General features: G+C 41.2%; 11 protein-coding genes across 15 annotated transcripts; 7 read left to right on the top strand and 4 right to left on the bottom strand.

The window, feature by feature from the left end:
• Positions 1-5,233: 5,233 nt before the first annotated feature.
• Positions 5,234-27,573, bottom strand: hibadha (3-hydroxyisobutyrate dehydrogenase a). The gene is made up of 8 exons (XM_022194207.2): positions 27,422-27,573; positions 23,661-23,821; positions 23,342-23,451; positions 23,023-23,144; positions 12,965-13,098; positions 12,028-12,104; positions 7,362-7,518; positions 5,234-6,736 (listed from the first exon to the last, which is right to left on the bottom strand). Exons 1-8 carry the CDS (start codon positions 27,489-27,491, stop codon positions 6,578-6,580), a joined length of 990 nt encoding a protein of 329 aa, XP_022049899.1. The 5' UTR covers positions 27,492-27,573; the 3' UTR covers positions 5,234-6,577.
• Positions 27,574-27,974: 401 nt separating this feature from the next.
• Positions 27,975-55,858, top strand: tax1bp1a (Tax1 (human T-cell leukemia virus type I) binding protein 1a). The gene is made up of 18 exons (XM_022194219.2): positions 27,975-28,118; positions 29,261-29,375; positions 29,917-30,131; positions 33,380-33,482; positions 34,461-34,651; positions 35,015-35,170; positions 38,208-38,356; positions 38,879-38,969; positions 39,074-39,259; positions 39,381-39,632; positions 43,144-43,335; positions 43,432-43,504; positions 44,337-44,830; positions 48,752-48,838; positions 50,738-50,924; positions 51,702-51,910; positions 52,611-52,693; positions 54,344-55,858. The coding sequence occupies exons 3-18, from the start codon at positions 29,943-29,945 to the stop codon at positions 54,552-54,554; spliced, it is 2,853 nt and encodes a 950-aa protein (XP_022049911.1). The 5' UTR covers positions 27,975-28,118; positions 29,261-29,375; positions 29,917-29,942; the 3' UTR covers positions 54,555-55,858.
• Positions 55,859-55,913: 55 nt separating this feature from the next.
• Positions 55,914-71,087, bottom strand: LOC110951250 (juxtaposed with another zinc finger protein 1). Its single transcript, XM_022194228.2, has 5 exons — positions 70,623-71,087; positions 63,160-63,232; positions 61,765-61,961; positions 60,277-60,446; positions 55,914-58,613 (listed from the first exon to the last, which is right to left on the bottom strand). The coding sequence occupies exons 1-5, from the start codon at positions 70,735-70,737 to the stop codon at positions 58,437-58,439; spliced, it is 732 nt and encodes a 243-aa protein (XP_022049920.1). The 5' UTR covers positions 70,738-71,087; the 3' UTR covers positions 55,914-58,436.
• A 7,196-nt stretch (positions 71,088-78,283) lies between these two features.
• LOC110951264 (cyclic AMP-responsive element-binding protein 5-like) lies at positions 78,284-96,617 on the top strand. The gene is given in 12 exon segments (XM_051955157.1): positions 78,284-78,488; positions 80,704-80,770; positions 81,149-81,242; positions 83,157-83,266; positions 83,696-83,952; positions 88,370-88,496; positions 88,789-88,860; positions 93,984-94,340; positions 94,425-94,697; positions 94,786-94,894; positions 95,772-95,798; positions 95,801-96,617. Coding segments are annotated over 11 exon segments (1,587 nt in total). The 5' UTR covers positions 78,284-78,488; positions 80,704-80,716; the 3' UTR covers positions 95,908-96,617.
• A 1,022-nt stretch (positions 96,618-97,639) lies between these two features.
• On the bottom strand, positions 97,640-101,114 carry tril (TLR4 interactor with leucine-rich repeats). The gene has a single exon (XM_022194257.2). The coding sequence runs from the start codon at positions 100,726-100,728 to the stop codon at positions 98,215-98,217; it is 2,514 nt and encodes an 837-aa protein (XP_022049949.1). The 5' UTR covers positions 100,729-101,114; the 3' UTR covers positions 97,640-98,214.
• An 11,500-nt stretch (positions 101,115-112,614) lies between these two features.
• On the top strand, positions 112,615-134,483 carry LOC110951284 (oxysterol-binding protein-related protein 3-like). 2 transcript variants are annotated; one of them, XM_051955156.1, is made up of 22 exons: positions 112,615-112,714; positions 119,871-119,976; positions 121,218-121,334; positions 122,130-122,183; positions 122,276-122,389; positions 122,568-122,720; positions 122,838-122,928; positions 123,083-123,186; positions 123,361-123,450; positions 123,526-123,685; positions 123,875-123,999; positions 124,101-124,232; positions 125,889-125,982; positions 126,767-127,002; positions 127,642-127,779; positions 128,967-129,030; positions 129,466-129,544; positions 129,716-129,860; positions 130,684-130,828; positions 130,943-131,069; positions 131,882-132,004; positions 133,719-134,483. In XM_051955156.1, the coding sequence occupies exons 2-22, from the start codon at positions 119,914-119,916 to the stop codon at positions 133,813-133,815; spliced, it is 2,451 nt and encodes an 816-aa protein (XP_051811116.1). In that variant the 5' UTR covers positions 112,615-112,714; positions 119,871-119,913; the 3' UTR covers positions 133,816-134,483. The 2 variants fall into 2 exon arrangements, with proteins under 2 accessions (XP_051811116.1, XP_051811115.1); XM_051955155.1 differs by having other exon boundaries at positions 112,645-112,662; positions 119,787-119,976.
• A 7,459-nt stretch (positions 134,484-141,942) lies between these two features.
• On the top strand, positions 141,943-151,167 carry LOC110951296 (gasdermin-E-like). 2 transcript variants are annotated; one of them, XM_051955159.1, is made up of 10 exons: positions 141,943-142,278; positions 143,767-143,995; positions 144,159-144,351; positions 146,236-146,413; positions 147,264-147,384; positions 148,375-148,515; positions 148,846-148,967; positions 149,087-149,228; positions 149,337-149,407; positions 149,829-151,167. In XM_051955159.1, the coding sequence occupies exons 2-10, from the start codon at positions 143,785-143,787 to the stop codon at positions 150,057-150,059; spliced, it is 1,410 nt and encodes a 469-aa protein (XP_051811119.1). In that variant the 5' UTR covers positions 141,943-142,278; positions 143,767-143,784; the 3' UTR covers positions 150,060-151,167. The 2 variants fall into 2 exon arrangements, with proteins under 2 accessions (XP_051811119.1, XP_022049968.1); XM_022194276.2 differs by having other exon boundaries at positions 141,945-142,278; positions 148,375-148,470.
• Positions 151,168-153,200: 2,033 nt separating this feature from the next.
• On the top strand, positions 153,201-157,262 carry nup42 (nucleoporin 42). The gene is made up of 7 exons (XM_022194285.2): positions 153,201-153,448; positions 154,358-154,736; positions 154,844-154,932; positions 155,048-155,124; positions 155,356-155,442; positions 155,519-155,618; positions 155,957-157,262. Exons 1-7 carry the CDS (start codon positions 153,310-153,312, stop codon positions 156,463-156,465), a joined length of 1,380 nt encoding a protein of 459 aa, XP_022049977.2. The 5' UTR covers positions 153,201-153,309; the 3' UTR covers positions 156,466-157,262.
• Positions 157,263-160,476: 3,214 nt separating this feature from the next.
• rims3 (regulating synaptic membrane exocytosis 3) lies at positions 160,477-207,332 on the top strand. 2 transcript variants are annotated; one of them, XM_022194304.2, is made up of 7 exons: positions 160,477-160,702; positions 175,534-175,826; positions 199,559-199,700; positions 199,785-199,897; positions 200,501-200,602; positions 200,705-200,844; positions 201,321-207,332. In XM_022194304.2, exons 2-7 carry the CDS (start codon positions 175,562-175,564, stop codon positions 201,531-201,533), a joined length of 975 nt encoding a protein of 324 aa, XP_022049996.2. In that variant the 5' UTR covers positions 160,477-160,702; positions 175,534-175,561; the 3' UTR covers positions 201,534-207,332. The 2 variants fall into 2 exon arrangements, with proteins under 2 accessions (XP_022049996.2, XP_022049989.2); XM_022194297.2 differs by having other exon boundaries at positions 175,496-175,826.
• Positions 207,333-208,573: 1,241 nt separating this feature from the next.
• On the bottom strand, positions 208,574-237,137 carry smap2 (small ArfGAP2). 2 transcript variants are annotated; one of them, XM_022194318.2, is made up of 9 exons: positions 236,620-237,137; positions 220,576-220,709; positions 218,089-218,253; positions 217,792-217,851; positions 217,082-217,139; positions 216,633-216,790; positions 216,298-216,478; positions 215,061-215,509; positions 208,574-212,462 (listed from the first exon to the last, which is right to left on the bottom strand). In XM_022194318.2, exons 1-9 carry the CDS (start codon positions 236,720-236,722, stop codon positions 212,337-212,339), a joined length of 1,434 nt encoding a protein of 477 aa, XP_022050010.1. In that variant the 5' UTR covers positions 236,723-237,137; the 3' UTR covers positions 208,574-212,336. The 2 variants fall into 2 exon arrangements, with proteins under 2 accessions (XP_022050010.1, XP_051811118.1); XM_051955158.1 differs by lacking the exon at positions 236,620-237,137 and adding an exon at positions 221,081-221,168.
• Positions 237,138-238,449: 1,312 nt separating this feature from the next.
• trappc3 (trafficking protein particle complex subunit 3) lies at positions 238,450-244,263 on the top strand. Its single transcript, XM_022194332.2, has 5 exons — positions 238,450-238,634; positions 239,810-239,907; positions 241,454-241,553; positions 243,019-243,201; positions 243,477-244,263. The coding sequence occupies exons 1-5, from the start codon at positions 238,593-238,595 to the stop codon at positions 243,594-243,596; spliced, it is 543 nt and encodes a 180-aa protein (XP_022050024.1). The 5' UTR covers positions 238,450-238,592; the 3' UTR covers positions 243,597-244,263.
• The last annotated feature ends 30,007 nt before the right edge of the window (positions 244,264-274,270 follow it).

Genomic DNA, 274,270 nt, shown 5'->3' with positions numbered 1-274,270 from the left:
AGGCCCCCCTCATTTTCTCTCTTTCTCTCTTGCTCTGCTTCTCTCTCTCGCATTCCTTCTCTGTTCAATTAGCAAGAGATGAGAATGAGGTATCAGGCCAATTGAGCATGAAGAGAGCTTTAAACAGAGCAAGATGAGGCCATCACAAAGTTGCTACGCTCAGGAGAACTATTGCATGTCTGAAAGGCTGGATTTTGCTGTGTGTACAGTGAGTTCCAAACATTTTTGACGAGAATTTCAGATGTTGCAGGTAATAATTATGACTGTCTGAGTGCTGTGTGCAAATGTTTTGTTTTTTCTATTGTTTTAATTGATTTATTTCCATTCACACAGCCTGTTTACATACAGCCTATAGATTTTAATGATCTGCACTCACTGGTACTCTGTTTTTCATTTAGTTGAACCATTTTTAATAACAACTTATCCAGAATACCAGCAGCCTTGCTCTTTAAATAAGATGGACATGAGCCATATATTCAATAGGAATCTACAACACATCAGAGTTTGTCTAGCAGATCAAGTATGGGAGATTGTGTGAGTGATCCATTTCCTCTACCATCTTCTGGTCATGAATCCATCCATTCTCTGTACACCGCTTTATCCTCACTAGAGTCGAGGGGGGTGCTGGAGCTTATCCCAGCTGACTCGGGCGAAGGCAGGGGACACCCTGGACAGGCCGCCAGTCCGTCACAGGGCTACATATACAGACGAACAATCACACTTGCATTCACACCTACGGGCAATTTAGAGTGATCAATTAACCTCAGCATATTTTTGGACTGTAGGAGGAAGCCGGAGTACCCGGAGAAAGCCCACCCATGCAGGGAGAACATGCAAACTCCATGGAGAAAGATCCCAGGCCCAGTCCGGGATTTGAACCAGGGATCTTCTTGCTGCAAGGCAAAAGTGCTAACCAGTAAACCACTGTGCAGCCCAGTCATGAATCACACCGCTAATATGTAGGTATTTATGGTTTAATCGAGTTCAGTCCAACTATATTTATATAGTGCCAGTTAACAACCTAAGTCATCTCAGCACTTTACATAGTAAGGCAAACCCCTACAATATTATATTATTGATAAAAGCCCAACAAATCCAAAGATTCCCTTTGAGCAGCTCTTTGGTGAGAGTCTCTTTTGGAACAGGGAAAAACCACCGGCAAAACCAGACTCAGGAAGAGAATCTGCCCCGACCATGTGGGTAAAGGGCAAGGAGAAACGGCTACCATTTTCTTATACTTCAACTGCGCTGAAATTGTTTTTATCTGAGAAAAAACGCTATCAGCAAATTCTTCAGTTTGATGAACCCCACTGACCATGCTTGAGAACTCTGCCTTGGTCTCTCATGGTTCATGGTTGATTAGATCCGTGGAGGGATTTCAGATTTTCTGTTGAAACTACCAGTACCCCACACAGATAAATCCATAGATCCTCATACACCTTTCCAGGGGCTGCTGTAAAACCACATGTGTTATTCCCTTCTGACTTCTGAGCCTGGATCACACCACCTTTACTCTGCTCTCACCCACTCTCAGCCATTACAGGTCTGAAGCAGTACCAGCCACTTTTGGATCAGGTGTTACAGCTACCTTCTCCCCTCGTTGGTGGCGGAGATAAATGTGGCTCAGTGGGAGCTGTGCCCCCCCTGGGTATTTAGGGCCCACCATGGTGGGTCCGATGGGAACGGCAGGGCCAGAGCCCTGTTCCCGACACCAGTGATTATTTACCGGGCCTGGGCCTCTGTGGGAACCGGGGTGATGGATTCTGAAGATGCTGATGATCACTCTTCCAATGAGAGTAATTAATATAATGAAGAGCTACTGAGCATGTGCCGTAGTGTGTGATGAATAGTGCGTGCATGTTGTCGTTTTTCACAGGTGACAGAGGGTGTGTGGGGGTAATGTTAAGAAGAAAGTATACTGTAAAAGAGAAGAAAAAGGTGGGAGAAGAAGAAAACCAGAACAGGGTAGGAAAGTATAAGGAAGACAGGGATTTTTCAAAAATCAGAGGACACTAATTAAACTAATTACACCTCCTTGGAACACTGAATGTCCAGCAAGTTACAATGGCTGCAGCGAGAGTGAAAACAAACTGACATGACAAGCAGAGACTGACTCTATGGGGCCCACTTTCCCCTCCATGTTTACTCATATTGTTGAGATGCAACCTTTTAACCAGGTAGTGAGTGCATGTTTCACAACAACTCACTACACCCCCATAGATATTCTAATGAGGACTTCATAGTCATAATTAGCTGTTGTTATGCGCCTCGCTGTCGACATGACATGTTATGTGCTGACCTGCTGTCTGAGATGGAATTATCTTCACTAATGAACCTAAGCGGAGTCAGTGACTCAGGATGGGGGAATGATGTCTACAAAACAGGAAGAAGACGTGTGGGTGTTGTGCTGATGTTCAGACGCTGTGGGTGTGGATATGAGCCTCAGCTAAATGGCCCTGAATATTATTGGTGGGTTCATGTAAAAGATATCAAGGCCACATTACTACACAGCGAGACAGTGGCTCGTTACACACCACTGGTTGAGCTATAATACCTGCTAGATTCCAGCCACTAATTTAGTCACATGCCACTTAACGTGCGTTTGATATGAATCACGGGGTGCGCAGAGGAGCCTCAGCCCCCTCCCTGCCCCGTGACCCCACCGCTCTTACTTCCTTAAAGAGCAAGTCGTTAAACAGCCGAGAGGATCCACCAGCAGCTATAATGGGGAAATAATGAACGCTGTTGCCTCAGGTATTTATCACAGCAGCAACTCTCTGAGCTGTTTAAATCTCTAAACAGTGGGGAGGGGGGTTAACCAGGTGGGAAATTAACTACAAAGTTTGAGAAGCAGAAATTGGTGGTATGCAAAACGTGATCATCTGTGTAAAACACACATAAATTAAATTTCAAGTGCAGTTTATCTCAGGTATATTCGGGTTTGTTGGTGCAGGTAAATGTGATTATAAACAGGCTGCAAGGCATTCAACAATGAAACGAATGCAATGAATTGTGTCTCTCAGCTCAGTATGGTGAGATGTTGTTTGAGTCCCACAATACAATCACAAGTCACGCATCAAACATTGAACTCTTGCTGACACACGAGACTGGTGTCGTATCCTGGTGTCGACATAGTCAATGTGGTGTGTCTGGTGTCCCACCACTGGCTGCCTGGCGGAGAGGGTGAGGTCCTCCGGCTCAGACCGGCTGGCTCGGGACTTGGTCGGTCCCTCGGTCGCTCGCGTCCCCTTCAGACGTCAGCACAGGCCGGTCTCACCACGGTTCCTTTACAGCCTGCTTTCATGTGTCCTTTAATGAGGAAACCGCCGGCTCAGCAGCCTGCTATAAAACACAGGCAAATTAAAACACCCAAATATGAATCAGCTACGCTGCCTAATTCAGCAGGCCAAGTCAGAGGCGTAGCTCTGCTTTTGAGAGACCTCAGGAAGACCAGAACTATTGTCTGCAAAAGCCAAGACGCCAAATCCTGCTTGGACAAGTGTCATCAGCTGAAAAGTCAATATTAGTTGGGAAGAGATATGACATAGCAATGACTTCCTAATCTCAGCTTCAAAGAACTTCCTCTATATTGCAATCAGATGAAGATAACCTTCAAAGCACACAGCCGAAGCAAGTGCATAACTTCCCAAAGAACAATAACAGAGTGAGTCACAAGCCCACAACACAACTCCTGCCACCAACGGCTCGCCACAGTCTGCTACAACTGCGGCTGCCACTTAGACAACAGCAGCTCCATAAAAAGTCGAAACACCAGCCCTCAGAAAAAGAGAGCGAGAAATAAAACAAAACCACACTTGTTTTTTTCCTCTCATTTCATTGTAATGATGGAAATAAGGGCATCATTCTGAGATTAGTGCTGCTATTTCTCCCCGGCTGGCATTAAGCATTATACGAGTGCCTGCTGAAGAGTTTTGAAGAGACAGTGGAACAACAACCCACTGAGGAGAAGGATGGCAGGATCATAGGCTGATTTGCAAACTTTAAGCTGTATAAGACTCCTGTAATATCCTGTAAACGTTGAACCAGAAGACGAGTGTGCTCATATTGGGATAAGTACAACTGAAAGCAGAAAAGGTTTCACACAGGGCTATGAGCTACTGTCTGTAACATTACCTGTTAAATACTATTCATTTACAAATGTTAGAATTGCAATTTTGGCCCAGAGGTCTTCACGAAGCATTCACTTCTAGAACCTTGGCTTGAATGGGGAAAAACTTCACAAATAAACTTTAAAAACTGGGTGAAGCTTCACAAAGAGCAACCAGGAGAGATCCATCTTACAGGCTGTGAGAAACAGCAGCACACTCAGTAGATAATAAAAATATAGCAGAAGAAGGCTGGTATGATCTCTGCCCTAAGAAAATAAGAAATGTAGGAAACTCTACCACCATTATCCACAGCTATATTAAGGATTGCCATTAAATTTAGTGACATATGAGTTTTTCCCTAAGCAGGTCGAATTTTCACCTATCCAGTGAAATATCACCGTAGATGGATTGATACAAAATATCATTGGGTTTGGAGATCCTCTGACCTTTCCTCTAGCAAGGTTCATTCTTGTGGTTTTCAGTAAATTGTCTCAAATGTTGGACAGATTCTCATAAAATTTGGTTCAGACATACACGCCTCCCTCAGAATTAACTCATTCTATGGCCAAAAATCTGGACAAATAAAGACATTCCCATCATCCTCAGCTGTACCTCGTGTTTAGGGTCGATTATTAAAAGTTAGCACGATAACACACCCTGCAACAGTAAATATTCCGCTCAAAGTCACCATGCCAGTAATGCATGCTGGCAAAGCTGATGATAGCATTTAGCTCTAAACACCACTATGCCTAAATACACACACACACATCTGGGTTCATTTTAAAATAAATCTTGCTGCATTAGCCATATTTAGCTACCAATTTACATAACTAATTTAGACAAAGGCACTGACAATGTCTCATGTTAAGTATAGTAGTACAGTGAACACTTTGGTGTCTATTGTCTCATCAGCTATCCAGTAAAATGACCACTGATCCACCGTCTAAAAGGCTCTAATCACTGAAAAAAATGTTGGTATTAATATTTCAGATCTCTATTTTCATTGTGAGTAAACTATGTTAATCATTTCCAAAAAGAGAGATAAATACTTCAGCTATGAGTTATACTTTGAATAGCAAGCCCCACATCTTTAGCAAAATACAAAATCTTACACACACACCAAATACACAGAACATCTTTTATTTTAGGCTACAGTGCGACTGAGGGTCTGTTTCACAGAGCAAAGACAGACTGTAGACACTATTGATGAATTTTACTAAAAAAAAAAGTGACAGTCCATTTAGATTCCTCTTCAATACTACACAACAAAATTAAATATACATTATGTACATTTTCTCAGAGGAGAGAGGAATTAATCCTCACTAACACTTGACATAGATGTCATTGATGCAGAGAGAGAGGGACAGACAGAGAGGAGAAATATGTGAGGACATAAATGGACAAACGAAGGTACAAGACAGTGAGAATAACATTTTGTAGTGAATAGTATAAAATTTGAACAGCATTGGTCACAAAATAATACTCGAGTGGCTCAACAGACAGATGTAGAAGTAGAGAAAAAGAGGTAAGTTCAAATAGATTCTGTAACTGTATCAAAACGGCCCAGCACATCGCACTGCGATGCACATGGTGCAAAAATAACCAGATATTTATCTCACAGTATTGCGAGCAGAACTGAGCATTCCAGTGAGCAAAGACTTGAATGTAGTACCAAAGGAACCAAAGTGCTGTAACTATAGTGTATTCACAAGGTAAAAAAAAAAAAAAAAAGACTGAATGAAATACTCAATACTGAAACTCACAGATGAAAGTGCACTGGCAGGAACACATGTAAGTGACAGCTCCTTCCTGCCAAAAACTGATGAATAGAACAAGACAAGTAAACTTTGAGCCTAAAGTGTTTCCAGTTTGGGTAACATTACATGTAGTGCTGTGATTATGAGCATCAGCTAAAGTATAACACAACCTCTGGACTCTCTTGCACTCTCTTTGATGACATTTCTATCATTATGTAAAACCTTACTGTTTTTTTCTATCCTCTCATTTAACAGGGACAGGCTCATGTAACTTGGGTAACAGGCAAATAGCAAAAAAATCCAACAAAAACATACTCAAGCTTTAACATTCATGCAATTCTTCCTTTTCAATCATCCTGAAAAATCACATAGTACTTGCATTGTTACATGTAAACCTGCAGCACCTCATCCTACCTCTCAGCACAGACAAGTAAGAGAGCTGGTTTGCCTTTAGATAGATCTAAGGTCAGTTTTAGAATTTCCTACATGTCGAGTGAGAGCCATCGATTGAATATATGATTCAGCTAATGCAATGAGGAGACATGTGTCGACATACAGTATGTTAATTGGACCGCAGATCTGTGCCTGAGGGCAAGGCCTTAGTCTCTCCTGAGCATAGTGGGATAAGGGGCACTGGGGTGTGTGGTTCTGATCTGTGTGTGTGTTTGTGTGTGTATAGTAGCAGCAGAGTCAGCCGTGCTACCCCTCCATTCACTGTCCTTCCTCCTCGCGCAGGAACTGGAAGACGGATGAGAAGTCCTTGTTAGCGTAGCCGCGAGAGCACATGACTCGGTAGATCTGGTGGGCGAGGGAACCCAGAGGGATCGGTGTCTTAGTGTTGGTAGCAGTGTTTTGGGCCAAACCAAGATCCTTTGAAAGGACACGCAAAAAGAGAGACAGACAGAAAGAAAGACACGGTGAAGATTGGTTGTTTAACATGATAACCTCTTGTTCTAAAACCTGATATGAGGAACTGTGGGAAAATATGATGTGTACCCTTAAATTTGTGCATTCCAGTTTGTAGAATATGTACAAATGTTCGGCTTATTAGATGCGGAGTGGACAGTGGGAATGTGTTAAAGGAGAAAATAAGACAGTAAAATTAAGTGATGTAGGGACAATATAACACAGATGGTAAGGAGAAAACAACAGCAGGAAGATTCACACAAAAAAAACATTGAATAAAGAAAAAAAGGAGTAGTAGCTAAAATGATTTAAAAATATTCAATTTGTCAATCACTAGAATTTTAAATGAAAGTAGTTTTGATGAATGATTTGCTGATTTTTCCTATTTTATTAAAATATAAATTATTATCTTTGTGTTTTAAATGTTGGTTGGACAAAAGCAGCTATTTGACGATGAAATAGGCTGAATAAATAACCCAAAAAGGAACAAACACATGAACTGATAATGAAACTAATCATCTGATCCAGCCCTAACAAAGAATATACTGAAAACAAGACATGGCCCAACGAGAGAGGGCAGGTCTTGTACCTTGGCCATTAGTGTGGTTCCAAAGCCACCCTGGTAGTTGTTGGCAGAGGGGACTCCCTCCATCACTCCGGGGACAGGGTTGTACGTGTCGCTGGACCAGCAACGACCTGAGGACATATTGAGGATCTTCGCCAGCAGCTTGGGGTCCAAACCCAGTCTGGAACAAGGTGACAGAACACTGTAAATATAAACGTCTTCAAAACAGAATGATACTTATGTAGTACTAATTCTCTGTAAGAAGGGGAAGCGGAAAAGCAAGAAAATCACACAAAATATAGAATCATTTTAGTTCCATTCTTTAGCCATTTAGTATGAGGTGGTGAGGAAAAAGATGATAGAAGTATAAAAGGAAAGAGGAGCTATGTTAAAGAAAAAGGACAGAAGGATGGGATGAGCAGGAGCACCGATTATGGCATTCATTTTAAAAAGAGAAATGTGGCAAAAGACGAGTGTGGGGGCGCCTGGTGATTGTAGTGACCCCCATTGAACCTTATGCCTGGCTGTGACCATTCCTCAGTGTTAATGGCTGAAGGCTTTGTAATGCTGGCTAATGCAGTATTGATGTTTACCACCACGTCTATCCTTCATCATCCCTCTTTCAAGAAAGTGGTGGTGGAGGAGGAGGAGAAGTGGTTAAGCAGCACCGGGGAGCCATAAACCTCGCTGTCACAATATCGAGGCGCACTTCTAACTTCTGCTGCCCCATTTTGCAGCAACCCACTTTCATATGCAAGACGACAAATCTCCAGGCTATGATAACATGCAGCAAGAAGCAAACAAGACAAAGAAAGAGACAGAGCACAGACAGAAGCAAGGAGTGAAACCAAGAGGGTGTAACTGTAGCGTCTGTGTCGGCCATTCAACTCGCCTGTGTAGTGCAGCTTTTGTATATTAATGGTTTTAAGGCCAGTGTAAAGCTGACCACATCAAGTCCTGGCTGCCTTAGTTTACTGTTACTTACAGGCCTGTAACTCTATTCTGCTCTCAATATGACTATTAAACCATCATAGGTCCTTAAGGCCAGCAGCCTTCCTCCCTCCCTCTCTCCACCTGGCTCTCATTCTGCCATTACTGCCACAGTTTTATTAGCTGTCTACTAACTAATTAAGAATAGGAATTGCGTTTACACTCTCTCCATGTCTCTCCCTCCCCTTTTTCCCTTCCCTTCATCTCTTGTGTGCACGCTCCGACTGCCTAACTTTAAAAAAAAAGAACAGTTTTGGAAATATGGCATAAGTGACTCTGCATGTTTTTGGAAATGGCAGTCTCGCTCATGATGGCTTTTTCAGTTTATGTCTGAAAGCATCCCTCGCATCCTGCGTCTCCTCTGCTCTTCCTCCCCCTCGCCTTCCATGCTGACACCTCCCTGTCTGAGGACTCTTGGGGACATATGTTTGACATCGCACACAACCCCCCCCAAACACTCCTCACACACACACAAGCAGGCAGCCCCTCCCTGCGTTCTGGGTCAGCAGCTGAAAAGGTTACCGGCTGAGCTACAATAAAGCGCGTCCGAGCGCACGGATCGTTTGTTATAGCGACCAGAGACGCTGACGGGGAGCTGTTGTCCTCTGTTAACGATAAATCAATGAAGTTCCCCTCTTGCTCCCATCACGCATACACACACAGCGAAAAACCACTCACACACTCAACTGTGGTTATTAGCTGACGCAGTGGTGTTGTTCCTCGCCTGTGGTAATTTGCGTGGAGAAGAGGACATGTCACGCTTTAACAAGATTGACACGGATAAACAGACACGAACGGTGAAACGAGCGTGTTGGTGTGCGATGCCGTCGTAGATTAAAAAATGCGAGAGAGATGAGGCTGCAGATGGAAATAAGAGGGGAGGGTGTTTATGTGCTGGGAGCTCTAGCAGGTGGAGTTCATTTGCAGCACTGATATTAACTGTCTGTTTCATTATGATTAGCTTCTCGTCCTCATCTGATGCCACAAGAGAGGAAGCCCAACCCGTTCCCCATTTATTATTTCATTAAAGAGCTAACGAGCACATATACACACACAAGCGTTTACTATCCGGTTTATAGAGGCAACAAGCGCGTTTATCACCCATGTTTAATCTTCATCGGAACATATGCTCACAATTCATCTAAACGCGGAGAGATGCGTGTTTGTGCTCATGTGTGTTGTGGTAAACCTATTTCTGTCTCTAAGCACAAAAGGGCTCTGTCTCGTTATATGCTTTGATTTGCCTCTTGTTCGCCCCATAAAATGAACAAAGGAGCAAATATGTGCACTTGTGCATCAATGGCTGCATGTCTGCACGCGTGAATGGGCGCAGGTACATGGGCGCGCAAGGTGAACTGTAAGCCGTAAAAGTGTCATATCCCTTCCTGGGCCAGTCATCTCTCTCTCTCTCTCCTCTCCTTTCATCTTCATGTGGATCATTAAAATCACGGCTGCTCCTCTCCACCACTCTCTACGCTCCTCTCTGCAGCTTCTCAGCCCCCTCTTTCACTGACTGGTTGGCTGCGTGCAGAAATTACAGCAGGCACAAAAGAGACAAGAGAAGAGATGAAAGGATTATAAAAATGAGAAGGTAAAGCAAATATGGATGGAGATGCAAAGCTAAAAGAGAGAAAGGAGAGGAATGCAGAAAGACAGGGTGTGCATGTGGGTTTGGGAGTGCGTGTGTGTGTGCATGTTCTCATAATTGTCATGCGTGGCCATTCCTTGCACTAAGAGAACGTCACGCTCTGCTGGAGACGGCCCGAGCTTCCATCTGAGATCAACAAATTAGCTCCATGAGCAGAGCTGTGTGTGTGAGTGCGTGTTTGTGTGTCTGCCTGCATGTACAGGTAAGCAGACGTGCATGCACAAACATATATTTGTAGAAAGGGCAGCTCTATCAGGTCCAAGTCCACCATGATAAAATGTTATTGCCGTTTTCCTGTAAATTGGCCGTGAGTGCTCAGTCTCCTTTGTGTTGGACTGTGTCAGTGTGTGTGTGTGTGTCTGTACACATGCGCCTAAGAGAGCGTCCTCTCTGCATAAGAGGTTGGGCCGCAATGCAGCATGGGAGATTTACGGGTGTGGGCTCTCTAAACGATGACAGTCTTTGTCAAGCCCTCTAATAAAGCCCCAGAGATTGGCTAGTAAGAAGACGGGGAAACACGAACGGGAACACACACGCACTGTGCATAGACGCTCACACAATCAAGACTGAATATGGGTCAGTCTCGCAAAGATATAAAAATAATTCACATTCAAAAGGGACGGGATGCAGTAGTTAGTATTCTTTTTTTCATAGGAATAAATTATAATGATGTGCACTGTGAGAAGTTGTTGTACTGGTAGAAAACTGCTGTCTTCAGTGTATCTGGATGTAAATCTGTGTCTGCGCGTGTGTGTGCTTCCGAGACAGTGTGGCAATGTGTAATCTGTGTTGCTCCCTTAATGCCTCCATATTTCAGAGGCCTAGTGAGGGGATTTATGTGCGACTGCTCATGCCAATTTTCCTCCTCTGTCTCAGCACAGATAAATCAGTCGCACTAACACAGCTGCACTGTGCGAAGAGCAATTCGCGTACATGCAGGCACTCACATCTACACACACACACACACAACTGGATGAACATACCATTTTACGTTGCAAAACCCATAAAAACACATAATAGTAAAACACTGAACAGAGGAAACAGTCTATTATTGACAAGGGATATGCATAAACGAAGTAGAAATTAAATTCGCATATCATTCATCAGAGGAATAAGTGATTTATAGGCTTGCTGTATGCAAACTGCACTCAGAATGTACTTTGCTGGCCCCTACTTCCAAAAGCAGGAAGATTCTCGAGGGACACCATTAACGAGGCTTGGATGGACAAAGGCTTGTTCACACCTGACCTCTATTATTGGCTTAATTCAGAAGACTTCATATCCCATCATCCTCAGCATCCTGGCCAAAGAGGCTTTGTGCCAGGACGAGGCATGATGAATGATGGGATTTTTAGGTGGTTTTCAGTGGCAGGGGTGTGGCAGGAGACTGGTGAGAGCTCAATCAGCAGATGTAAATCAGACCATGTTGCTCCACCCCCTCATCCATCTCGCTCCAGCAGAGGCGGCTGGGACTTGGGGCAGAGCTGACCCCTTTGCACTTCCATAAACTACACACACAGGCACACACACACACACACATATTGCCAAACCTGTATTGAAGTAGTAAATTACAGCTGCAGCCACATCACTGGTGTAGTAATTGCTTTTATTGTGACGGCTATATCTAAGGGCGATTTCGTAGTTGAATTAATGTGGTAGCCTCTAAATGTGCCACCTTTAACTTCATGGTACTTGATAACCTAATGTCTTGAAACATAACATTTCTCCACATCCTTCTGCCAGAAAGAGGAACTGAAGGTTGTGCTGAATCCTTGGTTTTTACATATACACTTCTATTCCACAGAAGCTACAGTACATCTGCATGTGAGCAGCATATATTGATTACTAGCTTATATTCCAGGCTTCCGCTAGGATCATTTTGTATACATGCTTTATATCCCAAATAAGCAGTCAATGTCAGTGTCCCCACAAATAAGCCAGCGACTGTTATTTCTACATTTACCTCTCCTATGTAAATGACGCCGCTGATAGCACAGATTCACTCGTTTTTGCCAAGAGGAAACAGGTTGGCACAACATTTGCTTACAATACCTGATGCCAAGGTTCATGGTCTCTGCAGTCCCAATCATCCCAATGGCCAGCAGCATGTTGTTGCAGATCTTAGCTGCCTATAAAGGTGTGAGCAGAAAGTGGATAAAGCACTTCTTGTGTACAGGATGAGGTTTCCAAGACAATGTGTAATAAAGAGAGGACCTAAACGTGAGACGTTTCGACTCCAGAACAGATTACTGAAGATGCCACCGTTTCACATCTTTAAGTAAGACATTTTGCATGATGTCCTTGGATTAGTGCGATGAAGTCTTGTTTTTGTTTGATTTATGAACTTTACATTTTGTCAAGAGCAGTGTAATGTTCATTATGCTGAGCACAAATCTTTTGCTATGTATAAATAAAAGATAATCGGTTGATGTTTGGTACAAACATACATTTTCAACATAATTGTCAAATGAAAAAGCACTGTAGTGTGGAATCCTATGTAAAGCAGAATTTAGCAAAAATTTGGAGTTCGTTGTGTGCACAGTTACGTTGGCGTATATCATTTTTAGCAATAGAAACAGGCCGATTTAATGATTTTCCTGAAAAATAAATGCATATTTTAATGTAAGTAGACATCTGACAAGCTTGCCAGTAAAAGCATGCCTATATTTTTAAAGTATTCTTCCAGACGAATGATTATAAAAACAATTAATTGTGCTTTATGGGTGAAATATTTTTGTATCCGATTTTAAGTGCAGATGTTGGGACTGGAGACAATTTTGTTTTGGTTTGTAGGAGGTTATGCCCCTGTTTGACAAATGTCTTAGCAGTACAATATCATGTTTATTGTCTTTGAGGCTAACTGGGCTGGACACTTGTAAGTGTATTATACCATAAATGGCAGAACTACCAGGTAAACTACAGTATGTAATCCTCATGTCCATGCTACCTATGTACAAGTTTGTGTTAGTGTTTCTGAATCTGTATTTACCTGTCCAGTGCCAACCTGTCCACAGTAGACAACATTAGCTCCCATGCAGGTGAGCAGCTCCTGTGCAGCGTTGTATTCCTCCTCCACTCCACCCACCATAAAGGTCAGCTTGGCCATGCTGGCAGCCCCAACACCTACACACAAAACACACAGTATTGAGGTTAACTGCAGTGAACAAAAAATTGATAATACACATATTTGATAGATCAATTTCAAGCCTCTGAAGCAGTCCAATTCAAACATGTAGACCTGCAACACACACTAATTACATAATATGAAATGGAAAGTTAGATTTGCTAAAACTATAAATAAGTGCAGATTTAATAAACACAGAACTTAATCAAAAATATGTGGATTTGTCACGTCGAAGACAATCTATCAACCACTTGACTGTGTCAACACTAGGTAGTCAGTTGTGTATTATTCTGTGTGTACATGTGAGACTCATAGTGGGACAGACGTGTTAAGTAGTTTTGCACCAGAGGGACAGAGGCATCTTTAAAAGCCGATTGTTGCCATCATCCACTGCACAACCCTCATGGGAACCGTTGCCTTTTGTCTTGCCCCCCCGCCCCCGACTCTTTCACATACACACACGCACACACACAGAGACCAACAGCTGTGCCTGAGGCCAGCACCCCTCATGGGGGTATCAGTGACAGGCGTGAGGGGTAATTAACTTTACACTTTATCATGTTCAATTAGGTGTCCCTCCCCATGCCTGATGGCTTAAGGAGCGTGCCATGTTGTAGGAGGCAACCTCACCCCCCCCTCACACTCTCCACAGGGTCCTTAATGCAGAAATAACCCCTTTTTGAGTAGGTTGAACCCAGCCAGCTTGAGTCTCTTATGCAATGGCACTGTCCTTTAAATGCTTTAATGACTTGCACTAAACCGGTCATATACAATGAGTAGCAGGATACACATATATATGAACAGACACAAACACATTTAAGCAAAACTAAAATAATAATTGTAAAAAAAACAAAAAACGTAATTTGAGTAATTGAAGTTGTGGAAGTCGAGAAAAATGCAGCTCACATGAACACTCATTCACACTGACAAACTCTCTCTGTAAGAAGGAAAGGAACAAAAGGAGAGGGTGCAGAGAAGAGATGGAGTTCAAATCCTTCTTTAGAGTGTCGTACAGCTCTAATGAAAGGCCTCTTAATAGTGAAAGCCTAATAATGTCGGTGTTAATAATTAAAAGGGAATTACTGGGGACAAAACAGCTGAAATCACATTATTAGACTTCACTGCAGAGGGGAGGGGACGAGAGGAGAGACTGGATTTACTGTACATTTCTGTGGCCCATAAACATAAATATACATCCCCCACTTTAATTGGCTGTGCTGTTGTCAAGTATATGATGATGCCACTGCACTGTATGTGTGTGTCAGTGATGAGCTGTCAGCGGGTCATTAGGGCCACGTAATGAAGCCCAAAGCCCACGCTGCGGCACCATAAGGCTGCCATACACACCAATCATATACACATATGCTTCACAAGAATGATAGATTTATTTCCTTTCTTGCTACTTTTTGTCATGGTTTCTATTTGGTTCAAGCCTATTTAGTCTATGGTTTTAATTAAGTGTTTATTTAACATCAGAATGGCTCAGAACTTCTCTTTACAAAACCACCATTATGCTATTGAGGGAAAATAAATACAAAAATAATGAAGCTGTGAAAGTTTAACTCATTGTGGCAGTTCTTTACTTTTATTTTCCATTTCATTTTTTTTACGCTGCAGGTTGAGCCTCACAAAACACAAATACACACACACACACACAGAAAGAGCAGTGTGACAACTGTGCTGGTTCATTAGTGGAGATCACTGTTTGCAGACGACTAAAGAGGAGATTATTGATAACACAGTCGACATGCCGATCAATATATCTCACTGAGGAGAGTAAGAAGGAGAGTGAGAGAAAAGAGAGCAAGAGAGAGAGAGAAGTAGAGAGAGATGTAGAGATGACAGCAAAGCCAGAAAACGATCTTTCTCTTTCTACCTCCCAGCATCCCTCCCTCAAATTAACTAATCACCCATAATAAGCTCTTATGATCTGTAGTGGATTTCTATAAGCAGTGACACCAGGATGATGGAAGATCCTTGTTGGTGGAAGAATAACACATCATTAGCATAACAGTGTGTGTCTGTGTGTATGCATCTTGAGGGTATCACTGAGTCTGTTCGTTGTGTGCAAACTGAAGTGCATTTGTGTTTGTGCGTGTGTGATTCTAAAATAGTGTCTATGAGGTGTGTGTACTCTCACTGCGAATTAATGTGTGTGCATGTGTGCGTGTGTGTGTGTGTGTGTGTGTGTGTGTGTGTGTGTGTGTGGGGACGTCCCGTTCTCGGGCCAGTCCTGTCAGAGACGGATTAAAGAGGAATCCTAATGAGGCTTCCTGAGCGCCGGGTACGCCGGCTCATCCATCCCAGCGGGAGTGACAGTCTTGGATCGTTAGCACTGCACAACTACACAACGCCCCCTAGGGGGGGAGACAAGGTGTGAGTACGTGTGTGGGGTTGGGGGGCACCTATGATAGATACAGGGTAGGGACATGGTGAGGAAAGAAGACAGTAGGGATGAAGATGCTAAGTAAACATCCACAAGAGACAATAGTTTATTATATGCTACAATAAATACATAATAAGTAGTACGTTTAGCATAATCTAATTATACCAGAGTGCTATTAACAACACACACTGCCAGCTTGTTGAGATCTCTTAAAAAAAGGCTGAAAATAAGGGCGAGCATGCCACTCGAAAAACCAGCCGACGATCCTTCCATAGGAGAAAACTCCCTTGGGAAAGAACCACTTCTTGCCTCAGTCACTTTCTCTCATCCACATCCAGGGGACAAGTTTTGGTTGACTGAGCAGTGGGTGCTCACCTCCTCACCCCCAAATCACCCAACACAAATATTCTCAGACTACGTAGAAGTTTTCTGGACTATTAATAAGGCACCGTGTGACTTTTACTTTGCAAAGGTGAGGGGGGGTAAAATGAAAGTGGCTCTTACAGTGTTGTATAAAGTATGGAAAGGCACCAAATAGAAAGTGTGTCTGAGTATGTGCATGTGAAAATTGTGTGTGGCCCTTCCAAGTGAGCTTTCTTCAATTACACACAAAGACATCTCCTTCATCTGAACTGCTCTATTAACAAAATTCAAGTTAATAAGCGAGCAATCAAGCGCTATCAGGACAGATGCTTAACAGCAGGCTGCGACGACAGGCATTAACCGTGAACATAAGCGTTTGAAAGTCGCTGGTAGTGAAGGCAAAGGAAGATCACAGGAACAACTCTGGTTTGGCCTGTTTGTAGTGAACACTAAGTTCATTAGCACTTCTTTCATTACACTCGAAAGAATCAACCAAAGCAATTCATGACAGTCGTATAACCTTTTAACTCTTTTTGAAGTGGTGCATGTACGTACAAAGCAAGTGAGAATATGAGCGTACATGTGCATGCAGTATCTGTGTGTGTAAATGTGTGTTTCTGTGTGTACCAAAGACAGGTGCAGATCCCAGAGCTGGCCGCCAATAAGACGTCAGTTGGAGCTTCTGAGGCTGCGTCTCAGAGTTACGAGCCGCATGTAAACCAGTAGCCACTTTTTATTGGCGGTGGGTTTAAATTAAACTACATTTGTGAATATGAGGCAACACAAACAACATACACACAGTCGTAGGCACACATACACAAGAAGGGATGTTCCCAGTGTTTGGTAATGAATGACGCATTTGACAACGTTCCACAACCCTGCTTTTTTTCTCCCCCAGAGATTATACGGAAAAACACTTGGAGCAAAACAACACCTATAATATCATTAGAGCTCCACCAAACACCTCATTTCCTCAAATGACAATGTAACTGCTCTTACTGCAAGAATGCCAGGAGAGATTGAGGGATACGCCAGATTTCACATCACACCTTCACATCCAAATGTTGTTAGTGTAAACAAACTCTAACACTGGCAGCATTCTGCATTGTTTGCCACTAAGTTTTTTTTTAACTACATGCACATGCAAGATAGTTTTGGCTCAAATGTAGTCATCTATATTTCAGACTGAAAAAGAGCCTTCACACTTAATAGTGTAACAGCCTTGAGTCAATGGGAGTTGACTGTATAGAGTGTAAGCCAGTGGGGGTAGGATGTTTACAGGCCAACAACACAGCCTCATGTGGTCCACCATTATAATTACACCCAAGGGCAGATCTTTTTCTCAAACAAATTAAAACCCTAAACAGGCCCCGTAAAAAGCACAACGGATATCGAGTGAATAAGTGAAACGGCACGAGGGTGCACGTTAACCAAAATCGCTCACACACAGCAGCATCAAAAATCAGCACTTTCAACAGTTTTTCTGCCAACTTTACTAATGCTCCTCTGTTATGTTAAAAACAGACTCTTTATCGGCTCCACTTAACGAGCACAGAGCCATGAGAACGGACTCCTGCACACAAATACTCCATGAGAACCTCGAGCGAGTCGGCGACTGAAGAAAGTTTGGGTTTCAGAAAAAAAAAAAAAAAAAGCGAGGGAAGAAGGTTAATTTAGTTTAGTGCTCCGGCATAGTTTCTTGTATATAAATGTTGCTGCAGCCTTAAGAGTTTGCACTTGCAATGCCTGTCCATTGACCAGCAGGTCAGCCCTCATCATCATCATCATCATTATTTTCATCATCATCAGTAACTGTTCTATTCCATAGGGGAGTGGCTGGTCAATGGTAAGTGACAGAGAATAGCAAGAGCAGGAAAGAGCCACAATCAATCCTTTCCCCGGCCCAATGAGACTCATCTAGGATAGAGCAAGTTAATAATGATCCCCAATTAGGCTGTTAGCAGGCAGGGACAGACGTACACACTTTTATACAGACACAATGCTAATTCGCTTTAAGATAAGTGACATGCAGGGTGACGTTTGGGCTACATTTGATGGACAAAGACGTTTTTGTGTGACTCATACACCAGCTGACTATCTGTCTGCACACGCTCACATATACAGCAGCTGACATGGGGGCAGAGTTGTGAGAACCAGTCCCCCAGCTGCTTTGGGTCTTTCTCCATCTGGAGCATAGGCTAGATCCCCCCCGTCACCTCCCTTCCATCATCACCGCTGCTGGTCACTTCACCACCCTGCACCCTCCCTCCCTCCCTTCCTCAGTCCCCCTCTATGTCACCACAACCCGTCAGTGAGAGGCTTGTTATGCTAATCTAGACTTTGGACTGCTGACGCTCTCTAGTACTGGTTAGCCATGACAGACTGCACCAACCCGATTCCTTATCTCAGTGTGAGGGAGTTGTCACTAACCTTTGCTAAACAGCCTTCAAGCTCCGGAGCTCACCTTCTTGGATAAATTTACTCTCAGTCCGCAAATGGTTAGCCCAAATGCGGAAACAACAACATTTGGATTGGTTTAAAATGAGAGGCAAGTCTTAAGTTGTGCCTACAATCAATCACAATTTGCTGCCTAGTACACTACATTTCTTTTTAGCCATTTTGTCCAAATTGTGAGCGCTAAATCTATGCACTGTATACTTCCTTCAGAAATTTCTTCTCCTTCCTACAATGAAAAATCGAGCATCATTAATATGTTCACTTTTTGTTGAAAATCCAACACTGTAGTGCTTTGCCTCTGATTGATGTAGTTAGATGATAAACTAGTCGGTGATAATGATTCATGAATGTCCAAAATTTCAATTTGCTGCTTACTGTAAAGTAAACGACTGTGGGGTTGAGTCTAATGATGAATTTTGCTATTCATTATAATGCACTTTTTTCCCCAGATAGGGGAAAAAATCATAATGGTTCATTAAATGCAACAAAATAATGCATATCACAGTTTCTTAAATCCTTTCAAATGTTTTGTTTTGTCTCAACCCCATAGCTTGTATTTCTATCATGGTGATAGAAATAAAAGCAGAGAAAAGCAGAGAAATGAAGAATGCAGAAAATTGAAAATTAGCCCAAGCATCTGATTAGTTTTAAAAATAACTGTACTGAACTTTTGGTCATCAGACTAACTATTCATTATCTAATTTCAGTTCTCAAAGACTGTGTGTTTATCTTGTTGGGTAACATGAAAGATTCAATAAGGGAAAGATTTCAGACAGCACTGGTATGATTCATACTTTGTGATATAATAATTGTGTGGAAAAGAGAAAGTGAGTTTTTAGGCACCACAGTTAACACTTTGGAAGTATTTCATAATCTGCTGCTGTTACTGTAATCCAGTTTTCTTTTGTAAATGCCTGTGCAACTATTCAATTCTTCCAAAAATTCAGGGTATGAAAAGTTCATTCAGTAAACAGAAAACATTGATAAAGAATTATGCAGTTTGACAAATAACCTCATCTCAAGATTCGCTCACTAGCCTTATCCCTGAGCTTTCTACTGTGACACATAGTGTTCACCAAGGAGTTGAGTTTGTCATTGATATTTAAGCTTAGTAGCTGTTTTGTAACCACTTGTATATGCTGGCTTAGAAAGTATGCATGAAAGTTTGTTATACAACTTAAAAACAGTGCGACAAAGTACTCCATCTGCTGATTTGATATGACTGAAAAGTCCATGAAAAGTTCAAACAAGGAATGCTCTGTCAAAGAACTCTTTTCAAGAAAGCAGTTTTGGGCGAAATATAAGCTAATAACAATCTGAACTTATCTAGAGTGTTATTTTTTTCATAGTTCTACATAGTTTCATAGTCAAAGCTGATTCTGCATAAGAAGCCCCAGGTCCTATGGGCCTGGAGGGAGAAACAGTCTTTATCATTCAGCAGAGGAGTGGATTGACGGTGTTGACTGAGAAACCAAGTGGTGCCAGCCTTCGCTTGAACAAGCTCCTACAGGCTGGAGGATGACGTTCAGACTGTCGGCAAATGACACATTGCAAAACTTAGGTTGAGTTGATGTGGTATGGATATGATTAGAGTGGTGTTGAGACTCAGCCTAAATAGGTAGTTAGCTGAGGATTATAAGACCTCGCAAACAAGCAACATTAGCCCAAATGCCTATGGTTCCACAACAGCTCGGCTCCGTCTTGCTTTCATTTGCACCGATTGCTGACTTTCCCACCACTGGGAAAACACAATGAAAGGTTTTTTAGGGACTTTTTAAAGCCGTCGTCCGTTAGCAATGCGGCAGCCCACCATGGGCACACAGACACAAACACATGCATTCTGGGTAATTACTGCTAACGACCCCGCCGCTTGTTAGCCAGACCTCCTATTTTTGCCATCAGTGTGCCAACACCCTGGGCCTGTGACATCAGAGCCTGTTTTGTTGTGGGTCAACTTTGCATGCGGACGTTTTTAATGACACCAGACAGTGGTAGACGTGTGTGTGTGTGTGTGTGTGTGTGTGTGTGCGTGCGCAAGCAAATGCTAGCATGCCTGAAGAACCCATGTCTAAGTCAATATAAGTGTTACTATGCAAGAAAGTGTTTAGAGAGTGAGGCTGGGATGTTGTAAGATTACAGCTCTGCATAAATGTGTTTGTGTGTTTTTACCAGGACACAGCTGGCTCATGTAGAGCCAAAGCCAAGACACTGGTCAATGTGGATGAATGGAAGCCAGCAAGATGCCCATGAGAAGAAAGTGAAAGTTTTTTGAGTGCTCTTTTTAAAAAAAGGGTTCTGACTCTGCAATTCAGATCCCACGGTTGCAGGCCAAACCTCTAATGACGCACACAACATACAAGTGCACATTTCAGAATAAAATACGCCACCTCACACAACACACACAAAAGGATTCATTTTATATCAAAAGAATTTCTAGATTAAAAATAAGAAACAAATACTGAAACCACAGAGAGAACAGGCTGTGTCTGCAAAAGTTTAAAATTACAGCAGATCACAGCAATGTTATGTTCTTCCCAGAGAACTGAATCAGCTCTGATTAGACAGTGTGCCTTCCCTTAAGTCAACTTAACCGAACACAATCAAAAGATATAGTAAACAACATGTTGTGCATTAAACATAATATAAATATTATGTTGCATTATACTGTGTCTCTGGAATCTGACAGAATACCAGATATGTTTTTTGAAACAGAATGACATTTTCACTTTATCTTCTATTCCATATTGCATTTTATTTACTGAGTAGGTATACTATTGGTCAAAGAGCTGACCTGTTGTCATCTGTATCTAGTCTCTCTCACACACTCATGCACACAAACCTCAAGAGTATGACAATGCCCTGTTTGGGTAGGGTGCCATCTCCTGGTTGGAACAGAGCATGTAATTTCATAACTTACCCAGAGATGTGGAAAGCAGGCTGAGGGGGGTTAGGGATGGAGGGGATACCGATCTCTGAAATTTTCCATTGAGTTTTCACATACCAGAACACTTTCTCATATCCTGTCTTTGAAAGTTTGACTTGATTTATCAGGGTCTCACTATCGTCATCAAGTTTCATTCACAAGCTCAAAACAGAGCTGAAAGTCTTAGAACAAAGATTTCCCATTGACAATAATGTAAAAGGGAGAAGATCATTACATTTTAGAGGTTGGAGGTGGTGAATGTTTGATATTGTTGTTTCATAAATTGCTTTAATTGATTATTAGAAATATGACTGATTGTCACAGACTGCTTTTGATTTATTATTTACTTAGAACATTCTGCTATTGGAGTTCAAACTAGCAAGATGCACTTATGGATATGACTTATGTATGTCTGGAGGTGACAGTGGGTGGGCGGGTGCCTGCAGAATGTGTGCATGTTCATGACAAACAAGAGTATCTGCAGAGCCTGCTGCAGAGACCAGAGGTAGCAGGTAAATCATTGGTCATCTCAGACTAGTAAAAGGGGCTTAGTTAGGAGACAAGAGAGGAAGAACCTTCACAGAGGACTGCACACACAAGCCGTGCACCATCTATAATATGTAAACAGTGCATGTGTTAAGGCAGAGTAACAGGCCTAAGGCTCTGATCTCACTGACTGCAGTCGGTCTGTTCTGCAGACGCCAGCTGGTAAACATGCCAAAATGGGTCACATGAACTGTGTTTGTATGGGAGAGGGCAGGAGGCACAGTGTGCAACGTGAAATCAAGATTGTGCCATAAAAAGGAAATCAACCATGATCAGACTTAGTAGTCAAACACGCAGGAAAGACAGGATGTAGAAAATCTTAACTGCACAGCTGAATCAAAAAGACTGAGTGGGTGTGTGTGTGTGTGTGTGTGTGAGAAAGAGAGAAAGATAGAGAGGGCAAGAGAGATGGACAGTTTTACTGCGATGTATCTCCTTCATGTCTTATCTCTCTCCTCTTCTCTTCTCTTCTGCTCTCCATGTGAGGGCAGTTTCTCTCTTCTTTATGACTCTTTATCTGACATGAAAGGCACTAACATGGGATACCCGCCATTACGGCTCCATCAACATGAAAAGCCCTGACACGGGATTCTCCACTGCGGCTCAGCCCATTAAGGACGACTGGTGATCCTGTGCTCTGTCAAGAAGCCGTCACAAGTGGACAGCACCAACATAATGAGGACTTAAAACCTTAACCTTGCCTTTAAGACCCCCGGTCAAAAGCAGCAATAAAAACCTCCAGAGGGCACCCACTGGCTGGAGCGCTCAGTAATTACAACCCGTGTCTGAGCACTAACCCAAAAGGTCCAATAGTTTAGATATACAAAAGAGTATAAGACTGTACAGAACCAAGGCTGAAGGGTCATAGGCCTAACACTAGGGCTGGTACTCTCAAATGAACAAACTAGCTGTCTAATTCTGCTTTTGATACCGTCATTGACAACTTCTCTCATTTTCTTTACAGAATGCCTGACAATGCTGCTAAAGTGACTGCCATACCACTGACAAAAATTACATTTCTCTTCAGACACAACTTAGATGAGTAACATTATCTCCTACTCTTTTTGATATTTCGAATCAGGCAACCTCTGACTATGAAATGCAATATTCTGAGAAGTTGTCATCATTAAAAAAAATCCCACAGAGCCAATAAAAAAAAAATCACAATCAGATATAGACATTGCAGAAGTGAAGACCTTGAAGACAAAGACAGCAGCTTGTTTACTAATGCTTTAGGTGACACCAAACCTCCTGACACCGGAGCGTCCATGAACACAGCACCCATCTTCTCTGCAGCAACGGCCATTTCTCTAGAGACAGCAGGATCAATTGTAGAGGAGTCAATCAACAAAGTCCCCTTCTTCACCTTCCTGAGCAAGACAAGACAGAAAGCATTAGCACCATGTGCACGGTACATAAAATACATTTTATTTGGAAAAGCCTTTCTGTTTATAGAATAAACACCTTGCAAGTGTGTCGAATCTCTTTTGTAGATTTGTAAAAAATAGCATGGGCTTGCAGGAATGTCACAAAATTCACAGAGACTGTGATATTAAAGTTGGCTTACTTGAGGATGCCATTTGGGCCTGTGTAGACCTCTATAACATTGGGACTTGAGGGCAGCATTGTGATGATACGGTCTGCTTTCTCTGCCACTTCTGCTGGGGAATCCACTACCTAAATATCAGAGTCATCATTACACAGTGTTACCACAAAATAAACAGCCATGAACAAATTGTAGGAATTTGTAAAGAAAAACCCTGTTGGCTCACAGTTTGTTCACTATGTAACTGTAGTGCAACCTGCAGTGAGTTTCAAAGCATAAGTGGCATTGCCAAATGTGGGTTTAAATGTGGACATACAACGTGTAGCTAACAGTGTGTTACCTGGGCACCAGTGTCCTGTAGCTCCTTGCAAGACTCAGGGAAGACATCAGTAGCAATGACGGGATAACCATTTCTTAACAGGTTTTTGGCCATGGGAGTGCCCATGTTTCCCAGACCAATAAACCCCACTGGCGTCTTTGAGGCCATTGATCGTGTTGACGCTAACAGAGAAAAAAAAGACATTAGAATTGTGGGAGGAAATGCAACTGTAAGCAACTGTAAAAAAAAAAAAAAAATATATATATATATATATCCTGTTTTACAAAATACATTAGTGCACTAAAATGGAACGATCAGTAACAACAGAGTATTTTTTTTTAAAGATTGTAACTTACAACCTCTTTTTTTCTAAGTCTGACCAGACAATGAAACACTTCTGGCTCAGCCAAAGTCAAGCGAGGTTAAGAGATAGTAAACAGAGTGGAAACTCTGGCAATGAACCAACCAGACTACAACAACAGGATTAGGCTTTAACCGAGAACAACAAACACAAGCTTAATCCTAAATTCAGTGAACTCCTTAAAGCTGCTGTCCGGAGTTTGAATCGCAGCGTCTCCCAAAACACTGGTGGTCCCACCCTCCCTCCCTCTGATTTCGCCCCTTTATTTGTGCACGCGCGCAGTACATGAGAGAAGTGCCCGGAGTGCTGCAGCATCTCGCCTGTTTTGCTGTTTTCCCCTCTTCTACATTTAGTACATTTAGTAAATAATAAAGGAATTACGTTAGAATGCTGTATTGAGTCTAACTTGTCCTAATACCAAAATAACATGAATCTGCTAGGACGAATGAGTAAAGTTTCAATATGTGATTACACTCGTGTATCCCTCTCGATGACGTTGTTTATCAAACTTAGTGCATTTACGCGTGTATATGTGTTACATTGTTTATTTATTCCTATCTAGAGTTCAGAATTGCATGACTCCTCTGACGAAGAGTATGTCCCAGACGCCCCAACATCTTCCTCCAGAGGTCGGGCATCTAAACGAAGCCGTCAGGCGGGCTATGGAGGCCGTGGTCGGGGAGCGACGCGAGCACCCCGAGCCAAAAAACGTCCTGCAGTCTCTTGGCCTGACAAGCCGTGGGATTGGTAACTTTTCTGGAAGTTGCTGAGCCCTGATGCTCTCTCCTCCACAAGCAAAACAAATGTGCGCGCGGTTGCGTAGTGCGTAGCTCGCCCACCTCTGCATGGGCTTGCTTGCTGTGCGCGTAACCGTTGATTGACAGCATGACAAAGCTGAAGCTCGAACTTGATTGGTCGGCAGCAACCGGCGCTTTTTGGAATAACATGGGGGTCTATGAGAGGAAGGCGGAGCTCATGAATAAATTTTCATATCGCGTTATACTAACTTTATATTATAGTATCGAACTAGACTAACACATTTAAGCTTTGTTAAAAAATGATACATAAATAGAAAACAAACGGAAACTCCGGACAGCAGCTTTAACGTATTCAGTAAGTACGATAACTACATTATAACACAGTATTCTCTAATACCGGTCTGAAATTACCAAAATAAAAATACTTTGCAAAGAAGGAGTTTTGTATTAGTGAACACATAGATGCTTAGTAAACATGAGTATTTATTAAAATGTTGTAATTTATAAAACAAAAACAGTTCAACAGATGCTTCCTTCAAGTGGATATGTATTCTTAACACTATATCTTGTAGCAGTCTATTGTCTTGTATTTCGCCCATTTTCCCTACACAGCATTTAAAAAGTACCCCATGCTATCCTTGTAAAACACAAACATATCTTTATAAGAACTGCAACTCACCAGATTTAATACTTATTTTTGGAAACAAAGCCTTTCATTGTTTCACTATAAAATGTTTTGGAAAGCAACAGAGCAAAAAGACATTATGTTTAGCTAGCCTTGGACTATTGTTTCTGCAACTGAAGCTGAGCACGCCTCATTTTCTAGCAGGTTCTATATACGAACCAAATTTATCTTATTATCTATTGAATTTTGCAAGATTATTTTGAAATGTTTTGTCATTAGTAACGGTGTAATCATATTGGTTTGCTGCACTGAACTGCACATAGTGAACTGATCAAATTACCCACTGTTTCATTTTGCAGTCAAAAATATTTATGAACAATAAAAGCATTGAAATTGAATTTCTAAAATACATTCTTTGGCATTTCCTAATTTTAAATCAAACTATAACTATCTTAAATAATACATAATCTAATGCAGCACAACATATTTTTTGCTCCCAAAAGCAGTCCAAAACTACTCAAAATTGTGCAGTTTACAATAACATAAAACACAGAAGAAGAAAAGTCTTGTGCCTCTGTTGTGAGTGCATGAGAGAGAAGGAATTGCCAGTATTTGGTGCTAGCTTGCTAATTCACAAATTAAGACTTGAAGCCTGTGGATACAGGAACCTTTTTCAAAAAGAGAAAGAATTAAAGCAGTGAGGCACAGGCGAGGCAGGAAAAGGTGAGAAAGAGTTATATCCAGTTGGATAACTGTCATTAGCCCAAACATGGAGAGAGGTTTTATGGCTTCTATAGAAGCAGCACGAACAAAAGATTCATTCGGATTATTATTAGTTTATTTATTTGTCATACAGGACTTTATGTGTGAACTTTTCCTCCCCAGCAGCACTTGCATCACTTCTCCTGGACTATTTAAAGAACAGTCATCCAAATTACTATTAACTACACTTCTTACTGAAACATTAAATAAGTATGAATAATCTAATAAATAAACCAGTTTCACTACAATTGGTACCTAAAACTGTTGTCATCAAACATTTTTTTTTATCACAAGGGAAATCTTTACATGTGATTTTATCTCTGTGAAACATCAGAAACGACTCTTGTTGAACGGCACACAATTCAAGAACCCCTGGTCTAGCTGTCTTCACTCACTGTGACATTAATGTGGCTCATACTCTAATTATAGAAACAAAGCGGGATGAACTTACTTTGCAAAGAGCACAGTGTGTCACACTTCATGCTCATTTTACTCTACAATATCTTGAAAATAGCGCAACTATCAGAGGACTATCTAATGTTATCTGGGTTGGACTAAGCCCTTTGTGTTTCAAGAACCTTTTTATGCCTCTGAGCATACTTAACTAACAAATTTAACACGTTAAGTTTTCTGTTTATTACAAGATATTTGGCTACTGGAGGTGAAGAAAAAGTGTTTAAATTTTTCTAGACCAGCACCTTGTGTCAGCACAGACTCCAAAACAATGTTATCAATAATTATCTTATTCTGATTTCATTATAATACAAAGATCATTATAATCAATATTCACAGTTGTTGATTCATGAAAACATAAGTGTGTCTTGCACTGTTTGATGTGCAGTGAGGTGTGGACTGAGCAGGCGTTGACAGTGATGCAATCCAAGGATAATCAATGCATTCTTCTGGAGCACTGAAAACTACAGTATTGTGATTAGCAATTGAACCCTACTGACATAATGTACGACTCAGAACAGCTGTACCACACAGTCATACAAAGGTATATAATGGGAGCTAGCAGTTAAAATTAGCTGCATCTGAACGTTGCTGCATATGTCAGTATGCTCATGGTCATCACGCACACAAAGCTGCATGAACACCGTGTCCAGACCGCAACGCTTAACTAACGTGGACAGTAAGTGTGCATACTTTCTTCAAAGGGCTAACAGGTTAGCTAACAAGCTGTAGCACAAAATATTCCGCTTTTATTCACCTCTGAACACACTCGTAAAAGGGAAAAACGGCATAAGGAAACCGACAACATAAGCGAATACGTTACCGAAGGCAAAGTCGACATGCTTATTCCACCTTAACAACAAATTTCGGGACCCTCTAAACAACGCAGCCATGCTTCTCTCCCCTTGACCTCGGCGTACGGTGACAGCTGTCAAGCCAGGAAAGCTGCACCGAATTGTTATGATTGCTTGTGTATTTCACCAATCGTAGCAGCGGATGAGCTTTGGAAGCCAATAAGAATGAAGCAAAGGCGGGATTTCCTGTGCTTTCACTTGTAAATGCCCTTTAGCCTGCACTATCATTACAGTACTTTCTCTAAATTGACACAACGTTCAATGTTGCAATTCAAACAGTGATGTAAAATGTTTTTATTTATGTACTTATTTATCACATTGTGATGAATGGTGCATGGCTGCGGATTTGAAATGAGCTCAACAGTTCATCATCTGTTATTATTTGTCATTTTTAGGGTAAAAAAAATGAAGCAAGCGAAAGATTCTTAGTAAACTGATTTGAGTAACTTTCCTGATGGGTGAAGTTGTTTACAGTCGTGGAGACCTGTGGTTTGCATGCACAGCATCACCTGTTCTGCCCAGCATCCCGGAAGTTCAGCATCATTTTCTCTTTCAGGAAGAGACGCATCATCGTCAGAGCTTTGACAACAACGGGGACACTGGCAAAACATCGGCCTGCCCGGCACAAAGTCACTCTTTTTCGCAAGTAGAAATCCAATGAAAAGGGTACTCTTTACATTTTAAGCTAAAAATAATGCCTGTGTTTTTGCTGTCTTGTGTCAGTTAGCTAGCTAGCTGTTTGACTGTGATGATGTTTAGCTAGCTAGTGACTTGACACGACATGGCCTGTTCACAAGCTAATGTTAGCTCCTTAGCCTCCTTAAATAAGATTATCCTCGGGCTAACTGAGCTAGCTTTAAACGGCAGAGCTGTAGCTTAGCTGTTTTGTGCTATATTCACTGTGCGTTGGCTAAAATGACTCAGTGAACGGGTAGACGCTGTGTGTTAGCTGCTTAGCTGAATCGAGCATCACTTATCTGTTTTGCATTCATTTATCTTAGTCATGAGTCCAGGGTTGGGTCATAAGGAAATGCAGGGCTGAGGGATTTGTTGTCATAGCTTCACCCAGGAAGAAACGACTGAATGACAGCGATGCAAAGCAGCTGCATCATTTGCGAACATATTCACACCACCGTCTTTTCTGCTCTGCTTGACCACCAGCAAAGATTCAGCTTGAGCATTTTAAAGTCAGCTGCCTTGCTTTTAAAGTTCTTAGTCACAGTGGTGGGGTGGAGTCATGATAAATGGTGATACAGTGACTTCACCCCCTTCTCTAGATCTGCGATGTATTCAGCAAGCTGGCTCTTCAGCATTATACTATTACATTTTCCTGAAGTTGGATGGCCTGCAAGAGGCATTTTTTAATGTAAAGTTTGAAGCACGAGAGGACGCTTTGGGGAAAATATGTAATCGTGATGTTGCAATCTCATTTATTTAATGTCAAGCTTCAACTCGATATCCACTGTGTCGCAGATTAAACAACAAGGCAGTATTGTCACATGAGGTTCTATCAAGAGCATGACTGTCACACAAAGGAGATGACATGAATTTGTAAAAATATTGACACTACAGTTAACAACTTGGGTCAGATATCTTCCACGGTATATTTCCTAAATTGCATTCTTTGTGATTTTCTAATTGCATTGTTTCAAATTAGGATTTTATTTTGATCATTTATTTATTAAATGTTTAGCTCTAGTTAGAAGCAACAAAGACGGTCTGAGTCCTTCTCAAGTATATTGTGGTTACCAGAAAGACATTAAAGAATGCAGTAATAAAAAAATAAAATCATCATCATCTTTCCTTAGGCTGCCTCTGCCTGGTTAGAGAAGAAGTCTTTGTACCACCATGACATCACCATCTCTGACTTGACAGAGCTCCTCCAGGGCCTCAGAAGACATATTACACCACAGTTTTCACAGGGTGGGTATTGTCTTTTCTTCCGTGATTAATGAATTGACTTTGATAAATACGATAATTCATACCATGCTATGGAAATTACCTGTAATAAATCAGCATTTGGAATTGACCATTAGCCCATTTATACCCCCCCAGGACAACAGCAAGGCTATGCAGGCTTGGCTGGGTTTAGCATAGCATGTTTGTTGCCTGAAAATCTGCACTGTGTTAATGGCTAAAGTTATGGACCAGAAGTTTCCAGTTTGTAGTAAATGCAACAGATGACATGAAACATCTTGGCATGACTGAGTGTTGACAGACATTGATTTGTACCTCTGCTTATTTTTGGTACATATATGATGAAATACTTTGCTTCAAAAATGTATATATTCTATAAATACAAGCATACACAGCATAGAGCTGTTACTCTTTTTGGACAGTAATTTAAGAATTTTGCTTTTTGTTTTGTGTGAGCATTGATGTCTGTGATATGATTTCTATCTCTCCGTCTCTCAATTGTTTCTGTTCTTCAACTTATTTGTCATGTGCTGTTTTCTCCTGACAGACAAATGAAGTGACCAGCAGGATACAATGTCATCATTCCAGGTGGTAGATTCATCGCCGGGCAGCAGCGTCAGCATCATGGAAACATCCAACTTTGCCCATGTCATCTTCCAGAATGTGGGAAAGAGTTTCCTGCCCCAGGCACCCTTGGAGTGCCGTTACACCCTGACCCCTTACATTGCTCCTCACCCCAAAGACTGGGTGGGCATTTTCAAGGTACATCACACACACAAACACTGCAGCTGCTGTTACTCAGACCGTGCTTCAAAGACAAGTCAAGCCTAATCAATTAAGGGCCAGACTTTAATGAATCTGAATCACTGTTGTTACAAAGAGATATTTAGAGATTAGAATTATTCCCTGCCCCATTATGCAAGTGTTTGTGACATGGATTATGTGTTAGAGTTTTAATAATTGGCCATAGGTTTGCACTTGGCGCATTAACACGTATATCCGCCCCGACACTAATGGCTCAGCTCTTCACTACATGCCTAAAACCTGACCACAAGCTTTGGTGTGGTTGCTCTGCAAGCAGAAAGAGGAAGAGTGTACATGGTGGGCCTGTTTGCAGTAGGTCTCACTGGGGGGCAAACATTTGGTGCTCTTTATAAACCACTCTGATTCCTATTAGAACCTCTTTTCCCCCCACTTCACATGTTCGCTCCCCTCTTGTCTTTCCGTCAGTCTTTCCTCTGCTTCCTGCTAACCAAAGTCCCCCTCTCCGCTCTGTTCTTTTATCAGGGCCATCAAATCTCACACGTAATTAGCAGGAAATGTGAACGAGGAAACTTCATGTCTTGTAAAGTCAAAAGACAAACATTTTATCGTTGTTTAAGAACTGACTTCAAATCCACCAGCTCAATTAAAAAGGAATAAAGGCGCTGAGTTTATTTGGAAAAAAGTCGATTGGAAAATTTAATTATTTTAATCCATGCTAATGAAACCTGTTTGATGGTTCGCACTTCATGTCAGGAAACAAAGCAGAAAATGCGACTTTAATCCGTCTGACTTACAAGTCTGTGTTTTTGTACGTTCAAAGAGATCTTCTTTGACAGCGGCAAAATCTTGGCATTATATATATATATATACTACAAGAATAAACACTTTCAACTCATAAGGATTTACTCCTTCTGTCAGTAAATCAGCTTTGAGAGGTCAGTATTTAGCTACTCGTTCAAATAATAATCATCCGCTGTAGTCATAGTAGGAAATAATCTCCTGCTACAAATCAGTTGATACGTTTTATGCTTTGCCGTAGGTGTTTGGAAGCTCTAACCTAAAAATCAGCAGGGTGTGGATTTTTGAAATGATTCATTACTTTTTGACTCCTACTCAACACCGATGATCAGCGCTGATGAAAATGTTTGTCTTCTGTCCCGTGAGTCCTTATTTTCTCTCAGGGGCAAAAGATCTTTGCGCAGCGATGACTCGGGGAGAGAATATTTTCTTGCTCTTACCTTTCATATCTATAGGCGTGACCTGAAAGACAGAGACTAAGCACTATGGCTAACTGGCTGTGAGGATGACTCACATGGGATTGGCAGGCTCCTTTCACTTGAGTTGTGTACAGACACCCCCTAGTGGCTGAAAGTGTTCATAGCCCAACAATAAGGACCCCAGTCCAGCAAACCTGTTCCTAGGCAGTGGTGCACTCATGCAGTACTTGCATGCAGCCTATACACAGTAAACAACATCAGTGTACATTCTAATCAAGTTTGTCAAGTTCTCTGTTGTTTCCAGTGCGGTAGCTGTTTTCCCCATGCATCACTGGATAAATGAACATTTTTGCTTTCCACGGTTTGACTCACGCACATACACGGCTCCCTAAAAAAGCCCCGTGGAGGTTTTTTGGTTGTGGCATGTTTGTTGGGTCGGCAGGGAGAAACCCGTTGTGTGAGTGTATAATTAACGTGTCATCGTGCTGTTCCCTCACCCTTTGGCTGAATGATTGATAGCTGCTTCGCCTGTGATTATTTTATAACATCACTCCTGTGTTGGAATGCCACACCATACCTGACCAAACGTCAGTCAACTTTACTCTGCAATTAGCAAAATTATTGATGTCTCTTCTCTCTAAAGCAAATACACGTGACCTCACAAGTAAGCTTGGCAGGAGTCCATCGCAGTTTCTGACTTCTCGGAGATAATGTTGGAGGTGGAAGGAATGTTCCCAGCTCAGGTTTTTATGTTGACAATTACCATTTGTTTGGAACAGCATTATACTCGGTGTAATTGGTTGATGGGCCATCCACTGCAATCATGTGTCGTGCAACAACGTTATCACACCTGAAATTTTGACAAACGTTTTGAGTAGCTCAGTTGATTTATTGTTCTCAGTCGAAGCTTCCAAATGCTTTGTCAGGGTTTGGCCTATTCCTATTTTCTCCTGGATTAGTTTTCCCCTTGAATTTATTTCGCTATTGTTTATTTATTTGAGTGTTTAGCTCCAGAAATGATTTTATGTGAACATGATAACATTTACTGGCATGTGATGTTTTTATTTACTTTTTAAAAAAAATGTGAAACTTTGGCTCATTTAAAATTCATCGTAATTCAAGTAAGGTCTCCTGGTGTTTTGTGCATGCTATAATTTAACGTATAGGATAATCAATCAACCGCTTAGTCGTAATCTTATGTGATTGCTGTGTGGCAGCTTGCCAAAAGATATATTTTGTCTTGAGTCACTCATTCTCCACTTTTTGTCAGTGTAAAAATGTCCCAGAGTACCACAGGTGGTTGAGGTATCCACAGCTGAAGTGGAGTTATGTAATGTGACAAACACATATCGCACATCTGAGTTGAAGCGAGGTATGTGTGTGCGTGAGCGGCCCGAACAGGGAGCGTGCGCGTTAGCCCATGACAGATTTATGACACAGGACCTGAGTTATGATGTTCACAACGCCCTTCCATCATCTGTCACCTAACAACACATGAAATCCAGGGAATTATGCTTCCCTTGCCATTTTGTGTAAAATTTTCACCTTTTTCTCCCCCCCCTCCTTACTCTTGCTTCCCCTCCTCTTTCTCATTTCTATGAGGGTCTTTTTTTCTGCAGGCTCACGAGTCTGCGCATGTGCGCACGCAAAAGTACACCCCTGTCCTCCCGCCCTGTTCTCACACCTTCACTGCCCCGCTTTTTAGTGAGTCCAAAAGGGGCAGGAACTGAGGGGAAGGCAGAGGAGGAGGAGGAGGTGTGTGGTGGAATGAGGGGGCCGCGGTTTTAAATGTTTCCATTCTTGTCTCGAACGTTGTATGTGATCCTCCAATCCTCCTGTCAAGTATGCTTTCAGAAAAGCTTAAAAATGACAAAAATGGAATCTGCCTGTTATGTTGCCATATATGTTAATGCAAAATGTGGTTGAAATGTGATATTTTCTGGCATAATTATGCACATAATCCCCTTGGACACATTTTATTTTAGCGTGTTTCTATTTTGCGTTTTAGTCTTTGTAATGTTCCCTCAGGTGGGTTGGAGCACAGCCAGAGACTACTACACCTTCCTTTGGTCTCCTATGCCTGAAAACTATGAACCAGGAAGTACTGTGCACAGGACTGTGGTATTTCAAGGTTCGCACGCACACACACACACACACACACACACACACACACACACACACACACACACACACACACACACACACACACACACACACACGCTATGTAAACCACTATACAGACCCAGGGTATTCCAAAGTAACTCCTCCATTTTACGGTGCATATAAAAACCAGCACTTTTATTTAATAAGGGAACACAACCGCAAACGGAGGCCTGGGACCTGAGCACCTCTCAAACCACACACATACACACACACTCACACACGTTGAGGGCCTGCAAACTGGTTTTACTGGGTCTGGAATGGTCAGATATTACACAGTGAAAATATGAGAGCGTGCTGTGGTGTGTCAGGAGTCCGTAAAATTCGTTGGCTGCTGGATATTCTGTTCTCAATCCCTCTGTCCCAGAGAACCAGGCTTAACACTTAGAATAATGTGCTTCAGCTTGATCTCAGAGTGTAACTGTGGGCTGTTTAAAACTAGCATATTTGATATAAATGACCAATTATAAAGTAAATACTTATTTTTTGCGAATAAATGTTCTTGTTGCTATGCAGTGCTCACTACTTTAGTAATTTTTGTGTATTTTTAAGCAGAACAGTTAGGGAAATATTTCAAGAGGACATGTTAAATGTAGGCATTTTTGGAAAAGCTGTGACAAGCCCTACTTTAAATACTGTTTTATTAACTGAAATAGCACGAAATATGGTCGCCAGTCTATCACAGGGCTACACTTTGAGAGAAACAAGCACCCTCACATTCATACCTATGGACAATGTAGAATCACCAGTTAACCTCAGCATGTTTTTGGACTGTGGGAGGAAGACGGAGAACCTGGAGAAAACCCACACATGCACATTGAAAACATGCAAACTCCATGCAGAAAGATCCCAGGCCCAGGCCGGGACGCAAACTGGAAGTCTTCTGATTATTATATTCAATTAAAAACCAGATAATTAACACACTTCCTCTTATGTCGTTGTATTTCAGGCTATTATGTTCCCAAATCTGACGGCGAGTTTTACCAGTTCTGTTACGTCACTCATGCTGGTGACATCAGAGGAGCCAGCACACCCTTCCAGTTCAGGTCAGCCACGCCCACAGAAGAGCTGCTGACTGTTACAGAGGACGACAGCAACTCAGACATACTGGTCGTCACCACCAAGACTGGCCTGCTAGAGGTAGAACACGCCAGATTAAGTTTTTTGTTTCTTTTTGTCTATTTCTCATCCTTCTGGTTTTGATCCCCAGTACAGGGACCTATAATGTACCTGAATGTCACTGCTTGACCTCACAGAGAACAAGAAAAAGATTCCCGTTTTAAATATGATAATCTGTTCCATTATTGTGTGTCACACAATATATCATTCATCTGTTTTTAATTTAGTATACACATCAGGTTGCTTACAGTTTTCTAGTGTCTTGACACTGACCGGCTGAAGACAGAAGGATAAAAACGATCAAACTGGGTGATTTTTAACACAAAGATCTTTAAGGAACAGGTATCATTTTAATCGTTTTTTTCCCCTGCCATCCTCCCACAGCGTGTGGAGGAGGCACAGCAGGAGCGCAGGGAGCTGCTGAAGGCCATGCGTCTCCTGCAGGAGGAGAAACAACAGCTGCAGGAGGAGCAGAAGCGACTGGCCAGGGAAAGGGAGCAGGAGAGGGAGACATGCTGCCTGTTGCGGACACATAACCAGGTTAGAGAGGAGGTGGAGTGACAGGAAGAACGCATGCACAGAGGCTGAAATATGATTTTATCTGCGCACATTATTAGTGGTAACAAAAAGAAGACTTGAGTTAAGTGTCTGCACATGCATATATGATATATCCATACATTGTTAGTGTTTCTAATCAAAACGTATTTGCACAACACTGAGATTGAAAGCCAGACAGTTTTAGTGTTTGTGTGTACTTAAGCGTGTGGGTGCGTACATGTGTAGAGGTGAGCGTGCACACGGACAGACAGCCGCTATTTGCACGTGTGTGGAGCCGGTTCCTCACCAGTGATCATAGGTCTAAAAACTTCAAAGGCCTGAATTTCTGAATAATTTGTGTCCATGTTTGAACGACATACAAAGAGTTGGTGTGTGTGTGTGTGTGTGTGTGTGTGTGTGTGTGTGTGTGTGTGTGTGTGTGTGTGTGTGTGTGTGTGTGTGTGTGTGTGTGTGTGTGTGTGTGTGTGTGTGTGTGTGTGTGTGTGTGTGTCAGTCTTTCTCTCGCTTTTTAACGACCTGACTCAGTGGGCCAGAACGGAATCGGGACGCAGTTTTCTTGGGCATCTGGCGTCAGGGACGATGCCATCGCAACCACAGAGTGAACAAACATGACGTCAAACACACACACGCTCATACACATACACATGTACAAACTGCACCCCCACCCGCCTCCTTTCTTCACTGTCACCCTCGCATTCAGGTTCCACACCACAGGGCCTCTCTAATGTGCATTCACACATGCACAAGCGCGCGCACAAACACAAACACACTCATTATGCCACCCGCTTGCAAACCCTTTTAGTCTGTGTGTGGAATGAGAGGAGGGTAGTCCGCAAAACCGCCTTGCTGAAAAAAAAAAAGCCCTGCCCAGCCTCAGGGACAAACACCACTCAGTCACGCGATTCAGTGGCCACTGCTTTCTCACTGCCTATTTTCTCTCTGTTTGTTCTCTCGCTCTTTTTTTCTCCAGGGAGTTACTTTATTAGAATAGCAATGTAATAAATTGTTATTCCAGCATTGAATTATGTTTCGAGACTTCTATCTAATTTCAGTAAGAAAAATGAGTAAACCTCCCTTTTTCCCTCATACCTTCTCCATTCACTCACTCGCTAGGATGAGTCAGATGTGCTTTATGATTTGCTCATATGATAAGCACAAATGCCTAAAAGCAGCCAAGTCATGGGAGCTCAATGAATGTAGGGGAGGGGGAGTTGGCAGAGAGAGGTGCAACATTGAAGCTTGTTAGGAGTTTTGTGAGTTTCAAGCTAGTCTCTTATCGCCCCCTAGTGTAGCTCTCTGGTGTAGGTCCACAGTGAGAGCAGGCTGCTTTGAGTTAGTCCATTGCTCTTTTTTACGAAGGACAAAATTGCCATAAATTAAGTGGTAATACACACACACACACACACACACACACAGTTATTACCGTGCTGCTTTTCATTCAACAGGCATGTCCATCTGTAGATATACGACTTGTGTGAGTAGGTGTGTGTGTGTCTGTTGAAAAGCGTTTGCACTAGGTGCGCTAGCTCATGGCACTCTGATGAAAATATCCTTTGAGTTTAACATAAAAACATAAGTACATATTTTGTGGCTGCTAATTTTATGACTACGCTTTTTATAAGGTCTTTATGCACTGCTAAAGTGCTTCCCAAACGCCAGCCGTAAAAATCATACAGTAATCTAAGCACAGCTAAGCCCAGAGGGAGACAGGCCTTAGTACGGATTGGTGTGTGCATGTTCACTGTGTCTGTATTTGATTGAGGGCTGTACTCTCTGCTGTCTGTCACTGTTTGTCCTTGAATGTTTAACTGTGTGTCTCGCTTTCTTTTCCCGTGTGGGCGAGAGAGAAAGAGGGTATGTTTGTGCTCGTGCTGCAAATAGAAAGAAGGGTGTGTGCAGAGGTATGTTGCTCTGCCATGACCAATATTAGCAATGGATGATTTAACGTTTTTCGCTGCTGATTAGCAGCAAGTTTAAACAAGGCATTTCCTCAGCAGGCCCACATGGAGAACACAGACCTTATGTGATCTGTTGTCTGATAACAGCGGTTTGTTTTATGGAATTCACTGACAGGTTATTCCTGCATGCATTAGCCACACAGTGCTGCAGTTTGCTCAATGTAGGCTACTGAACATTTCATCAACTTAAATAACTGAAAGTGTGATTTACATCTGTCAAAAGCCATAATTTGTAGCTAGTGATTTGTCACTAATAAGATAAGACTTTACAGATACCCAGAGGGGAAATTCATATATTACAGCTGCACTAGAAATGAAGAAAAGTAATTGACTACAATTTTCAAAATGAATTCAAATTAAAATGTTAATTACAAGATCTTCGGTGTCATATATATACAGATTCAAAAATGATTAATCTAGTAAACCAGCATTGTCAACAAAAACTGAACCTTTAAGAAAACCGGTTTGGTGGGGTTATAAGACACTGCTCTAGTTTTATAAGAGTTTAGCATAAGAATCAGAATCCGAGTTAAAGAAAACCTTAAATAACCCCCAGAGGGAAATAATTGTGTAACATCTGCATTTCGAAAGTTGCAAAACAGCACAAGAAATACAATGCAATACAAGAAACATAAGGAAGCACTTGGGTACACAGTGTGGAGTCCCAGAGTGGAAGGCGTCACACACGGCTGGAGGGTTAGTGGACAGGAGTGGGCGGGGGGTGAATAGAAACGGCTAAGATGGCATGTGAAAACTCCCTGGGTATGCAGTGCGGATACAATTCAATATGTGGGCTGCAGCAATGTTCCTTCACATTCATGTGTGAATGTAATTTAAATTGAGCATGTAAAGCATGTATGTAGCAGAGCATGCCGTACATGCACATGACCGTTCAGCCTCATGTGGAATATTATCATCTGTTATTAATCATGAGAATTGCATAAGCTCCGAAATTACTCCAGCACTCATCCCCCGCTGCCAGGTTCAGCCTGCTGATTCAGCTGATGTGATTGGTCGCTGCGTCTGTCAGTGTGATCCGCAGCTGCCTCTTTGTCCCACAGGAGCTGCTGCGCTCGTCGCAGGGCCTGTCAGAAGAGAGGGAGGAGGTGAGGAGGAGGCTGACAGAGGCCACGGACCGGGTCCGCCAGCTGGAGGAGGACCTCCTGGGAGTCACTCAGAGAGGCCTGCAGAAGGAGACGGAGCTGGATTGGTGAGCAGAAAATGCTAACGTGTTACCATCAATCACCCATCTCATGAAGACATGACTGTTTAAATACATGTGTTTAAGGGAGATTTCTGACCTGCCCTCTGTTTCCTCTGCATCTTCATCATTTCACTCATCTCAAACTATTGATTAAGTGGAACACACTCCTTTGTGACACAGTAAAAGCTGAACACCAGTGTCACAAATATTTGTAGAATATGACTGCATGCTTAGGATACTGCATAGAAACATATCCACTTACCTTTGCGGCTTTAATAGATTTTCACTGCATCTGGTGCCTCCCAGTTCATAATTCCAGACTCTGTATAGACACATTAACAACAGTTTAATTTCTAAAAAGTAACCAAAGAGTCATTCTCCACTGTGCCTAGCTGACACACAATGAGTCCTGATCCATCTTCAATGCCCCCTGCCTGTTTTTTGCTTAGATTTGTTGAGAATTTGTAATATAATAATGCTAAACATGAAAGATAATTGAATGCTTACTTTCAATATTTAACGTTCCAGTCTGCGTGACCGTTTGAAGAAGCTGACGGCAGAGAGAGACGGTCTAGAGAGCCAGCTGAAGAATGAGAAGGATGAGCGAGATCTCTATAAGGTGAAAGAAAGCTTTATGCATTAGAAGACTGACTTTTTATTCCCTAGCCAACCTGTGTATTCCCATTCCAGTCTGACTTGACATGCTCTGTTCCTCTATTGTAGGCCCACCTGCGCAGCACAGAGCTGGAGAACACGAAGCTGAGTGCAGAGCTGCAGATGCTGAAGGCGGTAGAGCTGAACCGAGAGGTGACCATCGCTCAGTTCCAGGAGGAGCTGGATAGGCTCAGGGTCTGCGTTGCCCAGCGAGATAGTCTGGAGAAAGAGCTGCTGGCACACAAAGCAGACAAGGTAGTAGCGGTTGTTTGTCATAATGCTGAGCAAAAGTGATATAACTTCTGCCAATGTGGAATACATGTTCTCCTAGATGCATGTGTCTGTTCATTAAATAAGTTATGCCTCATGTATTTAGGCAGAGCTGGCCCGTGTACGTGAGCAGCTCCGTCAGGCTGAGGAGCAGCTTCAGGCGTCCCGGCAGCAGGCCTCCCTACTCGCTTCGGAGCTCCGCGACTCGGCCAGCGCCCGAGACCACACGATGACTGAGCTGTACCGCGCCCGCGTGGAGGCTGACAAGCTCCGCGCCAGTCTAGCTGATGCTCAGGCAGAGTGCCAACGCATGGAGAGCCAGCTTGACCGCATGAGGAGCACTGCACAGAAGGAAGTGGTCAGTGTCCAGCTTCCTTAACGTTAATCTGCCTCTTTAAACCGGGACTGTGGGAATTCAGTCGCTAAACATGGAAAGGAATTTTCCCGAGGAAGCTTTCACAGTTTGATTTAGCTTTTCATGTGAGAGTGAAAGATGCTGATGCCTCAAGCACTCTGACTTTTAAAAGTGAACTATGTTTGCCATTTGAATAGAGTGCACATTGTGGGAATGAGATTGTATTTTAAACTGATATTTCAGTAGAACAGTTTTTTTTTTTTTTTTTTAAATTCCTTTTTATTGAGCATCAACAGTATGATACATAATCACACAAACAGAAGAATCACAATGCCCGTGTTTATATTTTAACTTTTGTCCCACCCCCAAGAACATGTTGGACACCAATCCATAAAAAAACATATGATTAAATGAGATGAAACTGGATATGTAAAAAGGAAAAAAAAAAGAATATATATATATATATATATATATATATCCACAAAAAATAAATAAATAAAAATAAATAAATAAAAGACAACCTATGCCTAGACTCACCAAGATTGAAGCTGTGCACTAGCCCCGACATGGTTTACATGGATTCAGTCATAAATACAAATATTGATGCAAGATAGCCGCAGAGTGGTCATTAAGTGGGTACAATTTTAAGTTTATTTAGATGTTTCAACATTGGACCCCAGACAGTGAAGAATTTGTCCTTGGAACCCCTGAGGGTATATTTTATTTTCTCTAATTGTATGAACTGTGTCAGGTCGCTAAACCACAAAGATGCTTTCAGTGGATTTTTTGATTTCCAATGCAATAGTATTCTTCTACGTGCCAGCAGCGTCGTAAAAGCAATTATGTTTTTGTAACCTTCCCTTAGTGTTGCGTGTTTTCTATCTGAGGTACCAAATATGGTCATAGCTGCGTTGGGTTGAAGGTCTATATTCAATGCTTCTGACAATATTTTAAAGATGGCAGACCAATAGGTAGCCAGGGCTGGACACGACCAAAACATGTGTGTTAAATTAGCAGGAGAATTTTGACACCTGTCACAGCTTGCATCTGTGTTAGGGTAGATTCTAGCCAGTCTTGCTTTGGAGTAGTGAATGCGATGTAGAATCTTGAATTGTATAATACTTAATTTGGCGCAGGAAGTGCTGTCATTGACTCTTAGAAGAGCACTCTCCCAAGTGTCCTCTTCCAAGTCTTCCCCCAGCTCATTCACCCAGTCTGCTCTGATCCTTGCCAGTGTTGTGTTTTTTAGGGAGGTCATACATTCACTAATCCTTGAGATAAGTCTTTTTGAATTGAATGGGGATTTCAACAGATCATCTAAACCAGAAGGTAATGTTATGTATGGAAAATTGGGATCCTGATGTTGAAGGAAGTGACGGACTTGGAAATATCGAAACAGGCTGGATTGAGGAAGGCCGAATTTATGCGATAGCTCATCAAAACTTGCAAAAATGGAGTTTATATACATATCCTTAAAATTATGAATGCCTCGTCTCTGCCAAAGTCTAAATTCCGAGTCTAACCTAGCTGGCTGGAAAAGATGATTATTATGTATGGGACTTAGATAGAGAAGGTTTTTAAACCCAAAGTTCCGTCTAAGCTGAATCCATATTTTGAGAGTGTTTATGACTATAGGATTATTAGTGTACTGTAAGAAAGAGATGGGAAGATTGGAGGTGACCAGGGCTCTAAGAGAGGTGGAGATGCAAGATGCAGCTTCAAGCTGACACCAGTCTGCATCAGGTGTATTGAGCCAATACATAATTTTTTGGACATTTGAGGCCCAATAATAATGACAAAAATTTGGAAGGGCTAAACTACCTTGATTTCTGGGCCTCTGCAAGATTTCTAATCGTATTCTAGGTTTCTTCCCGTCCCATATGAATGAAATTAAGGCCTTATCAATAGATTTAAAAAAAGATTTAGGAAGATAAAGAGGAATACATTGGAACAGGTAAAGAAACTTGGGGAGCACATTCATTTTAATACAGTTCACTTTCCCCGCTAGGGATAGATGAAGTGGTTTCCATTTCTTCAGGTCTAATTTGACTTTATCAAATAGTAAACAAAAATTTTCTTGGAAGAGATTTTGCATGTCCCGTGTAATATTAATGCCCAGGTATTTAAAGCCATTTCTGGACATTTTGAATGGTAGAGTACCATCTTGTATTAGAAGAGCCAGATCATTAATAGGATAACATTCACTTTTACTAAAATTCAGTTTATACCCAGAAAAGATGCCAAATCTCCTTAGGGCATGGGTAATATGGGGAACACACAACACAGGGTCAGACACATACATTAACAAATCATCTGCGTAAAGCGATACTCTATGCTCTCTCCCCCCCTATGAATCCCAGTGATTGATGGGGATGCTTTAAGTGATAAAGATAAAGGCTCTATGGCTAGGGCAAATAACAATGGACTGAGTGGACAACCCTGGCGGGTGCCCCTTGACAACTGGAAATATTGTGAGCGCTTACCATTTGTGGTTACAGAGGCTTTAGGTGAGGTATACAAAAGTTTGATCCATGTTATAAAATTAGGGCCATATCCAAATTTCTTTAAACAAGCAAATAAATAACCCCATTCTACCCTATCAAATGCTTTCTCTGCATCCAGCGCGATGACCACTTCTGGTACCACGCTGGACACAGGAGAGTGGATAACATTTAGGAGCCGCCGAATGTTTGTAAATGAATGTCGGCCTGATATAAAACCAGTTTGGTCGACAGATATCACATCGTGTATTGTGGTTTCTAGGCGTAGGGCAAGGGCTTTGGCCAAGATCTTCACATCACAATTTAAGAGAGAGATGGGACGATACGAGCTACATTCTGTGCCATCTTTACCTGGCTTCAGCAAAAGAGTAATCGATGCTTCAGTCAATGTCTGTGGGAGTGACCCATGAAATAAAGAGTCATTAAACATATCAAGTAAAATTGTTAACAGTTTATCAGAGAACTTTTTATAGAATTCTATAGGATACCCATCGGGGCCTGGTGCCTTGCCGTTCTGCATTGCCTTCATAGCAGTTACGATTTCTGTATAGTCTAGTGGACGCTCAGTTTCAGTCCTATGAGCTGTTGTTATAGAAGGAGCCTGGATGCTGTTAAAGAAATGATCCATGTCAGAGCAATCATTCGTCATCTCTGATGTATACAGATTTGAGTAAAATGTGGTGAATATTTCTTTTATTTCTTCTGGATCAATAGTTAGTTCGCCGTCTTCTTTCCATATTTGTGGGATTTGTTGAGAGGCTGAGTGGCATTTAAGTTGGTGTGCTAATAAACGCCCGGTTTTATCGCCATGTTCATAGACATATCCCCGTGCTTTTAGTAGGAGACGTTCAGTAGAACAGTTTTAACGACAAATGTCTTGTGGTTCAGTATATCTTAAAAATAGTTTTTGGTTGTGTTATCAATCTGTGTTGCCTTAAGACAGATACTGATATGAAATTCACATTCTTCATCTTTCTTGCATATTTTCTCATCTTCATGTCCCTCTGATTCAGGGTGTTGGGACCAGTGGGGATCTGACGCCCAGCATGATGGTGGTCTCAGAGGCAGAGGCTGAGCTGCAGAGGGAAGTGGAGGAGCTGAAGCTGCGGCTCCACATGGCCGCCGAACACTACAAGGAGAAGTACCGGGAGTGTCAGCGCCTCCGCAGACAGGTTGCCAAACTGAACACAACGGAGTCACAGGGAGTGAGTACTGCGTAGTGAAAAGACACGGAGCTGAGAAGAACTATTATATGCAGGTTAAAACAGTAGGAATTACATTTTCTATTCATATCTTTGCAGGAGCCAAAGAGAAATGCATCCACTGAGACAACACTGGAGCCTCTGACCCCCAGTCCAGAGTCTCCTACATCAGGTACACACACATTTAAGTGCAAGAGTAAAAGTATATTTTTAAGTACACTACCAGTCAAAAGTTTGGACACACTTTCTCATTGAAATGAATGAGAAAATGTGTCAAACTTTGACTTGTCACTGTATATATAAATACATTTTTTCAAAAACAAAAGTCCAAAATTTCCTTGACTCCAAAGTATAATGATCCTGAAACAGTTTTGAAAACATTTATAAAAATCCTGTTCATTTATTCACATGGATAGCTACACGGTTGATATATCAACAGTACATACGGTTTTGCCTGTCTGACAAAGTGTTTGTAGACGTCTGAGAGAAGTGCATAATATAAAAGTGAGCGATACAAGATTGTCCACTGATGATCTCCTCAACTGATCACAGCGCAGCCCTAATAAATCACAGACTTTACAGTAAGTGGTGTGACTCACTGTTTCTAGACTGGAGAACATTTTTTCAATGTCTTTTTTTGCAGTTGCTATTCCATGTAGCACAGCAAGTTGTGGCACATTTTATGGAAATTTTCAAAAAAACAATTCTAGGAAATGCACAGAATTGGTAACAAAAGAAAGAAACAAGTCTGTTTTAATAACATGTCATTGCGCCCATTTGATAAAACCCCTAACCCCTGTAAAATGAATGATTGGTGACATTTCAGTGGAAAAACCTCTGAGATCCGACAAAGTAAAACTGTGACTCTCGCTTTTATAGTAGTGTTTTTATTCTCCGATTTTACTTATCTTTACAGAAAATAAAAACTTATCTGATTGAGTTACGCATAATAAATCCAGCAGAGCAGGGAGTGTTGAGCTGACTGACTTTGTGTGTTTTTACAGGAAATATAGCCGCTGCAGTCCTACAAGAAGCTGCGGAGATGACAGTCACTCCAGAACTCAACAAGAAACAACCCACATATGCTGACAGACACATCAGCACAGAGAAGGAGGAAAGACAGAGAGAGAACACACCGAAGGAGAAAACTGAGGCTGAAAGGGAAGTGAAACGAAAGGAAGCCAGTGAGAACAAGGAAAATGAAAAAGAGGAGAAGAAGGAGAGCCTGCCAGAGGAGAGCCTGAGGATGACGAGCTGGGTGGAGGTGGAGAACGAGAGGCTGAGTGCCGAGGAGAACGGCGAAGGGGAAAGGGCACCAAAGGCAGAGGAAGTGAGGGATGGTGTGGAGGTGGAGGGGAGGAGCGTGGAGGAGGCAGAGCAGGAGCAGACCCGCTCAGTGGAGGAGGAGCTGGCGATGATGGAGGAGAAATGGAGGGAGCAGTGTGCAATCAACGAGACGCTCAAACAGCGACTGGCCGACGAGGAGGAGCGATTCAGAGTAAGAGGCAGACATCCACACAAACAGCAACTCAAGATTTCTTAAAGCTGAGAAAGTTATGACTGTTAGGACACCGGATGATATAAGGGAGCACTGCTCTCCTAACAGTCAGTGGTTGTGTACATGCCCATGAGCAGGATATACCCCCAAAGCAAACTCAAACTGCTTTCTAAATATAGGTCAGAACACGCATTCTCCAGTGTGGCCAAAGTGAAATGAAACATACCGATTCTGTTCCTAAATACCCATTTTTAATGCTGCAGATTGTTCTGTAGCCTCTATTTTCAATTTATCTGTATATTTTCTGTCATTGGTTGTGCTCACATACGCAGAAAAAAATCCAGTCTGACCTGATTTGTGACCTTAGGGATTTAAGTTGATAACTATTTTCTTGACTAACAATTTTCTGTTTTGTCTCAGTTCATGTAATCCATAATGGGTCACAAAATAGTTTAAATGCTAATTTTAAATACCCAGAACCCAAGAACACATCTTGGAATAGGCATAAAGCAAAACTACTACATTTACAGTATTACAGAACAGGAGAAACCAGCAAATCCCCTCATTAACGGGGTTAGAACCAGCAAATATTCTTTAAGTTGGCTGGAGGACTGTCATTTCTAACAGTTTATTTTGGCTACGAGTCTTAAATCATCTTTTTGTTTTGTTTTTCAGACTCTGTACTTAAGCATGAGCGTTGTGTCTCAGTATAGGACTACTAGCTACACTGCACTCCAAAGCTTCACTATAACCACCCTCAGCTCTCCCTTGTTGTGGGGTCTTGGAAGTGAAATGCAGCCTCATCAGATTAGGTTCACATTACCGTGTTACACTCTGCACTGCAGCTATGCTCATGTGATTGATTTGGGCAGTAGAGGATATTTTACCCTAGTGGATTTTGGCAAACCCTCACCACAGCATCACCATGTTTGACCCATTATGTGGTACCCTGTGGGCAATGAGTTGTTTTTTTTCCTCAACAATTTTCATCATTGTGTTGAATGCAGATTTTTTGTTCATATCTTTCCCAGGACCTTTGGTCTGGAACTCTACCAATTAGTTTGTTTATGCGTTTCCAAACTGCAACAAGGGCTCACTGTTTCTAAGACTTACCAAAGGCTTGTGTGTTTTGGTGAGTCCTCTGGGTTGCAGTCATGAAGTCTTCTCTTAATTGTTGATAAAGAAACATGGAAATATCCAAGTCATGTGCTCCTCAGTCCACTTGGTAGTTTGACATTTTAGAGTTTTCCTGTATTTCTCCAATATTTCCCATTTACTAACACTGAATTTACGCAGCTGCCCAAGAAACCAAATGTCCTTGTACTTTTGCAATTTGGCCACTGTCTGTTCAAAGGATTATATCACACATGTTCACTATTTTTCCTGTATTGACGTGACTTGAGACTTGGCACTTTAATGTAGCGTCCATGATTTATTTCAAATAGAAAGCGCTGAAGAACAAGAAATGCGCGACTGTCCAAATACTTACTGTCTGGACCGTAGGCACTGCATCCTTGCCACAGATGAGCCGATGTGTGTGGTATGTGTGCGTGATTCAATAGCACACTTGCATTCGGTGTGCGGACGTCTGCCAAAGCACCTACTGGCATTTAATCTCCATGAGTGAGTGTGTGTTTATCGGCGCTGTAAATACAACTCTCCCTTGACTTTGATAGAGTCTCCTGTCTGAGGCGAGTGCCCTGGGCCCCGAGCTGCTCTTAATGGCCCCGGAGACTGACAAGAGAGGCAGCCGCAGAACGCCATGCTTTACGGCTGTTTACATCAGCCACCCAGAGGATGGAGAGAGGGAGAGGGAATGGATGCTGAGAGACAGAAGCGGGAGGGGAGGGAGGGCACAGAAATACGCTGCCGCTGACTCCCTTCACCTGAACTTAACCTTCTAATGCTGCGCCGTAAATTTATGAACGAAGGGGAGGACGAGAGAGGACAAAGGGAGATGAAAGAGAATGAGGGGGAAGCCGAGGAAGGGAAGTAAATTTAAGAGTGAAAACATTAGTATAGACAGGTAGACACGAAGCAGAAAGAGAAGCCACAGGAGAGGAGGGGATTTGGAACCTTTGAAATAAGGTGAAATGAGAGAGGAGCAGGCAGCCAGCCATGTAAACTATCCCACAGGGTCAGCTCTGTTAGAGAGGAAGAGATTTATTAGGATCCCCTGGTCTGCCTCAGCTTACCCTGTACGCAGACATTGTTTCTTTTGGTTTTGGTGATGTGTTTTACAGTAAGCACCATGCGTCTGACGCTACACCAGGTTAAATACAAAGTATATATTTTGCGTCTGTGCGTACCGGTATTCTTCTTCATCAGATGACGCCAATTAGAAGCAAGAAAAAGGAAAGAAGTTTTCTTTTTCAGCCATATAAGATGTCTCCTTTCTGTTGTCTCTGAGTGAATCTGTCACTTTGAATTTCAACAGTTAATTAATTAGGCAATTAGTTAATGATCTGAAAATGAATTGACACTCCCTCTGGTTATTGATCAATTTGCTAAAATGGCATTTTGGTTGAGTTTGTTCTCTGTGTTAGTGAACTGAATTTCCGGTCCCCATCAATCAGCGAGAAACTGTAAAAACAGGAAGAATCGTTGGATTTTTACTTAACTTTCCTTCAGTACTTGAACTAATAGTGTGTTGGTTCTTGCTCCATGTGGAATGTGAACCAAATCTAAGCTTAAAATCTTGATATTTCATCAAAATCACTGTATTCTACACATCTTGTTTACAGTTTAGTTTAAATTAAGCTCCCTGCTCTGACTTGATTCAGTAAGAAAATATAATAATTTTGAGAATCTATGATTTATTCAGCTGTGACCAAAAGTCACATGATCAGAACAAGAAACTGAGAACTCAGTCATTGTATGATTTCCGACAGATTAAATCTTTAGACAATTTGTGGCCCTCAGTGGTCGATTTGTAGTAGGCAGGCAGCTGACGTAGTGTTCACTTGTTATCATAGTTACAGTGATGTCATGCTGCATCTCGCAGTGATACGGAAATCCTTAACAAATCCGTGGATCCAAACTGTAAGCCGCATCACCGTCAAAATCTAATGAGTTGGTCCTTGTGTCATTTCTGACTTTCCCTGAAAATTTCATCCACATCCGATTGTCCGTTTTTGAGTCCTGTTGCTAACAGATGGACAAACCAACACCTATCGTCACATTACTCCGCCGCGTTCCTTTGCAGAGTAATTGAGGACTATTTGACTAGACTGGGCTGAACTACAGTCTGTGTTAACACAGACAAGATAGGACACCAGTATGGAAACAATTTATCAATGTAAGTAGTAAAATATTGATAATATGCAGAGCCACTATTATTTCCTAGCATTGATTACGGTAAATAGTTGTTTTCAAATTTTGTAAAATAAATAATCAGCTATATTCTACTCAATTTATTCTTTGTACAGAAACTGCTTGAGGTCCAAAAGGTTAATAATAGTGAAGATCAGTCTTAGTCCATCTCCAGCTGTTTTATTATCCAACCTCTTTTATCTTTGTACTATAGTGAAGCATTGAGCAGCTCCAGTACAACAAATTCCTGTCTCTCCATCTTTTATATGTAAGCGAAGCAGCATGACCTAATATCTTTAATCACAATCACCTTGAGACTGTCCTTCATTATCTGTTTGCAGTTTTACAATTTCAGATAGTTAAGTTCTACCTTTATTAGACAGCTGACATGAAAAGTATGACAATAAATTAGCATGGCTGACAGATGAGGGATGAAATTCAGCAAAGATCCTGGCTGGATGCAAACCAGGGACATTGACTTTTACTCTGTACCATTTCAAAAAAAAAATCTCAATGGCTATGGAAGTAGATACAGTCATTTTGTGGTCCAATATTCAGAACTCTACCTTGGTGTTTTTTTTCTTATCTTTGTGTGTGTCCTGTCTCTAGGTGCAGATGGCAGAGCGAGCCAGTGAGGTGACCGAACTGAAACGCAACCTTGCCCAGGCTCTTCGAGACAAAGAGCAGCTGCAGGAGGTAAAGCAGCACCACCAATAATAAGTGAGCCATGTCTGAGCTGACTGTCTACTGCTGCAGATTTCATTAATGAAACTGACTAAAGGTTATAGTTTTGAAACTGTAGAAATTTCCGTCTCAACATAGAGCTAACTGACAGTCAAAATCACATACGGAGATAATGTAGACTCTCAAGTGAAGCCCATAGCAGTGTCGTCACTTTCAATTATATGCGGTTTTTGTGCAGTGTATGAGCTCTCTCTGTAGCTTTTTCCTCTCTACTCAACACTCCTCACTACCCACTAATTAATACACCTATACTTGCTTCTTTCGCCCATTGGTACAGTGCCATTAGACAGTGCAAATGCCACACAACGTGTCTGTTTCACCTTCCCAACCCTGGTTTAAATGTTAAACCTGATAGCAGCGCACTAATGAAGTCATCAAGAGAGGAGGTCAGGGAGGAAAAGGGAGAGGAAGGAAGGAGGAACAAAATGGGAGAGGGTGAGTGCCTCCATCAGCAACGCTAAAGCAGAGGGAGCCAGAGTCTGACACCCATTACAGTAATGAGTAGGGTACTAATGCTCTTGCTTCAGATATAATCACAAAGGGCAGAAACAGTGTAGAGGGAAACTAAACTCAGAAGCCAAAGTACTTACTCACCTTGTGGTTGCAGCAGTGAAAATGTGCTTTGGAAATGTTGAGTGTTTTACTTATAAAACTGGTCTTATCCTTATAAGGTTTACACATTTAGGATGTTATGAAAAACACACAAAAATAAATGTCCATCATCTGGACACGACACTATTAATGACGAATATAGAATCTAAAAATCTGGATACAAAATTTGACCTGACAAGTATGTAAATATGTATGCAGGATCACAATATAAGATATGTGAAATGGTAAGTTTGACTGCTTTAACCCGTTGCGCTTCAGTTGCGCTTCAGTGTCCCGCCCGCGGTACACTTTGAGATCTGCATAAGCAATTTGCTAAATGTCTGAAACTGCAAACGCGATTACACAAACACTATACGCCGATGGAAAGCTTAGATTCTCATAAATCCGCCGGTATAAACCAGTTTCAGATGTGATTACCACAGTGGGTAATATAAACACATTTGTCAGACAAACAACGAATATCCATCCATCCGTTCTCTATACACGGCTTCAACACACACAGTGCGACTCACATTTCCGGGTTCATTATTACACACAGATGAAAATATTCCACAAAAAACGGCCATAATCCAACCTTGGACATCCAGACGAAACAAGCCAATAACATATTTTGTCCAAAACATGTCCTGAAGTCGGTATATAATCCACAAATAGGTCGTTTTCAAGGAAATGCACCTCGCGATGCGCGTCCAATATTCCCCGTATTTCTCGTCATATTTTTATTTACAAATAGAATATTAGCAATTTTTTGTACTGAAAATGGCTGGAATTGACTGCAGCTTAAAGGGTTAAAGGACAGAGTAAAATACTACATGCCATGTACAGGGTGGGCCATAAGTTTCCATATGTAGGAAAAATAAACATTTTATTGTATTGTATTTTATGTTGAACAACCGTTTTTATTTATATAATGTGCTCTATCCATCGTTTCAAAAACACATATTAACGTGTGTTTCCACTGTTGATGAACTTATATTAGCACAGTTGAAGTTATGCTTGTAATGGCGTTGGTGATGCGTTCCTTCAGATGACTTGTGTCTCGTATCTTCACCTGATACACCATGGCCTTCAAGTGCCCCCAAAGATAGAGTCAAATGCATCTTCTAGGGTGTCTGAGACATATAAAAAAAATTACATTATGCATTTTCCTATGTATGGAGACTGATGGCCCACCCTGTCTTAAAGCGTGGTTTAACTGTAACTGTCATGGATGGATGCTGCCTCCCGCCTTTTCTCCAGGAGCTGCAGCGTGTCGTGTCCAGACAGAGGGAACAGGAGGCTGGCGCTCAGGGTGCTGAGGTCAGGCAGCCCATGGTGCTGCGCTACCCACTGCCCTACCCACAGGACCCCTCCCCTCCACCGCTAGTACCACAGAGGCCCGCTGAGCTGCAGTACGGCAATCCCTACTCCACCGACACCACAAGAGGTGAGACAGGATAAAAGGGTTCTTTCTTGCTGTACCTCTGCGCCTCTCTGTGTTCCCTTACTTATACAGAGTGTCCATAAAGTCTGTTTATAACTTTAAGAATTTTTTACAAAGGCAGTTGATGTGATATCTTATGACGCCGTCTTGATGTGCTTCGTGCAGCTAATGGTGGTCATACAGAGCTGTATTAAATGAGGTAGAAAAAACTTTGACAACCACTGATTACAATAAAACAAATTGATTAGTGCACAGGTGTGTCTTAGACTGCCCACAATAAAAGGCCACTCTGAAAGGTGCAGTTTTGTTTTATGTGGGGGGGTCCACTCCTCTTCAATGGCTGTGCAAAGTTGCTGGATATTGGCGGGAACTGGTACACGCTGTCGTCTACGCCGATCCAGAGCATCCCAAACATGCTCAATGGGTGACATGTCCGGTGAGTATGCAGGCCATGCAAGAACTGGGACTGGTGTCTAATCAGCATCTTGATATGGCACACCTGTGAGGTGGGATGGATTATCTCAGCAAAGGAGAAGTGCTCACTATCACAGATTCAGACAGATTTGTGAACAATATTTGAGAGAAATGGTGATATTGTGTATGTGGAAAAAGTTTTAGATCTTTGAGTTCATCTCATAAAAAATGGGAGCAAAAACAAAAGTGTTGTGTTTATATTTTTGTTGAGTGTAAATTCTTAAAATTGTAAAGACACTTCATGGACACCCTGTATTTTCCGGCTGTTTAAACCACAAACCTTCCACGTGCTGCTGTTGTTAATAGACCGGGTGGATGTGGCGCTGTCTCCTGAGCACATGCCCCGTCCTCCACCTGAGGCTCCACCCTGCGCCCATCCCTGCGCGCCCCCAATCACACCTACCAGACCCAGTCCTGGAGCGCCGGGCTGCGATCGAGAGGTGGTCTGCATTCAACCCTCCCGCAGCACGAGTCCTCCTGAGAGCCTGGAGCATCCGCCAGAGGAGCCACAGAACGTAAGCATAAACCAAAGGGGAACACTGCCTCTTAACTAGAAAGCATGTTGGTATGATGTCCCTAATTGGAATTTTGCGAGGAGTATTTGTAGCATAAATAGCGCATATATGAATAAATGTATTATTTTTATGTCCGTAAGATACAAGACCATAATTGATCACAGCGAGCGGCGTGACTGTGTGACATACTAATTGTGATCCGAGTCTTTTGCTCTCCTGTCGCCTTTGTGTTTCGCAGCCAATGAGTCCCTGCCTTGATAATCCCTCATTTACTCGGCCTCTGTCCGTCTCGTTCTCTGGAGTGCTCCTCCATAGCTGAGGAAGGGAAACGCGGTTTGCCCTTAAAAGACGACGCTCGGAACTCATTTGCATAAAGCTCTAATTAATGTCACTCCTTCAGGGCTCAAGAGAGATGAAGATAACGAGAGCTGGGGGAGAGTAATTAGGGGAGACCTGAGATCAGTTCGTGACTGTCGGATTATATCTGTGGTTGTTTGGGTGCAAACTGAACAGAAACTGGTGGAAGTTTACTGTATGCTAATCACCTAATAGAAGCGTACTGTAGCTGCACAAACTGTACCTACATGCACTTCTCTGTTCTGTTATTTCAACCCATCTTTAACTGGCTCTGTGGACTGCATGTGTGTGCGCATACTGCTCTGTAATCAGCCCTAATTTTCCATCCGTCTGTGTGTTAAAGGTGGGTGATGGGGCTCAGCCAGCCTGTGACCATCAGTCCAAAAGACGCAGTGAAGCAAGGAGCAGCTTCTGCTTCGACTCCAGGTAGCACACTGATTCACAAGCAGAAAGAGTAATGTCAGAATAGCGATAAAGAGGGAAAGAAAAAAAAAACACAACGATGCTGATAAAAACCAACAGTGGGGGTGTGATTCCTTTTCCATGTGTCATTGAGGTTGTGAGCCAAACAGAGCTAATATGAAAAGAATGACAACATAGAGTGGGGAGGTGTCTGTGTTTTTTTTTTAATCATGTCTTCGGCTGCAACTAATTAATATTTACATAATAAATTCTCCAATTATTTTTAAGAGTTAACCCATTAATCATTTGTCAGTATTAATTATTAAAGCTGCAGTTGGAAGAAATCCGGAAAAGACAAGGCAGAGGAAGAAAAACTGAGTTTGAAATACAGCTCTCCCCTCTGTCTTAGTCTCCTCCCAGCAGCCTTTAAACACCCTACAACTAAAGCCTCAAACGTTCTAGTTTACTCTCTAATGACGTGTTGAAGGATTATGATGCAATTTTTGCCCAGTGACGCCCAAAATAAGTGTTCACCTAAGCTCTAATCGTAATTTTGTAGCACCCATCTTGATGTCATTAAATGTCTTTTGTCCATATTCCAAATTCAAAAATACTCAACACTAATTTTAAGAAACTGTATGTAACGTATTTTGAGGTGGATTTTGACTTACAGGTGATGGAAACACCTTTTTTTCTGACATTTGACTCACATGACTGATGAGCTGTCTCTGCTTCTTTCACTACCGTCGCCTTGAGCATGAAAAAAATGTCTAATACCAGAAGATATGAAAGAATAACTTGTCCGATTAAATGCAATTCTTTCTTCTTTCTTTTTTTTAATGATGAATGTGCCGCTGCATTCCGACAAAACTTTGCAGCCTATTTTATTCGCTCCAAAGCAGTTAATCAGTCAGATCAAAGCCTAATTTGCATTTTCTTTTCCGTCTTTTTTTGTTTTTTGCAGAATTTTAGTTTGCTTCAAATTCACTTGACAGTTTCATGAAAGCACGACTAATAAGTCAGCAAATTATGACATTTAACGGCTGAAACCATCACATTATTTTTGCTTGAAAAATAATTCAGATTATCAAAATAGCTGTCAATTATCTCTGTCAGAGAGAAGCAACCTCTACTGGATCACTTTCATTCCCATATATGCAGCATGCTACGTATAAAATGTTGTTGGAAATTACATACATTTAGGGACGTAGATCACTTGAAGGCAGCATGATTTGTCAGTTTTTTTACCCCCATGCACAAAACGCCAGCAATAGCAATAGGTAACGCAGTTGCTTAATGCTAGTGACTCAACAGCTGCTTTTCAAGAGGCAGAAATTTCTGGCTTTCATAAGTTGCTTTCTGGTCCGAGGCCTGGCCCGCTGGAAAGTCAAGGCACGTTTTCACTTCATAACCGAGGAGAACGATGTTGTCGAGCTGTTGATTTTGCAACACAAATTCCTCATGCTAAAGCCAAGAACTCTGCGTTTTTATACAGTGGGTGAAGCAACATTCATGTTGAAAGTCATAGCTTTCATTCTGCTGTTTGAGATGATGAAAAAGGACCAAATTGTGGGATATTATATGTCATTTTTCTGTCACTTTATGATTTCAACAACCTGGAAACTCCCACATTTCTATCTCTCGCTCATACCCACCACTTTTTCTCCTCTTCAGTACTGACGTTCACAAGCGCTGCCCGCTATGCGAGGTGATTTTCCCGCCACACTTTGAGCAGCGCAGCTTCGAGCAGCACGTGGAGAGCCACTGGAAGGTGTGTCCCGTCTGCTCCGAGCAGTTCCCCCTCAACTGTCAGCAGCAGCTCTTCGAGAGGCACGTCCTCACGCACTTTGACGGCCACGTGCTCAACTTCGAGCAGATCGAGTGAAGGGCGCCGAGGGCAAAAAGCTGGGAATTCTGTATGGGTAAATGTGTGCCGTCGGCTTTTAGTTCATTTTGATCGGGGTTCAGTTGAGTTGTCTCGTTAATATACAATCATTAGCACTTTCTTGCAATCGTAAAGGTCTGAAGGATCGTAGTCGGCTTCTGAGAAGGAAGCAGCACTGCGGCGGCTGCTCCGCTAAAGTTTATGTAGGGTAGCTTTCACATTAATACACAATGAACAACGGATCATTAACGTTTGGGAGTAGTGCCATGATCCTTTACTTTTTATCATTTTCTGCTCATCGTTTTGCTTCAAGGGACTAAAGCACCATTTGAAGTGCATGCATATATTCTCTGTTCAAAAACAATCATGGCCACATAATTTCTTCCTACTTTTTGAGATGAATTGTAGCAGAAGGTCTAACTTGGGCTTTGAGGCGGGAAAGAAAACATTTAAATCTGCAGCAAGTGATAAAGCAGCCAAGACAGTGCGTCATCTTTCCATTGTATGGTAAGACAGGTAAGAAAGTGATTTTTTCAAAGTGTAAATGCAGAGTGAGAGCTGAATATGTGACATGTTAAAGCGTCACCCGAGTGTGTATATAAAACTGAAGAACCATGTGCTGTACTGTTGTACGTATGACGGTGTTTTTGCGAAGGTGGTTTCAACAGAATCGGCACTACATTTTCATGTATCTGCACTAAATAAGGCTTTATTCTGAATGTATTGTACATAAAATGAAGATAAGTTGTGGAGAGACCTGTGAATTACTGTCGTGAACCCGCCTCCCTTCCTCATTGTTACGTCCCTCATGTTTTAGTGATGAAAGAAGGATGGACAAATGACGTTTTTTATTATTTTCTTTGTGTGCACTTTCTGCTCTTAGGTCAGTCGTAAGAAGCTGGGCCGAGAGAAAACAAACCATGTTTTAGGCAAATAGACCGCAGGACTCGGATTTACAGACACTTTTATTGTTATGTACTTTCATGTTTTAAAGTTAGGACTGTGAAGAAAAAGGTCACTGCTTTGTGCGCAAGTCTGTCAGCCCTCATGACTGAATGTCATTTCTATGTTTGTCTTCACAGGGCTTCACACCACCGCTTGTCTATTTTTGGGTCATTACAAAGTGTTCCCTGACAGTGTTGTATTCAGGCTTTAAAAACTGCACATGCCCAGTAATCACAAGGCAAATCTGTATGTGTATGTCACGTGTCCAATGCAGCACTTTTCATGTGAGAATGTCTGGACGGTGGTTTAAGTGTGTACTGCAAAGATCTTTATGAATAAAGTAAGCTTGTCTAAATGCATCTTCTTCTACTGTTGTCCTTCATTTGGGTTGAGAGAGGAAGAAAGATCTCCACCATCAGTCTGAGCTACAGAGCTCTTTACTTTATTTTGCTGTTTTTTTCAGTCGTTTATTGTTTACATTTAAGCAGCTTCTCTTTTATATAGAAAGACAGTTTGACATCGTTTACAAGTCACTCTGCTCAGAACCTGTTGTCCCCCCATACAAAAAGGAAACATTGGTCTCCACGTTACATACGAAAATATAATTTAAAAGCACTTGACAACAGACGCACGTTACAATACATTCACTGTACACGGTATACTGAAATCCTTCCCTCATCCCCCCCTCCTGCACACAGCCTCCGCTCCTCCTCTCCCATATGTGTAATACTGCAATTGGCCCCCATGAACAGGCTCAAAGTATTGCCATGGTGATGGCGGTGTCTGTGAAGCGAGGATGGTTTTACGAGTGTTTGACAGCTAAAATCTCAGTCCGTTCCTGCTGAGAAAGTCATTCCCTATGCTGGAGGCAGAAATGAAGCTTCCTCTCGGATCAGCTTGGGGTTACTTTTAGGGCAGCAGCTCCACAGATGTGCTCTAGCACCAAGATTGTTACAGATCTCACACATAGATCGCTTTGAAGCCAGGTTTGTGCTTTTTTTTTTTTGTTTAGCAGCACACTAACTGAAGTCATTGAATCAGAAGTACAGGTTTGTGGTGATTGCTATCAAAAACGCCATGCTAACCCCTTGGTTACCATGGCTACAGCAAACTGGAGGACAGGAGGATGTGTGCATGTCAGAGGTCACTATACCCATCAAGTGAACAAAACAGAAAAAGCTCATGCTCTGAGCCTGAATAAACTTTGCGCAAGATGAGGGAAATGATGTAATGAACAAATGTGTCTTGGCGAGTGGCGGCGCTGCACCGCTCAGCTCCTGCGATGAAGAAATCCCAGTCAGGGGCAACAAGCTGACGGCTGCGACACTACGTGATGCAACGGCGTCAGCCAGCCAACCATCCTGGCACAGAAACGCAACACATCCGAGCACTGAAACACACAGAATACAGTAATACTCTCTAGGCTGATGACTTGGATACTGCTGAAAACTCACACTCGCATCACTCGCACATGCACACAATGGACTGGAATGCTGTTGTCTACAACACACACAAACGACACGTTGTAGATGGTAATCTCTTTCAAATACACACCCGCCCTCCCCTGTCACACATTATTTTTCTCGTTACAGCACAGAAAGTATGCGTGAAAACATTCTGCTGATGTACATCCACTCATCCCAACATTGGAGGCGCCACGAAAAAAATCATCGCCACACGTTCGGCAACCTCCGGAGCGAAACGCTCTTCCCCACCGCCTCCACACCCCCCTCCCCTTCCCTCCCTCCCTCCCTCCCCCCTCATCAGGCACATGGTATGGTCAATGTTTGGCAGTGGAGAGCTGTTGGCAACGATCATGGGGGAAAAAAACAAAAACAAAACGGACACAAAGATGTTGGCAACTGGAATACAGTATGAAGCTTAACCTGCTTTCGCCGGCTAAGTCTGTGGAACGCAGCTCTGGCACTCTGAATGAGGAAACACTGCAGATATGGATGGCTTTCTGTGGGGATGAAGCGTTTTAAGATATGGACTATTGGTCTGGACTGTGTTCTCATACGTTTTCGTCCTGTTTAACAGTAAAATACGCGTGTCAAACCGAAAGGAGTGTTGGCTCCTAATCTCTAGGGTGTGTGAGAGAAAACTCCACCCTTTGAACCTAAAGTCAGCCAGCTGTTTGGCCTTGACCTCTGAGGTGACAAAACTGGCCGTCTCAGCAAATAAGGAATGAAAGGAACACTTACTGATACATAGAAGAACAGAAAAACACTGAAGTTTAAAACACTGACAAAAAATATATAAAATAAAGCTTGAAAATAAAGTGTAACTATTTATGTATATGCTCATGAATACTTTTATATATTTTTATGTACACATACATATCTGTCTATTGTTTATATAGCAATATATCTATTTAAAGTATAACTTAACTCTCGCCCTTAGACCCCCAGAAGTGACCGTGAAGGCACAGATCTAAGCTCAGCTGGACTCTGCAGCGATTGGAGATGGAGTGCAACGACGACTGAGCTTATATCGGCACTAAAAGTCAACTTCATCCCACTCGCATATGAGCAGGAAAAAAGGCAGGGTTTGGTTGCACTTCTTGTTCCACGTCTCCTCCTCTTACGTTTCGCCCCTCTTCTTTCGTTTGTTTTTTTGTCTTTTCTTTCTGTTGTTTTTTACAGTTAGCACCTTATGTAAGTCAAACAATAGAAAAAAGTAACGTGATAGCATGTACGAATGTGCAAATGTACATCGATAAAAATACTACAAAGATACCTTTTTTTTTTTTTTACCAAAAATACAAGTGATATAACATGGATAGAAAAAAAATTGAACACAAATAAAAAGATGGTCAAAAACAAAAATATGAAAACAACTTAAAGCATGCACTTGATCCTGTAGTGTGTGGGATGGGTAAGGTAAAAGTCAGGACAGGGCCATGTTTGGGGTAGTTGACCAGAGTGACCGCAGGCTCTAGCCTTGGATCTTGCGCAGGATCTCGGTGGAGACGGGCGGGTGGAAGTTGATGGTGTGGTGTCTCAGGCCCTGCGAGGTCTTGTAGCTCTTGCCGCAGCGACATTTGAAGGGTTTCCTCACACGAATCTGTGTGCGGTGGCCGTTCTTGGCGTGGTATTTGATACCATTCACATTCTGACGACGTACGGGATGTGGGAAGACGGGGACACGGGTGAAGGAAGACAAAAAGGAAGGGTTACAATTACTACTTGTGCCCACTCATGTCTGGTACTCAATATAAACATTGCAGCTTATTCCCAAACTTGCATGTAGAATTCGGATCCAGCTAATTTACAACCCTTGAAAGCAGGAGATTTACGCACAACTCAACACATTATAGTCCCCATTTATGAGTGATTGTGATAATGGGACATGTATAGGGTAATAACGTGTAATGTTATCATGTGCAATAGTGACAATGGGAAATGTGCAATACAATTCTATGTAACATACAAGGTGTCCTAAACAATTTGACATCATTTCGCAGTCCAACGATTTTGGCAATTCTTGTTGAAATCGCCTCAAATTTTCACAGAATGTATCGAAACAGATCAAGATTTTCTATTTGTTTTATTTCTGCTCTGTTTTCAGGTTGGTCCCTGCCGTTCACTCCCACAGTGAAGTCATTTTGCGTCTTCCACACACAGAAGGTAGAGAAATACCTTGTGTTATTGCATCACAATTAGGCCTATATAACTCTGAAAGTGGAATTTATATGCTGACAGCATAAAATTTCACCAATTCCCAACCCCACACTAAAGGTTGGGATATGTTTATTTGTATCTTTTCTTAACAGATCATAAATGCAATTAAGGTGGAGGCTGTGATTCTGGAGAAACTGTTGATATGTAGCTCGTTTGCATGTTTAGAATATTGCGTATTTGCTCCCACTGACCGCTTTCCCTCCATCTTCCCCTCCCCTTCTACTAGAATGTGCACATGACACGCTGGAATCCATCCAAGACACTTTGTTTGTGTCACATTTACAGAGCAAGGGCTGCACACGTACACTGAGGTTGTTATTTCAGTGTGCACACAGTAAAGGCAACTAGCAGACTATTAGGAGATACTCACTGAATCTGATAAAAACTGAATTAGTTTAGAATCACATGCTCAACCTTTAAAACTCATCAGTGCAGCATTCATACTAGAAAACTGATTATACTGGCTTTCAGTGTGATTTTTAAGCTCTCCAAAACTGACATTTGTGCCTGTCAGGATGAGTTTTAATAGCTGATCTACAGATAAACAGCATGATCAGATGTAAGGTTCAGTTTGACAAGTATTTTAATATCTGCACTGCAAATGATAGCAGAAGTTGTTGTTTAGCGCTAATCGGCAAATGTAATCAAGCTAAAACGCTAAATTCACTTTTACTAAATAAGTGCCGTTACTAAACACAGCTTCAGAGCTGCTATCATGATGGTGGATTCTCAGTCTTGTTATATCAACATTAAACAATGTGAGACTTGTGCCAAATCCTCATTAATTAACACCAAATGTGGCTTTTCCCACATTACTGTTTTGGTCTAAAAAGGCTACTGAACAGTAATGTTCCCACGCTGCCCATTAGCTAAGCTGGGACAATGAGCTGAATGAGGGTTTTGTTATCAGCTGTCATAAAAATCCAACCAAGGCAAATAAACCCCGGTATATTTATCACTGCATTCAACCACGACATTCTGGGTTTATAATGTGCTTTTTCAAACATTGTGTCCTGGCATGTGATAGCCGGACAAAAGCTTCAGTGTGGACTTAATCAGAAACACAACCTCATGTCCCGTGGCTCTGGTCTCACCTTGTATCTCTTCTTACAACCGGGGACGGGGCAGGCGAACGGCTTCTCCTCTCCCCCATTCATGCACATGGAGCTGAGGATGGACTCGGAGCTGATGGCGCTTTCTGTGGTCCACGACTCATCGCTGTCCGACTCCTCGTAGTCTACCTCCTCCTCGTCATACTCACTGCCTGGAGGCACAATGGAGCCGCGCAGAACAAAAAAAACCACTTGTCATGCCAGATGAAATATTAATGGGGACACAGCCGAGAGAACATCATGCTTTGGGAATTTACGAACAAAAAACGATATGTGACTTGTTTTATTAATACGTTTCTCTGTATTCTGCTTCTGTTTAGATGCATTAGCCGGCCACATGTCACTGGAAGCAGACGACGAGACGGAAGTGGCGCGCGTGTGTGTGTGTGTGCCTGTGAGTCAAAATGCAGGGATTGGCACCGAGAAAGAGATCATTAAGTGGGAGTGATCCCCATTGCTCAGCCTGGAAAATGTGCTTTGCTAAGTGCAGAACATTTTCCACTCACATGCACACGCGCACACAAACACATACCACATTACTGAAATGCTCAGGAACAACACACACGCACACACACACAACACACACATAAAGGCCCACTGACCCCCCTGCCATCTCACAGGAAATGCTGCACCTCAGCATGAGGAAATGGATGGCACCCTGGCACATGTTGAAAGAGGACGTGTGTGTGTGTGTGTGTGTGTGTGTGTGTGTGTGTGTGTGTGTGTGTGTGTGTGTGTGTGTGTGTGTGTGTGTGTGTGTGTGTGTGTAGCCATGTCGGTGTGTAAGCCCAGACCTAACACTACGTTTGCAACCATTTGGGCTGGAATTGGACATCTGCTTCTGAGCTGTGCAACACACGGCCCCATGCGAACACACAGCATGACAGCTGCTATGTAATTAGCAGAGTGTTGACTGCTCTGCTCACTGCAGGAGCCACCAAACCCAACACACAAACACACTATTACACACACACAGCAGTAGATAAAGGTTAAGTTCAGCCTTTACCAATTTGCACTCTGACGGCCAGTTTTCCCTATGATTCAAAAATTTCAGGAAATATTAGCATGAAAACATCCCAATATATACAAAACTATTTCCATGGCGAAACGTGAATAATTATTGGTTTCTATTTAGAGTTCTATGACTGAATAAAAGCTGAGCAGGCTCTTGAGCTGCTGGCAGGCATGACTGAGTTTTCACTTTGTGATGTCATTGAGCAGGTATGAAAAAAGCTGCATTCCACTTGCGTTACAAGTGTCTTCATTTGCTCTTCAGTGTGCTCTCTGAATTGATGAATACGCTCCTGATGGCGCAATCATAACTCTACGCTTTTTTTCCCTGTTTCTGCGAGCTGGGGTAATTTGCATGAGTCGGTTTCAACACCTCCGTTCCCTCCACATGCACACGCAATTCATCTTTCCTCCTCTGAAACACGCTTTTCACCACATGCGCACACACACCTGTCGTACCTGTAGGTGTGCTGCTGCGGAATGAGGAGGAGGGGGTGATGGGGGGCGTGACGGGAGGCGTCAGGTTACCGCTGGTGTGGCGGGGAGGTGTGGCCGTGCTGTTCCTGGACACTCCGCCCGTGATGGACAGGGACAGCTTGGGTGTGGCCTTCTTCTTCATGGTCTCTTGCTCCCGACGGGCCGCATCCGTCATAAACCTGATAGCACGCGAGAGGTGTCGTTAATCAACAATCAATCCAGTATTAGATTGTTTAGAGAGACAATGATGTTAAAACACAGCATAAACAAATGCCAAAAACATGTTCACACGGATCCCTTACACTTGTTTTGAGTCACTGCTCTGAATTTTTTGTTTTTTCTCACATGATGATTGCAGTTTAGAACAGTGGAAAAACCCACTTGTCATAGCTCTGCGGTGGACAAATTACCTAATGGTGCCCCTGCTTCCAAATGAACTATTTCAGTTTTTCTGGAATGCAATTTCTTCTAATTATTTGGCTGAGACATCTTGTCGCTGCATGCAGTATCATTTATCAACAAGCTTGCATGTGACAGTCCTGTTGATGCCAACAGGAGCGCTCTGTAAATAGAGGCAATGCTGGTCAAACATGACTGCACATTTTTACACTTCTGCATTGCTGACATTGTTCAAAAAACAGTATTATGATTACTACTATTAATAACTTTATCTATGCATCATTCATTCATTGGTTTTACTGGGATATTTTTGTAGTTTTGTCCATTCTTTCTCTATATACATATACAGGTTTGGATCAAACTTGAGTGTCCTGCTGCTGCAAGATTTGTGGCATTTGTTCCTCTAATAAAAGCCTTTAATTTTTCAACTCATCTAATTATGGCTCTTGTGTAGACTGTTGCTTTTAGAGGGATAGAAAGACGCTTGTGATGGGAAGACACATAACTGAGCAGCTGAATACAGTGCCCTTGCAACATGTACAGTGAGTATCGATGATATTTACAACCTTGTCACTTGAACGATTATCAAAGAAAACAAGCCTCAATCTTTCTTTCTCTCTCTGTTCCATTATCTTTTGCACTCTTGTGTCGTAGAGTGATTTAACAAGGCATTAAGTAGAACGTGACACGTCGGTTCACCACACGAAAACACACACATGCCGTAATCCCGAAACGCCGCCTTTGGCTTTGCTGTTCGCAGCGCTGGGAGTCAGGACCAATTGTCTTGTGTGGTTTTCTGAGCTGGTCTGTGGATGAGTCACTGCTGTGTCTATGGGAAGACTTCGGTAATTTGAGATGCCCTCCGCAAGCCACATGTACACACACTCACGCACAGATGGACGCACACTTCCACCAGTGGAACAATGCTGCCCTCTGTAGAGGAACGCTTTTCGGTTACGTTTGTGAATGTGTGTGTACCTGTTGATGTAGCTTAAGGCCAGATAAGTGGGCTGCTGTTGCTCCTGCTTCTCCAAAACCCGCGGATCTGTGTCTGAGAGAGAAAGAGACATTCAGATTAATCACCTCTCCCTGTGAAGGGAAAATGTTGAGTGAATACTTTCAGTATGTAGCTGACTCATACATGTATTCTTCCTGCCAGACAGGCTGATAGATTACTGGATGTTTCTCACACTGGGTTCTCTGTATTAGTCCATAATGTGTTGCACCCTGCAGATACATTTCAGATGCTTTCATAAGCGACACATTATTACGCCAGCACCAAACCCTCTCTAATTTACAACCGATGTCTTTCCCTAAGTGACCCAAGGCTGCTTAATTATTGCCCGAGTCTGAATGTGGCGAAGAGGAAATTTGTCCGAGAGTGAAGCAGCAACTCGGAGGCTGTGATGAATGTACGCAGTGTATTAGCCGAGACGCGCACACACACACACACACACACACACACACACGCTTTTTCCAGTTGACTTGCTAAGTCAGTAACACTACAGTAGGCAACTTCCACTGCCTGAGGGAAGCTGTGTCAACTTCAAAGTCCCACCTCATACCCCCTGGAAAACAGGAGCAAGTGTGCATGAAAACACTGCGGGTGGGTTGCATCTGTGAACTACCAGTGCCATCAAGTGTTCAAGAGGGGGACATTCAGAGAGAGCCAAAGTAAAACAAAAAAACTAATAGGTTTATGCCATGGCATCTTTGTCCGTGTGAGTTTGCGTGCACTTGTAGGCATAATTGCAGCTGCATATGTAATGGCTAGCAGATGTATCGCCATTCAGATCCAAGGACTCGACCATCTCCGTGCAACGATTCACAACACTGCAGGACGCTCCTTCCAACTAATCTCAAGTGTGTGCTGGCCCTCTTAGCCCTTTGGTTTTCAGGCTTTCACACCTCATAATTAAAAAAGAATGCAGACTTCCCACAGTGCACCGAGAACACCAAGAAGACCAGAAAACAAGAAAACAACCCAGAGAAGAAAAAAAAAAAATCCTCACTACTCCTGCTGCAGTACAAACCAGGGACCTATACAAGTGACTTTCAAAATATATAACTGAAAAGGCTAAGGAAAGAAAAAAATAGATATCAGGACATCTGTGATCACAAACACAGGCTCACACACAAACACATATATGTGAGGTGGTCCACAGAGGTGGTCTTTGACAGTCTTTTACAGCTGAGCCTTAATAATCCTACCTGCTGCTCTGATGTGGAGACCAGAGCTCGACCTACATCACTGACACAGCCGAGTCATGAGGCATGTGACAATGAGAGACAGTGAGACCTACCAGCATCTTTAAGTCTGACCTTTGGAAACCACCAGCTAGGCTGGACAACACAGGGTAGAGTGTACTACGGCAATATTTATAGCATCTACATAAATCACCATTCAGGGGAAGAAGGGGCGAGGATGGTTAGAGTTTGTCTGAAGATACGAAGAGGCCAAAAAAGCTGAGAGTAAATGCAGGAATGTGCAAAAATGGTACAAATTCATTTTTGAGTTGTGGACAAAAGACAAGACAATTGAGGACATCATCTTGGGCTTTGGGAAATACAGACATATATTTTTCACCCTTTTCTGACAGTTTATAGAACAAACAATCACTCAATTGAGAAAGTAATGGACAGATTCAAAAACAATGAAATGACCAATTAAATGCCAGCCAAATAGCAGCTGAAGGCCTGAATAGCAATAATACAGGAAGAAAAAAATCATGGGTTCATAAGTTGGGATGCACAAGGACCAGGGGATTGGGGATGAGGGAAGTGTATGTGCACGTGTGTGTGTGTGTGTGTGTGTGTGTGTGTGTGTGTGGCAAAGGGGGAGGGGTGTCGGTGGAAATGGAGTAAGCCAGGTGCAGAGAGCGAGAGCTGTAGTAAATGTTCACCGGCTTTTACGACTTCCGCTCACCTGGCAAGACAGGACGCTAATACGCTGCTGATCCTGCCGCTGGAGCAGGAGGAAGACCTGCACATGCTCACTCCAAATTAGCTGTTGATATTCACTGATCAAATTTTAAAGTTTAATTTCAAACTCAGAGTGCATAGTATTAGTGGGCTGCTGCAAATGTGTGTGTCTGTATTTTAGCGCATGTGCTACATGACTGATGCATTTCAAAGTCTCTGAGGTATGTAAATATATCCCTAATTAACATTCCTGAAAGCAGCACCCAATCAACAGCCACTTCACTTATTTCACAACAAGCGCATCCATCTTTCACCGATGGCACACTGCTGCCCCCTGCTGAATACACCCGGCCTGCATGCGTCCACATGTACGAAAAATCGTGCAGAGGTCTGTGTATGTGCGTCTCCACGTGTGCATGTGTTGAAACCAGGCCAAGAATGCATGGCTTGTTTTGCAGCCTGCTAATTAAGCCACAGAGAGCATTTTAACGTGTTTCTAGAGCAGCAGGCAACCGGATGGAGGGAGAGGAGAGGAGGAGCGGGAGCAAAGAGGGGGGATAAGGGTGGAGGAAGGCAAACTTCTCTGTAATTACACTTCCTAGTGCTTGGTGGGGCGCTCAGACCTTGTGACTTCCGAAAGGCGATGTGTGTGACTGTGTGTGTGTGTGTGTGTGTGTGAGAATCTGTGTGCTGAAAAGAGAGGGTCTGCAGTTTCCAGTTTGGGATGCCAGTCCAGTAATTGCTCCACTACACCCTGACAGGTCATTTAGGAAGTATGGGGAACACACTCTCTCATATACTGAGCAAACACACACACCCCTCCCTGTGTCACACCTCTAAAAGTGGGATGGGAAGCAGTCTGGCATCGAGGACTGGACTAAATGGCAACAATCCCGACTAAAGCAATAAACTTCATAAAAACTGATTCTTATCGCAATTTGCCAAGTACAGGGAAAATACCTTATAAGTAGAGCTATAGTGATTAGTCCACCAATTAATTAAGATTATCAGCAGTTTTATCTGACCAACTGTCCAACATTTCAGGACGTTCAGCTTAGGATCTTGTACAACAGATGAAAACAGAACATCTTAACATCTTAGAAAGCTTTTGTGCTCAAAAAAATATGTAACAGCTATTGCAATTATGATTTTTTGCCTAACTGTACTGGCAACATCAAAGAAACAAAGACAAGTTCTGGTACAGCATATAACAGAAGTGGGCACACCCAAGTAACATTTAAATTTTCAAGATTGTACTACCTCACAGTAATCACATGACTTCTAACTAGAACATTAGGGCTTGTAGCAGGGTGCTCTTCTGTTTTTTTAAGCACAATTTACATTTACTATATAAAAATGCAGGAACTCAATGTAACAAAAGAAATCAGTGACATTCAATACTTCATGTCCACGCTTCTTTTCTTCATGACAGACTCGATCCTCCTCAGAATGGAGGAGACACAAGTTATGCTACGTTCTACCATCCTGCAGACATTGTTGTATTCAGCTACTCTATGCTGGAATATCAACAGGCATTCATGGCATTATCTATAAAGGCCATCTCCAAAACACCTTCTGCACTCAAGCATCATGATCATCACCTCCCACCTCCGTGCTTCACTGTCAGGACTATGCATTCACTGTGTTCATACCAAACATGCTACACCTCACCTGAGCTGAACCGAAGTTGGTCTCATCCGACCCCAGAATGTGCTCCCAAGATCCCGCTGGCTTTTTCTATGCTTTGAAGCTTGGCTTTCCTCTTTCCTCAGCATGCATTCTTTTCTTGAAGGTTGGCATATTTAACATCCTTCGCACTGTCTAAGCTATCACAGAAACTCTTTATTTTCATTGATGACCACTGTGCAACTTTGAAGCATTTGCCCGTCTGTTTTTCAAAGCTAAATTGCACCATCAGTGGCATTATTTTAGTGGAACGATCACTGTGGTTCTGATTAGTGGTAATATGGCTCGTTCTAAACCTTCCTAATTACTGCTGCAACTGCGTTTCAAATGATTTTAGCCCATCTTTTTTTTTGCGTCCTTTTCCACCTTTGTGAAGTTACATCATGAGATTTTTCAATTCCTCCGGATTTTTTTTTCTATGTGAAGACATGATGCAGACATTGAGACAAAAAGAAAATTAGCAAGTTCTGGGATTTAAAGGTCATTTTATAACCATGTGCATGCAATTAGACTAATTGGTAATCACAGGTATATTCACTTTGGTTGCATTCAGTGTATACTTTTGGGCCTGTATTTTTTATGAAAGTCTTTCTACAGTGCTTGATCTTGATTTGATTGTTTATAAGAGATAATACTCTACTTTTCTACTTTCAACAATTTTGAATTACTTGACAACAAACAAAAGCAGAAGGGTTTTTCTACCCGTTAGCATTCTTTGGTTAATCACTACTTCTCCATACTGAGATGATTATATCCGTAAATGTTACTGCAGACTAATTATCAACATGCTTCGGCAAAAACTAGACAATTACAACACAGTGCCATTGTAATCACTCATGTCAAATCAGAGCTCAACCTTTGAAACCAGTTATAAAACCGAATCCAAACCAAAATATCCACGTAAACTCCGTCCAAACAAGGCTGACATGTATGGGATTTCCTCGTGCTTACACCCATATTTTTGCTTTCTTAACCCTCTCTGTCTAATCTCTTCCCCACTTTTAATCTCTATCCGCCTCCCCCTCCCTTCCTGCTCCGTTTTGCTGAGGTAAGAGGCAGGTACGTGCTTGTGCAGGTGAGAACACAGCACACTGCCGCCGTGCACACACGCACAGAGGCCTGACATCATTGCATTCCTCAGACCTTACCTCGACTCACCGCACAAAGCCTTCGACAACAACCAAACACCACACTAAAAACAGCTCACCTAATCCAGTTCCCCTGGCGTTCTGCTGTAATCTAAACAGTGCGGGCATGTCACTGGAAGGCTGTTGCTCTTTCTTCTAGAATGAGGTCAACACTCAGGACCCACACATTACCTAGTTTTCTCACGGATAGGATCATGCCAGGCTCATCTGGTCTGCTTGCTGCGAGCTATTGAGTGTGGTGTCAGAGAAGGCAGGAGGCCAACATCAGTCCAAGACCAGTGGCTGAAACTAAATTGGACTGTTTTGGTAATGTAGCACATAAGTTGCCCTAACACAAGAGGGCAGCACAGTCTGCAGCAATGACTCTCCTTCAAGCACACAGACCTGTCGGGTGATCTCTGCAACTTGGACTGAGTTCTGCTTTTACATCTCATAGTACAAGAGTTTTGTCGCTGCTAGACTAATAGCTTTATGGTTACAGTGGGCTTTTTTTTTTTTTAGCACACTCAAAGAATAATCACTATCACGACAATCTCTTAACCCTCCTGTTGTCCTCATTTATGTTCACCAAAAATATTGTTTCCTTGTCTGAAAAAAATTCAAAAATTCAGCAAAAAATTCCTCAAATACCTGAAAAATGTTTTTTCCCACATTTTCAAACTTTAAAACGGGTCAATCTGACCCGCAGGACGACACGAGGGTGAACAGCTTACCTGACGTCTCAGGTGAAAACGTCAGGAAGATCAAACTACCATATTCCTCAGTTGATTATTAATCACGCACCACTGCACAACCTCAAAACCAAAAAGCAGAGTCAAAGCCAAATGCAACTAGCCCCCCTCCTGTCCCGCACTCTCACTTCAATCCCCTCCATCTGTCACACAAATCCCTGTAGTAACTGATCTGCAGGCAGTATTGATTAGACTGTGTGTGATCTTGACACCGCTGATGACCAGGCGTGGTATGATGGGAGCAGAGGGGTAATTCATTAATCCAAGAGATCTGACTGGTAAACTGCCATTCTGCTCAGCTGATGGCTGGGGGGGTCAAAGGTCGAGCTGGGAGGCAGATGGGCATACATCAGTGTCTGTGGTGTTTTGGGGGCAAATAATATGTCTGCATTTCTGTCTGTTTATATCCTTAATTTGGTGGGATTACACCGAAAACATACCACCTATATAGTGTCATAAAAATCGAATTGTGTATATTTGCCCCCTCTTTGGTTAATTTGGAGGTCATCCATGGAGCATATGGGTTAAAATTAATAGCAGCCCCACCCTGCTCCACTTTCTGCTCACCCACTAACACAGTTACCCAAAACTTAACCCTCTTTTACACATCTGCACGGCAGCCCCGTCCCACATGCGAGGTGACATCATGTTGGATGTCCTCACCACAGCTGGCAGCTCGGCAGCGCTCTTTGTTAGTGAGACAGCAGGTGTGTAATAACTCAGCCAATATACTGCCCCCAACCCCGTTAGAGACTGCCAGTTGCCATGGAGACTGGCTCAATGAAGCATCCATTTTACCCCCCCGCTTCGCCCCCTTCAAACAGCCTCATGAGGATGGATACACGCCACAAATAATGATTAGCCCGTATCAGTGTTGCTACACATTAGCGAGGGTTTCGGCGCTTCGCGACTCCCTGAATGCTTCTATGGTATAATTTTTATGGTGGATTACAGTTTAATCTACCAGATTGGATTATGCAGTGTTTAAGCAGAAGCAAGAGTTTGATCTGTGCTGCAAACAATGTTAAATGTTTAACAAGTACTACACTGCAGGGTACTAATTAGACTGCATCTGACAGCTTTTTTGCTGCTATATCAGAGGAATAAGAAAGAAGCACTCCCTCAACAAAAATAGAGGATGCTGATGACTTCTTTAATAAATATGACATCTAAAAGAGGCATTTCTGCATTTATGTTATCTCACAATGCAATAAAAACATCGTTTTTGAGATTCCAAATACATTGCAAATATTAGGTTTTAATATGGAGCAAATACTACTCACAGTAACAAAACGTACTTTTATACTTAAATATAGTGTTTACTACTGTTTTTCTCTGCTGTGTTAAATGCTGGGTAAAGTGATTATCAGAGGGTTTACTGTCTCTCAAAATCTAATAAGCGGTGCAACAAGTTGGATCTTGGAAGATAACCTAATTATGTCCCTGTTTGTCTGCCGCAACTCGGTTCCATTGATATAGTGGTAATTAACTGACACCAACATAATGGGAGAGGTGATGCTTCTCTGCGGTGAGAAACCCGAGGTGACAACCCTGACAGAGTTTCGGGCAGCGGTGAGAGGAGCTGCACTGCATCAGGCCTGGAAATGTAAACACAGACTCTCCAGCAGTGTTAGCCGTGAAACCGCTGCCAGCCCGGGATGCTAGTTACACCTATGAGACCTTCGCGGCCCTCGCTGCCGAGTTACCGCTGTAAAGGTAACTGTCACAGCCAATGCAAAGTAAGAGCACTCCCGCGGCGTATTTCGCTAGAAAACACCGCTCTGTAGATAATAAAAGTTGCCGAATAAGTCGCACTCCGACGGGGCTCGACGGAGAGCGAGCGGCAGGAATAGCGGAATGCAAAGCCGAGCCTATCTGCGTTTAGCTAGCTAGCTGGGGCGCTAGCTAGCGCAGCTAGCCGTCTAGCTGCGTCTCCACCTCCGGCCCGACTCACCGATGTGATTGTCCTCGATGTGGACGATGAGCTCGGCGAGAGACTCGAACTGGAGTCCGCAGCCCCCGAACCTGCAGGAATTAGAGAAGAAAGAAGCGGCGGCGATGCCCGTCATGTCTACGGCGCTGGTGCATTCACCGGGTGGAGGGGGGGTCCGGGAGAAGGGGCGGTGAACGAGCAGGCAAGAGGCTTCGGGTCCGGGGTGGGAGCGGGGCAGAGCGCGGAGCAGCGGAGCAGACACCGGGCGGCCAGACAGGACAGCGGCGGACGCAGCTGGGAGGCAGGCGTGACGGTGGGGGTGGGGATGGGGGAGAGAGGAGGAGGGGAGGCTGGTTGGTGGCGGCCTACGTCACGACCTGCCTACCTGTTGGGATCAGAGCCACAGCTCACACTGAGAGATGGTGACAGCAAATCAAAGCTACATGTCGGCACATTTGCATGCGTTATATGCACATCAAAGAGACACCAGGGTACCACACATGGAGTGAGAAAAACAGAATCTGATTCATCTTTTTTTTCTCAGATGCTGTTATCTTGCAGAGCAAAGGTGCTTAGTAACTATTCATTGATGATAGACTTTTATTACATATTGCACTGTGGTTGGAAATTCACTGTAAATGCCCCAGTTATTGATATCAGTAAGAGATGATGAATATGCAAAAAGAAAAGTCATATTGCAATTATCTTTGGCAGATATTGCAATGTGAGTGACAATGTTAGTGGGAATGATCATTTTTGCATTTCCTTTCAATGGGAATTAATACAAAACTGAAGTGATTTTTGCTTGCACTTTGTCAAGCATATTCCCTAATGTTAAGAGCATATGATTTGTAAGCCAGTGCATCACAGTGCTTCATTCATAAAAGTATGTTGTAACATATTTCAACTTTACTTGCAGGTCCTGTGATCTGAATATTGATTTTGATTTCAATAATATTTCAGTGAATTACTCAACCATAAAATGTGTCATTTTACTTGAGTAAAGGGGTTTAGATAATGATTAACTACAGCAGGTATTATTATGCTGATTATTGTTATGAATATACTGGCACTTGCAATGCAATAACCTTTTAATAAAGCAACATAGCTTTTCAATTAGGAATGATTGAATAAGAAATACTGAAGCGGAGTGCTGTGCAATGAGAATCTAAGAAGTAATTTAGATATTGCATTGAAGGGTAAGCTTGCTACTAACAAACATGATAATTTAAATTAATTCTAAAATACTAAAAACTATTAAATATATGCAAGATTGAAAATGACCTAGATATTTAACAGGTAATAAACCTTCATTTTTTTCCCAGCTGATATAGAACTTCACTGGTGGAATATAACCAAGTACATGTACTCAAGTTTTGCATTTATGTACAAATTAAGACATACTTAAACTTTACTTGAGTCTTTTGCTTTTCTGAAACTTTTTGCCTCTCCCCGACATCTCAAAGAAAAAATAGTACACTTTTTTCTTCACTGCATCCATCTGACAGCTTCAGTTATTTTGTAATTTTGGATTTCTGCACACAAAACACACAAGGACTTTTATTATGATTTTTTGTTTGCTTGCTTTAAATTAAACTACCCAACAGTTTAAACAGGTACAGCAAAAACAAACAGTCAAATAATTCATTAGTTAATGGAAAATCAGTAACTATTTGGATAACTTTTTAAAGCACTTGATGATATTTGTGATTATTTTTCAGAACTGAAAACGATGATGGTACAAAATACTAAGCAGAATAATCCATTATGAAAATATTCAATTATGCAGTTGGATATAAAATAATTCTAAATGAGCTCCACAGCAACCACCTGCAACAGTAAAATCACACTTTTTCATGAATGTGTGAGTAAGAAGAATCTAATGATATAATAATCAATCGCATTCCATTCACAGGGGGAATTTAATTTGACCACTTTAGGTATATTTTTGTGATAATACTTACATACACTGCTCAAAAGAGTAAGGGAACACTTAATTCATCGATATACATTGTGTAATTTATTGAGAGCAAAATGACATAAAAATAGACAGTGGAAAGCACTATTATTAACCTAGTGACAGGGTGATTTACAATCACTTACGATTCCAAATGGACAGATCAATATCCCTGAAGTTCAGTTGAATTGGTGTTATACTGTGATGATGAAGTGTTCCCTTAATTTTTTTAGCAGTACCTTAAGTAACATTTACAATGTGGGACTATTACTTGTAATAGAGTATTTTTACTGTGAGGTATTAGAACTTAAGTAAAGAATGTCAATATTTCCTCCATCGCTATTTACTTCGAGCACCAGCCTGTAATAAAACAGTAAAACAGAGTAGTCTCATTGGGACTTTTAATAGATCTGAGCTGTCATGTGGCTATTATGTGGATGGATGTCTGGAGGAGGAACAGAGCTTTTGGTGAACATCTAGAAAGAGCATCACAGTCTTCGCATAACAGACCTGGATCAATTCTGACTGTCGAAATTCTTCTTTTGTGATGGTAAATAGTGGCTGGATTGCAGATTTTCAAAACAATAATTTTAGTAGATTGCCACGTAAATGCTTTATTTTTTAAAGTGCTTGATGCTTTACATTATTACTGTGATTTACATATGAGGTGTGCTATATAAATGCAGAGTGTCCTTAAAGTCTCTTTACAATTTTCAGAATTTATTCCAAAGGCGGTTAATAAGGTATCTTAACCAGATTTGTTTTATTGTAAGCAGTGTTTATTAAAGTTTGTAATCACATTGAAATTGTATGTTTCAGGTATCCTGTTGGTGAAAGAGGACCCCAGGAAGATTAGCTGACCTAAGGGTACAGCTTATGGGGATCCTAATAATAAACAAATAAACAAATAAACAAAAGAGGTACTGTAAAATGAAACCCTAAAAATGGCTACTTCTCAGATTGGTGGATTGAAAGGGATGGGCCAATTCCTTGACCATCACGTTCACCAGATATCACTCCTTGAACTTCTTTCTATGGGGTAATGTTAAAGATATTGTGTATCGAACAAAGATACGGAACATTACTGACTTGAAGCAAAAGATTTCTGATGCCCTTGCCACCATTGATGAGGCTATGCTACAGCGAACATGGCAAGAATTGAGTACCGTCTTGATTAGCTTCATACATCAATCAATGGTGCCCATATACCGGCTTTGCAAAAGTTCTGTTACACGGTTTCGTGATCTTTAGAGACGTTTACATGTCTGAGTGAAAAATTCCATTAAATAAACTGAAAGTTCTACCTTATAGGCAGGTGTCCTTAATACAATTTTTTTCTCCGGTGAAGTTGTATCAAGATGGAAGTCAAAAGAGTTGAGATATCTGCTCTCCTTCATGCTGGCTTCAACAAGTCTGACAGAGCCAAGCAGCTGAACATCAGCTGGATGACCGTCCACAGAGTCGCGGAGAGGCTCAAGAATGGTGAAGATCTTTCAGTGATCTTTCAAGAATGGTGAAGACCTGAAAGATCTTCACCATTCTTTAGCCTCTCCGCAACTCTGTGGACGGTCATCCGGCTGATGTTCAGTACAAAGGAGAGCAGATATCTCAACTTTTTTGACTTCCATCTTGATACAACTTCACCGGAGAAAAAAATTTGTAGTAAGGACACCTGCCTATAAGGTAGAACTTTCAGTTTATTTAATGGAATTTTTCACTCCGACATGTAAACGTCTCTAAAGATCACGAAACCGAGTGTAACAGAACTTTTGCAAAGCCCGGTAGAGGTGTATTAAACGAGGTAGAAAAAACTTTGACAACCACTGATTACAATAAAACAAATCTGGTTAAGATATCCTATCAACTGCCTTTGTAGTAAATTCTTAAAATTATAAAGAGACTTTATGGACACCCTGTAAATCCCTTGCCTTGTGATGTTTAGTTTTAATGGAAATGATTCAATTAATGGCATGTAATAGGGTGGAGTCAGCATTTACATGTTTCTAAAAGAAGTCAGTGCTTTAGAACAGAACAGTTCTAAATGTGAACTGTGTGTATCATTATATAAGTAAAAGAACTTGTATAACCCATTGACAACAGGATCTATTACATCCATAAAGTTAATTGATTAATGTTTCCCTGTAATGGCTCAGTGGTGAGGAGAGAACTCTGTAGCTCTGTAATGTGTGTGTCTGTGTGTGGCTCCCAGAGAGAGGAGAATGTCCTTAAATCACTGGGGTTGGCTAACCAGGGCCGGCTGGCCTGTGTTGGACCTGTTAATCGAGCGTTAAAATGGTCTGTCATAAACCACTGGCCAGTGACTTCAGCAAACAACCTTAAGACCTGGGAACACACTCTGTCTTTTTCTGACTGCTCTCTGCCTACCAAACCATATGAGACACAATAACGCACGTACGAAATATGAAATACACACAGATTCGCCACTCCAACAGCCATTACAAGCAGACACGCTCGCACAAAAAACCTGATACCACCGCTGTGTGCAGTCTTTCACACATGTACAGTAGAGAAACTGAGTGACTTCATCAGCTGAACACAGATGTTCTCTCTTACACACCAGCACGTAGACACACACTCAACGTAAACACACTCATTACACACACATGGTGCATCAGAACTGTGACAGTGACGCAGTTCCCAACACCATTACGTAAATGAGAAGTGCTAGCATGTGTAGTGATATGCAAGGGAGAAAGGGAGAGACACAGAGAGAGTTTATGGTGCATGACATCATCTTATCTGAGGTCCGTGGGCGTTACAGTTTGGGATTTCAAACTTGAATTTTTCCCTTTTGCTGAGGAAAAACAGTCCTGCAAGTGCGATAACCGACACACACAACCAGTTTGCACGTGTCGTGTAGTGTGAATCAAACAAGTTGCAACAAATACACACATATACTAGTGGTCTTCTCATAAGTTAATATGCACGTGAGGGCAGAGCTGGATGTAAATTTAAGTCAAACAATTGCACTACATCATCAGATCACTGCAACCTGTGTAATCGGATGCCTTTAAAAGTACCTGCTTTTTTTAACCCTTTGATGCACAACATGGGCCAAAAATGACCCATATTCAGTGTAAAATGGGTATCTCTTGACTCATGTCGGGCATCAAAGGGTTAAGTTTACCTGATAGACATACCTGGAAATCATCACATATCTTATGGAAACCAGTTTGGCAGCTGAGCCAGATGTGTGCTGTAGTCACAGTGAGGATAATGCTGCATGGGGATTGAGGTCAGTAAGTTTATTTGACCTTTCACCTGAAACGTCGTATTTTTACAGACGGGGTGACATCAGGTTCTGAGCAGCCAGCCTCTCTAAAGCTCCCAGACTGGCTGTTAAAAGCCATGCAGGGGTAAAGATGCCAGATGGTAATGGCTGGTATAGCCCCTGAGTTATGGAGGTAGCTGTAATCTTTGTGGCATTGTCTGCTCCTGGGCACCAGCCAGAGACTTCCTGGCTGCCGTCATGCACTTTTTACTGTGACGGCGCACTCTTCACAAACACATACATGTGCTGTAAAACATCCCTTATCTTCGCTGAAAACAAAACTGAGTGATTCACGTCCACACGGGAGAAGCAGCTCAAAACACAGACTGACATCATCATAACTTCCTGTTTCTTCTTGTTGCCGTGGCTCCCAGAATTTGCATACTTTAGGCGATTGGTGGGTGATGAGTCAGAGGGGCTTGGTCCCATTTCGCATTTCAACCACAACAAAACCGTATCCTTTTCTCTTCTGCTGCAGCCCAAGCAGAGTGCCGGAAAACTTGACCAAACATGGCAGAGATATTACACGTTGGTTTAGCTCATGCTGTTGATCGGATCTCTTCCTGTTGCTTTATGCTATCAGCGGGATGGTATAAGTTGCCAAATTTCATAACAGTGGGCATTTAGCATTTCTTCAAAACATTAAAAAGAATACTGAAGCCTGTAAACTTCAAATGTCAAAAAGGGCCAAATCACACATACAAGCTGAGTAACCTTAAGTTAGGGTAAAGCTCTTCCATCCATAAAATGTGTGTCAAGAGAAACTATGACTCTTTGCCCTGATTATCCCGGATGACATCATTTAACGACACAATGGCTGTCAGTGTGCAGTAACTGCATGTGGGTGATCTTAACACTAAACCCAGGCACAGTGTTTTGGAACTTATCGATTTCACACGTGTCATTGGCCTTTGATAAATGGACTCACTGACCTTTATAACAAATATGAATGATTGTTGATTAGATATGCTTGAAGTAATAGTATTATTACTCCTCTTTCATATCTTGTATTTGAAACAATGGAACGATTTTTTTGGTGTTGTTTTTTCACTAACCTTAGCAAAACAGTTTGCACATTTTGTTGTTGTGGGTAAAGCAAGATACCCCCCTTAAGAGCAATGTCTCTTTTCTTTTCAAATATGTATATTTTGATGATCAGTATGATGTATATACACAAGAATTCTGCCAAAGTGACCACATTTAGATGGTAATTAAATCATTATAGACTACAATTTTGCAATTATATTTCTTTTCTTATCCATGCCCATATACAAACTCACCATATCATATTTTTACTTATCCATATGTAAATTTCACTGTGTCGTAATGTACATATCCATATGTAGATTCATTATGCCTGGTATATTATTTCAGTGAGACCTTTTTTTATTATTATATCTTCATTTTTTAGCCCTCTGTACTTTTTATAATTCGTGTGCGCTGTTCTGTCTTATCTGTATCCAGCAGCTGTAACACGGGATTTTCCCCAGTGAGGGATCAATAAAGTTTATCTTTATCTTTAAAGCTAAATGTATAATCTAAAGGGGGAAGCTTGACCTACAAGTCACTGTGCTCTGCACAAACTTGTTATTTATTAATAAGATGAACTTAATTTCCAAATTTTGATGTTGGTCTTACGTTAACTGTAACCTTGAAAGTCCCACTCTGGCACTTTAACAATAAGCATGTTTGTTATTTTTTTGGTCAAATTAATGGCTAGCTCTCCTTCTGATAGATAGATAGATAGATAGATAGATAGATAGATAGATAGATAGATAGATAGATAGATAGATATTCATGACATTTCTGTACATTTGCAAATTTATTTTAAATGTCTTTCTATGCTAAAAATATTTTAAAAGATTAAATTTTCTTTAAAAGGGGGAGAGTGATTTCTTCGTTATTCAAAATAACAGTTATTTTACATAAAGTATGTAAATTTACTGTATGTTTTGTAGAAAATTCTGCCACATGGGAAAGAAAAACATCTGTATAAATGACAGATTTTTCAACAGTGTATATTCTTTAAAATTTGACGTTAATGTATTATTATTATTATTATTATTATTCAGCAGTCTCGTATGGGCACTTTGCTGTTATTCTACCACTCTTTTGGTCACAAGGTTTGAGAGTACGGCCTAGTTTCTCTCCACGCATGCGTATTTATACCACCTAATAATAATTTTATAAACTTAATACTGCTCAAACTATCCGACCAAAGCCTCGGGGGCTGTTGCTCATTTTGACGCACCAACTCGATTCAGACGCTGGGACGTCCCGTTTCAGACAGACACAAAAAAAGTAGGGAGAGTGAAAAAAAATGGGTCTCATCCGCCCACCCGGTCTGCCCCGTGTCCTGTCACGTTGCCGTTGGTGTGTCTGGTTTTGTTGGTCGGTCCGGGTCCGGTACCACGCTGCTGCCTCTGCCTCACCCCGTTCCCCTACCGGCCGGTGTCTTAACCCCGCCCCCCTCGGTCCGTCTCTCCGTGCGGGACCGCAATGATTTAGAAGTTCAGGAATCCCACGTGACGTCACTGGGAGGGTGATGTAATGCTTCTGTAAATAGATCGTATTGTAATCTCGCTCCAGTCCAACGTGGTTCCTCTCTGGAGCGCCGCTCGTCCCTCTCTAGTTGGAGGTAAGCCGTTTACTTTCATTCACAAAACTTTCAACCGCGCTGCAGCCGCTCGAGTCTCGATCACCACAGTCTGACCGAAACTGCTTTCTCGGCTTCAACTTCATTCTAGTTTTTAATTATTTTTATTTTTTTGCTGGAAGACTAAACGCGGAACTTTTTGGCTGGGTGTCCCGGTGAAGTCTCATCAAGCGGGGACTGAGCGTGTCTATTTGGGGGGTGTGACAGCACTCTCCGTACAGCTGCGCCGGCCTTGTTTATGACTTGGACAGGTTGCTTTACGCAGCGCTAGGAAACAAAACGCACCGGGTCATGTTCTTCAGACGCGGACGGGCTGTGGAAGGGTTTTCTTGCTCAGAACCGCTCCTTTATTTGGGCTGAATGAGCTCCGCGTCTGCGTCCTGATCGTTCCACCAAACATGGGAACTTCATAGTAAGTGAAGTTTTGGAGGTGATGGCTTAGTAAAAGTTGTGTTATTTCATTCATTGTGATGATCTCAAGAGGAAGAGGCGGGAAACACGCTTATAATTTAGTTTCCCTAAGCAGCCCAAACATTAATCCGTCTTAAATTGACAACATGTCTGTCTGTCTGTCTGTTGGATTTATGCATTAGGGATGATGTCATTGTGCATTGATGTAACCACTCTGACAGAAGGTTTTGCTGGAATTGTGCTGAGTCCGCTAATCTTGTGGGCTACTAGTCCTGCTGAATGATGGATAGAGATGTAAAAATGTTCAAAAATAATAAACACCGGTGGTTAGATTATCAGTTTATCCATACAATAACAGATTATGTAATAAGACAATAGGAGAAAGGCTAAATACACTTTAAGTTGTGGACTTTTTTGTGACTGTTCTGCATTGTATCAGTTTCCTTGTCCGTCTGTGTTTGTGGTGCTGTGGACACTTGCTTACTCATTTTATTTTGTAACACACACACACACCTATGAAGTCACCTCTACTTGCCAGGGGTTGGAAAATGGGGACTGAGGCAGGTTCAAACCTGTCAGGAGGAGTAGGCCTGAAGTTCATCCCTCCCTCCACTGCCTCCCACCCTCATTCCTTCTATCCTCCATTCATTGTGTCCTCCTCCTTTTCTCCTTCCCTCTCTCTCTCTCTCTCTCTGCCACTTGCCCTTTCCATTCCCCTCTCCATCACCCTAATGCCACTCTCCACCCTCCCCACCAGCCTCATGCATACACACACTCTTTCCATTTCTTATGGAAGCATGTACTTTTGCCCTCTCTTTCCTTACTCCTCTGTTTAGCTCTCACTCTTTCCCATAACATCACTCCACTGTCCTCTCCACACTTCACATTACCATCATCTCCACCCAGAGCCAGGAATATTACTTGATCATGTCCTTTACTTTGAATAGAAGGATTAAAAGTCGACAATCTGTGGGTCTTCTTTCGGTTACAGGGATGTCTGAGGTCAGGGAGTTTAAAGTTTTCTTCCTTTGCTCTCAGAGGAAAATGAAGGACCAGCAGCAGCAGGACTTCAAATAAATCTTAATTACCACCTATGAGTGAGCTAATATCTCCACCTTTGAGTCGACTGGGTCTCACTGGTTTATTATTGTGCTCTATTCTGCATTTGTGTTGATATTTTTATCCGATGATCGCTTGATGTAAGACATGGTGATCATTCATCCTTTCATCGCGCTCGTATTATTAGCTGATGCTCCGATGAAAGCCTAATTGCAGGCTGAAACAATCACACTACACTTAGCACTTCACTACCTAATCACCATGAAAACTAAAGATCACGATCCTGTAAGACTTTGATGCCCTTCTGGTGCTTACATGTTATTAGTAATGAGTAATGTGAGGCTGGGAAAAGAAAAAAACACAAACAGATTGTGTGTATTAAAGCTCTTGCCCTAATAAAAATGAATACCTAGAGCGATGCTCTTAGAATCCAAGACTGTTGCACTCCTGCTGGCACCAAAGGGATCATTTTCCTCCAGATAATGTTGTGTCTCAGGGTGAAACATCCATCATCTATGGCGACTATCTCATTACACACAGCTTCCACAATAAAGACATGATAATAGGCACATAGTGTGTGACTTATCTGACTGCATTGTGTCCGTGTAAATACAAACATAAAACCGAGAGCTACAGGCTGCCTGCTGAGTGAACTCATCCAAACTGTGAGCCAGAGGAAATAGTTTCCCCAGCTAATATGTTGTTCTCACTTCTTCTGTTTGTGTAGGCTTGTGTATGACATGAATGACAAACAGGACAGGCCTTATGTATGCGGCGCCCCGGGCTGCTCTCAGGTCAGTTGGATGCAGTATGTGTGTGTTAAACTTGTACTGTAAGAGCTGTACTTGTCAGACTTGATTATTAAACCTACTAAAGCACAAAAAAAAATAACCGTAGGAGAATTAAAGTAGTGCTCAAATGCCTTTTAAATGTGGAAACGTATTATATTAAGAGATAAGAGTGAAGATAATGAATGAGCAAGCTGATAAATATACTTTTTCAGCATTTGTCATGATTTATAAGATGATAAATATTAGAAAATAGCCAAAACACTCAGGGCGGTGTGGCTGATTAGTCAGCTAACAGGTATCAGCCGATTTAACGGAGCAATTCATCCCGTGTGTCATCATGCAGCTGCTTCATGTCTTTCTCACTTTGTCGGTGTGCTGCAGCGCTTCCAGTTAGAGGAGCACCTGATCATCCACAGACACAAGCATGAGATGACCCTCAAGTTTCCCTCCATAAAGACGGATACAGCGTTTACAGGTGAGACCATCACACACACACACACACACACACACACACACACACACACACACACACACACACACACACACACACACACACACACACACACACACAAAATCAGCAACAAAACCTGTCTTCTTTCCCACATCCACCACAAAGCTCTTATATGTCTGTGCGCATACTACCTACAGTCTTTTCTGGCATATTTTACTTTAAATTAGCAATTCCCCCCCCCCGTTATCTGCCCCTAACCACGTCGTCTTCTGTTTTTTTTATGCCACTCTGTTTGGCTCTGTTTGTGTGTCTGCACATGTGTGTGGTGACCCCTTTTCAGGATCAGCGCTTGATGAAAAAATGATGACGATATGTTATACAGTATGAAATCAGATAAGCTCGATACAGGCTTCCTTCCCTCCGATTGTCTGTACGGTGAAACAGAGCTGCTCACGTTGCAACATGTACAGTATACTCCGTCAGATTAGACCAAACATACAGATAACGGCATCAGCCAAGGCTCACTTTGATTTAAAAACTTGTAGAAGAGGTGCACAGGGCTCAGCGCAAACCATCTTGAATATTTTACTCTTTATTTGGACATTGGGCAAAAGAAAGAGACACAGGAGATAATCTAGATGTAACCATGTATTTCTGCAGAGAGGGACTTCTAAATTCCAGTTTGTTATTGTCTGCATCAGTGTTTGACATATGCTGATTAATTTGGCAAATATTTACCAAAATCACATGAGTCCTATAAGTAGATACCACACTATAATCATCCTTTTATGAGGGATTAATGTACATTCTGCAATACACAATAAAACACATTTTTATCGCAATTTCCCAAAGATATTATAAAATTGCATTTTCTCCTCAAATATTCCAAAATGTATCAAGTTTATTCTCAAATACGACAAACAAAGACAACAAATGCTCACATTTAGCTCAGCATTTTGTCTTGAATGCAGACCAAAGCAACAGAATTTTTGCGGATCGACTAACTGATTAATTGACACCCTATTTCATCTCAGTACCACAGTCAAGCTACTAAACGTTTCCAGTCTCCATCTGCTTCCTCTTCTTTCAAGGCTTAATTTTTGCTGAATAGGTAAGTGAGTCACCCTGCTAACCCAAAGAGAATTTAATTATCCTGTAATTAAATGAGGAGATTTCATGTCCTCATCAATGCTTTTTGCGATGGCAAAAATAAGAAAATGAGAAAACATGATCCTAAATAATTCAGAAACTGTACTCCAATTCTAGAGTGCTCTAAATAAAACAGCAGCTTATTTCATTGGGATGCTAAGCGTTCCAGATTTGCAGCTCTTTAAAAGCAAAACATAAGGTCCTCTGGGGAGTTGGTTTTGCCTTAATGCACAAATACAGCAGTGTGCTAGAAAATTAATTTGCAAATCTGAAAGCCCCTAAAATGTGAGCTGCATGAAGAGCAACTTCATAAGGCAAGCGTTTCTGCATCATACCACCGTGATGCATTAGCTACAGAGTCACACGGTCACATGACAATGTCTGTAACCATGGAAACAGCTGTCTGTCTGGATGTAAACATCAGCATGAGATCTAACCCCTTCAGACTCTCCCTGTGGATCTCTCTGCCTGCGTCTCTGTCCTGCAGCCTGTCACGCCTCCTGCAGGAAATCTCATGTCAAAACAAAGAGCCCAGCTGACCTCTGACCCCGGTATGTTTAGACGACTCAAAGAAACATACTGATGTTATCAGACAAAGAGACAGAGAGCACGGCCGAGAAGAGACTTTTCACATCACAACCTGGCCGACAGTTGATTTAGAAAGCAAATAAGCTGAAACAACAGACGCTGCTGTGGAAAAAGGGCAGAAACGCACACGAATGTCTACAAATATGTTAAACTTGCTTCTGTTCTCTTTTGTGTCCATTTTTTTTAATGTGATGTTTTCAGACCAGACTCCAACACCAACGCGATTTTTGCAGAACTGTGAAGAAGTCGGTCTGTTCAAGGAGATAGAAGAGGAGTTTCTGCAGGCACAAGAGGAGGAAAATAACAAACAGGTATTTTTTTTACAGAAAGTAACGAAAATGAAGCAATATTGTTCTTCTTTTTCTGGCTGCCTCTGCAGAAATAGTAAGAAAACAAGAGCCGGGCATGTGCTTTGGTGTTGCTAGGAGGTTACTTGTGAAGTCTGTCAAGTTTGTGTTTTGAGTGACACTTGTTTGTGAGGCAGAAAAAAGCAGTCAGACCCAATTAGACAACAGCAGATATCTGACCTGCTGCAGGAAAGACACACCAGGCGATCACATTCTACCCTGTAAATTAAACAGCTAACACACAAACACCTGAACAAACGCACACTCACACACCACACATTTCACTGTCACCATAATCTCAGATCATAAAACACACGCTGTGACTAGGTTCGCAGACAACCCTGCTCGTTGGAAATGGTCCCAGCTGTTTGTGGCTCCCGCTTCTCCCCACAGACGCTTTCTCATAATGGGCCATCCTGTATGAACCAGCACCAGCTCAAACCCCAGCTTCAGCTCCAGCACCCACCCCAGCCTCAGCACTCGCATCCCCAGCCACCGCTGCATCATCCCCAAACCCATGCCCTGCATCATCCCCAGACCCACGACCCCATGATGGCCCCTAGCTGCAGCCTGGCCGCCCAGCAAGCTCTGTCCTCCTCCCAGTCTGGATCAGTCATCACCCAGGCTCCTTCCACCCTCACACACTCAGGGTGAGTATGGCACACACATGCGTCCAGACACGTATACATGTCTTAACCCTCCTGTAGTCCTCATTTACGGACACCAAAAAATATTGTTTCCTCGTCTGAAAAAAATTCAAAAAATTCTGCCAAAAAATTCCCCAAATTTCTGAAAATTTGCAAAACCTTAAGGAAGAAAATTTCAAGAATTCGCTCAAAGTTTTATTTAAAAGCAATCCCCCAAATTTGGCAAGGAAATTCTTGTAAATATTTTCAAAAAATGTGTAAACATTTCCCAAAAAATCTTAAAAATATCTAATGTGATTGCATATATATATATATATCAGTAAAACTTCTATTTTCTTTAAGAACCTTCACAAAAAAAACAAAATCCTGCAAAATTCGTTGGATTTTGGATGATTTTTTTCTGAATGTTCTTGGGAAACATTTTTAACAGTTCTTTTATTTCCACCAAAAAATGTTCAAAGATTTCCCAAAAATGTTGAAAATGTGCACATCAAAAGTTTCCCTGTAAAAATATTTTTTCCACATTCTCAAACTAAAACGGGTTAATTTTGACCCTCAGGACAACACGAGGGTTAATTAATCATTTCATTTACGTAGCAGGACTTATTTTCTCCATCATTCACACACACGTGCCTTTTTAATTTCCTTTTTCTCACTCTTTCTTCTTCCACTTCACACTGCCTTTCCCATCCTGTTTTGCACGTATTGTAACTCATTCCGTCGGGCACAGACTGGCATTTCCCCCTGCATAATTCATCTCTACATTAATGAACTGAGAGACAGGAGGGGGAAAAATTCAAATGTCAGTTTACCAAGGGAACAAAGTAGCAGCAAAAAGAGATGGAGAACTGCTGCACCCACTCACTGTCAGGGACCTCCAGCTACCGCCTCAGCTAAAGTCTGTAAAGACTCAGAACCAGACTGGAGTCTCTCAGCGCCTCGGCAGCTCTCATGGCTCCCTGGTTATCACCCAGTTCAGCAGACAGATTAGAGGAGTTCCTGTCTTTCATCTGACCAGCTCCCAGCAGCTGCTCCCACTCTTCCTGACAGTCCAGCCAATGATTTGTGAAACTCAGTAGATACTCAGTCCTCCAAGTCTCTGATTACTGATATACACTTAATTAAACATTCAACAGATTTGTTTGCATCATGCTGACGATGAAGACACATTGTGTTTAGCTCCACATAAGACTGCAGCAGTAAATGTAATTGTAATGGAAAATATTTTAGCAACATTTACACATTAAACAAGTTTATTTGGGCAAATTTCACACATGTAACATTTATCAAGAACTTTTCTATAAGGCAAATATAATAAAAAAAATATTGCATTATCATAAATTTTTTCACTTATTGTAATTATATATTAAGTAGTTATGGTTAAAATGAAGAAACGTCAGAACAGAAACAGAATTAAAATGTTTACGTAGCATTATGTTTTTCTGAAATCTTTCTATATCTAAAGATCTACACTTAAATCAGCACTTTAGTTTCATTCAAAGCCAAAACTGAGACTGCAGCTTTTTTCAGCACTTCCATTTTCACTTCTTTTGCTAATCATATGTTTGCACAAATTCAATTCAAATATTTCCAATCACTGTTCTCCCAGACTGTCCAATGCTATTTTTCTAACTTACTCTGAGTGGATTGCTGCTATGCAAATAGTTTTGCATGCCGATGTTTTGACACATCCACCTCTGAAACTTTCAATCGAAAGCAGTTCACAGTGGGGGCTATGGATTATCCAGAATTTACGGAACATTATTTCTTGAAGGAGACTTTGCTGTTGATTTTTCCGATTGCTTTGCACCCTAAACTCCAAACCTCTTAAATGGGTTCATAAAAAAAAAAAACTGCTTAAGGCTTTAAAAATGGACATAAAATGACCGAATAATTATCAAAAAATAGAGAAAACTATAATATTGCCTGAATATTTTGTGGTAGTTTTTTCTTTTTTCTTGCTCTGAATAACCTCACAATGACTCAGACTAATCTTATGAGCATTTAGAGGGGACTCAATCCTTAAATTGACAACCTCAGGACTAAATTACTCATCTGTATATACCAATTCAGATATTCCTACAAATTTGCAGCTGCAAACCCTCTTACAAATGTAGCTTTCTCTCATTTGTATTTTTTTGTGTCTAGTAGTCACAGTTATCACAAGATAAATTAAAATTAGTGGTGCCATTATTTAACTGATGCTGCATTTTTTGTTGTTTAGACATTTATTTCTTTGTCTGAGAATAGATAGTAGACATTGGAAGAAAATGACAGGAGTGACAGATGTGGAATAACATGCGATGGTCTGTGGCTTGAGTCAAACTGGAGATTTTGCGAATACATTGTTAGTAAATGAAACCCCTTGGCCGCCACAGCGCCTCACTCCTTAAACCAAGAAGGAAGTTTCAACTCTTCATAGTTTGCTGAAGGCTTTTTAGTTTACAGTTCTGGATCCTCCTTTGTCTTATCCCAGTCCCTAAATCAGTGGTACAAAAATAAAAGCTTTTCTCACTCCCTATCAACTTGCCTGTAAATCACTTCTGCTTGTAACGCGTACTGCAGATAAACGAAGCCTCTGTCACATCCCTGCAGTTGATTAGATGAGTCAAGGTACCAGAAGTAAGTCAGTGACATAATAAGCTCCAAACATCTGTCCAGGCCCAGACAGGACATGACAGGACAGAGGGGAGAGAGCTTGACAGCCGATTATGGCACAATAAATCAGTGCCAGCTGAATCCAGACAGCATGTTAGTCAGTGAAACCCTCTAAGTGTTGCTAAATGAACCGTGGATCGGGTGTCTGACTGTTTCCCCCAGTGTTTACCACCGGTTTCCATAGCAACCTGGTCTCAGAGTGTCTGGCTGTAGGCCCGGGCCGAACTGTTGTGGTTACGTTGGGAAATGCTGTTTTGGTTTGTCTGTACTTTGTTGTACGCTAAACGGGTCGCATAGCCCAGATTCAGTGATGACATCATTGGCGATGACCTCACGCCCAGGCCCACGCTGTCCAATTGGCCGAGAGCCAGAGCGGTTAGGTCAGCACATGGCACCCCAGGTCTCTGTCCCCCGCTGTGAGCCCTCAGCGTCTCTCCTCCCTCTCAAGCTGTCACTTTTTTTTCCCACATCTCTGTTTTCCTTCGGTTTGCTCACCTCATCATTCTTTCCAGTGTCACTGCTTCACCTCAAACCTCTGTTTACGCCGTCTCACTCGCGAACAATAACATTTTGTTTCTTCCCGGATGTTATCCTTCAAGCACATTTTCTCGCTCATTTCTAGTGGTTAGCAGCTATGCAGATAGTTTCAGGTTCATATGCCAATGTTTTGACACATCCACCTCAGATTTTTCTCCTCCCATCCCAAAACAGTGAAGTTTAGTGGAAATTAGATTTTGGTGCTTGCAGCATTTAAAAAATCCAACAGCAGGATGTCTTTCCAGAGCTTCTAATATTTCAGATAATGAGCAGAACTTAATGTTAACTGTTTTTACTGGGACTAATTTCCAATAGAAAGTAGTTCCAGTGAAATCTAGGGGGTCTTTGTATTATCCAGAGTGACTAGAACAATGTTTCAAGAAAGACACGCTGCTGTTCATTTTTTTTAGAGAATATTTTTTATTTCTTTGAACTTGGACTGTTACAACAGGATTAGCCAAAAAACATTATTCACAATAAGGATTTTATTGCCATATCTATGGAAATTCGTCAAAAATAATCATGCTTTTAGTTAAATTCATTTTTAATTTTGTTAAATGTGTGTTTTCTTTTTGTAGAGAGGTAGAGGGACAGTCTGCAACCATAACTGTATTCTCTGTTGTTCCTATGTTAGAGCTTCACCCAGATAGTTACTGCTGCTGGATTATTTATAATATTATTATATGTGTATTATGTAACAATATTGCATTTCTGGAATATCATACTTAGCATCAAGACATTACAATGAGTACATTTTAATACATTTTAACCGACTACGAGTATCTAAGATAACCATTTGGTTTTATCATTTTTTTAAGATGTAAAAATGATTATAAAAGATAAAAACACTGAATTAGCTCATAAAAGTGCATCTCAAGAATGTCAGTAAGTTCTTAGTAATTGTGCAGTGTAGTATTTTAAAATTCTTGTACTGCTACTTTTACTGTATCTTCCATATCTTACAACCCACCCATATAAAACCAAAATTGCAGGGCTGGATACAAACATGGTTATCTGAGAAATACTTTTTAAGAAAAATTAATTTTGACTGAACCCTCCTTTTAAAATGAGAGATCAAGTCAGTCAGTGTTAGTCCCAGCTCGGTCTGCCATTAAGATCTGGCTATAAATGTTTCAACTTGCACTTCTCTCTGAACCTCATTAGTGAAACTTTAGCTGTGGATAGCTCCCTGCCATGACCCGTTTCTCTCTCTGACTGACCGCAGGCCGGTTCCCGGGCCGCTGTCCTGCCTCCTTCACATGCGGAACCGACATAGACAACCTCTGCCGGCCTCCTTACCCGGCACCCTGCCAGACCCCGCCATGCAAGGGGCATCAGCTCAGCACATGGCTGTGAGTATGGAACACAGTGTTTGTCGTGCTCAGGCTCACACGCGTGCATCATGACTTATACATACAGGTATAGTGGCCAAAGTGGTCAAGATCCCCGAGTTGGAAATATTCTTGGTTGACAGGAAAATTCACTTCTCGCTTGAGGATGAATAAATCACAAGTGTCAAACTCCAGATGGATGTGACCTTGTGAGGGAACGCTTTATACTCGAGATTTATGTACATACACGTTGATGCTTTCTTTTGTCACAACTGAAAGGTTATTTTTGTGTCAACTTTTTTATCTCCTTCAGATAGAAAAGCAGATGTCTTGTGTAATGGGTATACCAGCTCCTGTGCACAACCCCTCCTGTTCTTCACCACAGGTACTGCCTAGTCAGGTTGAGGCACTCATAGTTTTTTTGGGGGGGGTTTCTATTTCTATAGCCTTATTCCTTGTCTGTATGGGCACAACATATCTAACAACAGAGTACACAGTGCATACATTCACTACAGCCAGACAAGTAGAGGTTTTGAAAAAAAATCATACCAGTGTTTGAAGCTGATAGTCAGCTGTCAGTTTCAATATTAAAGGAACCATTTGATGTACATATAGCTACACTTATTGGTTTTAGCAGAGACCGAGGTGAAAAGATTCGTGTTAGTCTTAGCAGCAGCTTAGCTTTGCAAATAAACTGGAGACAGTAGGAAACAGCCAACCTGACTGTGTAAACATCCGTAAAGCTCACTAATTAACACGTTTCCGACTTTTTCCGGTGTTTGTGTTAAGCTAAGCTAACCAGCTGCTGGCTGCAGTTTCATATTTGCCTCATTTTGACATGAAAGTCCTATCAGTCTTCACACCTGATTCACGACTGATACAGAGAGCAAATGTACATATAGTATATTGGGATATAGCAGTAAACCTGTGAAGGATGCCCCCCTTAAGAAGCCTGTATAATTTATTTTGCAAAATACTGATTTTGAATATAAATATAATGTGAACACGGTACGGATGTTTCAGTAAACAAATATTGAGGGCACTTAGAATTCAAACTAAGTGTAGCTAGCTAGCGCTACAGCAAGTTAATATAGCTTAATGCTATTAGTTTAACTTAAGACCAGCTAGTTAGCCTTTTGGACAGATAATACTTTTTTTTTTTTTTTCTGTTGATTAGCTTTTGTGTCACTGTACCAGATGAAAGTGTTCAAAATTCATCAAACATTTAAGCTAGAATATTCCATATCCCTATAGTCCACAGAGGGAGTTCAACTCTTACATTTTACATATTACAACATAAGTCTTGCTTTGTTTGTTGTTCTTTTGTTCAAATAATGCATAAACCTCCGTATGATTCTCATATAAAGAGCAAAGAAAGTTTCTGTATATATATATTCATATTATAAGACACAGACGCTTTCTCTGTACTGTCCAAATGTCAGATCAAAACCACCTCTTTTGATTTCCTCCCACGAGTAAAATGATTTAAATGGTATTTCGAGCTTAAAGAAGCCACAGTCATCCAAGAAAAGACCTCAAATGAAAGTTGACTACATTCAGTGATCTGTGGCTAATTTAATTGGGATAGTGTCAATGCCTTTAGCATGCCTTTTACACGCTGAGTGCATACAGACAGTCAACCACATACTAGTGTACATGTGTGGACAAACTCAAGTGCCATTAGTAAAAACTTTAACACAACGCATTACAGTACAACAACATATTCTTATCACGTCTTAAACCGCATTGCAAGGACTAGAACATATTGCAGGAATTCAACCACATTTCTGAACAGAAAGTGACAAATTTCATGACTCTGAACAACTGAGACAACATATAGCACGACTGTCCATCCTAACAACCATCTTTGGGATCCTTCCAGGGCTCCTATGGCTCAGACTAACACCTTACAGTTTGACATGTTAATAGGAGAAGGCACCAGTGAGTTTTTAAAATGATTAAGTCAACACTTGGGTACACTGTACTGTCTGCCTAGGGGGAAGAAACTTTACCAAAATGTTAAACAATTCCTTTAACATCTTATTACGCTGTTGTTTTTTATACTTTGAAATTACAGCTGACATTATTAAAGGTCAAATTAAGGCTGTTACTAGTAGATCTGCATCCTAATATTACATAGTTTGCGCTGGCAAAAATTAAGGAACAATTTCAAGCAATGAGTGACATTTTATAAAAAATTATTCAGTTGTGCATCTTTGATCATAAAGGAGGTAGATGACAATAAATAGTGTACATAATAACGATATTATTTATTATTAGTTATCAATTACCCTTGAATTTTTCTCAGGATTAATAAAGTCTATCTATCTATCTATCCATCTATCCATCTATCCATCTATCCATCTATCCATCTATCTCATTATTTATGTAGCACCTTTTAAAAGCAGAGTCTACGAAGTCCAAAACAGATGATATTCAGGAAGACAATATTAGAACAGTGACCCAGCCAGGCCAAACAGAAACCAGACAAACAAAAAGTGGAGACATAGTATGAAACATAGTAAAAGATACAACATGCTGATACAAGCATAATAATACAAGCACCAAAAATGCCATAGCACAGAGTAAAAGCCAATGAAAGAGATGACATCACATAAAACGTGTATAAAAATGGATTTTAGGAAGCTATTTAAAAAGAGACACAGAAGATGTTTAATGTGTATGATATTTCAGCAAAGATTCTATTTGTGGTAACACATTAGTTGTATAACAGTGAAATATACCCTGCCTCAACTTCTGCCTTTGGATTATTCCTTTCTAATCAGGATAGACAGGAAACAAAGTGTAACTCAACACTCCTAACACACACGCGCACACACACACACACACGCACAGGTCTGGACCACAGGAAGTCACAATCTACATGCACTCCTTGACTTTCTTGGTTGTTTTATTTTCCTTGTGTCAATATGCTCTCCATTTCTTCCCTTGTAAATTTTACATTTCCTCTTTCTAGGTGCATGTAGTATGAATTGTTAAATATGTGCGTGCTATCAAAAGCAACTTCAAAGGGAAAACTGTGAAATCGCCCCCAGTCCTCTCATATACTCACTCTCTCTCATGCACACAGACAGGTTATGACTTCTTGTAGCAGAGCTTGTATATAGAGTGGCAGATGAAAAGTGGTTTCAGATAGCAGAGCCACTCAGGTCGTAGGTTCAAATCTGAACTTCTCTTCTTTTTACACTCTCTCAAACACTCACACACGCACACGCACACACGCGCACACACACACACACACACACACACACACACACACACACACACACACACGCATTTGTGCTTTTGTCTTTGTGAAGCCACTTACTGACATAATGCATCCTTTTGTCCCTTACCTGAATCAGCACAACTAAATGACCAACCTGAACCCTAAACTAACCTAAACCTAATTCTAACCTTAACCTGAAAACCAAATCTTCACAGAAGACTTCTTCATCAGTCTTGTGTCATTGTAATTTAGTATCATCAGCTGTAGTGTTTTGCATTTCCAAAGGGTGAAACAGGAGTCTGCTTCTTTAGAACCACAGAAGGTGTATTAGCATGCCTCTGCTGTACAGTAACGCCACACTCAACTCAAGTGGAAAAGTAAACATTTGACAAGTGGATCAGTGTTTCATGTACAGTTTCATGTCTTCATTCACTGATCCCTTCAGACAGAAATATCAACGTGGTGTGTCATCCAGGCCAAGGAGACCCATGATGTAATCACCGGCCTCAGTGTCAGGGTGTTTCTATGTAGTAAACAGAACTGAAATACTCGTGTCCCGTCCTGTTCAGTGTGTGTGGTTGTGCTTGTGAGTTTGACTGGCAGCCTGGCTGGCTGGTAAAGCTGGCACAGCTAGCTTAATGACCTCATCTTTGGCAGCCGCTAAATGTGCTCCCTCTTTTCGTAGCAGAATAGTGAAGAGAGTGTGAGAGAGAAAAAAATCTGCTTCTTCTCTTAAAGAAAATATTGTGTAACAGGGAACAGATAGCAATATTGCTGGGGGGGTGATCGGGGGTGGAGAGGGGTGATGTCATGCTCCAAACATGACCTCTCCCTCTCTCGCTTTCCTTTGCTGAGTGTCGGAGAAAGGTGAGATGAGGTTTAATTTAGCTCGTACAGTCTGTTTAGTCAGATGATACGCGGGAATGATAAAGTGTGAAGGTATCAAGCTGCAGACGGCAGCATTTATTGGAACACATTATCCCCGTCATCAACAGTTGTCTTCACGGTTGTGGATGGTTAGCAGGAACAGTAGTGATGGACCAAAGTGGGGGATATTGGCTGAAAACAAGTGTAATTTCTCAGACATTTTGCTTCATGGATGTAGGATACTGAAGGAAGCATCTACTTAGGTTTATTTAACCCAACGTGGCCCACTGGTTCCGAGCGTATATGCTGTCACAAATTCAGCTGGTGTTAAACACACAACACCTACTAACAGAGACATAAAAACAAGTAAACAGATCCTCATATAGTGATTAGCTGAATATATGTGAAAAGTATTTTTGAAAGATCCCAGTAATGCGAACAAGTAATATTCACTAAATTTGTGCTTCATATAAAGATACTTCTAGAATATACTTCAAATTGTATATGAATATTTTGAGGGGACTCTGCCATACGTACAGTCATTTTTTTCTCCAGCTTATTGTACAGGTCAAATGATTCAATACACTCAGACAGACGTGGAGTAGATACTTGAACTGCTCTGTAACTGTAAGGCTTTGAGGTGAGATTTGTAATGATAGAGGAATCTGGAGATCTACTATGTAAAGTTGCTGCCAAATCCAAAGTGGAGGCCTTTCTATAAGACTGAGTGACTTCTTGGTATTCAGTAACACCAGGGCCCTGTCAAGGGTGTTATCATGCTTAAAATACAATATGGGCACAATATGACCTTAAATAGAAAAGGAAAATCTTCCTGAGCATTTTTTTGTTTCTGTATTTACCTAGTCTGATGACCAGTACTTCAGCTATTATCTTTTCATCACTGTTTGAAAGCTTGGCAGGATCTGTGGTATGACTGTCCTCATTTAAAAACACGAATTACCCTTTTATTGGAAACTTGGAAGAATTTCTTTGTGCGTAATGTTGGGAATTTTCATCAATGGTTTAAATCAAGTTTAAAATTACTTGCACAGAACTGTCTTAAATTGCCTGTTTGCAATTAAATTTCACTTGCTTAATATAAAAATACAATATCTGGTAAAATAATGTCAAAAAACTGCTTCCAATAACACTTCTTGCTCACTGAGGACTTGGCACTACATCTCAGCATGCATGGGACATGTAACTAATAACAGGTTCACCAGACCTTGAGCTGTCTGAGAGCTGAATTTGGTTACATGTAATATTCCGCTTGGAAGTAATGTGCAGTCGAGATGAGACGATGTGAAAATATACAAGTTCTAATGAAATATCAGTTTCTGAAGCGCCAGTGTTTATCTTTCATTAAGAGATGACAAGTCCAGACCTTTTTTTAATGATCTGTTTCCACTCAGAGGTCTAAACAGATGATGGGCCACCACTACCAACAGCACCACCCAGGAATGATCGCCATCAACAACCCTGTGACATCAATGGGTCACATGATGGAGATGATGCCACAGCGTCATCAGGCACCTCCCCTACAGCACCACCACCCTCATCACCATCATCATCCTCATCATCCGCAGCTTCCAGCTCCACCTCTCGCCTACCAACAGCGATGCCATGCTCCTCCTCCTCCACAGCACCTGGGAAGCAGCCACAGCCACCAGCTTCACCAGTCAGGGAATGTACCGCACGCTCAGACTCACCAGTCACCACCTTCACACTTGCACCAGGGCTCACCACCTGCACCTTCTGCTCCTGCACAGGTACAACCCCTCATATTTAGTCATTATTTGGCATATATTCATGCGTTCATGCACAGTGAGATTACGTGTTTGTTTTGTTTGCAGTTGTCACCAGTTGCACAACAGATGCAGCCCTCCCTCTCTCAGCATGCAGTGCAGGTGGGCGGTAGTTGCAGCGGTGGTGGAGGAGGAGGAGGTGGAGGAGGAGGAGGCAACCGTCGCAGAAGGACAGCAGAGCAGGATCCTGACGAGCGAAGGCAGAAGTTTCTTGAACGCAACCGGGCTGCAGCAACGCGTTGCCGACAGAAGAGGAAAGTGTGGGTGTCTTCACTGGAGAAGAAAGCCGAAGAGCTGACGCACACAAACCTGCAGCTACAGGTGGGATGCACTCTGCGCACAAACAAGTGCACACACCAACACAAACTACACTTCAATGACGCTTAGCGTTTTCTCTGTGTGTTCGCAGAATGAGGTGACGTCATTGAGGTCAGAGGTGGGTCAACTGAAGCAGATTCTGCTCACCCACAAGGACTGTCCTGTCACTGCTCGGCAGAGAGAGGCACAGGGGTACCCCAGTGAGTAAAACCCCCCACCCTGCACCCCTGTCTAGAAAACTCACCAGCTTTTCCAGATGCCTGATAACCATCATCTCCATCTACCCAGTGAGGGTACAAGTCAGACACATTATACCTTATATGTGCACATAAGGGAATACCCAGTGGTTACACGTTTCTTGCTATGATGAAGCACTCTTCTACACTAAAAGGGACCTTAAAATCTTTCAGAGCTCAACTAAACAGCACTTACGAGTAAAAACTCTGCTTGTGACCCTACAGTCTTCAAATGTTAGCAATGCACTTTGATTCCTAAGGAGAGCCAATCAGGGGGAAGCACTGCACTCTTAGCTCTCCAGTTTAAAGAGGAGTATCTTATCCCATCTGTTGTCATGTGATTTTAATGAACCAGACCTTGATGGTATTTGAAACACCCTGGAATGCAATGCCACTAGCATTAGCTATGGTGCCTTGCATGAAGCAAGCAGGGAACAAAATGCAGACCATGCCCATCTTGCACTCCAGACAGGCTTAAGTTAATGTACAACAGTAACTAAAACTGACCTGTAATGAACAATATTTTTTGTAAAAAAAATAAATCTAAAAAAAAACCTGCACCCTGTGGCTTAAAGGAAAATAGATATTATGTTTCAAGAGCTTCAGAGAACAAAAACGGATGCAATATTGGCATGTGTCATTCATATATTTCTATTGTTGCCTTTTTACCTGTATGTACAGTATTCACTTGTTAAAATAAAAGAGATATTTTCATTTAATCTCAACTGTAATGGTTTTTTTTTTTAAATGCAAGTCGAAGCGTACACGCTCGCAAGCCCACCCACTGAGAGCGGACAGTCCACAAATTATCAGTGACTTTGACAGCTGTCTCTGTGTCCAGCTGCAGGGGTGAGCCCAAGAGGAAGTCCCCCCCTGTACGTCCTGGGGCTCATCTGCAAGCCATCCAACACAACAGCATCTCCACCTCCTCGACAGCTGGAGGCGACACAGGGCACGACCCCCAGCCTGGACACTAGGCCTCAATATACAGCTGAAATATATGAACTAGATACGTTTTCTGACTGAAAAGAAGAACGGAAACGTACTGAGAGACATTGTAGTTTCATCTATCGTACGAGGTGCAAATAACATGACCTTTTGTGACTGCCTTGTTGAAACTGTGATGGTTACATGGCAACTCGATCCTGTGTTTATTCAGAAATTGTCTGTTTCTGTTTACAGCAGTCTAACCATCGCCTGCTACCCACTGGCTATGCACATACATGTCTCATTTGCTCTTATATCTTGCACTAATTCTGAAAAACAAAGCCTATATATTAGTTTATATTTTTAACAGAGCAGCTGTTAGTGCACACCTAATGCCTTTTCTTTGAAGCAGAGGCAGCTTGGCATAAATAGTACAACAATGTATTCTTTTTTCTTTTTACAAATAATTCAATTTTAAACAAAATGTTTATTTTAAGATTTGAAATTTCCTAGCTCTTGTAAATAAAACTATCAACCCCACAGCAGTGTTGGAAAGCCATTTGAAACATGATTGTACAGTATTTCCTTCAAGGCACTTTTTTTTGTAATACAACTGTCCAGAGTCACTAAATAACTGCACTTGATGTCTCAGTCCCTGTCAGTTTAATTTAATTTTCACCTAAATTACACTTTTTTGTACTGTAAAGATGTTGACAATCGCTGTAAATCTAATGCAAAAATAAAAACACTTATTCTGGTATCTTCTTGTGATTCTGATATCATTTTATGACATAAAAACGGTCAGATATTTGTGTTTGCCTTAAACCAGCAGCTATGAGCAATGACATGATGGTTATCAGGTTGATTTTGTACATACAGTATGGTCTATTCTGCCATCTAGTGACTGCTTTTATTAATGGTAGCTGACAACAAGAGCTACCAGCAAATTGAATCATCGTTTTATATTTAGCGAACACACACGCAACAGAAGCATTTCTCAATGTGTAACACACAAAGATGCTCATAAAATGATCTTTTTGTTTTAAACATGATTTAATTAATGCCAGTAAAGTGTCTAAAATTTAAGGACTGTATTTTGGCACCAGCTGCCTGTTTTTCGGAATGTTTTTACAGCAACTTTAATGTCTCACCTCCTGAATGTCTGGTGATATGAAAAAAGTTTGCCTGCATGCAAGTGTGTGTTTGTGTGTTTTGTCTGTCTTTGTGTGTGATTTGGTCTAAATGTGGGAGGCACTCCACCCTAGTGACTCAAACAAGGGGACTGCTTAACTATTGCCAGACCTCATCTTGACACGCATGCAACCCACATGCTTCCATGATATACTATTGCTATTATCTTCCACAGCCTTCAGCACTGTTTAGGTCTCCCTGTAAAGCATTAGTTTAATTGCTCTGTATCTTAAATTGTAAGAAATCCATTGGGTAAAGCTAAAATTAGCAGTCAGTAACATGTTTCATACTCAAAATACTATATTTCTGAGTAGCCTGGCCTGCTGTCTTGAATGAAATTTGCCCTTTAACATTTTTTACTGACACTAAGGGAATAGAAATATAGTGAGTTAATTATAATGCAGAGTTGTAGAGGTTAATTCAAGCAATATTTGCATGAATATCTTATTTTCATATCTGCTTCATATCAATATACAGTATGGAGTATTTTGTAATAATCTTCCACTATCCAAGGAAACATATTCATCACTTGCGATCTATTGCAGAAGTAAATCATTCACAAACACTCAAATGATAAATCAGTCACATTGCTGGGGATTTTACTTCTTTCTGTAATGCAAAAATTATTTTAAAAAAAGTTCCATATAAAAGTATAAAACATGATACATGTGGTACAAAACACGTGTTTTTCCTGCCACCGAGCAGCCATCATTACATACTGTACAAATATGAGACAATATAATGTCTGTCAACTCAGTATTAGCACCGTAGTTGAAATCAGTGGTACAACATTCTTGCGTACACGCTCACGACAAATCACACATTTAGAAACACTCACAGGTGCAAGGAAATGAAAGAGGAAAGGCACAAAGCAGGATGAGGAAGTCAGAGGGATTGGATTTCCTCCGGTGTCTGAAAAAGGCTTAAAGAGTTAGTCTAGCTGTTCTACAGTCGCTTTAATCCTGAAAGAAGTTCTCTTGTGGGATTGTTGACTTGGTTTGTTTGCAGCCGCAAACACAGCCACACTTTAATTGTGATACTGCACCGTGTGCACCGACAGGAATTTGTATTGTAAAGGCTAAACCAAAGACAGAAACATGACAAATTCACATATTTTTCCATTGTTACAGTGTCAACATTTGAGTTAGTTTTGAGTTTTTGTGGTTCTAGTCAGAGAATCTCTGCATTTCACTGTCTCTGCGGACGCTGCTGCTGTCCATAAAGCGGTCGCAGGGGAACTCAATGAGGTCTCCTTCCTCTAGTGGTGCAAGTCGAGCTGGTCGACTGCTTTGGTAGCTGGTGAAGTCAGTGGACACAGAGGCCGTTGCCATGGCAGGACGAAATGGCCGCCTGGTGGAGTACATGTGGCGCACATGTACAGCCGACTTCCTCCTCTGCAACCTCTTCCTCAGGCTCCTTCCCAACCAGATCCCACCGATGACCAGCAGCAAGACAGCGTTCCCTGCGAGCGTCGCCACTGTCACCAGCTGGAGGTCGGAGGTCAGCGTGGCTCCACGGCTGGACCTCTCTGGGAGGGTGACCAGTCCTGCACAGTGGTCCCGGGGTGCCACCTGACACACAGATCCTCCAACCACTCCTTCCACGCAGACCATGTAGGTCACATCCGAGCTGAGTTCTCGAAGGGTTACAGAGCGAGCTGTGCCACGGGCATAAACATAGCGGGGGAAGCGATCCGGAGTGCCAAACCTGTCAAACAGAACTCGGTAGTGGACTTCGTTGAGGCCTTCTCCAGGTCCTGGTGTGTAGCGGTGATGATCTCTGGTAGTCCAGTAGACAGTAACAGTACTAGACGTCACTTCATCCACCGACACGTTGGTGATGAAATGGCGGTTGAACACACATGGATCTGTAATTACAGGCAGACCTTCCTTCTGATCTGACCTTAGGAGATCGAACTTCTCTCCTGACTGGACAGGAGAAGTAGTAGTCAGCCTGGTGTTTGTTTCACGCTCCATTGGTGTAGGAATAGCAGACGGATCAGTTTTGGAAATAGCATCTGACCTTCGTCTCCCTTTGAAACGTTTCTCAGCTGAATCTGCAGCAGGTCGTGATCTTTGACTGAGTGACTCCTTCTTTGTTTTTTTTCGTTCCAAGAAAGATGAAGGTTCTGTCATCTCTGGACCCCCTTGGTCTCTTTGGATTTCTACTTCTTCCTGCCCCTCTCTTTTCCTTTTTTCTCCCTCTTTCCTCCTCATCATCACTCCATCTTTGTTGCTCTCTGTCAAATCTCCCATTTCTGCCACTTGTGCTGTTTGTACTCCACTTTTTTCCAGCTGAGGCTCTTCACCTGTCCACTCTCCATCCTCAGGCTTTGTTGCATCTGCCTCTCCTCTCTCTATGCCCTCCACCTTTACTAGTACACCCCCTCCCCGGCTCTCCTCAGGCCCAGCTTGACTCCTGCACAAATGGGTCCAGTTCCCGAGGGGCTGCAGCTGGGAGCTGTTCACATAGTCCAGATACTTCCCCCTCAGCGTTGCTGGGTAATGGCATTGCACAAATACAGTCAACAGTTTGCCCTGAGAATGCGCAGCAGTCATCCATCTCTTCAGCTCCTCCAGGCGACAGTCGCACGTCCAGTTATTGCCATGGAGATCCAAGTCGTAAAGCACGTTGTTGAGGGCAAAAATGTCACCGGAAAGACTAGTGAGGAGGTTGTTCTTCAGCTTCAGAACCTTTAGGTGTTTTAGTCTCGAAAAAGCCAGCGAGTCCACGTTGGAGATCCGGTTGCGGCTAAAGTCCAGCTCCTCGATGTGCTCCAGAGGGTCCAGGAGACCGGCAGGGATTTCTGCCAGCTCGTTGCCGTCAATCAGGAGCTGTCTGAGGCTCGACAGTCCCTTCAGAGCGCCGGTGTCCATACGAGAGATTCTGTTGTTGCTGAGGGAAAGCTTGGATAGCTTTTTCAAATTTTGGAAGGCGTGGTTTCCGATGTATTGGATTTCATTTTCAGACAGCAGCAAAGTTGTCAAAGCTCTGAGCTGGGAAAAAGTGAGGACATTGCGCACGGCTGTCTGCTTGTTGTGCGCCAGGTTTAGAAAGCGCAGGTTGGTTAGTTTAGAGAAAGCATTCCTGTGAATGTGCCGCAGTTTGTTGGATTCCAGATGGAGATAATGTAGACCGGTCAAACTTTTAAAAACAGAGTCCTGCAAAGCTTCTAATGAGTTGCCATCCAGGCGTAGTTTAACAAGACTATCCAAGTTGGAAAAGAGTTCCGGTGTGATTTTCTTCATGTCATTGTTATTCCCACAGAGAATAGTTAATTTCTTCAGGGGCTGTAAAGTCCCGGCAGGTATATCTGATAAAAGATTATGTCCCAAATACAGCTCTTCTAGCTTGGAGAGTTTCTCAAACGCTTTTGGGTGAATACTTCCTATTTCGTTGTACTGTAAATTCAACCTTACAAGGTTACTGTACCGTGTGAAGTCGAAGGCAGAGATGTTAGTGATGAAGTTACCCCCAAGGCTGAAGATCAGCAGGTCCTCAGGCACCAGTGCTGCGGGTTTTGGCACAGTGCGCAATCCGCGGTTGGTGCACATGAGGTGCTGAGGGTGCTGACAGTCGCAGCGGTCGGGGCAGAAGTCCATCGCCGGTGAAGAAGATATGAACCCACTGAGCGATAGCAGGATAAAACATATCGCCACCAGGAAATTGCTGGTATCCATCGCCACAGCGCGGCTGGCACAGTCTGATGCGGCATTCGCGTTCAGGTGCAGTCGCCCCTCTCGTCTGTTAGGCTGGAGACCGGCTCTTCCATAACTCACCAGCTGCTTTGGAAAGTGTTGCACGTTTCAAGTCCATGACTCCATCACTGAGCAGCATCATCCACAGAGCAGATTAGTGCGCTCTGATGGAGCCTCACCTCCCCAGTGAAGCCTCCACAAGTGGTCATCTGCTGCGAATTACAGAGTTCAGGCGCTGACACACACACAAACACATACACTCAGAGAAGTAGTCCCTCCCCCGCAACTCTGCGACCCTGCCAAAACCAGATGTGCACCAGCCTTGACGCACGAGATCCAGAGTTTTTGCGCGTGCACGCAGGTAATGAAACCCACAGGCAGGGGACTGTACAGAGAGAGAGAGAGAGAGAGAGAGAGAGAGAGAGAGAGAGAGAGAGAGAGAGAGAGAGAGAGAGAGGAACCCTTTGACCGAGTTTACTGCGCGACCCCGCAGCCACCGGGGGTCTGAGATCTGGATCGGATCCCTGTTATGGACAAAGCAGACAGGAAGATTTCCTTCCCACGGAATCCCAAGAGAACCCCGAAATATTTAAATTCTCAGACACAGCAAACCAGAGTTACTCACGAAGCACGTTTAGCAAGCTACTTAAATCCGCAACAGCACTGTTTCTTTATAATTAGGCCTATGACAATTATAATTCACTAAACAGCAGGGCAGATTTCTATCCACACAGCTTCAATCAACACAATCACAGCCCTGCATGTATTCAGTAGACAGCCTCAGCATGCAGCCTAACTGTAGTCTAATTTACAGTTCTGTCATTAACGCTCCTTTTGTTGAAGGGGCCGCATAAGGAGCACAGATGTTTCACATTTGCAGATGAGGAATTCGGGTCGTGAAGCGTGTGTTAAGACTGGCGAGGAGAGGTGCCAAATCTGAGTTAAAGATCTCTGACTTGAAAAGTGGGGTATGAAATGCAGGACGAGTGCAGCATGTGAATGTTGACTGCATGGTTTTGCAGACAGAAGAGTGATTCTCTGCACTGAAGCCCTCATGAAGGCTTATGTTCCGGTTCCAGTCTGAAAGCATGCAGTGTTACTGTCAAGACATCTGCACATTTATGGCCAACACGAGGTAGAGTGCTTAATCCCTGACATGGTCTGCACAAATCCTACAGTAGTGTTTCCCAACGTTTTTTGTCTTCTGTCTACAGTCAGGAGATCTCAAGTCCCTTCACCTGCACCACCTGGCATGTTTCCCTTTATTTTTAAATGGATGACATTTAGCACTCTTAATCATGTAAAAATACATTGTAAAAATGTTTTACACAGATGAATGAAATGGCCATTGTAATCCATAGTTTCAGTAGCACTCTTTGTGTGGTGTCTATTTAATATCTATATATCTCATCTGTTTATCCTTTATTCAGCTAAAACTAAACTCTATTGTTTGCAGCTAATTAATTAAAATGTTTATGCATAGCTTTTAAAACTATTTAAATTCTTTATACTATACTTTTTCAATTTTCATCCTTCTGGCAACTATTTCAACTGTTTATCCATCTACTTCTAACAAACAAATTTTACTATTTCTATTATTTTTAGCTGTTACAGCTATTCCTAGCTAACCATTTAGCCAACTATTGATACATTAGGCTGCTTTTAACTGTTTGAGCTATTTATCCAGTACATTAAGCTAATTATCGTATTTCAACTACTTATCCATTACTTTTAACTAAAAGTTTCAGCTCTTTATCCATAAATTTTAACTGTTTCCACCATTTCTCCATTACTTTTAATTGTTTGAACTACTTATCCATTACTTTTAGCTAACAGTGTTAACTACTTAAATGTCTATTGGGGTACTATTAGCTAACTGTATGAACTAGTCTTTGCATTACTTTTAGCTAATTATCCTATGTTGACTATTTGTCCATTACTTTAAGCTGTTTCAATTATTAATCTATCGTTTTTCGCTAACAAATTCAAGTCTATCAGTTGTTTTTAGCTAGTTTCAACTATTTATCGATGACTATTAACCGTTTCATCAATTTAGCCTTTACCTTTAGCTATTTAATTCAGCTATTTATCTGTTACTTTTTTTGCAGTTACTTTTAGCTAACAGTTTCAACTTTATTGATGACTTTTAGCTGTTTCAACTATTTATCTACCACTTTTTCTTCTTACAATCTTACACACTTTCTAAACAATTTTAAAATGAAATCTGGTCATATATTTCAACCACTTTCAAATTAATGTTAGATTACTATTTTTACAGTGTATCCAGTACTTTTAGCTAACTGTGTTAACTTCCCAGCTCACACGGGTTTTGACATACTCTCACCTGCAACAGGTAATGTAATGTATGTGAGTAGAGACTTGTCAACCAGACAAGCAGAAAAGGTTATACACACAATCTGACATATCGTTTTCCAAGCACTTATGACATTCAAGTGATGCAGTGTTTTCCAGCGCTGAGCTAATGCATGACTGTTGCAGCTCTTTGCATTGCCAGCATTGACTACAAGCACTCCCTGACTGGCCTCTTTCTCATGCATATCTGTTGGTAGACATCATCAGGCATTATAGCTCTGTGTGTGAGTGAGTGTCTGTGAGAGAGAAATACAACCCATGGGGAAGTCCCTCTCTCTCTCTGGGAGGTCATTTCCTGTCTGGCCATTTCTCCACAGTCTTTCCGCATCTCTACTCACCCCATGTCCTTCTAGTCCCTCATTCTCTCCTCTGAGGAACACACACAGTGAGAAAACACTCACAGATCTGGTCCCAGACACACTGGGACCAATCCAGCTGTTTTATGGCAGTCGCCTGGACTGTCTCAAAGTGGTAAGGAATACACAAAGGGTTCAAAGGTACAGACTGGCTTTTACTATAGCATCAAATAACCTGAGCTAAGCTTCAAAATTGCTAAATTAAAGGGGAATTTCAGTCTCAAGAGGGTACAGTGTGTAAATGAGGTGAGCGGATATAATGAGAGATGGAAGAGGGAAGAAAACTATGAGGTAGTATGTGGAAAGTGAGAGCAGGGGATCAGAGGAGGAGGGAAGTGAGTGCAATGTTAGACTGATGTAGACAGATTGTTGTGAGAGGAAAAGTGTTTTAGAGCTGACCCAGATTCACAAAAACACAGGCAAAACAGGCACTATTGAGGACCCTGTGCAGAGCGCCCGCACACAACAAAGGCTGCAAGCTGGTTTCACCAGCTCAGCCTTTCATCACCTCTCTCCCTCCAGCAGGCCTCTCTCTGTCCAATCAGCCTGCCATGTGACATTTCAGCCTCTCAGTAGAGAAGAGAGGGAGAAACCCAACTCCACTGAAGGGAAACAGAGAGAGAGGAGCTTGTATATCTGTCTGCACTTGAGTTTGCCTGTTTCATGGGAGTGGCAAATTTGAGTGTCTGCCTGAAATAAAGAATAACCAGGCCACTGCTGGTAAGTTTGTGTGCAGTTGCATGCACAAATGTAGGTCGCGAGGAGCGTTACACTTCCCCTGCAGTCTTCAGGTGTTCAAACAGCTTCTGAATGAGGGAAGAAGATAAAGAGGCAGAGAAAAAGCGGTCCATTCTCTACCATGAGGTCTAATCAGTTCAATTCGATTAATTTTAAAGAAGCTTTACTGTCATTTAAGCTCTTAGAAAAAATATCGCAAAAGCATCAAGGTAGAGGCAAATTGATACATACTTGACTGTAATATATGCCCTGTCATCTTCTCCGAGGATTATTTAGAATTTTAAGAGGTCATGAAGTGACTTTAAATCTGAAATTACAGTGATGAGCTTGTACAAGTAAGCATTGCTTGTCTCACTGAATGTTTGTAGGCATACAGACATGATTCCAGTTCATAATCTCTTTTTTGAGCCATTCAACATTCAATTCTACTTTACTCAGTTTTAGTTTCATTTTTCCAAACAGGTTTCTTTATGTTACATTATAATTTGGGTCACTCTGATTTGAGAGTTTGCACTTGAGAGGAGGCAGTTAGAGTCTGTACTCATTGACATAAGGGACTACTTTTTTAGGCTCAGCTCCCAGGATTGCAGGGCTTTGGACTGGAGGTTGTTAAGGGGGCTGGATTTAGGGTGATTAAAAATGTGAGAGCTCTCTTTTGAATGTTAACTATCAGTGCCTTGTTCTGCTCTACATAGCATTTGTTGAGGTTTTTCTGTGTAAAATGTATCTCCGCAGTACTGTGGTAGTCATACTGTTGAATGCTTGCTTACCTCTATTCCATTAGCTAATCGGTTCATACCTGCTGTCCTTTTCCTTAGTTGTTCGTTAGATTGTGTTGTCATTCTTGATGCTGATGCTGTTCTCTTCTTGCATTCTGCTAAACTCCTACTATATCTCCCACCTGCATGTCTGTATGCCTGTACTTCAACATCGGGTAAATAAAAACACTGGACTGTTCTTGCCTTCCTGGTTTGTGTCAACAATTGTTTACTGCAGTCTGTTCTAACTGAGCAAACCATGACAGTGTTCTGAATAAATCTTTAAAGTCTTTCCATTCAAGGTCTTTTCACTTGTTGTGGAGCTCGGAATAGTTGAAAGTATATTAACTGTGTGATATAATCAAAGAGCTCCCGAACAAGCGAGTACAAGCAGACCTTGGGTGAAAATAAGTTTGTCAACAACAGAAAAGGGGCTAAATTGGATTTCAATTTGGCACAGAGAAGTCCACACTTACGCAATCATGCAACGTTAAAATGCTGCTTCTATTTATGTATTAACAACAAATAAACAATTGATTCATTTTTGAAATCTCTCGGGTGCACATATGAACATTAAATCAAATGTCCCCCTCTGTGTTCTCCTGGACAGTTTCCTTGCTGAGCTGCAGTGAAGGGACACAAAGGGGGAATTCTGGACTTAAAGACTGACACTTGATGTTTTTACCACAGATGACTAAAGCCTCATATTAGATTAAGATCAACTTTCGGAAGTATTTTTACAGACTGAAGATTTTGTTCCCATCATCTGCACTGACATGATTTGGGAATGGATCACATGGACTGTTGGGCAGCTGACTTTAAGACGGACTTGAAATGTAGTGAAACAATTCTTTAAAGACTCTGAACTGGGACATTTCATAGTAGATTTTTTTCTCAATGCATAACTTCGGTTTTTATTTTATTTTAGAAATGTTCTATTTAAACATACTTTCTTGTTTAGCAAACAGTTAGGGAAATCTATTTATTTTTGGGGTGCAACAGTTTTCACTGATTGCCTGTCTATCTTGTTTTTATGGATTAAACAGCTGTGATATAACACGTTGCTGAGTGAGTTGAGAAGGTGCTCGTGGGTGGATTTAGTTACCTCTGGATGGAGTCCGTATTTACTGTGCTGACATAAGGGTGATTCTTATCTTGACAAATGAACTCTCTGCAAGTGAACTTCCTAACATATCAAATGATTCCTTCAGTAGACTTAAGTGCTTTTCCACTTCTGGCGTTCAGTGAAATTTGGTTATTTCACAAGTTTAATGAGCTAAGTGCAACACAAAAAAATGTTCATTCCTGCATTTTATCATGCCACGACAGCTAATATAGACAGGGATTTGTCACAATCACGCACAAACATAGACATGGCTATACACAAGTGATCATATATTATGATATATTTCTACAAAAATGCACAGCAGAAGGACGAAGGACCCTCACACAAAGCCACAAACTTGCAAGAAGTTGTGCTGTAGTGGAAACATGTGCATCTTATTGTATCTCAAAGCAGAGATCTCAGGGTCTCACTTTTCCCTGCAGGCCTGATCAGAGCAACAATCCACGTGAGACATGTCCTGGTAACGTAACCCTGCATGAAACTAGCTCATATGTTTGCCTTATCTCATTAATCAGTGTGAAGGAAAGGCTGCACAGAAAGTAGATGAACGGCAGCTTTTCCCCTCGGATTAGAACTCCATCAGAGCTCCAATCAGTAGGAAACAGTTCAGACAAATAAAAGATTGTCTCTGTGTGTGGCAAGGTCACAAAGCATGACTAGGTCCATTTGTGCACAAGTACTTTTGCATTTTTATGAGCTGATGCGCAAGTACCACATGTCGCTTTGTGTGCGTTGTTACTCGGCGTGTTCTTTAAAGTGTCAGAATGAATGCAGGGAGACATGCAGAGAAGCGATGCAAACCGCAGGAAAACAGGCAATGAGGAGGTGGGCTGGTGTGTGGAAGGAGAGTTTACACGAGCAACAGCTGCTGTAATCATTAAATGCTTTAGCTAGAGCCAGGAATCATAGATCTAGTACATCCCCGCTCGCATTAATGGTGTGTGTATGTGTGCCTGCATGTCTGTGAGTGGATAAATGAGCGTGTTAATGCACTTAGTGGGAGATGGCAAAAGACATGATCCCCTCTGCGGAGCATGTGTCTGCAACATGTCGCTGTAATTAGAGATCGGAGACATTCCGTGTCCCATGCAGAAGATGAAGAGAAATTTTAGCTGGATCTAAATGTAAACACATTAGGGAAGAAGAGTGAGAGGAACACCTGGGCCCCATGCCTGCACTCTTTCACATTGCCAATGCTCCCCTGTTCAACTCATCCAGCTGCTTCCCATCGCAGGCCGGAGAAAAGGAATACAAGATGGAGGGAAGCAGTAAAGAGGACAAAGGGCCTAGCTGAAACAATTGGCAGACACTTTTATAATCATCACTCGGCTCGACAAATAATGACAATACAATCAAAGTCAAAGCATGAAACAAACAGCCATTGGTAAAAAAAACACCATGGGGGAAACGGCTGATTGCAACAACAATAGCACGTCGTGCAATGTGGGAATTGCATTTTCACAGCATGCCTTTCAGCTGTGGGAGAGCTGCAGTCTGTCCTGCCTGACCTGCTTAGGTCACGATTCGTCGTTGAGGTCAGTGTGTTGAACGCGCAGGGGAGGGGTAAGACAGGGAAGGAAGGAGGGGTGGCAGAACCTTTAGGATTCGACTCGACCATGCAAGCACTGAGAATGGAGGGAATAGAGCAGGGGAAGGGAGGAAGGGAGGTACTCCACATCTGAAACAAATTAGAGAGTATGCTATTGCCCTGTTGAAAGTCTGGAGAGAGTGGAGGGGGCAAATAGAGAAACAGGGAGGGTAGTGTAAAAGATAGTGTATGTGTGTGTGTATTGAGAAGGGAAAACTTTGATCTCCCGAGTTTGATACAAACTGTCTGCACGCCCATAATCATCCTCAATCACATAACAGCACTGAGAGAGCGTAATGCTTTAAGATGGTAAGATCACTGAGTTGCGCAGGAGATAACACTCATACTCAGGAACTCAAACACCCTGTAAACTTTGATAGAGATGCATAGGCACACAGAAACATGAAAGCAAGCGCTAAAAGCACCCATATGGACCTAATCTCTGGATTAGTATCACAAAATATAACACAATGCAAGTCACAAACAAGAGTACAAAAAATGTGGGCTTTCTGAGTCATTAAAACAAAGCCGTCAGTCAGTAATTTGGAGAGTTGGGACATCTGACGTGCAGCTGTCTGAGTCTCAACACTGCATTGGCTGTGTGCAACATCGCCCTCTGCAGACTTGGAACATTATAGCATATGTAGGGCACAGTAACAGAGTGTTGAGCTCTTCTGAGAAATGTTGTTTTTGCAAGCCAACTCCTTCAAAGGGTGGTCAGAGTAAGGCTGGATTACCAGCTGAGTGAAGTGGGCAACTGCTCCAAACTTCAGGGACCTTGACGATGCCAGTTTTAATAGCTCTGTTGATGGAAGCGCTGGTAAATTACTCAGTTACTGCAGCATTCTAGCCCATACTGAAAAATCTCAACTACTGGACAGTTTGCCATGAAATGTGGCACATAGCATTTCTGCAGAGAATGAATCTTAAAAATTTTGGTGACTCTACCGCCACCAGCATGTCAAGTTTTCTACTAATACAGTGAAACTTTTCAACATCATCTAGACGGATTAACAAAAAATGTGGGACACATATACATAGTTCCCAGACAATAAATCCTGATAGTTTTTGTTGATCCCCTGAGTTTTCTTTTGGCGCCATGGCTGTTGCCACATTTAATTCAAGGAAAAATATCTTGACAGCTATTACAATGATGGCAATGAAAGTTTGTACAGACACTAATATTCCATTTAGAATGAAGGCAGATATTAAAAAGGACCACTTGTCATGACTTTGGGACCCCTTACCATCCCAACATGACCTCACCCGCAATGACTACAATAATATGAAATTATTTTATGGAGGGTACTAACTTAAAATCTGGATTGAATGCATATGTTGTTTGTGCTTATTTTGTGAAAATCTGCACTTTTAATCATTTTATCTCATACAGACTCCTGTCTGGGCTGCACAGTGGGGTAATGGTTAGCACTTTCACCTTGCAGCAAGAAAATCCCGGTTCAAATCTCGGGGTGGGCCTGGGATCTTTCTGCACGGAGTTTGCATGTTCTCCCTGCCCATGCATGGGTTTTCTCCGGGTACTCCGGCTTCCTCCCACAGTCCAAAAATATGCTGAGGTTAACTGGTTACTCTAAATTGCTCGTAGGTGTGAATGTGAGTGTGATTGTTCGTCTGTATATGTAGCCCTGTGACAGACTGGTGACCTGTCAAGGGTGTCCCCTGCCTTTGCCCAAGTCAGTTGAGATAGGCTCCAGCACCCCCCACAACCCTAGTGAGGATAAAGCGGTGTATAGAGAATGGATGGATGGGTACTAACTTAAAATCTGGATTGAATGCGTGTGTTGTTTGTGCTTATTTTGTGAAAATCTGCACTTCTAATCATTTTACCTCATACAGACTCCTGTCTGGGCTGCACAGTGGAGTGGTGGTTAGCACTTTTGCCTTGCACCAAGAAAATCCCTGGTTCGAGTCCAGGCCTGAGCCCGGGATCTTTCTACATGGAGTTTGCATGTTCTCCCTGTGCATGCGTGGGTTTTCTCCGGGCACTCCGGCTTCCTCCCACAGACCAAAAATATGCTGAGGTTAATTGATAACTCTAAATTGCCCGTAGGTGTGAATGTGAGTGTGATTGTTTGTCTGTATATGTAGCCCTGAGACAGACTGGCGACCTGTCCAGGGTGTCCCCTGCCTTCGCCTGAGTCAGCTGGAATAGGCTCCAGCACCCCCCGCAACCCTAGTGAGGATAAAGCGGTGTATAGAGAATGGTTGGATGGATGGACTCCTGTCTACTAACTATAACACATGAATTGTTTGAGGAACATGGGCTGTGGAGGGGCTACAAATATTTTCCAGGGAACCTGTTAGGTTAATCCAGGCCAGCATCAAAGATAAGGTTCAGTTACAAAACAGAGAGCTCACAAAGTTGAAAGGTGTTGTCCACCTTCATTATCGTCCTTCTACTATGTTAGAAGTGAAATTGCACAGTGCAGTACTGTAGCTAAATAAAGGCCTTTTTGTACAGTGTAAACTAACATTAGGTCTCTCCCAGCATTCCAATTTCCTGCCTGACTACAAACTACTCAGTGTGCAGTACCCATAGATAACCCATAGATGACACTGTCATACACAGTCTCCTCACACAGCATGCCTGTGTCTCCCTAAGTGTACTGTAGGTGATAGGAATGTGATAAGGGATATAAATAACTATACTGGCAGTCACAGTCTTAATATCTCATGTCTCAGCTTTTATTACATTGTTGTATTTATGACTGCCTCACTGTTTCCGCCTCATCGTTACTCATTCAAAAGGAAATTTAACTGTGCTCTAAGTAAACCATGCTTGAAAGTCATAATCATTGTGCGTCTGGAGCATTTTCTTTGTTACCTCACCGTATTTGTGTGTGTAGACAGGCGTACTTCTCTGCTGTAAGCTTCTCTCAGGGTGTGTTCTCTTGTGGCTACTGTTGTGCACTTGTTAAGCAACAACACAGGAATCCAGCTAAGTTTGACAATCAAAATACCTGCGATACAAAGGCACACAACAATCTTTTCTTTCTGTTTGTTCTTCTTAAATGTTTCTTTCCCAAATATCAGTAATGTCTGTCTCACACTGTCAGTCTCCATCAGGCCCATAATACATTCCTTTCAACTCAAAACACTTCTATTAGTTTTGTCGGTTCTAAGTTTTGGACACACCCAGCTCCGACTCTCCTTTGCAAAGACTTGTCCCCCCTTTTATGTTTTCCCTTCCTTCTGTTGCCATAGAAATAAGCTCAGACAGGAAGTGACGGCCTCATGCTCATGCAAAGGAGGGAATTTGTTTTGTTGGGTAAACAAATCCACAGAATGAAGGTGATACAGAGGGCCACAAGGACAATAGAGGTGAACCGACCGAGCACTGCTTTCCAGAGAAAACATAAAGAGAGCATTATTCAGAGAAAGACAGGCATTAGGAAGAGACAAGTAAACACATGCTCATTTGTTCACCCACTCACTCGTTCCAGCCGGGTGCAATCACACAACTTCTCTCACTTACTCATCGTTTAAGCAAACAGTCAGCAGTTATGGGTAAAGCCATCTTTTGCAACGAAAATTTCTGAGGGAAAATCATCAAACAATCTGCCATTGGACTGTGTTATGAAGCAAGCAGACCAGACAGATTGCGAAGACACGAAGTATCTCCACGCCTAGTGGCCTTCATTTTATAACAAAATGGTGTGAATATTTAAAACATATGCTCTAGATTTAGTAGATCTGTGAGAAAGCGATGAGCAACTATTCTGAAATTTGATTGTTTTACTTGTTCAAAATAGCAAACACTCCCTGGTTCCAGCTAACAATCAGTGATGTTTAGTGATGATAAATTGTCATCAATGCTGATGCCGATACTGACTTTTACAGAGCCAGAAATTCCAATATCAATATCCACACCACCATCTGCTTATTAGTGATAGATACGCTGCTTAATGTGCTGCAGACAGTGCTGATAATAATGTAAACAATGGAGTTGCAAACAGTGTTGCTCTGCTGGCAAATGATGTGATGACATCATTTCTAAATCACTTTCTTCTGCATTATGTTTGGGAAAAAATAATAGGCCAGTACTTGCAGATAATTTAAGACAACTGATATATTGGCTGGGTTCTAGTGATAAAATAAGCTTTTGTCAGGGTTTGGAGCATAATTCAGGCAACACGAACAATTTTAAAAGGCATTTGTCTATTAATTTTTTGATAATTAATCAATTAAACAGCAACATTACTGAAAAAAATATAAATATCTTTGCATATCTTCATTTGTTGAAGATCAATTTCTGTAGTTGGGAGTCTTTACATTTATGTAGGTAGATTTCCAGGTCATGGTAATCCCAGAGACGTCAGTAAAAAAGCAACGGGACTTCTCTTTTGGGTTCTTGAAGCTGTTTCACCTCTCATGCAAGAGGGCTCTCATCCACAACTAAGGAAGCCTCTTGGGTTAAAGGTGAAATCCAGCTGTTTGTTTGTTTTTCTTTACCTCAGCTCTGAGAATACGTAGGCTTTGTCTGGAGTTCTGTTAGTGTTGTGATCAGAGATTTGATTAAAAGGTTGCAAAATCTGCTTTTACAATCCAGTAGCACATATTTACCTAACACCACAAGGCTGAATGAGCGTGAGGAATGCAAACATGGATATAATGGATTTTATGGATTAATGAATGTCATATTTTTAAAGACACAAGGGCGAGTGGGTTAATCCTACAGTGACACATTAGCGTGACTTTCACAGGTAGGACTTCCCTCACAGTAAACTGTCTGACGCTACAGTCTCACCTTGATTATTTTGTGTTTGGCATTTTTCATATACGTCACTCTATGGTTCGTTCAAAAACTCTTCCGCCCCTCCTTCTATCCCCGCCCCTCGACCCTATCCTCGGTTGTGATTTGTTGAGTGGGACGTCGGTCACGCCTCCCTTCCAAACAGGCTCCTCCCCTTCCACGACGCTCAGGCATTGAAGCGAGAAGCAGCACTTCTCAGCCAGGTACTGTCTCTGTACTCGCAGGAAAGGATGCTGTAGCTTTCGCCACGGAACCGTAAGCATTTCTTTTCATTGATATTCACAACTCGTGTGAAATTCTCTGTGTTTTTGCTGTTAACGTGTAGCCTACGTGTCAGTGAAACCGCAGACTTGGCAGCGCTCCTGTGTTGTCTTTCGCCGACCGTTTCAACGCTCAAGTGAAATATCGCTTTCGATAGAATTATTAATGGACTCCTGTTGACATTTGGTGATTAGTTGGAGTGTGAGAGTCGTTATGTACGTGTTAATTGTGGTGTCTGGTCTTTTTCTGAGGGGGTGTGAGCGCTGGCTTCATGAGCACATGGAATATATTGGACATTTTGTCTGCGCTGACAAGTTTGAATCGCCGTGTTGGCAGCAGGAACTGAACAAAGTGTGAATTTAAACGGGACACCTGTGGTTGGTCCCTGCAGAGTTTGTCCCCATTACTCAATATGAGATTTAACCAATCCTCATTGGCTGCTGGTGTGACATCATCATCAATCAAACTGTTATTTTCACGTTTATTCTGCTTGTTTACATTAAATATTAAAACTAGGCATGGACCCATATGGTTTTTCAGGGCAGATATTAATTATAAACAATCAAGAAGAACAATAATTGATGTTTCAAACCAATACAGTTTAGCAGAAATAATTAAAATCTTGCTTTTACAGTTTAGAAGGACACAAACTCCAACACAAAACTTAGTCGAGATGCCTTTTGTTTGGTTTACAGTGTTTTACATATGTTTATTAAAAGAAAACTTTTTAACATTTACTCTTTCTTGTTGATAGGCTGTTGCTGATGATGGAACCAATCCGATAGATGGATATTGTTTAACGTGATAGCGGTCTGTGTTCTTGAGCAATTTATTTTATTTTTTCAGAAATTGGTTGAAAGTATTACAATGCCAAATATCAGACAAGTGTGGAATAATGGATCAGATTATTGGTCTGACCAATTATCAAATCGGATATTGTGTACATATATACAATTCATCTACAAAAGTGTTGAAAAAACTAATCGGCACCAATTCTGATTTTTCATATAGTATATTCTAGCGGAAGAATGTAGGAATTCCAGCTTTTCAAATGTGAATATTTGCTCGTATTCTTGGGCATCCAGAATAGAAAAGTAAATGGCTTTGATCAAACAAAACTGTATGTTAGGAGTCGAGCAGTACGATTTTGTCATGACCTTTACTTAGTGCTGGTAATCAAGGAAACCAATATCCAATATTTGAAGCCAATATACATTTGCAGGAAAAGCTTGAATTTTTGAGTAACACGGACTCCAACAAAAACTTGCTTTAATGTTTAGATATCTGATTAGTTAGAAGATAACTTTCAAACATTTATTGTTTGTTTTTGATAGGCTGTTACTTGTTATGTGTAATCAATCAGATATACTGCGAGCAGGGCATCGCTTGTGACGACAGAGTGGTGACTACAGATAGAGAGAAGCAGCTGGATCAGAATCAGAGTAGTGTATTTCTGAAAGAGTGTATTTTATCAGAAAGTGTTTAAAACATAATCATACTGGTAACTGCAAAAATGCGGAATATTAGCTCCTATAATCGATTAGCCTCTGCTGGATATTTACAGATATTACCTTGTACTCGTTTGATGGACACTTTTCTCCGATTATTATTTATTAAGGAATACATAATCAATAATAAAAAATAATTTCTGGTTGTAGCCCTGTGCGCCATTAATTCATGAAATGACCGTAAACCTTTCAGCACTTTCACTCCAGTGGTGCTTGAGTGACTTTGCTTTTATGATACTGTAAATCAATACTTGGCCTTAGCACCTCCTAGTCCAGACAAGATCATTTTATGCATGAGTGGTGATGGCATCACTATCGCTGTGCCATTCTCAGATTGCCTGTGGGTGCACACTGCCAGCCCAGCACTCAACCTAATGTAAATAAAACTGCAGCCATGAAGTTTCTGTGTTAACATGTTTAATCATACGGTGGGGCCGGTTCATAAAGCTGCCATGAAATATGGGTTCGACTTTCGCGTTACATTCAGTAATGGCAGAGCAGCATAAAAAATGGGTTCAATTACAGGTCTTACACTTATCACAAAGTCTTAAAACTTCTACTGATGGTGAATGTCTGTCTGATCTGGCAAGTAGCATCATACTTAACACGTAATGTCATTTAGTGGACTAGTCAATTAATGGAAAAATGTATAGAATATTTTTAGAATCATAATAAGGATTTGCTGGTTTCTTTGTTTGGTATTTTAAGCTATATGCTTTCAGGTTTGGTTGGGCAAAATGCTACATTTTAAAATGTCAACTTGGTCTCTGGACACTCTAGATGTTTGTGACATTTGAGAAATTAAATAATGATTTATTTCATAATGGAGAAAACACCAGGTTGCTGTATGGAGATGATTATTAATTGCAGCCTTACTGGGCATCTGAAGCATTAGAAGAGAGAGAGAGAGAGTCCACCAGATGAGAAATCTGTGTTCAGATCCGTTTGCTGGCATGCATCTGTCTTGTTGAAGTACTCTTGAGCAACAGATTAATTTCCTACTCCAAGTGGCACTGCTCCAGTCTGCGCTCCCAGCACTCACAGGATGTCAGGCCAAAAGAGGATTGCGTCACATGTGCGAATTTTGTCTGTCCGCTGATCACTGTCCAGCTAAAATGTTTTTTCCCTGCTGCAACATTTTTGGGTGTAAACATCCAGCGTGGATGACGTGACTGACTGAGTTATCGCTGTGTCACTTTCTCCTCCTTTTCACGACACCCACTTAAAAGCTGGTAAATACAGAGCACTCCTGTTTGACTAATATACCAAGTGGCCACTCTGAGAATAGCCCGCCTGTGGTTGTATGAGGTTCTAGACTGTTGTCCTACTTCCATTCAAGCCAGCTGGTCAGTACCAAGACACTTGTGAAATCATGTTTCTCCTGGTAACGCTACAGGTTCTATTAATAGCCCCGTGTTTTATGCCCTCAGATTTTTCATAAAAAAACAAACAAACTGAATATATTCTTGCCTTTGCCTTGTTTTTTTTTTTTTTTTTTGTATCCATAGCAACTTGTGGTTGAGGATTTACACAAAGTGTCCCTTGTCTCAGCAGGAAGTAGACAGAAAGACATCTTTTGTGATGCAGCTTTTCAAAAATAAAGCGGTCAGGAGTCTGAGGGCATGCTGGTTCTCAGGCTTGTTCTCTTTCTGTTTCTCTTTGAGTGCACATGAGAATAACTGACTGTTGAATGGCATATTGGGGCTGCTCTGTATCTCTTTGATTACTTGCTGATACATTCACATTGGTTTTTTTCTCTGGCTGCACACAGGAAACATAGGCTCAGTCTTTCTTTCAGACATAAACCGGTTGTTAAACTAGCTTCAGACAAGTCAGTGCTGCCAGCCGTACACTCAGTCAGCTTGTCTGACCTCTGACATCAAGTCTACGTGCTACTGCCACCAACCAATTTAAAACCATATGCTGCCGTTCATCGACTCTATTTTTGTTGCAAAATTTGGGTGTTGATGTATAAAACAGTGAGATAAATACTGCCAGATGTGAATCTATTTAAAGCATCTTATGCTTCGGCTCTCTGATAATCAGCGGATCATGCACAGCTTTAACTCAGTAATTCTGTAAAGAAGCTTTAGCCGAAGACTGCTGCTTCATTGGAGGTAGAGTCACAGATTGGTCATCTATGAGGACCTTTTTGCAGCCCTAGTATGTGAGTAATAGGGAGGATGGACAAATATGTACACTGTCAGGTTGATGGCAGTCCTGTCGTTGAAAGAATGTGTGACGGAAAGCAGATGGATTGGCTGCTAAGTCAACGCCTGTGTGTTTGTCATGCCACAACTGGAAACTCCAGCCTGACAGATCCTCTGGCTTCGGTCTGAAACTGATGAACAACAAGACTGGGCTTTGTTTTTTTTAAAGCCATACAGCTTTCTGAAATTTCTGGTATGCGTTGGCTGTTGTCATGCACAACTCAGGCGAGGATGGACTGTGGACTTATTGACTTATTAGATTATTGATTTATTTTGAGTTTTTGTTGAATTAGGCCTATATAAACAGTACTTAAAAGTCTATTTATGTCTCCGATCAACAGGGTTTGTTGCAGAAAAGCTTTGAGTGAACACAAGTTGGTAGTCTTGAAAGCATTTAATAAGGCTTGGACCTTCCTGATTGCTGGGTATGGCAGGAGCAGGAGACAAATTTGCAGGTCTTGCATTTGCATCCCTGCCTTTGTCTCCTGAACTTGTGCATCTCGGTACTTCACAGAAAACTGGTTTACAGTCAAATCTAGAAAGGGAAAGTCTAGGGGAAAAACTGTTCTCATCATAGGGCCTTTTAGGTACTTTTCTCTTTAAGGTAAAAAAAAAACAAAACCCAATTTAGATTAATTTACTATGGATGGGTTTGTTGTTACACCAGGCAGCACTCATGTTGCTAACTGTTCCCCTCACATCTAACATGTATAGACAAAACTAGTTATCCCCTGTTTGCATCAGTTCTATCTCTTCCTTCTTCTCACAAGCTGATCACACAATTTCTGACACATGGTTAGAAAAAAGAAGCAGGAGACATGCAAATTAGTTACTTTCCCACCACCTTTAAGCCTTTTAGTCCCTCATTTGGGCCTTGTGACTCTGTTTCATCGGGCCTTGCTGCAAGAATAACCCTTTTCCATCTTAACAGATCATTTACAAGGTGTTGTGGCATTAATGATTGACTCACATTACGTAAGACTAAAGGCAAAACCCCAGCACTTCTAGTCTTACAGTGCAGGAGGCTCGGGGGTGTACAGTCCTACAGTAATCGCTCAGCTGAGGTAAGTAGGGCACACAGTGGGATGTTCAGGGACTCATCTCCCAGTTTCATTTACAGTTTATCTATGGCACATAGTGTTCTGTGGCGGTTAAACTCGTACGCAGCTTTCACACAGGGTTGTGAGGTGGGGAAGTGTCATGAAGTTGTCACACTTGAAGCAAAATCTGTGCACTGATGCAGTTACAATTTTTGAGGTTTTGTTCTGAGGAAGTCGGCTGTTGCACACTTTGCGGTTGGGTTGTATGAAAGGGAAAAAGCCGGAGGAATGGAGGACAGGCTGAGTGTGTTATGTAAAGTGGTATTTACTGCCACTTATATATATGTGTGTATAGCCATGATTCAAAGACTTTTGCTGCTAAATGCCCTGAGCTTCTACACTCCATGCCAGTGAAGAACGCTTATGGTTGGATGCACCTTTTGTTGTTTATAGTCTAGACTACATATGGGTGCATTTTCACAGCGGTAAAATAGAGAAGGTATGTGTAAGAAGAACCTGACTTAAGTCTGTAAAGCATCAGATGCAGTTGAAGAAGCCAGACGTGTCACAGCCTGAAAAGTACAAGCGGAGCAGCTTGATGAGCTAAATCAAGCTCCCGGCGTTTATCATTTGAAGCCTACTCAAATATGTTGTCTGTCTTTTTAGCCTGTGCTCCAGAGCTGTGAAGTAAGTGGGCTGTCCATGTGTTTCAGCCTGCTTTCAGCCGACTGTTGACTGTAACTAGCCTGGTGTTATGGTGTGTCAGGGGTATCGAAGCACGGAGCAAATTCTTTCCTGTTGATGACTCACGTCCTGAGCATGGTACTGACTAGAAGAGAGGCCTTGGGGATCTACAGAACACACACTCGCATAAACCACAAGGGTGTTTGCAGGGAATGTAGCTAGCGGCATACTTCAAATCGGAAAGTTTACACAAATTTGCATGCATGCAAGCCCACACAAAGCCCACAGGCATTCCCTCGCCATGTTAATCCATCAGACGGCATTGTGCCCCTCTCACACATGTATGGTACACCTCCATGGACACAGAGATCTTTGATAGCATCAGGGTACAAAGGGAGTGGTTTGAAAATACACACAGAAGCACAACATACACAGCCAGGCTGGAGCATGTCATTAGTGGCAAGGAGAGGAATGAAGTTAAGAGTGCGATGTTCACTCTGTACAGTCATAAACATGTACAGTACGTCCATGTAATTATGTAGCAGCATCCGACCAAACTCCACAAACAAATCACGGCAAAACAAATGCTTTTTTTAAGAAGTTGTTTTTTATTGCCGTTGGTTTGAAATCATTAATCTGGACCGCAGATTTTTCAAACAGTAACACTTTGCGAACATGAACATCAACAACCAATAATCCTTCACTTAGAACCATCATTTCAAGGTTTTAAACTATTAATTGTGATTATGAAACAATTCTAATTTATATGCATATACACTTTCCACCTCATTACACAGAACATCGATCAAAACATTATTTTTATGTTCGATTTTTAAACAGAACGGTAGCAAAACCTTTAGGTATAGTCTATCCGTCAGAGTTTGCTTTGTTCTGCTGCCTGTATTTCATTTGGAAACCTTTAACTGCCAGTGCTGCTGCTGCTGCTGATACATGATTTTGATCTCATAATAATAGAAATTCAAATCTAAAATACTGACACAGCAGCAGAGGGATGTAGAGGTGAAAGAAGTGAGTGGCACCAAAATCAGGTTTAGTAGTATGTAAGTGGAGTGAATGTACACTGCACAGTATGTGTATATATAGGCTTCTTTAGTGTTAAAAATAGGATTTGAACTTATATGTTATAAAGGTAAAGGCACAGTGCGAGCTTCTAAAAGGTTCCAGTGATGTCGAGCATCATCATTATGGCCTCTGTTTAATTTGAAGATTGGTAAAAAACTCTCATGTTGTATTCTTGTATCGTGCCACCATCGTATTAAATACTCACCTTGAAACATTTATTCACATGGCTATGAGTGTATACTTAGTTGAAATTGACCAAAATAGTCTGCATAAAGCCACACATCTAAATTTACATTCATTCATAGTGTGTCTGTGAGACAGAGCTCATGATAATGATTGTATTTGAGTATTTGTGTCTAACTTCCTTAAAACACAGCTACTTTGGACTTTGGGGATTTTACAGTCAGTCAGACATGCAGTGAGTAAGTCATTCCCCTCTGTTTTTATCTGTCGGTGCTGTTGGCAGCTGCACTTCTCTTCAAAATAAGCACAACCTTTGTGCTGTTGTGACATCAGTTTTGTTTTTAACCTTTCTCTGCAGTGCGGACTGTTGGCGTGGCCTTCAAAGGTCAGAGTGATGCTCCTGGCGGCTCTGCTGTGATTGTTGTTGCTGCGGTTTCCACAGAAACAAGAAAACGCTGGGTAGAAAGCAGTCGAGTCGCAACAAGATGACATCACCGTCACCCACTCACAGTGACAGCAGCGGCTCCTCTAAACATGACAGCAATCAGGTATGTATAGTGTGTAAACTACCATTCAGAAGTTTGGGGTCACTTAGAAATGTCCTTATTTTTGAAAGAAAGGGATTTTTTTTCAATGAAGATAACAATAACTGAATCAGAAATACAGTCTAGACATTGTTAATGTGGTAAATGACTGTTCTAGCTGGATTTTTAATGGAATTTCTACATAGGGGTGCAGAGGCACCTTTCCAGCAACCATCACTCCTGTGTTCTAATGCTACTTTGTGTTAGCTAATGCTGTTGAAAGGCTAATTGATGATTTGAAAACCCCTGTGTAATTATGTTAGCACGTGAATAAAAGTGTGAGTTTTCATGAAAAACATGAAATTGTCTGGGTGACCCAAAACTTTTGAACGGTAGTGTATGTTTACTGCAATACATGAGTTTGTGTTTGCATTCACTGCAAGCATTTCAGCAAAGTGTTATTCTTCTTAGTTAATATCATGAGCATGATGTGCCTTGCTATGAAGGAGGTCAGCCCTGCGTCTGTGTTAGAGCTGGTCAATATACTGTCTGACTTACAACTCCATACATCATAAAAGGAAAAAAACTCAAGTTGAGTTGCCTACAAGGAAGTCTACCTACCTAAGATATTTCACTACTTACTTGTTTAATTACTTTCCATCCTTATCTTCTGTCGGCTCTGTGTGAGCACAGCTTGCAGTTCAGCCCAGGTCAGCCAAAAACTCCTGGAATTATATTATGTCATGTGACTGGTGGTTGTGGATGAGTCAGTATGACTCCTCGGTTGTGTCCCAGAGCACAGTTTGTTTGTTTTTTTGTTGGACAGAATCTGTTTGCTATAAATGATTTATTATTTATTTGCAATTTTTATATGAGACATGTTGAAATGATTTTGGTGAAGTGTTTTGATTTTTAGCCTGGATTTGTTTGCTTTTTTTTAACTAAACTGAAAGTCATTGAGTATTAGTTGAAGAGTTAAAGGGAAAAGTTGGAGATCATGGTTTATGTCTCTGATAAAATGTAGTTTAGGCAATTTAAAAAAAAAAATACACATATAACATCATATCCTACCTGCCATGTGGTTTTGGGGTTTGCACTGAAAAATGCCACCAGTTTCCTGTTTTTACAATGACAATATTATTGCACTGAAATGTTACCTCTGCGGATGATGAGATGTGTACTGTTTATATGCACACCTCTGCCATTTCAAGGTGAAGAACTTCACTGCCAGCCTCATGCTGTATTGCTCTCATGTCTCCTTTCAGGATAGCTGGGAGATCGTGGAGGGGCTCAGGGGGGTTCCTGCCAACGTCCAAGAGCCTGAAAGACAGGAGGGCTTCCTGCTCAAGAGGAGGAAGTGGCCCATGAAGGGATGGCATAAGGTGAGCATCTCACGAACCAGCTTTAAACCCCAGACAGCAACAGCAGTGAGACACCACTTGTTACAGAACACAAACACCACCCTGCCGCTGTCTCTTATTGAACCAAACACTGAATGTTATGGGTTTTGATATAAGGGGTATCAGATAGTACACCATAAGCATTTGCACATATTTTCTATATTGTATTATCAAATGCTTCTCATAATACTGTACAAAGGCCTTAGCTGTGCTTTCTTTTCTGTTATCAGTTTTGAACCACCAATGCTTTCCGCCTTCCCTAAATGTCTAACTAGAGTTCTGACCTCTTATCTTTTAATACCTCGAGCTATTTCCACATTTCCTCCTCTTCACCGTTATAGCTCTCTGTTTCCTTCTTTCCATTTTTTTTGTTCCCGTTTGATTGTACTGTAACCCTGACTCATCTTCCTCCCCCTCTTCTCTCTGTGAGTGTGCTCATGTATACCTGGAAACGTCTGTGTTGCAACATGATGGAACTTTACTAGTCATCTGTAAACTGATAAACCGGCCTCGGATAGCGTCAGGGTTTCTCGTCGGCATGCTCTTTTTATTGTAGAACTAAAGGAATGCTTGTAGCTTGCAGTTGTGCCAATATACGATCATTATCCATAGTGCTACTGATTATGTATTCTACTGCTGCTGCTGTAAAATTTGAATGTCAAGGTCAAGGAAAGTAGTGTTATTGGTGCAATGTCTACATGTCATTTTTGTTGGCTTTATTTAACTAACATTGTTATGTTCATGGATATTGACTGAGTTTGATTTCTTTCCACTTAGAGATACTTTATGTTGGAGAAAGGCATCTTGAAGTATGCAAAGCATGGGACTGATGTAGGTCTCACCTCAAGAGCACCATCTGTCTGTCATTTTTACATACACACACATGAACTGTGAACTAAGTGCAAACTGCTGTTTTTGCACAGCTTAAGAAGGGAAAGCTTCATGGCTGCATAGATGTTGGCCTCTCCGTTATGTCGATCAAGAAGAAAGCCATGTGCATTGACCTAGACACAGAGGATAACATCTATCACCTTAAGGTAATTCTTGAAACTTAGGTTTATTTTTACTTCTACATGATTCTTTTCATTTTTTAAACTGAAACCTACACCAAAGCATCTGCAGACTCTCATTCTCTGAGCCTAAATCATGCACAGAAATTCTTAGGCGTTTTTTTTTTTTAAGTTGATGCTGCTAATTTGACTTTACGGCACCCAGGTGAAGTCTCCAGAGCTGTTTGAAGAGTGGGTGTCGAAGCTGCGTCATCACCGTGTGTTTCGGCAGAATGAAATTGCTATGTATCCCCATGAGAGGCACCTCTTCCACCCCCATGCTTCGTCCTCGCCTTCACTTAATGACTCCCTCAGAAAAGTAAGCTGTCCCTGTGCTCTTTTATAGCAAAAAATAAATACGTCTTTAATGTTGCTGCAGGGATGTGTTATGAGAGAGGATGTGTTTCATGCCCTCTCCATTGCTTGTCCAAACCAGAGGGCTACTCTCACCAAGCAGGCGTCAGTCCACCAGGCTAAGGTTAGCTCCTGGCTCCACTCCTCAGAGGAAATGGACAAGGCCTGCAAAGGTTGGTTTCCTATTGTCTCTTTGTCTCTGCTTTCTGCTTTCTCAAAGTGTTTCCAAGCTGCGTGTCTCACTCTTTCTTTGTCCCGTTTTATCTCTCATCACCGTGCCAGCGTGCTCCCAGACTTTGAACTAATAATAATCTCTGTTTCACTCAGACTTGGAGGAATGTGAATCTTATCTGCTGGAGCTGAATCTACTGCTGAAGAGCATGGAGGTCCTCCACCGCACATACTCCGCTCCAGCCATCACTGCACTACAAGTAAACACAGAACACAGATTTAGTGTAACATAATATTAAAGAGTTATTTAGCTTTATTAAAACCATTTTTAGTAATATTCAGCGAAGAAGTATTCCCCAACTTTTTTGACAGAACAGAAAAGTGCCTGCTGGAGAAAAAAACAGTGATCTTAATATATGCGTTTCTTACCACAGGCATCTACTTATGACATCCCCAAAAAGGAGAAAAGACCAAGGAGGTGGCGATCCAAAAACAATGGCAAAGAAACCAAATCCACATTACAGGTGCATGTCCACTTTCTTTCTCATAATCATTTAATACTGGAAATGAATGGAAAGTAATGATTCTTTGTCCACCAGGTTCCTAGCTGCATCTCCTCCAAATCTCCTCGCCTTCATGCCTCCAATCCGAACCTCTCCACCACAGAGTCAAATGCCCAGGAAGTCTGTCCTGAATCCCCAGACTCCCCTACAGACGTGTCACGTCTACAAGAAGACTTCTGCCGACTGGCCAACAACAGTATGTCCCTGTTTGGGTCCGCGAGTTTGCTCAGGAGATGGCATTTACTGTAGATAGAAAAATAGACTTTTTGTGTTTATTTCTTTAGGAAAAGATAGTTTCCATGACAACTCTGTACCTGCTCTCTCCCTGTTTTTTTTTTTTTATGCTTTTTTTTCACTTCTGCCTCTGGTATTTGCTTTTCTTCAGTCCACGTCACACTGAAATCAGCCTTTAGTTCCCTGGCAGCAGAGAGAGACAGAATGAGACACACCATTGACCTGCAGGGCCCCCAGCCTGCTCAAGTCATGGGCTTAAAGACTTCCTTTGTCTCAGTGAGACTCCAAACTTTTGGTTATGCTTGATTAAACCACAAATTCCCAGTACCTATCCACAGGTCTAATTTCTATCACTTGTTGTCTTGTTGTCTAATCAGGATTGCGCAGGTGCCTCTCACTCTTTGGTCCACCAGACCTCCAATGAGAGCAAAGCATCTATCCCAGAGTCGATATCGGAGTTCTTTGACGCTCAGGAGTACCTGCTCTCTTCTTCTTCATCTGAGAATGAGGTCAGAAATTATGCACTTAATCATCCTTTCTATCTTCAGAGAAAAAGAGGGGGTCGCCTGCCCACTTACTCCATACCACATAGATAATGATTGACAAAGTCTCAGTCCCATAAAAGTCATTTGTGGTTTGTAAAAAGCCTGTGGGTGACCAACCCCTTCCTTTGATGTGTTCCTTTGGTAACTTTCTACGTATGTGGTGTACGTACAACGACTTTTCCCTTCCTCATTTTCTTCTTCTGTTCAAAACCAAATGCAATGATTGTTTTTTTTTTTCATTGAACTGATTCCACCATCTACGCAGAAAATGTAGCATGAGCAGCACATTTAGCAGAGTAGCAGCAGCAGTGAGAGCTCCATCTGTCAATACAGGAGGCTTTCAGGTAGACTGGTGAATGTAGGTCAATCCGCTTTTTGGATGTAGTCAAAACACAATGCATAATGACTCTAGTTACACATGTAAAACTGAGAAAAATAGACTTGAGTCCAATAAATAAGATACAGTTATGAAAAAATACAGCACGTGGTGTGTGTCGGTGGTATAGACAGCTGCACTGACTAACATTTGTTCTGTCAGACATGCGTGAGATGTACAGTTCAAAAATGCTTTCTGCATAGACGTGAATTTTAGAGTGCTTAGAAATCTGTGATTAAATCACAGTTTACCAGAGTGTAAAGTAACATCTACAGATTGCTTGCTTTGGCAAAACTAATAAATGCTTGCATTAGACAACTATAGCCAGAAATTATTTCGCTCATTGTTACCTAAATGGTTAATTGATGGCTGAAGTCCTTCTTCTGGGATTGAATAAGCTCCTGAAAACACTTGTTTGCCCAACAAAGTCACATATTTAGAAATGCTTTTTCCATGAAAATGATCCCCTCATGCCCTAAAATGTCAGAGATAACTCAGATGTGTTTGCTAACCTTCCACTCTGTTCACATACTGTAAAACTACTCTGCTCTTCACAATAGCAAGTTGTAAAACTGAAGTAATTGAGCCATACCTGTTAGAACCACACAACAATTCTGCAGAAGATGATGAGTAAATTCCATGGGCTTGCCTGCAAGTCGGTGTATCTGAATGTTTCTGTATGTTATGTATTGCTCAATACAACATTGGTAATGGTCATAAATAACAAGCTCTCAGCTTAATTACATTATCAAACAGCTAATAAATGATTGCTAATGTTAGATAAAGGCTCAAAATGTCTTCTTTCGCAACTTTGCAAACAAAAACAGAGCTTCTGTCTTGTCCTCATTTCTGTTATGAAAACAGTTTGGTTTGCCATGTATGAAACCTCAGAATCTGTGTTTGAGGCTGCCATTAATGTGTTGCACTACTAAGGTGGGTATGTTCAATCATAGTGTCTTCTAGCATATAGAGCACACGATTAGCACATGATAATATGGTAAAAAAAAATAAAATATAAAGAACTCTTTAAGATAGCTGAGAATTAAGTTTCAAAGTGGCAAATTGACTAACTGTTCTAATTTAAGTGGAACTTGCCTGCTACATATAATCTTTCTCTGAATACATATGACAGGATTTTCCGTTCCTTCCTGATGATAGCAGCGCTATACGAGTGTGTATTCTTGTCCTTTGGTTCTATATGATCGTGACTCCCTGACCTTTCATCATTGATTTTCTGTCTCCAGGTGTCCGACGATGACTCGTATATCAGTGATGTCAGTGACAGCGTCTCCATGGACACCTACAGCAACGAGGGAGGCAGCGAGAGACACAACTCCAGTACGTGATACAGTAACAAGTTGTGCGCGTGTGTGTGAGTGCGAAGTCGTACGAACTCGCTGAATGGATGGAGAGACAGGATTCAGTGTAAAGAGACCTTATTCTGTCAAATCGCAGCAGGGACTGTCTGTCTCTGTGCATTTGTGTGTGACTGTGACTAAGCTTGTGTGTGTGTTTGTGCATTTTTCACCAAGTGTCAGCATCAAATAAATAACGAACGTCTGGAGTCAGTGAAATTACTCACCTGCTCAGAGAATGTGTTGAACATGACCACTGCCAACTTCCAGACATATTTACAAACGCAGCACAGTGTTTCCTCATGCAGTATGTGTCAAAGCATCTGTGAGCATGCATCATGAATTCACGGCTGCAGATGGTGTTGGTTTTATGTTTTCACTGCATAAATCTTTGCCTTCAGGTAGCGTAAAGCAGGAGAAATGGGTTTTAATGGCTCGCTTAGTTTCAAGTATAAATGCTGGTTTTATCTGGATTCATCTGGTTTAGATGGAATAATTACAGCCTGTGTGCAACTTCAATATATTGATTGTTTAGATCAAATTGTGTTAAATGTATTTTAGAATACATTGAATTCTGGACAGTTTGAATGTTCGTATTTGCTGTGTGTTAAAGCCTGTCAAAGAGCATGATGCAACAACAAAAAATTGTTCTGGACAATTTGCAGAGTCAACAAATTCCTCTCTCCTGTTTCAGCTCTCCCACATGCTCTTTCTCTCTCATCTCTGTTGTTTAAAATATCTTTTTCCTCTTCATGTCTCTCCTCCAGTTAGCAGCGTGGTGACCTTGGCTCGTCGGCGCTCAACGCTGCCCTCTCCCTGTCCGACTAGCAGCGTGAGCCTGTGGAACATCCTCAGAAACAACATCGGCAAAGACTTGTCTAAAGTGGCCATGCCAGTGCAGCTCAATGAGCCGCTCAACACCCTGCAACGACTGTGTGAGGAGCTGGAGTACAGCGATCTGCTGGACACCGCCAACCAAACCCAAGACCCTTACCAGCGCATGGTGAATAAAAAAAGAATTCACTCATGATAATATTGCACATACACACCTGGACAAACAAGACAGAGAATCCGTAACATGTATTCATTTTACTAAAACACTTCAGCTAAACCCATGCACACACTTACTTTAACATGTGCACAAAGACATTTCAGAGGTTCTAAAATAAAAATTTTCTGACAAAAATGCATTGACAAAATGACATCGAAGCCCAGAAAATCAAACTTGCAGAAATGTGTGTGGTTTAAGCTCAGCACTGCTCCTCAGGCAGCTCTGTAAATGCTTCTCTGATGTTTGCCTTTTGCTCTGTGTGCGCTTCTGTCGGGGGCTTCAATTAATATTTCATTTTTAGCACAAAAGTAACATTCAGTAGCCGTCTTCTCTCTTTGATGCTTATTTATAGACACACAGAAGTTAGCGGAGACCTTGTCTCATGTATGAATATAAAAACATGCAGCATTTTATCTCCATGCACTAATTCATTTAAGTGCAGTTAGTATCTGAAGCACATTCATTCACACATGCGTCCACACAACACAAAGTATTTACACATAAAGACAGACAGACCAATGCATTTCTAGTAGGACAATCCTCCAGTTCTTGTGAAATGTTGATTCACCCTCTTCCTCTGTTCCTGTGCAGGTGTATGTTGCCACATTTGCAATCACTGCCTATGCATCCAGCTACCATCGAGCAGGAAGCAAACCCTTTAACCCCGTCCTGGGAGAGACGTACGAGTGTGACAGACCTGATAAAGGAATCAGGTTTATAGCAGAACAGGTACAGTTCAGCGTTAACACACCTCACTGAATTAGAATACACTCTCTCCACAGTGTAGACACACACCTTTAGCATGAAAACATTTTGAATTTCATTTGTAGAAAGATTATTTTTGATTCGTTTAAGACATTTTCTTGTCAATTAACCTTCTGAACTTTGAAAGCTTCTAGTGGTTTTAAAGACCTGTCATCTTTTTAAAAACTGTGAAATTTACACCATTAATCAAAGCAAAATGTAAAATTAGAAGGATTCTTATTCTTGTACTTGTAAAAACTAATCAAATCTAAGCTTACAATTGTGATATTTCAGCAGGTTTACTTTATTTTATATGTCTGTTTTTTAAAAACGTCACCAAAAAACAAAGTTTGTGTTAACTGTATGCTGAAAAATAAAGTTCTTGGTGTCTCATTGCAACCATAAAGCAAAGACTGACTCAGTAGTGATCAGCTGTCACATGACAAAAATTCAGGGATGTTTTGGCTGAACGGCGAGCTTTGTTTCAACTGCACAGACAAGAATTTTAAAAAATTATTAGTGTAGTTTGTAAAGTATTTATAGTATATGGATCACTGGTCTATCGCAGGGCTAAACATAGTGACAGACAACCAAGCATACTCACATTCACACTTACAGACAATTTAGAATCACAGAGAACATGTAAACTCAACACGGAAAGCTCCCAAATCAAGGGCAGGAAGCAAACTGGGGATTTTTTGGCTGTGACGCAACAGTGCTAACCACCCTGACACTGTGCAGCCCTGAGTAAAAATGTAACGGGGCCAAAATAAAAACAACAAAAAGAAAGCACCCAGAAACTGTTTGGGATTCAGAGGGTTAAACATACAAGTTAAATGTGATAAAGTTGTATTTTTACACACTGATATGTAATTCTCAAATTAATTGTGACTTCTTTTGTAAGTTGTCTTATGGCAGAGGTATCAGTTAAAATCTTGTTTACTGGAAGAAGAGAACTGTCTTCTTGCTCCATTTACTTCACAAGTTTCTCACACAAACCAGTTTAGAGGCAAACAATGTAAATAAAGGGTCTCGTTTGTTTACAGTAATTATACTGATCCCTAATAAAAAAAGATGCATTTATCACTGTTCAAACCATTTAAGAGATTAATGAAAGGACAGAAAACCTTTGATCGATAGCCATAGTATTATCTTTTCTCCCTGCTTCTCAGGTGAGTCATCACCCACCTGTGTCAGCATGCCACTCTGATTCAAGAAACTTCAGCTTTTGGCAAGGTAAGCACAAAGTAGCATTTCCTCTCTGCTTGCCTGGGCTCATGAGTGGTGCCACACCTTTGCTCCTTCACATTTGCTACATGTTGCGTGTTACATTTAGGGAGAATACCGGCGTGATGGAGGACTTGAGTAACTTTCCATTATGTGATAATTAGGTGCTTGATATGTTACTGTTCAAGTGATACCAATGTGATGTCATTTGTTGTACTTTAAAATGAAGTCTGTTCTTACACATCTCAACATCCACTGGTAGTGAAAGAAACTGCAGACGGTTTGCATTCCCTTCTGCACACATGAATAAAGAAGCTGCATAAAAAGACTCTAACATTTGCTCAAAAGCTCAGATATCAAACTTCTCTAAGGTATAAGATGAAGATAATGTGGTTGTTTCCAGTGTTACAAGCACTCACTGTTCTGTCATTGTTTCCCTTGTAGATGTTCGATGGAAAAATAAATTCTGGGGAAAATCCATGGAAATAGTTCCCATGGGAACCACACATGTCACACTACCTGCGTAGGTCCTTTACTTATTTAATTATTCGATGTGGGTGTCTGTTTGTATGTGCATGAGTGTTTGTAAGTAATATGAGTGTGCACATCTTTGTGCACACTGTAGGCTATATGAATAAGGAATGAAACATGCATTTTTGCCACCGTAAATGTAGCATGTGTGTGATTTCTACAGCTTTGGGGACCACTACGAATGGAACAAAGTGACATCCTGCATCCATAACATCCTGAGTGGCCAACGCTGGATCGAACACTATGGAGAGATGGCCATTAAAAATGTCAACAGTGATGCCTGCCAGTGTAAAATAACATTTGTCAAGGTTGGGAAATGCAGATGTGTGCATCGCTGTTTTGTTGTGAATGTCTGTGCTCCAGCTGTGAATGAGATGCTGATCTTTATCCCACAATTCACTCAGAGAACAATTTTGAGAAAATTCTTGAGTGCTCCTTCTAAGAATTTCTTTTATGTTCCTTCGCTGTTAGTATATGTTGATTTAACACATTCACATGAATCTCAGTCTGTCGGGCTTTTGTAAAAAGCGTCGCGGGTTAGAATTTAGCAGCTGATGTTAGGTTCATCATCCTCTGAGCAGACACCTACAGTTTAGTCACAACTGGGGAAAATCCAGCTCTGAATAAACTGTTTCAAGATGACTGCAGTTTTATGACAAGATGACTGTAGTGTGGCCTATTGGTATGCTGTACCATGAATGCAGCACCATCTAGTGGACAAACGAAGAACTGAATTTTTAAAAATGAATAGAGACAGTCTGGTAATATGATGCAAAAGATTTGCTTCCTAGTATTATAACTAATCTTATCTTCCTCATATTTTTAATTATTTTAGTTGATATTTGAGTCTGAAAATTGAGAGATGAAAAAAAGTCTGTAAGTCGGAAATGCGTTATGTAATATTTTAGTCAAACCTGTTGAATTCAAGTTGAAAGACAACATTTCCATCACATCTTTATTGCATCATTTCAAAACCATTGTGGTTGTGTTTAGTCAAACAGAGATGAATCATACTGTATGTATTGCATAACCTATATAGTACAAACAATGTATGCTTTTATATTGTATAGTCCAATTCTTCTCTCCTTTAAAAACACAACTGATTTCCTTTTTTTTTTTTTTTTTTTTTAGGCTAAATCATGGAGCTCTACAGTGAACGAGATCGAGGGTGTGGTTACAGATTCAAATGGAAAAGTGGTGCACTCCATTTTTGGAAAATGGCACGAGTCAGTGTTTCAAGGTGACCCACCTTCTGCCACGTGTATCTGGAGAGCAAGTGAGTGATCATTCCCTGGAAACTACAATTAAAAAGTTTTCACACCAGGATACTTCAATCAGACAGCAAAGCCGACCTTGACGTGACATTACAGCTGTTCATGTGTATGTTTAGATCCCATGCCAGAGGACCAAGAGCAGTACTACGGCTTCACGCAGTTTGCAGTGGAGCTGAATGAGCTGGACTCCACCTTAAGACCTCTGCTGCCCCCCACAGACACACGCTTCAGGCCAGACCAGAGGTTGCCACTCTTTAGCTCTTTTGGTTCTGATCATTGGTTCTGTCCCTTTTTACAGAAGTCTTGATTAATATGTGCAGTCTGACCACAGATGATCTTATAGTTTAAATGGATTTAAAGCTGCCAAATCTGACCATTTGCATTCAAACATTTTTTTGATAAACATGATTTTCTGGGCCAAATCTGGTTTAGCCCATGTGGTGTGGAGCAATGCAAGCCTGAGATGTGAACATAACCATGGCAACAGCCTATTGCAGTTTAGATCCAGGAAGATGAAGTCACAAGAATATCGCTGTCCTCTCGTCTCCCAGTAATTGTGTAGTAAGATTTTGAACCCCTTGTTCATGCGGTGCATTTCCAAACAATTTACTCTCAGTGAATAACACTAGAATAAGAAGTTATATAACTGCAGCATGTCACTGTGAGTCAGTAAAAGTATGCAAATAAAAGAGAGGAAAAATCTGTAACCTTTCTTTATTTATGGTGCCACTAAAAAATGTGAATGCAACCTGCAGATGCTTTGCCAAGGTTATGTAACTGCTGTGCACTAATTGTATTAACTATGGTATGTTCCAGACAACACTGGCTAAGGCATGACATGTCTAAGTAAGTTAAGTGTGATAATTCATGAGCTACACTGGAACAGGGACATAAAGGCAGCTGCAACTAATGCTTCTGCTACGTCCTATAAGAAAAAGCCCAAGTTTTTTGATTTGTGTGAGTGGAATAGGTTGGATGAACGGTCGTGACACTCTAGTAGTAGCAAATTTCCACTATTCCCCTTCGTGACTCGGATCTCTTTATTCTCCGTCCAGGCTGCTGGAGGAGGGAAACACAGAAGGAGCTGAGGAGCAGAAACAGAGGATAGAGCAGCTCCAGAGGGAGAGGAGGAAAGTGCTGCAGGAGAACAACATGACGCACCAGCCACGCTTTTTCAAGTATGCTGCTCTTTGCTTGTTTGTAAGCGTATGAGTCTTTGTGTGCAATCAGACACAGTGCTCTCATGTGTTTATCCACAGAATTGGTGTGTTGCATGATGAGAGATTGCTGCTACAGTCACTCTGAGAGTTTTGTTTTTAAATAACTACCAGGGTCATCACAGCAAAAATGCAATTCATGTTTGTTATTTAATATGCTGAACAACTGAGAGATACACTATATTGCCAGAAGTATTCGCTCACCTGCCTCGACTCGCATATGAATGTAAGTGACATCCCATTGCTAATCCAAAGGGTTCAATATGACATCGGTCCACCCTTTGCAGCTATAACAGCTTCAACTCTTCTGGGAAGGCTGTCCACAAGGTTTAGGAGTGTGTTTATGGGAATTTTTGACCATTCTTCCAGAAGCACATTTGTGAGGTCACACACTGATGTTGGACCAGAAGGCCTGGCTCTCTGTCTCTGCTCTAATTCATCCAATTCAATTCAATTTTATTTATATCGCGTCAATTACAGTCAAATCGTCTCAAGACGCTTTACAGAACCCATATGCCTGACCCCCAGAGCAAGCCCAAAGGCGACAGTGGCAAGGAAAAACACCCTTTTAACAGGGAAGAAACCTCGAGCAGAACCCGGATCCCAAAGGTGTTCTATCGGATTGAGGTCAGGACTCTGTGCAGGCCAGTCAAGTTCATCCACACCAGACTCTGTCATCCATGTCTTTATGAATCTTGCTTTGTGCACTGGTGCACAGTCATGTTGGAAGAGGAAGGGGCCAACTCCAAACTGTTCCCACAAAGTTGGGAGCATGGAATTGTCCAAAATGTCTTGGTATGCTGAAGCATTCAGAGTTCCTTTCACTGGAACTAAGGGGCCAAGCCCAGCTCCTGAAAAACAACCCCACACCATAATCCCCCCTCCACCAAACTTTACACTTGGCACAATGCAGTCTTACAAGTATTGTTCTCCTGGCAACCGCCAAACCCAGACTGGTCCATCTGATTCTCAGATGGAGAATCACAATTGGTCACTCCAGAGAACGCGTCTCCACTGCTCTAGAGTCCAGTGGTGGCGTGCTTTACTCCACTGCATCCCACGCTTTACATTGCACTTGGTGATGAATGACTTGGATGCAGCTGCTCGGCCATGGAAATCCATTCCATGAAGCTCTCTGCTGAAGCATTGTTCTTGAGCTAATCTGAAGGCCACATGAAGTTTGAAGGTCTGTAGCGATTTATTCTTCAGAAAGTTGGTGACCTCTTGTCACTATGTGCCTCAGCATCTACTGACCCTGCTCCATCAGTTTACGTGGCCGACCACTTGGTGGCTGAGTTGCTGTCGTTCCCACACACTTCCAATTTCTTATAATATAGATGACAGTTGACTGTGGAATATTTAGGAGTGAGGAAATGTCACCACTGGATTTGTTGCACAGGTGGCATCCTATCACAGCTCCATGCTGGGATTCACTGAGCTCCTGAGAGCGACCCATTCTTTCACTAATGTTTGTAAAAGCAGTCTGTATGATGCCTAGGTGCTTGATTTTATACACCTGTGGCCATGGAAGTGATTGGAACACCTGATTCAGATTATTTGGATGGTGAGCGAATACTTTTGGCAGTATAGTGTATCACTTAATTTAAATATGACTGAGGTGTCATTCAATGTGTTTCAGTCAGAAAAAAAACTTTCTAATTTGTTGTTTTGATAGGAAATCTAAGGACGACACATGGGTGAGCAACAACTGTTACTGGGAGCTGCGGAGAGACCCTGGCTTCAGCAAAATGGACTTCCCTGTATTATGGTAACCTCAAATGTTTCCAGTGAAATTAACACAGAGAGGGAAGTATAAAACTGAACTGAGACAGGCCTTCTGACCTGGTCACCATGAATCGTTCCATGTCGCGGTAACCCAAACCCACATGGACTCTCTGCTTCTTCTTTGAGGACTGAGCAGAACCTGTTGAAGTTCTGTTGATTTTGTTTCTGTTGTTTGTTATAGTATGTTTTTCTCCTCTTTAAACTGTAATTTACACAGTGTCCCTGTAGACTAAAGATGCATATCAATATGTTTCGCTGCATCTCAGCATTTACCAAAGTGCCTTTTTATTTGCAGTGCTGCACAGAAATGAACTGCTGTAGCAGTTATACAGAAACAGTTTTATTCAGAGGCTAAAAATGTTTGGATGCTGTCAGTGTGATGCTTCACTGGAGAGATAAGGACCGGTGTTAGAGGTGAAAAAGGTCTGAACTTGCTCATGGACTCCCTTCTTTGAATGAAGATCATGATTCAAAGAATTTCCTTTTACTCAAGCACACTGTACTCAGAGGTTCTAGTTATAGAACAGATGTCACCTTTCTCAGTATGCTGCCTTGTTATTGTCGGTCATGACTGTCATAGGACTGTGGAGACAGAAAACAACAGTAATACTCCATGTTGAAAGAATATAATAAACTGCAAAAGTTGGGAAAGTAATGGTGTGTCATGCCTCGTGTTTTATATGTAGTTTGGATAAGTCAAATAAGTAAATCCCTTCCAACCCCTTCTCGGTCATCAACAGCAATAAGCCACACTTTCTGAAACACAAAAAAGATTTTTCCACAAATATTTCATGATATTTGAGAAAATTGTAAAGGGTGTCCAAAAACTTCTTTCCACCACTATTTTAGCTGTAGAACTAAATTTATCAGCTAGTCGATAACTCATAACTCACCTTATTTGGTGCTTCCTTGCTGCAAACACCTGACAGCTGCTACAGATAACAGTACTATGAGAGCTCTGAGAAAACAAGTTTTAGGGTGAGAGACAATGAGATGAAACTTCCTACCAGCCTCAATAAAATCGCCTTTCGCACTGTAATGTCTTTTGATACTTCATTTTAGAAACATGCTGCTACACCTGTGTTTATCAATTTATACATTTCTTTTTGTGGGGGTCACTGACCTGTTTAATACCACAGAATACATTGAAGCACCTGTTAACTGGCCTAAATATCAAAGTATGATGTAAAAACCACGCATCATGTGCTAGTTCTAGTTACTAGAAATTTACTGGACATTTTTGATATTTCCCAGCAGTTACCTTACAATAATAAAGTTAATTTTATAACTGCAACATGGGCATGGAGAAGTAGCATGAAAAGAGTGGATGTTTTAACATCTTTTTAAAATTCTGACGTGGTTTTAGTTAGCAAAAATTGGCATATTGTTTGTCCACTGCGCATTTATGAGCGTTGTAGTTAGTTCAGCAAGCAGAAGTCATGGTGCTGGCCCGACTGCACTGACAAAGGGACCTCCACTTGCAGTAATATAGCATCATAAAATAGTATGTAATCCTTTTTAATGTAATGTCATGTACTATTATTAATCATTAATAATTGTACAAACCTCAGAGATCTACACAGAGAAGCTGATTTCAGATATTGCAACAGTTTTCTCATGCTGTACAGAACTGAAAGTAAATTACTTTTGCTGACTCAATTCTAAAAATAATCAAGTTTTAGGGTGATAAATCACAAGATGAAACTTCCTACAAGCCTCAATAAAATCCCCTTTCGCTCTGTAATATTGCCTTTTGATACCTCATTTTAAAAACATGATACAACACCTGTGTTTTTCGCTTTATACATTTCTTTCTGCAGGGGTCATAGACCTGTTTAATACCACAGAATGTATTAAAGCACCTGTTAAATGGCCTAAATATAAAAGTATGATGTAAAAACCACGCAATATGTGCTAGTTTTAGCTACTAGATATTTGCTCGACATTTTTGGTATTTCCCAGCAAGCAGAAGTCATGGTGCTGGTCTGACTGCACTGACAAAGGGGCCTCCACTTGCAGTAATATAGCATAGTAAAACAGTATGTAGTTCTTTCTAATGTAATGTCTTTTACTACTATAAATCAATATTACTGGTACAAACTTCTGAGAGATAGATACAGAGAAGCTGATTTCGCTAAAATTTTCCTTGATAGTGCAACAATTTTCTCATGTTGTAAAGAATTGAAAGTAAGATACTTTGCTGCCTCACTTTAAAAAAATAAATTCTAGAGAACCACAGTGGATAAGCTCAAGTATTTCTACTGCCCCAAGGAACGCGGCGGAGTTATTTGACGATTGGCGTATGTTTATCTGTCTGTCTGTCTGTCTGTCTGTTACCAACGTTACTCAAAACGGACCAACGGATTTGGATGAAATTTTCAGAGAAAGTCAGAAATGACACAAGGACCAAGTGATTAGATTTGGGAAGTGATACGGCTTATAGTCTGGATTCACAGATTTGTTTAAGATTTCTGTATCATTGCAAGGTAACAGCACAGTGTCGCTGTAACTATGACTACAAGTGAACACTACGTCAGCTGCCTGCTGACGATCACATGATTGGGATCCTTCTCCAGATCCACTGCTGCAGACTTATCGGGACTTATCTGTCAGAAAAGATAGAAAGGACAATTGATTAAATTGTGGGGGTATTTCTGAGTCCGATCAATTCCCGCCACCCGCTACATGTTTAGCTCACGAGATTTGGTATCGGTACATAATGTACACAATCATCCGTCGGAAACGATTGACTGACTGAGCAGCCTTGGCGGACTACTGTGCTCTCCGAGTACTTTTCTTGTTTTTGTATGTTACCCTCCACTCAGTGGGCTTGAGTCTGTTTTTGGCACTTGTATATTTTGCTTTCACCCTGGACGTGCAAAGAACTGCAAGGCCTGCTTAGATTTAAAATGCAGAGACCCAAAGTGACACTGTTCTGGAGGGACTGGGATTCTCCATTCCAGCATGACAGGAACTGCCCTAAATGTTCTCTGAGAGGAGAAAGTATGCGGCCATTTTCAGAAGTACCTTTGAATGTGGAAAAAATAAAAGTCATAAGTCCAGACCAGTGGAGACCAGATATCTGGACAGTCAGATGTCAAGCTGAGGAGCCCATAGATAGCCTCTTTCATCTGCTCTGTGAACACACATATTCCTAATGACCTGAGTACCACTTCTCTTCATGCAGCATCTCTCCATGATGTCTGCAGCACTTGGTGGAGTAGTGTGTTCCTTTGAACACCTAGGTCTTTAAAGGAGCTGGAAGAAACTTGGTAAACTGCCATTATAACAAACTAACTGAGAGTTTTGTGTTGATGAGTACGTTGTTTTTCAAGTCCTTCTGAGAAATTTCTGTAAGATTAGAACATTTCCTGTTTTCTTCACTTCAGCCCCCAGCAGCCTACCAGCATGGACATCTTTGATTCAATCAGCAGCTGCCTCACCATAGAGAAGAGGCTTGACATTTGACACGAAGGCTGTCAGTGGAACAGGTCAAGATCAGCTTCAGTCTTTGGTCAACCCTGAGTCAGAAAGGTCACCTTGACTCTTAAGAAATCAAACTATGGATATGAAAGGAAAAAAACAGTCAAAACATGAATTAAACGCCATGTAAATACTAGTAAGTATAATGCAGCCCAACAACTCTGGCTTAAGAAGTTCTACCACCGTTCAGACTTCCCGTGGTACAAAATGAGTGATATCATGTCGACACTTTCCTCTTCAACTGTCTTTGTCATGATTTTCCTAAAATGACTGAGAGGTTTCCACTGGAGAAGATCTAACAGAAGACTGGCAGTAGAAGCAGAGGATATGAACAGCACCAATTTTAGATTTGCATGGTGCTTCGGTGGTTACAATCGCTATCTGGCAGGAAGAAGACTTGGGTCAGACTGTGGAGTTTCTGTGGTATTTGTGCTTTCACCCTGCACTGTGCCTCTTCTCTCATGCTTTCAAAGGTTACTGACTCGGTTTCCTGCAGCTGAATGTGCGAATGACCTAAACATTCATGGAAGCATTTTAAACACACAAAAAATGCAAGACCATAAGTGAAAGAAATTAATCAGACTGTTCACTTTCACACAAATTGCTCACATCAGCACTCCCAGCTAACAAATTGTTAATGATGAATATAACTGATACTTCTTGTAATATGTACTGTATGAGAATCACTTTTGTTTGTGTGGGCCTGGGATCTTTCTGCATGGAGTTTGCATGTTCTCCCTGTGCATGCCTGGGTTTTCTCCGCATACTCCGGCTTCCTCTCACAGTCCAAAAATATGCTGAGGTTAATTGGTTACTCTAAATTGCCCGTAGGTGTGAATGTGAGTGTGATTGTTTGTCTGTATATGTAGCCCTGCGACAGACTGGCGACCTGTCCAGGGTGTCCCCTGCCTTTGCCCGAGTCAGTTGGGATAGGCTCCAGCACCCCCGCGACCTTAGTGAGGATAAAGCGGTGTATAGAGAATGGATGGATGAATGGATGATTCAATATCCTGGAGTAGAATTTCATTTTTTTACATTTTATGCTTCTTTATTAGCCTAGCCACGCTAGACAACCCACAGCAACGAATTTAATTCTCTGCCAGGGTCGGTCTAGTTACCTTCGGTAAGCCTCGAGGTTGGATCAGGCGTGAACTAACCTTGACGTCACCCGTTGGTTTCAACGCCGAGAAAATGAAGCCCGAATTTTGCTACTTCCTGGTCGCCATTTTGGATTTTTTGGAGCCAGTGACATAAAAAACATCATCAAACAGGCTGGACCGGATAGCAACTCGGGGCAAGACCAGTCCATGGGACTGTCAATCAAGTATAGCCACGCCCCTGGCTCCGCCAACTTTAACGATTTATTTAAAATTCAGGATTGATTTATTTTAAGATAGGCCACCTGATCTCTCATTTTGACCATGAAAACTAACGGGAAAAAAATCCTGAGCTGTAGAAAATCAGTCTATCAAATTTTATTTTTTCCAAAAATGAATTTGGGTCTATGAAGCAAAAGCTTTTTGGAGTCAACCCTAGCGGACGGCGTGATATTGCAAGTTTTTGACACTTCCGGGTGGGCTTCAATTCTGGAGCCAGATGCTACGTCCATCTTTATATACAGTCTATGGGTTGGATGCTCCTAAAACTGGCCGACGAATCACCATGAAGTGTAGAGTCAGAAGGCAGGCGTAACTAGTAAGTGACGACAGAGGCGCGACGATTCTGACAGAAACAACCATATAAACAAGGATAGACAAGAAGATGGCTGCGCACAATAAACAGTTATCTTTCGACTCGGCTTTGGCCACAGCCCTTAAAGATTTGAAGCTAAAATTCAACTTGAAAGATAAACAAAGGATAAGATAAGAAAGGTAAATAAGGCTTCACTGAACTACCGCATCCTCTGATTTCCGGCGCTCTAGGAACTACGTCAGCCTATTCGTTGCGCTGATTGGTTGTATACCTACCCAATTGCTGCAGAGTGATTTGAAAGACAACCTTTTAGCCCACCTCCCTCCCTGTTGAGAGTTCCTAGACCCTTGCGTCTTCAGACCTGGGTCTAGCGCGGCTAGGCTACCTCTTTATACTTCTGCTTTCCAAATTATGATTGAACATACAAAGAGAGCTGACAATCACCTTGTGTAATATAATGTTTGGTTAAATGCATTTAATGATTCCATGGTACGTAAAGTTGCTAAACTGATTCTACATCAAGAAGCTGCAACATAAACATGTTATTAACGGAGATAAATGCTTTCTGTCTGAAAGGGGGCATTCTGCATCAAGGAGACTTTACTTATACACACGTGGACAAAATTGTTGGTACCCCTCAGTTAAAGAAGGAAAAACCCACAATTCTCACTGAAATCACTTGAAACTCACAAAAGTAACAATAAATAAAAATTTATTGAAAATTAAATAATCAAAAACAGCCATTACTTTTGAATTGTTGATTAACATACTTATTTAAAAAAACAAACTAATGAAACAGGCCTGGACAAAAATGATGGTACCTCTATAAAAGATTGAAAACTATTTGACCAGAGTGACATGATTAACTCAGGTGTGTCATTTAATTGACATCACAGGTGTTTCCAAACTCATAATCAGTCAGTCTGCCTATTTAAAGGGAGACAAGTAGTCACCCTGCTGTTTGGTGAAAAGGTGTGTACCACACTGAACATGGACAACAGAAAGCGAAGGAGAGAATTGTCCCAGGACATCTGAAAAAAATCATAGACAAACATCTTAAAGGTAAAGGCTATAAGACCATCTCTAAACAGCTTGAAGTTCCTGTGACAACAGTGGCTCATATTATTCAGAAGTTCAAGACCCACGGGACAGTAGCCAACCTCCCTGGACGTGGCCGCAAGAGGAAAATTGATGACAAATTGAAGAGACGGATCGTTGGAATTGTATCCAAAGAGCCCAGAGCAACCTCCAAAGAAATTAAAGGTGAACTCCAAGGCCAAGGTACATCAGTGTCAGATCGCACCATTCGTCGTTGTTTGAGCCAAAGTGGACTTCATGGGAGACGACCAAGGAGGACACCACTGCTGAAAAAAACTCATAAAAAAGCGAAACTGGAATTTGCAAAAATGCATGTTGACAAGCCACAAAGCTTCTGGGAGAATGTCCTTTGGACAGATGAGACCAAACTGGAGCTTTTTGGTAAGGCACATCAACTCTATGTTCATAGACTCAAAAACCAAGCATACGAAGAAAAGAACACTGTCCCTACGGTGAAACATGGAGGAGGCTCAGTAATGTTTTGGGGCTGCTTTGCTGCATCTGGCACAGGGTGTCTTGAAAGTGTGCAAGGTACGATGAAATGTGAAGACTATCAAGGCATTCTGGAGAGAAATGTGCTGCCTAGTGTCAGAAAGCTTGGTCTCAGTCGCAGGTCATGGGTCTTCCAACAGGACAACGATCCAAAACACACAGCCAAAAACACCCAAGAATGGCTGAGAGAAAAGCGTTGGACTATTCTAAAGTGGCCTTCTATGAGCCCAGATCTGAATCCCATTGAACATATGTGGAAGGAGCTGAAACATGCCATTTGGAGAAGACACCCATCAAACCTGAGACAACTGGAGCTGTTTGCTCATGAGGAGTGGGCCAAAATACCTGTTGACAGCTGCAGAACGCTCATTGACAAATACAGAAATCGTTTAATTGCAGTGATTGCCTCAAAAGGTTGTGCAACAAAATATTAAGTTATGGGTACCATCATTTTTGTCCAGCCCTATTTCATTAGTTTGTTTTTTAAATAATTATGTTAATCAACAATTCAAAAGTGATGGCTGATTTTGATTATTTAATTTTCAATAAATTTTTATTTATTGTTACTTTTGTGAGTTTCAAGTGATTTCAGTGAGAATTGTGGGTTTTTCCTTCTTTAACTGAGGGGTACCAACAATTTTGTCCACGTGTGTAGATGCTTTTACACTTTGATAATGCAGTTCCACAATGTACTTTGATATTATTTTGTACTTAAATTCAGTTTGTGAATACTTCAGTGGCCAGAGGGCCTTCTGTAGCCTGTAGCAGCAGCCTTGGAGGATCGTTTATGTCTGGGTGCTGCTTCCATCCCTCTAACGGGCCTATCTCTACATCTGGAAGGCAACTCCCAGTCAGGCTTTACATAGTTACTACTTATCACCTCTGGCAAGCGTGTCACAAACTAACGTGCTCCCACCCACTCTCAAATGCATACATTCTTCCTTTCCCTGTCTCTATCTTTACACTTCAAATCTGAATTATTTGTTTTAAGCACCAACTGCACAGCATAAGAGGACTTCTGCTATAGGCTCATTTTACACCTGTGGTTTTCAACACCAGGAGCACTGAAAACCATTTTCACCGTGTTGCACAGGTGGTGCTTTCCCACAGATCAGATATGTGGTGCAGCTTATGTCAAAGGAATATCCTCTGCTAGCTTCCTCTGAACAACCTACACGGAAAGTGTAGCAGCAAAAAATAGAAGGCATGAATCAATGGCGCTCATTTTGCACTCCTTTCACTTAAAATTTACCAAAAAAAAAAAAAAAAAGGTGGGGCAAGTGAGGCAAGTCTGCTCATGTCCTAAAACTCTTCCTCTCATGCAGAGAGAAACACCAGTGTGTGCATATGATTATAATTAAGTCCAGTGGAGGTGGGAGGAGGAGGCGGTGTTTATCCTCCTCTCTGAGGTGGATAACTGTGCAGTCACTCCTTTTACTCCCACCACTCAGCTACAGCTCTGACTGCTGCTATCAGTGATTTGCTTCACACTTGTCGCCTGCATTAGAAGTGTTTTCCAGTAAGTCTGTGCGCGAGCCATCACTGGATTATTTTTGGATATTTTTGGTTTACTTTTACGCATGGCACCATCGGTGACATTCCAGGAGTGACAGCTGGACGCGCCGGAGCTCTGACCGTACGAAGCAAAGGCAACTTGGAGACTCTTTTTTTAAAACTAATTTCAGGTCAGTTTTCGACTTTTCTCACTTCAATGAGTGTGACAGTAAGATAAAATATCTCTACTGCGCGTCAAGTGTAACCAACGTGGTCTGTGTGTTATGATTTTGTCCTCAGAACATCATTTTCTATGTTTCTTTCATTGTATTTCTCATAATCCGAGTCACGCGTCCCCGAAGCTCCTTCGCAGTTGATCGATCTCACTGCGCCAATACGCACAAAATGAACACCGTTTTGTGCTTTTTCGTGTTTATTCCTGCTGTTAATTAAATTCCCGCTGTTTTTTTTTTTTAAAGATTTGTCTGATAAGATAAGATTAGATAAATAAGGAAAATCGAAAAAAAAACAAAAAACAGGCAGCTGCAGGGTAATAGAAAAAGTGGGCTGCCGGGAAACACACACGCGCATTGGCACACGTGAGTGTATGTGCAGTGCGTGCATGGAAGGAATGTTGTGAGGGGGAGCACGAGCCACTAAACGTCCACTGATTTTTGAATTTATTTACTGGTAATCATGATCAGTAAGTCTTGATTTTATGACTTCACTGTTGGTTGTTCGATTTATGGTGACTCTCCTCAAGTCATCACATGCCTCTATGCATCAGATTACATACCTCAAGCCTTGTGAATTAGTTCTGCTGTATGTTTGGTCCAAAAACATGTTAAATAGTTCGTCTTCTCATCCCTCTGTCCTCCTTCTGTTTCCTTGGTTCTCATCACACTAAACAAAAGAAGCATCAAATATTTAGAAAGCATGTCTGAGCTTTCGGAATTCGAGTTTGAAGTTAGAGAAAGGTCCCTGGTGACATTACGACAACCTCTTAATAATTTAGCCTCTGTGACTCATTCACACTGAAACCATGTCAAGTTCAGGGGAGTTTGTCTTTGATGGAAAAGCTGTGGGCATTTGAGTCAGAGAAGATGTTTCAGAGGTCTGAGCTCTCGCCTGGTTTTACTTTTTCTCTCCTCCTGACAGGCCTCTTTCGCTGTCCTCCAGCCAATGTTCTGCTCATTTGTTTAACTCTAACATTCCTCAGACCTCCAGTGACACAACTTTCTGCTGTTTGTTCTCTCCCTTCCAGCCATCACGATTCAAATCCCCTTTTACGCCTGATCACTTTAAATATTTAAGCTTTGAAAGCTGAGCCTGTAGAATTAGAATTAGTGAGCCCATGTGTGTGTGTGTGTGTGTGTGTGTGTGTGTGTTTGCGGTCACACTAATATGTTAACATGCAGGGGACTTCCTTCGTGCCCCGTGAGTCACCAAATACTGTTTGCAGGGCACAGAAGATGTTGGGGTTACATCATGCGCATATTCACCCACACAATTCTCTTGATTCTATTGGTGCCTCTCAATCTTGCATAAACTTTATCGAAAGGGGAAAACCAACTGGAAATTACCCTTAGTGGCTTAGTGGCTAAGTAAGAGCCCAGCAGGGCTCTCATCTTAGCTCTCAGTGGACCAAATTGAAGCCTTAAGAAGTCTTTCTCTTCCAGCTGTCTGCAGGCCTCGCCATGTTTTCCAAAGCCACTGCCAACTTCGTCCATCAGATTGACCATGAAGGAAGCCTCATCCACGTGTCTCGACTGAATGACTCACCCAAGCTGATTCCAATGGCACTCGTCGTCAAGCGCAAACGCATCTGGTTCTGGCAGAAACCCAAATACCAACCCACAGATTTCACCCTCAGTGATTTGTTGCAGGGTGACGAGGAGCTCATACCTGGTATGTAGGTGTGCACTGGTAGACTATTGGCGTGAATAACCAGACTGAAAGAAAAAAGAGCATAGTATTTAATTTCCACGCTAGCGGAAATGTACACTTTTCTATTGCATGAAGCACTACTAATGCACATCCATGTAATGGGTAACACTATATGTTTTCTCAGGAGTGTCTGAGGCAGATTTCGTGAGCTATAAGGGGAGTTATGGAGACAAAATCTCCGGGAAGCTGGACGCTGAAGCTGGTTCTGTCAGTCTCTCAATGAAGGGGCAGGGCGCTTCCAAGCTCCAGTCGTGTTTTGGTAAACTGAAGAAAGAGGAACTGGATGTGAGAAAGCTGCTGCGTGACTCTGACAACAGGTGAGTAACAATTCATTTTAATAATGACGGGCGATGACATAATTGTTAAGATGAACACTCAGTAAGTGTCGTCCAACATCACCTCACGTGCAAAGACATCCGTGTCAGTAGTGTTGTGTTACACCCTACTGAATCATTCGAGATGTCTTGTATTTTGGTGTGTCTGTTGTTGGTCTGTGGTACTCCCAGTACAGGGATCACTGGCTCAGCTCTGCTTTTCTAAGGTCAGGTTCTACCAGTCATGAGGGTCTAACCCTGCAGGATAAGGAGGAACAGCTTAAGCTTGGGTTGAGGTAACGCCTATCCTGCTCACTCTGATCATTTATTTTAACTGAGTAGCCGTTGTAGTTAAATTAGTCTATCAGTCAGACCTGTTCACAGCAGCTTACCTCTGAATGGATCTGGCACTTTTTAAGTTGCTAGATTTTAAACTTAGAGGTTTAGAAAGAGCAACCCCAGGGATAAGTTCAAATAATCTATTTTAGCCTCATTGACAAGAACAACCTTTAAGAACCATTGGAATGCTGTGCACACAATATCCTAGCATTTTACCACCATGGGATCTCATCAAACATAATAGGAATTGATTGATTTTTCCAAACTGTTAACTTTAGTTGCAGGATAAATGTTGATTATAAAGTTTCAGCGTGGGCAAAACAATAGTTCATGATTACAATTGATAATAATTTGCAAAAAACATTATAAAATGATTTCAATTAATTGCTTTGATTGACAGAATAGAACTAAGCGATCTGCCTTATGATATGTATATTAAAAATTGCCAGAATAAGTAATTGGGAGGGTGAGAGCGGACAGCTTGGCCAAAGCTGCTGCTTCAGTCCTAACCTGACGCCCAGAGAAAACCTCCTGGGGAGGATTGGAAGATCCTGACTCCCCGACAGCAGCTGAGGCTCTCCTTCATTCAGGGGGAGCAGAGGAGGCTCAGTCCGAATCAGGTCTGCATATATCCGTTTTTCCGCACGGGCCAAACAGTTGTAATCCATACTTGTGGTTTCATAGTTGTGAGCGTTGGAATCTGTATTGTTCCTCTTGTCCATCTGAGAAAGCAGTCCTCTGTGTTCCTCATACAGGGCGAAGCGAACAATCCGTTACTCCTTTTGAACAGATTTGCAGACCATACCGAGCACCCCTCTGTTTGCGAAGTATTTTCCTCTCTTCCTCAGAGGTTGTCTGACGAGGTCCGACAGCAGATGCATTCTGCAGAGAACTCTCGCAGAAACTCCCAATGCAGCGTCTCTGTCATTCATTTTTGTACAAACGCAGGATTCTACATGGACCCATGTGCATTACAACATTTCTCCTCCCTCCCAGTGTCTCATCCCTCACCCGTTTCCCTGCTTTGATGAAAAACAGGTCAATTTCAGGAATTACAACTGCTAACAGCCAGCAGTTGTAATTTCAGGAATTACAACTGCTGACTGTTAGGCTAACAATGCCCCATTGTAGCCTGACGACGTACAAATGGAAAAGCTGAAGTCAGCTCCATCCTTGCTTATATGAATTATTCTTAAAAATGTTTTCTTAATTCTTACAGATCTTCCTAGTCAGGCAATTTACTTACTCACAACTCAACAGACTATCACCTGGCCATCACAAAATCGAACAAGACTTAACGTCATCACTGTCAAGTATAAGATCAACAGAGTACAACATGTCTTTATCAAAATGTTGTTAAGGTTATGACATAATTACTCATAGAATCAGTGGGTTGTAATACTTGTAATAGAGTCCCTTTATGCTATTTTCTGCTTGCTTAGACACCAGAGTCCAGTATCCATGGCTACGCTGGGATCTCATACCTCCTAACTCCTCATAACTCCTCTTGACAGTGTCATCTCATTCAGACTGTCTTCTTCACATCAGGTTAGTGAACATGGAGCATACGCTGGTGCAGCAGCTACATAAACGGGCTGATGTGCTGGCAGTAGTGAAGGAGAGGATCTTCACCACCACCTCCTGCTTCATCACCCAGACCAATAAGGAGCAGTGCAACTTTCAGGGAGTGCTCGGGCTGGTGGGGATGCTGGGGAACACTATTAAGGTGAGTCTGTCTAATTTTTAAAAAATTATTTAAAAAACAAAAACTAATTAAAGGTCAGTATGACTCATTAGATCGATGTGTGTTTGGTAGATTCAGTAGATAATCTCAGAGTAGATATTACCCAGATTTTCACTTCACAGTGGTGAATGTTTTCTTTTGCCCCTTTGCACTCGTTTCTGTTCATCTATCAGCAACTGAACATGTGAGCTTCATGTCTAACTGGACACCCTGCTGACTTTTTGGTAAAAGCCACAGTTGTAACCTTACTAGATCAGACCTGGTGACATTGCATCTTACTTTCAGCATTACACAAGTCTGAACTGCATGCTGCCACATATGTACTTCATGTACATCAAGGTGTCTAAGGCCATTTGGGGATTTAAATGTTTTACACAATTAAGCACCGCTAATGATGCAAAAAAAAAATCTTAGTGGGCATAAAAGACACAGTTCACACTGCCAAGATAACAAAACACCGTTCTCATGGACTTTGCTCTGCAGTTTCATATCATTACAAACAGAAATATCCAGAAACTTTACAGAGGATGTCAGGCCAGGCTCATAACCTTAATGAGAATCACCAATAATGAATAGGATCATATGTGTTTTGATGAAATGTAAACAGTACCTGGAATTTAGTTTGTTGCTTCCAGTTGTTTGTAGGAGTCGATTCTCTGAGTTTATGACATCCTGATAAGATATACTTACCATCATTTTTAGTGCTACATATCTCACTTTCAAGTGGAAACACTGATTGTTTATTGCTCTATAATTGCTTCCATCCGATATAACTGAAATCGTTTGACTTCCCTGTAATCAAATCTATGTGTGTGTATACTTTTATTCTCAGGTGTGTGTGAAGGACAGAAACAGCATTGAGTTGGACTCTGATGTTTCCTTGGAGATCCCCTCCGGTACAGTTATTGCTTACAGCATCAACGAACTGGAGATTAAGAAAAATGGAAAGTATGGTGAGTATGTTTGTGTGTGTTTATATGAGGTAAACCAAATATCCAAGTATAAAACCAAATCCTCTAACCGCTGCCATGTTGTGACTTTTCATCTCAAACAATGTGGGTTTCTGCTGTAGTTCAGAGAAGATGAAATTATTTCAATGACAACAGTATGTCCTGAAGTAATCCCTAACATTTCTGTGACTGACTGCACTGCACGCAATGGCAGAACCAGGCTTATAGGGAATAAATTAGAAGTGCGATTCTCTCATCCTCCTACAGTCTGGACGTGAGGATTGTTTGAAGTCTACTTATGCTCCTGATCAGTGAAGTTCTTTCACTGGTTATTTTTCATTAGGTAGATAAAGTCTTGTTGCTAACCAGTATAATAGATTTTTTAATAATATTTTAATATTGTGCTCTCTCCTAGTAGCAGAGAAATTAGGTAACTTAGAATCTGCCACATTTTAAGGTGGCAAAGCATTCATTCTAGCTTTTTTGAGCAATTCACTATTAATATATTCAGAAAGGTTGAAAATATCACTTTTCTATGTGTTATTTCTTGCTTTAGAGATGGATTGATACAGTAACTCGATAGATAGATTTCTAACTCACAAAGGTTTCATTAAATCTACTGTAAGAAGCATAGTTGTTGTCAACTCGAAGAAAACGTTATTTTTCACTTCACCTGGATTCTCTGTTTGCACTGCGGCCTCATTCCTGGTTTGTGTGTATGTCAGACAGGAGGACAGGACTGCAGAAACACCATAGAAATATTTTTTCCCACTCATTTGGCTCAGACAATGTGAAAAGAATTGTTTTGTCGCTGCACCTCATGTATTGTCTTGAATAGAGAAGTGGAACTGACAGTTATACAATCATCCTTACCTAGTACAAGAGTAACAAATAGTTTGTCTTTCTTTTAATGTTCCACAGGCTGGTGTCAGTGATGGGTGATGTGTGTTTGCTTCCCTGTGTGGTTATCAATGCCGTTGTGTGTATTTTCAGGCATATGTCTACAGCCTGGCACTATAGGAGGTTTTGAAGCAGACACGGCCCTGATGCCCGATGACTACTTGGATATGGTGGACAGCAGATGCATCGGTAATAAAGCTCCAATGAATTCACCTCCGACTACACTTCAAAATGGTTTGTGTCCATTCATTCATGCATTTCTACAGTTACACATTAACGGGAAATGGTCTGCATTCATGAGACCTTCAGGAGGAAGTGAACCGTGAGTGAAATGGCAGAACTGAAATAGTTCCCTTTCCTTCCAAATATAGAATCTTTGTATCTATGATTTATGAATTTTGTTTTTGGGCTGACTTTCTTCAGTGGCAAAAAAATTGGACTAAAAGAACTTTAACACATATGAACATAGAGCCATATGATACAAACATATAGCAGTCAGTTGGGTATATTTGAATGGTCATTAAAAAAACAGCAATACTTACTGTTTTTTTTTTTTTTTTGCAGGATCCGAGAAGATGGACCTTTTTCCTCTGGCAGAGCTCCAACAGTCGACCCGATGTGACTTCACAAAGAGGCTTCAAGAGACTCTGAAGGACAGATCTGCTCTGTCGTGCCTGCAGTGTGTGGTGGGTAACACAGTAGCAGGACACCAATGCACCACATCCTTGTCTGTCTCCCAAAACCACTGTGTATTTCTTTAAAAATCCCCATAATGAAGCAAAAATCTTCTCTCCTACTCCGTTAGCTGGAGGAGTTGTCCAGTGGTGAAACACTCGAAGAAGATTCGGAGAGTCCCAGAACTTCAGTGTCGGCCCTACTGGATCAGCTCGGCCCAGATGAGTTTGCTCCACTAAAAGCAGCTCACCTGTTGGTCAGTGCCATGGAAGGTGAGAAGAAGCTCCTCCACATTTTCCACACAGTGCTCTGAGTAGTAGAAATAGTCCTCTAGAAATTGTTTTTACATTCAATTTTTGTTGTGTTTATTGTTTTTATAGAGTTGCCTGATGAAACCCTGAGACTTCTGAGCGAAAGCAGCCCTGATTTTGTGGAGGCCTTCGACTTGCTGGTTAGTTAACTTGTTTTCTTTATATCTTTAAGCTGATGATTAGGCTGTTTTGGGGACACTAAGGAATGTCCATCAGTTAGCCCCAACCCCATCGTCTGTGATTGGTTTAAAGAAATGCAAACAAAACAGAGCATTTTTTTTGTCCTGTGTACCAGAGTGTGATCTACAGAATGGGCCGGCGAAACACAAGTCAGCAAAATCCATTTACCTGACCTGACCTATATCTCATTTGACTCCCAAGTAGTTTGCAACTTCAACCAGACTTGCAATTCTCAACCAAATGCTCACTATAGCTTTACCTTTTACACACAGACATGAGATCATATGTTAAGTATGTTTAAAAAATGTCTATACCTTTAAGAAAAGTATGTTTTAAACCAGGAAGGAGCATCTGTATTAATATCATCATCCATGTCCCCAGCTGTGCAGACTGCAGGACAGCAGCAAGCCTGTCTCCATCCAGTCTCTTCCCGCCCTGCTGCAGGACAACCAGACCTTCCAACTGGCCGAGCAGCTGCTCAGCTCCACCGGTGTGACGCTGAAGAGAGACGCCGACCGGCTGTGGATGGAGACAGAGCATCGAGCAAGAGTCCTCCTTTTTGTCCTCGGTCTCAGCATACATGGATTGTCCTTGCTCTGCAGTGGGCTGTAAAAGTGTCTGCATGTAGGAATGTATCCTCACTTTCTTTCTTTATTGTTAAAGTTCATTGTGTATAAGCTCGCTATGGTTTGCTGCAAGACATCTTTATAGCACCAGTTTTATTATTGCTTTTTAATACAGTTTAAAATTTGTTACAATAGAGAATAGTATTATATTATTTTTCCTACATATATTTTTATTATTTAAACCAAGCACTTCATATTTTTGTATTACTAAACCAAACATATATATTTGATGAATTGTGAGACTGTGATATGGTCCATTGTTTCGTTAACTTGCTCTTTTCTCATTTGTAAGCCTTTATGGAGTTTGGAAACCGATCCGTCGCCTTACATAAACCTGTCCATCAAATTGTTACTAACATGGTAAAAATTCAGTTGTTGTTATTTATTGATTTTGTCTAATTTTTCAGTGAATACCATCTGTACGAAATTTCTGCTAAAGCTAGAGCTAAAAACAGTTTTGATTTCTTATTCTCAACAGATGTTTACATGTCACTGATTTCAAGTTTTACAGATAGCATGAACATGAAAAATGAAATGCTTGTTTGTGGTACACAGAGCCAATAACCTGTACAAATGTTTACGAGTTGGAAACTATCTCACATGCCTATTCATGCCAGGATGTTTTTATTTGAATTTTAAATGGCCCTTTGTTGTAATGCTGCTCCAGCTCCTAATTGAAAGAAGGCTATAATATTTAACATTCCCTGAGATACTAGCTTTAAATTAAAAAAGCTGCATTGTGTTAAAATGCACTATTGACCTTTGATTTGTAGATTGTGTGTATTTGTATGAGCTATAAGGATATATGAAGTGGCCTTTGCCATGACTTTAATACCACTTTTTAATTTATTGTTGGTTGAAAAAGACACTTAACCCCATATTTATATGTCTTTGCATGTATTTTGTTGTGTCATTCCTTTCTCAAAACTTTTTTATGTTACAGCAAACACAATTAAAGCTTTTTATATTGCATTATCAGTGTCTCTTAAAGTTGAAGAAACATGATGCAAAGTGAGAAACTGTATTCATCTTTTTGAGAAACATTTCTTGTGTTGAAAACTAAACATTAAACTTGTATTTTTATCGAAAATCTCTTTCATTTATGTCTGACATTGTTATTCTAATGAGGATCATGCATGTGCTGTGTGGGATCCAGTGGGTGGTGTGTAGTAGCTGTCAGAATAATTCACACAGGTGTGTGAACCGGGATGCCCAAAGGAAGGAGGACACCAGTGTAGTGCTTAATTTAAAATACTTCAGTGCAGTCAGTGCTTTGACTTTGCTGAAGGTCATGTTAAAGTTCATTCAATAGGCAATTGACTTTTAGCTGCTTTTGTGACCCTTTGATGCGCAACATGGGTCAAAAGTGACCCAAATCTAATGGAAAATGGGTATCTTCTGACCCACGCGATACATCAAAGGGTTAAAGGTTTTACATGCCAGACTCCTGTGTACAGAGGTGTGTTTGCCTCACTTTATGCTCTTACATGTTCATTGTAGGCTGCACAGTGGCTCCATGGTTAGCATTTTCGTATTTTCACCTTGCAGCTAGAAGATCCCTGGTCCGGAACCTTCCCGGGATTTTTCTGCTTGGAATTTGCATGTTCTCCCTGTGCATGCGTGGGTTTTCTCTGGGTTCTCCGGCTTCCTCCCACAGTCCAAAAACATGGTAACTTTTATTGGTAACTCTAAATTGTCCATAGGTGTGATTGTTTGTCTGTATATGTAGCCCTGTGACCTGTCCAGAGTGTCCCCTGCCTTCATCTGAAGTCAGTTGGGCTAGGCTCCACTGAGGATTAAGTGGTGTACAGATAATAGATGGATGGATGTTCATTGTACACTCATGGAGGTGTTTTCCGTTACACCCGATTAGACCTTTTCTCAGTGTTCACAGATCTTTAATAATGCAAATCTCCAAACCGTCTGCTGCACCCATTTGAGTGTCAAAAAACACACCTTTCCTTGTCATTTTGAATATAGATAGCACTTTTTAGGGTTCATCAACTACAGCTAGCAAAGTGTCCATCTATCTCAATGGCCCCGAAAGTCATACATTTGCTGTGTAATCTGGAGTAAGTGGCTGATGTTTGAAAAAATATGACTGGATTTTTGAAGCTGCTGGAAATTTTAGGAGACGCTCACATGCAAACAAACATATGGTGAAAAAAGAGAGACTACTTGATGTTGGAATAAAACATGTGACAGCGAAATATACCCATGTAACAAAGGTTTACACTTAATTATTAAATTATTTTCAGCATACTCTGATCAGTATTAGAAAAATGTTAAATAGTGAGTTAAGTTTAAGCTTATTTCTATAATTATGAATGGCATCAGCTAGATTGCTGAGGAGTAGATATCCACATAAACTAGTAGTTTAATAATGTTCTCAATGTCCAACATTGTCATCTCTTTAAACAAACCTCAGGCTGCCTAAATGAGTTCTAAATGAAATACTGGCACAAACATAGCCATTATTCACACCTCTGCATTGGCTATGATTACTAGTAGACTAAGAGTTTCCACCGCATTGGGGTCACTGGCTTGTTTCTCAGCAGCACTACAACACTTCACGTGGCAACTTTTGTCTTTCTTGTTTCTTTCTGACAGCATGGAAAGAGGACATGCACCCTCTTAACTAGTTTCTTTTGTGTTCAGAGCGCAACCAACAAATTCTTTCTTTTTACATTTTTTGAAAAAGTCAGAGTGGGAACATGTGCGTTACTGACTTCACCTTGTTACATCTAGTTTGTACTACGACCACCTCCGATTATACCTGCCGCCTTTTCATAATGGACATTAAAAACAGTCGTTTTTATTTTTTACAATAACAATGTATGCAAGACATATCCCAAGGACTTCAAAAGTCCCTAAATTATATTGACTCCATCTGGGCTTCCCTGTGAAAACCTTGTGGACACGCCATGGAACAGATAAATTACCACATTATTTATCCTCTGTGGAATGAAGCATCACATTTGAGACATTTAACAGCGTGTATACTCTTAATTTCTGACCTCGTTGCGGCCACTGCAGGAGACTCGGTGCGCTTTCAATGCAAACTGACTAAGATTTGTGCGTCAAACTGCCACGTAGGGTCGCTGTAGTAAGGATTGCGGCGCGATGACGTCATTTGTGTGCGACCTCAGCTCCTGTTCGCTGCGGAAACAACAACGCCGAGCGTGAGCCCCCGAGAGGAAACGTTACAGTCGTTAAGGCACTCTCCGGGTGAAAACATGCCGGTTTGTAACTTCTTCCTCCAGGGACGATGTCGTTACGGCGACAAATGTTGGAATGAGCACCCCAGAGGAGGAAGCAGAGGAGGTGGATACAACGACAACCGCTCCTCTGGTCAGCAGTCCAGAGGAGGAGGAGGTGAGGAGTTCAGCTGAAAACTTTTCTAACTTTCTGTTTCACTCGTTAGCCGGTTGTGTTGTTAACCTGTTGGGTTGATAGAGAAGTTAAACAATAACGGTAGCTAAGATATCACAATACCGTATAACGTAATAATATAACGTAGCATGGAGGAATGTCTTTGCCTCCCAAACAGTTTTAACCAGCCTACAAATTACGTCACCAACAAAAATTTGGAATAAAAATGACATTTCAACCCGCTTTGTTATTTAGGGTTTAATTTCATCAAGCATAGTGGACATTTTAGTTTATACAATGGTCAGATATTAGAGGAAAATGGAGCAGTTATCATTTTGTCGCTGCTTTTTTCCCCCTTTAACCTGCTTTGCGGCCTGCATTACAGCCAATGCAGTTGTTTTTACCTGCTGAAAAAGCTGAAAATTACATATTCAACTTATATTTGCCTTATGAATACAGCTCCAGCATTGAAATTACGGATTTCATTTACATTTTAGAGATAACAACAAAAGAGATGATTTCTTCATTTTACATATAAAGGTATCCATAAATTATGTTCATTACAGTCTAAAAAGAAGTAACACACCATAACCTAAACTATGGGAGACAATATTTTAGTATTGCCTATCTTAAATGTAAGGCCTGCTTATACAATAAACTGTGAAAAATTTCAAAGTTCACCTCTTTTTAAACTTAAATTACACTTGTATTCTGCTTCCCCCACTTGTGTTGATGCTTTAGTTATTTTAATGTTTTTTATTGGAACTTATTCAATCCAAATTTAAGTGATAATGGGAGAAGTAAACAAAGAAAGCAAGCATTATGTGGCAGCCAAAGCCATAAGTATGACTGTATTAGTTCAGCCATTTAAAAAAAATAATTGACTGGTATTATTTTACATGTTGGTTTCAGGGTTTGGAAACAGAGTTTGGGTGAATCCTTCCCAGCAAAAAGGAGCCTATATCCAACCTTCATCCTTCTCTCATGGAAGTGATGACTGGGGTCGAGGAGGCGGAGGAAGTGACTGGGGTCGAGGAGGCGGAGGCGGAGGAAGTGACTGGGGCCGAGGAGGTGGAGGAGGAAGTGACTGGGGTCGAGGAGGAGGAGGAGGAAATGACTGGAGCAGAGGAGGAGGTGGAGGGAGACGAGACAACTTAAAGAGCTCCGAATTCAGTTTTTCCAGTCAGAACAAGTTTTCAGCACTTGGTACCTCCAACACCTTTGACAGGGGAGGAAGAGGAGGAGGACCAGGTGGAGGATCTGCTGGCGATGAAGATGATGACAAAAAACTGTGAGTCTTCTTGTTGTTGTTTTTTTTTTTACATAATATGGGTTTCACATGCATTTTTAGATGCCATAAGCAAGCATAATTCATGTGTATGTTTCTTGGTCACTCAGGGAGATCATTCAGATGGACATGGACACTTGGGAGAGTTCAGGGCAGTGGGGCTTCTCGTGTTATTCCAGTTTCAAGACACCTTTGTCTGGTCTGTATCGAATTCACATTTAATTACTTGATGGCTGTTTTTATTTACAGTCACAGCACCAGTTGTCAAAACCAAGACACTAGACCTGAACATGTTTTGTATTTCTTGTCCACAGGTTTCACTGATCTCTCTCCAGAAGAGCTCAGGCTGGAATACTACTCCACAAGAGCTTCAGGAGACCTGCAGGGCTATGTAAGTGTAGTGTCACTCATATTTGTCTTCAGGCCAATAATAAAGTCTAGAGAGGTTCTTTCTTCTGTACAGTTCTAAAAAAAGTAATCTTGGTTCTTGACTTTATAGTCTTCTTTGTCTTAATTATTTCATTAAATAATTTTGATTTAGTGTGCTGTCTTGTCAAAATGTTGCAATGCGGGTATTTTATAATGAGCAACGGCTTACAAAACTCCTATTTTCTGTGTTTAGCTCAATGGCGTCAATCAGTTGCTCAGCCAGTGGAAAAACCGAGTCCAGGAACTGAAGATCATGAATCCAGCCACTCGAGCAGCACTGGTGAGATAAAGATACGTTTTAAATGTGTAATTCAGTGAGCAACTTTTCATATTTATTAGATGTATTCTCTTTTCAGCTTGCAGAGTTAAATGGTGCCACACCTCAGGCATCTTCAGGTAGCTTTGGTTCCACAGGGAGTGGGTTTGGATCTTCTACGTCCAGTTTCGGAAACAAAGGTGAGGACTGAGTATGGCTTTGAAGTAACAGTAAATTGACTGTCAGATAGCCCCTCCTAAAACCACGAACTGGTATCTTTTTAAGCTCAAAACACAGATGCTTGAAAGTGTCCCTCATCTCCCATGAAGACAGTGGTTGAGCAGATGATTTGACTACATTGATTTTCATTTGTTTAATTTTTTTTAAGTTAACCTGGAAAACATGATCATCTAAATCTAAGTTATTAGATTCTTAGAACAGAATTGCTTTTATTGTCCTGTGAAAAGATGCCGATCAGGGCATCCCATTCATGTTATATATTTCTCTGTGTTAATTCTGAATCTTTCTGACCGTACAGACTTTGGAGCCCCAGCCCAGGCCAGCAGTTTCAGCTTTGGGTCACCAGCTGCTTTTGGTTCCCCAGCTGCATCATCATCATCCTCGTCAGGTTTTGGCAGAACCTTGGCACCTCCTACACAACCTCCCTCTGGGTTTGGTGGCTCATCTGCACCCTCCTCTACAGCCACTGCTTCAAGTTTCTCCTTTGCCGCTGCATCCACCGACAAACCAGCAGCCACTTCAGGATTTGGATCACCCTCGGGGTTTAGCTTCTCATCAACAGCTACCACTGGAGGAGGATTTGGTGCCACCGCAGGAAGCAGCAGTACTTTTGGACAGACGAGTGGAGGATTTGGAGCGGCGCCTGCTGCTGCTGCAGGAGCCGGGTCTGCTGCAGAGGCATCGGATAGTCTGTTTACACCTGAGGGCAAACTGACTCAAGAAGAACTGAATCAGTTCAAGGCTAAGAGATTCACTCTTGGCCAGATTCCGCTAAAGCCTCCCCCTGCTAACATGCTAATGGTGTGACACTGTGGGAGGAATTCACAAGGGTTTTGAAATGAAAAGTTAATTTATACAAAGTGAACATTTCTTTCTGCATAGTGCTTCTTGTTAAGATGTGCTTAATGTTTAAATACTTGGGATCAGCTTTGGCAGGGAAATTGAGCTTTATTTGTTTATTCCAAAGTACATTTTATGTGCAGTTGTACAACACAGTACATATTTTAAATATTATCTTTTGACATGTAAAGTTCTATGTTTGAGTCAAAGGATGAATTCAAACTTAGATTATTCTGCTTTATTTTTTTTTTTGGCAGTTTCTGCTTTTCCTGTTTGTGGACATGTTGAGAGTAAACCAATCAGTTGATGAGCACGTTTTTTGAGGATTTATTTGCATCATTATATAATCAAACATATCAGTTACAACAAACTAACATAAATATGCTGTTAACTTATTTGGAGACTTATTCTTATCAGGAATTTCAGACATGATGTCCTCTTATGTACAAATGCATTTTGTTGAATTTTTCATATGTTATCAATATAATTTCCTCCGACTTGCATACTGATATCTAATGGGGCCAGTTTATATAAATTGCAATTGTACATCTCATCCAGCAGAGGGAGTCACAATATAAGTGCAAATGTATATCTGTTTTCTTTCTTTTTTAACATTTAAGTGAGGCTCATTCAAATGCTGTAGCCGATGTGTAATTTAGGACTAACTTGAAAAGAGGAGGTGGTTCTTTGCCTCAGGCTCCATATCCTTCTCCCTCTGTTACTTAGATTGTAATGTGGCACAATATTAAAACAGTGGAATCAAGGACCAGCACTCCAGACCCATTCATTCACAGCAGCTTGTGGGCCCAAAAGAAAGTCAAGTGTGGTGTTGCATGGATAATGGTGAGTGAGTAAGCTATTCAATACATATTTATTAGGTGCTGAGCACCTGGTGGGACCACAGCAAGAGTAATACAGTGACACAGACAGCAATAAGCCATTCTGCTGCTTTAGGGGCTGTGGCTCTGCTGACTGGAGCATATTTTCAGCTGACAGGGAGTTTGTGATATCGGCAAGAGGAACAGCATCCTGTCCTCGTCTCCGGGAGTGTGTTCAAGTATTTTATGGCCAGGTCAAAGGCACTGTGTATATAGCTAATACAATTTTATGCATACCGGTACCTATAAATGGTAACAGAACATTAACTGCGAGCAACAGTGTGCAACATAGTAATTTTCTCTCCTGCTTCTCAGTCTGTCAGCAGTAACCTCCCGCCCACCCCTTACCAGCAGATAATACATAAATAATTCAACAGATTAATGAATGCAATCTCATGAAAAGGCACTTGCACCCTTATTTTCACTGAAACTTGTTTAAATTGTCGTCCGGGGACTCTTAAGCACATTTTACAGAGAAATAGGGACATTTGTGATTCCTTGTTCCCCCCCTAAGCAGATCTAATCACTAACTGCTGCAGCATCAAAATGCCTGTCTGCTTGTGTTTATGTAACGTGCATAAGTGGAGGGTGGATCCATGTGAGGGGTGACTCTGTGGATGCCTGCACAGAATAGCCAAACGCAAGATTAGCCGTAGGAACTGTTTACACCCTCTGGAGTACACTATAAACCTGCTTTGATGTATTCTCTTGAAGAATCACTGAAACAACACTCATCTGATAAGTTGCATTTAATTGTGAGGAGTACACTTTATGAATTCTGTCAGTTTGTCCTTCTTACCTCCGGGGGATTTGTTCAGTATTCCTAAGAGGAACCTGCATGTTGAGAGATTCAGTCAAAACATCATACACTTGTCATATTCTGTGTCCTCGTCTGCTTTTAGTCCACAACCTGCCCCTCCCTCCAGTGAAATCATAGCTTAGACGATGTGTACTGTAATTCAATTGACTGTGATCTGACTCCAGCAACACTGACCAGGCGTACTCTGTATACGGCCCTGTAATATATTTAACACACTTATCCATAGGGGAAATAGGACTGTCTGTGTTCTTAATGCCCAATTTAGACTGTATGCCCCAGCTCTGTATGTATGTTTGCTGCAGCTCTGACTGGATCTAGCTTTTGAATTATGATTTCTGGCTGCAGCTATTAAAACTCCTCCTACCTTGCTGGCTTTTCCAGATCAGCATTATTTAAAAAAAAATTCTATTTACAGTATCTAAATGCACCTTGTGTTCCTTGCTATTGCCACTGTGGTCACTACATCAGCTGATGACAGCAACAGATGCTCTACCACTGCTTGAATTGCCTCTCTGCAGAATGCCAATGAACTGATTTGGATTCAGAGCAGGTATTAATGTTTGATGGGGGCTGATTCTCCACGACCCTCCTTACTGTTGCAGCAGAGAACTCGGCTTAGTAATTGGAACAATGAATCCTGGGGTGGAATTGATTGTGTTGTGCCACAGCAGTTTGCCTATGGGAAACAGGGCATTGATCCAAGGTCTCTGATTTACACCCATTTGAGTGGCTTGCCGCATGGGTGACTGAGTGGCACATATTTCACCTGCGAACATATTTTCCCAGGTCCAGCCCCGGACCGGGCCAGTGCCGCAGATGTTTATGGGTCCATATTAGTATCAGTATGCTTACACACTGACAGGGGCACACTTTGGTGAGTAAATACTGTCAGTACAGAGAATATACAGTATTAAACTGTGTTTGAGAATAGATTGGATGAGGTCTGGACAATTTAAACTGGAGATGCATTAAGGCTGGACAGAGAATTCTATTCATTACATTAATTTTTATGTGTGCATGAAGTCAGCGCTGCATGTGGACTAAGTAAAAGCAATTAAAAAAAACTGTGTCTGTATATATGTATCTGTGCCAGTGAAAACTGCAATATTTCACAGGAAAATATCTTGTTTGCACTGCAGACTGAGCAAAAAATATTGTAAGTTCAACAGTAATAATGGTACGATGACATATCTCAAATAGGTCTCAAGTTTACAAGTTTTTAATAAAGTAGCTTTGAATCTAAGCACTGTATCCAGCCCTGACAATGGCTGCTTGCAGCAATTTGTATTAAAACAGAAAATTACTCTCGCAAAGTATGGAAGCGATTGTGACTCATATCTCAAATTCAAAAGCATTAGCAGAAATGCTTTTGAATTTCAAAGTCATGGCTGCACTATTTGACTCAAAAATAAAATTAAAATGCAATATTCCAAAATGCAATTTCATTTTTGGCCAGGTTTTTATCATTTTCCCAATAATGAGATAGAAAGTCATAATCATGGGATACTAAGTCTCTCATAATAAGTAAAATAAATATCTCATAATTATGAGATAGTAAGTCATAATTTTGACTTGCTATCTCATAATTATGACTTAGTATCTCATAATTATGAGATAGCAAGTCAAAATTATGACTTAGTATCTCGTAATTATGAGATATTTATTTTACTTTTTATGAGAGACTTAGTATCTCATAATTATGACTTTTTATCTCATAATTATGAGATAGCATGTGACTTTTTTTTTTTTCAAGTGGCGGAAACGGCCTTCCATACTAACTGTGGGTACTTAGCAGGTAATGTCCAATTAGAGCTTCTACCTTTTTTTGTAATTAAGGGCATTGATCACATTAATGGTGAACCAAAACAAGTCATACAGGTAAACAGTTAGCTTAAACTTGCTATATTTTGTAACACTAAAATATAATTTGTAGCCACATTAATGCTAATGGTCCATTAGTTTTGAGTCTTAGGAGGCAGTAAATATATTTTTTCTAACTATGGGCAGACAGCCCACTGGTTTGCTCCTTGTGCTGGACTAAGCTAAGCTAAGCTAAGGTATTGTCTTCATATTTGGCTGACAGAGAGTGGTAAGGATCTCATTTAACGCTCTGAAAAGCGACTAATTCCAAAACATTCTGGTTCCTCCATCCGTTAGATGCAAAGATACAAAGAGTTAGAGTTTTATTCATGCTTTCCTCACACAGCCACATGTAGTCGCTGTTTGCCTGTCTACTCAGCTACCAGGCCGGCCAATGATCCATCCCTCCTCTCCCCTCCTCTCCTCTTCCTCCCTCCACAGCAGCGCGTCTCTCACCGCGCCTTGGATGCCGTGTGACCAGCAGCACTGAGCGGAGAAGCCGTCCGAGCAAAAACCGTCCGCCCGCACACCAGCACCGCAAAAATTAAACCCAAACGATGACATTCATACAGAAACGACAGGAGCAAACATTTATTTGACAACCTACAACCCCACACCTTGCCTTCGTCGCTCCTCGCTGTAAGTGGTAAGTGCACCGATTCCCTTTTTAATTGCAGGGGCTCAGTTTCCGCACAGGGCAATGATAGCGCCAAAGGACTGATATTCGGGATAATGCAATTAATATCCGAGGAGATAATGAGGTGATGAGAGGAGCATTGCACAGATGTATGAATTTCTCTTTAATGTTGCAACGTGCACGCTTATTGTGGAAGTAAAAATGTGCTTGGATCAGATGATTAGCACCAGCTGGGATGACTTCCTCGTTTGTATTCACCTCTTTGCAGCACTGTTGAGCTAACAATGCCGGGATGCACTTACAGCTCCCAAGGTTCATGCCTTCTCTTGCTTCAGTCAATCGCATTAACAGTTTAAAAGGATTGATATGGTCATACGAGATAGACAAGATAATGGACATTAAACCTGTAGTAGAGATTGTAATGTGACCTAAATACCCACAGATGTAATTCTACTGCCTCAGTGTTTCTAGTTGTCATTGTTTAGGTGTTTAAGTATGTTCTACAGGGATTTCTGACTCTGTTGCGTATGAAAAGTGGGGCTAATAGTCTGTATTGATTCAGCCACGTAGGGGGAGTTCAGGCATGTCAGAGGTCAGCCGTGTACCTCTGTGGGTGAGGAGGATTGCACTGGGTCAAATACATAAAGGTGTCTCAGGATAAGTGAGCAATGCCCTGCTTACCTCTATTTCACTGTGTTTATTTGAGCGCACGTGACAGTAAAGGGAGGAAGGGGGAAGGGAGTGTAAGCGAGAGAATAAGCATATTTTAAGATGCATGTCCTCTGCCGGCGCTCAGGTCAGGCCAAGTGCATGCTGAGGTGTGAGATTGAATCAGATGGTCGCATGTATGAACACACACAGAAACATAGCCGTGTCCTGATCTCTCAGCTCAGACTGTGTTCACCACCTGTGGATGGAAACCGAAAGCACCAGGTGACTTTCTCTCAATCTTCCTAGAAAAGCACAAGAGTCTAAAAGCTGTTTGATACTTCTCACACCTGTAATTGCTAGTGCTAAGCACAGAGTGTGAAGCATTGAGTAAGTACATTAGCTGGCACTAAAGGAGTGGGCCCTTCTTGGCCGGTTTTAAGGAGAAAGAGAATAATTATCCGTGTGCTTAACTCTGGAAATCCTCGCCTGACTCAGACTTGAGCCTTTGAATAATCCATTGAGACAGGACTGAGGCAGTAAAAGCTGAAAAGTGACTCAAGCTCGTACTGTAGAAAAGCCATGTGCCTATACCTTCATTTAGGGTGGAAATGCAGAAGCCATTTTCCACAGATTCTGCGTTCAATACTCGTGCGAAAGAAGCATCAACCCATTTCACATCCTCATACAGCTGCCACATAGCTCTCATGTCTTTTTATTGGAGTATTCATGCGCTTGTGCTTGTGTGCGAGCTTTACTCCACATTTGGCTGGTGATCCAAGTGGCTTTGAGACATGATGCCCACAAGTCAGAGGCATACAAAACCCCTCTCGAGTGAAATACTTACTTGGGTGAAATATATAGTGTGTGCCTGAGTTTGAGTCTGAGTAGTGGGGAGAGATGCATCACATAGTATCAGATAAGCTGGCTTCTCAAAAGGCCAGCCTGACTTTTTGGGCACTGGATTATCTTCCATCAAAGCGTGCATGCACACACACTATCCAAAATTGATAGCTGGAAAGGGCAAAGGCAACACCTAGTGCGGCGCGCACACACTCGCACTCATAAATGCACTGACACATCTGACCACACTTCAGATCTGTAGCTGCCCGCTGCTGGTTCTGGTGCTCTTTGAAATGAAAATCAAATGAAAACAACCAAGGGGCAGAGCAGACACTTATCATAGTAATGAAGAAGCATCCGTGTGTGCGTCCGGGTGCATCTCTGTGTGTGTGTTGTTGCACCGTATGTCACTGTGTGCACTTGTGGACAGCCATCTGTAAGGCAAAATTCAGTGGCCAACTGGTATGCATCATCAAAGAGGGTGGGCGTGATTGGTTGACAATGAATGGTCGGTCGGTATCGCTCCTCACCTCCCACTTCAAGATGAACTTGCTAATGAGACACTATGGTCTTCTAAAAGACTGTTTTTGCACACTAAGACTGCACAGTGAGGGCCAAAATGATAATGATGACTGTTTTTCTCAAGCTTCATTTCATTCATTCATTCATTGTTGGGTTGAAATATTTGTATTGCACTTTCACATTTAAATAAACTGTGTGCTGCTTTCACTTATGTTTCGCAACAATAACCCTAAACCTTAGCGAAAATAAAGCTCTTCTTCATCTTAATTAAGTGTATCTCCTAGAGGCAAAATCTGAAAAACATTGTGCCCTAAACGCCTCACCGTGCCTTACTTACCGAACAACTGCTTATAGACAGACACTACAATTTACCAACATTCCCTAAAGATGTTAGCTAGGTGGTCCTGCACAGAGAAGCCTCTAGTCTCCCAACTAAGTTAGTACAATGCAGCTCAGACAGGAATGGGATCAAAAATTACTACTAAAGAGGCAAATAAGGCTTTCTAATGAAAGATTTACACCAAGGGATTTTAGCTACATGGGCTGTTTTTTTTTAATGAGCCCCATTTTTTGGTGTGTCTGTAGAGTTTTCTATGAAGGGAGCTTGCATTTTCAACATCAATATTACTGTGGATCTTACTCATTTAGTTGTTGGAAGCCGAAATCATGACCCTGATTTGTATTTGATTAATTTCATAGCGCTATCTCACACTGAAGCTCATTGAGAAGAGGTCAACCAATGTGGATGTTAGGTTTGGGCAATGTTAAGATTTTACAGTACACTAAGAGAGTTAATAATCCCAAAGATATTCAGTATGGTCAAAAATACAGACGTTACTTATTTGATTAAGCGGATGTGGAGATGCTGCATTGGATTGCTCAGTAGCACCACCTGAGGTTAGTCTCTATTGGTGGAGCAGGCAGCTGAGCTGAGAGGGATGATGCTTACGAGTGGCGGCGGTGCGTCACGAAACGGTTTGAAGTGTTTTCGATTAGCCCCACTGATAAAGATGAGCCAGCCAACACAGATGGAGCTGTGTGCATTAGTGATATGCAGGTCAGGGTTTTTTAACACCTGCAGCCATCCGGTCTGATATGACAGCCAAACCAATTTGCAAAAATATGCGTTTATCAACCACCTGCAAACCCCCATTCAGGACCCATTAGTCATAACTATGACATTTCTAGCTGTATAATTACATTTATTTTGATTGACAGCCAGGACAGGAGGTGTCCGGGTGTTTGACTGTGTGTGTTTTAAAGAGACAGTGACGGACAACAAGGAAGGGAAGGTGGACACATTTCTGCAAGTTATTTATAACTTAGTCAAAATGCTGCTTTGCCACATTTTGACCTGACCCGCCCAGAACCTCTGATATTTTCTTTTAAGCTGAGCCGAACTCTCACAACCCGTGGCATATAGCTCAACCTGCACATCACTCGTGTGTACAAGTACTATTTTCCTCAAGAAACCTGTGGCTGTGCTAGCTGCATATTCTCCAGCCACAGCCATTAAACCCACGACAGGCTTACACCTGCCAACCAAAGCTTCGATTTTTCTACATCACTACAGTAGAATAAGAGCACAGCCAAAAATGAAAAATGTGCATGGTTGCAGGGTCCTCTGGCATTAATAGAAGAATGGTATTTATTGTCTATCAACAGAAGCTTAGATTTTACATTTTTTTGAATATAAATGGCATCATTTATGGTACACCCCACTGAAATGCCAGGAAGTCATGGAAAATAGCTACTGGCCAAGCCCAATGGATGTGGACATTGTTTTTGACCTATATATTTGTAATCTTCAGTACGCAATGTCAGCTGAATGCCAATGTACTTCTTCTAGGGGATACGATAACTGTTCTTAAAAAATCTATTTCACTCAACACCTGATATGTGCTTAAGGCTGCTGCAGGGTCTGCAAGGGTGACCCCCATTCTGTGCATGTGAGCGACTTGCTTGCTAATTTACCACCTTTTCAGGTTACATTTCCATCAACATAATAAAAGTGTTGCGGTCCTTGACAGTTTAATGTTCTTCGGAGTGGGCTGTGTAATAAATAATAACTTACTGTTGCCGTTCTCAACAAAATACAGCATTAATTTGGACTTTAGATAACATAACTGAAAAAGCCCCATATGAATGCATTTGCAGATAATAAAAGCCTTAAAATATAGTGGTACGAACTGGCTATTATCCTATTGTGTGAAGAGGCCGCTATCAGGCAGACAGATTAGAAAACCGAGCAAGTAACTCAAAAATTAGGTCGCGTATAAAAGGGAGTATGGAGAGAAATGGACTAAAAGCTTACGATAGAAGTCTTAAAAACATAAGCGAGGAGAGAGATAAATATACCACTCTTATCTTGTCCTCCCCCAGGATGTGACTACGTTCCAGTGCACACATCCTTTTCAGAGGTTTAGCAGTAAATAAGACAGAGAGGTGTGCTCTGGTTGACCCTGGCAACCCCTCCTTACACACACCACACAAACCAGCCCATGCATTCTAAGCTGGGACTTTGACATGGTAAGTGGGGTGAGATGTTGTGCGCTACTTCGCCTCAGGCCGACTACCAGTATCCCAGGTGGGATGGAGGGGTGGGGTGGGGTCTGGGGCGGCTGAAGAGTGGAGAGAGAGATGACACCGACCACATTAGTCACCAGAGAAAGCAGGCCATGAGTCAGGAAAGCTCCCAGTCTCATCCATCACGCCCCTCTTAACCCACTTTCCTTCCAGCCCAGCCACTCTGACTTTTTATTTTTCTATTTTGTGCTCGCTCTCTATCCCCCTGCTGCTGACAGAGTAACTTTGCTGTCCTTCCTTTTGATGGTGATGAAAAGGAGAAGAGGGCGCAAAGAGAATGGTTCAGCGCCGGACGGATTGCAGGTTGCAGCGGGAGATGAAAGTGAAAAAGAGATTTAAGGTCAACCTTTGTAGTGCAGGAAGGAAGCTAGTTAACAAATGGACGTGCTTTCACCAAATAGTGTTTACAGTGAATGGAACTATTAAAGCGAGTCTGTTTATTCTGCGTCACTGCAGGGAGATAAAGACGATAACATAGTGATATAGTGTGTCTCATTTTCACCCCAGATTCCCCATAGCGGCGTGTGGAGAGAAACTCTGTGAGCTGGTGAGATGTCTGGGGTGACAAGTGATGATATGAGAGAGATCTCGCTTCTCCAAAAGGCTGCTGGCTCTAATCCCGGACCAGTTATTTGATTGATTGCTGCAATGAAAACATAATATTGCTAGGTCAGCTATGGAGGGATTAGCCTGGAAAATATGAGACGCTGGGGATGACAAATAAACATCTGAAACAATATAGGGGAGCGATATGTTTGTCAGTGTGGTTTCATGTCAGCATTTAGCTTGTGTGTGTGTCCATTATAGAATTAGACTTTTTATAATTGGTCCTTTGTTAGCATTGTAATCAACATTAGCATTCTAGCATTTTTATGTAAAATTTATGTTCTATTTATACAATATTGACATGAAACTCAGCACACTAATAGGTGTAATCTCCATACAAATTTAGTTCATGTGAATTGTTGAACATGTGGTTTCCTGGATACAAAGCCTGTTGTCATTTCAGCTGAACTTACGAACCTCTGCGTCTTATATTTTGCTCTGATTTTAAGAGCTGTGATTCCAAGTGATGTTTTGTATCTCTGCTGCTTTGACACTTCTTTCAGCATGCTCCTGTTAGTCTTGTAACAATCACTATTTATTTGACCTTCAACAGTTGCTTTTTGATATTTTTTTTGAGTCCATGTTGAATTTTTTTCTACTTTTGAGTGTTTGCTGTTCTGCACCAAGACAATAAGTCAAATTCTGTGATGTGAAAACCCACTTCGCTGTAAAATGGATCTGATTCTTTGACTGCCATGTTGTCCTCTGTTTACAAAAAAGTTATCCCTCTGTGATGCTTAGTGCGCCCACTGAATGTGGTGTCTGACACCAATGGCCTTTTTGATTAGCTCTTGGAGTGGGAAAGTTTGGATAACACTGGTATTATCTTGGAGGCCCACTGTTAGCTGAAAGTAGTCGTCTACTGACATCAGCTGCAGTCCAAGGAGTCAGTTGATGGGTTGAGATACTCGCCGGAAAGGCATCTAAATGCCATCAAGGACTTCCACATCAGTGACCAGACCAGCCTGCATGTGGGAAACCTAAAACAAGCCAGGCTAGGACTAACTGGTTAGCAGCAGCTGAACTTTCAAATCAAGGTACTTATTTTTAGCACCTATAATGATGCAAACTGGAAGATTCCTCTGAAAAGCAAGATATTTACCAGATTAACATGGTTCACATTTAATGATCACACCCCTCTGACATCGAGAATGCTAAAATATTAGCTGCTAAAATATTGCAGCTTTGTTCCACTATTAGCCCTGTGGCCAATTTTTCCATTGAGATTTAAACAACATATCTTAATCCCAACAATTTATAAGTGATGGGTTGGTTTTTTTAAGCCACAGAGAAAGCCAAATACATAGATACTCCTAAATACCTCCTCATTAGCCGTGACTAGGATTGCTGACTGTAAACAGATAAGCAGTTAGAGTCTCATATAAACTTAAGGTGTGCATTCACTTAGTTAAATATTATCATACATTCAGTTTCAATGACACATGGTTTTTAATGGAAAACATATTTATAGTTGATATTTGTCATGATATTTACCTTATAAGACATATCTAAACAACCCCAGACAGGCTAATCTGACCTATAATTGAAGCTCTGATACAGAAAATGTAAACCTTTGCTGTCCTGCCACGGCTGATTCAACATGATTCAGCTGGTTTGTGTGAAAACATAGTGTGACGAATCGAATTTATGTCTGCTGTCATGAGGTGATGTAGAGGGAGTGACTCAATGACTCACCTCATTAAAGATTTTATTGAATAAAAATTTGATTGGACCAATGGGAAAGGCAGAGCGAAAGCTCCTTATGAACTCCTTTTTTCTTTTTTGTTAATTTCATGGCTGTTAACGTTTGATTCAGATTTGTGTCTCTGTGCACCAGGCATAATATTGCTCTGTAAAGTGTGAAATGGGAAATTTGTGAATATTTAATCGAGCTGTGACTGTATCTGGTCAGTGTGTTTCTGATACCATGGACTCTTTTAGTCAACGTGAGACTGCAGAAATCAAATCTGTGTCAGAGTTGAGAGTTTCACAGAAGATTTGGATGTTAATTCAAGTCCAGCAGCCAAGACATCAATGTCCACGCCCTCTGCCATTCAATATTTTGGCTCCGTCATCTGCCACGCTCTGGCACGTACATTCAGTGCAGCATATGTGTGTTTGCACTATGCTGGGTTTCTCTGTGTGTGATTTTGTGTGTGATCCATTTGGCTCTCAGTCTTCCCACAACCTGGCACTCTTGCTCTCCTCTCTGTGTGTGTGTGTGTAGCTGTAAAACCAGCCTTCTGTTTTCTCGCCTTAAGAGACCCCTTATGATCAGAGAGATACATCAGACACACACACACACACACACACACACACACACACACACACAATGGCAGCAGGCGCCGGGCCGACAAATTCAGTATCATAACCTGGGAAGTTTCCATGGTAGCCTCAACAGGACGTGCGTTACAGCTTCTGCCTGCCCTTGTGCACTGCCAGTATGAGTGTTCATCATGAACTTCTTTATGTTTCCAGCTGTTCTTTAACTCTTGCACATTTTGCTTGTTTTGTAGACACAACATGACATAAAATGTGCTTTGATGAGTATATGCAGGTTCATAAATGCTGTAGAGATAATATACTTTAACCACTTTAATTTGTGTATCTTGATTCTCTTTACTGCGCGTGCTGAGATTGTCACTTCACTCAGGAGGGTTTTTAAGCTGTGACGGATCATTTTCAACATTGTTGTATTTAATGTGTACGGTAATATATCCTATAGTTGAAAATGTAATACTGTTAACTAAAAGTGGGAGAAATTAAGCATCCTAGATTAATTTAAAATCATCTTTCAGTCAGCTTAGCATTTTTTTTTGTAAATTAAAACACAAAAGCCCCTCATGGCTAACACCTTACATTCCAGTAACAAGAGATTAAAAGGTGTTGTTTGTCGGATGACATTTCACTGAAATCAAGTGACCAAGGCAACATTCCTAATTGATAGAAGTGTTAATTTAGTTGTGATTCAGCTCCGTTCACTCTTTCTTGTCCCATGTGTGAAATTGAGCTAGCTGCAGCCAAAAATAATTGGCAAAGAAGTATCAAAACAGACTCATCAACAGCAAACACAAAAGCATTTGGAGCTAAAGCAAAGACTAACTCAGTCATAAAAGCAGAAACGAAATGGAAGGTGTGTTTGACTGTTTATTGAGTCAGATTTATGTTGATGTATGGGAGTCACCTGATGATCCTCTCAGACCTACAGCAAGTCTTTACCATTTTCTTGGCCGCTAAATTGTAGGTTAATTAACTTTCCAGCAGGGGCTGCATGGTCTGCATACTAGAGAGCAACTTAAAGAGACCATTAATGGATTGCTCAGCCATATCTAATTACAAGGTTGTGGCATTTGTGTTTATGGGTGAAACTGAAAAGAGAGATTGGATTTTCGCTCCTTTGCTTCTCTGCAGCAGATTCAAAGCTGAGTTGCACTGACTGCAGACAATCATGCTTGGTTGAATCACATTGATATTCATGTTTTTGGGTTTTTTTTGTACTGTTGGTGGGAATTTAAACTGTTGAAGATTCCAGATGTCTGTCGTTTGTGGAGAATAGGCAGTTTCCTTTTTTTTCCCCTCCCAACTTAATCTGTCTAATTGGGGCCGGCCAGTATAGCTAAACATTTTATGAAAAGTGTCACTTTAGTCGATATTGATCATTGGTGATAATTTTTAATGAATTATTCTTTAATTTCAACTGGGAGTTAAAAGGTTCAATTTGAATTTAAACACTTGAGCATCTTGATCCAGGTGCACAAGTAATTATTTTAAGCCTTTGATGCACAACGTGGGCCAAAAGTGACCCATATTCAATGAAAAATGAGTATCTCTTGACCAATGTTGTGCATCAAAGGGTTAATGTAAAGTTAATGAGTTAAGGTACGAAACATTCTATCATGCAATTGTCTTATTGCTATTGATGAAAACATCCATCAACTGTTTTTGCCCAGTTCAATGTGAATTGTTGCTGTAAATTGTTATAGTTCTGCAGTTTAGGAAATGTGTCTTCATCTTGAAAGTTAACGGACAAAATCATTACCATCCTGATATCTGGCTGTTAAAGGATTCAAAGGCTTTATTGTCATATGGATCAGGTGGTAGAGTGGGTCGTCCAGTGATTCAAGGGTCGGCGGTTCGATTCCCGCTCTCTCCTAGTCATGTGCTGTTGTGTCCTTGGGCAAGACACTTTACCTGCCTTGCCTCCAGTGCAGCCACGCTTCCATCAGTCTGCCCCAGGGGCAGCTGTGGCTATGAATGTAGCTTACCACCACCAGAGTGAGAATGTGTGAGTGAATGAATAATGGATCCATTGTGAACCGCTTTGAGTGCCTTGAAAAGCGCTATATAAATCTAATCCATTATTATATGTAGCAACGACCAGTTATCAATGTGATGAAATTCTTAATTCTCTTTTTCTGTTCCTTATCTGTTTCTTAAACTATTTACAGAATACAGTCATTCAGACACTCATCAGCCACATCCACTCATACATATCAACATGAAGCTACAGATTGCTGCTAATTAGCTTAGAACAGTGAATGGAGATGAGGCGCAACAGCTAACCTGGCTCTTGACAGACGTTAAAAAAAAAACCCACCAACCTCAACCTCTACGTCTCAGTGCTTCACCTTTCCTGTATGTGTGTTTCAAATAGCATACGTGCAAATTAAGAGGTTGAATCTTAAATGACTGGGGTTGCGTTGGGTGAAGGCGAGTCGAATCGAGGCGTGGAGGAGGAGCTGAGAGCCGCCAGAATGGGTGGAGGGGGCGGTTTGCTGACGGGAGGAGAAATAAATGAGCTCTGAGATGAGAAGTTAGAGAGCACAGAGACATATGGCGAGGGAGCTGTCTGGCACCAAGATGAAGATAGATGAGCTCCATGGCTGCCTTTAGGTCCAGCAAAACACTATACGGGGACAGGTACATGGTGGCATGTTCAACAGTGACGCTGTGGATGTTAGAGACTGAAAGATGCAGAGAATGCAATGTGGGTTTGGGATTTTTTTTTTGTAAATTCAGCCATTATTCTTATATACCATAACTAACAGAGTGAGCACAGAAGTGATGGAGTATGTAATTTATCTTTAATGTTGACAAGGCTGGTATGTACCCCACTTTAAATACAATCTTCTTTTTTTCTGTGCCTTGATTTATATGTTGTGGAGTTCACACAACTGTGTGCCACTCAATAAGTGACACACAGATTGGGAAATTGCAATGCTTGGGTTTAGAGCTCTGGACACGTGAGTAAGTAGCTCTTGTGATGTTAGGGTTTTCTTTTCTGCAGCAAATGGGCCATTTATCAGTGTTTTCAAATGATTAATTCGTAGTGTTTTCTGATCGTCCACCTCTGGTTAAAATATGATCGGTTAAAAATGCAGAAGGGCAGGAAACCATTGCTTCAGATGTCAGAGCCGGTCAGTCTGTTTGTAGTGTTCAACTCTCAAATTGCAAACCCAATTTTCACAACTTTTGATCAAAAGCAAATGCAGTCATCTTTGTAATGAGGCACATTTTGGGATAAGAAATGGATATAAAGATTGATACTACCGTAAGCTTCAGCGATCAAGAAGCTGAAGCCACAACGTGTTTAGCATAGCTTAGCATACTTTAATGATCATATATTTGTCTCCTAGCACATTTAATTGGAGCTGCAGCTGATGTTTATTTTCATTACTGATTAGTCCATTGATTATTTTCTTGATTATTCTTTATATGTCAAACTATTGAAACATGTCAATCTCAAAATACTCAAAATGACATTATCAAATGTCTTGTTTTGTTCAAACCAGATACATGAAATCTTAAGAAGCTAAAAAGAGCCTTTTCTTCAAACCGTACTTTACCTAAACAATCGGTCATTATTAATTGATAGTTAATTTAATCTATAGTTGACAACTAATCTTTTACTGAATAACTGTTATAGCTTTACCTCTACTAAACAAATACAAAAAGATTCATTTTTCTGTAATCTATACAAAAAACAAAATGAACAAACTATTTTTTTGGCATTTTCACCACTATTGAACGGTGGACAGTATATTGACAGATGGAGATGAGAGGAGACATAGGGATGTACGTTATGCAGCAAAAGTTACAACAAATTGTGGGGGTAGTGGTTGGCTCGGTTGCCAAGCAACCACTGGAGACAACCAGAAGTGCTGGTCGGCAGATTTTGCTACCTATACACTGAGACAGGTTGGTTGCTTCTGCAGCTTCCAGTCTTTTTGCAGCGCTAAGCTAACCGTCTCTTGCTCTATCTTCAAGGAACGGTGAGAAAGAGCAGAAATTGTCGACTTGTTCCTTTACTGGATGAATCTCTATCCAAACGGTGAAGCGTTTTCTCTGTGGATACGAGACAAACCTAGTTACCACTTTCAGTTGTCAGTAGAGATGTCCTGTGGGCCAAACACATACACAGTACACTATATACAGTCCACTTAAGTTCAGCCTCTGTCACATTAGAGCATGTCTTATATAGAGGATCTTGTCATTAAGAGAATGGGGGGATGAATGCATGTCTCACTTGTTGTCACTATCAATGTCATACATTCCTCTTTCTCCTCTTGCTTTCACTCCATTATTTCTCACGGATCAGACCACCGATGTCTGCAGTGTCCATTCATTATGAAGCATCTCCTCTTCCCATGTTTCTCTCCCAGTCCTTCCTCTTCCCTAACTCGTTCCTCTCTGTTCTCATGTGTCTCTGTGAGCAGCATTATTGTATTCATCTCCGTTCTCTCGCAGCCTTCTCCATCCCTCTCCTATCCTCATTTTTCTCCTGCTCTGCTTGCTGTCTGTGTGTTCAAAGCACAGAGGCCCCCCAGAGAGCCACAGAAGACTGCGCATGGGCTGGAATGGAAAAGAGGGAGAGCAGGAAGGAAAGAGGGAAAGGGGGAGGAGAGGAAAACAAGGATGTATATGCTCACCTGGACTTCTGCTTGCAAGCCCCTGTACTTCCTCTCCTTCCCTTATTCTTTCCTTTTGAATACCTTTTCCAGTCATACTAAATGTCACCGCTATAGCTGCATACTTTGCAAAGCATTGCAGTCGTTCTCCTCCTCCTCGGCTTTTTATTATAAGTTTCATTACAAAATGTCAAAATCTGCCCTTTGCTACATCAGTTCAGCGTTCCTCAATAGCACCCGCTTCGGCTATTCTGGTAAATGCGTTCCTGCAAATCTGCCGGTCAGCAAAGTTTTTTAGGCTCTAAGCGTCGTGGCTATGGTGGTGTGACAGAGCAGAACTCTGATGATGATTTACAGGGACAACTCAAGCACAGTGCCTTTGCATTTGCGTCTTCTGTTCTGAGGATGTGTTGAGTGCAAATTCATTGTACTGTATATACATTATTTATGCTTCCCAGTGATGGGAATGTTTTAGTAGCACAAACATGTGCACCATTCCCTGTGATTACTGACTGAACTGATGTATTTTATCCAAGCCTGTGGGATGGCTCTAGAGACAGAAATTGCAGCTGGATTTTTGGAAACAACTATTGGATGGATTACCATGAAGTTTTGAGCTGATATTTGTAGCTCTCAGATGATGAATCGTATTTAGGACACATGGTTGTTTCCAAAATCTGAAGCATGATTATTTTGAACAATACTGAGATCACATTTATTTAACATTCATATATTTTTAGGGACAAGATGTTATTGCACATGTAAGTAGAGCACTGCTTTCATTTCCACTTTTCCACATATGTGCTACAGTTTGGCTTATGTACAAGTTTTTGCATCAAAATAGAACTTAAGGCTCACCTCCTGAATTCAGCACATCTCCTAGATGCAAGATATGAACGAAAGTGCACCCAGAACATCTCACTTTATCAACATCTGCTCATTAATAGACACTATGATTTACAGATGTTCCTTTAACACCTCACATGTCTAGTACGGAAGACAATTGTTCGGTGACGATACACAGAGAAGCCTCTAGTCTCCACACTCAGTTACTGCAGTTTACACAACTTGGAAATGAATAAGGCTTTCTAATGTAAAATGCACCTAATTTGAAAGCAAGTGATTTTTATGTACATGGCCTGTTTTTTGTAAGGGGAATTTTGCATGAGTGGAGCATGCATTTTAAATGTCAGTATCCCAGTCAAGCATGTTAATTTAATTGTGAAAGCAACAACTCTCAACAAATATTGAATACAGTGCCATGAAATTAATGAATATTCATGTTTATTGTCTAGATGGGATGCATTTTATTAACTTTATTTATCTTGTAGCTTTCCTATTGGAATCAGCATCAGATTAGTAATCAAAATAGTAATCTTTACAATACATTAGTTTATCACCAAATCCCACCTGAGCTGGCCAAGTAGCATTAACACAGTTTTGTAAGGTCCATCTAAAGTAGGTGCTGAGATGCAGTAAAAAAAAAAAAAAGAAAGAAAAAAGCTGGCTGTATTTTCAGTGAAAAAAATAAATGATAAAAAAAGAAGATGGCAGCAGGAACTGCAACAATAAATTAAGTTATGCAGGAGAGGAACGATGAAGAACGAGAAATATTAAAAAGAAGTGTAGAAGCGTGGTGTTGGCCACAGTACGTATAGTATCTACATATTTAATATGCCTTTAGGTTGTCGGTTTAGCCTCAGTATAATCACTGAAGTTAGGAGAAAGAAGGGGGAAAGGAGAGAAGGAAAAGAATTTACAATAGGAGAGCTAGAGGACCACATGAGTGAAGGTGTTGTGTCACATGGCCTTTTTTTTACTGGAGACATTTTCACCTCATCCCAGGAAAGCTCGGGAGTACAAAATAAAAGTGATTATGGCTGAATTCCACTTAGCCGCTTCAGTTTTCTGCTGACAAGGGCTGAACTTTTTGGGAAAGTATAAGCGCTTAGATAAAAATGATTTCAAACTCGTATTTATTACATTTTTAAATGACATAGAAGATTAGAAATACCACAAAAGCTGTGACTAAGTTAAACAGTAAAGGAAGTTGTTCAAAGTTGGGCGAGGCTGAGCACATTCACTGAAGCACACCTTTGTTCTGTCAGGTTTAATCCACTGAGTGATGACTTGACCTGCAGAGTTTATCATCTGTCATCGTTTAAGGTCAGAACAAAAATAAGATGCTAAGAAAAAACTACACAAGACAAATACTAGCTGACAGGGTCACCCCTCAACAGCAGGACAGCCCTGACATTTGTGTGTGTGTTTGCGTGCGGCTGGAGGTATGTCTTACCTCACTGGAACAGTCTGCTGCCATCTGTACTGTCCTCGCCTGCTGACCTTTGTGTTCTTTGTTTCCTCAGTTTGCTGAACTATTTGAGATCAAAACCACTTTTTTTAAGCATTTCCCTTATTATTCGCCTTTTATGCTGTAGGAAGTCATTTCTGCTGCCTCTGCAATAAGCGGGGGATTTAATTGAAAACCGAACTGTGGTTGAAATATAAACTCGGTGTCCTTCAGCCTGGGGAGCTGCTGCAGCTGTAAGACAAGCTGTTACACTGTATTTTATCAGACACGCTGCACATCACGTTGTTCTTTTATTTGAGCTGTTCTACCCCTCCCAACTTCAACCTCCTGTCTGTACTTCCACCCTCAACTTATTGTTATCTTCTCTTCTTTCTTAAGCCCTGATCCAGCTCTCTGCCTCCCCCCCCCTCCCCCAGCCCATCGGCCCTCCAGTCCGGCGGGACCATGATGCTCAGCAGCTCCGTCGAGGTGCCCAGTCCGGGCGGGATGAGTGGCCTTAGTGGGTTGAGCGCGGCGGCCCGGAACGTGGTGCGCTCCTCCAGCATCTCGGGGGCCATGTACAGCCTGGACAAAAGCCCTGGCAGCAGCGGCCCAGACTCTGCATCGCTGACTGGCAACAAGAAGCGGCGCTCCAGTTTGGGTGCCAAGATGGTGGCCATTGTGGGGTTGTCACAGTGGAGCAAGAGCACACAGCAGCTCAACCAGCAAGGTCAGTTTACAGTCTGAGCTGCTTCTGTTGAGTAGAAGCTCTTGAGATTAAGTTGCACATTTCAAGGTCGTATGAACTTTAGTTTTTTTAATTATCTTATTCACTATTATTTCTTCTCGGTAAATGTACCTTCATGCTCCCTTTCTCCTTCCTTTCTTCCCTTCGTCCATTCTTCTTTCTTTCAGGGACCAGATTTTTCTTCTTCCTTGCCTGTCTATTCTTCTTCTATTTTCACCTTTTTTTTCCCGAAGCCCCTCCTTGATTTTGACGATTTAGTTAAGTTCATAAAGTTTAGTTTTAATTCAGAATTACATTTAAGACTCCAATTCAACCTCATTTCCAAAGAAAGATTACATTTTTAGTAGGACAGACTTTTCATTATGTTTATCCTTCTGCCTGGGCTTTAACAAATAGTAAGTATTATACAATGTGCTTTTGAAACTGTCGAGTATCTTCCTGCATTTGTTAAAATGACACTAATACTGGTTTAACAGAATAATGATTCTTTTTGTGTATGGATGAAAACATATTAGTATAATCCACTCCAAAGGTTGCGCTGCTTTAATTAGAATACCTATAATACGTTATGCAACAAGCTCTTACCTTGTGTGGTATTATCATTGTAATGCATCCTTTTTAAAGGCTGCAGCACAATTGTGAACATCACTGCGTGTTGAACTCTGAAGTAGTTGTGCAGCAATAGCAGCTAGTATGCATGGTGGCTGAATGGCGGTGATAGTGGCGCTATGTTCTATTATTCCTCCCGTGGCGTATAATTACAGATCCTGTGCAGCTGCAACAAAGGTGGCTCTTGCTTTGCGCCGTTGTGTTGAACATAAACCCACTCATTCCTGGTGGAAAACAGGGAAAACATGTCACACCCTGGGTTGTGTTAAAAGCTCTGAAGCAGGGCCAGGAGTAGAAGGAGATGCAACTCATTCCAGTGCATTTTTTCATCATTCTTCTGTCTGTCAATAGAAAACATGTTGTTCATCTGTCGTCATTCTCCAAGCACATTCTGTTTCTCCTTCCAGTACGGTGAACTGTAGCCTTTACAGAACAGTATGTCCGTCTTTGCATGTTTCTTTCTGCATGCCTGCTTGCTTTGTGGTTGTACAGTGAGTCTAACTCTGTCTTGTGCTACAAGATCTGAGGCTTTCTGCTTTGTGTAGCACACGGAGACTCATTTGATTGTTTTTTTAAAAATACCTGGGAATCCAGGAATTTTAGTTTTTCAATTCCTAAGTCTGAGATAAACATAATAATGTATGTAAAAAAAAAGTCCATGAAGTAAATGTAACAAGACCAGTCTGTCTGAAATGACAGCTGATGATGAAAGACAAGTCAGGAGAAAGAGACCGTTTTGGAGGGCATGGGCATAGATTGATGAGTGTACTTCATATAGCTAAGCCCAAAAATTAATCATAGATATGCAAAATTTGGATTTATAATGTATTTATGTGCTAAGAGGAGGCATTATCTGTTGGCTGAAAATGACATACACAAGGGACAAAATACAGTAAGACATTGTGTTTGAGATGTAACTGATGTGATGAAGTTTAATTGTCAACAGTTTTTGAGAAAATTCAACTTCTAAACCATTTTAAATAGCCCTCATTATTTCTAGTTTGTTCTATGGAATTTTAATGCTCTATAAACTGACACATTAGTTCCCTGGTCAGTTATTAGTCACTTTCAAGTCAGGGCTAAAACCACACAACTTGGTGAGTTCACCATTATGTTCCATAACTGAGACAGAGTTGCCCGTTGTGGCCACCCACCAGAGGATGAAAGGCTATAAAGCCACACTAAAGTGCTTTCAAGTGCCAGTCACACTTGAATTGTACACAGTGAAAAATTTCAAGGGTGTTGTAAGAAGCCAGAAGTGGCATCTGTGCCAGCAAGAAGGCCAAAAAAAAATCCAAGATCATCTTGAAGACAAATTAGTCTAAGCACTCCTGGCTTTTCGTCATCTGTTCTGTGGTCGGATGAGATGAAAATGGAGTTGCTGGAACACAGAGACAAGGATTTGCTTTGGTAAAAGAAAGGAGATGCAACCTCAAGAACACCAACTCCGCAGTCGAACATGGTGATGGGAATGTACTACTATGAACCAGGCAGCCTTCTTAAAGTAAACAACATGGGAAAAGAGGAGTACATTCAGATTCTAGTGGAAACCATCTGGCAATCTGCAAAAAACTTGAACAACATTGAAGCCTCAGATAAAACGGTGCTCTAAAACACACTATCGAATTGGTGAAGAAATGGGTAAAAGAAGCAACATCACAATTTTAAGGTGGCTCAGCCAGAGCTGAGACCTAAATGTGACCAGGAATCTGTGGAAGGCAGACCGGAGTGATGGCAAGGAAGACTTCAAAACCTTAAAGACCCAGTCCCTCCAGGATTTCGCGGGTGTTTTTCGTGATTGTTGCGGCCGAAAATGCCTGAATTCGTGGCAGCTTTTCTAAAAAATTGGGATAAAAGTTGCAATGTTTTAAGCTTATTTGTTGAGATAAAATTGCGGGAGATAAGTGACAATTGCTAAAAAGCTGCATTTTTTTCCAGCTTGTAGAACATGTTTCAACACTGTAATTGACAATATTTATTCCGAAATTAATTATTTAACGTTCCAACCCATTTCCACAAAAGCTGGCACACCATGGTGGGAAATTAGCAGCAGCCAGATACTGATTTAACATGATGTGACCTAACTATGCAGGGGGCGACCGGAATTGATGGGACTCAGAAACACCCCCACAATTTAATCAGTTGTTCTTTGTGTCATTTCTGATACATCCACAGTGGCAGATTTGTAGTAGGATCACAGTCATGTGATCGTCAGTGGGCCGCTGAGGTAGCGTTCACTTGTTGCCATGGTTACCGTGCCGGTATCAGACGCCGTGCCGCTATGAATCCTTAACAAATCTGTGGATCCAAACTTTAAGCCGTATCACTGCCGAAGTCTTGTCATTTGGTCCTTGCGTCATTTCTGACGGATCCTGAAAACTTAATTTAAATCCCTGAGTCCGTTTTTGAGTGATGTTGGTAACAGAGGAATGATTCACGTACACTGATCGTCACATAACTCCGTTGTGTTCTTTGGTGGAATAATTTAATCTAATTTACCTCATTCTTTCAGTGCTTTAACGGATCTGGATGCAACAGTTTCCAACATTTGTCTGGTCTGTTGTCCGCTCATTTCAGCCGTTCTAATATGTTTCGTGTTTTTTTTTTTTAAAAAGTGTGTATCAATCGATTTTATTTTTCTTTTCTTTTTTTATTCCACCACAATATTGCACGGTTGTAAAACAGTTCAGCTCCGCTTTGGTCAAGAACATCAGTGAATTAATTGTTTATCACGGTCTTCAGCAGTAATTTTTGTTGGTAAATGAGAGACATTAGTATCGCACATGTCTGCATCTTCAAACGATAAACAGGAAGTGAATTTGGTGATGTACGTGCATTACGTTTGCGCTGGGAGCTGCTACGATTGGTGGAACTCCCGGGAGGTGAGCCAAAATTGCGGGAAAGTTGCGGTGATTGGACAAAATTACAAGGCCGCGCAAAATTCGCGGAGATTGGTTGATTTCGCGCGATCGCAACATCGTGAATTCCTGGAGGGACTGAAGACCGTTTCAAAAGAGAAGTGGCTAAAGATACCAGTGAAGACATGAACGAATTATTCTGGACATTGCATTTTTGGTCCAAAAAACTCCCCAAAAAACCCCCAGAGAAAACAATGTCTTGATACTTCTTTATGTCGTTTTCAGCCCGAAGAAGCTTATTGGGCAGATAGAAGTTCACCATAAATCAAAATCTGGCATGGGTATGAATAATTTACGGATCAGCTTGTACATGTTATGATGCAACTTGATGTCACCATATGGCTAATGAGCAGCATTCACAGGAACACACAGTCATTACTCCTGTATTCCTCTGTATTATTACCTGTTTTTGGAACCCATCAGCTTGAGGTTACTGTTTCTCTCTCTCTCTACACACACACACACACACACACACACACACACACACACACACACACACACACACACACACACACACACTTACGCATACACAGGTGTACAGAAAGAGCTTTCTGCACTCAGGCGCAGCTGACACTTGTCTGACGCAGGGAGGGCTGTCGATATTTTCACCACAGGGGCTTTCGTGTCTCTGTGTTTGCGGTGATGAGGAGAGCACAATGGAGGGGAAAGTGTGGATGAGGAGGCTAGGAGGGGCTGAGGATGTAGAGAAGAGGAAGGGGAGATGAGAGGGTCTGTCTAAATTTAGATGTTCTCAGCTGAAGAACACATCGCGCCTGGAACAAAATCACAGTATCATACACCGCTCCCCTCTTCTTCCATCTATACCACATCTCTCTGCGGTAGAGCGACTGTAGTTTCCTCTCTATGCTGGCAACAGGCATCGAGATGAATTTCCAATGCTTTACTCTGAGCAGTGCCAGCTTTGAGATACAAAATATGTGAATGTGTCAACCCAAAATGGGGAAAAAAGAAAGGAGAGTGGCTTAGAAAATTACAAATGATTACCGAAATTTTAGCAGCTAATGTGAGAAACACTTTGTTTAGCGGGGCAGATGGGTCACAAACAGGTAAATCTTTTGACTCACCTGCCCTCTAGACACAGAAGCTCGCGACAGCTGCATCAGTGTTATACAGATTATAAATTTGTGAAGAAGAGAGTACTGATGTTAAGATTGCTGCTGCATTACTGGCAGATAGCCTGAATATCGGAAAGAGTCGGATCAGTGCATCCTTCAGTAAATAACCTGCAGTAGGCTCTTACAGTCAGCGTTCCAATTGATTTAGGTGTAAATTGAATCACAGTCCAGGTCACCCAGGATTATGTCACAGCGCTCCTAGGAATTGGTCTATTTTGCTCAAATCTGGTAGGCGGAGACTGGAAACCTGTTGCTGGAGAAAAACAAGGTTGTTTACTCAGTGACCCAGTGAGACTGAAATGGGCTCCCGTAATCTATTCCCACCTCTTAATTACCATCAGCTAGATGGCAAAATCAGATGCACATAATTAGATATGTGACCCACTCTGAATGAGAAACCTGCAGACAAACGGAGTGACTGGCAAACATTCCTTCCTGCTCGGTCAGGTTCAGTTAGGGTTCTTTCTGTTCCCTCTTGGCAGCCATTAAGGGCCTGGCCTCATCAGCTGTCGGTGCTCCGTGTTCCGAGTGACACATGTAGTGCTTGGCCAGTGGGGTGGGTCACCCAAGCAGCCGGCCTCCTGCTCTGCTCAGTTGGCCAGCTAATAATCAAGAAGCCACAGGATGATTTGGTCCAGAGAGAAGAGAGACTATGAGATGAAGTAAACTTGGATTTTGGATGCAGGAATGGAAAAGAGTGGAAATAAATCTTCAAACTGATCATATATTCATTTATTGAGTGGTATTTAATCACTTTTGACTGACTTGCTGTTGCACGTTGTGGTGGAAGAAAATCTTGAGGGAGAAACACAGACCTAAAGCACCCCACAAAATGTATGAAATGTTTTTTGATATTACATCAGGTAATGAGAAGCCTTCTGCTTTGTCTAGTAGCTAAAAATGTGTTCCTGTTAGGTGGTTTTACTTCTCCAAATAATATAACTTATAGGCGAAGAATAATTGGAATGAAATAGGAATAGTAGGGAGATACTAATTTTGCACAAAGGGAACTGATGCCGACACAAAAATGTAGAAAAGATGAAGCGAGCAGAGACAGTGGGGGAATATGTCAGCGTCTCACCATTAAAGTGCTATTAGGTCGTAATGTGGTTATATTGTTGTTATTGTGTCAGAGTTTCTGCAGGGTATGTTCTAACTGTGCTCATTTTTTGTGAATTGGATCCAGCCAATGTGCAACTATCAGCTCTCGGTAAGGGCTTATGCAAGATGTAGTATTTTTAAAATCTATCCAAACAAAACATTTTCAGCTTTCTCTTTGAAGTGTGGATTCTTTTCTTTATCGTGGAAACTGGATTTGGTAAAACTCTTTGTAAGGAAGATCTTCATTTATTCATGCAGCTGATATGTCTTCCTAGATATTAAAGCTTTTGTTTTCTGAGGTTTTTCGTGGGCTTTGAACTTTTATCAATTTAAGCTTGATTGCTGTCCAATGATCAGACCTTCTACTATACTTATCATTAGGGTTGTAATAATACAGATACAGGAGAGATGCAAACAACAATCTACGTGATCTAAAAATTAAGCCAACATACAGTTCCTTAAATGGCCACTTGAGGCTGGCTATGAAAATGAGTCGGCCCCAATGGATGTTTGCAGCAGAAATAAACATGTTTACAGCCTGGTACAAAAACAGTTTTAATTTCTTATGCTAATTTCTCCATACATGACTCTTGCATGGGGGCTGAATTTTTATCGATCTCACCTGGTTAAATTGTATTACAGCTTAAAGTTTTGCATAATTAAGACCTAGGACGCTTTCAAGGACAAGTGGGTGCTGTTACAGGACAGTCCAGATCCAGAGATGTTTGCATGGCTTGCTTATGTTCCAACTATTGGCATTTTTTTTGATTAGCTGGGAATTATGAGAAGTCAGGCATTGCCAAGATAGCAACAGTTGGAGTGGCCACACTGAGTTTCCAAATTGTTGTTCAGAAAACCTATGGGGATGCCATGGAGGATGTTGTCATCTTTATATACAGTCTATGGACATGAGGCTCCCATGATTGTTACCTACCCTTTGAAAGAGAAGTTCTAAGGTAGAGATTTACTACTAAAAGAATACTAAATAGAAAGTCATCTGCGTCATAAAAACCAAACCAGAAAACGTATAGCCAATTGTCTTGCTCCACTTAACTGCAGCAAAACAAACAGATTTTCCATTTTTATGTCATGGTGACCAGTACAATTGCAGTTATGGCTCTTTTCCCACTCATTTAAATCAGGACTTGGTCTTGTTAACACAAATTAACTTCTAGGAAGCATTTACAACATAGCTTCTGAGAGATTTGCTCCAGAGAGACTTCACCTTGGCTTCCTTCCGCCCACATTAGGTTTATCTTACAAACTCATCCATCATACTTTACTCATGATTATTTTCGGTCTTCCAGGTTTTGGATGCCTCATGCATTGTTTAGGAATTCCATGTTCATAGACCTGTGTTGGTTTGGGGCCCCAATAAATTCCCTTTTTACACCTTTGACTTCTACCAGACTTTCACCAGAGGTTATAGAGTCATTTGACACTTCTTGGTCAGGTGTTGGCAGTTGTTTTCAATTTTTGAAAGCCATTGTCGCTCTTAAGTGCCCCACAACATTCTGTAAACTGGTGGTCTGGTGCGGTTTATTTTGACAGGCCTGTCACTTCAGACCAATCCAGCTTGGTAAAACTCGCTCTGAGCTAAAACACTAAACAACATGGCTCTCAAGGTCTTTGAGAGACACATGCATCGCCACCATGACAAGACACCAGCATGAGGAGAATTAAAACAAACGTCGTCATTCAAAATTGTGTTTTGGTGCCGTTTTAACTGATCAAAACAACATTCTGTGTATATCATTTGGCCAGAAGCTCCCATTTAAACAGCTTCATACATAAAATACAAACTGATTTTTAGATGTCCAAGTAGGGCAAGGGCATTTGCTACGATTTAACATTTTCAGACAACAGCTGAGACCTCTGACAGTTCTGGTAATGAATGCAGTTTCATTGTGCCCTCAAGTGTTTCCAAAGAAAAACTTCAGGGAGTCATAACTGACCAAATTTGTTTAATAATTAATGTTTGTTTTACTGCTGACTTATCTCAGTGCATGTCTTTTTAAAGATAACCAAGTGAATAAAAATGTCGAGGACAGATGGATTGCAGTGTGAAAGAAAAGTAGCATAAACATTCTCACTGATAAAATCCAGACTGTATAGAAAAGAATGTTACATAAGTTCCTTGGTGTTGTCTCAAAGTGGAGTACACTTGTGTGGTATCGTTGTATAAGGGCTGCTTCTATTTAGAGCTCCCTGTCTTTGATCCAGACTTTTTTCATGCATTCCTACAGATGAGGTGTATGTTCGTCTTTGTGATGCATCTCTGTTTTCTCCGTGTTTCTCCATTCATGGCTCTGACTGCCAGCGCATCGTCGTCTCGTTATTCTAGGTTTTGTAACAGGCAAGTGTTGGAGATGGCATTTTGGTTCTGTCTGTGTTCTATTTATTACCTGCTATTATTAGTATCAGTGGGGAGAAAGCACACACGCACACACACAAATGGTTTCCCAGGTTTAATGGGTGAGTCACTCCTCCGCTGAACATGGTCTTATCTCCTGAGCAGGTTTATCCATGGCTGTGAAAACAGAGCCAGCAGAGCGGCTTCCAGTCCACTGTCAGTCTGCACAGAGGGAGAAACAAGCCACCGCTGATGAGATGCAGTGCACCAGGAGAGTTAGATTAAAGGAAACCAGGCATAGATATGTGTTTGTGTCTTTTTCGGCGAGCCTCACAATGAAAGTAGCGCACACACACACGTACGCACTCTATGTCTGCGTGTTTGTTTTGTGCGTGTTTGGCTGGTGCACATTCACAATCAATCACCTCACAGTTTTCTGCTCCATTTAGCTCCCTCAACCCACTCAACATCCATCCTTTTCTTATTTTCTCAACCTCACTCTCAGTTACTTTAAATATTCTCTATTTAAGTCGTCCTTCTGTGTGTTTATTTCCATGGCGCTGCCGCTACTGCTGGAAAAACGTCAGAGAGACAGAAAAGAAACAGAGACGGAGAAGGACAAACGTCTGACACGGGAAGAGAATAGTTGCTAGCTTGCTTATTAAACTGATTCCAACTTTGTTCTGAGATCAGGAGCAACTATATTTCTTGGTGCACTATTGTCAGACAAATATTTTAGAGCTGGCTGAGTGTAGCTCTAACCCCAGGCAGGAGTGAAGATTTGTGAAGGGACTTGCGCCATTGCCGGTAAAGTTAAGTACATCTCACTCAGTTTTATTATGTCTTTGAGGAAAATAACGCAGGTGTTTCTGGTTCATTTGCCTGGATAAAGTCAGCGTCACAAACCGCAGCAGTGCTGTGCTGTGAATTTTGTCTTGTTTTGTTTTTATGCCATCAGCATGAACAACTGCTAAAATTAAAAAAATGTAGCCTTTGTTTCTCAGTGAAGGGCAAATTCCCTTTCATGTCTACACAAAGTGACTGAAAACACTTGTGGAGGACACAGACAACTGCAAACACCAGAGATGAATATCAGTTCTTATTATTTCTACTTTCAGCGTTAATCAAAGTAATTGCGATGATCATTTTGCCTATTATCATGCAGCACTAGTCAGTTGTGTGGTAATATTTCAACCACAGAAAGGAGGATATTGACCACAAGCAGGTACTCTGTTGGCAGTGTCTTTCAATTGTTGCCACTACACAAGTTAATTAATATGTAGCTGTTTAAAACTGTACCACAAAGCTCTATATGACCAGTGTAAAGCTTGATCTAAATGCAAAACTAAGGCTATATTGGATGCTCTTTTGGGTGTTACACCATATGAGTAAGTCCCTAAGTCATTATTCAGCCATTTTAAGATAATTATTGCTGATGCACCCTTCTACAGGATCACCCCATTCATACTGGAATAATTAATTCTTTCCAAACAGTTATTCAAATCTTGTGGTAAAAAAACCCCATGTATTTTCCCCCATTCCCTATTTTTTCAAATATTGCTCAGCCCTGGTTAGAACCTCTCACCCGTTACATTTCTTTCTGCCTTTTTTGACTTCATTAGATAGACAACGAACAGAGATTGTAAATGTCAGAAAAAAGAGCAGGGGAATGACGTGCAGTAAAAGTCACGGCTGCCTGGGATTTTCAAATTGGGGTCTCACTGCTAATGGCATTTGCAGCCCTGTGGTGTGCACCCTATCCATGCAGCTATCGGATCACCAAAGAGCAATATTTTACTCTTAATTTCAACAGACAGTAGAGTCTGTTTTCAATTTTGCTTTAGCTGTCCTTTAGCTGCTTTGAGGACACAGTTTTATGGTCACTCCTGTGCTGTATATCTCAGAGAGCTGACAGGACAATGTTTAACTGAAGCTGAATTATAGTGTCCCAAAAAACTCTTTGTAGTTTGCTAAATACTTGCAATGTGAACACTGTGCTCCCCTCACATTCAGATAGTTCTGCTGGACAGGCTGATGTGATGCAGAGGGGAGATAGCCAAGGAAGGTATTTTTCTGTGGTATTCTGTTTTTATCTGGTTGAAAACTGTCCCTTCCTGTAATTATGATCTTCCTTCCAGTCGCTGCTTCATTACTTAAGATGTTTTGGATCATATTTTGTAAGCTGAATGATATCACCATGCTTTAATAATCTCATTGACAATGATTTATTGGTTTTGTTTTCTTCAGGCCTGTGAAAATCATCAAAGTTGCTTTGACAAGAGAAAGAAACCCAGAAATGAAATAATCCAAGGCCACAGATGGCCCACTGGTTAAACCAGCCAGCCTCTACATGTATTCTGCACTATATTACAGTGGACTAAAGACTAAACCTGGCACGTTAGTACTATTTTCGGGGTGACTCACACATGCCCTACTTCTAGCTCTGTGTGTGAGTCACAGCTAGGAAACACACTTTAGGAATTTTGGCAGACATGCTTTGGAAAGCTTACCGTGATCAGATGCTTTGAGAGAAAACTCACCTCTGAAAGAGACATTCTTATGAGTCAAGAGAGCATAGAAAAGACTGAATAAAATGAACAACAGTGAATAAGCTATGAATCGCTGGAATAGTAATAAAAGAATCTTTGCAGCATGTGAACTGTGGTAACACTCGAATTGCCCTTTTTTTAATAATAGCTACTTCAGTGGATGACTACCCTTGATTGCTATTCATTTTCACTATGACTAACAGACAAAATCCTTTTTAAAAAACTACTTTGTTGTGGGTTCACACCGTCATCTCCTTTTGAAGCATATTGAGTCACTGGCTCTCCTGACACATACAAACTGAAACCTTACTCATGTCTCTAAAAGCTTTCTCTTCTCACTGGTGCTTCCAGCAGCTACCAAACACCAGCTAAGCTGACCGGTGATCGCTTTCTCTCCTCTTTCTGTTTCTCGTCTCGCCACTTACTGTTCTCCCTTGCTGCTCTTTTGTGTTTCTCCCAGCTCAATGACATCTTAATTTTCGCTCTCCTTTATCTCTCCTCCCTTCATCTCCATCTCTTTAGCTCTCACTTTCACTCAGACCATCTATCATGTTTTCTCAATCTCGCCCACCAACTCGTCTGTGCTCTATACTCCATTCTTAGCCAGACAGACTGGTGAATGGTTCAACTGTCTCTTTTTGTAACTATGCTTATGTCTGCTATTGTGTGTTAAGTTTCTGCAAATAAATGCACAGTATCTAGAGAGATTTTAATTAAGATTATGATCTGATGCAACCTTGACAAAATTTTATTTTTGAAATATCTGTGGTTTCTTTTATACTGAGAAACAGATGAGAGGATTTTTAAAAAGCTGCTGTTTTTTTACATAAATAACTTTTGCTAGCAGCTAGTCAGCTTAGATTTCAAACTGGAAATTGACAAGCTAGACATAACAAAACCTACCTACCAGCAACTGCAAGGCTTAAGAGATGACTTCCTGTAGTCTTGTCTAGTCACTGGGAAGTTGCTAGGCAACTATTCAAGAACAGCAAAATCAATTTACTCCAATGAAATTCACGCAATTACTACATGTGTTCACAGTGGCGAGGTGAGGTGAATATAGTCCCCCATAATTGATTAATTAACTCCAGAGATGTTTCCTGATAATTCACCAAATATTTTAAATATTTTTTCAGTGTTCAGGCATTTACTTTGTCTCAAGCATACCTGGCTACAAAATGACCATGTTTTCACCTTTTGGTTGTGGTACAACTGAAACAAATAATGCATAGTAAGCTTTAGAGGTGCTAGTGGGTTTTTTGCCATTTGATAAAGTATGCTAACTGTTTCTCTCATTGTCTAGTATTTGGGCTAAGCTAACCAGCTGTAGCGTAGTGTAGCTATAATATTTCTGTATTGTTGTGAAACTATACTTGGATACGATCCCAAAACTGAGGTACAGGGTGCATTTAGAAAGTTTCAAGTCTGTTCCTGCATTCCTGAGTCAGAACTCTGCATGACATTGAGTAGTCGGCATCAGGACCAGTGTTGAATGTGCTCTTGGGCCCTCTTTCATTTGCTAAGGACGAGCAGAATCGGAACCATGTTAAAGTCTGTGAGGATCTCTGTCTACAGTCCTGGTAGGACCCAAGCTCTTATCTCAAGAATCATCAGTGGTGATCAAAGTTTTATCTGTGACTACGACCCAGAGACCAAGCAGAAGTCTTTGCAGTGTAAGGGTTCATAGTCTCCAAGATTGGAATGATGCCTCAGGTCAGGAGCATGCCAGTAGGATGCTTATCGTTTTCTTTGACATTTATGAGGCTGTGCGCTGTGAATTTATCCCCTAGAGACAGATTGTCAACATCAAGTTCTACTGTCATTCCATTTGGGGCAATGACCTGAATCATGGCACATCGGCAAATGGGTGCTCCATCATGACAACATGCCCATTTACGGCGTGTCGACCACTACAATTTAATTGTCGCACTCCTTATGCTCTTCTTTGACTCCCTACGACTTCTTCCTCTTCCCCCAAAATGAAAGTCAAGGTAAGGGTTGTCATTTTAAAATAAATGAGATCCAGTGCGACTCACAGAATCTGCTTGACCCAAGGGAACAGGGGATGTTTGAAATGTGACAGCAGCACCAGGAGCAGTGATCACTACACAACAAGACTATTTCTACGGTGGGGTAGCCATAATTACAAGTTTCCACTTTTCGCTTTTTACATGCACAGAGTGAAAATTTGGATAGCACCTCGTACTGAATTATGAATTTTGTGTGCATAAGAGAGTGCTAATCAATCTCTCAAATTTCCCACAATGGTCCACTACTCCTTTGGTAACCTTTTACCAATCTTGTTGAAAATTATGTAAGTGCCGTCTGCTTTCACCAAACAGGGCAAGCTGAAGTCTCATTCACACACACACACACACACACACACATATATATATATAGTTTATGCTGACTGATCTGGCAGTGCACATTAATAGACTAAGAGCTCTCAGATTTAACACCCTTGTTTCAAAATGAGCAACAGCACTTAGTGGCACCCCAGGAAGGCTTTAATGGGCAGTGTGTACGACTGATCTCAAAGATGACTGCGATGAGTCACCATGCTGCGTGTATGTGTATGCTGGTATGTAAAATACCTATAATCAGAGCGTTATTACCACGCCTCTCGACATACAGTACAGTAAACACACTTATGTAAAGCATACACAAGCATGCTGCCGCCTGCTGTGTGTTGCTGTGAAAGAAAAGGTGGACGGGGGAGCAGCTTTTGGTGCATAGGAGCAACACACACACAGTTTTCTCCCAGCCAGTGTGAACATACAGGCAGATTGATTTCTGAATCTGTTTCATGGCACAGAGAGGCTGCTGCTGCTGCTGCACTGCAGGAAACACTGAACAAGAGATTTAGCTTAGTTTTCCAAATTGTATGTCATCTTCTCTTAAGCCTGAATCTTGAATATCCATAAGGAGACAACTTCTCTTTTAATCAGTTGGTTTGCAGAATTTTCTTGACCTATATTTAGTTTTTGTCTTACAAAGTTGCCTTAGACTTGATTTTAAGTTTGTTCAGATGAATGTTTATTTTTGTAACGTATGTTTTATTCTGTCTTTGTCTTGGTAGTTTTAGTGGTGGTAAGTTAAAATGCAAGTGAAGATTTTTGTGATCTTTGTTGTGGTTGTTAATTAGCAATGTGATGTTATCTGTTTCTCATCATCTGCTTCTTCTCTGTAATTCGTGTCTCCATCTTGCATCATTTGGACATTGGCCTCAGAGTTGAGTAATCAAGAGGAAATTACATCTGAATTTGATTACTCTTTTCCTCATTGTAATGAATTGCCATTAGACAGGAGTCCGTGTGGCATATTAACTGACTGACGGACATCCTGCTATACATGAAGGGTTTCGATTTCAAGAAATCATTTCCTTTGCAACATGCCGCTAAGAAATGCTAATCGCTTCACACTGACCACTCCCTGGCTCATGTCTCTGCTTGTGCTGTTGAAACAATGGCAGCGTACACTCACAATGACAACCCAGGAAATTCGATTTGTTTAATTCCAATGCATTATAATTAAAGACCGAGTCACACAAAGACGCACTTAACTTTGTGCCACATTTATTGGTTTTCGCATGCTTTGTTAGAGTGAAATAACTGATATAGAAGAGTGAAGTGGTGATAGTGTCTCATAAATTACTCAGTTAAAGTCAAAACATTTTTAAGAAGAGCACAAACGCATATGGCAAAGCAGCTGGGGAGACATTTGATTGCACGTTTTGATTGAGATATAAATATAACCAAAGAGACTCACACAGAGATTCAGAAGTCATTTTCATTAACCAAATTACTTACTGTGTAAATAGGCTTTATTCTACTCTTATCAGTTGGCGTTATAGTCTGTTAGTGTTATTAATGGTTCTCCTCAGAGAGAAGACGTAGCCTTAAATGCAGAGTTTGATGAGCTCCAACGTGCACAACACACACTAGATTTATTGTTGCCTGTGTTGGTCACAGCCACTTTAATTCCCATTTGAACAGCCAGGGCTGCGTACGAGCTTTGGCTTTTCTTTCACGGCTCACAGAACAGTCAACGAGCGGACCGTTAAGAGGTATTTGCCAAATTTGACAAAAAGGGTGTTTAAAAGTTCGATGCTCCTCGTTTAACACGTTAAATCTTGTTGCTTCAGTAAACTGCCGGCCAATCTGAGTTAAAAATAGTTTCCAGAACCTTTTAGAAATGTGGAAACACTTCTTTGTACGGGTATAAAAGTAGACAAAACCCACAACTGCTTTTTCAAGTTATTTGTTTTCAACAAGTGAACATATCTGAAAGAGCCTAATTTTCCACATTTCTTATTGTAACAGTGAAAGCACTCAAATGTTGTGTATTGTCAGTTAAAAAAACAAAAACAAAAAAAACGGTTTCCACAACAACACACTGTCCTCATCCGATCCACCACTCACTCTCCATGGGTGTCATTGTTCACTCGAAAACAGAAAATTTTCCACTCAGCTGAGGTGTTGATTCCAATGTGTGAAAAAAGTGTCCATTAAGGCGAGTGCAACATATTCATAATCAGCTGAAACTACTCGATCAAAGCCAGCTGTTTCAGAGCTTTGAAAATTGAACAAAGTATCGCTGCCTGTCTCTCTTTCTCTCTAATAGATGAAATGTGTATCATAATTGCTTCTGTAATGTTTTGGGCCTTTTCTGCTTTTTCATTTTGTTCCATAAAAGCAGCAGGGTTTGACATAGCTCCATTGATTGACAGTTCTGGGCGATGCGATCAAATATGCATCAGCATGTTTGATGTGCTCTCTCATATATACCCTACAACTGCGGAACGGCGCTGACACACCATCCCCGTGCGATTCATGACTCGCTCCTTATTGCTGTCATCGTTCCTTGGAAAGCCAACATTTTCCTACTCAACAGATTTGATAAAAGCAGGCGGGTCTTCTTGCTACTGTGTGTCATTTGCACTCCCCATAGTGTGACTGAACTAGTGTTACTAACTTGCTTATGGTGTACCATTGACGCTCATGTTTTATGTGATTTGGTTCTGCATTATGTTTCTTACTCTATGTATTTTGCATACACTTGCATGCACCCAGCTGTATTGTTTGTACCATGACGATTGGGTACAAATATGTATTTTAACACTAAAACCTTCATTTCCTCAAATGTATCAAAGTGAACTGACTCCATGAGTCAAATGCAGAACACTGCGAGACTTTTTATGCATTTTTTGTTCCATTTTTGTATCTGCATGCCTAGTGGAGCTGCTTAAATTACACAAATTTCCAAACTGTTTTCATCTTTTGAACTTATTCATGATACGAGTAATGATCAAGATGCCCCGTGTCACCATGAGCTTCCTGGTGTCACTGTGGGAAGATATCTGCAGTGTTGCTTTCTCTCTGCTGAGCCTACTTAAAAGCTGCTTTTGTACAGTAAATTTCTGCTGTCCAAGTTCAAGAAAATTACTGGTGTCTGGCCAAGAAAGAGTCCAGCACTAAGTACAGTTTTGTAGGATTTGTACGGCTTAAACAAACAAGCTCTAATGTGTTACTTAGCAAGCTTTGGAGGTACTGGAAAGCAGTGCTTTGGACTGAGCCAAAGTAGCTCTGTCCTTGGTTTCCAGTCTTTCTGCTAAGCTAAGGTAACTGCCTGCTGGCTCCAGCAATATAATTACTGTACAGACATGAGAGTGGTATTCATTTCGTCTGCCTTTTGGCAAGAAAGTTAATGAAGTACATTTCCTAAAATATTAAATTATTCCTTTAACACTTAAAAAACATCTGGAGTTGTTTTGGTCAGATTTTACAATTGCCATCATATTTTGGTTACGATGTTGGCATATCCTTATTGGAGCACTTACATACTTGGCAACACTTATGGAAATAGAGCTACACCCAATTCAAGCAAGTAATAAGCTCAGAAACCCATAATAAAATAACCAAACAAGCAATTCTATGGGATGCAAAGATTTAGCTGACAGGGACTTCAGGTTTCTCAGGTGGGTTATGTGCCCTTGAGAAAAGCTGTGCATGATGATGATTTCTTAATCACAGTGAATGTATTAACAGTTATATTATGTTTTAAACTGGGTTGTTGGAGGGTCAAACCATTAAATTCCATATCCACAAACTGTTGTGCACAATTTTTTTATTTTGAGTTTATTTACATTTGTTGACTGGCAAGACCCATGCTGAATAGATTTCATAGTACCGACAATGGCAATTACGAAGGTCCACTCACTGAAAATGCTAAACTCCTGGTTATAGCTACGCTATGAAGACAAAAGAACACTTCAAGCAACTCTGTGAGAAAGTTATTTCAAAATTTAATTTCAGGGATGGATACAAGAAGATTTCCAAGTTAATAATTTCCCTTTGAGCACAGTTAAGTCCATCATTAAGAGACAGTAGAAACATAGCATATGCATAAATTTATGCATATGCTATACTGGCGGCGGCTTGTGGCAGAGACGGCCCGAAAATTCGGATCCTTTCTCATTTTTAGACAGTTCTGGCCACCATTTTCTTATGACAGATTGAACCAAGTGTAAACCGACCTTCGTTACCTTCGTTTTGTCTTCAGTTAAACTGAAGAATTCCCAAACAGCAGAGGTCTTCGGCATCTTGTCTTGTGTTTCTGCAAAGAAGTGAAGCGTGACGTCAGAGTCGACAGCCACCCGGCCATTCGGGTGGTGTTTACAAACACGAACGGAGGAGCCGAGATGAGCCGAAGAACACGGCGGGATGAGTCGAAGTGGGCCGAAGGCGCAGGGAAGAGAGGGGGTGAATATTCGGATACCAAATTAATATCCGGATAGTGCCATAGCGAACGAATATTCGGATATTCAGGATATTTGGGTCCAGCCCTAATATATACAGCAAAGTGTAGTTTCCTAAGGCAGTAACCAGATCACAATTCATTTGAAAATTTGTGAGCGGGCTTGAAAAGGATTGTTCAATAATGACACCTGTGCAACCTGACAGAGCTTGAGTAGTTTTGCAAAGAAAAATGGGGTAAAATTGCAGGGTCCAGATGTGCAAGCCTGATTGAGACCTGTTGACACAGGCTTAATGCTGTAATTGTGGCCAGAGATGCATTTACTAAACACCTGAAAAGTGTGAATACTTATGCAATGACTTATTTTACATTGTGATTAATTGACATTACTTTGTCAAAATCTGTTTTCCCTTTGACCTGAAAGAATCTTTTTTGTAAATCCTTGTCAAAAAAAACAAACATGAAATTCACAAATGTGTAGGAAATGGAGAAACTTCCAGAGAGTGTTAAATACTTTTTATAGGCACTGTACATGGATCTTTGTAAGCTGTGAGAAACTGATGTGTCTGAGGCAAAAACATGGCTGTGGAATCCCTTTTCTTACTTAAGCATTTACCTTGAATCTTCCTTTTGTCCAAATTTAGCAGGGGTCCGGCGGTAAGGATACAGATCTTTCATCTGCAACACCCATGCTTGGTTACTGTTGCTATGCATGGTGGATCGTTGCCGTCATCGGTGCATCCAATAGGCATGTCGGCGCAGCCAGGGAGTCTAAAAACAGCATTCTATATTACAGCATATAATGAGAAAGGCTTCATCAGTGTTCTCTCCAAATGTCAGAGCAGCTTTAATGATCTACTGAGCGCGCGCACACACACACACACACACACACACACACACACACACACACACACACACACACACACACACACACACACACACTATATTTCATGTGAGTGCGTGTGCAGTCACAGTGTGTGGCTCTATTCTGCGTTGTTGGCGTTTTCAGTAATCCCACCTTTCTTTATTTCCCCTCTCTACTATTAATTCTCACCACTGAAGCTATTAATTCTTTCCATCCCCACCACTTCTATCTCCCCGTGACTTGATCTTGCCTTGCCTTGATTAGCAAACATGTGACTTGCTTAATTAGCTACAGCAAATTGTTGGTTTTAATACACAAAAAGAAAGTTTTGAGTGTGTGATTGCTCCCTGGGCTGCACATTTCTATGAGATTCACGAGTGTGTTTCCAAGAAAGAGGCATTGCTCATCACAGAGAAACCAACAGGAGACATTTTAACAGCCTCGAAGCACACAGAGACCAAGACACCTTCTCCTTTAGTACAATAAAGCACCACATCTCGTGCAATATTTATTTTAACTGCTCAAATGGTGTGTATGTCAGACAACCTCTAATAACTTCTCCTAGGATGTGTGTGTATTTGATGTTTGCACTTTATAGCAAAGTTAGTTCACCAGTGGGACAGGAGAAAATACGTTAAATAATTTATGGGATGAAGTGGGAATTAAGATAAGTGTGATAAAGATGGACGGAAGCCGAAGAACTGAAAAGGAAAATAAAAATGAGAGTGAAAGATTCAGTAAGACCAGCATGACAAACAGAAGTAAAGGAGTCAGTGTTTAAGGAGTTTGTAGGAAAACAAGGGAGCGGGGATAAGAAAAAGACAGCAAGCAAACAGAGCTGCAAATAAAGAGCATCAATAATAGAAAGAGGAGTTGTGGGAGATATGATTTAAAGACACCGAGAGAAAAACAAGTAGTGGGTGATTAAGGAGCGGGACTTGTGGAGAGGACAATATAAGCAAAGAAAGACACGGAGTGAGGGGAAAGGCTTATGAGCGAACATGCCGGCCGGGGCTCTTGGTGCAATGCAGAAGGCATTGCCATGGAAACGAATGGAGGGAAAGCGCAGACGAGGAGGAGGGGATTAAATAGGAAGGAAGAGATCACTGCTTCGCACCATGGAGGGGGATGGAGAGGGGCTGTTTTGATGAGAGGGGAGGGGCCAGTAGACAAATGAGTAACAAGTGTAGATATAAAGTTAAAGGGGGCATGTTATGCTTCTCTATTTTCTGTCATAGGTATGTTATGATGTCGGACGCTCATGTTTAATGTGGCCAGTGTTGACATTATGAACATATGTGAAAATTATGTAGTAGCTCAATTGCCTTTGGTTTTTCCTGATGTTAGATGTTTCACACTTCATTCAGCACATTACCGACAGATACAAGATCAAAAAGTTCTGATTGTGCAGCTTTACTGTATGTAGAGCCACCACCTCCTTCCAACTGCTCCTAGGGCTCCTGCCACACTTGGTATGCTTCCTTGATGCTTCCCTCATCAAATGATGGCTCTTCAACTTGAACTTCATTTTCGGGAAGAGGTAAGATTCACATGGACTCAAATCTGGCGAGCAGGCTGGGTGAAGAGCAGTGGTTGTGTTGGTGCAGCCAGTTTTCTCCCTCTGAGCCTCAGGACATTACAGCAGAACTCAGACTTGACAGTGTGACCCCTGGAGATGGATCCACATTGCACAACCTCATTAATATCGAAGGAAACAATTCACATCCCTTTGGTGTGCTCCTAACCTCACATTTCTTCTCTTCCTCTGAAGACTGCCCTTTTATCTCTCGGGAGGCCGTAGACCCCACGCTCATCAACACTGCAATCTTTGACATGAAGTTTGAGTAATTCTGGACAGAGATCCTTGCAGACTTTAACACAGTGCTGCTTCTGTAGGGACATGGTGAAACCACAAAAACACACCTATATGTATAGGACTGTGGTGTGCTCTGTTTGTGTGCTGCAGAACCAGCCTTGGAACTTTTTGAATACACCTTATATATCTACTAACAGTGGCATATGTAGAAGCATTTTTATAAAGTGTAAATGCATCTTTATGTCACACAATATGAATATAATTAGCCTAATTCTTACCCAACACAAACGTCCTGCTGCTATTTTTTAGATCAGTTTTCAGACTGTCCACTCTCAGGTTCCAGATCGGGTTGGTATCACGTATGGGTACATTTAAGAGGCTGCCATTTTCAATCAAAAACGAGAAATTATGTTACTTTGAAGGAGTTTGCTTTAAGAAGCTCCACGCTGGCAAGAAAACAAGGCTGTGCTTGCAAGCACCGGAAGCTACCCCTCATTAGGCTTCCAGAAGTCAGCCAATCAGGAGAGAATGGGCTTTTAAGGGAGATGGGCCTTAAACAGCCCGGGCTAGTATCGTTTCTTTTTTGCTTGTTTTTTAAGGAGAGGCTCAACTGAGTGGCTGCATAACAGGCAGTATAAATAAGGATTTAACTGTGAATCATACAGTGCTACAGTTCTAGTAGAGTACAAGAATAAAATGATGTGGCTGGAAATTAACATTGAGTAGCTTCTTGATAGTTTTATGTTAGGCATGTGTCACTTGTGTGTTGGAGCTCTTAATAATGCTTTGATGGATTGAACATAGACACATCTGATTTTATGAGCAAAGTGACAGTTTAGCTTTGCATTGCAGCGAGGGTGGTAGTCCACGTTTCAACCACAACTGCCGGAGTTCCAGTGAAATGTTGCTCCGATAAATTAATTTTAAACAAGTGATGGGGAATGAGCCTGTCGCCATGGCGCCACTTGTCTCAGGTGGCATTGTCTGGGTCCAGATCCGAAGGCGGGGGTTGTCATGGCAGCAGAAGTGCGTGGAGTTTGTCTGGGTGTCATGCTACAAACACACACACAGACTTTCTCTAGCACACACACACACACACACACACACACACACACACACACACACACACACACACACACACACACACACAGTTAGAAATATTCTTGACTGCAGGATTAAAAATAGACGGCAGCAGAAGGCAGAACCTCTCCTCATCTTTAACACCCATGGGACCCTATCATTCTCATCTTCCTTTTCACCCATCTGTCCTCAACACTTGTCCACTCTCCTCTGTCACTCTTCATCCCTCTTTCAAAGCCCTCCATCCTCCTCTGTCCTCATCACTTCAACCCCCTGAAGCCTCATCAAGTGGCTTTGTTTGCTATTTGTTTATCTCCATAGTGATAGTGATGATGCAGGGTGTCTATGGTTGTCATGGCAATGAGACAGGCATGGCGGGGTTGCTTAATGAGATTGGAGTTGCTCAGGCTAATGAAGTGGGACGGTTGTACCTGGGTGTGCGCTTAACTGGCAACAGCGAGCAACCGCTTGTTAAAAGTCTCCTCTGGTGACTTCACTGCACCATTAAACTATCGGGGCTCCTATAGAGAAGAGGATGTTCGAGTTTCTACGACAACCACACCTGCAGTCATAATAAGCTGCGCAGATGCAACGCTATGTAAAACAGAGAAAGTTAACCGGGTTCCTCCTCGTGTTATTGCTTTGATATGCAGTTACTTCTGAATTAGCAAGTTCAGTTAAGGGGAAAACTTTTAATCCCTACTGCAGGATTTAAAAAAACAGATTTGTCCAGAAAGCCTCTGTCAAAGGGCTGTCCCAGAAATTAGTCAGAGACTTTGTAAAGGTCTTTATGAAGCACGCTTTGCTGACATGTCGGCTCACAGCTGCTTTTTCATCCTCCCGTGTGACTCAACTGTTGCCCAGATTGCCTACATGCAGACCTTGTGTGTATGTGTAATTGCTGAATGGAGGTGTAAATATGTGCTAGGGCTGTCTAGTGTCAGCATGACATTTTTTTTATGCACGTGTATCCTCAGATTTATGGCTTTCTGTCAAGCTTATCAAATTTGTTGGTCTTATATTGCTTTGTTGTTAACAGCAGTGGACCTCAGGGAGGATTAAATTGTTTCTTTATGTCTTTCATCTACATCTTGTTCCTCCCTTTTGCTATTTGTTTTGTAAACTTCAAATGACACACTCTTCTGCCATACTTAAACAATAGGTGTCCATAAATGTGGTTTGCTACCTAAGTTTGATGATTGCACTGATATAAATACTGTAGCTGCAACTCTTTTCATTATCAGTTCATCTGATGACATGTTTTTGTATATAAAATGTCATAAAATAATGAAACATGGAGATTATATTTTTCAAGCTTCCAGACAGACCAGTTTTAAAAGCTAAAATTGAAGCTATTTGACATTTTTGCTTGAAAAAATTATGACATCATTGCTCTTTCATCACAATAGCAGGTAAATTAGTTTTCTCTCCACTGATCGATAAATTGACTCATCATTTCAGCTATGGCATAAATGCATTAGTGTATGTATATATGTATAAAATGCCCTGAAGTGCACCAATGAGATGTTAACCTGTGTAGCTATGCTGTCTCTTTGCGCACTGAGAACTCTGGGTAATGCTGCAAAAAACATAGCGAGGCAAAGGTGGTCGTGAAAGAAGGGTTTCGGGAAGAGTTGTCTTCACAAGTGCACAACCTCACATGTCCCCTCCTGAGCCCAAATTGCCTCGACTGTGCCCTACTGCTTTTTCAGCATGTCAAATCATACAGAGATACAGTGTGTCATTACAGGGGATGATGTCCTGAAAGCTTCTTCTGGGGTTAGCAGCTCTCCGGCTCGCCTCCATTCTCCTAGCGTCAGCAAAGCTCCAAAGCCTAAATACCCCCACCCCCCCTCCTTCGTCTTCTGCGCTCAGCCTCTGGACTTTCTTTCTACCCCGCCACCCACAACACTCCTCATGCTGCCAATTTGTGCGCATTTCTGCCTCACAAGTCGAGGCTCAGGAGTCCGACTAAAAGCTTATTGCCCCCTTCTCACCACAGCCATTGCAGAATGGGCTTTACGTGTTAAAAATGGACTGTAGTAATACCTGCGAAGTGGGGAGATTTTTCAATAGCGCAGACGTTCCCAGTGGATATTAGGTGAGATTGCCTTCTCGCTTGAGTGAACTTGCTTCAAAATAAATAGTAGAGAGATGGGTGTTCTCAGGGAGAGCCTAAATCCTTCCTCATTCACAGTGAACAATTTAGAAAAAGCTAGCATAGTAGCTCTTGTACAGCACATTTTACAGACTAAAAGTAAGTGACAGAAACACCCATCCTCAGTCAGCTTCAGGTGTTTTTTTTAATGAAATAAGTGAAAAAGAAAACTCTGGACAACTAATATAAATCTTGCCTGAGAACATGTTGACGACTAAAATGTAGGCAGCAGGTTCACATTAGCGGTTTATCATGCAGGTGACAGCCCTGTGTAATACCTGACTTCCTTATCAGACAGCTCTGTGACTACCGCCGATTATTATGCTTAGTGGATTATCCTTTTGAAATAAGCCGTGACCTCTACGTTTTTCAGACGGCGGGACAAAGAAGCTTCGCAGCACCATCCGACGGAGCACAGAGACCGGCATCGCCGTGGAGATGAGGAACCGAGTGACACGGCAGGGCAGCAAGGACTCAACCGATGGCAGCACCAACTCAAATAGCTCCGATGGAACGTGCGTGTCAAAACTAATAATTCACCCACATACAGGGTTCTTTATATCCTTTCAGCCATAATTATTGTGATTCTTCTGTCTCAGGTTTGTCTTCCCTACCACACGCCTGGGGCCTGAGAGCCAGTTCAGTGATTTTTTGGATGGACTAGGCCCCGCTCAGATCGTAGGCCGGCAAACACTAGCCACGCCCCCGATGGGTAAGCCAGCGCTCATTCTCCACTGATATTGTAGACAAAAACTAAAGTTGGGCTAATTAACATTAGTTAAACACTGAAAAACTAGCATATTACCACAGTCATTTATAGTGTATTTGCAACTACACAATCACGAGTAATTAACACTGTAACGTATGAAAATGTGTATCTTTTAGGATGGATGTCAGACAGTAACATTCATATCTCCAAAGCCTTATGCCAACGCACAACCTCTTTGATGCACAGTAGCATCTAAAAATACTACACAATACTAATGTATTCACTCAGCAGGGATGAAGTTATTCTTGCATGAGATATAAATCTTTCATGCAAAGGTCACTGGTTGTGAAAAACAAAACAGAACAGTGTGCTTCACCATACCTGGTGGTGAAGACGGTCTCGCAGCTCTGTGTGGCCCTCTGCTGTTCGATGTCCGCTGTTGCATTTTTAAATCAAGCCTTTAGCGGATGGTTAGCTGAGCACCACAGAGCTTAACTGCAAATGGATCTTAATTTCTTTCACCATCATCAAATGAAACAGCGGTTTCACTCTGATTATTGTGATTATTATTGAGTAGCTAGATATGCTGCTGTTTTCTTTCTGTAGGGGATGTGCATGTGGGCATGGTAGACAGAGGAGGGCAGCTGGAGGTGGAGGTCAACCAGGCCAGAGGGTTGATCCCCAAACCGGGCTCCAAGAACATACCAGGTACTGATTTCACCCACTTACTAACACAAAACTTCTGTGGACTTAACAGCTTGTACAGGAACATTGCTGAGTGTATGTGTGTGTGTTTTTTTTTTTCTGTAGCTACCTATGTGAAGGTGTATGTCCTGGAGAATGGCGTGTGCTTGGCCAAGAAGAAAACCAAAGTAGTAAAGAAGAATCTGGACCCCACCTACCAGCAGGCTCTGTTGTTTGATGAGAGTCCTCAGGGCAAAGTCCTACAGGTAAATAATGGTTGTTTTCCTTGCCTTTTTTTCCCCACTTTATATGATTTTCTGCTGACTTGCCGCAGCCCGTAAATACATTTAACAATTTTATGTCACATACATTATCATTGAAAGTTAAAGTGATTTCATGTGTTAAAGATCTTCCAGCATGTCTAAGACAAAGGGTATCCTGAATGCGACTCAAGTGAAGCAATGCAATCCAGCTGAAGAAGTCCTTCCATCCTTTTTCTGTACTCCACTTCATCCTCTGTAGGGTTGTGGGAGGCTGGAGCTTAACTGACTTCTTTCAATTTACTGTAATTTACCATCTCATCTCTGCATTTGTATCAGTGGATTTTTATATTTCTGCCTGTAAAGGCTTAGTTAGAGAACAGGTTTAACTGCTTACTGCAGCTGATATCAGAACAGTCCCCTCCACAGCATGCTAATATACCATTACATAGTGGTGTAATTTACCATCATGTCTCCTCCAGGTAATAGTGTGGGGAGATTATGGGCGTATGGACCACAAGTGCTTCATGGGAATGGCCCAGATCCTTCTGGAGGACTTGGACCTGTCTGCCACAGTCAGCGGCTGGTACAAGCTGTTCCCTACCTCCTCTCTGGCAGATCCCAGCATCGGACCCCTCACCAGACGCCTCTCCCAGTCCTCCCTGGAGAGCGCCACCAGCCCCTCGTGCACCTAGACACCCAGGAGACACCCACATGCACGACAACAGGCAGAGTCATGCAGACACAGACACACGTACTGTATATACACAACGACTGTATTTGAAGCGCAAGGCAGGTAGGCATACACACACACATACACTCATGCGCATCTGTGCAGGACGACACACGTAACACATTCGTTCACACACCTGATTTCATCCCACTAACATGCTGCCATATCCGTTACTGGACAACACTGTACCTTCCATATCCTCACCCACTGATCATTGACAGGACGATTAGCAAATCAGAGTACACATAGTATAGCTGAACATGTAGCATTTCTCACCCGCCTGTTTCAGCATTTCATACCATGAAACCAGGATTCACCGGGTGCCATGTTCCGCATTCCAAGTTACCAGATTTCCGTGGCACCACTCATCCCAGGGCCCATCCCGATGCCAGTTTCTAAACTCTCTATGCCAAACTAAGAAAAAAACTTTATTTTTTAAAACCAAAGCAATTGTTATTGTTGTTATTATTACTATAAGTAGTAGGTGAACTAGTATACAATATAACGTATGGATATGTAGCAGAGTCAATGACTTAGATGTAATGCAAAAAAATGAAGATACATTCTACACACACAAGCGGAGAACGGTAGGCCAAACACACAAACACACCTGGGTTTACAGGCTTGGATATTCACGTAATGGCTATTATGTGAGGTAGCAACACTGCTATTCTATAATTTTCACAGGGCAGAGTTTATATATATATATATATATCTAAATAGATAGTTAAATACTTATTTGTGTTTCTAAATGTATCGGCTGCATTCTGCATGTTTGCTTGCAAGACATTTTAAAGTGCTTCAATCTTTATTCATTTAGCTTGAATTGACCAATGTAACGGGAGTATAGTGCCGCTTTATTTTGCGATCTGTCCTGAGAAAAGAGCACTGCACTGAGTTACGGGAGCAAAGGACGGGGGTTTTGATGACAGGGTGATTATCATCGCTATCTGCAGAAGAAGAGAACAAATTAGTCAGCCGGCCGCACATTCGCTGAAGAACACGTCTCTGATCCTGCCTTCATCTTTCGAGCATCGGACTGCTGTAGCACAGGGCGGTCAATGCAAAGGCGTTGTGGGAAATGTGATCAGCTCTAGTCTGGGGTTCTTGTGTTCCACATCCAGGGGGTGCCACTGTCTCGCTCTCTCTACCAGCGCCTAGACTAGTTTGATCTTCCTGTTGATTTCTCTGTTTTGATGTTGTAATTTTTACTTCCTTTACGACAAAGGATGCAGAGAGATGGCGCCGCCTCTCTCAGCCTCAAACACTGCTGGTATCAGCTACAACCTGTAACCCTCCTACGTTCTCTCTGGTCACTTCTTCTTGTCACACTGACTGTAACTAAACCTGTTGTAAATGTGTAAACATGTATTTGATTCCACATGACTTTTTCTGTTTTGATATCTGACTATTTTGCCAGTATTACTTGGCTAACACGTGCGGTAACCTGCCATAGGTGGTGATTTTACTTGTTTCAGGTGCAATTTGTCTACAAAACGTCCTTCAGCATTATTTTATATCTCCTGTCAGGCAGTGTGTTTGTGTTTAGGACTGCACTTTACTGTAAAATATGTATTATTTTTGAACTCTAAAGTCGCAGCGGTTGAACACTTGTTGAATATTTTTATTTCTTTTAAACACGCTGCATTGTGCATTTCTGAAGCTTTGAATTTCCGGCCCGGAAATGTAACTTGAGCGTATGTTTTATTCCAGTGAAGAGGCCCACTAGAACAGCTCAAACAGGTCAGATCAGATCAGCTGCTGGTTTTAAACTCCAATCTGAGCAAACATCAGCAGGAATTTCTTTGAAAATCTTGTACAACAAGGGCTTGCACAAAAATAAGTCGGAACATTTCAAATATTTCTTTAAAATTAAAGACATACATCCAGAAATATCAATAAATTCACTTTAAAAATGAGTCAGCTGTCAGGTTTGACTTTTCATTCCAGTAAAAATAGATCCTTTTAGTTTCCTATTTTTTGACAAAGCCTGATAATGTTCACTTGTGCATTGACCTGTGATATTTTTAATTTAGTATTTCAAGGTTTTCATTAGCATCTGACTACAAAAACCAGACCTGTTTGCTGTTCTAGTTAAATGTGCAATGGTTGAGTGTTGACTTGCATCAGAGGAGTAGCACGCCAAACTAAGCTACTGGCGTTTTGTTTAAGATGAAGCTGTTCTCTGTCACTTGAGTAGCTTTTTAGTGTGTTCCTGCATTGAGACCAACAGCAAACCATGTATATCGATAAAAACACTAAAGACTGTCGCATTTTAGCAGCATAAACAGAGCCGACAGTCTCGAGCTATAAGCTATTAAAAGCTTGTGTCTGTTCATGAGCTCACATTTGGTTTTATCGCCACCATATGTTCTGCTGTCTGCAAACGACTACGTAGCTCATTTCTCTCTTCGTGTTTCTGCAAAAAGGGAAAATCTGAGACTTTTTTTTGTCTTTTTAGCACCTCAGACCAACACTACTCACATTTCAGCGCTCTTTGAACTTTGGATAAAGGGATCTCTGGCATTCTTGAATATTCGGGAGGAGAACGATGGTCTTTTTTGACCCTCCTGTCATGTACACAACCCTTTGTAGAAGTTACCTCCAAGGTCTGGCTTCCAATTGGTTCTATTTTTTGGAGCTATTCCTTGCTGGATCTGTACTCGTATGGTCACGTATATGATGTAACTTTATGTACCTTATTGATTTGTATTTTTGTGGACAGCTGGCATGACATAAAACAAGGACTCTTGGTATCTGTACACTTTCTCTTTAGTGTGCGCCATTTATGAAGACAAGAAAAGCTTGAGTGACAAGAAAGAAATTAAATGGAAAGAGAAAAAAGAAAAAGAAACCTAAATGAAATAGCTAAACCTGTATAACTTCCCTGCTGAATGTTCAGTCCTTGGTAAACTCTATAAAAATACTGTTAATATTTCCATGTGATTCAAAAATGTTTTGGAGCTTGTACGAGCTTGTATGTGTCCCTTTTGCTGTATATTCAGTATTCCAAAACAGTAGCTGCTCTGATGACTCAAAATAGAAAAAGAGATCATGCATAATTATATTGTAAGAAGTGTATTCATGGCAGCAGAGAGTATTTTGCCAAATTTGTCCAAATCCTTTGATTCCTGCAACCAAAAGAAGTCTTAATATTGCCTTTCTTCAAAGTGTAGTGTGGGTGTGTGTCTTTTAATGAGGTGCATTTATTGTACTGTGTGCTGCATAATGAGTGGCAAGGCAGCAAGATGTGAGTGAGAGAGAGATTTAAATATGTAGATATCGACTGAAAATCCTTATTTAAAGTTGGGGACCACAATGAAGAGAATCTAAGGATCAGGGTCTTCAGATATGAACATAAACATGTTTTTCTCTTGTCATTTGATAGATTACAAAATATCTACTATAATGTCACATGATTATCATACATTGTCTCACACAGAGTCATTTTATTTATTTGGACGCAGAGTCAACTGACTTTTGTGGGTTTCAGAAAGCTGAAAAGGAGGTTGAAGCCTCGTTATTGCAGGTCGTCAGGGTCCTTATGGTTTAGTGGAGCTGAGCAATGCATTGGGTTTTTAAAATGTGAATGTCAATGGATGAAGCAGGTAGATGAGTTGTTGGATTCATCAAGAGCAGTTAATTGTAAATAGGTATTAACGAGATAGTATTAGCTTGAGTTAGACAGCATGTCAAGATGGCTCAGGTGGCGTTTGAATGGAAAAGGCTTGGATGCTTAGAATGTAAACCCCACAAACTCGCTGGCTTCCTGCTAAAACCCGCTTTAAGCGTTTGTAAACCAATTTAATTGTGTGCAAAGAACACATCTGCAATCAGCCTGAATCATCTCCTGTGTACTGTGTTGAAAATGTATATTATTTTTGTAAGGACAGAGGTATTATTCAGAGGAGGAGAGAGGAGTCGGAGAGGCGGTGTGGGCAAAACCTGCCTTTAGACTTTTGCAAAAATGAGGGCTTGTTCAGTTTACAATGGCCTTATTTCGTGTACGAGACATTGCTTCACTATTGTAGCACACAACTGAAAGTTTTGACAAATGTATTTTGCTTGGAATATTGTACTGAAGTTATATATGTGTATATGTATAGTTTTATGAATGTATTTCTAATTCCTTACCCCAGAACGGAGTGCAATTTTTTTGTCATCCTGTTTGCTATCTCGTCTCCTTGAAGACTTTCCAGGGGCCTGGCCTGCGTCGCTTCAGGCGGCCCCCTTACTTTTACTGTACTGTATACTGTATGTCTTATGATTTGTGTTTAAAAAAGAACAGCTCTGTGTTTGAAACAAGCATGAATTCTGTCTGACGAAATGCATTTTTATTTATTTAAATCGCCACGATGGGTTTTGGAGCAGAAAGGATTGCTATCCCCCCTCCTTGCAAAGTTTAACTTAACGATTTATCCATCAAGCCGATGGAATTGTTATATTTGTACTTTGAACTAGAAAACGTTTGCCGCATGGTTACTCAGATGACTTTCTTGTATTTAATCTTTCTGATGGTATGATTATGTTGATAAATACTTATGAAAATGACAATGATGAGAAAGAGAAGACCCAGTACACTATCTAGGCAATTCAACGATGAGCAAAAGAATTGTCAAAAATGCTGTAACCTAAAGTAGCATGGACTTAGCCTTACGTTTTCTGAAATACTTCTTCTGGCAATAACCAGTTGCTGTAGCTTCTACTGTTGCTGGGGCCGTCACTGTTGGCCACTTTCTCATTCTTTGGAGCTTGTGATGCATCAGCTGAGCTACCATGATGGCAAATAAGATATGAAATTGAATCACATTTTCAAGCACTAGAAGCAATTTAGACTCAACAGAGCATGCAATGCATTGTGAATAATTGCTATATTATGATAGCCCATATGAGCAACAAATTTCCTTTTTAATTTTTTTAATGAAGCATGCATTCCATATGTCTGTTTGCCAGAGTTACTGCTGAGAACAAAACGGACATCCCTGCAGAACTGAGGGGCCTATTGGAGCTCCCGTTGCTGAATATGCCAGTTTGTCTTCATCCATGTCTTTAAATGTCTGTGATCACAGCACAAGTTTCCTAAGTAGCCATTCTGTCTGTTTTAGCTGTCTGTCAGACTAAATTAAGGCCATAGTAGCTTCCCTCCCCACAGTCAAGACAACCATCATCTTATCAAGCCCAGCAAAGCACACGATACAACCTGAACTAACGGTTTCGACTTCAGTTAAGGCAAACCTTTGGCTAAATTTAAAAATACTTAATGGACCGCGATGGCATTCCCAAGCACATGTGGTAGACTGAGGCCTTGGCATTAAATGTAAAGAGCCTCTAGTGAAATGAACAAATCATTCAGCCCAGTTTAATTTGATCGCTTGTGTTGGTAAATGAGCGGTTGTCTTTTCTGAACTGGCCTTAAACTTTCCACCGAGGATTGTTCACAGAGTACGTTTGGAAGGGCAAAGCATAGCGGAGAACGTCTGACGAAAGGATGCGGTTTATGGCGACGAAGAAAAAGGGAGCTGTAATTTTATACCTGTGCTTTGTAAATGTTTTCTATGTGCAGTATTTGATAATGTAAAACTGGTATTTTTGTGGTTTGTACGCTGCAAAATTGATTACTTAAGGTGCACGTAGTTTTGTAAGAAAATAGAACCAAACTGAGGAAAAAAAAAGAAAAAAAAAAGATTTCGGATTCAGAAGCCTGTATTTGCATGCCCTTTGACATCTGGACGCAAAGTCAATAAAGTTTATTTGAATCACAGACCTTTTCACAAGTGTCTTTTCTCCTTGGGAAAGCAATATGTTTTTGTGTATTTTCAGTTTATTTGGGATAATTGGTCACTAGGGGTCAGTAGAAACAAATTTTCCAACATTAACGTGTTTACATGATCGCACAAATCATGTAAACACAAACCATTATTATGTCATGGCCAACTTCAATCCGCTACACTGTCTCCCTCTCACTCTGTGCTTTTGTGTAGAGTTTCCGTCACAGTGAGTGTCCTTCCAGATCAGCTGGAATTAAGTGGGAGTTGGTTGTAACGCCAGTGAACACAGATTCTGCAGTGATACAGGCTTACCAAGTGTACTCCCAACAAATGCAGCACCTGTTGTGCACCTGCTGGCCTACAAATGAGTTCTATGGGTTATTTCTAAAAGGACTGCTTCAGTAATAAAGAAATGGCTTTCGTGAAAATCTAGAAAAATATATTGGAAGTGATTCATGTTAGAAGACAGAATCGATCTACTGTCTTGTTTCTATTATAAAATACTCTTACTTTTCTTGATTTAATCTTCTTTATGTACCTTTATTATGAATAATTTAATGAATTAATAGAATAATTGTATGATAGTCTTTTCATGTATCTAATACAGCAAACAATGAAAGCAGTTTAAAAAAAAAGGACCTTTCTCCAAATGACAAGTTCCAAGGCAACTTATCTGAAAATAATATTGCTTCATTATTGCTTTGACTGATTTAATTCCATTTCATAAAGCTTTGTTGTTTTACCTGAATTCTCCTGTAGTGCACTTTGGATCTGTTTTATTCTGATTGTTGCTGTTGTTAATAAGATGATACCACATGATCCATCTGATGGCATTATAAGTCATAGATGCTGATTGAAAACTCCAGTATAAATCAGAGACAGGTGAGATCTTAAAGCTTTCAGATGTCTTTGTATGATGCCCTCCTCAGCTGAGTGGGAGGGTATCGGGGGCGGACTGGAATAAGCCTCTGTGACTGCATAAAATAACTTTAACTAGAAACATGTGACCTTTCTGACCTCACAGGGGTCACAAAAGCATCATAACTAAATACCACATGCAACAACTGAGATCTTGAAGTTGTTTTTCTTTGCAAAATTTGCCAAATTCAAGCATAATAACAGCCTGAACAGGCAGCAAAATGGCACTATTTGTTTGATGTTAATGCACTCAATACAGAAATAAGACTAAGTAATAAAGAGAAGGATCATGAATGACTTAAATCAATGCAACATATAGAAATGAATCAAAACAATATTTATTTAGTATGTTTTCACAGGGATAAGTATATGTTACATACATATCGTTAAATTTTATTGAAGTCATGTAGACGTGGAATCAAAAGGGGCAAAGCATGTGAAAAAAATGCAAAACTAACATACAGAACATCTTCATCAATCCTGTTTAAGAAACATAATATACGGACATATTCTGATAAAGAATAAAATACGCAATATCTTGATTGACAAGTACATAAAAAGATACATTCCTTTATTTGCTTTTATTTCACAGAAAACATACCGGACAAAAAAAGGAAGTGAGTACAAGCAACCAAAAGTTAAGCACGAGTGGAAAAGCTCAGGTGACGCCTTATCGCCCACAGAAGTTATTTAATTTCTTACTGCCTTTCCAAAAAAACCGTCTCCTTATAAGTGGCAGATCTGCTGTTACATTGCAGAGACGACACATCCTTGTAGGATAATATTGCTCGCAGCAGAGAAAGTGACGGCTGCTGTCACGCCGTTGTCTGAACTGCCACCAAGTGAGCTAAATTTAAAGGAAACACCTGTAAGGAATCGTCGAGTTTCCGAGCGGTGAAGGCAGCGCTGCTAGTTTTTTTTACTGACAGCAGCTGATAAGTGCCTCATTATGCCGGAGAATGGTAATTTACTTCTCCGTTTGCGACACCTTTTACAGTGACACCCCTCACATGAAAAGCAGCAACTTAACACCAAAGCGGTTTTAAGAAGGAAAAAAAAAAGGAAAAAAGATTGAGCTTATTTACACTAATGGCTTCATGCATTTTGAAGAAAGAGCAGATTTAGAAAAGAAACAGATGATTTGTGTGGGAGAAGTGTAGAACTGAAACATTCAGAGGTGACAGATTGTGGTTGTACAATCACTTCTCGGATCACAATGTGGTTTGGCCAAATTGTAAACGCTCCAGAATGAGCCTGGTCACAGTTTGCACCTTGCCTTGATGTTAAGACAGTTATAGCAAAAAAAATGGATCACTTCAACAATTTACCAAAATACAAATGTCAAAAAAAATTTAAAACGACCGGACGCTTTTGACCACAGAACATTCAACAGACTCACAAGTGTACGTCTCTTGACAGGGAGTCAAGGAATATCAAAAACATCGCAGCCAGTGTGCGAATTCCAAACGAGTCCGGTACAATCATGAAGACAGTCAGGACGCACATTCATTGAGATTTTTTTTGTTGGTCTTGGTCAAAGACTGATTGACAAGTACAGCAGAGAGACACATTCAGAGAGACACATTCTGAAATCTGAATAAACACGGAGTACATACAATCAGAGCTAGATAAACATTCTTTTCATGCAATTCAGTGGAAGCTTCTGAAACATGACTGATCTGTACCTTGATTTTCGGCTCTGCCTCCTCTCTATTTCTCTCTTATTTACAGACATTCAACGTTATCGAGGCCTCTATTGTACAAGGTAGATTCTTATCTTTGAGGTGCGCTTACATGTTGACATCGCATGCAAGTGACTTTTTTCTTTTTTAAGTGTCACACCTTTGCTGAGGAAATAGCACAGTGAATCGTAAGAGCAGGTGTTGTCAAATACACACTTGGACAGCTTAATTGGTTTGTTTTCTCTAAATAATCACTAGTTAAGTGGCTATACAGGAAAGCATACTGGAATACTGTACAACCAGAATAAAGCTAGTGTTGATCTTTGGTCTCCCAAAATCCAGTTTTAGGACTTTTGACACTTAAAAGTTAGGATTACTGATTCTAAAAGAAGCCCTCTGTGACTCGAGATGAAGACGTCATAATTAAGGGCCGTGTAAGTAGGCTTTGTTGCTGCTCTAACTTCTGATACAGTGACTAAAAAGGACTTTTAAAATTTAAATATTGTTTAAATGTCATGTAAATATTGTAGTCGAAGTATTCGAGGGATTTTTGTTCTTTACAGATTTTCCGTTGTAACACCAAGCCAGGTAAATGCATTAAAGGTCCGATATGGTGACTATCTGTTTAAACTGAGTTTTGTGGTTACACGTTTTTAAGTGTAAAGTAAAACCTAGTAAGCTATGAAGAAGTTGCTCTTTTTTAAGTTGTAAAACACTTCAAGTGTTCTGTTGTTGGCTGCAAGAGTTCTCAAGAGAGTCTTCATGCACTACCAGCATCTGAGGAAATGATGACCTATTGGATTGCTTTTCAACTAATGTGCCTCGGGTTACCATCAGCTGTCATCGTAGGCCCACAGGTCTGAGCTCTGTAGAAACTGTAGAGCTGAGGGACAATCAAAAATGGTTGAAACTTTCAGGGTCATTTGATACCAATAAACAAGGACTGGGTGGATTATTGTGTTTTCATGTCACCAGTTGTGCTCCAGTGAAACTTGAGTCAGTTGAGGCTGTTCTCATTTAACCCTCTTGTTGTCCTCATTTACGGAAAAAAAAATCCAAAAACTCAGCAAAAAAATTCAACAAATTTCTGAAAATTTGCAAAACCTTCAGGAAGAAAATTCCAATAAAGCCTTACAACTTTTAATTAAAAAAATTCCCCCAAATTTGGCAAGAAAATTCTAGTAAATATTTTCAAAAAATGAGTAAAAATCTTCCAAAAAAAATCCTAAAATATCTAAAGTGATGACATATATATCAGTAAAACTTCTAATATTCTCTTAAGAACATTCACAAAAAAAATCAACCAAAATCCAGCGAATTTCGCTGGATTTTGGTTGATTTTTTTTGTGAATGTTCTTAAGAAACATTTTTAACATTTCTTCTTTTCCCCCCAAAAATGTCCAGAGATTTCCAAAAAATCTTAAAAATGTGGACATCAGAAGATTCACTGAGAAAATATTTATTTTTTCCACATTTTCAAACTTTAAAAGGTGTCAATTTTCCGCAGGACAACACGAGGGTTAAATGTTTTCAGTGTCCATTAACGCTCCATGTCACTTCAGAGCCATTTCCAAGATACAGCTCTGTACCAATGTGTTAATTATTTTATAATTGTCTTGTCTGACTAACCAAATATGGGGACATTTCAATATATATTGATTCTAGGATAAAATAGCAGCAACTCCTTTCAAGCGTGGGGAAATATACTTTGAAGTAGCTAGTCCACTTATAATCATTAGGGCATCAAAATATTAGCCCCTGTATTCTTGAATGCTGGCCATTAAGAGTTGTAGTTATATCTTTGCTTATATGAATCCTGCTATAATGTAGCTATTTCTGAGTAAACATTTGTTAATAAACATCGGTAATGCAAGGTTAAAAATGACACAACGTTAAACTATTTAGCCTCAAACCTGGTGTCTTTCCTTCATTCTCATGTCTTGTCTTAATAAAGGTTAGTAGTCATTAATGTATTTGAGCTAATAATACAAAGCTAACCTCAGCGCTGCAGGAGGAAAATGATAAAATTCTCCAAACACATAGCCGACTACTCGACACCCACATACAGCAGATGTGCGCGAACACACTCTCCAATAATGGCTCGTTACAAAGAAAGATGTGGAGTCCTAATCAGCAGCCTCTGAACCCTGTTGTCTTTATACGAAAATGTCCTGAAGGCAAACATGGAAATCTGCAGAGCATGGCTATGGATGGGACAGCAAGGGGAAGCATGGGCAGAGAGGAGAGAGAAAGAGAGGTAGTAGTGGTTTCTCAAACCTTCTTCTTCTTCTTCATCTTCACACCTGTCTCCTCCTCCTCCCTCGCATTAGAAAATGTTTTATGGAGATCCACAGATTCCGGCGACTGTTTTCCCCATCGCTTCCCGGATGGACGAGATCACTTCCAGACGTGCGCCGTCATGTGTGCTGAACTCTGAGTTGTTGAACCTCCCATGTGTTGATTGCTGTATCCCATCATGCCATTGGTGTTGTAGAGATTCATGCCGGCCACGTGCTGAGTCATCTGAAAGGCAACAAAACACACTTTGTTATTAGAAGTGCAGTAATTGGATTTCAGAAGGCTATGCTACAAAGTAAATTGAACATAGCCAGGCTTTCTTTGTGTTAGCTGCCAAACCCTAATCAGACATAATGGATTTCGCAATGATGGTTATCAAATTTCAGGTTTTCTTGATCAGGCTGCATCCACCCATCATTTCAAAACATACAAAATTGACAGAAGCTTGCTGCCTACTTCTGTCAAGAGGAATATAAAATAATATTATAGTAAAAAGTAGTTATTGTAAATGAGGCTAGAGAGGAAGGCTGGGGGGGGGGGGCGAAATGTTATTCTGGTCAGTTAATATTTTTATTTTACCATATAGTGCACTTTCAATGCAGCAGGTAATTTCCAACATGACAGCTGCACATCACATACGCACGTGGACAAAATTGTTGGTACCCCTCAGTTAAAGAAGGAAAAACCCACAATTCTCACTGAAATCACTTGAAACTCACAAAAGTAACAATAAATAAAAATTTATTGAAAATTAAATAATCAAAATCAGCCATTACTTTTGAATTGTTGATTAACATAATTATTTAAAAAAACAAACTAATGAAATAGGCCTGGACAAAAATGATGGTACCTCTATAAAAGATTGAAAACTATTTGACCAGAGTGACATGATTAACTCAGGTGTGTCATTTAATTGACATCACAGGTGTTTCCAAACTCATAATCAGTCAGTCTGCCTATTTAAAGGGAGACAAGTAGTCACCCTGCTGTTTGGTGAAAAGGTGTGTACCACACTGAACATGGACAACAGAAAGCGAAGGAGAGAATTGTCCCAGGACATCCGAAAAAAAATGATAGACAAACATCTTAAAGGTAAAGGCTATAAGACCATCTCTAAACAGCTTGAAGTTCCTGTGACAACAGTGGCTCATATTATTCAGAAGTTCAAGACCCACGGGACAGTAGCCAACCTCCCTGGACGTGGCCGCAAGAGGAAAATTGATGACAAATTGAAGAGACGGATCGTTGGAATTGTATCCAAAGAGCCCAGAGCAACCTCCAAAGAAATTAAAGGTGAACTCCAAGGCCAAGGTACATCAGTGTCAGATCGCACCATTCGTCGTTGTTTGAGCCAAAGTGGACTTCATGGGAGACGACCAAGGAGGACACCACTGCTGAAAAAAACTCATAAAAAAGCCAGACTGGAATTTGCAAAAATGCATGTTGACAAGCCACAAAGCTTCTGGGAGAATGTCCTTTGGACAGATGAGACCAAACTGGAGCTTTTTGGTAAGGCACATCAACTCTATGTTCATAGACTCAAAAACCAAGCATACGAAGAAAAGAACACTGTCCCTACGGTGAAACATGGAGGAGGCTCAGTAATGTTTTGGGGCTGCTTTGCTGCATCTGGCACAGGGTGTCTGGAAAGTGTGCAAGGTACGATGAAATCTGAAGACTATCAAGGCATTCTGGAGAGAAATGTGCTGCCTAGTGTCAGAAAGCTTGGTCTCAGTCGCAGGTCATGGGTCTTCCAACAGGACAACGATCCAAAACACACAGCCAAAAACACCCAAGAATGGCTGAGAGAAAAGCGTTGGACTATTCTAAAGTGGCCTTCTATGAGCCCAGATCTGAATCCCATAGAACATATGTGGAAGGAGCTGAAACATGCCATTTGGAGAAGACACCCATCAAACCTGAGACAACTGGAGCTGTTTGCTCATGAGGAGTGGGCCAAAATACCTGTTGACAGCTGCAGAACGCTCATTGACAAATACAGAAATCGTTTAATTGCAGTGATTGCCTCAAAAGGTTGTGCAACAAAATATTAAGTTATGGGTACCATCATTTTTGTCCAGCCCTATTTCATTAGTTTGTTTTTTTAAATAATTATGTTAATCAACAATTCAAAAGTGATGGCTGATTTTGATTATTTAATTTTCAATAAATTTTTATTTATTGTTACTTTTGTGAGTTTCAAGTGATTTCAGTGAGAATTGTGGGTTTTTCCTTCTTTAACTGAGGGGTACCAACAATTTTGTCCACGTGTGTAATTCTCAAGAAATGCCGTTTGAGAGTGTCCCAAAAAGAAGCACGTTTACTAAAGTTTTTTGAAATCCTATTATTGACTGAATATTCTCTGTGTTAAATAAAAGGCCTATTTGTTCCAGCAGTGACCTGAGAACAAATGAGGAGCCAGTATAAAAATATATTTATACTTTGTCTGCTTCACAAACTGAATGCATGTATGTTCCCATGGTAACGTGATGCATACACGGCTTCAATCAGCAGCATGACTAAAGGTGCTGCTCAACAGACTTACATATATAAGTTATTCTTAAGTTGAGAATCTGTAACTCATACAATCATCAGGAAAATAGTTGGTGAAAGAGAGGTGTTTTTAAAAAAAGATTTAAATCCATCTCTGAACAGAACATCCTCTGGAGCCGGTTAGCTGTGCAGAGTTACCATGGTGTCTAGCAGGTCCAAAAAGAGCCACCTCTGTGACATTGAAAACTTCATCCTAGGCTTAACAGAGCTTGCTAACCATTAATCTTGCTTCTTACTACAGAACTCAGAAGGTCCATAACGAACACACACCTGGGTGATGTTCCACTGCAGCTGCTGGGCCTGCTGCACTCCGTAAACCTGCTGGTGGGGTAATGTGGCCAGACCTCCGACCTGCTGTTGTCCCATCATTCCGCCTTGCTGCTGTCCCATAATGCCATTCTGCTGCTGTACCATCATTCCACTCTGCTGCTGTCCCATCATACCCTGGGGCATTCCTGTCATGTAGGGTGACGCCATGACACCGCTAGGCTGAGCCATGACTCCCTGAGCACCCATTAAGCCATTCTGCTGTCCCATCATGCAGCTCTGCTGGACTCCCATCATGCTGTTTTGCTGAACGCCCATCATGCCACTCTGCTGCTGTCCCATCATGGCCATCTGTGATGTCATCATGGTGCCTCCCATTCCACCTGCTTGGGCTAAAGAATGGTACGAACCATACGGGTGTGTCGGGTATCCCATCTGGTTCATGTACAAGCCTGCATGAAACAATGACAGACACCGTTTTAGCAACTTGTAACCGATAATAACAAGAAAAGCTCTCAGAGAGTGCAGTACTCCGCCAAGGCTGCTCAGTTAACGTATCATTTCTGATGTATGAAATATTTCATAAAAAATGGCCTTGCGCTGAGCACAGGCATGTGTTATGCATGTACACATTATGTATGGATACCGAATTGGGTGTAAATTACTCTTATAAAGGTCTGTTGATCAGTTCATCAGTTTGGCAAGCCTTTGTCTTGCTTCCCTCCATGCTTTTAATTTGGAGGCATATTTTTTAATGTTAATTAAAAAACCCATTCCAGCGGCACAGGAAGTGTTTATCTAAGAAGCAGTTGCTTGACACAACAAAGACGCTGCCTTGTATAATTTCCAACTGATAAATCACAGTCAATTTGTAGTCGGATCGCAATCACGTGATTGTCAGCAGGTAACCGACAGTTTTCACATCATGGTGCCGGCAGCTATATCTTGTAATGGGAAATCCTTAACAAATCCGTGGATCCAGACTATAAGCCGCATCACTGTAAAAATCGAATCACTTGGTCCTTGTATCATTTCTGACCTTCCCTGAAAATTTCATCCAAATCTGTTGGTCCATTTTGGAGTAATGTTTCACACAGACAGACAGACAGGTTAACAGATTCACAGACAAACGGATGCCAATTGTCACATAACTCCGTCATTCCTTGGCGGAGTAATGATGAGACTACAACCCTGTGCGTATCTTTAGATAACATCTGACAGAAATCTGTGTAGCTCTCACCATGTGCAGCCATACTGCTGGCGTGCACTGAGGGGGTGGAGGCGTACAGGGAGAGAATAGAGTCCTTGGACAGTTTCTTGACGGTGCCCTCTTCTGTTTTGGGTGTTGGATCCAGGAACAAGCTGAGATTCTCAGGCACTGAGGCAGTCACTCTGCTCTGAGGCATGGAGTTAGAAACAGGCTGGAGGTAGAAACAGAAGCAACACAGAAAGAGAAGGCATAGGTGACAAAAGAAGCAAATAAAAACACAGCTATGAAGGCAGATTTAGAAAACCAGAATGATGCTCCTGCACTGAGCAGACAGCCAACAGTTTGTACAGTGTGTTATCTCCTACCGTGGTTTTAGTGGAGGAAGCAGAGGAGGGGGCTGGGAGCGAGCTGAAGAGATCCAGGCCAGAGTGTGCCAGAGCTGGATGAGACACCGCTGGGCTCTCATTACTGTCTGGAACACATCCTCCTCCATTAGACACCGCAGGGCTTGGAGCAGGGGCATCTAGTGGAAAGTAGTTGGAAGCATGGTTATGATAATAACTGTCTCAGGTATAATTCATCTATTTTCACATCATTTTATCCAATTAAACCTCCAAATCTGAGTGCTGAAAGAGATGTTTTGGTGTGGAAACCGAAAAGTATTTCTTCTGTAGTGAGACAACACTATAGAACTACCAACTGTCCTAATTTTTGGACTCATGAAGCATTTCTCACTGTGTAATGGAATCTAACGCCACCACTACGCAATCCTTCATATTATATATAAATGAGTGTCAGTGCATGTGTGCTATACCTAGTCCAAGCAGATCTGTAACGGACTGGGAATCTGCCTTCGGGCTGATGTCTTTTTTCTGCCACAACAAAGAAAATCAATACAATTAATGCACCATTTCTGCGATGATAAATGAGCCTGTATCCAGAACGTTTTTTCTTCAAGCTCCCTGGTGGTGATACGACTTTTCCATTCAAGTCAGACCAGACTTTCCTCTACCAGCTGAAAACTCATTTTAAAAGACGTTTATGTCACCTTCACCTCACTGAATTCCCTTATTCCATCCATCCATCCATTCTCTATACATCGCTTTATCCTCACTAGGGCCGCGGGGGTGCTGGTGCCCATCCCAGCTGACTCGGGCGAAGGCAGGGGACACCCTGGACAGGTCGCCAGTCTGTCACAGGGCTACATTATACAGACAGACAATCATACTCACATTCACACCTACAGGCAATTTAGAGTTATCAATTAACCTCAGCATATTTTTGGACTGTGGGAGGAAGCCGGAGTGCCCGGAGAAAACCCACGCATGCACAGGGAGAACATGCAAACTCCATGCAGAAAGATCCCAGGCCGGGATTTGAACCAGGAATCTTCTTGCTGCAAGGCGAAAGTGCCAACTACTACTCCACTGTGCAGTCTGAATTCCCTTATTCTTCCAGCTCAATCCTTCATTGTTTTTTTTTTTGTGCATTAGAACATCAGCTAACCCAGGATGATGTACCCACCAATTTCATCTTCTCAAATACAACTGGCTCCTTGGGTATGTTGTCACAGCTCTTTTCTTTCTGCACAGAGAAGAACAAATGATTTTAATCTTTTTTTTTTAACAAAGATGCTTGGTCTAATTTAGAAATGATCACATAGTTTGCTCAGCAGGACAGCTCCAATACTCTCAGAGCACATGTTCTGCAGCACATGTAGCTGAGCAGCTTCTAGTATTGATCAGGCTCTAATCTTGTTGTTTTGACCTGCGAATCCTTCTTGAGATGCGAACACAAATCTTTTCTTCTATGTGGACTCACCCTCAGCATCTGGATGTCAATGACCTTATCCATGTACTTCTTCTTATCATACTTGTCCCTGATGAATATCTCTGCAGACTGGTCTGTCTCGGGCCGCTGGAAGCACTCAGGTAAAAAAGCCTCGTAAAGACGTTTGGCCTTGGCGTTTCCCATCTCTTGAACACACTGGAGACACCAACACACAACAAAACAAGTCAAGCAGCAGATGAGTCTAGGAATGGAAGAACTCCCAATGCAGCTGCATTTCCAGTGATACAACAGGAAGAGGAGTCGAGCTAAGAAACAGTTTTAATTCTCACTGCGGAGGCAGAGAAAAGGAAAGTGCTGACTGCAGACATTTCATCATATGCTGAGTTTCTTGCCTATCAGACCCAGACACGATGAGCTGTATACTAATGAGAAAGTAGGTGCTGAGGAGAAGCCTCTACTGTATGTGAAAATACAAGTTTTAATAATGCGGTGAAATCCCACACAGGTATACTTAATATAATTTTGTAATAATACTGCAAATGTGTTATTTTTCCTGCAGTTAGGAATCAGAGTTTTGATCCAACAACTGGTTAATTCTTACATAAGATTTTTTTGTCATGATGCTGTTGGTAGAAAATTAGAAAGTAAATGTGAGGGAATTTTGAATTACATTTTTAAAAACTTTACTTTTCCAAAGATTTTTATATGGTAAAAGAATAGCTACGTCATTTTTGGGAAATACACTTGGAGTCTGATGAGGAAATCGATACCACACTTATGTCTGTATGTTAAAAATGAAGATAGACAAGAATCGAAATACTTTAGAAATACTTATTGATCCACAGAGGGATATTTTGTAATGATTAAGCCAGTAGATGGTTAATCTTAGCTTAGCATAAAGACAGAAAACAAGAAGAAGCAGTCAGCCTGGCATAACTAAACAAAAGAACAACTTATAAACAGTGGTAAAAAGTAAATAAGTACCGTACATTTACTTGAGCACTGTACTTAAGTACAGTGCTGATGTACTTGAACTCTACTTGAGTATTTACATTTGATGCTGTCCTATACTTCTACTTAACATTTCAGACATTATTACTGTACTTGTAATATGCAAAATATTAGAAATGTTGCAATTTTTACAACATTTATTATATTTATTTTACAGTAGGTGATATAACAAGCTTTTAAAATACAACACATTGCATTGGATTAAACAGTCGTTTCCAACTGTTTTGGCTTCCGCTGTGTTACAAAAAGCAGTGTGTAGTCAGGCTCGCATTTTAGATGTCTGACTTGTTAACAGCTCCAGCAAATATTGATTTTTTTTCCCTCTAAACTTTGTACATGGTTTCACTTCAATAAATGTTCAGCTGATCTAATATGTCAGCAAAATTGAAAGCTTAGAGAAAGAAAAGTTCAAAAGCTCGATACAGATTTGTGCATCAGAACTTTGTTTCGTCTCTCATTAATTTTTTTGCTGCCTCTGTCTATAAAATTGTGTATAAAGCAGCTCAAACTAGCTCCACCTGCAGCAGCTACAAGAGTATCATGCTGCTGAATCTTCAGCTATAATAATAATAAGCTTGTGGTGTCACGTATAATAATCTATCAGTCAGAGCGACCAAACAGTACATTTACTTAAACCCTATGGGTTAAAATTGGCCTGTTCTAAAGTTTGATAATGTGGAAAAATATATGTTTCACAGTGAAACTTGTGATGACATTTTCAACATTTTTGGCAAATCTTTAAACATTTTTTGGTGTAATAAAAGAAAAGTTAAAAATGTTTCTTAACAACACTCATAAAATCAAGCAAAATCCAGTGAATTTTGGTTGATTTTATGTGAATGTTCTTAAAGAAAATATTAGAAGTTTTACTGATATATATATATATGTAATCATTTTAGACATTTTTAGGATTTTTTGGAAGATTTTTCCTCATCTTTTGAAACTATTTTTACAAGAATTTTCTTGCCAAATTTGGAGGATTTTTTTGCTGAATTTTTTGGATTTTTTTCAGACAAGGAAACAATATTTCTGGTGCCCGTAAATGAGGACAACAGGAGGGCTAATGCATGAACTTTATTTTGGCTATTATTGTGTATTTTTACAAAAGTAGGATTTGTCACACAGGATATTTTCTTCTAATGGAGTATTTTTCCCACATTCTTGCATTGTCATGTATTTTTAGTGAAGAAAAAGACTTGCATGCTTCTTCTCTACTCTTCAAAGGACCTGCAAAGCTTAAAAGTTAACACATTTTATCTTGTTTGTTTAATCAATTCAGAAACCAGTGTTTTCTCTGTGACTGTTTTCACACATTTATGCTAAGCTAATTGGCTGCGGCATCATACCTAGGACAGAGAAAGAGATCAAAATGAGAGTGGTATTGATCTTCTCAGCTGAAGGAATCAGTGAATACTTACAAATACAAACTACTGTCCTCTAAGATGCAAATCAGAAAATGTCAATTTGGGATTGTTGTTATGAATGTGGACAGTCGTGACCTCTGACCTGGACCTGCTCTTGTGTCCACTGGTCCAGGTTGACGGACTTGACCTTGGAGATGTGCACCCCCAAGTTTCGATGGATGCCAGCACAGCGGATGCAGATGAAGATGCCCAAATTCCACGATGCCCATCTTGGACCTGGGAGACCAGACAGGGAGGAGACATTTAACATTTAGAGGAGGGAGTGTTCACAGAGGGGCAACGACAGGAGGTGATGAGTCAATCTGGAGGTCTAACAGGGAGGTAGATTAAGTGGGCGAGAGGAGGCGGGAGACCGATTAGTAAAACTCTGATTAATTTTAGCGCAATTATAGAGAGACAAGCCTGAAACCTCCATTATTACTTTGAATTCAGCAGGGACCACATCTAATCCTGTGTAAGTCGGTGTCCTGACACATAATGGGATCCAGTGTGAGAGTTAGCCTACATAACAGAGACTGAGAAGTGAGAGGGGGTGTACGAAGTCACACAAACACACAAGCAACCGCGCACATTCGGAGCCTGGATACCTGCAGGATGATTACTCATTTGAGCCTCTGTGTGTGTGGGAGCGATGCTATCTGAGCCGGCCACTTCGTCCATCTTACTGCCATATGTGTCTAAATGGATCCTTTCCCCGCGGTAGATGTATAATCTCAATAATATACTGTTTTGTGCGCCCGTGAATCTTCCTTCTATCTGCAGAGCTGTCAAGATCGCCCGCCTGAGCAGGCAACTCTGAGAGGAAATAAAAACAACACTGACAGGCTATTTCTCTGCTCAAATTATGCAACAGCCCTCTTCAGAGAGTACAGTCGGCTTCAAAGAGAATACTCCTCTCCCTACATCTCCCTCTCATCGCCCCTCCTCCTGTTTTCTTGCCTCCATTTCTTCCTGCTCGCTCCAGCTGGCCGACCCGCTCTCGGCCTCGCCACAAGTGGATGCGCTTCGGCTTTTGCGCCACTAGGTGGAAGCTTTTGCTTTGGACTTTTTTTTTTTTTTTACCTTTCCTGTCAGTGGGACTCACTGTGCAGCCCATTCTATGCAAATCAAAGGGGAAGTTGAGTTTCAGAAGGGAAAACATGCAAAACCTTCCTCTTTGCTGCGGAAACAGCGTCTGGGTACAGAGTCAAAGAATAGCCTCTTGTCTTGTTTGCATCCTGAGCTGCTCTTAAAAACAGTTTGCTTTACATTTCATCTTTCTGGTTTGCTCCATTTTTTTTTTTAAACAGAGCAAAACCATCAAACCTCACCATAGGGTCAGCAGACAGCCAGAGTACGCCCATCATCCTGACCGTCTAGCTGCAGCATTAGCTGTCATGCTGGCTAATAATAGTAGAATTACTCCGCAAAGCCTGCTTAACCGCTGTAAACACTGGCACTGACACACACGGACACGGAGAGAGGCTGTCGATTGTGTTCAACTCCCTCAACGCTGGAATTAGTTTGTCCTCGCCATCCTTATGCTGACACTCTCTGTGTGTTCTGGCTGCCGTTTCTTATCTTTCCAATTCACCACCGCTGCCTCCCTCCTCTCCTCCCTTGTCCATCCATATCTCTCATGCACAGTTCCATTCCTTTTCTCTCTACTGTTGCCTCCACCCTCGGTTTTTAGGGTTTTGCCCACTTCCTGCCGCCGGTGCTTTCTCCTTTTCTTTTGCATGCTGTACAGATTGCATGTCTCTTTGTAGCCGTGCTGGGGACAGGGCTCTTGTCATGGAAGCCTCGATGGGCTTTGATGCAGACTTGTGTATTTCAAAAACTGTGCGGATCTCAACAATTGAATGGGTTGTCATGAAATGCAAGGTACCCAAGGGATGAATCCTAGTTAATTTACTTGTTGCCACTATGAGTTTGACATTAGTCACTTTCACGATGTCTTAATTTCATAGTAGCAGCGGAGAGAGACAAGAAATGTGCAGCAAATGAGCTGTTCCCTACCGTGAATCAAGCTCATTGACATTTGCACCCATGTGCACATTTAACTACCGAATAATTCACCATGAAATTTGCTGCACATTTTCATCTCCTCTTAAGGATGAACTGTAACAACTTTTCTGGCTGTTTAACTTTACATCATCAGGTCAAAAAGCCACTTTGTCCAATAATTGGGTTTCATGTTTTTAGAAATAATGACAATGCGATGCTTCGTGATCATTAGAGACTGTTTCAGCTTGCTAATATGCTATACTAGTAAATGCTACACCTACTAAAACTTCACTTACTTATTTCTATTTTATGTTACTTTGTATTTCCACTTCTGCTATATTTTAGAGTGAAATATTGCAGTTTTGAACTCGACAACAAGCTTTTAAAGTACAACAAATTCCAACCTTTTTTAGCTTCTATTCTCTTACAAAAAGCAGTGTGTAGTCAAGGTTATGTTATAGATGTCTATGAGTTGTGAAGAGTGCCACTAAATTGTAAGTTTTCCCTCTAAACTTCTCGCAGAACTTGATCCAATATCTCAGGAAAAAGCAACGATTAGAGAAAAGGTCTAATCTTTGAAACATGCCTTTGTTTATTCTTCTTTCTTCTCTCATTAGTCATATGATGATTCCTCAGATATATCTTCTGTCTCTGTATATAAAACTGCATATAAAGTGGTTTAAACCAGCTCCACCTTCAGCAGCTACAACAGTAACATGCTGCAGACACACTGATGCTTCACTATTAACAGTCTAATCTTGTGATATATAATAAAATATCATAAACCAGTACTTTTACCATAATACTTTAACTACATTTTGCTTCTAATATTTATCTACTTTCACTCAAGTAGTTTTTTTCATGCAGGATTTTGACTTTAACTTGTAGTGGAATATGTTTACTTCACTGTTTTGGTGCTATTACATAAGAAACAGATTTGAATACTTCTTCCAACATTTAAATCAGTTCAAAGCCTTGCTTTACAGCTTCACTGTGCTGCTGGTGTGACTGCAGAGTCCTGTTTTCAGACACTTTCATAAATTTTTCTCTCTGAACAGTGTTCCGTGTCGCTCTAATCTGCTTGCAGCAGGGTATTATAAATGTTTGGTGCTCAGGTGTGGAGAGGAGTGTTGAGCTCAGGATGTAGAGAGAGGACGGAGGTGAAGGGTAGAGATTTAAAAGGGAATCACACCTGCACACTGCTCCGCTGCAGCCTCTTTGGTTCCAATCAATGCAGTGCCTGAGTAAGAACCCATAAACAGCGTGTCTGTCCAGCAACAGAGCACACAAACAGGTACTTTGAACAGATATAGCAGGAAGAGAGTAGGTGGAATAGACATCTAAAAAAGGAAGGAAAGATTGAACAAACACTCTCTACAAATCAGTTCCTCTGTGCTAGAGGGTTGACACTGCCGTGTACATTTCTCCACTGTTGAGTAAGAGCGATGAACAAACTACCCTTTTTCTTTTTGTAATTAAGGAACGAATGCCATTTTGAGGTACGATTAAATCCTGCGGGCCTAACTAATAAATCTGTCTTCAGTTTTTATAGGGCAAAGTACCTCAAAGCAGAACAGAAGACTGATGAATCACTATGGCAAAAAATGATGTGTTTGTCAAACATGCAGGCTGCAACACATTAGAGGAGGAGAAGGCAGAACCAGGATGAGAGTAAAAAACACATCCAGGAGGGGATGTTTATAGTCATCAAATGTTGGACTTTGGCTGTTTGATGACCTGCTGGGATGTGCAGGGGGGTAAGACAAATAGCGAGCACAAACACAGGTCTGTAATCAACCTCTCTGGCACTTCCACACACTCATTTAGTGATACCTGTATGGTATGGTATGGTATGCATTTATTTATACAGGGACAACGTACAATTTTACATTGACCAAAAGGAAAGATGCAATGTACCTGGTTATAGCAAAAATGCTAATTTCCACCAGTAGTCCCTGGGCAGGTTGATGTTACAATCATTGAAAAACTGATACAAATGTAAATGGACACATATGACCATAAGTCCACACCATCAGCAATCAAAACAAAAAAAAAAGAAAGAGAAAAAAAAGAAATGAAATTCATATTTATTTATATCCTTTAAAAGTAATAAAATAACAGAAAACAATCGAACAATATCTTTCACTGAAAATTAAAAATGTGAGCATGTTTGCTTTTCTAAAAGCCATGTTTTTGTTAACCGCGCAAACAATTTAAATGTTGTTGTAGCAATAATCTCAGATGATAGCGTGTTCCACTGCCTCATTGAGATTACAGAAAAAGCTGATCGCGCAAACGCAGTTTTACATTTTGGGAGACTGCACTCTCCTCTAGATGTCGAACGAGTGGATCGAGTCATTCTATCTGTACATAAAGTAATAAACTGCCTAAGAGGGGGGGCAGCAATGTTATGTATTATTTTAAATAGAAAGCAAACATTATTGTAAAAGATGAAATTTTCAAAGTTTAACATGTCATATTTTTTAAGAATAGCACAATAATGATGTTTCCTGAACTTTTTATCATGGATCTTAAGTGCCTGTTTGTATACAGACTCGAGAGGCCTCAGAGCAGTTTTGCAGCCCTGAGACCAAGTCGTCATACAGTATGAAAAATGGGAAAAAATCATAGAGTGCAGGTACAAATGGGATGCCTCTATAGTCAAAGACCCCCTAATGTACTTAAAGTTTGCTAGATTAAATTTGAGCTTGTTTCTTAATTTTTTAACATGTTTTTTAAAAGTGAGGTTAGAGTCCAAGGTTAAACCTAGATATATGAATTTATCTACCTTTTTTATCTCCTTACCTTCAATGAATATATTTGGGTAATTTAGCGGTTTGCTTCTGATTGTGAAATACATTGTCACTGTTTTGTCTGTGTTTATTGTCAGGCAACTTTGCCGCAGCCAGTCAGCAACTTTTTGCATTTGGTTTGTTAATGTTATGGCTACGTCTGTTTCATTTTGTCCATGAACAAACACCACAGTGTCATCAGCGTACATAATAACATTGGCAGTACAAACAGATGGTAGGTCATTGATGTAAATACTAAAGAGTAAGGGCCCCAAAATGGAACCCTGAGGCACTCCTGTAGTGTAATTTCTAGGAGAAGAAATTGTATCATTGATCCGCACACTCTGTTGTCTGCCAGTGAGATATGACTGAATCCAGCCCAAAGTCTGGCTCGACAGACGAAAATGTGCAAGCCTATTCAGGAGCAGATCATGACTAACGGTGTCAAAAGCCTTTCGGAGGTCAAGAAACACCGCCCCAACCATTCCCCCTTTGTCGAGGCTGGTCTTAATTTTTTCAATAAAATAGGTGCAAGCCGCCTCCGTTGAATATCCTCTCCTAAAACCAAACTGTAATGGATTCAGGAGGGAATTAGTATTTATATGATCTATCAGCTGTTCAGAGACAGTTTTTTCAAAAATTTTAGAAAAGATGGGAAGAATGGTAATAGGACGGTAATTCCCGACCTCCTGTCGATCACCAGACTTATAAACTGGTGTTATAATACCATCTTTCAACGCAGAAGGAAACACGCTTTCACTTATTGATTGATTTATTAACTTAGAAAATACCATGCATGAAGTGCCTTTATACCTTTTTAAAAATGAGCAATCTATCCCATAAATATCTTTTGCTTTACTATTATTTAATTTGTCAATGATTACACTAACCTGTGCTTCATTTACATGTGATAAATAAAAATAAAATCATTATTATTTTCGATTAAGTTAAAAACCTTTGGCTTAGCAAATGATTTTGCCAATTCATTTACAGAATCAATAAAATAATCATTAAAATTTGCAGCCACAAGGGCATTGTCATTTTGTACAACACCTTTTATTTTTAAATAAATGTCACAATTTTCCTGATGTTTTCCACTAAGTTTATCAATATTTCTCCACAAAATTTTACTATTTCCTTTTGCTTCCTCAATTATGTGAAGGTAAAAAGAGGCTTTTGCTTTCCTAATTTCTGCAGTTACTTTATTCCTTAAACTTTTATATACAATTTGATCTGTAGGCAGTCTAGTTTTTACAAATTTTCTTAGGGCAGCATCTCTTCTTTTCATTATAGTCCAGAGTTCACCGTTAAACCAGGGTAGACTTTTCTTCCCTCTCTGTTTTCTTTTGTTTAGAGTATATTTTGATATTGTTTTTTGCAAAGCCATTATCAAGTCACTACATGCTTTTTCACATTGTTTGTTTGCTATAGTTTCGTTCCACTCTGTGTGATTCATGTCATTTTCTAAAAGAGGAAGAAATTTTTTGGGTATAAAGTTTACACCACTATTATCATTTGCACGATAATTAAATGTAGTTTTCTTTATTTTCCTAGCAATTAATGTGTGTGTGTGTGTGTGTGTGTGTGTGTGAGCTCCCTTATTGACTCCATGCAACATTTAGCTCCCCATCATGACTCTATTGAAAGAAAACAGAATCAAACATTGACACATGCACTATTTCTGAACGTCATCCGTCCCATGGGTGCTTTTTTCGACATGCATAATGATGACACACGAGTGCACGTTACACAAACACTTCTGCACATGCACATGCCCACGATCACACACACACACACACACACACACACACACACACACACACACACACACACACACACACACACACACACACACACACACACACACACACACACACACACACACACACTCGTGCTTGAGCAGGTACATATGGCTCATTAGCCTGTATCCCACAAGGATAAATGGTGCTCCCAGCATGCACCCAGTTAATCCCACAGAGCCTCAGTCATCAGCGGATCCTACGCCCTCCTCCGCCACCACACAAACACGCACACTGCTCTAGCCCCCCAGCACATAAACGAATCCAGAAGCCCTAAAGCCACCCAGTGACCCAGTCCCAGTCTGAGCTAAACAGATGGACCCCCATTGATAATTTACGAATACACACCCACCATCTGTGTTAGCAGGCAAGTGTCATCACTGTGATCCTGCAGGTGAGTGACTGAAGTTTGACATATCAGAACAAAAGTAAGACACTTCATCTCTGTAAGCTTCGGATTCTTCTCAGAAACATGTTTTGCAATCCAGCTTTTATTCGTCTTTTATCTCAATAGCAGTGGCGGAAAGTAACTAAGTACATTTACTCATAAAAGTGTTTGGAAAACTTATACTCCACTGTATCTCAGAGTACAATATTGCACTTTTTACTTCACAGACAGTGAGTTTAAGAGTCAGTTAAAATTGGTAACTATTTTGATAATCCTTTGGAGCACTTGTGACAGCATATTTCAATATTGTTTTCTTAGTACTTTTGCAACCCAATCATTTCACTAATGGAGAAAATAATCAGCAGATTAATCCACACTGGCAACAATCATTAGTTGCAGTTGGATACAAAACAAGTCAAAATGAGCTCCACCTCAAACAACCCCGACAGTCAAATCCTGCTTTTACATTCATGCATGAGGAATAAGATTCCCATGTAATATTTAACACTACAAGAGACACATGGAACACTTTTCTTCACTGAGTACTTTTACCTGAAATTCTTCAAATAGATTTTCATATCACTTTGCTATTTATAGTTAGGTAATATTTGCTTGTAACAAAGCACTTTTACAAAATGAAATTGGTACTTTTTACTTAAGAGTGAGAATACTTCATTTACTGTTGCCTATTAATCTTCTCTAGAACCTGTTTTTAGTGTATTCTTGTGTAACTGCGTGGCAGTTAAAGCGATCCCACACTTACAAACTCCTCCACTTTCTATACTTCCCTATATAAACTCATTTTAACTGCTGCTGGTGTGACAAAAGGTGTTTAAGCATAACAGTAACAATATAATATCCCTTAAATAACTGCTGCCTTGGTCTTTTTAAGGGGCTCTATGTGCTGTTTTGAAGCTGTCCTTGGTGTTTTGTCTGTTTCCCCTGCAGCCTAACATTCCACTTTAAAGTCACAGCAGATTGATGTTTGACCTTATCAAAGTTTTTGCGTTACCAAGCGGGTAACTCCGAGGGCCGAAGCAGCTAAACATTCCCCGCCCCGTTTTACACCCCAAAAGCACTAGATCACCTTACACGATAAGAGCCTTAATGGGCTCTGACTTTCTGACTTTTCATTCAGTGTCATTGGAGGCTCTTCGTCAAAATGTTCTGTTAAGTCTTTAAGTATTTAAGCTGATAGTACGTGTAGTTCCCTCAGTGTTTAGTCAAAATATGACGGGGGCTGTGTAATAATAATGCAGGAATACTAATGTACAAACTACACTGAGAGGATCATGGGTGCTAAAAAGGGGACCCGGCAGCTTAATTTGCCCAGAAGGGGGGGGCTTAGCTTGTGAAACAGGCCACATCAGTGTGGCAGAAAGGTGTAAACACACAGAAACACTGCATGCTGTGTACTCTGTGCCATCCTCTCCTTGGTACTCTGAGACTGTGACCTCTGTGCCAGCCGGGGGACACAAGCAGCCAATCAGCTCCTAGTTTCAGTGGAAATCCCTGCTGGTTTGTGATTGGATACGACTAAAGGTTGTGAAAGGAAGGGGGGGGTGAGGGTATGGTTAGAACTCGTGGTGGAGGGGTAAGGCATGACATCGCCAGGTGACATCTCCACGGCAACCCGGGGCCTGGCGTGTGCGTAAACACAAATACAATGGAGGCAATAAAAGGAGGGACGCTTTTTGCGAGCTCAAACACACGCACACACACGCATACAAACACACACAAACACACATGCAGTGGCCCTTGAGACTGCAGCCAGAGGTGGAAGTGTTGACTACATTATGCACCTGCCTCACCCTCCCTCCCCCGCCTTCCCACGTCTTCATTACTTCCCCGACAGTGCTGAGATTTTACAAGAACGAGTGTAAACTGTAGTCAAAAATCAGAGATATAGTTTCTCTGCTGCAGCATCCGCAACAGTGAGAACAGACGTTGGACACGACGTGCCACTTCCCTTCACCCACCCTGAGGGAGGAAGGTGATAAACGTGCCGCAGCCTATGTCAACGCTAACGAGATTAGAGCAAACCTCATCACCAGCCATATGGCTGAAAACCTGACTTGAGAGAGAAAGAAGGGGAGGAGACTAACGGACCTGAGGCGTGCACTTGTGTGTGTGCACGTGCGAGTGTACAGGTTTGGGAAAATTCAGCAGAGGTGAAACACTTCTCCACAAGCATCAGCTGAAATCCTAGTGTCTGCTTATTCACCAGTTTCAGGAAAAAAGGTGCAAAATGAGAATCGTGTGATCTTTCAATCAACATGTAGCCGATCAAAAAATGTGATCAGAATGAAAAACACAGCTTAAATTGCTGTAAAAGTCTGCCAAATGATACACAGAAATGCCACTTACCAAGGCTGAACTCAAGGCATTAGCATGCTAGGTATGTGATTTTCACATTTAATCACATCTAGAGCCTAATTACACCAGTCTGCTGCCAGTTCCCACCAGTCACGCCATTAAAAAATCCAACACATAAGACTGCTCAACGACCAAAAGTCTGAGTGTGCAAGGAAAAATGAAAGGTTATCCACCCAAACGCAGTTCATTATGGGCATTAAAACCAACTTATGTACTGATTTGAATGGCCCTCTTCTCTGTCCACGTGCCCCTGACTTTGATCAGGAAGGTTGACTTCATCACAAAACTAAAAATAATGTCTCATTATTTACTGTCTGTGCTTCTGCTGACTGTCTGAAAACAATCTTTAGATGAACAAATTGCTCCAGCCTGACCACAGCAAGCTTTATTTTAAAAAAAACCTGAGCAGTCACAAGGGTGTTTGCCTGAAGTCTGGCAACATCTGCATTGCTTCTATTTATATCTGATTAAAAGGGTTCTCCAGAGGGCACATGAACCGGAAACACAACTTTCTATGGTAAAACTAAGCGTTCATTGTGTCCCCGTGATGCCTGCGGTTAAAATTAAACCAAAACTCTGGTATCACATGCCATCTTAATGAAGTGCTGTGCAAACTCTGCCATTGTCTGCAAACACAATGCACTGTGTTTGTGTAGTGAAACATTGTTTCTAGTAATGGGGGTTTGTTGAACATACTGTGGTAGATCTGACGTAATGTGCACCGGATTGGAGACTTTCAGGCTCACTTGACATTTTCATAAACTGATTTTAGAATTTTCTTGAGCTAAAACTTAGTTTTTTGTTGAGGTTACTTATCAACTATATGTCAAGCCTTGTAGCTTGTATGTCCAAAGAAAAAACTGTACAAATCTACTATGACAGGTGTTGTCTCTTTCAGCCACTTGACCCACTTAGTGCTTCTTATGAAATATTTGTGATGCCAGCATCGGCAGCGCAGATCATTTCGACCTGCAGTTGGCAGTCGGATGCGATGCGGAGTCTGTGTTGCAAATGAACAGAGTCAGACAGAGAATGAGGGGCATTATCAAGCTTCATCCAAATGAGCACAAACTGAGTGGGAGCATGAAGATGAGGGTCAGCTCACCTACTGCAGGTCAACAAACCCACCAGTCTCTGTGTGTGTGCGTGTGTGTTTCCACATGCTTGTGTTACATATGTTTCCCCCTGTCATGACACAGCGAGCATAACACATTGATTTCACATCTGTCTCCCTTTTGTCATGAGACTGAAGTGCCCTCGCAGGCCAAAAATACAGATCAAAGGAGGGATTTTAAGCCGTGACACCAGCGCTTTGTAGACTCGGTGTTTCCCTGAGGCTGTTTACCTGTCAGTAACGCTCATACAGTAACTTCCGCTAAATATATCTCACTCCCTGGTAAACAAACAAAAAAAAAAAAAAAAAGAGGGACGCTGCCTGCTCATATCATTCATGATGTTTGGATTTAGAATCTCCCGGCTGCGTGACAGCACGCAGTGATTTACATACATTCACGCCTTTCACTTGAGAATTTACAGTGAGTGACAAGCGGCCGCGCTGCTGAATCATTTCTCAGACAAGTTATGGCGTCACGAGGACAATTTCATCAATCTCAACACTGAGACGAACAAAGCCAGAGATCCGGCACGCTGTTCACTGACAGTCTGCACCACGACTGCTGTCACACAGGCTGCAAATAAGATGCAAGTTTCCAGCTAAACTTCGCACAATTTGCAAACAATCTAATTATCCAGCAAAAAAACTCTCTAATCTACATTAGATGAGATGCATTTATCAACCTAGTCATAGTTACAACTTGAGCTGCAATGATTAATCAGGTAGTTGTCAAGTATTCAATTAATCACCACTATTCTCAGAATCAATTAATCACTTTGATTATTTGTTTAACCCTCATGTTGTCCTGCGGGTCAAAATTGACCTGTTTTAGTTTGAAAATATGGGGGAAAAAAATATTTTCACACTGAAACTTCTGATGTCCACATTTTCAACATTTTTTGGGAGATCTTTGAACATTTTTTGGTGGAAAGAAAAGAAATGTTAAAGATGTTTCTTAAGAACAAAATCCAGAGAATTTCACTGGATTTTGGTTGATTTTTTTTGTGAATGTTCTTAAAGAAAATACATGTTTTACCAATATATATGTAATCATTTTAGACATTTTTAGGACTTTTTTGGAAGATTTTTATTATTTTTTTGAAAATATTTACAATATTTTTTGGCAAATTTGGGGGATTTTTTTTCAAACAAAACTTTAAGGAATTATTGGAATTTTCATCCTGAAGGTTTTGCAAATTTTAAGAAATTTGGGGAATTCTTTTGCTGAATTTTTGGATTTTTTTTCAGACAAGGAAACAATATTTTTGGTACCCGTACATGAGGACAACATTAGGGTTAATGACAAAAAGTTAAAAAAATCCTATTTTCTACCTATATTGTGGCCACAATATAGCTATAACATGCGCACAAAATACTAATACTATTAATATCATTCCTGGACAGCTGGGAAAGCAAATCAAGTGCATCGTCTCTACAACCTGCAATAATGGCCCCGTACCTACGTGATGTTAATAAGGCGAGTGTCTTTTCTTAGCTGTTGTAGTCAATATCTTGTTATCCCACATTTAAGCAGTTATTTATTTAGGCCTATGTTTGATACTTTGTTGCAACGGATAGCCTATCTGCTGACGTGTCACCCAATTTACAAACTTTTTATCCTCATACTGTTACTACACGTAAACTCATTTGTGTCTGTAGGAGCTGCAGCCCTGCACACATATCAAGACACTTTTCAAGAACAGCTGAGGGGTGTAGGCATACTACTAAGCGAGGTATGTAGAGCTTAAAACCATAGTTTTCTGTGTCACGAAGGTGTCTCTGTTTTAACCTGGCTAGATCACCATGCTAACTTATGCTGCAGACCAAACCTGGTCCGGACTACATTCTGTTCAGAGCATCAGCTTAAAATCATCTTAAAAAGTGCCTTTTTCACTGATCATCTCCTTTGAAAGTAGCATCATGTGTGTCAGACTATCAGCTGAGGGAATAGAAAGGCTACACACGTGGACAAAATTGTTGGTACCCCTCAGTTAAAGAAGGAAAAACCCACAATTCTCTCTGAAATCACTTGAAACTCACAAAGTAACAATAAATAAAAATTTATTGAAAATTAAATAATCAAAAACAGCCATTACTTTTGAATTGTTGATTAACATAATTATTTAAAAAAACAAACTAATGAAACAGGCCTGGACAAAAATGATGGTACCTCTATAAAAGATTGAAAACTATTTGACCAGAGTGACATGATTAACTCAGGTGTGTCATTTAATTGACATCACAGGTGTTTCCAAACTCATAATCAGTCAGTCTGCCTATTTAAAGGGAGACAAGTAGTCACCCTGCTGTTTGGTGAAAAGGTGTGTACCACACTGAACATGGACAACAGAAAGCGAAGGAGAGAATTGTCCCAGGACATCCGAAAAAAAATTATAGACAAACATCTTAAAGGTAAAGGCTATAAGACCATCTCTAAACAGCTTGAAGTTCCTGTGACAACAGTGGCTCATATTATTCAGAAGTTCAAGACCCACGGGCCAGTAGCCAACCTCCCTGGACGTGGCCGCAAGAGGAAAATTGATGACAAATTGAAGAGACGGATCGTTGGAATTGTATCCAAAGAGCCCAGAGCAACCTCCAAAGAAATTAAAGGTGAACTCCAAGGCCAAGGTACATCAGTGTCAGATCGCACCATTCGTCGTTGTTTGAGCCAAAGTGGACTTCATGGGAGACGACCAAGGAGGACACCACTGCTGAAAAAAACTCATAAAAAAGCCAGACTGGAATTTGCAAAAATGCATGTTGACAAGCCACAAAGCTTCTGGGAGAATGTCCTTTGGACAGATGAGACCAAACTGGAGCTTTTTGGTAAGGCACATCAACTCTATGTTCATAGACTCAAAAACCAAGCATACGAAGAAAAGAACACTGTCCCTACGGTGAAACATGGAGGAGGCTCAGTAATGTTTTGGGGCTGCTTTGCTGCATCTGGCACAGGGTGTCTTGAAAGTGTGCAAGGTACGATGAAATCTGAAGACTATCAAGGCATTCTGGAGAGAAATATGCTGCCTCGTGTCAGAAAGCTTGGTCTCAGTCGCAGGTCATGGGTCTTCCAACAGGACAACGATCCAAAACACACAGCCAAAAACACCCAAGAATGGCTGAGAGAAAAGCGTTGGACTATTCTAAAGTGGCCTTCTATGAGCCCAGATCTGAATCCCATTGAACATATGTGGAAGGAGCTGAAACATGCCATTTGGAGAAGACACCCATCAAACCTGAGACAACTGGAGCTGTTTGCTCATGAGGAGTGGGCCAAAATACCTGTTGACAGCTGCAGAACGCTCATTGACAAATACAGAAATCGTTTAATTGCAGTGATTGCCTCAAAAGGTTGTGCAACAAAATATTAAGTTATGGGTACCATCATTTTTGTCCAGCCCTATTTCATTAGTTTGTTTTTTTAAATAATTATGTTAATCAACAATTCAAAAGTGATGGCTGATTTTGATTATTTAATTTTCAATAAATTTTTATTTATTGTTACTTTTGTGAGTTTCAAGTGATTTCAGAGAGAATTGTGGGTTTTTCCTTCTTTAACTGAGGGGTACCAACAATTTTGTCCACATGTGTATATGAACTGCAGCGTGGGCAAATGACACTGAGGCTTCGGAGCTTGTGTCACTCTGCCTGAAGCAGTGGTTCGAAGCCTCAGAGCTTCAAAGCTTCACTGTTTCGAGGCTTCACTGCTTCGAGGCTTCAATGTTTTGATGCTTCACTGCTTTAAAGCTTTACTGTTTCAAAGTGTCACTGTTTTGAGGGGTCACTGTTTCGAAGTTTGACTGTTTTGAGGCGTCAGTGTTTCGAATCTTCACTGTTTCAAGGTGTCACTGTTTCGAAGCGGCACTGTTTCGAGGTGTCACTGTTTCGAAGCGGCACTGTTTCGAGGTGTCACTGTTTCGAAGCGGCACTGTTTCGAGGTGTCACTGTTTCGAAGCTGCACTGTTTCGAATCTTCACTGTTTCAAGGTGTCACTGTTTCGAAGTTTGATTGTTTTGAGGTGTCACTGTATCGAGGCTTCACTGTTTCGAGGCTTCACTGTTTCGAAGCCTCAGAGCTTCGGTGGTTTGAAGCTTCGGAGCTCGTATCACTCTTCTTGAAGCTTTTGAGCTTGTATCGAAACACCACTACCTATCAGTTATGAGAATCTAAAACAGAGACACCTTCGTGACACGGAAATGCTCAACACACTTCGCTTAGTAGTATGCCTACACCCCTCAGTTGTTCTTGAAAAGTGTCCTGATGTATGTGCAGGGCTGCAACTCCTACAGACACAAGTGAGTTAACGGCTACATATTAGCACAACAAAACAACGTGTAGTAACAGTATGAGGATAAAAAGTTTGTAAATCGGGTGACATGTCAGCAGATAGGCTACCCGTTGCAACAAAATATCAAACATAGGCCTAAATAAATAACTGCCTAAATGCGAGATAACAAGATATTGACTAGAACAGCTAAGAAAAGACACTCACCTTAGGAACATCACGTAGGTACAGCCCGTACACAGATTATTGCAGGTTGTAGAGACGGTGCACTCGATTTGCTTACCCAGCTGTCCAGGAATGATTTAATAGTATTAGTATTTCGTGCGCACATTATAACTATATTGTGGTCACAATTTTTTTTTTTTTTTTAACATGTCAACAGAGGGGCTCCGTACTTCTGTCCACCTCTGTGACAGCAAACTGAATATATCTGGGTTGTAGATAGAACAGATGTCTTTTTAAGCTTTGGAAACCTTTTTTTTTTTTTTACAAAAAAAAACTGCCTTCTCACACTTTACAGACCAAACAACTGAAGAAAACACTCACAAGATGAATCCACAATGAACATAAGTATAAGTCTCAACCCCAGTTTATGCAAAAACTTAAATTGCAGAACAACTTTTGGACAATCCGCCTTGTTGACCGAGCTCAAAATATTTGCCAAAACTGCCGTGTTTACCCAACAGCATGGCAAAACAGGTTCAGCAAACAGCCGATGATGGTTCAAGGTCTTCTCGGGGCTGCAACACAAACTGGAGGGTCAGGAGACAAGCATGCACACCAGAGAGTCTGCTCATGGGGATTCTTGTGCACAGTATAAAAAATAATCCACTTTGGAAGATTTACAGAAGGCTTGTATGTGAAAATCCACAAAAGCAGAACAAACAGGAGGAACAGACTGGTATGAGCACAATCAGACGACTAAATGACTGTATGAGAAGCAGTTGATGGGGAAAAAAAACCCTCATTGTGATATGATGAAAGTTATTTTTCGGTTGCATTTTGCCTGCTCAGGGTGAGTCAAAGTCAGCACAGGTGTCTATATCTGTCTCATTCTCCATGCTGGGGATCAGGGAGACATAAAGGGCCCCAATAAGTGAAGTAATTGCACACATTTTCTCACTCAAATCTTCCTCCAGGTGACTGTGATCGTCCTCTTCCTGGAGGTATGTTGGCATGATGTAACTGCCTGCCATGCTCCAGCCCTGGGAGGATGTGGCCCCCGTGTCTTGCACCATAGTACAACATAATTGGTGGGGGGTGGGGGGTGAAGATGAATGCAATGCCGCATTTTTCCACGCGTAGTAAAACGATGGAGAAGGGTCGAGTCATGCATCAGACTTGTGAGGAGAAGAAACATGACACCGGTAGTCAGTCACCTACCTTTGGATTCGCAATCGGCGCAGAATTTGTTCTCCTCCAGCGCCAGCAGAGAGTTGAGGACAGCCTGGTATCTGTCCACGTCTTTCACAGATTTGCCCGTCATCGTTGCGCTTCCTCCTCCAACGGCTCCCCTGGTTTTTGCGCTCCGCCGCCCGAGCTATTGTCAAACAGCCGCTTTTTACTTCGCAAAATGAAAGCAGCGAGCAGAGGCGATGCGCTCCGTCCCTCCTCCTCCTCCTCCTCCTCCTCCTCCTCGATGTGGAGCACGGCGAGTTTGTTTCACCACGATGGGATGATGGTGCTCCAGCCAACCAGCAGGCGGGTTATATGAGGTGCAGGAGCCTCCATCAGGAAAACAAGAGTGATCTCAGTGATTCACACTTTGATCACATCTGTAAATGACCACACATTGACCCTTCTCTTCAACAGCTGCGTGATGCTGTTATGGCTATGAGTATGGGGGGAAATCTCTGATTGGGCACTACTGTTATCTATAAAAATATCTTTTCTGCTATGTAAAGACATCTCAATTCGTTTTTTTTTTTTTTGCTTTCTTGACTGGTAATTTGTCACCTGTGCTGCCATCATGTGGTCAATTATAGGACTAGAATAAAAACGTGTCTCTCTGATCTCCTCCAGGACACAGGGTGGCAGTAATACTACTACTACTATTAATAAAACAGCCGAAGAAGAGAGAAGGAGCTGACTGAAAAGCTGCATCAAGTTCGCCATATTGACCTCAACAACAGGAGAAATACCGTAAACTTCCCTTCAAAATAATATGTGAAATGTTATCCATGTAAAAGGCACTACCAGTTAAAAGTTTGGACACACCGTCTCATTCAGTGTTTTTTATTTATCTATTTGTGTTATTTTATTTCAGCATAATTCCACATGTATTCTTTTGTAGTTTTAATTTTTTCAGCATTAACCTACAAGATATGTAAAAATTAAATAAAAAGCGTTGAATGAGCAGGTGTGTCCAAACTTTTGATTGTTAGTGTACTACGTAATAAACTTCATTTAGACAGCACCTAAGAGTTTATGAAGTGCTTTGACAGGCAATGCAAAATCTGAACACCCAGAAAACAACATAACAATGAAGAAAAAAGGCAGTATGTCATCTATGCATCCATCCATCCATTGCACATTTCTACAAATAGGTTTCAAGAGCTGATTTGAAAGAAGTCAATGACTCTCTGAAACTAATCACCTCAAGCTCTTCTTTTCAAAGCTGAGGGGCCCTGATGGCAACCTTCTCCAGTAGGGGCAAGACCGATTTGTGGCACTGGCAGCTAGCAGTGACACTTTTTGTGCCACTGCCGCGGTGCCACGGTTAATGCCACTGTGCAGTGACACTTTTTGTGGCACCGCTGCCGTGCCAGAAAAAGTGTCACTGCACAGTGGCATTAACCGTGGCACCGCGGCAGTGCCACAAAAAATGTCACTGCTAGCTGCCAGTGCCACAGATTGGACCTGCTGTCTCTCACCTTTAGGCTTAAATCTTAACTTTGGAAGCATCAAAAAAGATCTAAGACAGCAAGGCAGCTTATTTGGCATCATCGTTTCTGCTGCGGGTTTGAAGCTTTGGCCCTTAAAAAAATCTTAAAATCAATTTGAAAGCAGAGAGCTGGTAGAGAGGACCAGGATTTATGTGATGTTGTCTGCTAAAATCAGTAAGAAGCAAATCTGCTGCATTCTCAACCAGCTGTAGGTGAGAAGCTAAGTTTTAGTTCATGTAATGAATTTTTGTTTTTAAATACATTAACCTCTGCATTACTCAAACCCTTTCCTCGGTGATTCCTTTAGTTTGAAATAGCACCGGAAGTCCGTGTTTCAATCCGTGTAACTTGACCGTGGTGGAAGTGCGTGACTGTATTGGCGATTACGGAAATTACTTGCTTAGCCAGAATCAAATAAATAAAGGATTATTTTCCAGTCACCACCTGTGTAAGCCTGTAACACTGTCCACAATGTCCAGGCAATCCAACCGAACGACAGACAGCAAGAAGATGGTAGGCGACTCGCTCAGGATTAACACCCGGATAACCTAGCTAGTCTAGCTAGCAGAATGCTAACCGTAGATACACAGCTAACCGAACAGCTGCCTGAATTAGGCTGTATTTCTGCCAACTAAGCTGCTTGTCAGTCATGTATCTTTGTTTTGCACGCATGGCTAAATGCACGAAAGGCATTTGAACCGGTTCAATGTGTGTTTCATTCATTGTTAATTCGACCAGAAGTATAGTCCCATGTAGCAAACAAGCTAACACGTTAGCATAATACAGTAGCTGGGCATGTACTGTACTCTTGGGTTCATTAGTTTAAGATATATTTTTTTGAAATGTTAGTTAATGCTTTCTAAAATTTATTTACATTTGGGCAAGTTGACATATATAATTTGACAACTGGGTTGAACAACAAGACAGAAATCCCTGTAAACAGCTTGAACTGTTTCATAAAGAAGCAATATAAAAGCGATAGAAATAAAACCATCAGAGCCACCTGCGCCTTGACAGCTAAGAAGCATTCATATCAGAAATGTTTTAAGGTGGCATTACAATTTTACAGCTTCAGTGAAGACACAAAGGTTTGATGTGATTGCTAAAGTAGCACACACATTACGTTGATGAATTAACAAAATGTAAAATATGTAATAAATATAATAAGCACCAGGAGTTAAACATAGCATGACCTGTGAAACTAAAAAACACTACATCTCTTTGCAAGTAGTGCTGCGAACAAGTGGTTGTAAACTGTTAGTCATCAGCTATTTTGAAAATCATTTTATCAGTTTACAAGTAATTTCTTAAGTAAAAGAAATTTAAATTCTCGTATTCCTGCTACTTGTATTTGATTATTTTCTGGTCTTCTTCCTGTTTCTACCTTGGATTCTGGACAAAACAAGACATTAATCATCTTCGAGTTTAGGATCAACATTTACTCAAAACCTCTATGGAATGAATGAAATTGTTTTTTGCAAATCTATTTGAAAACCTCTTTCACATTGATGAAATTGAAAATTACACTTTTTGATGTGAAGAAGGTGTTTTTTACTTGCTTTGCTCATTTTATTTCTGTATTATTTGTTACAATACATTCATTTTCCACACTTGCAGGTTAAAATGTTGCCATTAATTTATATGCACAGCTGAACACTCAAGAGAAATCTGTTGCTTTTTGCCCATAGAACTCTGAGCTGTTCACCTTGACGTATGGAGCTCTGGTCACCCAGCTCTGTAAAGACTATGAGAACGACGAGGAGGTCAATAAACAGCTGGACAAGATGTGAGTACTCATTCTGCCGTCAATAGCCATGTTTACATCCAGCTATAGAGTGAAAATGGTGTAAATGCCTTAAAATGCATTTGCTGGCATGGAACTAGTAAATTGGAGTCCTGAATTAAGAACGCTGAAGATTTTAAACAGAATACTCCTTCTGTTTATAGTGTTAACTGCTGCATGTGTCCCTATATTTACACTACTGTTCAAAAATGTGGGGTCCCCCACACAGTTTCATGTTTTCCCATGAAAACCCACACTTTTGTGCATGTGCTAACATAATTGCACAAGAGCCTTTCAACACCATTAGCTAACACAATGTAGCGTTAGAACACAGGAGTGATGGTTGCTGGAAATGTTCCTCTGTACCCATATGCAGATATTCTATTAAAAATCACCCATTTCCAACTAGAATAGTTATTTACTACATTTAAAATGCCTGGACTGCATTTCTGTTTAAGTTAATGGTATATTCATGGAAAAAAAATGCATTTCTTTCGAAAATAAGGACATTTCTAAGTGACTCCAAACTTTTCAGTGGTTATGTTATCATTCAGCCTGTATAATTTGATACAACCTGACAACTCTCATAGGAGTTTGTGACAGTCTGTATTAGCTCGCCTTGTTCTTTACTCTAACTTATACAGCCATATGTAGCAAACATACAGCCTTTTGCATCACATATCCAATATTATACATTCAAATATCCAACAACATTTTACAATACGTATGACATTGTGTACAAAACATTAAGATGTGGCCCTGCTCTCTGTACATGTTCACACTGATTGTGGTTTCAGTTATGAGGCCGTGAAAGAAATTTCTGTTCTCCATCATGTTCAAATGTATCCTTTAGAGAAGTGGATTTTTCTAGCCTCCTGGATGTCTCTCTTTACCTCACAGCTTCACTCTACTCTGTCACATTCTCTTTTGTCATTTCTTATTAAACCTAGACATAAACTAGATTTGACTTCTCACAGTTCTGCGCCTGCTCATGTAATTCTTTAGGACGGTGCGCGGCCTCTGGGAGAAGTAATATTTATTTTTAAAATCTCTGGACTCGCACAAAATAAATCGAGACAAAATCGTGGGCTCATAACTTAAAAAATTCAAAACATCCTGTAATGCAGACGAAACTTTGGACTAGAATTACTTTGGTTCTCCGGTTGTGTGGCAACCCTAAGCCCCCTCCATGCTTTAATCATGATGGGGCTCGTCTTACCTGGCCTTAGAAGGCAGTGAGCCTGCACTGGCCACTCTGCCAGCTGCCATCCAGCTGGTCAGAGACAGACCATGTTAGGATTGGGATGCATCACTTGGCTTCAGACTCTGCAGCTAGGATAAGTGGACTTGACCTTCTAATCAGAATTATCATTATTTGCCAAGTGTGTGAACCAAAAATGTCTCTGAGCACTTGGAGCTGTCTTCTGTCTCTTTACGGTGTGCTGCAGTCGGGCCTGTCATGTTTCCTTTGTACTTTCCCTCCTCTGTGAAAGCAAAGACGTTATCTCACTTTTATTATTTTGCTTCTCCCTCTGCTTTTATTCCACAGGGGTTACAACATCGGAGTGCGTCTGATTGAGGACTTCCTGGCGCGATCCAGCATCGGCAGGTGTCAGGATTTCCGAGAAACAGCCGATGTCATTGCTAAGGTAACTGGAAGGTTCCAGACCAATCAGAGCGTGACAGTGGACTTCTTCCAAGATGGAGGGGAGAAGGAAGGGAGGGCAGGAGAGATAGATCAGAGAGAGCAATCTTGACGAAACAACTTAACAAATGACAGGCGACATTGAGACGGATGCCAGGAACGGTGGGGGAAACCAACGATTGCGACAGAACAGACCAAAGAGGCTTAAAGATTTAAAAAAAAAGGGCTGCATATTTCTGCACTTTGAGCCAAGATCACATTCCTCTTTGTTATGGTGATGACCTTTTGTGGAATGAAATGTAGTCTCATCCCTCAGAGAAGAAATGCTGAGATAATTTCAGTGTAAGCTTGGAACATCTTTTCTGCATATTAATCTATTTAGATGTTTCTTGCTCGCCAAACACTTCCTTGTTCTGTAAAAGTCAGCTTTCCCTCATGACGAATAGACAAAAAAGCAGCAGTCAGACCGTGTGCTCAGCACTCCAGCTGCTTTCAAGGTGTTGCTGCTGCTTGCTGAGGAAGTCATTCCACAGATGTAACCCCACACTAGCTCAGGGAACTGGCTCACGGTCACGAACAAGAAGAGTCAGCTCTGTAAATGGAGGACCACTATGGGACAGCGGTTTTGAAAATGCAGTGAATGATTGCCTTGCCTCAGGATATCACATGACCTCTAGCTAAACCTTCAAATCACCTCAGTCAGTCTTCATTTAAACACATACAGAAGTGGTCCGTTATGTGGTCGAAACCAGATTTTTGTATTTTCACGATTATTCTGTTTTTAGTGCTGTTGAAAGACGTTTATGTAAATGTAAGATTGGCAGTTTTCGGACGGCAGGTGTGTACAGAGAATGCTGTGAAGTCAAGACATGCTGGCACTTCACAAGTCAAGTCATCCAACAAAGAGAACTGATTCTGTAAAGCAAATGCTCATAGTGCTGATTGATTGTTAACGAGTCCATATTATGCTTTGGAACAAATTTGCAAAACACCTGCTTAGTTTGGCCAAAAAGTTAAAATCTTCCTGAGCAGAGCTGCTTCTGCTGGTTCTGCATCTTTCTATCTTAACTCAGATCTTTTGTTCTTTGATTTTTTGGTTGGTTTAGGTGTAAATATATTCCAGTAAAACCCAAAATTATAATGAGAAACCTGTAAATGTGCATCATATGGGCTCTTTACGTCATGAGTAAGTTTGAGAAATTAGTATAAAAATTAATTCCACCCATTGGACTTGACTCTGTTGACACATTCACTCATGTATCCCAAGTGATGTGGTGATTAAAAATAAATAAACTGACAGAATTTAACACCTCTTTGTACAACATTTTTTTTGTTGGACCAGCTAGTAGCAGAGTAGCTCAGGAAAATTATCTTTGGGATTTGAAAGGATCAATCAGAATCTACACTAAAACCATCAGTTTTCTCTGTCAAATAACCTCTACTCCGTTTTCTCTTCTGTCTGTCCCTAGGTTGCCTTTAAGATGTACCTGGGAATCACCCCCAGCGTGACCAACTGGAGCCCTGCAGGAGATGAATTCTCTCTCATCCTAGAAAGTAACCCTCTGGTCGACTTTGTGGAGCTGCCAGATAACCACAGCACACTCATCTACTCCAACCTGCTGTGCGGGGTCCTCAGAGGAGCCCTGGAAATGGTAAATTCAGTACTTTACTTGGTCTTATTTTCAAAAGGAAAGGAGACAGCCAGCCTTTGAAGTTTTAGGATTCTGTGCTTTGAACATGGAGACGATTTGTTAAGTAGAAGTATGATAAAGCACTGCAGCAACCCCTGTTACAGCTACTGATAAGCTATCTAAATATATTGATGGTTAAAACAAACAAATGAACAAATTAAAATGATTTTTTTTCTGTTCAACTTGTCTTGTTTTTGTTTGCGCGCGGAAATCTAATTAATTCTGAATGTTTCTAGGTCCAGATGGCGGTGGATGTGAAATTTGTCCAGGACACTCTCAGAGGAGACAATGTGACAGAAATCCGCATGAAGTTCATTAAGAGGATCGAAGAAAACCTTCCAGCTGGAGACGAGTGACGGAAACAGAAAGACGGCTTCCCTCAGTGTCTCTTTTGTCCCACAGGAGGAGGACTAACTTATACAGAGAATATTTTCACACCTTATCGATCTGAAAGGATGAAGAACAGAGCCCACACCATCAAAGTGAATGTTCAACCCTAACAGCCTGAAGGATGTTTCCTTTCTTTGCGTTGGTATGAACATCAGAGGCCTGATTATTCACGAGAAGAGTTTTCAAGAAACATCTCCTCGATTCCTAGTATCCTCAACTCCTGTTACCTTTTCTGTCTTTGCTGTGGTGAGAGGATGGTAGAAATTTGAAGAGATGATTCCTAACATTTCCCTGCTGTCTTGAGTAATTTAAGAAGTGATCTGTTTCCTTGGCACTGATCTGTTATCAGATTGAGGAGATCATTTCTGTGGCCATTTATCTGTCACTAACCTAAGCTTAAAAAGACACTTTTTCTTCAGTTAATGTTTATGTGTATCTTCACAGACACGTGTTTTGCATTTGCTCATGTATAGGCTTTTCTTTTTTTCTGAGGAAAGCCTTGTGGAATTCTTACTTGTCTTGTGTTTTTGTTTGTTCTTTCTTTTTTTAATGGAATCAGATTCTGTATTGCTGCCATTGTCTGGCATATTAATTTATGTAAATGAGTATGTCAAGTAAAAGTGACATATTTGATGCAGTGCTTACTTTGTGTGTTTGTACCACGCCAGCGAGAGGACCTTGAACACTTCTACTTTCTGTGTCCTGTGCACCACTTGGCTGTTTCTGCCTCACTGTTCTGTGCGAGTGTTATTTTTTCAGAATACTGCAGCCGCTCTGCAAACAATAACAGACCTAATGCCTCTCTTATGTTTGTTCAGGGTACATGGAAGTAATCTGGGAGCGTGTGTGTGCGGAAACCTCACCAGTGCTCGGTTCTGGTTGTCACACCTGTGAATGGCTTTACGTCACCCACAAGTAACGAGCAGAACTCCTCAGTTAGACCCACAGCACACCTCGTCAATAACTGAAAACACAGGCGGCCATTCACATGCAGACATGCACACACAAATCATCCCTGGCCTCTTAATAGAAGGAAAAAAAGCCTCGTCTGGATGCCATGAGAACATGAGCCATGTTTTTCTTATTCTTTGCCTTTCTTTCGTGTTTATTGTGTAACAGAACAATAGGATCAGTACCAAACTCACGAGTCTGCTGAAAGCACTTAGAGGTCGAGATTGTCAGATAGGGATTTCCTTTTGCAGGAATCTGTCAGCTATTAGCTGCTGGGAACCTTGAGGCTCTACACATCCTATTTTATAGCTGCTATTACATGAACTCGTGCTTGATTTTACAGTTTCAGCAGATGCTTGCTGTAAAGTTCTCCAAACAGCCAGCAGAGGTCGCTGTGTACATTAGGTTCCTCAGCTGTGAGCAGCACTGCTCTCCAATAAGTGATGTACATTTAGCATTTTTAGCCAAAGATGGATGTTGTGTGAGAAATACCTTCCCTTATGAGTGGGAGTATTGACTGGATCCACCAGAAAACACAAATAAAAGGGTCTTTTTCAGATTATGAATATGGAAAGACAATCCATGGTAGTTGAGCAGAGTGGCTGGTGCCAGTACGTGGGCTTTGATTTGGCTAAAGATTAGAGAAACGATGACAACATGCCTTCTTTGTACTTTGTGGGATGTATTAGAGGAGGATTTCTTATTATTATTTACTGTCTTAAGCCTCTGCCCACTCCTGTCTGGGGTAGCACTCATTTAAAAGGATTAAGAGTGGAAAGTGGAAGCACCACGAGGGCCGACAGTGTGCAATAAAGTCGGTGGGCCATTAGGCAAGCTCTCAACACATTACGTGCACATATCTGCGCACCCCGTAGGCCTGCGATGTGGATGTTGGATGGAAAGCCAGGCAGGAATTTTTTTTTTTGTGCAGAAGCTCAGTGTAAATGACTTGGCAGAATGGGAGCTGTGTACCTGGGGGATGGACGGACAGCTGGGTTTGTGTACTTGTGAAAACCTGTATCCCTCTGCCATATGCTTGCAGGAATTTCACTCGACAAATGCATAGACACATACTCACATATGCTGGACACGGAGGCCAGAGCGAGGATGAATTTATTACCACCACTGTTCTCACAAAATAGGTGTTAATACACAGTGGGAGGATCTTGTCCAAACACGCAAACAGGCCATTCTGTTTCCCAGCCCTTAAAGTTCCAGCAGTAAGTCTTGCGAGAGTTTTGTGTTGATTGTTTTCACAGTTTTACCCATTAAACAAGAAAGTATGAAGACGACAAACTAACTAATGCTCCATTATGACTTCACTCCTCATAACCTGTACATCTGGGATTTCTATTCCATTCTCGAGACTGCAGATGTTGTCACAGAATGAAAACACTAGGAGGAAAAAAAAAGAGTTGTTGTTGAGGTACTTAAGGCTCACGTCAAGCCATGAGGAACTACTCGGGAAGATGTTCTTTTTTTAATCATTTGTTTTCCCCCTTTCTCCTTTCTTTCTCATCATTGTTCAACCACACATTCCGGGAGATTTCCCATCACTCATATCAGTTTGTTCAATGTCTCCGATTGGATGCTTTTAAAAGTATTTCATTTTGTTTTATTAATATTATTTATTGCATTTGTCTATATTTTTCAGAAAACTTTATTAGAACAGAGCTGGAAAACAAGTAGCAAATGTTACGGGCCCGAGACAGCATGCGCTGATCTGCTTTAAGCCAGCTAAACGTTTCCATGTGGCCCTTATGGGAAACAAATGGTGAAAGGCACGCTGTGACAGTAAAGCCCAGCACACAGCTTGGTATTGACCTGCACTTATTGAATACCGCATCTCTTTCTTCTACCTCCACTTCATCCATCTATTTCTACCCGCTGTTTCTCTTAGTTTACCCACTTTATTTCCTCAGACCCTCTCATTGTTTCAATTATCCGTCCTGTTTGCATTTGCTTTGCAATATTTTCCTGCTTTGCTGAAGCTGAGCCAGCGCTCTGTGAATCAAAGGATGTGTGCTTGTCAACCATTCGGGAATGTCCATGCTGTCTGATGGGAAACGTGCTGTCTCTCAGGTGAGGTAAAGGCTGACTGAAGATGCAGTCACCCAGGATTTCCAGAGGTTTCCGGAGTGTGTGTTTTGCGTCCGGTCAGTGGAAAGATGGACGGAGCAGAATGCAGTGAGTCAGCAAACAACTGTTTTCATGCTAGAGATCCCAGACACACTGAATAATGTTCCCAGACAGTGAAGCGGTGGACAGAGGTGGTTGATTTAATGAGCATGTCCTCGGTGCACACCTGAAAAGTTGCTCACATGAACACGAGTGTTGTGCTTGCATAATTCACAGGACCTACACTTGTCTTATAAAGCACAGCCCGTTATTCAGTGTCATTTTTGCGGTTTGGGGGGGTTGCTCTTTGGGGATTAATGTGAATAAACACCTCGGTAAATGAATGTGGATGTGGTTCTGAGAGGGTAATTATGAGTTGATTTGGTATTCAGTCACCGCATGTACCTAGCGAGATCTGCTGCAGCATCTGTAAACCATTTGGAATATGAATCATCACCCACTTCCAGACAAACTGTGGAGCACTTCCTATAAATCTAATAACTCATGCTTTGCACAGCTATTCAGCACGGGTTGTACATCCAATTGAAAGTGAGAAGTTATTAGGCTTCTCCAAGTTATGTTTGGGTCATCAGGAGCGTTTGCAGGAAGAGTGAAAAGAGAAACAAAACTCCTGTTCTCAAAAATATAAGCGTGGATCAGAGCCAGGGAACTCGTACAATAAAACCCTGGATCACCAGTGGCCCAAGAGATTTCTGTTTTTGTCTTCCACCAAGAAGACATGTCAGGCTGAAATCGGTCCAAAGCAGTGACCTGACCGATTCCACGAGGGTTTCAGGTGGGCCCCGGATGATGCCGAGCTATTTAATGCCTTGTTTTCAGTTTTTCCTTCTTCCCTTTCTTCCAGGCTTTTTGGATGGGAGCTGCTAAGCTGCCTTCACTCTGCTTCCAATTCCTCCCGCTCTTTTGTTCTTCCTCTTTCCTCCAGGATCTGATGAAGAGGAGGTTTTAGACGTTCCCGATGATAAAGGTTTTACCCATTCCAGATCCTTTTTATCTTTGTGCCTCACTTTCCCACAATACTCTTCAACTCCTGTCTTGTTTTTCTCCCTCTTTTCTTCCCTTTTTATTGACCCCACAGCCGCTCGGGCTGGAGTTTATGTAACAGCAGCAGAACTTTCCAGCTCGGAGGAGCAGCCGCACTTGAAGATAGAGTGAGGAGAATGAAAGGGAGAGAAAGCAAAAAAGAAAGTGTCATGTATAATTTTACACCTGCTGAGCCTGAGGACAAACAGCACCTCACCTTCGACTTCATTGTTCTAGATCCTTTTACTTCAAATTCACATTTGTAAGCATATGTTTATATCAGTCTTCCAGGCAGTAACCAGTATGTTAATTCCAATTGAAAAGCAGGAATGTGAAAGTCCTGGTTTGCTCTGGCCTAAAATCAAACCAGGTTTCCCTCCCAGAGCACGGGGCTGCCTAGAGGCTGCACACTAGCTGCACTGGATGGGATATCACTGCTCGCCACTGCCAAGCATGAACTGACCGTGTGTGTGTCACGTTAAAATCTCGAAGTGGCAAAATGTTCACTGCACATTCTTTCAAACAGTGTACTTCTAATGATACATGTCTCCCAAACAGGCCATATATCTAACTTTTAAATCACGATATGAAGGCACCAGTGTAGACATCGGCTCTGAGGATTTTATGTCTGCAGCAAGTCATTTATTATCCACCCATTTGGAGCACCTGTCACACAAGTCAGTGTGATTGTTGGAGCTCCAGATGTCCTATTTTGCAGGCTAAACATTTCAGCTCCGAGTATGATTTTCCATTGAAGCACTTCAATATCTCCCACTGGAAAATGAGATTGAACTGACCCCAATGAGTGAGATGTGTGATGTGACAATATGGACTGTATTTTCATTGAAATGCTGAGTAAATTAAAATGTATCCCAATTAGGTGCATTTCCATTGAAGTAACTACCAATGTTCTTCTTGTCAAGGCATGGCATGTTTATTTTATAACACATTTGATACACAAAGCCAATTCAGAATGCTTTTCATGGTGCATGTTAGAGGAAAGAACATTCAGAGAATTTTATTCCTGAGTCCAGCTGCACTGAATCAAACAAATCATCTCAAACTCGCTCTGTTCTGATCATTAATCTACAATCGGTTTGATTGATCATCATTTGATCCTTTTTTTTAACTTTATTTAAAACACACAGAGTTTTTTGACCTGCAGCATCATCAGAAAAGAAGAGAATCTGGAATATTAAATGAATTGTGTGAAACAAAATGCTTTTTTAAAATCAAATTTCACAATGTTCAGCTCAGATTTGGTCCATGTTTCTGTATTTGTACATCCGATAGATAAAAAGAAAGGTCAAAGCATACAGTAAAGCACAATTAAAAATATAAACAACTTTATCCAAAGTACAGACAAGTTTAAACCTTAATATGTTAACTACAAGAACTGTCTTTAACTTTCTCATTAAAAATGCTTCAGTTGGGTTTTATCTACCAGTGTAGAGGATAACAGCTAGAGGCTGTTTCACCGTGTTTGCTGTGAACCTGTAGCTGACCAGTTCCAGCAGATTTTAGAGACCTACCAGGCTCAAGCAATATATTTCTGAGATTTTGTGGGTCCTGACTATTGAGAGACTTGCAGAGAATAAGTACAGCCCTAAATTGAACTGTGTATTTCACTGGATATCCAATGATTTTATTAGACAGCAACGAGTGCATTACAGTAGTTCACCGTACAAGAAATTAAAAGCATAAATTAGCTTTCTTAAGTCTTGCTTGGACATAAAATTTCTCATTTTAGCTGTTTTAAGATGCCAAAATAATGGCTTAGCTACAGCTTAGATGTGGTTGCTTCAATTTTGATCTTCAGCAGCCACTCGCTGCACCAAAATTCAAAACTATTAGTCGGCTTGGGTGAAACATTGTAAACTGACCTCAAGAATTTAATAATATGAGGCAATTACTGGCAGCAAATGTTGGTGAAGTGTTAGGCTTTTATTAAGAGAAAATGCATTTGGAAATGTTTTAGAGCACCAGAAATAGCTAGGCAGCCTACAATGAATTCCCAAAAGTTTATTGGGGCTGACAGTGGTTGAGGAAACAGCTAACATTTCATACACATAAAATAATAAAAAAGGACTCTTATGGTAGGACTAATATGTTTCATAGTAAGCGTTCATGTAAGGTGAATATTTTTAAAATAGCAAACTGCCTTATTTTATCCATGGTTTTGTTATTTTGGTGGTAAAATGATGGCACTTATTATTTCTTTGATATTTTAGCCTTTAGGACTTTTTGCTATAGTTTCCTCCATTTTGCATTAGCAAAGTGACCGTTTGCATTTTTAGCAAATAAATACGGACTAAATGTTTTTATTTTTTTCTCCGCTCACTTAAACAGTAATTGGAATTCCAAATAAAACATATTCAAATCAGCAACTATGACATTTTGAGGAGACGACCAATCATGCTAGCATGCTTATGAGGCTGTGCTTTGATCTAAATGCTCCCACTGGGCTAAATGCTAGCATGCTCACTGATAATGTTAATGTTTTAACGTATAATAGGCAATACTTAACATGGTTTACTATCCTATTTTATCATGAGAACATAGTTGCATTCATTAATAACCAGGAAATAGCTGAGGGGAATGTCTTAGATTTGTTTAAAAAAGAACTGGAAAACGTCACATTTTGACCCGACAATGATGCTAATGACAAATCCGAGATCACCAAGTGTAGCGATATTCTTCCTCTGGACACTACTGCTGTACCAAATAACCATTTATCCCATAGTTGTTGAGGCATTAAAATGATGAAAATATTGAGGTGTTGAGAGATTTATTCTGGAACAAAGCAGTAGACATTTTCTATCTAGTCACCATTGTAGCCAATAAAAAATATTTCTTGGTTCAATCACACATAAGTATGATTGAACCAAGAAATATTTTATACTTTTCATAATTTGAAAAAAGACAATTAAAAAATAACTAACTTGGCTACTGAAAGTATAATACTCATTTCTGGTCTTGAAGCTCTTGTCATTAATGACAAGGACCAGACTATTGTTCACAATGTCACTCTGGGTATTATTTTCATTCGGGGTGTAGGGTTTCTCCATCCTATTATTGCTGGAGTCTGTAGTGGTTTGTCTGCCCAACTGTAAAGTCTTCAAAGTCTTTCTGTTTGTTGCCAAGTTCAAGACCTCTTGTTCACCTGCTGGGCAGAGACACAAAGGCCTTGGGGTGATGAGAGATTTATGTAATAGGCCCATATTTACTGGACAAACCAATATACGCAGAGCGTGCCTCTTCACTTGATCCATACTGGAAATCAGAGGTCAAATGAGATTAGAGACACAGTAGGTTCAAAATTGCCTGTGAAAGATGTAGTTCTCACACATTCAGTACAGCAAGAACAATTTTTCATTGCCATTTTATTGCCTGTCATGAAAGTTCCTGTGCTTCCAGGTGTATGATGTTACAAATATACAGTCTTGGGAACAGGAGCTGCAAAAACAAGATGTAGCACAAGCATGATCTATGCTAGTTAATGTGTGGTTTAAACAGGCCCATTAGTACAAGACAGGATATTTTCAATGCAGGAAAGAAGCTGTACTTCATTTGCATATGTCTGAGGACAACAAGAGGACTCGTTATACCTGTGTGTATTTATTTCCCTTCAAATACAGCACATGCATGCATATATTATGGGCGCATAATGTGAGCTTTTCTCTAGTGGCAGTGTTCATGCCAAACATGTGTTCACTGGGATGTTCAAATTTCCCAGTCCCTCGCTCATGTCATTCAGTAATGGAATCACTGTGCCAGAAGTTCTTCTTAATTTTTATGGCCTTGAAAATGTGATGTTTGTGGCTGCATGCACACTGTGGAGGATTTATCCCTACACATGTGTGCATCTGCTTCACCTGTGTACCTCCCTATGTGATTTATTGCTACTCATTCAGTGTGGAGGTGCTGAAAGCGCTCTCTGTGGCCTCATAATGCACAAACCTTTTCCAATTAGCTGGCCAGGTTTGGTTCAGTGGCGCATACATCTACTGTAAATCTGACCGAGGCAAAACACTCATGGGTTCGTGCTCCAAAGGGACTGATAGGGAGAGGAAGACGGAGAGAGGTTTTTTTGGATGTTTTTCTCATGCTGAAGGCAGAGTCTGGGTCTCTTGTTGTCGGCATCCACATCACTTAGCAAGTTAAAGGAACGTCATATGCTTTCAGATAAAAAAAAAAGTCAGATGGATTCTGATCTCTGTGGCCGTGTTACAACCACACAAATAGCTACAGTCAACCCCAAACACAAACATCAAATGTTCTTTCTGTGGATAGGCGAAAGCAGAAGCCTGCCTCATGTCAGCAAGGAGGCCTTTTGTTTTCAGTAAACAGCCGGTATTGTCACCAGCTGAGATCCTCGCTGTGTTTGTTAGTATTTCCAGCCACCATCATCTGAGCACTGTGCGGTTTCATGTTCCCTGGTAACTACGAATCGATTTTATTGTTAATATGTTGTGAAACCATGTAATTATTTCCGATTTCCCCTTATTTAATTCTATCAAAGTGTTTGCTTGATTCAGAAATGTAGCCATAAACATTTAAACCAAAGTCGTATCCCACAGAAACAAAGGAAAGTGAAACATAATCACTGAAAACAATCTGTTTTCAGGATACCACATTTGGTTTCTTTTGCGCTCGGTATGCAGCACGCACCATGGAGACAATTTCAGTGGACATGAAAGCCAGTGGAGCTGAGCGAATGAGACCTGGATGTCCTCTGAGATGTGCTTTGGAAGACAAAAGCATGACTTTAGCTGCGAGGGAGCATCCAACATTCACAATGTTTCTCTTGTCTTGTATTTCTTCTTTTTCCTGTCTCAGTTCTATCCACTTCTTGGCAGACATGAATGAGTGCAAATAGATGATGCTATGAGAAAAATGAGGACATGCATTAGTCAAGATGAAAGTGATGACACTTTGTTTTCAGCAGTCAACTTATCTGGCACGAATTGTTCGAAATTTTGTCTATACAACGCTGAATCCAAAATTTTTCTTCAGCATCTGAGATTCTCATCACAAATCAATGCTTTCAACATATGATTGCAAACTATTTGTTTTGTCTTTTATTCCTCTTAAAATCTCAATTTTTTGCTAATTAAGAAATGATAACACTCTTAAGTAACATGGTAACAGCAGTAAATATTGTCTGGTGTCTTCACAGTGTTGCTGACAACCTTTAGCTCAACTGATGGCTTAAGTACAGTCTTATAGTTGCAAGGGTGACCTTTGGGTTATGCTTTCTTCATCTGTGAGTACATGAGTGTCTGCTAGAGCTTGCTTCACTTAAATTTCCTCATCTGCCCAAGTCCCTGAGAGTCCAGGAGTCCAGGAGAAGCAGTGCACATGCATAGAATATGTAGATGAAGATGTACGGTGCATGTATGGAACCTCTAAGTGGTCTAAAGTTGTAAAGTAACAAAAAGCTACATTCCATGGTACGTGAAATGCAATGCTGTTCAGAATGTACGCGATGCAAGCATACTAACTACACTGCTAAAAAAAAATTAAAGGAACACTTTTTAATCTAAGTATTGCATCAAATCAGTCAAACATGTGGGATACTGATCTGGTCAAGTAAGTAAAAGAGGGGGTTTTTAGTCAGCTTCAGCTGCTTTGGTGTTCATGAAATTAACAACAGATGCACTAGAGAGGTAACAATGAGACAACCCCCAAAACAGGAATGAGTTTACAGATGAAGGCCACTGACATTTTTTCCTTCCTAATGTTTTCTGACTGTTTTTCAATAGTTTTGCATTTGGCTAGTGTCACTGTCACTACTGGTAGCATGAGGTGATACCTGGACCCTACAGAGGTTCCACAGGCAGTCCAGCTCCTCCACAATGGCACATCAATATGTGCCATTACCAGAAGGTTTGCTGTGTCTCCCAGCACAGTCTCAAGAGCATGGAGGAGGTTCCAGGAGACAGGCGGTTACTCTAAGAGAGCTGGACAGGGCTGCAGAAGGTCCTCAACCAATCAGCAGGACAGCTATCTGCTCCTTTGTGCAAGGAGGACCAGGATGAGCACTGCCAGAGCCCTACAAAATGGCCTCTAGCAGGCCACTGGTGTGAATGTCTCTGATCAAACAATCAGAAAGAGATGCAATGAGAGTGGTCTGAGGGCCTGACATCCTCTGGTGGCCCCTGTGATCGCTGACCGGCACCGTAAAGCTCGGTTGACATTTGCCATAGAACACAGGAATTGGCAGGTCTGCCAATGGCGCCCTTTGCTTTTCACAGATGAGAGCAGGTTCATCATGAGCACATGTGACAGACATAGAAAGGTCTGGAGAAGTCATGGAGAACATTATGCTACCTATAACATGGTTTAGCATGACCGGTTTAGTGGTGAGTCAATGATGGTCTGAGGAGGCATATCCATGGAGGGACACACAGACCTCTACAGGCTAGACAACGGCACTCTGACTACCATTAGGTATCAGGATGAAATCCTTGGATACATTGTCAGACTGGTGCAATGGGTGGGTTCCTTGTGGTGCACGACAATGCCTGGCCTCATGTGGTAAGAGAATTCATGCAGTTCCTGGAGGATGAAGGAATTGACAGCATTGACAGGCCCCAGTACTCACCTGACCTAAAATCCAATACAATGCCTTTGGAACATTCTGTTTTGTTCCATCTGACACCATCAGGTTGCTCCTCAGACTGTCCAGGAGCTCAGTGATGCCCTGGTTCAGATCTGGGAGGAGATACCCCAGGACATCATCCATCGTCTCATTCGGAGCTTGTCCTGATATTGTCAGGCTGCATACAAGCATATGGAGGTCATGCAAACTACTGAGTACCGTTTTGAGTTGCTGCCAACGAATTTCAGAAAATGGACCAGCCTGCCACATCAGTTTTTTACTTTGATATTGGAATGTCTAGAATTTAGCCCTCCTGGGGGTTGATAATTTTCATTTCCGTCAAACAATGTGGCATCTTTTCATTGCTAACACATTAACCAGTCCATATCAACGTAAATATCCAGTTTGTTTTTTCCCCCGCATTGAAATACGGTGTGTTTTCAAAGTGTTCCTTTAAATTTTTTGAGCAGTGTATATAAAGCATGAAAAGAAAAAGGCATCAAAACAAATGTTTGTTTTTAAGAAAAAGTACCTGAGATGAAAATTTTCCATCAGCTAAACCTAACTTGGAAGTTCCTTTAATTTGTACTTTCCATCGACAGGAGCCAAACAGAGGAAAAAATTTAAATTCTCCAGAAGTCCTGTGCTCAACTTCAAATAAGCATCAATGGTCACGATTCATAGTCCATGTCAAACAGTGAACTGGGATGCAGACAACATGAATTGGCTCTAAATCTTTTTGCATCATATTAGGGCGCTACGTCTAATGTAAAAGTGTGAATACCACTCTCCTCCTTACGCCATTAAACAAAACACCTTTTCACAATGTGATGTTCAACTTTTTTGCAGTATTGAAATGTGCCGGAAACCCAAATTTAGTTACTTCACTCTTAACACCTGGGGCCAGGGGAACCAACCAGCCTGATGGCGACACCTCTGCCATGAATGCTTGGTCCACTACGGTGAACCTGGTAATGGAAGCTCAAAGAGTGGCCTGTTCAGAGACATAACCCCCATTCACACCCAGCTCCGGCGCTGCACGGTCTGGTACAACTTTACAACACGGGGCGGCAGGGGAGAGGGGTCTTAAAAACACACCCTGTCACTACTCAATCTCCAAAAATGTCACTGATTTGCACATGCACACTCACACACACCTGCCCACGGCTCACCAGCATCTGACATGTGCTGGGGGGAAGGTGGGGCCGCGGTGTAAGCGCTGTATTCATGATATCATGACATCATCAGGCCAGGTGATGGAGTGCTGTGTCAGGCTTTGTTTGGCTTTCCAGTGGTAACCGTATTAGCAATAACACCAGCTCTGGGAAAACAGGTCAGTGGAAGACATAACTGAGATTGGTACACAACAGTGAAGACAGGGGAAAAAAAAGGAAAAGTAAAAACATTAAATAATAGCCCGGGGGTGAATGTGTTCAGAAGAAATTCATAACTAGGTAAATTATACAGTAACAAGCTGCCGTCAATGACATTCCCTTCACACCTCACTGACCCCTGACCCCTCCTACCGCCCAAAACACTAACACTGTGCTCCTTGTGACACATGAGGCCCCTCTCAACACCTTCATACTCCACATACTGTATGACACGTACCCCGTAGAGCCTAATACATTCTGAGGGTGCATGTGGTTTAAAGGACTGTGCTAATGGTTTAGTATGTTTCAGACAATTTTCATTTTTGTGTTACTGTTTCATGGTATTTAATTTGTTTAAAATGAATATTTTTGGATGTTCCACTTTTGAGACACCAGTTGATTTCTGTTTGTACACGTCATGGCAACACGGCTTGTTAATGTGATGCTTTTCGATATATTAATCTTAACCATTTGATGGAACTCCATAAATACATTTAACAGTCACTGAATGTTTTTTAGTCACAGTTGCATGAACCTGTGAAACCAGGAACTGCCTATACGTTTATAGATTTTCATTTGTAGCCAAAGTCCTTAATCACCACCTGATAGAAATTAATAGGAAGAGTTAAACAGAGAGGCGAAGACTGCTGATAGATGGATAAATGTGTTGTCAAAACGTAGCGCAACTATCTTTTTCAACTATTATATCATCCTCACTGCCCAGTAAAAACAGGCTAGAACTAGCATGATCCCTGATATTTACAGCTAAGGTGATGAAAATAACAGAGTTACTGTGCTCAGTGGTCAGTGGTGCAAGGTGTGGACACAGCAAGGAAAAATGACAGAGTGGAGGGTTCATGAAATGTGAGTCATTCATTAGCACTCTTTATAGACTTGTGTACTCTTCTTTTTTAAAGACACTAAATAGAAGCAAATAACGTGCTTGAAAACTGCATCTGATATTTCCACTCTTACGTTTTGGACACTTATGTAAGCGTGTGACGTGGTTAAACCAAAATGATGGTGGTTTGTGATGTTTTCAAGGACATCACACACTGTGACCCACCCTCGCTCTGGTGCTCTTCAGGTCAAGTAGGCTCAAAGCACTAACCAGAAGCTCCAGGGAAATACATAATTGCTTTAATTTCCTGAAATAGTTGAAACACCTTTATGTTCATACACAATGTGCCTTTGACTGAAAGCCAGGACAAGGCCAAACAGCTCACATGTACCTCATTTAATGTATGTCATGGTCAACTTGCATTATGAACTTTCTATACGTCAATGGGCACAGCCACTTGTTGGAAGGACAGCAGGATGGTAAAAGAGCTTCCTGTCTGATGTTCCGCTTTCAGGGTTGGCCGAGACTGGAGGTGGGAGGGAGGAGTGTTGATGCCTGCCACAGACTGACAGATGAGGGTCACGGGAGGAAAAGGAAATAGGATGCACTTCTCTGACCTGTCAACCGCCGTAGGAAAATGTAAATCGTCATCGAGGCTGTGTTAGACCAGGTCAGTACCGACATGAGCTGGTAGTCACTCAAAACTATGACTGAGTTCTGTTTTAGCAGGCAGAGAGCATTGTAGGGGTTTAGCTATCAACAGGTCACCACGACAAAGACTTCTGCAGTAGTTAATGACTTCTGGCCAGAGCTTCATGTAATCACAACAGGCAGGAATGAAGTCAGACAGCTTTAGCGGCAAATGTCACATGTTCTTGGTAAAAGTAGCTTTTAGTGGTGCAACGAATCACTAACTCACGGATCGGATCGGTCCTCGGATCAGAGTCACAGATCGGATCATTTTTCGGATCAGCATGTCTATGACATATACACATATATCTATGTGATCACCCCTTCTTCCCCCAGACGAAATATTCGGAACTCGTCTCTTCCCTTCGCCTTCAGCCCACTTCGGCTCATCCCGTCGTGTTGGCTCATCTCGGCTCCTCCGTTCGTTTGTAAACACCACCCGAATGGCCAGGTTGCTGCCGACTCTGACGTCACGCTTCACTTCGTTGCATAAACACAAGAGATGCTGACGCTGTTTGGGAATTCTTCAGTTTAAATGAAGACAAAATGAAGGCAAAATTTGGACCCCGAGACCAGATGAATGGATGCGAATATTCGAGCCGTCTCCGCCACAAGCAGCAGCCCCTGCTGCCGCCGCGGCCCCCCGTCTGTCTCCGCCACAAGCCCGGTCCGCTCCACTCCCGCTCCCCCTCGTCGGACGTTATGGGACGAACGAATATTCGGATATTCGTCCTTAATTTAATAGGGCCCGAATATTCGGAGACCAGAAACCATTGTTCGGCAGCCCTAACCGCCACGTCTGTTCTCTTCCTTTCTCCGCTCGCCACAAGCTGCATGCGGACAACTTTTTTTTTTCAGAAATCGATCCGCGGGTCATGTGTGTGCCCAACCGATGACGCCGATCCGAACGGATCACGATCAGTGATGATCTGTTGCACCACTAGTAGCTTTATTAGCATGTTAAATTATGTTCACTGATACCGTTTGTTCAATGAATAATAAGTAGCTGGCTACAAAATTGAGAAGAATTGCATGATTTATCTGAGATGGACAATAGGTTTCATGATCAGAAAAAAAGGTAAATTTGATATAAACTAATGAATGTAAAAATAAGCAACTGCTATTTTTCTGTCATGACTAAACCTAAGGCCCAAAATATAGTCAAAACAACGACAGCATTCAAAGACCATGTTAGACACAGACACTTGGTTTTGGACAGAAGGTTCATACACTATTTAGACATTCAAAATTCACTTCAGCTGTTATGTTTTTGGGTGTCATCCAGGTGTTGCAAATCTCGTTTGCTCAAAAGGAGGTATTGGATCCCATACGAACGTGCCAGCAACAAATCTTCAGCTCTCCACATAAATAAAGAGTGATATTAAGGCAGCGTCCAACAGGTTTATCTTCTATCTACTTTAGGATCCATGGCTTCTCTTGACAAACCTTGGTGGGAATCTATCTATTGCACGGATCACTTTAAAGTAATTATGAAGTCAGTGGCGCGAGATAATTGGCTTCCATTATCCTGGATGAGTGAAGGCAGACAAAGCTGTCCTGCAGGAGAGGGGAACAACGATCATCCCTCTGCACATATTGCCTGAGCCACTCGAGAGATGAAACTAGAGAGAACGTGTCATTCTGGAGAGGATCTTGGGGTATCTGGGATTTCATAGTTAAAATAAGAATGAGACAACAGGAAATATATTCAGGAATGATTATTTAATAGGTGTCACAAACACAGATATGGGGAGAGAATCATGAGTTACAGACAGATTTAAGAGGTAGTCAGGCTGAAACTTGTGTTTTTGCAGAGCTCCATAATGTAAGATGCAATGTTATACACTGGAATGACTTAGTGGATGGAGGGCCTGTGTCCATTAAGTCATTCCTGAGTATAAACCCTGATTAATTTTCCTGTTTTTTAGTACTTCTCCATCCGCAAGTCTTAGTCACTCCAGCATCTCATACTGCATCATTTTCTCTTTGTGGTCTTTTGGTTTCACAGTGATAATTCCAATTTACCTTCACAGCATAAATCTTCTTTGCTGGTCTTCGACATGACTACCACCGCATAGCAGGGTCAGCCCAACGCACTTTCCTTAATAAACCTCTTGATCCTATTCCCAGACTATTATGCTGCATATTCAATCGGCCATAGAGCACAAGCGAGGGGTGGAGAGGAAGGCTGAGGGTGAAGAGGGGAGGAATGAAAAACACAAGGAGGTCAGCGAGAGAGAGCATTTCTTTCTTTCACACCATGTGTTACTATAAGATATTCATTTCCTCTGCGATTCCTCTCCCTCCCTGCGGGCCCTTTGTTTTTCTTCTCCATCACTGTCAGCCGTGCACTGGCTGAGGTAGTCCAGGTCGCATCGAGCCCCGCTGGATCCAACTCTATCTTGGATCCATCCCTCCAAAATTGGTTTCCCCAATTGAACCGTGCAGAAGTGCAGCTGTGGTAACCCGAGAGCTTTCTGTTGTAGTTTGAGCCGCCAAAGTCTATTAAAAATGAGCATGTTTGACTTGTGAGCCTGGTTTTGTGATTGAACTTAAAGAACAATTTTATTTATCAGCTGAATCTAGATAGAGATCTTTTGACTCCTTTTGAGCTTTATTATCCGACTTGGATTTACTGTAAGGCAGCAGCACAAGACCTGCTAATGTTTTTGAATTGCTGGTGACATGTTATTCACTTATTTCATACATTAATTAATGAATTATTAACAATCAGCAAACATCAATCTCAATCAAATATAATCCCTTCCTCAGGCCTCTTCCTTTTTTCTTTTTACATGTCTACTTTGGCCTGCACTGCCTCTCCAGTAAGTCTGAAGTCATTATTAAACAGTGCAGTTAAGACATTCTCATTACAAAATGACAAAACACAACTGTGGTTGTACTTCAAAATGCAAAGTATCTGGTGCTCAGTCACTAAATATAAGTCATTCCATGCTCCAGGGTTTCTGAGGCCAAAAGTGTCACATGCTTCTGTTGCAGTTCTTTGGTTCACGTGAACAGTAGCCCAAGGACCTTCATTAAGTGGTGTATTTTGATTTAAGCTTCAGTGTGCTGCCTATAAATTGTTACAATCATTGGAACCCATCAAAATAAGGCACTGTGATGCGCAGATCAGAAGACCTATAGCCACAAGTGGAACTCTTACTCATTATAACCATAAGGTGCCTCCTGTTCTCTTCCTCCACATGAACCTTTTTTTTTAAAAAAACATTTATAACTGTGGTCTTTTTGAGTGTTGGTGAGGTTCATGTCCGACCACCGGTTCTAACTCAAATAAACCCACCAGAGACATCCATTGTTCAGGCTCCATCGGTTAAACTACTTATTGTCTTAGCCACATTTTAGAACAGTCAAAAAATTACATTTTGAGGTTGAATTTTCTACCCTTGAGGTGTTTTTTTTTCATAGTCAGTCCAAAGTGGGTACTTATTTCACAAACACACAATTGACCGTTCTCTAATTCGCTCTACACATCAGCAATCGTTCAGTCTGAGCTTCGTAACTGTAACTAGACACAGCAAGACTGTTGAACTCTGAAGTTCTCAGCATGCTGAAGCATATTGCATGTGTTTCTAGTAAGGTAATGTTCAGCTTCAAAAGGTTTGGAGGATGTATGACAGAAGAGCAAAAGTGTAAGAGGCACTGAATGGTGTATTCATCTGCTCCAGTGAAGTAGCAATTGATAGCATGTCTGCTAACCACCTTCAGTCATAGCCAAACTTTACTTCCAAGGCATTCATTATCCTACTATGTTAGTATGCTACATTACACACCCAGTACATCCAATGTGTGGTGCTTTACCATTGGATTGTTGCTGTATCCTGTTAAGTTTCAGTCTAATATTAGTGTCACGTAGTAGCTGTTTATCAAACTTTGCAACCCAACAACACCAGCCAAACTTGTTATCCAAGATACCAGTACATTTACTGCAAGTGCTGTTCTGTTATAATGTTTAAAGTGATAAGTAAATAATTAATCTTAAACATATAATGTATGTATCGAAGCTTCGTAGCCAAATAAATTTTGTAAATTTTGAGTAAAGTTTTGTCTTATCATGTCATGTAGATCATTCTCAACTCAAAAGTACAATCCACGAACAATATTGTCTGTTTATTTCTTTGTCTGGACCATCACTTTGTTGTCAGGTGGCTGACATGGAAAATGCAGTGTAGATTTAAAATGGTCTAGAAATGAAATTGAAAAGTTAAATTAAATTTGTAAAATATACATATATATCAAACATGAACATGTTTGTTGATAATGTTGGACTCAGACATAGACAGATGGACTTATGTGGCGTCTGCAGTCATGCAGATGCTGTACTTGTAGTTTGTGGTAAAAAAAAAAAGAGAGTAGAGCAAAAGTCAATGCTGTTGATTTATTGGTTCGCCTACTTTCTATGGCCACAATCTGCGGGTACTAAACAAAAGAATAAGATACAAGCAGTAGAAATTTCACCCATCAGAGAAAAGTTTCCTCTAATAGGAATGTGGGTTCACCTTTACAAACAAGGGTGTGGAGCTCAGCCATTCGAAAAGAGCCAGTTGGCATGGTTGGGCATGTGTGTAGAATCCTCCTTGATGCCTCCCATCTGAGGTGTTTTGGGCATTCCAACTGGGTGGAGACCCCAGGGCAGATCCAGGAGAGATTATGTCTCTTGGCTGGCTTGGAAACGCCTCGCTATCCCTAGAAGAAGTAGAGGAGGTGACAGGAGAGAGGGGATCTGGGCAGCTCTGCTTAAGCTGCTGCCCCCATGACCCAGACCCAGATAAGCAATAAAAAGTAAATGGAGAAAAGATTAGCTGATTCCACTGAATTCCTGAATGATATTGTCAGTGCAGCCTTCTTTAAGCACAGTATCATGCATGTTAGTTGAATATCTGTGATTCTGTATTCAAAATGAATTAGCTAGAAACATTGGAAAAGATTAACTGGACTTTTCAATTAATCTATAGGGCTTTTATTAGACTAATTAACTCAGCAACAGTTCATAATAATCTACCAGCAAGAGTCATCATTTCAGCTGACAGAATTGCCTAGAAATGAGGAGACTGCTTCTGTGTGAGATCAAGTGAACCATCATTAAGTTTTAACTGATAAATTTGCCTCCATTTACATTATACACACATTGTATGTGCTACTGGATGAGCACACTGTTAACTCAACAGAGAATTTGTGATCAGGCACAGTGAATACAGTTGTGTGTCCCTGAGGATGTCACCACAGCACTGCAGAGATAATATTTACTCAGGTGCTGAATGTGGATCAGGAGGCGTTCATAGAGGTGAGTGCTTTATGGAATCCATACCCATCCTCAGCAAGCCCTCTTTGGTATCATAGCAGCACTACAGAGGGCTGCCAGCACAGTGTCCCTAAGAGACAGACAGAAAGGGAGAGCGTGGAAGATGGAGTGAAGAGGAAAAGACGGGACACAATGATGGAGAGAGCAGAGAGAACGTGGATACCAGATACAGACAGAGAAAAATACTCCTGTGTCTGACAGTCGCAGTTAAATCCAATACTCTGCAATGCTGCAATCAGGCCCTCAATTCTTGATATTCTCAAACAATTTGTAAGAGAGATAATCACATTTTGGATCAAAAGAGCTCCGTGCTGCAGTGAAGTAGAACTAAAGAGCTCTGCTAAATTCCTGCTTTGGAATTTTGGATTCCTGTGTTTGGAGACATATGCTTTATATACGAGCCTGGACGGGGCCAACGCGCTGCTTTATTTTCTTAACCAGACACCCACTGGCATGTAACGTAACTGTGGTCAGAAACAGGGAGAGGCTTTAGCAGTGTCCAGACCCCACCCGCCAACCAACGTCCATGCACACCGCCTCGCCCCACGTGTTCAGCTCGCTTGTATGTGTCTGTGAAAGCAGGGGAGGCTGAGAGAATCAGGAAGGAGAGTAGTAGGAATTGGGCCCTACCAGAGGGCCACCTCAGCGGCTAGGGTTACCTCCACTCATTCTTCCTTCCCTCTTCGCTCTGTTTTTCCACATGAACAGGAAAACCCTGGCTCTCCCTCCCTCTGAGTAGCGGTGTATAACTCTATGTGTCTATGAGGAGGAGATGGGCCAGGCTGGATCTGCCTTGGCCTTGGAAAACCACATACTAGAGTGTACTCAGCCTCCAACATGCTTCCCACCGAGAAGTGGGACGTCCACGGCCCCCTCATAAAATCTGCAGGACTCTTTCATCTCCACCATGTCTTTCTTTGTTTCTGAGTGTTTCTCCACGTCTTTCTTCCTTGTTTTCCTTAGGTTTCACCAAGTTTTAGCAATTCTTTCCTTCCTTCTTTTTCAAACGTGCAACATGTCAGTGGTAATTCATGTTGATCGCGGCCCTTTGTCCAATATTTCCACTGTAACTTTAACCAAGAAATCAATGGTAAATCTTTTAATCGAGCTGTTTGCTGAGGTGGCTACAAAGTCCTGCTTTCCTTGGCTAGTTGGCAGCGACCTGTTTTAAATATACGCCCTTTTTGGTGTTTAAGAGTGGAGTTTCGGATTTAACCCCTCAGCCTGCCAGTCATCACACCTGATGGGAACAGATAGGCTGAAATCTGCTCAAGCTGTCAGTCAGAGTTGCTCTTGGCTGCTAATGCGGCATGTGTGGGTGGTGTGTATGCGCAAGTGAATATGCACGTGTCAGCACACAGTGTTTGTGTTGTGCATATGGATTTGTGTGCGGAGTGCATACAGAGACAGTGTGTGGATCATTTGGATGTGCAGTGATTAGTATAAAGTTTGTCTCGATGGTGGTGAAAGGCTGAATGCGCAGTACGTATGTTTACATAATTCTTATGAAGTCTGTGCAGCAGGATGTTGTCTGTGCTTGCACTGTGTGTAAACTTGGGTGTGTAGCTAGACTCTTAGTGTTTTCCAACTAGTGTTTATACTTAACTCCCAAAGAGGTTTGTTCTTGACATAATCATGACAAAAAATTACGTCCGTGTGAATATTTCATAACCTGCTACTTGTTTGAGATGCAGTGAAGACATTTATAGAAAATTTTACAGTGTTACAATTGTAATTTAACTTTAACTTTTAATTATGTATTACTGATTACAAATGTTCTACAGTATAGTATGAGGTTTAACTGCTTAATACTGTACTGCAACTTTCCAACTAACCTGCTGTATTATATAGTGTTGCCACTGTAATCACATTACTGTAGCTGTAGTTACTTGTAAATTCTGATATTTTCCTCTTTTAAAGTGCATAAACTATGAATTACACACATGTACCATAAATAACAATGTGTATTTAATATTTTTGATCCAGCACTGACATGTACCAACTCAGAAAGCACTAAAATAATAAGCAAAAAGGGTGAGACTAGTTACATTTTTATGGATTGGAATCATTTATTCAAAGGCAGCAATGCATGACAAACTGAAGCCTATTAAATATATTGTAGGAACCAAAGAAAATAACTTCATGTAAAGAATAATAATAAAATGGCCTGTTTAAGAGCATCAGTGTGTGCTCTGTCAGCTGCTGTGCCAACATTTTTGTTCAATTTACACTCCAACAGTCATTCTTGCTTTTGCTCCAAAAAATCATCAGATTTTTCAGTCTTTAACTGTATTTTGGAATACATGCAGTATTGTATGACTGTATTGACTGCTAATACTACATCATGGTCTTCATGGCAAAAATGTGTTAAAGAAATGTATTTAAAGTATATCAATATCCTGTAACGTTTGACTTCAGGCCTCTTTGTGTTCAGTCTTTATTTGAATGGGCTAAAGAGGTTGTAGGTCCGTTAAACATACACATCGGTTTTCTTGTTTTTTCTTCTTACATGATAAGAAACTGAATACCTTTGAGCTTTGGACAGTTGATTGGGGAAAATCATAGTTCACTATCAAACTACCACTTTGGGTTCCAGGAAATGGTGATTTTCCCTGTTTTCAAGAAATGTTACAGGATAGGGATTCTCAAAGCAAATCACTCCAGATCCAGCCCATACTACCTGTTTTAAATACAGTATGTTATAAAATGTAATGTTGTCTCTTTTGAAATACATTTCCTATTCATCAGTAATCTGTTAATGACACTGAACATACAATAGCTGGAGATTATTTACAGCGATCTCGTCCCTGAATGTTATTCTAATTGTGGCTTATGTCCTTCCTGTTGACTGTTTTGTACTGTTTGTTGCTAACTTCACACACTGTTAAACCAGATAATTTGCTCTGACCTGATAAACTGCAGATACAGAAGGTTTCTTGCTTTCTCCAGTATGCAGTTTCTAAAAATCAGAACCAAATATGCATCATAACTATCTGAGCCGTGTCTGCCTCAGCTTTGTGCTGACGGTGTAAAAGCAGATGTGATGTTTGTGGTGTAATTACAGAATTTAGGCGTCACACTGACACAACTGATTGCCGGCTGTCATTTCTCCCAGTAGGCTAAAGGGTATTTTCACTGTCCTGACTGTGTTGAACGTTGCTTGTATGCTGCTCAAGAATTATAAGTGAGTTATTTTCGTATCACAGATTGTTCCAGACATCTGACTTATAATAAAAATCAGATTCAGACTATCGATCAAGCAGTCAGTCTTTTCAGCGTGTCATTGTTGTCAGGTCAACTGACAAAATGAACTGTTACCTTTAGCACTTATGTTGGATCTGTAGGATCTTTAAAATTTGTGCGTACAAATGCCTTAAAAAACAACAGATAAAACAAGTACTTAAAAAATACTCATGAAGATAAAGCAACAGGCTTCCAGAAGGGAATTAATCTACGACAATGGATTTGATGTCATGACAAAACTGATTAACCAGTCAGTGTGCTGATGCGGTGAGAATGTGAATAAACATACACACACACACATGCACACCTCCTTTTTTTGTCTCTTAACACATATGATCCCAATTACAGAATTATACACACCGAACAGCTTTGGTTGCCCCAGTGACTGATGACTGTGGGATTTTAAGGAGTCGGCACCACACCACTGGTACACACACACACCACACATACTCACACTCTATTTCTCTCTCTCTCACACACACACACGCACACACACGCACACACACGCACACACACGCACACACACGCACACACACACACACACACACACACACACACACACACCACACACACACACACACACACACACACACACACACACACTATGCAGTCTGTTCTCATCTGCAGCCTGTCCCAGTCCACAGATGTTCCCTCTCAGGGTGATCTCCAGGATTTGGGGAGTGTTTTGAAGCGCTGGGCCAATGACGCGCTGCAAAGCCCTGGAGATTTCAGTGGCGGGCCCTAAAAGAGAACTTGCCCTACCTGCTGAACTCCCCGGCGATGCTGAGCTGGTGCTGACAGTGATGTCTCTAGGGGTACAAATAAATGTGTGTCTGTGTGAATGACTATAGAGACACATGAATTTTCAGCTTTATTATTTGTGTAGCACAGCAGTCGCGTGAACTTCCTTTCTTGAAGTCTTCAGACCTTATTCATGTACAGACAACAAGTTGGCAGCCGACCCCAAATACATGTGTTTTCTATTTCCTAATTGCCAAGACTCTACTTTGACCCTATTTACATATTTTTTTTTCTCTAATAGCTGATGTATTTCATAGATTCGGCCTTTCAAAATAGAAATGCCAAGGGAGAATGTTCCTAATAAAAATCTGAAAAAAAATACTTGTACACAAATCTGTTCCCAAATGTGTGTTTTGGTCTGCGGCACACTTTGAACTTTTATTTTATTTCTAAATGCTTTATGATTGCTTCCTGACCAGTGGGCAAGACATAGCGCAGGCTTGGCCTTTGTTATACAGTGGACTAGTAACAGGCAGTTTCACTGATATTTGTCATGCTTGCCTCAAGGGGTGATGCATGAAAACATTTAGCCAGACAAAATTTGCACCACATTACCATGTTTTCCTTTCTGACATCATGTCTACACATTCAAATGGTTTTACTTTGATAGATCCCACACATAAGAAGAATAAAATGATAAGCGAAACCATAAAGCGAGTCCAGACTCAACACGCAGTCATAAATGTTTCACTTAAATTAGATCCTGAAGGGAAATCTGTGAATGATTTTACAATTTATTGCAACATAGATTATTATCAATTTGTGCTTACTATGAAGTATTCATAGTTATTGCACAACCAGAGACCTACTTCATCAACAACAATAAGACCCTACAGCCACTTAGCAGCTTTGTGAGGTTGTACTTAGGACCGGGTCAAACTCCATCAGGACAGGCTTATGTATATGACGTGTTGCTCAAATCAAAAGTGGTTATAGTTGTTTCAAACAGGCACACTGGAAGGTGGAATAAAAAGCGGTTTGTCACAGAGGGAGAAAAGACTGTATTTCTTCAATATGGAGGATAAAGGCAAACATTTTCAGGCAGTCTCTCCTGGAAGGCATTCACAGTGTACTGGTTGTTCACATTAAAAGTGCCACAATTAGTTGTGTAACAAGTGAAAAAAAGAGAATTACAGCTGGAAACCTTGGCTGCTTTCTCACATCTGTACTAATGACTGCTGATTGGTCACAGAAATGATCAGATGCTGCCCCTACAACCGGTTTGATCCCATGTGACAAGCAGTTTTATAACACAAATATCCCGACTTTGATACGATGCCCGTCTCAGTATATCAATTCCAGTACTGAAACAATACCACAGCAAGCCTAAAACATGAAGAAATGTGATAAGAAATAAATTACAGAACAATGAAAGAATTTACTCAAAATGAAAAGAGAAGCCATAAAATAATAAGAGTGAATTATTGTATCATAGTATGTTAAAAAATGTTTATATCCATCGAGACCTAGAGGAATTGGACATTAAAGCTCGTGTCCGGAGTTTCCGTTTGTTTTCAATTTATGTATCATTGTTTAACAAAGCTTAAATGTGTTAGTCTAGTTCGATACTATAATATAATGTTAGTATGACGCGATATGAAAATTTATTCATGAGCTCCGCCTTCCTCTCATAGACCCCCATGTTATTCCAAAAAGCGCCGGTTGCTGCCGACCAATCAAGTTCGAGCTTCAGCTTTGTCATGCTGTCAATCAACGGTTACGCGCACAGCAAGCAAGCCCATGCAGAGGTGGGCGAGCTACGCACTACGCAACCGCGCGCACATTTGTTTTGCTTGTGGAGGAGAGAGCATCAGGGCTCAGCAACTTCCAGAAAAGTTACCAATCCCACGGCTTGTCAGGCCAAGAGACTGCAGGACATTTTTGGCTCGGGGTGCTCGCGTCGTTCCCCGACCACGGCCTCCATAGCCCGCCTGACGGCTTCGTTTAGATGCCCGACCTCTGGAGGAAGATGTTGGGGCGTCTGGGACATACTCTTCGTCAGAGGAGTCATGCAATTCTGAACTCTAGATAGAAATAAATAAACAATATAACACACATACACGCGTAAATGCACTAAGTTTGATAAACAACGTCATCAAGAGGGATACACGAGTGTAATCACATATTCAAACTTTACTCGTTCGTCCTAGCAGATTCATGTTATTTTGGTATTAGGACAAGTTAGACTCAATACAGCATTCTAACGTAATTCCTTTATTATTTACTAAATGTACTAAATGTAGAAGAGTGGAAAACAGCAAAACAGGCGAGATGCTGCAGCACTCCGGGCACTCCTCTCAGGTACTGCGCGCGTGCACAAATAAAGGGGCGAAATCAGAGGGAGGGTGGGACCAACAGTGTTTTGGGAGACGCTGCGATTCAAACTCCGGACACGAGCTTTAAGATCATTAATGTCAAAAAAGTTGGGAAGTTGGTTGTCTTCCTCTCGAAAATTGGTATAGGCATTGATCCTGGGTCTACCTAATATGCTAATGTCGAACAGGCCCAATGCTGTGCATGGTAGCACACTAACATTAGTTAAACACTAAATACAGCAGCAGCCGATTTGGCTGTTCAAACCAAAAGTCAGGAGACCACTAAAGACAGTAGGCTTCATCCTTTGTGAATTCGACCTTATAGCTGTTAAGAGTTTTAACTTTGAACCAAAGTGGCATAGCTGCAGTCTCTGGACTCACTAGCATTGCGAAAAGTAAGCAAAAAATGTGGACAACAATGTGACAATAATTACCCAGGCTCTTATTAAGTACTATTAAGTGTGTTCTGGTAATACACTTCCCTGATTTTCCATCATTTCCCTGTTGAATGCAGCGTTGACTCCAATGATAGATGACCGTATTAAAATGAGACATGTTTTGTGTCATCATAATTCTGGTTTATGGCAAAATCATTTCTGCTTGTTTGGTTTGATTTTAACCAGAGGCAAGCAGAATATGCTTGTATGCACTCCCACTTTGAGGTTGGAGTCTGTGGTCAATTTGGCTCCTTTCCCTTTTGGACTGAACTGTGAATACAGAGGACATTAATGATCTGATCATTCCTACCATTACCAAGGGAAGGCTATAAGAACTGGTCCTTGTCCAACTGTGGCTGTGGATACACAGAGCCAAACTGGCGGCGCAGGCCTTTTCCAGGACTTGATTATATCCTGCGAACTCCCTGAAAACAGAAAAATATCAGGGAAGATAATAACACAAGATTGCCAGAACTATGCAAAAGTTTTCTCACAGTTGAAAGTAATAGAATATCTTTAGCTTTTTTTGTTTGGACTTGAAGCGAGGCAGTAACACAACAGAGACAACCGGGAGCATTTTGTTGCTCTGAGACTCTTGGTTTCGCAACTTTGTTATGTAACTCTTTCTGATTCAGCAGTGCTCACTGCTGATGAAGAATGTACACAACTAAAAGAGAACTGGATCTGTACTGATGTTTCAATATGTTTCCATTTTGATCCTCAGAACCCACACTGGAAACATACAGCACCAGCCAAGACCATTTTGAAACAAGCACATTCGAGTGAATGTTACAACTTACAAACACGTTTTACTTTTTGCAACATACAGGATGGAAAAGGAAAGAGCAGAGCACTTTAGGACTTACTACTAATGGCTGTCTTTAAATAGATCAACTCATTGGAGGGTTAGGGTTTGCTGAGATGAAAACAACACTATTGCCTGTGAGACTAGAGCAGTTTTCCTTTTTTGGTTGTTTTTGTCTATGGTGTGTACAAAAATCCCTTCTAGAGTTCATCCATATTAGCATAAACACATGAAAGAGGTCCTTTTTTCTTTGCATCTCTAAGTTAAACACTTTCTGACACTTCATATTCAAACTGAATAATGATCAGTTGTTTTTAAAAGTTGACCTCGTTTCATATTACCCTTCATGATCAAGTCATTGATAGATTGGCTTTGTAAACAGTAACTGTTTAAATAATGAGCCTGTAACTGGAATCAGACACAGCGATGTGACATTGGAAACCTCTACGTCAATAGCGATTGTTCATGGATGAATCACAATATATATATAAGTTCTGTTCCCTGATTTCACCAAATGCCTTTGTTTCTGTGGTTCCAAAATTTTCCACTGAGTCGACATACAGTGTAACCATCTCTCCAGGCCATGGTGTGTGTGCGCCTGTGTGCTTTTAAAGGATGAGGATGGGATTCATTGAGGTTTGAAATGGGAAACAGACTCGCGAAGACTCTTCCAGGGGTGATTATATCTGTGGGATAGTGGGGTCCATCCTAATGTGTGTGGCGTCTCTGTCTTTGCATGGTTCCCTAATGCCCTTCAGAGGTTGGAGACTGGAGGGTCCTATTTTATACCTGCATCTCTTATTAAACTACCCTTATCTTGGTGTGGAAGGATATTGTTACTCTGTAATTGATCCAGTCCTGTCTCCCAAAAATTGCGTTCTGACACAACTAAGCTAAACAAAATGACATTTTGAGGGAAACGTATTTTCTACTAGATCACTTTTGATTATGACATATCACAAAAGTGTCTCAAACCATCATATCCTCTCTTGCTTCTTCTCCTTTTCCAGCCAGCAATCTGATAGTTTATGGGGGGAACTCCATGGAAACCCCCAAGGAAACCCAGAATATAGAGGATAAGTTTCAAACATATTGTAAAAGGGTTGTATTTTAACCCAAACCATGACAATTTCCAAAGTAGTTTTGGTTCTTGAACTTAACCAAGCTTCTATCAAGTAGACATTGTTACAAAGGTGTCAACCAAAGCATGATATTTTTCTGAATTATCCAAACAGCGAGTGAAAGCTTCAGCCTAAAAATAGTGGTCATCTGGGTGAAAGTCCAATCTTTGTGACTCATTTAAAGTGGAAACTTTTTCTACTGCATTACAGTTTTACTTTTGGGTTTGTTAAACATTAAATTACATTTCTCTAAAAATGTAAGTGAGAGTCTAGTTTAGTTGTATAAGACTGCATTCTTTTGGAGACAGAGATGCAATGACCAGACCCATTATACACATGAACATATTATTTGTACAGTGCCTATCATAAGTATTCACCCCCTTTGATGTTTTACCCTTTTATTGCTTTCATAAATCAATCATGGTCAATAAATTTAGCTTTTTAACAAAATAATTTATTGGAAAAAACTCTTTAATGTCAAAGTGAAAACAGATTTCTATAAAGTAATGTTAATGAAAGAAAATTATATAAATGAAAATAATTGTTTGCATAATTATTCACCCCCTTCAAGTCAGTATTTAGTAGATGCACCTTTGGCTGCAATCACAGCAGTGAGTCTGTGTGGATAGGTCTCAGTCAGTCTTGCACATCTGCCCACTGCAATTTTGCTCCATTCTTCTTTGCAAAACTGCTCAAGCTCTGTCAGGTTGCGTGGGTATCGGGCATGAACAGCCCTTTTCAAGTCCAGCCACAAATTCTCGATAAGATTGAGGTCTGGGCTTTGACTCGGCCACTCCAGAACATTTACCTGGTTCTTTTTTAACCATTCCTGTGTAGCTTTTGCAGTATGTTTTGGATCATTGTCTTGCTGGAAAATAAATCTTCTTCCAAGACGTAGTTCTCTTGCAGACTGAAAAATATTGTCCCCCAGGATTTCAGTGTATTTTGCAGCATTCATTCTGCCCTGTATCTTTACAAGCCTTCCAGGTCCAGTTGCTGAGAAACATCCCCACAGCATGATGCTGCCACCACCATGCTTCACAGTGGGAATGGTGTGTTTTTGGTGATGTGCAGTGTTTGGTTTCCACCAAATATGACGTCTTGTCTGATGGCCAAAAAGCTCAATCTTGGTCTCATCAGACCAAAGAATCTTCTTCTACTTGACCATGGAGTCTTCCACGTGCTTTTTGGCAAACTCTAGGCGAGATCTAATATGACTTTTCTTCAACAGTGGCTTTCTCATTGCCACTCTCCCATAAAGCTTTGACCGGTGAAGAACCCGGGCAGCAGTTGCTACATGCACAGTCTCTCCCATCTCAGCAACTGAAGCTTGTAACTCCTTCAGAGTAGTTGTAGGGGTCTTGGTGGCTTCTCTCACTAGTCTCCTGCTTGCACGGTCACTCAGTTTACGAGGGCGGCCTGATCTAGGCAGATTCACACAAGTGCCATATTCCTTCCATTTCTTGATAATTGATTTCACTGAACTCCGGGGGATGTTCAGTGCCTTGGAAATTTTTTTGTGACCATCCCCTGAATTGTACTTCTCGATAACCCTTTCCCTGAGTTGCTTAGAGTGTTCTTCTGTCTTCATGGTGTAATGGTAGCCAGGAATACTGATCAACCACTCTCTGAACCCTTCAGACACAGGTGTTTTACAACTCAATCACTTGAAACACACCCACACCACTCAGGTGATCTTCATCTCACTAATTGTGAGACTATTGGCAACAATTTGATGAACCTCTATTGAATTAGACCACTAAATTAAAAAGGGGGTGAATAATTATGCAAACAATTATTTTCATTTATATTTTCTTTCATTAACAGTACTTTATAGAAATCTGTTTTCACTTTGACATTAAAGAGTTTTTTCCAACAAAAATTTGTGTTAAGAGAGCCAAATTTTATTGACCATGATTGATTTATGAAAGCAATAAAAGGGTAAAACATCAAAGGGGGTGAATACTTATGATAGGCACTGTACTTTGTCAAGGAGATACCTAAAAGTACCCCTATTGAAATCACAAAATTGGATTAGAATCAAGGTTGTCTTAATAGAATGTGAGAAAAGAAATGATAAGTATATTGACATGGAATATGATACTAAACATTTCATATCTCTCATATATATGTGTGGGGTTCTGTGAACTTCCTTTGTTCTGGCACACTCTAATAATAACTTTCTGTTTGTCCACATGATGCTGGTGGTCCTTTCTACAGATGCTGGAACCTTCTTCTGCTTGGAGTTCTGTGGAATTTTTTGTTTTGTTTTCTTGCAGATCAGAAACAGGCCCTGCAATAGTCTGCATACACCCCGGCCCCTATTAGGAACAAATTCAGAGACTACTTCACTGTGATTGCTTCAAGATGAGAGTTTGTGCTTAATCTCTGTTACCTGTTTATCGGCAGCGTATTAAGACCGCAGAAACAAAAACATCATGCAGGAAGAGGTGTGCCGAAGCTGTTGCCCTTTTTGAAGTTACAAAAACCATGAAAGCAACCTTTCCATTGCCTAATTGAAAAGACTTGATTACACATGATTAGATGTTGAAACAAGAAATAATTTTATGTTCTTTTGTGTATGTTGTTTGCGAATGACGGCTGGCTTTTCCAAACAGTTTATTCAAAGTCAGATGCATCCTGACCTTGTTCAAAAGGCTGACGGTGGAGTAAACAGGTTGTGCTGGAGCGTGGAAATGTTGTGCGAGATGCTTCCCCACGGGACACAAACGTCCCGACATCTCTCAATAACGCTGTACTGATTCAGCGTGATGATGATGATGTTGTATTGATTAAATAAACCTGTGCACTATTTGCCAGTGGTGCAGACTGCTTGTGCCCCCTCGGTTGCCCCCAGCCACCAGTTTTCTTGGATCAGCGCACACGCTTCTCCCTTTAGGATGTTCATGGCAGTGAGTTATAATCTGAACCGCATGTCGGGAGTCTTGGTTCCATTCGCTGCCATCCTCATTCC

Source organism: Acanthochromis polyacanthus, chromosome 11, assembly GCF_021347895.1.
Source record: "Acanthochromis polyacanthus isolate Apoly-LR-REF ecotype Palm Island chromosome 11, KAUST_Apoly_ChrSc, whole genome shotgun sequence".
In the NCBI taxonomy this organism is placed as follows: Eukaryota; Metazoa; Chordata; class Actinopteri; family Pomacentridae; genus Acanthochromis; species Acanthochromis polyacanthus.
The sequence above is the reverse complement of the archived record's forward strand: the minus strand, read 5'-3'. Positions and strand labels throughout refer to the sequence as shown.

Coding starts and splice junctions, on each gene's coding strand:
- LOC110951284 (XM_051955156.1), top strand. CDS start 119,914: ATGACATCACCGTCACCCACTCACAGTGACAGCAGCGGCTCCTCTAAA. Junction 124,000..124,100: donor TAAAGACTTCCTTTGTCTCA/GTGAGACTCCAA, acceptor TTGTCTAATCAG/GATTGCGCAGGTGCCTCTCA. Junction 127,780..128,966: donor TCAGGTTTATAGCAGAACAG/GTACAGTTCAGC, acceptor CCTGCTTCTCAG/GTGAGTCATCACCCACCTGT.
- LOC110951250 (XM_022194228.2), bottom strand. CDS start 70,737: ATGACGGGCATCGCCGCCGCTTCTTTCTTCTCTAATTCCTGCAGGTTC. Junction 63,233..70,622: donor CATCGAGGACAATCACATCG/GTGAGTCGGGCC, acceptor TTTCTCTCTCAG/ACACAGATCCGCGGGTTTTG. Junction 61,962..63,159: donor GCCTTAAGCTACATCAACAG/GTACACACACAT, acceptor GCGTGCTATCAG/GTTTATGACGGATGCGGCCC.
- tax1bp1a (XM_022194219.2), top strand. CDS start 29,943: ATGTCATCATTCCAGGTGGTAGATTCATCGCCGGGCAGCAGCGTCAGC. Junction 34,652..35,014: donor CCAAGACTGGCCTGCTAGAG/GTAGAACACGCC, acceptor ATCCTCCCACAG/CGTGTGGAGGAGGCACAGCA. Junction 35,171..38,207: donor TGTTGCGGACACATAACCAG/GTTAGAGAGGAG, acceptor TTTGTCCCACAG/GAGCTGCTGCGCTCGTCGCA.
- LOC110951296 (XM_051955159.1), top strand. CDS start 143,785: ATGTTTTCCAAAGCCACTGCCAACTTCGTCCATCAGATTGACCATGAA. Junction 143,996..144,158: donor TGACGAGGAGCTCATACCTG/GTATGTAGGTGT, acceptor ATGTTTTCTCAG/GAGTGTCTGAGGCAGATTTC. Junction 147,385..148,374: donor TAAGAAAAATGGAAAGTATG/GTGAGTATGTTT, acceptor GTGTATTTTCAG/GCATATGTCTACAGCCTGGC.
- smap2 (XM_022194318.2), bottom strand. CDS start 236,722: ATGACGGGCAAATCTGTGAAAGACGTGGACAGATACCAGGCTGTCCTC. Junction 215,510..216,297: donor CAGCAGTATGGCTGCACATG/GTGAGAGCTACA, acceptor TGTTTCATGCAG/GCTTGTACATGAACCAGATG. Junction 212,463..215,060: donor TGCAGTGGAACATCACCCAG/GTGTGTGTTCGT, acceptor GTTGCCTTTCAG/ATGACTCAGCACGTGGCCGG.
- nup42 (XM_022194285.2), top strand. CDS start 153,310: ATGCCGGTTTGTAACTTCTTCCTCCAGGGACGATGTCGTTACGGCGAC. Junction 153,449..154,357: donor GCAGTCCAGAGGAGGAGGAG/GTGAGGAGTTCA, acceptor TGTTGGTTTCAG/GGTTTGGAAACAGAGTTTGG. Junction 155,443..155,518: donor CAGCCACTCGAGCAGCACTG/GTGAGATAAAGA, acceptor TTCTCTTTTCAG/CTTGCAGAGTTAAATGGTGC.
- hibadha (XM_022194207.2), bottom strand. CDS start 27,491: ATGGCTGCGTTGTTTAGAGGGTCCCGAAATTTGTTGTTAAGGTGGAAT. Junction 23,145..23,341: donor GGCCCAAATGGCATCCTCAA/GTAAGCCAACTT, acceptor TGTCTTGCTCAG/GAAGGTGAAGAAGGGGACTT. Junction 7,519..12,027: donor ACCATGAACCTTGGCATCAG/GTATTGTAAGCA, acceptor ACCTTGTTCCAG/ACTGGGTTTGGACCCCAAGC.
- rims3 (XM_022194304.2), top strand. CDS start 175,562: ATGATGCTCAGCAGCTCCGTCGAGGTGCCCAGTCCGGGCGGGATGAGT. Junction 199,701..199,784: donor TCAAATAGCTCCGATGGAAC/GTGCGTGTCAAA, acceptor CTTCTGTCTCAG/GTTTGTCTTCCCTACCACAC. Junction 200,603..200,704: donor GGGCTCCAAGAACATACCAG/GTACTGATTTCA, acceptor TTTTTTCTGTAG/CTACCTATGTGAAGGTGTAT.
- trappc3 (XM_022194332.2), top strand. CDS start 238,593: ATGTCCAGGCAATCCAACCGAACGACAGACAGCAAGAAGATG. Junction 238,635..239,809: donor CGACAGACAGCAAGAAGATG/GTAGGCGACTCG, acceptor TTTTGCCCATAG/AACTCTGAGCTGTTCACCTT. Junction 243,202..243,476: donor TCAGAGGAGCCCTGGAAATG/GTAAATTCAGTA, acceptor GAATGTTTCTAG/GTCCAGATGGCGGTGGATGT.
- tril (XM_022194257.2), bottom strand. CDS start 100,728: ATGGATACCAGCAATTTCCTGGTGGCGATATGTTTTATCCTGCTATCG.